This window comes from Neopsephotus bourkii, unplaced genomic scaffold (assembly GCF_033783945.1).
Source record: "Neopsephotus bourkii isolate Nb327-2 ecotype Australia unplaced genomic scaffold, CSIRO-AGI_Nbou_v1 NB_31, whole genome shotgun sequence".
Taxonomy (NCBI): Eukaryota; Metazoa; Chordata; class Aves; order Psittaciformes; family Psittacidae; genus Neopsephotus; species Neopsephotus bourkii.
This window is the reverse complement of record NW_026900548.1, coordinates 1,303,454-1,567,935: the sequence shown is the minus strand read 5'-3', so window position 1 is coordinate 1,567,935 and position 264,482 is coordinate 1,303,454. Positions and strand designations below refer to the sequence as shown.

At 45.0% G+C, this 264,482-nt stretch overlaps 1 protein-coding gene across 41 annotated transcripts; it reads left to right on the top strand.

Moving 5' to 3' along the window:
• The first annotated feature begins 37,166 nt into the window (after positions 1 to 37,166).
• On the top strand, positions 37,167 to 254,789 carry MAP2 (microtubule associated protein 2). 41 transcript variants are annotated; one of them, XM_061344374.1, is made up of 18 exons: positions 37,167 to 37,298; positions 80,980 to 81,034; positions 127,787 to 127,852; positions 157,317 to 157,376; positions 186,716 to 187,001; positions 205,738 to 205,851; positions 208,021 to 208,095; positions 217,498 to 217,749; positions 220,113 to 223,883; positions 224,128 to 224,334; positions 224,742 to 224,876; positions 228,819 to 228,880; positions 233,994 to 234,144; positions 236,292 to 236,635; positions 249,927 to 250,019; positions 251,511 to 251,592; positions 252,111 to 252,223; positions 252,903 to 254,789. In XM_061344374.1, exons 5-18 carry the CDS (start codon positions 186,740 to 186,742, stop codon positions 253,116 to 253,118), a joined length of 5,877 nt encoding a protein of 1,958 aa, XP_061200358.1. In that variant the 5' UTR covers positions 37,167 to 37,298; positions 80,980 to 81,034; positions 127,787 to 127,852; positions 157,317 to 157,376; positions 186,716 to 186,739; the 3' UTR covers positions 253,119 to 254,789. The 41 variants fall into 41 exon arrangements, with proteins under 41 accessions (XP_061200358.1, XP_061200339.1, XP_061200325.1 ...); XM_061344355.1 differs by having other exon boundaries at positions 217,495 to 217,749; XM_061344341.1 differs by having other exon boundaries at positions 208,018 to 208,095.
• Positions 254,790 to 264,482: the final 9,693 nt, after the last annotated feature.

The window sequence follows — 264,482 nt, the reverse complement described above, 5'->3', positions numbered from 1 at the left end:
GAGAGCCTCCTTCCCCTCTACTCTGCCCTGGTGAGACCCCATCTGGAATATTGTGTCCAGTTCTGGGCCCCTCAGTTTAAGAAGGACAGGGACCTGCTGGAGAGAGTCCAGCGCAGGGCAACTAAGATGATTAAGGGAGTGGAGCATCTCCTTTATGAGGAAAGACTGAGGGAGCTGGGTCTCTATAGTTTGGAGAAGAGGAGATTGAGGGGTGACCGTATTAGTGCATATAAATATATAAAGGGGGAGTGTTACGAGGATGGAGCCAGGCTCTTCTCAGTGGCAAACAATGATAGGACAGGGGGCAATGGGTACAAACTGGAACACAAGAGGTTCCACTTAAACTTGAGAAGAAACTTCTTCTCAGTGAGGGTGACGGAACACTGGAACAGGCTGCCCAGGGAGGTTGTGGAATCTCCTTCTCTAGAGACATTCAAAAGCCCCCTGGACACGTTCCTGTGTAACCTTCTCTAGGTGTTCCTGCTCCGGCAGGGGGATTGGACTAGATGATCTTTTGAGGTCCCTTCCAGTCTCTAACATACTGTGATACTGTGAGTGCTAGCTTTTAAAACCCATGGGAGAGGCAAACTGCGTAAGAGTTGCATACATGACATTAACCTTCCATAGAAAACATATCACACAGAGCTCAAACCCAAAATGAAACCTACATCTACCTTCCGATCTATGACAACAGACCGTGTAATACATCTTGAGCCCCCAGTTTCTCATGCCATGATACACAGAATCATAGGATAATTAGGGTTGGAAAGGACCTTAAGACATGCCAGGGTACTTTCCTCCTCTCCTCCCAGTCGCCAGAGGCCATGCTTCAGCTGCTGCAAGCCCAGGTCTCGGGGGAGGATGCTGCACACAGGTAGAGGTACCTCTGCATCCCCAGGGAGCCCCCTCTCAAAGCAGAATGAGCCCTCTAATGGCCTATAGGGAGGTTCAGACATGCACCCCTTGATGAGAAGAACAGGTTGGACAACCTTCCCCCCATGCTGTGAGAACAAACCATGAGATCCACTTCTCCAAACCAAGGCCTTGCCCATTCTGAGGCCTGCCAATTGACTTCCCCCCAGGCGTTTAAGTGGACCAAGCAACACGGATGTTATCCACGTGCCATGTAGCCTTGAAGGCGTCTCCCTTTCTCACTCACAAACCACCACGCAGGGCAAAGCCTTCCCCTGGAGCACCTTCCCTTCTTCTCTCCCCCTTCCCAGAGGGAGGCAAAAGAAAGAGGGATCCAGCAGTGTTTGCCAGGCCCTAGCAGCAAGGGGAGGATGGAGGAAGGATTAGAGGGGAGCAGCCCACTGGCCGCTACCAGGCTAAGCTGCCAGCACTCATCGGGTGTGATGTGACAGTGTTAGCGTAAGAACTGACACATAACCACCGGAATGGTTATATGAGGTGCTTTATTGCAGCACTGGGAAACCAGGCGCACGTGCCCAAATCTGGCTTCGACCCCGTCACATCGCGTTCGCAATTTATGCACTGAAAGTTACGTAACCAATACATATTCAATATAGATTACATCATTAACTAATACATATGCATCAAGGATTACCACATCAGGCTATTACGACATCAGCCTCTTCTGCGCTTGTGCAGCTCTCTCTGGTGGTCGTCGTGAGTCGTGATGAAGTAAGGAGTCTTCCTCGGATGAAGTAAGAAGTCTTCCTTGGCTTGTTCTTTTCACCTTTTTGTCCTTTGGACATATCCCAACCATTGTGTGGATGCCAGCGTTCTTCTCTTTTCCCTTGACTGCCTCTGCTTGGGTAGAGTTTCACAAGATACCTCTCTAAATTCACCCATACACCCTTCACCATGTATGGTTATATAAGCTCTTGCTACCAAGACTACCATTGTATCACTGGTTACAGATTAACCACGATACCGGACTGCAAACAGAACTGCAAAGTTACAACTCTTTCTAATATACAAAATCCCACTATTGATTTATAAATTTCTCAAATATAATCTTTTCAACTATTCTATATGATTATTTATCATCAAAACTTCACCCTTTTCTAACAACAGCACGGTGGCACTTCCACCCCACAGCAGGACAAGGGGTAGGAGAGAAGGAGGAGAAGGTGGCAGGAGGCAGGATGCTTGGCTTTGCTCCACCATTCTAAAGGTGGTCCTCAGCATCAGGGAGGAGAGAGAACGCGGCCTGGCTCCTCAGCTTTGGCCATTGGCAGCGCTGCAGCGCCTCTACCAAGACACAGGTAATGGAAGAGCCTCCTGCAGAGCAGGGAGGAAGGCTGAGATGCTGAACAAGGACTTACGCATGTGTTTCACCAAGGGGGAATAAGGAAATAAGGCATCTGGGAGAACTGTCATAGAGGAAAAGAGACCTGGACAGGAAAGGAGAATGGAGAAGACCTGAAATCAGCCTTCACTGATGTTTGGATAGGACTCCTGACTTGGAAGTCAATTTCAGTTCCTTTCGGTCCTCCTGGTCCAGGTTAATGGTGCTGGGTTAGGGTCAGTGCTGCTTTACCCATGAGGATGGGATGTGGGATGGGCAGGACCTTTATGAGACCACCTCCCTGCTGGGACATCTCTCCCAGTGTGGAGCAGCTCTGGCTGCTTTCAATGAACACAGAAACAGCATTCAGCAGCTAAAACTATCTCCTTGGATCCCTCCCTAAGTTGGGCTTTATGCCAGGTCCAGCACAGCAGCATCACTCCAGCATTCCCACTGAGTGGAATTAAGTACCTTCAAATGACTTCATTTTGCACGTGAGCTGTAGAAGGGACTAGGCTGGGTCTGCAATCACTGTCTGCATCTAAAAGGATCAAGCTTTTCCTCCTCCCCTCTCACACCTGAATTACAGCCACCTGGAATTCCCATTTCTCACAGTGCAAACCCAAAGGAACCCAGAGATGTGGGAATGTCAAACCCAGAATGCACAGAGCAGTTGGGACCATATCCCCCAGGGTCATCCCACGCTCACCTTTCCTCCCAGCACAGTTCCCACTGGAGATGATGACAAGCCCCAAAGCAACTTCTGACTGACACTTGGCAACGAGACCAGCATGAGCAACCTGGTCTAATCCAGGACCTCTGCCTGGTCCCAGAGCACAGGACCAACTCTGAAGGTGCTGCTATGCTTCAGAGCAGATGGGGTTTGGGCCACATATTCACCATCGCAAAGGCTAATGCAGCAGAGCTCCTTTCCAGAGCAAAGCCACTGGGAAAACCACAGCTGATACAGCCAGACAAGTAAATTGACCTAACGCTGCAGGGCAAACAACTCCTCTCCGAGGCCATTCATCTTCATGTACTTGCTGACCCTACAAGCACGGTTTAAAAGAGAGTGGAAATTCAATACATCCATTGGCATTCAGTACATCCGCTGGCATCCAATACACCCAATGCGTTAGGGTTAAAAGGAGGAATCAGGCTGTTCCTGAGGCCATCTGCAGCATTCGCAAGCCCCTCTGATTTCACCAGGAAAATCCAGGGTTGCCTAAACCATGGAATCTCTGGTTTGGGTTGGAAGGGATCTTAAAGCTCATCCAGTTCCATGGCCAGGGGCACCTTCCACTAGAGCAGCTTGCTTCAAGCCCCTGTGTCCAACCTGGCCTTCGGTTGGACGCTGATGGGATGAGGTGTTTATGAACTGCCACCATTATAGCCCAAGGAACGCAGACGCTCCTTTAACACCGTCTATTTTAAGGGGTTCCCAAATGCAGTGTAACCACACGCCAGGTAACTGTTCTGCACTGCCAGCACACTGAGTGTTCCACCTGCCTGTTAGAACAGGAAGAGTCCCTTGAGAAGCGAAACTTCCCACCTGGGCTGCCCAAATCCCTGCTACCTGTTCCGGCCCAAGCACCCACAGACAAAATCAGCTTCATTCATCCAGATCCCTCTAATGCCAAACCAGTGCGAGCTCTGCCCCTGCCCGGGCACGAGGCACCCCGAAGCCTTGCGGCTTGACATGGCAAAGGGAGAGCAGACAGCGTGAGGAGAGGAGAGAGAAAAGGAGCTGTAGGGAGTAACGAAGGGGGACGCAGCTCCCGCCGGCGATGCTCCTTACCGCTGAAGAAGCTCTTAGCACGGAGGTAGCCGGCGCTGAGCCGCAGGAGCTGAACCCTTTCTTCCGCTGGCGCCCCGTGTACATGGAGGGGCCGAGAGCGCTGCGACCGCTGCATCCCAACCAGCACGGACCCGGAGCTGAAACGGGCCCGCCTCTGACCCCGCCCCGCGAGAGGAGTGGCAGGGGTTGGGTGGGGAGATGATGATGATGATGGAGGGCGAGAGGAGCTCAGGGCAGGTTCCAGTGTCTGAAGGGGGCCACAAGGATGCTGGGGAAGGACTCTTCATCAGGGACCGTAGTGATAGGGCAAGGGGTGATGGATTCAGACTGAAACGGGGGAAGTTCAGGTTGGAGATAATAAAGAAACTCTTTACTGTGAGAGTGCTGAGGCGCTGGCACAGGGTGCCCAGAGAAGCCGTGGCTGCCCCATCCCTGGCAGTGTTCAAGGCCAGGCTGGACACAGGGGCTTGGAGCACCCTGCTCTAGTGGAAGGTGTCTCTGCCCGTGGCAGGGGTTGGAGCTGGATGATGTCAAGGTCCTTTCCAAGCCAAACCGTGCGACGGTTCTATGAACCACCTGTTCCTGGTCTAAATACTCTTTGTCACTGCAGTTATCAGTGCCAGCATCCTGCTTCTGTTACAAAGAAGGAACAGCATCTTTGTCCCATGCAAGTCCCTGTAGTCCAAGAGGTGCTGCAAGTCCTACTGTAGCTAAACAGCCCCTCTTTAACCCTTTTCTCATCCCAACTCACAGACTCCAGCTCCCTGCCTGTTTCCTGGGGCTAACCACTGGCAGTGATTCAGGAAGCACCACAGGCAGGTCCCAGGCACCAGTGTGCAGCCGAGCAGTCTATATATATGCATATACATACATATACATGTGTGTGAGCCTGACGTCCTGCCCAACCCTGGTGAGGGGAAACCCATTCTCTCCCTCCCAGCACTTCAGAGCTGCCTTTGGCTAGTCTTCACTTGCTCGGCAAATGCCCTGTAACAGGTCAGCACTTTCTTCACAGCAAAGCTATGTGAGGAATGTCTCCTAAGGCAGCTGGAGCCTTTCCAAAGAGGGTGAGCTGCCAAAGACCCATTTCCCCCACTCAATTCCCCAGTGAAAGGGGGGTGCAAAGTGAAAGGCAGTGAAAGAAGGTGCAAACTTGGCCCTTGAAGGCTTGCTGTGCACTTCCACTTGGGCTCCTGTGCCCTCTTGAGCTGGGGAAGCAGAGGCTCACTTCACTCCCCTCCCATGCCTGCCTTGAATGCCCTTAGGGAGAGGGCTGGTTCTGCCATATCTCTCCAAGAAAGAACTTGAGGTGCAGCAGGTAGAAGCTACAGGCCAGGGTTTGCAGGTCTCCAGGCATCCCTCTCCTCTGGTACATGACGGCGGGCAAGAGGAAGATCCTGATGTGCAGGCTGCGTGGGGCTCCTTGGGCACTTGCTGGTATCCTTGCCTGCTGTGATTTATTCCTGCCTTTAATCCCATATGCCAGCCGTTGGGTTCACATGCTCAGCTGAGACACTAGGATTTCCCATTACATCCCAGCCCTCCCGCCATGGAAAGACATTTGTAGATGTGCCCCCTTGGGCCTGCTTTCCGCCTGCTCCAACCCAGCTCGCTGGGGTCCTGCAGAGCTATTGCCAGCAAGGCCCACAGTCCATCTCCAGCCCTGCTAGCACTGGGAGCAATGCCCCCATCCACAAATACCAAACCACTCCATGCATGTGCAAACCCAACCGCACCTGAAATTGCTTATCCAGACATCAGGTACTTCCTGCTCTTTAGGAGGCAGGGTTTGGAAGGGACTGTCTGGTCCATCAGCGTTACGGCGGGCTGGGGATGTTCTTGGGCTTGCAGAACAGGCAGTTTCTCTACCTCAGGTGTTGTATGGACCTCACACGTGTGTGGTAGGGAGCTTGCCTTCCAAGGGCTTTGTGTCTGGACCCATTGCTAGGACAGAGCCATAAGGACCATACTGCAGCCTCAAACCTACTGTGGCCTCCAGACTTTGCTCCACTGCTTCTGTCTGCAGCTCAGCCCTGCTCCATCCTCCTGCTGTGGCTGCTCACAGAGCCTGGTACCCACACGCAGCAGGGCAGAGAGTGAGCTCCTGCAAAGCAGGTCAGGGCTGGAGAATGGGGGGCACTGGCTCTCCTGCACTCACTGTGGGGAACATGTGCAGGGGCTGCTCTGCTGCCTCTTCTTGTTCAATGTCATCCAAAGGATGCAGGGATTAGGCTGAGGACAAGATCTCTGGCACCTCCAAGAGCACCCTGGCCTCTCCTCTACATCCAAGCTGCTGCGGTGGGATGCTTCAAAGAATGATGGATGTTAATATTTAGGTGTGATTGCCCTGCCCTCTGCTGATCCCTGCTGCTGAGGAACAGGGCTCCCAGGCAACGGATGCAGGGCAAGGAAACGCCTGAGGATGCTTGAGGGATAAATACTCTGCAACTGCCCCTGCCCTGGGCATTCTCTACAGGGCGCTCAGGCAGAAAAGCAGGGACCCTGCTGGAAAACCACAGCATCAGAGCCTGTCAGGCCGCACCCATCCCTGCAGTCCCCACTGCAGGACTCTCCAATCCGTCACCATGACAGCGGGCTGGCGATGTCACAGAGCACATTCTGCCCTGGGTGCTATAAATACAGGGACCCTGCAGACACCCGGCAGTTGCTGAGCTCCCAGGTCCAGCAGCATTGGCACCAGGGAGGCAGGGAGCTGAAAAGCTATGTCTCACGGGGCAGCGCTTTTGGTGCCCAAGGCAGGCATGAAGAGGAAGGTGTGGGAGACGGGAGGCAGCGCCAACTGTGGCTCTGACGGTGCAGAGCCAATGGAAGTAGACCAGCCTCAAGAGCTGGAGGAGCCCGTGGGGGTGGATCCACCTAAGGAGCAAGAAGAACCAACGAAAATCGATAACCCCGCCCTGAAAAGAAAACGAACAAGCAGAAACAACATCAAGAAGGGGCCATGGCAACCATCCTCCACAACATCAAGAAGCCATCGAGGTGGATCCACCTCCAAGAGGAAAAGATCACACAGAGCTGCATCCACCACCGGCAGCTGGCAAAGAACATCACAAAGGCAGGTCTACTTCCATTATGGACACCCTGGCAGATCTGCATCGTACCAGGCCGCTCAACACCTTCTTGCCTGGCTTGGGCACCTAGGATTTGAAACAGAGTAAAGATGGTTTTAGCTGTTCTGTTTTCACTGATTCATCTAATCCCAGCCTGGTTTGTGTTGGAAGGGAACTTAAAGCTCATCCAGTTCCAAGCCGCTGCCAACAAGCAGGACGCCCTCCACGAGCCCCTGTATGTCCAGCGCGGCTCCAGACGTGTTCTTTCTGCAGGGATGTTTATTACCCACGTCAGACTTGTATCAGGGAACCCAAACAGTGGTCAGCTTAACAGAGACCGGTGGCTGAACCCACTGACAATGCAAACAGAACCCTCAAACACCACAGCCTCTGCCTGTCCAGGGAACAACACAAACCCTGCCAGGTAACAAACACCTTCCTCTTCATGAGCACAAGGGCTGCTGGGTGCCAGGAGCGTTCAAGCTCTTGAGGCACCATGAGCACAGGGAAAACATGGAGCTGTGGGAGCGAGTCTGGGGGAGGCCCCGCAGATGCGCTGAGAGAGCTGGGCTGCTTCAGCCTGGACAAGAGAAGGCTCCTCAAGGGGAGACCTTAGAGCAGCTCCAGTGCCTCAAGGGGCTGCAGGAAACCTGGAGAGGGGCTTTGGACAAGGGCCTGTAGGGACACGAGAAGGAGATCACCACCATCTTCCCAGATATCCCTGTCCCAATCCTTCAGGTCTGGACCCACCCTCAACCTCTGCATTATGTCTCCTTTTAAACTACCCATCTCCAATTGCTTCTCCAAACCACCCCTTCCCAGTCTCACAGAGCATCATAGCAGCCCTGGGCCTGTACCAAGCACATTCAGTCAGCTGACTGGAGCTAGCCCAGCTAGAGCCGCAGCCGGCACGCTACAGCGATATCGAGCTTCTACCGAGATCAGGAAAATCAGAGGGGATAGTGCAGAGGCATCGCGATTCCCGACATTTCCCGACATTTCCTGATTCCCGAAGTCCCAGCAGCCCTTGCGAGAGAGCGGCTGACGTGGCGGGGGCGTTCCCACGGTGACAGCGACCACCCCCCTGCCCCTTGACTTCAAAGAGCCTTTGAGAGGGCAGCGCCGTGTCGCTGCCCACCAGGCCCAAGGAAGAACAGGGAGGTCGTTTTGCTGACCAATATGGTCGTTTCCAGAAAGAGAGCTAACAGTAAGAGGGCTGTAGCAACTCAGACAGAGACCCCGGCCCTAACCGTGGCTGTTCAGGTCTCTGGATGCAGGGAGTGCCAGAGCCTGCTACTGCCGGGGGAGGGAGGACAGCATTCCGCCTGTGCGAGGTGTGAGCAGGTAGAAGATCTGCTTAGCTTGGTGGCTAAACTTAAGGAGGAGGTTGAGACGCTGAGGAGCATCAGGGAGTGTGAAAGGGAGATCGACTGGTGGAGTAACTCCCTGGCTGGCCAGTTGGAACGGCTCCAGGGAGATACCCCCCAAAAGGGGATGGACCCCCTGCCCTCTCAGACAGAGGGGGATGGCCTGAGACAGCCCCTGCCCTGTAGCTGTCGCCCGGAGGTAGGGGACCAAAAAGTTGATGAGGGTTGGAAGCGAGTTCCCGTTCGGCATCGTGGGCAACCCTCCTCCCTTCCTGCCCTGCTTCCCCAGGTGTCCCTCCGTAATAGGTTTGAGGCCCTGGATCTTGAAGGAGAGGTAGGTGAGGATGTGGTGCAAGGCCCGCCTACAAGGCCACATAGGAAAAATCGGTCGACTTCACACCTCAAGACTGCCTCTGGTAAGAAAGAAAGAAAGAAGGGTCATTGTAGTGGGTGATTCCATTCTGAAAGGAACAGAGGGCCCGATATGCAGAGTTGACCCGCATCACAGGGAAGTGTGTAGTCTGCCTGGAGCCCGGATCAGGGATATCACCAGGGCGCTCCCCAACCTGGTGCACCCGACAGACTACTACCTGCTGCTGGTCTTCCAGACCGGTGAGGGGGAAGCTGCTTCCCGCAGTCTGAGGGGGATGAAGAAAGACTACAGGGCCTTGGGGCGGATGGTGAGAGACTCTGGGGCTCAAGTGATCTTCTCTTCACTCCTTCCATCGTCCACTGGTGATGTGGGACTGAATGGGAAAATTCAGTCCATAAACGATTGGCTTCCAGGCTGGTGCTGCAGGCAGGGCTTTGGATTCTTTGATAACGGCTGGTTTTATAGGGCACCGGTCTGGACACTGGCAGGTGGGAAAGGTTTATCGCACAGAGGCAAAAGGATGCTGGGGCAGGAATTAGCAGGGCTCATTTGGAGAGCTTTAAACTAGATTCGAAGGGGGATGGGGTTGTAGCTGGGCTTGCCTCAGTGGGGCAGCGCTCCAGAATTGATGAAGACTGGGAGGCCTCCTGTAATCCTAGGGTGAAATCGGTGTGCTCAGCTCGCTCCCTGAAATGCCTGTACACCAATGCACGCAGCATGGGAAATAAGCAGGAGGAGCTAGAAACCTGTGTTAAGTCAGGAGATTATGACCTGGTGGCAATTACAGAGACGTGGTGGGACAGCTCCCATGACTGGAATATAGTCATGGAGGGCTATGTCCTTTTCAGGAAAGAGAGGCCAGCCAGGCGGGGTGGTGGGGTTGCTCTTTATGTGCGAGAGCAGCTACAATGCGTTGAGTTCTGTCCGGGGACAGATGATGAGCGAGTTGAAAGTCTGTGGGTGAGAATTAAGGGGCAGGCTGGCAGGGGCGATACTGTTGTGGGGGTCTGTTACAGGCCACCGGACCAGGGTGAGGAAGTTGACGAGGCCTTCTACAGGCAGCTGAGAGCGGCCTCACAGTCACAGGCCGTGGTCGTCGTGGGGGATTTTAACTTCCCTGATGTTTGCTGGAAGGACTACTCAGCAACCCAGCCTCAGTCCAGGAGGTTCCTCCAGTGTATGGATGATAACTTCCTCATGCAAATGGTGGATGAGCCAACCAGGAGAGGTGCGCTGCTGGATCTCATCCTCACTAACAAGGAGGGTCTGGTTGAAGGAGTGAAGGTTGAGGGCTGCCTTGGTTGCAGCGACCACGAGATGGTGGAATTCAGGATCTTGTGTGGTAGGGCCAGTAAAGTAGCAAGTAGAATCGCAACCCTGGACTTTAGCAGGGCAAACTTTGGCCTCTTCAAGCAATTGCTAGGGGACATCCCATGGGCTAGGCTGCTTGAAGGTAAAGGGGCCCAAGATAGTTGGTTGACGTTCAAGGACTGCTTTTTCCGAGCTCAAGATCAGAGCATCCCGACATGTAGGAAGTCAAGGAAGAGGGTCAGGAGACCTGCGTGGCTAAATAGGGAATTGCTGGGTATGCTGAAGTGGAAGAGTTTACAGGTCATGGAAGGAAGGGCTGGCCACTTGGGAGGAATATAAGGCTGCTGCTAGAGGATGTAGGAAAGCTGCTAGGATGACTAAGGCCTCCTTGGAATTAAAGCTAGCGAGAGGGGTCAAGGACAGCAGAAAGAGCTTTTTCAAATACATGGGAGATAAAACTAACACCAGAGGCAATGTAGACCCACTGATGAACAGGACGGGTGCCCTGGTGACAGAAGATACAGAGATGGCAGAGTTACTGAATGCCTTCTTTGTCTCTGTCTACTCTGCCGGAGGCAGTCCTGAAGAGCCCTGTACCGCTGAGACCCCGGATGAAGATAGGTCAACGGAGCGGTCTGCCTTAGTCGATGAGGAATGGGTTAAAGACCAGTTGAGCAATCTGGACATCCATAAATCCATGGGTCCAGATGGGATGCACCCGCGGGTGCTGAGGGAACTGGCTGAGGTCATTGCTAGACCGCTCTCCATCATCTTTACCAAGTCTTGGGAAACGGGAGAGGTGCCTGAGGACTGGAGGAAAGCAAATGTCACTCCCGTCTTCAAAAAGGGCAAGAAGGAGGACCCAGGTAACTATAGACCGGTTAGCCTCACCTCCATTCCTGGGAAAGTGATGGAACACCTTATCCTTGGTGCCATCTTAAGGCATATCAAGGATAAGAGGGTTATGAGGGACAGTCAACATGGCTTCACCAAGGGGAAGTCATGCTTGACCAATCTCGTAGCCTTTTATGAGGAAATAACACGGCGGATGGATGACAGCAGAGTGGTGGATGTGGTCTACCTTGACTTCAGCAAAGCGTTTGACACAGTCTCCGACAGCATCCTCGCAGCTAAATTGAGGAAGTGTGGTCTGGATGATCGGGTAGTGAGGTGGACTGTGAACTGGCTGAAGGAGAGAAGCCAGAGAGTTGTAGTCTATGGGGCGGAGTCTAGTTGGAGGCCTGTATCTAGTGGAGTGCCTCAAGGGTCGGTACTGGGACCAGTATTATTTAATATATTCATCAATGATTTAGATGAGGGAATTGAGTGCACTATCAGCAGGTTTGCTGATGACACTAAGCTGGGAGGGGTGGCCGACACGCCAGAAGGCTGTGCTGCCATTCAGCGAGACCTGGACAGGCTGGAGAGTTGGGCAGGGAGTAACTTGATGAAATATAACAAGGGAAAGTGTAGAGTCCTGCATCTGGGCAGGAACAACCCCAGGTTCCAGTATAGGTTGGGGAACGACCTGTTAGAGAGCAGTGTAGGGGAGAGGGACCTGGGGGTCCTGGTGGACGACAGGGTGACCATGAGCTGACACTGTGCCCTTGTGGCCAAGAAGGCCAATGGCATCCTGGGGTGTATTAGAAGGGGGGTGGTTAGTAGGTCGAGAGAGGTCCTCCTTCCCCTCTACTCTGCCCTGGTGAGACCGCATCTGGAATACTGTGTCCAGTTCTGGGCCCCTCAGTTTAAGAAGGACAGGGACCTGCTGGAGAGAGTCCAGCGCAGGGCAACTAAGATGATTAAGGGAGTGGAGCATCTCCCTTATGAGGAAAGACTGAGGGAGCTGGGTCTCTATAGTTTGGAGGAGATGGAGGGGTGACCGTATTAGTGCATATAAATATATCGGCAGGGGGATTGGACTAGATGATCTTTTGAGGTCCCTTCCAATCTCTAAGATACTGTGATATTGTGAACAACACAAACCCTAACAGGTAGCAAACACCTTCCTCTTCATGAGCACAGGGGCTGCTGGGTGCCAGTAGTGTTCAAGCTATTGAGGCACCATGAGCACAGGGAAAACATGGAGCTGTGGGAGCGAGTCTGGGGGAGGCCCCGCAGATGCTGTGAGGGCTGGAGCAGCTCTGCTCTGGAGCCAGGCTGAGAGAGCTGGGCTGCTTCAGCCTGGACAAGAGAAGGCTCCTCAAGGGGAGACCTTAGAGCAGCTCCAGTGCCTCAAGGGGCTGCAGGAAACCTGGAGAGGGGCTTTGGACAAGGGCCTGTAGGGACACGAGAAGGAGATCACCACCATCTTCCCAGATATCCCTGTCCCAATCCTTCAGGTCTGGACCCACCCTCAACCTCTGCATTATGTCTCCTTTTAAACCACCCATCTCCAATTGCTTCTCCAAACCACCCCTTCCCAGTCTCACAGAGCATCATAGCAGCCCTGGGCCTGTACGAAGCACGGGCCTAAGGTGGCGTACGTGCTCTCTCTACCGTTCCATCGTCTCCACAGCTTGTCTCTTGCGACCTCTCAGGGATCCAACCGGTTCTCCTTCACCCTTCTGCCACAGGGGGAGAAGGTGCTCATCGGATTCCTCTATCAGCATCCCAGCGGCTATGCTGATTTAAATGGCCTCCAACCAATACACCGGGGTCAAAGGAAAGTTACTCCTCAAACTTCATTGGAGCTCCTCCAACATCAGCTACGGATGCAGATTGTCACATGGATTTGTCACTGCATTGCTTCTGTGGAAGGTCCCATGCCCCTCCTGTTGAGAGGAACAGGCAGAAGGGCCTGTCAATGAGGTGCTTCCTCGCTTTCTGAGCTGCTTGGAGGGTTCCTTGCCAGCTCAGACCTTGTTGGGAACAGATCCTTTTCCCAGAGCCAGCGTAGGCATAGAAATAATAGAATGGTTTGGGTTGGAAGCCACCTTAAAGCTCACCTAGCTCCAAGCCCTGCCAAGAGCAGGGATGCCTTGCATTGGAGCAGGTTGCTCAAATCACTGACAGACAGATACACATTGGATAGTCAGTGAATTCCAGCTCGTATCTCAGCTGGAGCTGGAGGGAATGGGCCGCCAAAGATGCAAGCACTAATTTTTGCCTATACTTGTCTTCCTGACGCAGTGTTTAGAGCACTCTGTTGTGTTGTCTCATCGAATCAGAGGAAGATGCTATCAACAGCTCACGCCGTTCCCCTCTTTCGAAGAGCGCAGCATGCTGTTTGCCCTCACGGCTGCTTCTTAAGGTGCTCCTCAACCATGGCCGGACACTTCCTTTTGCCTTTTGCCCTGATGCAATCACACTCTTCCTGAAGAACTATGGAAACTCACATGAGCGTAAGGATCATGTGTTAACACCGTCGTGCAAGGGAACAACTTTTACTGCACTTACTGCCCAGTGAGTCTCTGACCATGACTGTCACGGCCCTTCTCTTCACCACCATAGCTCACAGTGCCTAAACTATGGTGCTAAAGACTTTTTCCCTAACATCTAATCTCAATCTACCCTCTATTCAGCTTGAAACCACGTTGCCCTGAAAGGACCTGAGGCAAGTTATCTAGGGATCTAGGCTTTCCCTCACTCTCTTTCTCTTCTCCATGCTGTTGCTTTGGGAAGCATAGGAAGAGCCTTTGTCCTCTCCTTCTCCACTGCACCTGCCTGTATGCAGTGGAGTGGAGCCCTGTGATTGCACTGGAGCTCTTCCCGGTTGCTGTGCTTGACCTGCAATGCCACCTACTGGCCAATGCGCACGGATCCATCTAGCTCGATTGTTCCCAAGTCCCATACCCAGTGTCCCCATCACCAGCCCCGGGCTATCAGTGCCCACAGTGCTTAGAGGTGCCCCTTCTGGCTGGGAGCTTAAAGCTCCAGTAAAGCCCACACGAATTCCAATTCCCCATGCAAGGCCTCTGAAGAGTGCCTCCTATGCTTCATGGAGCACAATCTTTTATTCATGAGCCTGCCCCAAGATCCAAAGCTCTTCCAGAGCAGCATCAGGGAGAAGGTGGCTATTTCCCTCACGGGGAAAAAGCACCCAGCCACTGTCAAACTGCCCACACTCCATAGACTGTGAGAGATTCCATTAACCCGTGTGCACGGATAAACCATGGGCACACCTTGCCCTGGGTCTCCACTGGGAAATGGGAACAAGTCAGCAGGAACAGCCTTCCTGCAGTGACCAACCTCTCTGGCATCCCAGCTCCAGCAGGGCAGAGATGTCTGCCAATCCCTGCTTTAGTTCAGTTGGACTCAGTTCTAATTCCTCAGGTGGAAAGAGGAGTTACTTGGCATTTCAAACACATGTATTGCAAAAGGAGTCCAGGAACGGGGCTCCCAGGCAGCAGCTGGCCTCGGCTCCCAGGCAAGGGATGCAGGGCAGGAAACGCCTGAGGATGCTTGAGGGATAAATACTCTGCAACTGCCCCTGCCCTGGGCATTCTCTACAGGGCGCTCAGGCAGAAAAGCAGGGACCCTTTTTCCTGGCTCCTGCTGGAAAACCACAGCATCAGAGCCTGTCAGGCCGCACACATCCCTGCAGTCCCCACTGCAGGACTCTCCGATCCATCACCATGACAGGGGGCTGGCGATGTTATAGAGCATATTCTGCCCTGGGTGCTATAAATACAGGGACCCCGCAGACACCCAGCAGTTGCTGAGCTCCCAGGTCTAGCAACATTGGCACCAGCGAGGCAGGGAGCTGGTTGCTCCAAGCCCCTGTGTCCAACCTGGCCTTGAACACTGCCAGGGATGGGGCAGCCACAGCTTCTCTGGGCACCCTGTGCCAGCGCCTCAGCACCCTCACAGGGAAGAGCTTCTGCCTTAGCTCCAACCTAAATCTCCCTTTTCAGTGTGAACCCATCACCCCTTGTGCTGTCGCTGTAGTCTCAGATGAAGAGTTCCTCCCCAGCATCCTTGTAGCTCCCTTCAGACACCGGAAGCTGCTCTGAGATCTCCATGCAGCTTCTCCATGCTGAACAGTCCCAATGTTCTCAGCCTGCCTTAGTATGGGAAGTGCTCCAGCCCCTGCTCACTGTTGCAGCCTTCAAGGTGACCAGGAGGTGAAACCACCACGCTCCATCCCCTGTGTTTAACAGCCTTGTGGGACCTTTGTGCAGCAGGGAGTGGAGTGTTGATGTTTTTGGCGTGCCCATGGTGACTGGTGACGGGAGTGGTGCTGCTGGTTCTACCCGGTGTTCCATCTGGTGTCACCCCTTCCTGCTGCACCTCTTCTCCCCTGGGCAGGGCCCCTGTATATAAGGGATGCCAAAGACAGCGATTGGGGTGCTGCTGGCAGCGGTGCTTCCAGAGGGTGCTGCATCATTTTCTTTACCAGGAGCTTCCCTGAGTATTCGGTGAGTGGAAGTGGCTGGAGGCATTCACATCAGGCAGAGAGCAGGAGACAGTGGGAGCGCAGGCACCCGTGGGTCAGGGTGCACTGTCCCCATGGCTGGCATCACACCAGGACATGGTGTCCTCACGCTCTTGACATCCACGAGGACATGGGCTGGCACCCAGGCTTGGTTCATGTTTCCACTGATGATGGAAACCACACACACAGGATTTGGGGTGCACAGAGCTGGGGACAGGCCTTCTCAGGGCTGGCACTGTCACCCAAAGGGACAGGGCAGCTGTCGGTGCCTGGGGGGGGGGGATGTGCTTCTGCAGAAGTGAGTGGGGGCTCAGGAGCTGGGATAGAGGAGCTGGGTCCTGGCTGCTGGCAGGGTGATGGTGTCCCCACACCAGGAGGTGTCACTGATGGTGCCTGTCCTTCCCTTGCAGCTTGGGTATCACAGAGGATGCCGAACCCGCACCCAGGTGAGGAGCTGTGGGGTCAGGCAGGACTGTGGGTATCACAGCCATTGCGGAGCTCAGTGCAGTAACCATGGGCACTCGGGGGATTAGCTGTGTACCAAAGGGGAGTGGGGCATCATGTTTGGGGAGGAGTCCTTTGGGCGCATGGGTACACCAGCTTCCTGCATTATCTGTCCAAGGAGAATCCCTCTCTGCTTGCTAACAAACCCCTCTTCTTCCTAGGTGGACCTGGTGGGGTGCCACCACATAACCCTGGTCCTGGTCCCAGCCCTGGCCACCCTCCAGGCCACCCTGGTGGCCATCCCCATGGCCCCCCTCCGCCTGGTCCCCACCAACCGGGGCATCCTCCCCATGGGCACCCTCCCCCAGGACCCCCTCACAGCCCTCCGAAGCACCATTAAGAACGACGAGAAGAAGCTCTCCAAATACCACAGGGGCAAGGTAAGAGTGAATCTCTGCTGTGCTCTTTCACCCCCCTTACTTATGCCATAGAATACAGCCTGGATAGCTGGGTCTCCCCTTTTCCACCCTTTGGAGCAGAATGTCAGAACCTTTGTTGGTTGTTTTTAGACACAGAGACTCTTGCTTGGTTAATAAATAGGCAAGCCTGAATCATTTCAGGTGATCCATGAAACTGCTGAAGCCATCTGAAACAGTGACACAGCTCAGGGTGTATTAAATCCCACTTAAGTTCCTTCTTAAACCAAACCAAATCAAACCAAACCAACAAACCAAATCCCTAACACCAGATAAAGGAAAAGCAATTCTCTATGCCAGGAATAGATGCTGCAGAAAATGCCATGCCAGTGACAGGCACTATCCAGAGCAGGTCTGAGTGAGGGACTGTTAACAAAACCCCAGTTCCACTATTCTAGGTAGAAGCATTTCCTATATGAAGCAAACCATTAGCTTCTGTCTGGGTGTAATAGCTCTGGAAGTGATTCACCTCGATGTTCACCCTTGCTGACAGAGAGCACAACCATTCTGGACTTCGCTTAATTGCTTGAACAGCCTTGAAAATAGCAATAAAACCCCATCCCTCCCATGATATGCCCATAATTATACTCTCCAAGCACAAAAAAACCCCGTGGTTTATAACGGCATTGCAATAAAGATTGTGGCGACAATATTAGTAGCAGTTTCATCTTCAAGTCAAAGGATCCCAGCTGGGGTTTACTGTTCTGAGGCTGTGGTGCTGACTCTCAAGTAAGTTCACAGCATCACAGTCATAGAATCATATCATAGAATGGTTTGTGCTGGAACGGACCTTCAAGCTCATCCAGTTCCAACCCCTGCCACAGGCAGGGACACCTTCCACTAGAGCAGGTTGCTCCAAGCCCCTGTGTCCAACCTGGCCTTGAACACTGCCAGGGATGGGGCAGCCACAGCTTCTCTGGGCACCCTGTGCCAGCGCCTCAGCACCCTCACAGGGAAGAGCTTCTGCCTAAGAGCTCAGCTCAGTCTCCCCTGTTCTGGCAGGTTAAAGCCATTCCCCTTGTCCTGTCCCCACAGGCCCTTGTCCAAAGCCCCTCTCCAGTTTTCCTGTAGGATCACCAACACCCATTAGAAATTGTGTGAAAAGGGGATTGTTTCTGTGCTTTATCTCCTCTAGCACTGCAGCAGCTCAAGCAGCAGTCCTGACTCTGGCAGAAGAAGACTTCTCCTACTCATACTGAAGCAATGATACACAAAGAGAAATGCCCCATGGGAGCCACCTGCACGTTGATACACTCTTTCCCCCTTTCTCTTAGAGCTGCATTTCACCCATTGAGTGATTTCCCTATTTTTACCTTGTAAACTCTTTTACCTGGATTCACTGTGAGACAATGGGCTCTGTCTGCTGTCTTTTGGGTGAGCCCACTAAAAGAAGGGCAATATCATGATGCTTGTTTGCAGTCTGCTGGTGTTCGTGTGTTTTTTCCAGTGCTATGATGCTTCCTGCCAATGTAGCTCCTTAGGATTTCCCAGCTGTAGCAGAGGGCCTGGCTGGGGAATGCCATAGCTTTCCCCAGCTGGGCTGTATGGTTTGCCATCCTCCACTCCAGAGTAATCATTGATAGTAGTGAACTGCCTTTCTGAATCCTCTGAGCCATAGGACTGTGGCATGCTCACCAGGAAAGGTGAAAAGCCTGGCAGTGCTTTCACCACCTCAACCATTTCAACCCAGGACTGCTCTTGCTGCTGTTTCAGTTTAGTTTTGTTCATTGCCATGGCTCAAGAGGACCCTTCCTATCCCCACTGCTGCAAGCCAGTGTGATGGCTGCTGGAGCCAGTGCCACAAGCAGGAGCAACCTGCACCCTGCACCTGCACTTCCAGCTCTTCTACACCCTGACCCTCGGGTCCCCTACACACAACCCGCACACTGTCCAGCGTCTCCTCCTCATCCCACCTCCACCACCTTACACAAATGCCCCCATCCTCAGGGGGTTCACCTGCTCTTCTGTCCCAGCTTGAGATACTTGAGTGCTGGATGAAAGAGGGGACGAAGAAAGTATGGGCTCAGGTGCAACGCCTGGTGGGATGGGGAAACCCACAGCCCCCTTAAAGAGTCACAGAATGGCTCAGGTTGGAAAGTACCTTAAAGATCATTCAGATCCAGCCCCCCTACCATGGGTATGGATGCCTTCCCCTAGACCACATCACCCAAGGCTCTGTACAACCTGGCCAAAAGGTGGTACCTGAGGTCTCTTCACCCATGAACAAGTGAGGAACATAAAGCAAATGAGGAACATGAAGGAAGTGAGGAATGAAGACATGGTCCTTGTCACACTGAGAGATCACAGGCTGGCTGGGAACTGCAGGGGTGAGGGATCAGGAGGCAGAGGAACAGGTTTGCAAGGGGACTGATGAAGACAGTGGGGGGGGGATGGATGGGACCCATCAGACTCCTGTGGTCCTTCAGGTTCTCAGACATGCCCCATGACCCCTGTACTGCAGGGCTTTGTGCATCAATCTCACAGGTTGGGGGTTAGGGTCCCGTTTTGCTTTTGGATTTGTTTTTGGGTTGGGTTTGGACGGTTTGGTTCTTTTTTTGCTTGTTTTGCTGTTGCTTGTTTACCTTGGTTTGGGTTTTGATTTGGGTTTGGATTGGTTTGTGTCTTGGTTCAGGTCCCCATTTCTTTCAGGCCCAGCTCCTGTTTGTTTGCAGCTCCTGCTGGATTCTGCTCTGGGTTCAGCTCTAGCTCACAGACAGCTCTGATCAGTCTGAGCTCCCAGTCATGGCCAGGAGCTGACTGTGCCATGTTTGACACTGAGCAGGGATGGACAGAGAAGCCCCAGACATGGCATGTTGGGTGTGAAGCCCCAAGACGCACTCTTCACAGCACTGCGGGCAGTTGCAGCATCAGCTTGGATGCAGTTCCAGGTTGGGGGTTTGGGCCCCTCTTTCTTGCAGGGGGTTGTTTTAAGGTTGTGTTTAAGTTAGGTTAGTTTGGGGTTTGATTTGGTTTGGGTTTGCTTGTTTGATTTTGGGTTTGGATTTTGGGTTTGATTTGCTTTTTGTGCATTGGTTCAGGTCCCTGTTTCTTTCAGCCACAGCTCCTGGACATCTCCAGTTCAGTTTTGACTCTAGCTCATTGACAGTGCCTGTTGATTTCTACTCTGCGTTCAGGTCCAGCTTATAGACAGCTTCACCTTCTGGTCGTCGTGGCTCCAGCTCATGTGCTTTGGATGCCCTTTTCAGTCTGTGCTCTCTTTATGTGTCTCTCTCCCTTCTCACTGCAGTTTAAGAACATCTCTTCCTGCAGCAAGCTGCCTTGCCAGCTGAGCACCAGAGCATCATGTAGAATCATAGAACAGTTAGGATTGGAAAGGACCCTAAGATCATCAAGTTCCAACCCCCCTGCCATGGGCAGGGACACCTCACACTAAACCATGTCACCCAAGGCTCTGTCCAGCCTGGCCTTGAACACCGCCAGGGATGGAGCATTCACAACTTCCCTGGGCAACCCATTCCAGTGCCTCACCACCCTTACAGTAAAGAACTTCTTCCTTATATCCAATCTAAACTTCCCCTGTTTCAGTTTGAACCCATTATCCCTTGTCCTGTCACTACAGTCTCTAATGAAGAGTCCATCCCCAGCATCCCTATAGGCCCCCTTCAGACACTGGAAGCTGCTCTGAGTTCTCCATGCAGCCTTCTCTTCTCCAGGCTGAACAGCCCCAACTTTCTCAGCCTGTCTTCATATGGGAGGTGCTCCAGTCCCCTGATCATCCTCGTGGCCTCCTCTGGACTTGTTCCAACAGTTCCATGTCCTTTTTATGTTGAGGATACCAGAACTGCACACACTACTCCAAGCGAGGTCTCATGAGAGAAGTGTAGGGCAAATGGGAATGCACCTCTGCTGTTACTGCACTTGCCAGTGCTGTCTAAATACTTCATTCTAGCTGCTTTACCATTAGAAACAGCATCCCCTGCTGGTGGTGTTTCGCGATGCAGAAAGTGAGGAATTAACTGACTTCAGTGGGTTACCTGCAACCACCTCCTCTTCCTCCCACCCTTCAGCTCTTGGCTAAGGGGCAACACTTGTAACTGCACCCAAGTGTTTTGCTGGGAGCGGAATCGCATGTCCTGTGACAGCTCAGCGCATTTTCTTCCTGATTTTTATTTCCAGTGTCTTATTTATGCAGGTGTAAGAAGTAATTACAGCACTGGCACTGCTCAGGTGCACATCGTGTGTGAACAAGTATAATAGTAAATATTTCATGCCGTTATTAGCAAACCAAATGGCAAGGGGGTTGGAACGGGATGTTCTTGAGGTCCTTCCCAACTCAACGCATTCTGTGATTTTATGTTCAGGCAGCGCCATCTATCCGCAAGCCGTTGTACCTGCGGGTGATAACAGCGCGATTTGTTGCTGCAGGAGCAGAGTAACTCTTGGCAGGGCTTAAAGAGTGCTTCTTTAGCAAAAGAAAAAGGTTTCGTAGCTCTTATTTTGCAAGATGCTTGGTAATACTGCATCCATCCGCACACAGAGCAAGTCAGTGATTGCAGTGAAGCTTATCTGTGCATGTACGCGGAGACAGGACTCAAACTGGTCTATGGGGGCTCAGCGAAGAAATCAGACTTATTTTGGCTTGCTCAGGGAGTGGAAACTCTCCCCTTTTCTTTACCAATCTAAGGCTAGGGGTGGATGGAGGTGGACAACATACTGAGCTATGTTCATGGCTTCAGTACGGCACCATTGACCCCTGTATCCACAGAATTAAAAGAAGACATTTTGGTATGAGTGCAGCAAAGAGTTTCCTGCTCCTTGTACCTTTCTAACCTACATGTTTAGTTCCAGACTCAGGGTTGGGGTTTCTTTTCCCCTCAAATTTCTATCCCAGTTGACTGCTGAGTATGTGCCTCCTGCATTTCAGGAGGCTCACACTAATTCCTGACGACTTTCCAGAGGGGATTCTCCAGCATCTACCTGGGAGGTTTGCTCTAGTCTAGGTGTTCATTGTATGCTTAGTAAGTTATTGGCAGGGAGAAGTCAGGGTGACTTATTAACTCTCCGGTGTTAACAATTTGGTGAATACAACTACCAGGGTCAGATACTTATATCCTGGAATACTTTTATCAAACCCTCTGCAATGTAAAACTTTATTCCTGCTTTGTTTGGGTTTTGTTTCTGAACTCTTCAAGTAAAGCTTGCATACTTCTTCATTATCTGCAGGAAGTCATGTAAAGCTGCAGTTGTGTTGGCTTGGATTCAACACTGGACCACAATTGTTGAGTTTCTTTTGTCTTGCTTCCCTCACACTTAAAGACATAAAGAAAATAGATTAATTTAAGCAAAGTGGACTGAAACCCCCATTCACACTAACAGAGGTAAAATATGGGTGGCAGGAGCTGTTCGAGGGTGGGAGCACAACTTAACTCACATGTATGTGCTTGCTGAGACCTTAACATCACTAGAGCATTTTCTGCTCTTGTCCTGCAGTGAAGCCCCAGGGATGGGAGAGCAGAGCAGCTGTGTGGCAGGACAGACCATGCCTGGAAGAGCTGCACCATGCACCTTTTATCCTGCTGCAGACTTCCAAGCTGTCAGCTTTGCCTATGAGGAAACTGGTAAGGTAAACCTGGCCTTAAGAAACTTATTTTGAATGTCCGAGTACTTGTCAAAGGCCAGGAAAAGAAAAGGGCATTGATATTTGCTTAACAGCTATTTAGTTACCAAAAACTGTGTGCATTCACTTATGCACATGCACAGCCTGTGAGGCAGTGCAGTTTCAGAGTATTCCCTGCTGTTACCTGATGGTGGTTTTATTACTTAAGTCCTTGCAGCAGATGAAATACGGAATGAGATGGAGAAGCAGCAGGGGTTTCTTGTTGTAGTGCAGATCCCCTCTTGTAGATCTGAGGTTGCACTGAATGAAGATGGTCCCTTACATCATCTTTAGAGCTCATTCCCTCTGCTAGGGTGCTTGAGGAAGTGCAACAGCACATGTGATCTGCCTGATGCAGCTCCTCCAAGGATCCAGCTGTGGCTCCAGCGGTGGGGAACCTGCCTCAGTGGGATCTCTATGCTCTGCTGCACAAAGCCCAGCTGTTTCTTTCCTCCTGTTTCCCACTTCAGTAGACCTCCTTGGAGCTAGGAGATGGGCAGCCACAGGCAAAGCTGCCTGCTTTGCCTGTGCAGGGCACAGAGGTGTCTGAATTGCTGTGGACAGTCTTCTCCATCAGAGGCAAAGCCTGTCCCAGGTATGGACAAGGAAAAGTCATCATAGAATCATAGAATGGTTTGGGTTGGAAGGGATCTGCAAGCTCATCTAGTACAACCCCCCTACAACGAGCAGGGACATCCTTCAACTAGATCAGGTTGCTCAGCAGCAAAGCTTTTGAAACCCTTCCATCTGAGGTAGGTGCTAAATGTGTCACACATCTGCCAGCCAAGCAATACTTTTAAACACACGCAGGTTAACGCTGCTCCTTGACGTCCATGGCAAGGTATAAATGTCCTTCTGTGCATAAGTATAGTTGTCTACCTTTAAGTGATTCTCTTAGTGAGGTCTTTATTACTGGAAGGCCCACAGATAACATGATGTCATTGTTAAACAAGAACCAAAACAACAGCAGAAAAGGCTTATAAACCAATAATAACAAGAGTTATGCTCGGCAGTGAATAAATAAGGTGGGCTTTATTACCATGGGCTCTTTTTTCCCCCATCCAGCTGACTGCAACGTTAAATTCAACAAGGGATTTCTTAGCTTTGCTGCTAAGGTATGTTCCTGAGGGGTGGCTGGAGGCTCTTGCACTCATTTGTGTGCCCTGCTTTGGGTGCCCACTGCAGTCCTGCCTGTCAGTAGAGGCCAGCACAGACCTCCATTGCTTGGCCATCAGCCTGCAGTCACGCACTGGCTTCAGGCTCTCTTCCTAGACAGGAGGCTGTGATTTCTTTCACTCTGGAAAAGGGATTTGAAGAGAACTATTATCTAGGCATCCGCAGCTTAAATAATAAAACAAATCCCCATATCACCAAAAAGCGTACTCTTTGGGGTTTAATGAAGATTTCTTGTGCTTGTTTCCCCCATGAAGTGGATGCTATGCAGTTTAAATTATGTATAGATCTATTACAGAATAATCAGTGCTAAGTATATATGCGTACACACAGCACAATAAATTATGTATCTTTCCTTAATATTTCATGAATAAGAGGCATGTCACGTATTGATTTCATTTAGACCCCAGCTCAAGACAGCATTTAAACGTATTTCTATTTTTAAATCCACGAATCATTATAATGGTACTGTTCAGGTGCTATGTATCACTTGATACCTACTTAACAACCTTGCTGAATTGGAGCCATAATGATAATCAGATTAATATTTTGAGCCAGTGCCCAAGGAAGCCAACAGGAGCCATTTAATCCATTTTACCAGGCTCTTGGAATAGGATCCATTTTTTAATATATGTGTGTACACATACATATTTTTAATGAAGAAAATCAAAGGCAGAGCTCCACTGAGTCTGTGCCTGCAGTCACCTTGTGTCATCATGGATTTCAGCAGCAATCTGAGAAATTAAAGCAAGCTATCTCAAAAGGCCACCAGCAGCCAATTATTCATTCCTCTAATGCCCAAGACGTGCCATGCTGAAGGCTGAACACTCCTCCTGCCTGCACGAGTGAGGCAGCATCCTTTGGGGAACAGGATCTCATTTCACCTAATGAAATTGTATTTCATTATATTTGTATTATTCCCCCATATCTTGTCTGCAAGGTGTGGGGAAAAGAAGGTTTTATAGGTCAAAATGTTTGAAAGCATTTCCATGACACAGGGACTTAAACTTTACAGCCTCTGACTGAACAGGGAGGGTGGCTTAACCTGGACCACCTGGTAAGATTAGGATTTCCAGCTGTTTCCCTGCACAGATGTTTATACTGTTCATGAATCAGCTCAAACACCATAACAGCCTACATTTTGGGCATTTTTCTTAATCTGCAGACTTTGACTACATGCTTTGCTTTCTCTAAGACAGCTGTTGAGATACATTTATGTCTTTAATGGAGAGGTCAGAAGGGATCAATAAGTCTGATCAAGAAAGCAGTCGCATTAAATAGCTCATCTAAACTGTACTTTGTTAACACATACCTTATTTTCTTGTTTTTTATAGAATAAAAACCAGGTCACAACAGCTGTGACTCTGCTTTGACCCTTGTGTTTCTTCCCCAGGACATACCCAAACTTCACAATGGAGAACATGGCTACAGTAATTTCATAACCTATAGGAAAACATAAAGGCCAGGCTGCAGGAGGCTGCTGCTCTGCGCAGAGCCCTCAGCACAGGCAAGGAGGCATCACATGGCCATGTGCTGCTTGCAGGGAGGACACAGCTTGTTCTTGCCTGTTGTGCACAGAAGCCTGTTCCTTTGAGCAGGGAAGGACCAAACAGGGATAACCTAAAAGCCCAATGAACTGATTCGCACTAGATCATCTTTTCCTGTCTTGCCCTTTTTTCCCATCTCACTTCAGGACATAGGCAAAACTGCTGCTTTTATCTTTAAATGCTAAGAAACTACCAGACATCTGTGCTCTTCTCTTCAGCTTTCTTGTGGGTGAGTAGTAATAATGGTTAATGTTTCCCTCTGAAAGCATCCTACACAAACTGGCTCTTACCAAAGTAAGTTAAATACCCTGTGTTTTATCACTTTATTATTACCATTATTTATTAACAGCAAGCTCTTTGGGGCTTTGTTTCTTTTTAAAATACAGCATTCATAGCCCAGTCTGTGTGTTGGCTCACACATTAATATGAATACAAATATGGAGCCATTCTGGGTAAAAAGCATCACCTCTAATGGATCTTTAATATTGCTGTGCTTTGCTTCCACAAGACGTTTTTGCAGTGAACGGAGAGTCTCAACCTATCTGCAGTATTAAAGTTTAGGAACTGATTGCATTTTCTGCTGTAAGAACCAGGTTCTATTGGGGTAGTTTCTTGTCTGTTAGGAAATAAAAGTAATATTCAAATTGTGGCTATCAAATACTGAACCTCTGGTGGTTCCTGAGCCCCCAGCCTCAAACTCTGCCTGTGTATTGGCTCAGCTGTGACTTCTGAGATCCAGAAATAATCAAACTACTGAGACTAAGTGGTTTTTAGTTGGACAGGCCATATTAATGTGATTGAAATGATAATATGGGAATGCTTAATCTATTTCCTCTTCTGCAATCTTTTCATTTCCTAAGAAAAACCCAGAGAGTTTTATTTATCGTCTCATCTGGAAAGGGAAGAAAGCTAAAGTTAATGAGTTTTCATTTACCTGGAAGGGTTTATGTGGAGTTCATTGAGTAGCAAACATTTAGTAGGTCCCCATATGGAGCCACAACTTTCTTCAATTCAATTCTATAGATTACAGATTTCTTTTGTTTAGCTTTTAAGGAATTATTTTATCTGTCAGTTGCTGTTAAGCATCCTGTAGGAGAAAATCTCAGAAGACAGCCATTTGTACATACTGTCCTTTTTCTGTGGGGCAAAATAGAAAGACCTGTAAGCAAGCCAATATTCGATTTTATGGTCTAATGGCATCAAAATTTAGTTATGGGTCTCTTCAATAAAATAAATTTGGAGTCTTCTATGACAATTGTAAAATTAGATCACACCACACCTCAGTTCACTTTGTGAGATGAGTCAAGAGCCTCGCACATTTACTGCATAAATGTCCTTTTATTTCTGCTCTGAGGTCATTAGTTGAAGACTTTTTGACAAATGGCTAAACTTGATGCATTGTTTAAATGTCAGGTTTTTAATGGCAGCCCTTCTAGCAAGAGAATTGCCATACCTGTTTCAGAACAGCAGACAGACAGTATAGAAAGCACTGAATTCTTAGGGATGGGGTATGAGAAGAAAAGATAGCTTATAGAGGTCCTGCTCATGGTACCCCCTTGCTGCCTGGGAGGGAGCTGTCTGACCTCCCTGCCTTCAGTAGCCACCAATGCCCATGACTTTGTCTCTACCTTTGAGCCCATGTAGGTTTTTCACCTTCCTGGAGTCCTTTGTCAGTGAGTTCTGCAAATCAGCCATGTCTGTTCCCATAAAGATGTCTCTTGCTAAGCAGAGAATAGCCTGAGGCTAACATCCCTGGTAGAACCTGTGTAAATCCTGATTGAAAGCAGGAAGAACTGCCCAGTCATTGATGATAGTGCCAGTTCCTAAATCTGGGCTTAAGACTCAATCTTTAAGTGCCTGTAATGGGCAGCTTTTGTGATTTCCACTGCAAGAATTAACTGAATTTCACAGCTGAGAAGGTGCGAGGAACAAATATCAATGCTAGTGAGTGCTAAAAGACATAATCTCACAGCATCAGGTTGGAAACCTCTATGTTCTGTATCTGCTACCAAGTTTCTGTGCAACCCTGATGTGCCCACCCATCTCCACCTGAAAAGGAGATAGAAACATTACTATGGATCTAAAAATGACATGGTTACTGAGCTGTCCCTCTTGAGCCAGCTGTTTTCTACAGCACCAGTGTCGCATGAGCCTTAACTCTTGAATACCTCTAAGTGTTTGAAGAAGCACAGAGTGAAGGTGATGTTAGAAATGCAACTGCCTGTTGAGCAATAGCAACTGGAATACCTCAATGCTGCAGATCTATTTGATGATGTGTGTACTTTGATCAGGAATGCTGCCAAATGGTGTTTTATTCCTACCTCAGAGCTCTATGCAGAGAAAAAAACTGAATTTCCCTGCCTGAAGGTCTTCATACAGCTTGACCAGACTGGAATCAAGGCCTGTTGGGGCTAATACTGTTTGTGCTCAGTTGGGGCTTTACCAAGTGTTTCTGAAAAGGGTGAAGGTGGAAGTGGTGCTTCCCCAGGACTAAATGACAGGATCACACTCTGACACCCACCCCAGGGCTTCAGGAAGGGGCAGCTTTCTCTTAAATGTTTATGTGAAGTGGGTTTGTGGGTGTAACTCTGTCATGATTCCTCTTCAGCATCTATGTCAGGTGTGGCAGTTCAAGGACAAGCTGTGGCTGCATTGGGATTTTCTCCTCTTTCGCATGTAGAAAACCTTTCCCATCTGTATTTCTTTACTCTTGCCAATGCTCTTCCACTTTCCCCAGCAAATGGAAGGCCATGAATTCCCAGCCCTGCAGATCGCTTTTCTGGATCACATGTGTGTCATGGCAAGTGTTAGACCTGTTTTCCTATGCTGATTCTGAGTTCTTTTGGGGTTGATCTTAAGTCCACTGAAGGCCATAGAAGTTTTCCCAGCATAGTTAACACAAAACTTTAAAGTGTCACCTTCTTCCTGAATTGCCACTGTGAATTCCTGCAGGATAACTTGCCCTTGCCACATCATTTGAACTGCCCAGCTGAGGTTACTGTTGCTTAGCTACAAGACTCTATAATAAGAGCTCGAACCGTAGCAGAGCATGCACTGAAGCATTTCAAATATGACAAAACCCAAAGGATGCTCATCAGTGTATGTGCAGGAATATTACAGGTCCCAAATGCGGAGGTTTTAGCAACCATGACTGTTAGCTTTTAGCTAACAGAGCCCTGGTTGTTACTAGCTCAGCTTTTACTGGGGTTGGTTGTTTGCAGTCTGTGGCCAGAGACACTGATTTTAGGAACGTGGGTGTTTTGGGGGGAAATTATTGAATGAAGGACCCTAAAAGAGGGAAATGGGGTAGGAGAGGAGCTACTTGGGGTTTCCTGCAAGGAAAAACGCTGATTGCCAGAGTTAAGCCCTGGTTACTGGGCTTTGTTAGGTGATGCCTTGTCAATGTGAACTGCAGGACAGGTCACATGTGCTGTGTAAATATTGATCTCTATCAGCAACAGTGATGTATTTCAGCTTTTTCCTGCCAGTCTGCATAGGTGACTTGGTTTATATCTCCATAAATTCGGAATGCATTTTTGAATGGCAGTGATTGCCCAGGACACATCTTTCATTCTCACAGAAGCTACACATGAAAGACGTTAAAGCTGTGCTTCCAACAACATTAATTAACAGTCTGGAGGTGAGTGCTCAGCTGAATTCAATAGCAGTTCATCTGAAAGCAGAAGGCTCCTCTGATCCTCCAGGAGAATGGAGTAGGACTCACATCACCTGTGTGGTGACTGGGGCAGGGATTTGTGTCGAAAGGTAGCTTGGGGTAAGCTTTTCCTGAGGTTCAGCTGCTTCCAGTGTGAGTCAGCAATAGGAACTAACGATAAGAGCCAGCAGCCTGATGGTGCTGGACCATTCTCAGAGCGAGGCCACAAAGAGAGGCTGGCCTGGCTTTGTGCTTAAGGAGCGTGTTTGGAGTAACTGGTCATGTTGGTCCATAGATGGAAAGAAATGGAATCTGTGTCCATACTTCTGGCATGATCAAAGGAACCTATTGGAAGGGCAAGTATTGCAGTTTTGACTTTTTGTTTGTCTTCTCTGTCTCTAAAGATTGTTCTTGCTGTTTGTGTCACAGGTGTGAGCCCAGGGAAGCAGCAGGGTTAACTTCAGAATGGGTCAACTCTGTTTTCTGGCAGGAAAATGACAGGAAACCTGATATTTTTTAAGGAGAAAGTCCACTATGCAATATTGTGCACTGGATTTCTGGTTCATATGCAGTAACACAGCCCTGTTGAGAAAAGATACAGCAAGGATGACCTCACGTTGTTGTTATTTCTTGTTATTGATACCTATTTAACATAAACATCTATGTAAGCAGTGAGGAGCAAACTTCCACTGTGAAAATGTTAGTGCTTTTTGAACCCCCAGACTCAAACCCTGGAGAAGCTCTCAGTGAAACTCGTGGGGATGGGCCCTATCTTTGTAGAACTCCCTCCAGAACAAGAGGGTAAAATCCCACAATTCATAACCAAGGGGGACAGCTTTGTATTGTTGCCTAATAGGATACTGCATTATTGCATGGGAAACTGAACATGAGCCAGCAGTGTGTGCTTGCAGTGCAGAAACCAACCATATCCTGGCCTGCATCAAAAGGAGCGTGACCAGCAGGTCAAAGGAGGTGATCCTGCCCCTTTACCTCACTTGGAGTATTGTGTACAGGTCTGGTGTCTTCAACATAAGAAGCACATGGAGCTGTTGGAGCAAGTCCAGAGGAGGCCATGACCCATACAAAGGTTAAGAAAGTTGGGGCTGTTCAGTGCGGAGAAGAGAAGCTGCATGGAGATCTCAGAGCAGCTTCCAGTGTCTGAAGGGGGCTGCAAGGATGCTGGAGAGGGACTCTTCATCAGGGACCGTAGTGATTGGACAAGGGGTGATGGATTCAGACTGAAACAGGGGAAGTTCAGGTTGGAGATAAGGAAGAAGCTCTTCCCTGTGAGGGTGCTGAGGCACTGGCATAGGGTGCCCAGAGGATCTGTGGCTGCCCCATCCCTGGCAGTGTTCAAGGCCAGGTTGGACACAGGGGCTTGGAGCACCCTGCTCTAGTGGAAGGTGTCCCTGCCCATGGCAGGGGTTGGAACTGGATGAGCTTTAAGGTTCCTTCCAACCCAAACCATTCAATGATTCTGTGAACTCAGCTCATGGGGAATTTGTGTCATAGATGTGTGTAATTTATGGGGTGGTTCTAACACCAACAAAAAAAGCCAAGGTTTAAATATAGCCTGGATCACTGCCCAGGTTGTTTTTTTTTTACTGGGTTTCCTGTATATTCACTTGCCTGTCACTTCCAAACCTGTTTTGTCTCTCACTTAGCAGTGCAGTTGCACCCGTGTAAAGGCATTACATGTGTACTAGCTAAATATCAGCCTTATAGCACATATTCACCCTTGTTCCCAAGCAAGTTGCTTGTTTGCTCAAAGCAAGTTATTCTGCTGTGTTATGTTGTCTATTGATCACTCCATTTCACTTTTCACCCCTGTTCTTCTTGTTTTAATCCTGGCTCTTGCAGAAAGTGATGCCAGCCCATTAGGAAATTGAATTATTCATCCTTCGTATTGATTTTTCTTTACCATATAGCTGACGTTATTATGCAGGGACCCTTACCTTGCACTAGAATGGTTTGACAGCTCTCCTCACTCCTTTGCTTCCTTCTCTTTACCACCCCATCATTTCCAAGAGGAGGAGATTTTGAAAGCCATGTTGTGGAGTCATTCAGCTCCACTGTCAGGCTCCCCTTGCTGGTAGCCACACCAGTGACGGGATTTTTCTGTCTTTCCGTACACAAACAGATCAGCTTGTTCGCTACCAGCCTCAGTACTGACACCACAGTATCCATGGCAACGTGCCAGCCTGCGCAAGCATCTGCAGGTGCCTCAAAATCCAAAATGCCAAGTGATGACAAGGAATCGCTTCAGACAATGGATGTTTATAGGTGTCATAACCACCTGAAATGCTTTCCTCTTCACCCATCGGCTCCTTGATTATAATCTGCTTTACTTTTGCCTTGCTCCTTCATCAGGATACAAGATTCCAGGGAGAATTAATCCTTGTTTTGATGTTATATTCTTTTAGATTTAGATCAGCAGCAGAGTTGCCTCCTGGGAATCAGCACCGCAAGTTCCATTGCTGACTTTCCTCTTTGAACAGTGCAGTTTCTTGAAATGGTAAAATCTGAAGTCATAATTGAAGTGGCCTATGTCAACCAAACTAACAGATGAAGTTGTGTGACTGTGAGGCTGAGTGGTGATTCGACTCATTGTATTGCATGAAATACTATTTTCCTAGAGCGACAGTAGAATCGCAGAATCATAGAATGGTTTGTGTTGGAAGGGACCTTAAAGCTCATCCAGTCCTAACCCTCTGCCATGGGCAGGGACCCCTTCCACTAGAGCAGGTTGCTCCAAGCCCCTGTGTCCAACCTGGCCTTGAACACTGCCAGGGATGGGGCAGCCACAGCTTCTCTGGGCACCCTGTGCCAGCGCCTCAGCACCCTCACAGGGAAGAGCTTCTTTCTTATATCTAACCTGAATCTCCCTTATTTCAGTTTGAACCCATTCCCCCTTGTCCTATCACTGCAGTCCCTGATGAAGAGTCCTTCTCTGGCATCCTTGCAGTCCCCTTCAAATATTGGAAGGCTGCTCTGAGGTCATAGATTTAATATGATCCAATTAACCATTTTGGGGGAATACTTTTGCATAAGTTTATCCACCTGCTGGCATGGCAGACATGCTATTGTGTTCACAGCCCATAGTCTTCATTGATCTTCTGGGTCCTTCAGCTCTGCTTTCAGGAGATAGCATCCAGGTGCTCAGGCTGCATTTCTGAATCTGGTTGAAGTAACTACATCAGTTCATTAGTACAGGCACTTACATGCAAAATGACCTGTAATTCAGATTAGGTAATGACACAGAGAGTACTGATTTGTGCAGCTTGGTAACTGGACAAATGATAGACATAGGTTAGCATGGGATATATGTGCTGCTCCTCAGGACCCCACCTGTCATCTTTCATGTACAAAGCAGGCTGCTAGAGGCATGTGCTGACAACAACCCTGAGTGAGGGGCAGTTTTATAACACAGTGAACCAACAGGTAGTCTTCAGAGGTTCAGGACCATGTTCTACCACACTAAGACTGTTCATAGATCAGGCTGAGGTCATTCTCAAAACTAGGCTGGACCTATTTGTTGTTTGCACAAGAGGCTGAATTTAAAGCTTGGTCATGGGAAACAGCTGAACTTCATTACTGCTCAACTTAAAGCCACAGTTTTGGTGAGAAAATGGCCCTTCATTCTGTCTGCAATGTTTCCCATCTCTTAAGAAGTAACATCTGTGTTTTATTCATGGAAAGGCGAAACCAGAACCCAAACCCAACATGAACTACGTTGCCCCGTATTGTGGTGTTAACTTGATTAGGCTAATCTGTTATCAGATGATAATTTAAGCTTTAGGCTTGGAAAATGCAGTAACATTTGCATGTTTGAATATAACAAGAGAAGCCTATTAAAAAGCCTTACCAAAATCCCATATTAATAAAACAAGCTATCAGTGCCTCAGAGAACTGAAGAACTTCCATGAGCATGCATAGTAATAGATTCCTTCTAAGGTTTTTAGTCTTCAGTAGATATTGTTGGAAAGCTTTGGGGTTTTCACTAGAACAGGAAATTAAGTCTCAGAATTAGTATACCCTTCCTGTTCAGTTTGACTGCTAACTTGTACATCATACTTGTTTTGAAAAGCAACCTTTTCATATCATACAGTTTTGTTACAGATGCAATGGGTAAAGAGATTTTGCTATTTACACCTTAATGTATGTTCTGTTCATCTTCAGTTTGATCTTGTAGGTAAGCAGTGGATGTTTGGGTCTTTTAATTTCATTAGAAGGCCTAGTAAGACTGAATGGTGCAGTAGTTTTATTCCCACAGCTTTCGAGACAGAGAAAGAAAGCAGTGCTTGTACTAGTGAGAAGGTAGAGATGGCAAAACAACCCAAGCTCAAGCTTGCCTTTATTACTTCCTAGCAATCATAATTCCCTGTTATAACTAGAAAATGGTAAGTGCAACAAATCTTATTTTCCTAGAGAGTTTGGGTTGTTTTTCTTCTTGTGGGGATAGAACACTAATAGCTGAACTGTTTCTCTGTACCTGAGAAAATGGGTTAAAGCACTGAAAACTGGTTTAGGTTTAGAACTTTCTGCAGCCAAATCCTGCAGGGATCAGTAATCCCCCCACTTCCTTTTGAATGTGTTTACAAAACCTCCTGTGAGATGTCTCTAATATGACATGCCTGACATCCAGCTTTTCCCTCTTCAGCAAAGGAGCCAGCTCCATAACCAAGATGTCACAAAGCATCAAGAGCTGTGAGGAGGAAGCAGCTGGCTTTAGGTAAATGACAGGGGAAGGAGGAAGCTCTGAACATAACCGCATACTCTTGTAAGGGACCTCTAGCTGTCCCTTTTTCCCATTAGCATGTTATCTGGGAAGCTTTGCTTTCAATCACAGCTGTGAGAAATGAAGATGTCCACTGGAGTGTATTCTCTACTGTAAGTCTTGTGTCCTTGCATCCTCCAAAGCAGGTGGCACCGGGAGTTTGTATCCTCTCTCTGCTTTCAAATTATTCTACTTCTCATGCACAGACTGTCTTTTGACACTAAAGCCATTTAGTAAATTACAGTGTAGCTCCCTGAAGCTAATTCTTCCATCATAATTCACATGGGGACCTACCGTCCCTTGGATAAAAACACCAAAGATACCTAAGGTGTACAAAGGCAGCACTGCTCTGGTACAAGTCCTTCCACTCTGGCTAAATCTCACCTTTGCTGAAAGCTTTCCTGTAGCAACCTGAGGCATACATTTACAAACAGGTAATATCTCCAAATAATCTTTAAAAGGTGAATGTTATCAATGGGAAACAGGCATGAAGGCTTTTATATGGTAATGAGTTTACATGGTAATATGAGCTGATGAGATACAGTCGAGTTTCTTGTCCAAAACAGAAACAAACTGAACATACTTTGTTATTCAACACCAGGGATAAGTATATACTATTTTCAGCGGAAGCTTTTATTTTGCTTAGTGGTTGACTCTCTTTCACCTTTCTTCCCCACTGCCTCCGTTGGGCACTAGAGGGACCCTGGAGTTTTCCAACCGATAGAAGCAGCAGCAATACGGCGGCAGGAGCACTGCGTTTCCCGGTCACCTTAGCCAAGGTGCATCTAAGGGGAAAGGTGACAAAAATACTGCTCAACCGGTTGTTGAACGTGCGAGGAGACTGCAAACATGCCACTGGGGAAAGTGCGGGGCCATAGCCATACTTGCCCTTGTTTCATCCTCTCGTTGGTGCTCACAGCTCTTCCCGTCACGAATAAATCAGAGCTGGCTTTGCCTTGACTCCTCTGTTCATTTGGATAATGTTGTGACTTTGGCAGCAAGGCTTGAGTCACACTGGGCTTTTGAGAAATTAAAAGTTTCCTTCCTCAGTCTGAAGGGAAGCCAAATACCAAAGTTGCCAACAACTGCATCTCAATAAACTGTCATAGGAGCAGCAGTGGCTTGTTATTATAGCTATATAGCAAGAGAAGAACATATATTGACACCAGTTCCTTTTCAAACAGCATTTCCCAGCCACAGCTTCAAACAGATCTGTTCTAAATAGAGATACAGACAATGCCATTCTTTTTTCTTTTAGCAGGCCAGAAAAAATCCTCTGTGTTTGACTTACAGGACCTCCAAACAGAATCCATCAATGGATGGATCAGCATGTAAAAGCTTTACTACAAAGCTCATGGCTTGTGAAGTTATGTAAAAATCCATTTTTCCTTTGTACCCAAAAGATCTTTCCCCACTATCTCTTAGTGGGACGATGCTTTTTGATCTCTGCATGAATGTTTCCAATGACAATATGTGCATGCATTTTAATCTCCAACAGAAATTAAGGGAATTTTTCTCTGTCTTAATGTCTAGTGCCAACACTGCTGCTGAATATTTACTGTAAAGTATAATGTAATTTGACTAGATAATTATCTTGGGGAAAATGGCGAATGCCATGGTTTTTTTTTTTTTTTTTCCCTGTGTTTCTATTTCATCAGCTTTGATGATTGTTTAAAGCAGAGCAGCAGCTGAATGACTAACTTCCAGGATCCACTGGCTGCTGCTGAACAGAGACAGGCTGCTACTGTGCTCCATATGAGCTAGAGACCTTGGTTCCTCCATGGCACACGGGATATTCCGAGTGTTTCTCTGGATAGTTATATCATTCCTCTGATTTCTAGGAACGTTTGTGGACAGTGTGCAGTTGATTTATTGCACATGGTGTCTTTCTGTTAAGGCATCTCTTCAAGGATACCCAATATTTGTATGCGGTATTTGTTTCCAGCAAAAGTGTAAGCTCTCTGTTCCCTTTTAAATTGTTTTAATATTGTAAGCTTTAAATAAATCTAATTTCCATTTGGATGAAGTGTAACTGTTTCTCCTTGATGAAGTCAACTGCTCATTCCCTTTCAGGGCTCCTTCTGATTAGGCTTTATGTAAGCCTGCATTCATGTTATCTAGATGGTGAAAGGAAGGGCAAAGTCCCGGTGCTTGAGGGGAAAGCTCCATCAAGGTCTTTGCAAGGACACATAAGCTTCCAAGGGGAGGCACAGAAGAAGACGGCAGGGGAAAGGCACTGCTGATCCTTAGGGTGCTGGGGATGCTGGTGCCCATTCCTGGTGCTCCTGGAAGAGCAAATTCTGGAAGAAAGACTGCAGCAGATCTATTTCCTCTGGAAGCATCTCCTCTGGATGGCTATACATCACTGAGAGCGGGTAACCAGAGGGGAATGTGATGGATTTGTTCTCTTGGCAAGCTCCTGCTCCCTTTGTATGCACTGATTTACAGATGAAATGCTCAAAGAGGGAAGCAGCAGTGGTGGGAAGTTCTCCCATACAGCTTGAGAAGGGTTCAGGGAAGGGACTGGAAGTGATGCTTGTAGCCTTGACTCACAAACTCAGACCCTTGAAGGAAAAGAAAGTGTTCTGATTTACAAATACATAAACATATGTAACAGGATCATTTGGTGTCCCCAAGTCACTTTATTGATATTAACATGGGACTGGAATACAGCCTGATGCAGTTGAGTGATGGCCATCTCTGTATTGCAGCTGAAGCAATAGGAGCAATGGCAGGACCTAACCCTTCCTGAACCTGTGTTTTAACTGCATTTGTTAGGCTAATACATCTGTGACATGCTCAGAATGGCTGGTGAAGATTCTGACAGACTGGATTTTGTACCTACATTTTTAACAAGCCATTTGGACTAGTTTGTTTAGGAAATAGGAAAGGTGAGAGAGTACCATTTCACTCTTTCCCCTCCAGCAAAGGGAACTGAAATGAAATGATTCTGGCTAGGAAGTGTGAGATGAGCCAGTGCTGCAGCTCCACCACACCAGAGGCACTGCTTGATGGATGGCTTTGCCCTTGCCTGCTGTATGGAATATGGAAACAATAATTGGTTTCCTGAGGGGCTGAGAAGGAAAGTTCACTTGGAGAAGCTGGTGAATGACAAAGTAATAGATCTTTAATTGCCAGATTCCAGGAAATGGCTGGAGACCTTGGCCCTGCAAGAGCACAATCTGTAAGTTAGGTGCTGTAAAAGTGGTTTTTAACCTATCTCACCATTATATGTCTTCTTTCTGTAGAGGATAAAGGAGAAATTATATTGAGCTGAGACTTCCATTGTTGGAAAATTCTGATGGAATCAGGTGAGGGACTCTCAGGATGCTTCTTCACAACGGCTGGGATGATTGAATGCCAGAGGGGGACTCTTCATCAGGGACTGTAGTGCTAGGACAAGGCATGATGGGTTCAAAGTAAAACAGAGGAACTTGAGGTTAGATATAAGGAAGAAGTTCTTTACTGTTATGGTGGTGAGGCACTGGAATGGGTTGCCCAGGGAAGTTGTGAATGCTCCATCCCTGGCGGTGCTCAAGGCCAGGCTGGACAGAGCCTTGGGTGACATGGTCTAGTGTGGGCTGTCCCTGCCCATGGCAGGGGGTTGGACCCTGATGACCTTAAGGCCCTTTCCAACCCAGACCAGGCTGTGATTCTGTGACTGCCCACGGGCAGGGCAGGGCAGAGCAGGGCGACAGCCGCTCCGCTGGGCGCTGGGTACCGGAGCACAGCGGCGGCAACGCTCGCCCATCGCCACGCAAAGCGGTTCGGCCGCGGGGCCCCTCCGCAATGCAGGGGCCGCTGCGGGGCGGGGCGGGGCGGTGCCGAGGGGCCGGACCCGCCGCTACCGCCGCCGCGGGGGCCCTGCGGGAGCGGCGCCGGGGCGGGGCCGGGGGGCGGAGGAGCGGGGCGGGTCCCGGGAGCTGGCGGCGCGCAGGCGGCCGCGTCCCGGCGACAGCCCCGAGAGCGGCGGGGCGGGCTGAGGCGGGCACAGCGGCCGCGCGTCCTCCCTCTGTCCCTCGGCGCGTCCCGGTGCCGGCAGCCGCCGCGGCGCTCAGGTAAGGGCCCTTCCCGGGACCCTGCGCTGCCGCCCCGCTGCGGGCGGGCCGGGGCCGGTAACGGACGGGCGGGCGGGGGCGGCGGGTGTCTGGTGGAAGAAGAGAAGGAAAAGACCGAAAGCCGTTGGGGGTAGTTGGGTGTTCGGGGGGTTGGGGTTGTGGTGGCTTCGCGGCCGTCGGGAACCGTTGGGAGCCGTCGGGGGTCGCGCTCGCTTCCGTAGGCGGACCCTGGCCGAAGTTGGCAGTGGGTCGGAGCGGTGGCCCGAGGTAAAGCGAGCGGGCGGCTCCCCGGTAACGCCCGTTTTGCCTCCATAAAGGTGCAGCCGAATTTTGCCTTGAAGGGTTTTGAGCACCCCTAGACGTTAAAACCCTTTAAAGGATGTAACCGTCTGTCCTCTCCTGCCCCCGCCCCTGCTAAGCTCCTCTAAAGGGATCTGTGAGGCTGAACAAAGAACATTGTGCGAGACAAGGGGGTGCGGTGGTTGTAAGCGCTTTTAATTTGCGTCGGGGAGAGGGGGGAAAGACATATTAAAGAAAGACTCATTCCGTGTATTGAATGGGTGAGCTGCGGAGGGGAACCGTGCCGTTGGGGAGGCTGTAACCGCAGTGAGGCGGTGGAGAACAAAGCCTTTTTATGTAAGCGAGAATTATGCAAAATGTGCCTCGCTTGAGCTGCTGCAGGTACGAGCCGTGAGCATATTCAGCTCTGCGGTGCCCTAACGCTGCGCCCTATGTGATGCTCCAAATAAAGGCTGGCTCGCCCCAATTTGTTGCATGTATGTTTGCGATGCTAATTATGACCTGCCGTTTGAATGAGATGTGCTTTATGAAACACCTTTGGGAAAGAAGGGGGTGTGCCGCATGCCGGAAGAGTTGCTTTCTGTATGTGAGATACCAGCGTTGTTTGTTTCCCCATGCTAAGCGGGAGCTCTCAGTTTTCCTCTGAATAAAGGTATTCTCTACTTTGTTGGTGGATTTCGATGTAGGTTTCTTCCCGACATAAAGTAGCAGGGTTTCATGTATAAGTGGTCACTAACATAAAACCATGCAGTAGAATGGGATATATTTTGTCAATTTTACTTATTCTAAGTCTCTAGCATCCCGTTTCATGAGTCATGTCTTTGTGTCAATAAATCTTACTCCATCCTTTCTCTGAAAATCATTTGCTGTCCAGCATTTGTGCTGCTTGCAGTTCAGAAAACCTGCCCCTTTTGCTTTCACAAGGGTTCTTCTTTGCAAAATTGAAGCACATGTCATTCTGTTCTGTTTCTCCCCGTTCCCTCCCCAAACCTTTGTTTTCTGTCTGTGAAAGAGCCTGTTTCTTTTCACCTGTGCTGGTTTAGACTTGCAGGGATGTCTAGACTCCAGATCTCATATGCACCCAAGAAGAGGCTCAGCAGCAAAATGTATTTTCTATAGCTCCTGACTGGATGACGTGATCACAGCGTCTCAGTGCCTGCTGGGAACAGAATGTGCTGAGAAAGCATTACCTGCTGAAGTTACCCCTGCCATTACTTCATAGATCACTAAGAAGTGATTCACCAGCATTGACAGGATGGGCACCTTCCCAGTATGTGCTGGAAACTTCCTTCAGTTAGCACATAGCGCAGTTAAGTTTATGGATGGGTGTATATTTCTAATGTTCTAATGTTCTGAAAGTGTGAGATGTAAAATGGAGCCCATTGTGCCCCTTATAGTGCCCAGGTCTAGGAATGGCTGAATTCCTCACTGTGTATTTCATTGCACCCATTTGCAAAACACCTCCGCTGCACTCATCAATGGGCAAGTCCTCAGGTAATGTTTTACCAGGTTCCTGGAGCTCAGGCATTTGCTAACACTGAAAACAACCCCAGAGGCTTAGACCATTCAGTGTGAAAGGTGCAAGCGAGCCTTTGTGCAGCAGGGCTCTGGGAAGAGGGGTGATTTCAGCAGTGAGGTGCAGTGGCATAAACTCTGTCTCTCCTCCACCTCTCGTTTACCCAAGGGACGGGATTTGGTTAATGTAACTTAACAGTTTGTTGCACCCATATTGTGCATTGCCTGGGGGCGTTTGAGAGGAGCCAAAGAGCTGTCATCCTGAGAATAAAAAGTCGCTGTTCTGTGGGGAGTTTTAGCCCGCTTTGAGCATGGAGGGCAGTTCATTGTGCTCCTAATGCGGTTCATTACAGAAAGCGGCATTTGCTGCCTTGATTTAGAGATCTGATGTAATTGTTATGGTATGTTATGTCAGTGCCCACTTAGCTGCACTCTTTAAATAAGTGCTGACAATAAAGAAGAAGTCGTAATTTAATGATCCCTGAGGTGCCCTGCCTTGGCATGAGGGATCTGATCACAGCAGTCCCTAAATGAATCTCTGCAGTCTGTAGCTTAAGAATTCCCTTGTTTATAGATGTTTTTCCAGAGTACCTCTCCTTTCAGCCTGTGTCATGCTGCTTTCTGTATTAGTTACCGTTTGCTAAACCATATACCTGCATTCATGAGAGGAGACATTTGCTAAGTGCACTGATGCCAGAGCAGGCTCTGGCCCCTGTAGCTCACTTAGCAGTTGTCTGAGCCGTGGAAATTGCTGGAAATACCTAAACACCGAAATGGGGGGGGTGAGGCCTGTTGCAGGCTCTGGTGGACTATTTCAGCTATCACTCCCAAATGTGGCATTATTTCATACATGTGTTGGAGACAGATTTGTTTTCTTAAAGGGGTAGGAAGAAGGGGAGGTAGGAAAAAACAATTAGGTTGCAAGGACCTGATGATGATGGCTTTCAGAATGTTTACCTCTTTGTTCCTACAAGCTCTATAAAGTCTCAAGGTACTGACAGAACTTGTAATATAGCTACAGTGTTTGTGGGGTCTGAGACCTGATCTGCCATGGTGGACAAATGACAATTAGCTTAAGGAAGGGGGAAGAAGCCCCACTCTGATGGTAGTCTTTCTCTATACATTGTGGGTCAGTCCAAAGGCCCAGGTTCCTTGCAACTCTTCTGTAGATCACTGCACAGGCAGTGATTGTGCTGAGAACTGATCTGATATCATCTCTGGCACACAGCAAAAGGAAAACAAAGCCACCTCTTGGCTTTATTGGGGTTCCCCAAAGAGGTACTGCTGCCTGCAGGACATTGGTAACTGAAGTGAAACCAGGTGTAGAAAGGGATCGGGGAGTGTCATGGTTAATATGCACATGAATGAGTGACAGCCAGAAACAGGCTGAGAGAGCTGGGCTGGTTCAGCATGGAGAAGAGAAGGCTCCTTAAGGGGAAACCTCAGGGCAGCTCCAGTGCCTAAAGGGGCTGCAGGAAACCTGGAGAGGGGCTTTGGATAAGGGGAATGGCTTTAACCTGCCAGAACAGGGGAGACTGAGATGAGCTCTTAGGCAGAAGCTCTTCCCTGTGAGGGTGCTGAGGCGCTGGCACAGGGTGCCCAGAGAAGCTGTGGCTGCCCCATCCCTGGCAGTGTTCAAGGCCAGGTTGGACACAGGGGCTTGGAGCAACCTGCTCTAGTGGAAGGTGTCCCTGCCTGTGGCAGGGGTTGGAACTGGATGAGCCTTAAGGTCCCTTCCGACTCAAACCATTCTGTGATGATTCTATGAAATTTGGAAAGGTGTAATATCCTGGGGTCTTAGTAGTAGGTGACTTCCCAAGGTCCCTTCTAAACTGAATTATCTGACGATCTGGTTATTTTGTTTGTATGCTGCCTTAAAGTCCATGTGTATACTTGATGAAGAAATAGTATTATCTATGAGCTTATAAGTAGAATTGTTCCCTAATACTCCAGGATGCTTGTTTTGGTCCGTCTGGATTTATTCAGTTGTTTAAAATGCAAGCTTAATTGCCCATGAAAGTGAGCCTTATGCATGCTTAAAAGTTAAGCATGTTTTTAACAGGAAAGGGAATATTTTTATTGCAGAGGGAAAGAGTGTAAATTCAGGGTGTGTAGGCTCGGTGGTGGAAAACCCTCAGTGATGTTTGGTGGCGCCAAGTGCCTCCAGAGAAAGCATGGAAATGAACAACGTTCCATGAAATCACTATGTTGCTTATCCCTCCCCAAACACACATGCACATACTAAGGGGGAGGGGTTGGTCTTCACATATTTAAGGGTGGTGCTTTTTCTTCCATTCTTCTGCATCGTGTACAGGTGTGGTCATTAGCAGCATCTCAGCTAATAAGGGAGAAACAGCATGACACTGATTTCCATAGGGTGGAGCTGACATTAGAGGATTGGTGCTGCAAACAGAGGTGATTTCTTAAGCCACCTGCCTCAGCAGAGGAAAAAGCTTCTATTTCATGGGTAGGTTTAATCACAGGTTATGCTACTAAACTATAGGAGGGTGTTTCAGAAGGTGGTTCAGTGTAATATTCGTAATTGCTTTCTAGGTATTGGAGGAAAAGGCTGATGGGGTTAATTTGGATTGCTGTGGCCACATGGATTGACTATGCTAGCTGTTAAGAAGATTTGAGGTCTTGATTGACCCATTTTATTCTAACACTAATTGTTTGCTGCTGTAGTAAGGAGAAAAGATGAGCTAATGCTGTTGCTCCTTATGGTTTTACACTCATTGCTGGTTTTCCCTAGAGCAGTCTTGCAGATGAAATTGATCTTTGTTCTTTTGTCTTGACGGGGGAGGTGGCTGGGAGCCTGTCACACTCATTCAGAATGATAAAGAAGGAGTTTTCAGTGTTGGTGTTTGTACTCACTATCTTGCATCTTTGTTAAGGTGCTAATTGGAAAGGAATTGTGATGTAAAGGGGAGGCTTGGGCAGTGTCTGAAATATAAAGATTTATTAAACTCCTTTGTTTGCTGTAATCTCTGAGACAGGTTAGTGCTGCTTGAGAGGTTTGAACAGTGTTACAATGCACTGTTTCTGCTTTAAAGCATGTTGGTTTTCGAACTTTCTGTGGTATAATAAATATTTGGGTTTTTCAGTACATAATTTCCATCTTTCATATAAAGGATATGTTATACATGTGTCTGTTCATGTAGCATAAGGGAGACAATAGCCCTATTAAAAGCAAGAGTGTGAAGTGTAACTGTGTTGAATTAACCGAATCTACACCTGACTTGCACCATCTGAAAAAAGACAATGCCCCTTTCAGCTTTGCTTTCTCACCATTGAAAATCCGGCATGCTTTTCCCCTTCAGGGAAATAATCTGTTTATACCTGTGTATTCCTAAGTTATGGATTTGTAGGTAAAATTCAGCCCCTCTTCCAGGTTTTGCTCCTTCATTTGCAATCAGCACTCATGGGTACAGGCATCTAAGAAATAACTTCTTGTCTTGTGTCGGTCAAGCACCCGGCAAGAAGTAGGAAGGTTGTTCTGTTGGTACTTCTGCAGCTATAATGCAGTTAGGTTATGGTAGCTTCCAGTGAGCTGAGGCTATGAAAGCTTACTTTTCTGTTTGTGAAACTTGTCATTTTGTCCCCGAGGGACGTTTAAACTACCTTTCAATAGCTGTTTGCAGGATTAGCTGTATTTAAAGTGTATCCAACTTCTGGATAAACAACATGAACAAAAAAACCCCAAACCAAAACCAGCAGGCCAGTCATGTCTGCTAACTTGGCAGCATTTAATTATGAGACCTATTGATTCAATTAATCTCGTGGTTTCACTTTATTTTCTGGAGGGAACGATAGGGGCTGGTTTCTGGTTTAAAACCATGAGCTGTCAGTTCTGTTTTGAGGAACATACATTGTCTGTTAGCAGAGCTGCTTGGCCGTGCAAAGCTTGCCATTTTTACTAAGGTTCTGATCTTGGATGAACAAAGAAAGTTTCTCAAATGAGAACATAGTGTAGGAATATTACAGAGGTTCAGGACACAGTTAGGGTTATGCTTTTGAAAACTGCAGCCATGATCCAGGTTTGATCCAGAGGTGAACAGAAGGCGGCTGTGGACCTTCAGAAGTGACCTAGGTGCTTCACTCCTGGGCCAGAAAACCAGGTTTGCTGGCTTTGGGTGCAGATCTGCAGTGATTGGCCTACTTCCTGACACAGGGAAGAGCGAAGTCTCCTGCTCTCTTCTGTTCTCCTCACTTGCTGTAGAAGGTATCTGTATACCTTGTTAAGCCAGTGCAGGCAAATGCAAGGTGCCAGATCTTAAGTTCAGGGGCCCCCCTTAGCCTCTGGGAAAGCTCAGAGACTGAGGAAAGCCTGTTTGCTGTGAAAAAGGCTGAAAGTGATGTCTAAAATGCTTTGACTTTAAGGAGGGTTCAGGTCTAGATCTGAATTCTGCTTAGCTGCAAATCTGGTTAGCTTGTTTTACCTCACCAGCTCTTTTGTGCCAACTTACTCTGTTTTCTTCAGTAGCCTTTCTCTGACTGCCAGGTCTGAGCAGATTGTTTCCCATCATGGAGAATTAAGGCTGTATGCTGCAATGTAATGACTCCCATCCCAACATCCAACATTTGCTCATGTTAATGTGATTCCACTGTCCCCCAACCGATTGTGGGACAAAGAGATCCCACAGCCTTTTAAAGCCCCTGTTCTGTTTTTGCAGTTGCTTCCCCCGACCCAGTAAGGTATGCTTGGGCACCCACTCCTGTGCTGGCCATGTGGTATCACTCGGAAAGCAGAGCTGCTACCTTTGTTTGAGCTACTGTGTTTGTGGCTTGATCAGCAGGAGCTGTATGGTCACATGCAGGGTGCCTCTTGCTGGCAAATCCCTGTCTGCTGGTGCCTGATGTGATTTTTGGGTGTCTCAAGCTGCTGGTGATGGTTGTGTCGCAGGGTGTGGTAGGTAGGCAGGCATGCTGCTGTTCTTGCTTGCAGCAAGACCGTGTTCATGCAGTTAGGTGTTTGCCTGCTTCCTTTGAGTCACGCTGAAATCAGTACTAGCTTTTATTTCCCTCAGTAATTAGAAAATGTTCAGGAAGGCTTGAGGAAGAAATCCAAGGGCTCAAAAAGGAGAGATGCAGGGGTGAAGCTGAATGATTTTTCAAAGGAAAAGGAGAGTAGAGCTTGTTCAAGGGTTGGTCTGGGTATTTGATTGCTCACATCCCATCCTGCTTGTCAACCTGCAGCTTAGGGTGAGGGTTGGAGATGAAGCTGGGTGTGCTGGCCCTAAGCTGCTTCCTGGCCTGCAGGATTATCTTCAGCACTTCCCCCTACCTGTGTTAGAAAATACAGGGTGCAGGGACATAGCCACAAGAATAGGAGAGACTTTTCTGAATTAAGAGAGTCAGCTCCTCCAGATACATGTTGGAGTTGGTTCTGATTTGTACTGATTCCGTCAGTGCAGAGTTTGGCCCTAAGGATGCTCTTCACAGGCTGTCAGTATGCTCACAATACAGCTGGAAGTTAGTGTTGATGTAGCTATGAGTCCAGAGCACACTTGGCATTTAGGATTGGCACTAAGTGTGGCTGGAAGGAAAGTGGCAAGCTTTTTGTCCCCATCCATGTCTTTCCTAATATGATTGATTTGATGTCCTATAAAGAAAATCTTCCCCTGGAAAGTGATAAAGAAATGCATAAATCAGGAGCAAGGAAACTGTGTATTTGTTTTGGATTAGGGAGATAAAATATGTCTGTTTCCTGAAGTAGTAAAGGGAAAGTTGGCAAACATTATGTGAGAGAGTCATTAAAAAAAAAAGCAAAAGAAAACCAAACAAACCGCTGTGCGTGTGAATGAACAGTTAGTAACTTGATTCATTCCAAAGAGCAAGGGATAGAGCTTTCATTCCATTTCTGGCTACAAAGAGCTGGTTATACTTCTGAATAAGACTTAGCAAAATATTGAATTTAAGCATTTTGTATTATCCAGTGCTATCTGTTACAGCATATAATAAATTTATGTGTAAGACTTCGACTAAAAGGCATTTGGTAATATGACAAATTAATATCTATAATTTTATATTCCACATAGTTTGCCAAAATTAGCAGCAGTGATTTATAGGTAATACTTACAGTCCTTTCAATTAGATCATTTTAAATGGCATGCTACTAGTGTTGCTTAAAACACTGTCAGTGTTTTGAATGCAAGATCAGAAATACTCTTAAATGTGCTTTTCAGTATGAATAGTTATGATCTTTTTGTGGAATGCATTTGAAAAATGTAGTTAAATTGCATTCACTTTTTGACTTGTTTTGGCCCACTGTACACTTTCAGCATCGCTGTTAGCGGTGAGTGGAATTAATCATATATCGCAAGGTTGATTTGATAATTACAGGCACTTGGAAGTTAGCAACACATTTTCTCATTTTACCATATTTATGATATTGGTTCTACCTGCCTGAATGGCTGGGTGTTATTTCGGTGGTAATGCTGCTATCAGGGTGCCAGCACAACCCTGCCTCATCACCTGTAAGTACCAACAGGCACAGAGTCAGTCAAAGCTTTCCTATCAACTGCCCCAGCAGCCCTTGAGTCCGGTAACACTGACTTTTCGGTGAGCACTGACTTGTGCAGATGGTGCTGATGCTGCCTGATGTGCACCAAGCAGCTGAACTAACAGGGTTTCTGTTCTTTGGTTCATCAGTGATGCAGAGGGTTGACCAATGTACAGGGGGGTTGTACAGGGGGGTTGGAGGAATTCGATTGCTTAAGCAAAGGTATTATCTGTACCTATCATGCCTACTAAGCAGAACAAAAGCACTAGCTATTGATAAGGAAAAGCAGACACCTGGTTCTATTGACAAGGAAAAGCAGACACTTGGTTCTACTGATAAGCACCTATTGATAGGGAAAAGCAGACCCCTGAATCTACTGTTAAGGGAGAGAAGCAGATGGTTGATGGCTGGGACCAAACCCGAAGGCCATACGTGAAGACTAAAAGGTGAAAAGTTCAAGAAGAGGAAGACTCATTTACTTCATCTTGAAGACCCCTGCCCATGACCAGAGGGGGCGCTGTGCAGGCGCAAAGGACCTTCTAGCTCACTGTAATACGAAGCGGGGATAGGACATGAATATGTATAGGCGTATGGTGCAACCTTATAAATGTAGAGGGAAACAACACTGGGGCACGCATGACTTTTGGAGAACCAATCCCCCGTGCGTCTTCAGCTGAATAAAGCATACCTACTTTACAACTTTAACCAAGTTGTGGAGTCTATTCCGCTATCAATCAGCATGAAGGCTTTGACACACTGATAGTAAGTCAAGTAGTAGCTGCTGAAGCAGTGTCTTATGGCTTGCTTTGAAATCTCTTTATGAACTTGATTCTTCTTGCTGTCTTGCAGCACAAATGGGTATATACACTGCCACTTATGGAGAGAGTAGCCCTTGCTATGTTAAAGCTACTGACAATGGCAGTGTTTCCTTGGTGGAAGATGGGTACCTTCCTGAGCTGGTACCTACAAATGCTGCTGATTGTTTTAAGGCATACTCCTTTCTTGGGTGGGGTCATGAATGTTCTGTTCCAGTGATGGGGACAGAGCAACATGGTGGTGGTGCAAGCTGTGCTTGAAACTAAGTTGTTTACACTTTGAATTAAGTGTTTTAAGACTAATTTCCACCAGCCCCTGACCCCCCACGCCTGTTACAAGCAGGAGGAGGGAAGAAGTAGTTGAAAAAAAAAATGTTTTCCATGCTTTGGAACACGAAGCTATACTTAATACTAGGATCAGAAAGAACTATTTCCGTGAAGACATGGTATTGCAGAGTTGGCATTATGGGTCATTGCCCTGAAATAGCAATAGTAAGCACCAGGTGATCTGCTTTGCCCTTAACTGCCCTGCCGTTCTCGGGTGGATTTCAGTTCTGAGGTTTTAGTCACTTGGAATACAGGAGGTGTTTTGTTTCTAATTCCTTTTATATACTGATAGAAGTAGTAATTTATTTCTGAAGAGGGTGAAATTTTCTTCTGCATGTGAATTTGTTGCAGGATCAGCCCCAGTGACATTGCTTATTCCAGCATGCAATGGAGTAACTGAGATGTACCCTAGGATGGGCGAGGGAATGAGTGTTTTAGCTGTAGTGTGGGTTTGTGTTTTCTCTGGCAGTGTTTTGGTGGTTTCCCTCACTTGCCTAAGGGAAAGGGAAGGTGAGTGAAAAATCAGTTTTCCTCCATTGGGGAGGGATGATCTCTGCATCAATCAAAAAGGTAAAAAGAGAGGTCAGAAGCATTTGTCATGCTTTTATTTGAAGAATCAGCTGTGGAGACTTGTTTCAGCTGTAACTGGTAGGTTTCCAAGCTGACACAACAGTAGGAATAGGATTTGCCTGTCCAGGATTTCTGGAGGCTGTTGAGCTATCTCCCTGCGTTCACTTCTTTTACTCATCCAAACACAATATAAGCTTAACTTTTGGATTCTGTTCCCCTCATGCCTTTGCAGTTGGAAAGACTGGTGTATTTCTTGTTTGTTCCAGTGCCTTTACCTGCAGGCAAGGCATGATCTAGATTGAAGTATAATCCTGGTGGATTGGTAAACAAGCCCTGCCCCATGCCTGTGTCACTAACCGGATGAGTAGCGCTTTGAATAATGTTTTGAGACTTGTAAGAATAACATTTAGCAGAAACTTTCCTCTTGCAAGATGCAAATAGTCAAATGAGCAAGCAAATGTGCCTCCGGAAGAAAGGTGCTGTGTCTCTAGTCACTTATTAATGCTTCTCTTTCCGTAATGGATTTACTTCACAGCATGAAAATCCTTCAAAACTGGTTGTGGTACTGTGCAGTTTCCCCTTCCACTGTAGGTTTGTCTGCATTCAAGTGTTCCTTTCCTCTTTTTTCATTTGTTGCTTTTGAGTTTAATCATTCATTTCATATTGAAACATAGCTCTGGGCAGAGCTCCACATAAATAAGAAACTTACTGCATAGATGAAACCATGGAAAAAGAGCCTGTGATGTGCTTTTGCTGGATGTTTGGAATTGTGGAGTTGCTCCTCTTCTGAGGAGCTTATGGGAGGCTTAGATCATGGGGTGGGCAGCGTGTGGTGGGGCTCTGGGCTAGTGGTGAGAGCCTCTGGCATGTCCATCAGAGGTGCACTGTTGGTTTTGGGTTTAGCTTGTTCCATTTGCTTAGGTCCTGATCCACAGCAGAACTGGAGAAGCTCTCCTGTGGGGATTTTCTGGGCACATTTCAGCCCCAAAATCATCTTCTCTATATACACCATTAACGTGGCTCTTCTGGGTCCTTTATTTATGCCCAAGCCTGCAAAGGCAGGTTCCTGGCTGCCAGGGCAGAACAGGCATTTTTGCCCTGTGTATCTGCTGAGCAGCGGCAATTACCGTTTCTTACCCTACTAATTCTAGTGGGAGCATCAAGCCTGACATTCTGGAGCTCCCCAGCACAGGCCCTTGCTGTACACTGGGAGGAGTCACAAGGCCGTATCTTTTTCTGTAGCAAAACACAGTTTTCCCCACCCTGTTTGAGAAATACTGAGACAGTTTGCTCCGTCATGTCCCCCGACCCTGGTACTTGTATATCACGTTTGAAACTGTTCCTGAGAACTGACTACTGCAATTGGCCAAGTAAAGGTTTGTTGGGTTTAGCCTGAAATATGAGATGATTTAAACAAACTAAATCTTAGTGCAATAGCAGAAACCAGGAGAAGCCTTCCCGTTTGGTAGCCTGGGATGTGGTCACTCTGCAGCCAAGGCTTATCTCAGCTGGTGCTGTGGGGGTCCTGCGCCTCTTTGCTCCCACGGCGCATAGTCCTTGCCTGACCCCGTGGGAAGGCAGCTCAGGAAGCGGAGCCAGGGCAATGCCAGTGCTGGGCAAAAATGACTTTCTACCAGTCCAAGTCTCTGCAATGCTTGAGAGCACTGGGGACAGGGAGGGGCAGGAATGTGTATCTGAATCTGAGAGCTGGAAGGCATTTACCTATCTGAAAGACAGGGATTTGAATGAAGTTATTGCTCCATTTTGAAAATAAAGTGTATTTTTAATATATTTTTTTAAATTATTTTAATTTTGATTGTGATTTGAAGGGCATGAGACATAGGGTTACAGGAAAAATGTTGTACTTGGCTCCCTTCCCGTGAACAGTCAGAAATATGCTTGGCACAGTCTTTTGCTGGTGGTCACAGGGAGATATGTATGGTAATAAACAGCCCTTCTACGCTTTCTGCTGCTGGCTCTGAACATTGCTGTGCTGCAGCTAACTTGTTTGCAATAAAGCCCCTGTCTGTGCCTTTAATGAGGGACTGTCCTGAGGTAGAAATTGCCTTCCTTGGAATTAGAGGAGGAGGAGGAGGGATGTGTGTTGTGAGGAAAAGCTAAGCCAAGGAACACCTGGCAACCAGATGGCCCCTAGCATGCCGCATCATACCCACATCTTCATTAAGGATTATTGTGGCTGTCTCTGCGTAATAGATTTAGAAGTTTGGGGTCACAAGGAGTTGGAAAATTGTGACCCGTCACAATTAAACATAAGTTATTTTTAGAAAACAAAGAACTGAGCCGAAAGCTGAATTAGAGCTACTTGAAATGCTAGAGCTCAATTGGGTGCTGTTTTCTAAGCAACCAACAAAAGAGCCCATGCACTCGAGTCAGAGGCACAAAGCAACCCAGGGTGGTGGCAGGTGGGCTGGAGACAGCAAAGCTGTGAGCAGCAGCAATACCATGGGACTGGCATTATTCTGCTTCCCCAGGGCAGCTGGTGGTGTGCACTTCTCTCTGAATATTTATGCGTGCAACAGATAAGGGTTGCTCAGACCCTTAGTAGGACAGGACTGTGTTGTTTGCACTTATTTATGTGAGACTTGACTTGGTATCTTCCACTGATGTTTTACATGTATTTAATATTGCTTTCTATGTCCCTTTCAGTGTGCCTGCAATCCAGAAAGGGCAAACTTGAAGGTTTCAGGTGAATTATGAGAATGCCAGTAGGAAAACAGAGATTTGGGAAGAACTGAGTTGGCACACAAACCCTTTCAGTGTTGGTGGCCAGTCAGTAACAGCGGTTGGGAATGTGGTCAGGAATCCAGGCTAGCCCTGTGTGGATGCACAGAAGGGAGCAATGAGGAAGCTGCTCTCACTCCTACATCTCTTCTCTACTCTGGCAGGTAAAAGAGGCATGGCAGTACTGAGATGCGTGGGGAGGTTTTGGCTGGCTCACTGCTGCTCTGGAAGATGGGAGATGCCTCGTTTTCAGGGAGTTGTTTCTGTGAATCAGTGGCTCTTGCTGAATCTGGGACCGACTGATACCATCTTGCACTGTTAACCTGCTCTCTGCTCTGCTTTGAAAGCTCTTTAGGTATGTGACAGGAATAACACAGAAGAAACTGTGCTAGTCCAGAGGCTATGTAAAGTCTGATTGCCTTCCTTACAGATGCTTTGGAGCATCTGCAGGAAGCTTGAGCTGGTTGTTCACTGCTTCCATTCTGGTGACGTTGGTGGAATAGTAAGAGCATTGTTAGCTTTTATCCTATATGTGGGCAGTATATCTTTTGTCACTTTCATGTTAAGATATTGATAAGCACAACTTCAAAACACTTACTGAAGCATCTATGTAATTGCTAGGTAGTGTTGATTTCAAAGCCTATTTTGAATTTCATGTGGTGAGTTCTGAGGAATCCACCTCAAAAAACTTGTTTTAAATATCACTTCAGTTTTTAAGGCTACTACTACCTGTGGGGTTGGTTCTGCAGCTGAGATCCTTGTTGAAGATGAGCTAACTTGCTTTATGCAATGTGCAAGTACTTGTATCTTATTAAAGACAAGCCAGTGGCACCCTACCACATGAGATGGGGCAGCCACATGAATATGGAGCAACTCTGTCTTGAAAGGGTGGATCAAATTGTTCAGTAGGTTTTTTAATTTTCTAATCCTCTGCATCTGAAAGGCTATATGGTATTCCTTATTTTACCCTCGGGAGAGAAAAAGAAATCTCAGTTCTTGAAAGCTACTGCCCCAGGTTAGGCAGTCCTTACATTAACAGTTCATTACCCAGAGAGGCTGGAATATCCTTTTGTTGTGTGTTGATGGCGTCTTCAACCAGTGCAAAACTGCACAACAGTAACTTGGAAAGCAAAATGGGGGAAACGTGCCTGAAGGATTGACTGTGCTGCTGTTGGTTTTCCCCCGAGAGGAGCCCAGCTGTCTTGAAGCTGAAATTAAAATGCAAATCCGAAAATAGGCATAATTAGGGTACTTCCTTTAGACAATGTCTGGAGCAAGCAGCTTCAGTTTTTGAGGATGTGTTTCTTTTTTCAGTGGAGAAGTGTTTGAGCAGTGAATGAGGGAAACGGTGATTAGCAACTGCACACTGTGGTGGTGATCTCCAGCTTGGGAAGATTGTAAGAGAACAGAGGAATGAGTTCTTTTTCCACACCAGTCCTTCTGCTACCGTGTGTAAACCTGATGAAGACTTTGTAATGTACAGAATTGCTGTAACACATTGGGACTAAAATGAGCAGAAGGTGCTGGACTGGGTCCTGTTGGAATTTTACATGGCATTTTGCAGAGTCAGGATGGATTGCTCCTGGGACGCTCATTTTAGCAGGGCCTGCCATGGTCCCGCTGAAGTGCTAAAGACCTGTGCGAATTGGGCTTGCCATTAGGAGGAACCTTTAATTTGGCTCTGATGGACTTGGATTAGCCTTCAAAGAAGCGTATCTTGCAGAAACACTGAAAGCAGGAAACCAGGCACAAGAACCTAATCTTGTCGGGGAATTTGGGTTAGTTGTAACGCTGTGTGGAGCTTGCTAGAGACCTGAGCATGTATGAAGCAGGAGGGAGAGTCAGAGTTAGATTTTGGTTGGAATAAGCCTGGAGAAGCAGGCTCAGACTTGTTCCCAGCTGAGAACTGAGTGGCTGTGGTGGTTGTTTTTCTTCTGCTTTGGCATCTGCTTTCACACTAAATCATCTGTTAGGAATGTGATCTATCTATGTACAGGTGCTTAGAGCTGTCTGTGTGTGTCTGACAGCATCAACATATTTGCCTGATAGGTGATATTTAGTTCTTTTTCTTTTTCCTAGGAAGACTTGTAGTATAATTATGTAGGGATGTTAATGACAGAATAGTTTCAAGACTCCAAACTTGTGCCCACTTAATAGTAGTAGTTATTGTTTCTAATATTAGTTTTCCTAGGGAATGCAATGCAGTACTTTGCCTTACTGGGGGTAAGTTTGATGCAGGCATTTATGATCTGAAGAGATCTTAAAAGTTCTTGAGTTTATTGCTCAGGTCCCTTTCAGCCTGGGTTTTTGACAGTGTTATATAGTGGTGTTGTGTTTGGTTTACTCATGGTCCTGTACATCAGTGTTCTTTCATGTCTCTGAGCCATCAAGATTAATCTTAGAAGAGTGCTTTAAAATACTCTTTTGGTTTGTAGTTTCGTTTTTTCACATTGCCGAGCTTAACACATTAAAACCCCAAAACTAGCTAGGCAAAAATCAGAGCAGATGCTTATTTTCCTTTTTCCATACTAAAAAAGGGTGTAGTTCTGTTTTGGTTTTGCTGTTTGGATTTTTATGGTGACAGCTGGTGAAACCATGCTGTTTGTCAGATGGAAACCCACGTTTTTATACACTGGATTTGAGATACTGGAAAATGCCTGCCTGGGCTAATAATGTCACTTATTCTAAGCAAATAGCTCTGATACTTTCTGTACTCTGCTGTAGTCATGTAATGGTCTACTTTAAATCCTGTATTCGTGAATCGTGAGGTGTGGCTCAGTGCTTTGGGTTTTTTTCTGACTTGGAAAGCGACTGGAATAGAGGTGACTTTCCACGCAAGCCTAATCCTGAATCTGACAGAATTTTGTAAGAGAATTACTGCATTTCTGTCAAAGTTTTAAACCAAGCCCTGTCATTTACTAGAGAATTATCCCTGTTTCATAACGCCATCTGTTAGTTACTAAAAATTCTTGGGGAAGAGTATATATAAATATATACATATATAATTTTTCCAAAGTGCTGAGGATATCAGAGTTTTGCTTGCAGAACTGAGTTACATCCCTATGAAGTTCCCCAAGGCTTTTTCCATACTGATCAGTGTAGGCGCCTTGTAATAATTTTTAGTGAACTTTCCATTGTGCATTCTTACTCTTGAAAGCATATGTGTGTGTACGTATAGATGTGCATCTGTAACTCCACTGAGCTGAATGAACCTTCTTATACCAATATTACTGGAGCCTAACACTTGGACTATGTTAAACAGAAATAGTATCAACAGTAGGACCATTGCTGTCAGTGCAGGAGAGCTGTCACCTGGATGGTTTCCAAGTGAAATGTTTTACCTGCAGTCAGTGTTAACTTCATTCAGTTCTGCATTGCCGCACATGAATGACTGTGAGTCCTTCTGCATGCTGCTTTCACATGCTAAAGCAATAGCTCTTCTATATATGGAAGGACTCTAAACAGGAAGCTTTTCCTATGACAGTAATGACTTCTGCAACAAGAACAATGTGGTACTGTACCAAAGGAAAGAAATTGTTGTAAAGTACATTCTTTGGGTAGTCTCCCAAACATGATGTGGAGTAATTTATATGGGGTCTCTGTCAGTTCAATGAAAAACTCTGAAATACAAAGAATGACAGAATAAACTGTGCATGTGTGTTGAAATATGAACATTCATCTTGTAACCGTCTTTATAGTCAACTGGTAAGAGCTATTAAATCATTGTATTCATTTCCTGTTTTGATGACACACTTCTACAGTGTTTATTGATAACTTTGCCCCTCATTCCTCTTCTGTCAGTGGCTCAGTAGCATTTTTGTTTGTATAAATTGTAACTGTGAGGACCTCATAGGGAAGAAATAGGTTTTCTTTGTTGCTGTGTGAGGAGGGAGGTTTTGTGATGTGTTTCCCATTGCAGTGGGAGAAGTTACGCAGTTGTGAGCTGGTTGTCAAGAAACTGGTGTCATCATCACTTGTGAGCTTCAGCTTCTTGATTGACAGCCTTGTTGTCCTTAAGGAAGGTAGTGGTCATGGAGGACTTTACCAGGATAGCAGCTCAGGCTGGGGAATTTCAGTGTGAATTCAATAGGAGAGCAGGAATAAGGGATAGAAAAGTGGTGATATGTGATCTACATCCTGCTTGATTCAATGCAAAGAACCATGTATTATTAATTAGCATATTCTATTGAAAGAGTTTCAAAAGGCAGATTGTATGTTGTGGGAAAACCCATAATCATCACTAATACAATTTCCTACAGAGACATTCTTTACTTAGAATTACTAGAAGAGTTAAAGAATGTTTTGTTTTCAGTTGGTAAAGTTAGTACAGCACCCATATTATAACAAGCCTACAGCTTTCACTGATTCTCTATAAAGCCTGTGGGAAGGCCAGTAATAACTTGAATGAGATTGCTAATGATTTTCAGTTATATTTGGTTTGGTTTTATTCATTACACCTATCAGAAATAGTAAATTAACCATAATTTTCTAGACTGCCTTACAAGTGAGCAGCATATAGACCTTGCTAAAGACTGAGGCTTAATTGCTGATGTATGGGGGTTTATGAAGGGTCCTTGGGGACCGAGGGCAGTGTGTAGCAAAATCAGTGGCCTGTCAAGCTCTAGAACATCATCTTTCATCAAAGGGAGAAGGTGCACATATTTCAATGTCACTTGCCAATTATTGCATCTAACCTGCATTGTGACTTTTGGGGAGGAGGGAGGTTTCCTGCCTGTGTGGGCCATGAATATAAGCAGGCATATACACGTAAAAATAACAGAGTTGGGCATTCATGCTTCTTTACTTCACTGTAGTACCAGGGAAAGAGAGATGGTTTGTGCTGGGTCAGAATCTTAACTGCATTGTTTCAAAGGTAATTGACATTTCTATTTACTCTTTCTCTATATGGTAGTCTACAGACTTGATAGTGCAATGACTATTAGCCCAGTCTGTAATCTCTGGAGATCTTGTTATGAGTGTGATAGTTATGTTCCAGTAAAAGAGGTAGTAGGCTTTATAGATCTTGTGTCAATGGAAAGTCACCTGCTAAAACACTGCCCAACAGGATTTGCTGTTTAGGTATAAGTGAAATCTGAATTATTTGTTGGCCGTTAGTTAATTTTTAGTTGTTGTAGCAGAGTTAAATTTTAACATTTTCCAAACGGGGCTGAAACCTGGTTTTGGGTGGCTTTTCCAGGCCCTAGTCCTCTAGCAAAAACCAGGTATCTGTGGCACCAATGCATGCATGTGAGGTCCCAGTCTCTGCATTAGGGATAAAGAGGAGTCTGTGATTGTAGGCTATGTTGCAGGATTAGTACGTAAAGCATGATTATGTGCTTACCAGCTTGATTATTCCCTTTACTGCCCTTTGAACAGCGCACACCCTGCGGAGGCACTGTCCTTAGACCTTGCAGACCTTTGGGGCAAAAGTTATCCTTTGCTCAGAATAGCCTATGTCAGGAGAGAATCTGTGGGCATAAATTTGACCCTTGTAAGTGTATTAACAAAAAGATGGGTTTCGATCTGCCTTTGCAGGTTTGGCTGTTGTCACGGTGCACTAAGGCAAGGGATGCTCCTAAATATGCAGGGAGAACCATGTTGGTACAAGGGATTCAGGGAGGAAAGGCATCTTTGAACTGAGTGTTTTGTCTGCATTGCTGCTCCCTTGGTCCTGGACTTCTGTGTTGCTCCTGGGGTGGGTGTTTTGTGTTTGGCTGTTAGGTTGACCTGACAACTGTCAGTGAATGCCTATGGAAGTGGCAGTCACCTTCTTTGCGCTACCTCCTGAGCTAGTGTTATGGGCAGAGAGGAGAGTGCTGCCTTCTGGGAGACACACCATTTCACAGTTCCTCTGTCCTGCAGGGATCTCTGGTTGATTTTTGTCATTTCCTTCATGGTTTTGAGCTCAGGAACATTATCTTTGGGATAGGTTCTTAAAGCCCTAACGTTCTTTCCAGCTGTACTGCTGATAGCACCACGCGCTGCCCAGGTGACCATGCAGGCCTCCAGATGCAAAAAAAAACCCCAGTTTGTGTCATCCACATTAATCCCATGGGTCAGCTCCAATCAGCAGCTGAATTTGGGCCAGACTTATTAGGGGAAACAACAAGTGTCTCTTTGAAGGCCAGGCACACAAGAGGAGAAAAGGGCAAGTCCTAAATCAGTTTAATTGCTTTTATTTTCTCAAAGGCCCTGAAGCAATGTAATGTAATGCAGGTTTTTCAAAGCTGACATCACAAAATACTGGACACGCTGCCAAGTTCCATGTGGGTGGAGAAGAAAGGAGGTGTTCTTGATTTTTATAAACACTTGTGCTTCTATTCTCAAGGAAGAAAAAAGGAACAAACTTTCCCCAGTGATCTTCTGAGAATGTAAATGCCACATGAGCGTTTTGGCTAATGGCAGGAATGGCATTTCCTGTGCTGTCTTCACTGCTCAATGCTCTTGTCCTAGTTACATAAGTTGTGTTTTATCAACTGGAGCATATGCATAGAAAACCAGTTGGAGAGCTCTGTCATTTATCACCTCCTCACAACTTCCAGCAGAATTACTCATACAGTTGCTCTGAAATTGAATGTTCAGGTGCTCTGCATGAAAACATTGGTGCTGCATCCTTTCACCTGCCAACTAAATATTTTTTGTCTTGTATCTGATGATATTTAGGTTGCAAAACCTGAAAGTGAGCATGAATATCCATCATTTTCCTTAGGAAGGAACCTCAGAAGTTTTTAGCACTTAAGCTGCTCTCTTACAGATTGTTGAGCCAAACTCATCCTTGATAAAGCTTCATTTCTCTTAGTGCTTGGAGAGAAGTTGATTTTCGCACTTATATTTATACCTTTTATGGTGTGCAGCATGGGAGAGATGCTTGCCACCAGTTTACACAAATGGTATACTTTACAACAATATATTGACCAGCCCAGTGGAGTCTTTTAGTTATGTAGCCAAATCTAAAGAAGATGCTTTTTCATTCTGATGTTCTCTGTATAGGAAATGAATTACAACACTTGTGGAAATGGTGTTCAGGTCATTGTTTGTTCCTTAAAAGAGCTTGGACAGTCACTTTATGAGTGTTTGGCAGTTGAGGGTGGAAACGAAGGCTCTGACAGGCTGTTCAGTTAGATTGATTCGTAGTAGAAGAGGCTGAGAGCTTCCTGGACTCTTAATGCTGTTTGACCAGAGCTGCTTTTATCCATTGTTAAGATCCTGTGTTCTTGCTACGCCGATACAAGATGGCTCTTTAAAGATTCTCTCTAGGTCTTATTAATCTTGTTATCAAGTGCACTCTACATAAAAGGGTGCTTTGCTGATTCAGAGCCCTGAGATGCTGCTGGAGCAATGTTACTGGAAATAAGGATGATCAGCTCGGTTTCTGGCAAGCGAAGAAGCGGGATGTGGGAATAAGGCTAACTAAAAACTCTAGTCCCAAATGGAGCAGAGGACACAGTGTTTAGCATAGCTGAGAGTGGTTTGGATGTGTGAATCTGAAAGGCCCACCTTATGTGGAGAGGGGCTGGTTCTTCATCAGGGTCTGTAGTGATAGGATAAGGGGTGATGGGTTCAAACTAAAATAAGGGAAGTTCTTAAGCATGATCTTAAGGTCATTTCCAACCCAAACCGTTCTATGATTCTGTGTTACATATTGCTGTTTGTGGGAGTAGGGAATTGTGTAGTGTCTTCAGGAAAGTATTCATTTTCTCTGGAGACCTTGAGAAGGTGAATGGAGGACTGCGTTTGGTTTTGCCTCTTTTTGCATAGCTAAGCTGAATGTGATTGCAGGTGGAAGCTGTTAGCTGTGGAGCTGTTGATCCCAGCAGGGAAAACAGCTTGCTCTACTAATCATTGGGGCAGGTAGCAGACTGCTAAATCTTGTTTGCTTTAATTGGCCTAGTAGAGCCTTTGAATCGGTGCAGCTTGGGTGAATAATGTACTCAAGATTTGTGCTGGTATCCTTATTGTAGGCCATAGGTCTTACAATGTAAACTATTAAATTACTGGCGAGATTGGTGTTGGAGTCCCTTGGGGATTGTGGAATTGCAAATTAACTCCTCACCATTTACTCCATCAGAGTGGGTATTTAGTTTTCAGAAGCCATTCTCTTGTGAGAAAAGTTCCTGAAGCTGCTAATTGGAACTGAGATGCAGCTGGGACTCCCAGCTCCTGCTCAGAGGAGCAAGCTCCTTTGATGTGTTTCTTTGTCTGATCTCTGTGATGTACTCTATGTGAGGACTTTACATCGAACCTCTGTCAGGGGCAGATAGGACCAAACCCCCTCAGCTTTCAGTATGGAGGAAAGGAAAATGATTAGTTTCAGATTCTTTCCCAGAAGTCTTGGCAAATGATGACTTAACACGACACAGAAATGCACATGGGTCAGAATAACTGTGCTGACACCATGCCTTGTAGGTAATGTGGCTTGCTCCCAGTTTTCAATGCGTTCTTCTTTCCACTGTAGTTAATGCTGCAACAGATATTTTGGTTAATGCTACTTCTCTTCCAAAACGAGCATTTCTGCTGTTTTGCAATGAAGTGATGTGTCTACAGCTCCGTTGGATCTGCGGTGTCTATGGTTTGTGTAGTTTGAGTAGCATGGGATCTTTCCTGACAGGCTGAAAAAGGTCATTGGAGAAAATGAATGCAAGTGTTTGTTTCTTCTGTACTTGATCTGTTGTCATTTACGTGCTTGCAGGTATGGACCTTGGGGCCAAACCTTGAAGTCTGGTGTTTTCAAAAGGATCTAAGGAGTGAACTGCAGTAAGGATCAGGGTGCACACCAATCCTGAATTTGGTTGTACACGGTGCCATTAAATCACATGCAGATCCTGGGTGCTTGTGGCTGCGTGGACGTGTAACGTGTTCCCTTGCATGTAATATGAAATAAAATGTTTCCCTTCCAAGAAGCTCAGTGTCTGGGTGGGTGACAGCATGGAGCTGTGTGTGCTTGGCATTCCCTGTCTCTACTGCTGGCTCCCAATTGTCCCAGAGGACTTGAGGGTAAGTCTTGGAGTCTGTGTTGGTGGACATGCCATTGATGTTGGTGGCCTAATTCCCTCCATGCAGTGTAAGACCAAAGGAGATCGAGGCCTTTCGGTCTTGACTGCAAGGACAGTATTTCTACTCAGAAGTGTGCCACTATTTCAGATCATGAGATGGAATGAGGATAAAAGCTTTAGTGGTCATATTTAGTTTTTATTGATTAGAGAGGGACCGAAGATGAGAACTTGTCACTCAGTTTACTTTTTCTAGTGCTCCTTACATTTCAGTGCATTAGACAATGGGAGCATAATGCAAATCAGCTTGCAATTACTCTTTTATTCTCTCCCCCATTTCTCATCTCTTCCATCACCATGAGAGTAAGCATTCTACAGCAATAGGTTTTGCTGCTCAGAAAGAAAGGAGTTCTGTTTAATAGAAGTTAATTTGGTGTCTAAAAATAGAAAAGCCCTGGCTTGTCTCTGGGATCAGGTGGTTACCTGAAGCCCACCCATCACAGGAGTGTTTTGTTCTTGGGGACAAGCATTCTTCTGACAAAGAAGCTTTAGGAAATGGGGAATTGTAGCTACATTAACATCTCATATCAACCGAAGAAATGAACTGAGTGTACTCAGGTATCAGAGTATCATTTTTCTATAGTTAAGACTGGGTTTCCATCATAAGGACTTCCAATATCTACAGGGATTACAGGATAATAATTTAGCAAGTAAAATAAAATATTTGGCATTGGAGGTTGGCTTCTGATGAGTTCTCCTGAGGGGATTGCTTTAATGGCATCATAAAAAAAATATTGTTCTATTTAGATTATATCAGATTAAAACAGTTCCTAGCAGCCTGTCATCTGGGACTGTGTCTCTGTGCGGAGAACAGCCACCTTGAAAGGAAAAATGCATTTTTGCTGTTGCCACTTGAAATCTTACTGGTTTGGATTGAGCTTTGTAAAATGCACTGGTGGTTTCCAGCTGGGTTTGTTTTAAAGAGCACTCAACCTTCCTGTAGTTGCAAACAATCCTGCTGTCTACAGATCCCAGCTTTTACTGGAAGTGCTGGGAGGTGAAGTGCCTGGGTGGTAAATCCCAGCATGTTCCACTGTGACCCTCTAAAGACATTTAAGGTTGTGTCCCTCCATGCTACTGGCTTTCAGTGGGAGCTGGTTTCTTAGTCATGCTATGACAGTTCCATGTGGATGCCCCTTTGTTGGATGCAGATCCTCTGCCTGCTGTAGAGCCATTCTGGTTCCACTGGTGTCCTCTGAAAAGGAGCACTTTGCTCTGTGAAGCTGAGGCTCCTGGCACAGCTTTCCATTGCCCTTGTACCTCAAGGAGAAGTGATGTCTTGCACAGAACTCCCATGATCTCCAGGAGCTCATTCCAGCCTGCTTTACAATGATTCTCTCTTCAAGTGGTTTGTTTGGTAAATGAGCAATAGTGTCTGGCATAGAGTGCACGGCTTAATGAAAGAAAAACAAGCACATCCTTTAATATCAAGAGTTAATTTATGTGTTTCTGTTTTGGAAATGAATTTTTGCACTGTTCTGGAAGCTGGATGGAAGTGTCCCAGAAGCATTCCAGAAACAGGAATAGCAAACCTGCAGCGTGAGTGCAGTATTTGAGATGCTGTCCTCCTGTGTAGAAGCAGACCTGGCGACTCCACTCTGGCCCTTTGAGGTGGAGTTGCTGAAACAATCCTCTGTAAATACCAGATTTGAGTGTTTGTTTTGCCCTTTTTGTAATAAGCCATTTGTGACTCATTATTTTCATTATTTATCCAGTCCCAGAGATAGAGAAATAACATACAATGAATTTCTGCACTAATAGTTCTCCATCAATGGCTGACTGAATTACAGGAAGGTGAGGCATCCTCTTCTGTTTGAGGTATGCAACCACTCAGTCCTTGGCCTCTTTGCTGGTGCTGGCACTGAAGGGACCAGCTGCATGGATAATGGATCTTGTGACCTGGATTTCTGTCCATGAGCAGCTCAATTGCACCATCAAGGAATTCCAGCCAGGCTGTTTGCATGGAGGTTGGGTGGATGGAGCAGCAGGGTGAGGCCTGGGGAAGAGCAGTGCAGACAGGCAATGTCGTGGTACCCTCTGGAATAAGAAGTTCTTGTTTGTTCTCTTCTTAGAGCATCTGTACTTGTGGCAGAGGTTAATGCTACAGCCACTGATGCCCATTCCTGGCTAAGCCACCTGTGTCTGTAGGCTCCATCTCCCAGTTTGAACTGAGTTACTGTGCAGTGGTAACTCTGCTAACTTAGCTTGGTACAATGAGCTCATGCGGGTGGCTGGGTTGGCAGCTTGTGTTAATGGTGCCTAGGGAGCAATCACTGGACAGCTACTGATGTGTTTTCCTTCATAGGCAATATAGGAAGGCCAGTTTTGCATTTAATTTCTGTTTTGAAAACTTTCTTGCAATTGAAGTCCAGCTCTCCTTTTACAGCAGGGGTTTGCATTTTAGCCTATGGAACTGCTGGCAGCGTTTGCAGACTGACACCTCAGCTAATAGATAGTCCCCATTCAGTTCTCTGGCAATTTGGGAAGAAAGGTTAAAAGACTTGGAAGACTGGTATGGATGAATTGAAAACAAATTAGATTGGTCTAACCTGTAATTGTTGAGAGGTGTTCACCTGTATTGTAGAACAGGACACTTTGAAGGCCTTGCACTTGCTGGGAATGGACCAGTGGTGTCTCACAGCTGGGTGGGATGGAATGTCTGACTGAACGATGCCGACAGTTTCTTGAAGAAGCTGTGGCTGCTGAACACCCTACTTCACGCTTTAGAGGGTTGCAGTCACTTAAAGTGGGGGATCAGAAACACGTGAGATGAGTTCCTCTTGCAGAGTTTTGTTTAGCCGAATGGATCATGCGGCACTAGACCAACCTCTCCAGCCATTCAGATGTTCTTGCTTCACAGAGACTGAAGTTTGTTTTCAGAACCTGGTGAAGAACCTTTCACTCATGCTCAGCTTTCTGAGTCACTTAGGGAGGCTTTATGATGTTCTCTTCTTGGCGACAGTCCCTCTGCTGGGAGCTCAAACCGTTGCTGGCTGTCCCAGCAGGCAGCATGGATAGATCTGACCTCCACATATCCCACTGCAGCTGCAGGAACTTCCAGAACAGTGATATAATGTGTCATTGGGAGTTACTATGCTGTTTGCCAGTAAGACTTAGCTCTGAACTGGAGCTTGTACGTGTAAAATACATGCTTTTGTTAGGATGTAGTACACTGCATCAGCGTGTGTGCAGGTGGGATTTCAAGACAGGAAACAGTGGAATCGCCAGTATGCACTGGAATGAGTACAGTGGAGGGCCACTAGGGTGATAAGGGGACAAAGAGGTATGAGGAGAGACAGAGAGAGAAATGTTTTTCTCCCATCTGGAAGAAGGGACACTCTGGGGGAATCTCAGTGCTGCCTTTAGCTACCCTGTGGGTAGGGAAGTTATTGCCAAACTGTTCTTGGAAGTGCATGAGGAAAGGGCCAGGGCAAAGCATGCAAAGTTACAAGGGAAACGGCAGGTAGATACAGGAATGTTAGTCAAATGCTGGAACAGAGACTGTGAGGGGTTGTAGACTCTTCAGTCCCAGGGGGATTTTGAAGCTGAACTGGATGAGATCTCAGTCACCTTCCTGGGAGAGGTGTTTGGACTAGAGACCTCCAGAGGCCCTTCCAATCTGTTTTGTTCTGTATAAGGACCATGGCCTCTTAAATGGGAACTGACACTCGACTGCTGAACAGCCACAGGGTCTGTGTGTGATTCATGACCAAAATAGCTGTTTCTGTATGGCAGCTATTCTCTCTCAGCAGCAGAGCATGTCCACTGATCACAGGTTACTTTATCCTACTCTGGCCAGTCTGTGGGTGACAAATGTCTTTACCAAGATCAAGCTGCTGGCTGTTTTTGTAGCTTGTGCCAAGATTAAATCTCTTCTGCTTGGTTAAGGCTGACTTTTGTAAGGTGGGATGTGAAAAGTGCAGGAGCCTGGGAGAAAAACGGAGGAGAGTGAGACTGGCTTCTGGTTTGTCTCAGTACTTCCTTGGCAATCTGCTATAGGAATGCTTAGACTACAAAATATCTTTTTCTAAAGGTTGAAAACATCTTTCAGAAGCTCTTAAAAAGTGCTTGAGATAAGCAACACCCTTCATTTGCAGCTAGTATCACAACATGATTAAGATTTACTGCTTTCACAATGATTTCTTCAGTGAATTACTGCACTTGGGCCCTCTACCAGTCTTGAGCTGTGTCCAGTACCCTTTAGCAAATGAACACAGTATGTGAACATGATATTCATGTGTCCATCACCCTAACAGAGAAGGACACCTGAAATATTATTTAATCGGTTCTGATCAGACAAAATTAGTCTGTGTCATTTCTCTATGCTGGTCTGTGCTTTTAGCTTCTGCAGTTTGAGACATGTCTATAGGCTGTTATCAGGCACAGTAAAGCCACAGCTATCCATGTCCTTGAGTTGATTTATGTCTTCTGAAGACGACTTGAAGGTAGCAAACATTGTAGGTAGAATCACCCTATTCACAGGAGCTCTCAGTGGGGTTCAGCCCCACTGATGTGAACCTTGGAGAATCATATCAAAGCAGACAACATGCGACCTGAGCTGAAAGAAAGCTTCATACGCAGTGCAAAATGGGGTTTTAGAAGATCTGCCAGGGTGTATTTCCTGAACAAATCACACTGTGATACTTCCCCAGGACAGAGAAGCAATAATAATCCTCTAGAAACGTTTTTTTCCCATCTGTCCTGTGAATGAGAAAGGGAGCTGGAGCAGGAGACCTCAACTTCACTTTAAAGGGCTTCTCACAAGCGACATTACCAATAAGCAGTATGTTGTTTAATTATCAAGGGTCTGTTTGCTTAAGCTACTGGAAATCAGCCAGGAACACTTTACTTTTCTCAGTATTAGTACATTCTTTGGAAGTAAAATGTTTGTTTTTGCTGTCCAGCGTTATTACTACCCAAAAAAGATTGATGTATCCTTTGCAGTTGTATTTGAATAGATGGGTTGCACACAAAAATAAATGTTGAAAGAAGCAAACCCAAACCAGCCAAACCAACAAGAAAGTGATCAAAACAACTGTGTCTGGGTAGAGATGTTTATTAATTCTCCTGTGTGGTCTCTTTCTTACCCTTCTAACATTGCTGGGGTTAACATTAAAAATATATGTGTTAGTGTTTCCCAAACGTGTAGTATTTGGGTATTGCCCCAGGCAGTAGTTGTGGTGTGTGGAGGTGGAGCTGGGGGATGCTTGAGTACCAGGACCTCTGCCTTCACCTCTCCCTGTCCTCCCTGCTTAGGCAGGTGCTGCAGGAGCTGTGCTGCTCCCCGTGGGGCTGTGTTTGGTGTCCTTAAATGAGAAACTCTTCCGAACAGAAGTCCTTAGAGTACTTATGATGCAGCACATGACTCAAGTGAGGTCCTGATTCCATCTGTGGCTCCATGACACATTTGGTATAAAGAAAATAGCATTTTATTTTCACACTTGGTAAGTTGTTGCATACCATTGACCTTTCCTTAACAGGATAAGTTTATTTCTGCTGATACTAATTATAGTGAGATAAAGAAATAGATGTACTGCAGGCAGTAAAAGTGGCCTTCTGTGAATGGGAAATGCAACATCATTTTTAAGTGTCATGATACTAAATGAATTGCATTTGCATCAAATAATTATTCATTTTCTGTATGGCTCTTCCTGGTTTGCTGCTATTTTCCTGCTCTTAATTATTGATTTCAGTTCAAACAGAGTAGCTTTTTTTGACTGCCTTTTTAGTATGGGTCAGGTTCCTGTATATAATGACCAATGAGTTCCACTCAGTATAGATTTTGACATTCTTGACCGACAAGACTGTGCCAGATATGCATCCCAGGATTTATTGTCCAAGAAGATAAGTCATTTCCTGTGGGCCTCTGATATTCTGAACTTGGAGCTGTAATCCATGAAGCTAATTCTGAATTGGGCTTGAGGGCACAAATGTTATTGTAGATGAGCCAGTAATAAAATTCCTGGGAGAGAAGCTGAACAACAGTTAATTGTTAATCAAGACTTGCTTTCCCTTCCTAAATAGAGTGGAAAACAGTATGTCCATCAAATGAGTACAGAAATCAGTGTTCATCCTTCCAAAGAGCCTTCTGGTTGTAATGAAAACTGTGTACACAGTTACGAAGAACCAAAACCAAAATATTTGTCTAGGGGAGAAGCCATGAGGAGGAGATAAACAAGGCAATGGGAATGAGAGAGTCAGAACTGCCAGAAAACCAAAGGAACAGAGGAGAAAATCACTTTGGATTTCAGCAGCTAATTTAGGACAGAAGGTCACTGAGGGCAGCAAAACCCAACCTTTATCAGTATTTAGAGTATGTGCTAATATGTCCCAGGGTAGCTATTTATTATTTTTCTTTCTGGGCTTGGAGATGTTGTTGAGCTCCTAAAGCAGAGCTTTCCCTTCTTTTATTCAGCCAGTAGAGGAGAAGTGAAGCCTGGTGAGTTACAACAAGGCTGAGAAATGCTTAAGTGACTCTTGTAAGCTATATGAAGACTTAAGTCCCAACTTCATTGATGCTATAAAACTGTGCTGTAGCAGCATCTACCTGCTGCAGGGAAGTCTGCCTAGGCTAGACAACATAAAGACTGGTGGCAAGATGTGCATTGTTGTCCTGGACAACTGATATCAAAGTGCGGCAAAGATGGAGGGGTGATGGGCACTGATTCACCCACAATTATTTGTGGGAGAGTGGGGACATCATGGAGTGTGTGAGGGGTGTGTGGGAAATGTGTAGGAGCCTGACCTGCTGAGTGCCATCCCTGCCTATCCCCACACACCAGGGATATGTTTGCTTTGTTTGTGGTCCCCAAACTGCACATGAGGGTGCTGAGGCGCTGGCACAGGGTGCCCAGAGAAGCTGTGGCTGCCCCATCCCTGGCAGTGTTCAAGGCCAGGTTGGACACAGGGGCTTGGAGCAACCTGCTCTAGTGGAAGGTGTCCCTGCCCATAGTAGGGGTTGGAACTGGGTGAGCTTTAAGGCCCCTTCCAACTCAAACCAGTCTGTGGTTTTAGGAAGGGGAATAGCTGCATTTGAAGGGCTGTAGAAGGTAGTTTTCTTCCCTGAGCTGGTTAGAGCTGTTCCTCACGGGTCTTGCATTCAGAGGGGCTGAAAATGTGCATCGTATGTGGGTTACAGCAGCTCCTGTTTAATAGCACAACTGCAAACTCAGCTCCAGAATGACTGAGAGTCAGGTGTGAGGTGCTTACATTAGTGTTGGTGGGTAATGAGGTATGATGTTGTACCAGCTGCTCACCACACTGTACCAGACCCAGGCATTCTCTCAAGTTAATCCTTGTGGTTGCTGCTGAAATAATTTCTTATCAGAGGACAGGCAGGAGTTCTTTCCCTCCTGCATCAAGGTATTTCACCTTTTCATTTAGGGATTGTTAAGTTTCTTGGTCTTGTGCCATACTCTCTCCCTACTCCAGTCCCCGCTTTCCCACAGCATTGATTCTGTAGTCCCATCCTGTTGAACTGCCCTGAATCCTGCCATTCCTACAGGCTGAGAAGTATAGCACATGGCAGTGCATCAAGAGTAACAAATGAGATGAGTTAACCTAAATATGCCAGACAGCCCTGGACACCCAAAGAGGATGCTCAAGATGTTTTAACTGTTACAGGGTGTGACTAAGTTTATATTAGTTTAAATCAGTTGTCTTATATCTGCATTTAAAAGGGAGAGGAATTTTTTCCTGCAAATGCTGCGTTTAGCTCTTTTCCACAATCTTGGAATCACAGACTTTTCTGAAGCTCTTGACATCACCGGGTAGTATATGCTGGCAAACAAGGTGTATTTATTTTGTGTAAGTCAGGCCAGCCTGATAGACATAAAGGGTGGAGAGAGGAAGGTAATGAGACATCTGTGCTTTAATCCCCCTCTGGCTGTTTTTCTGGCAGTGAGAGCTAGATGAAGAGTCACATTTGCAGTAAGAAGTTCTTTGCTCGGCTTTGTTTTGCACTGACACTAGTTTTACTTGTGCTCATGCTATGTGGTTGTGTTTTGGTTAAGACCACATTCTAACCACAAACCAACCCAGCAGAAACAGACTCCCTTCTTTGTGCAGCCGGAGCAGGTCTTAGCGATGTGCAACAGATGTTGCCCACTGGATGACAGGCATTTAAAATCAGCTGTAAAACTGGATTCAGGATTTGGCAAATGAAGTTGAATGAGGACAAGTGCTATTTAACAGTCTGTGTGCTTTAACAGAGAACTGTATTTCTGCTACACTGAAGTTCTGAAAGAGAACAAAAGCTAAGGAATTCTGGTTTCTGGAAAGCCAGGTTTAGTCCTTTTTTTTGTGTACGAACTACACTTAGGTGACCACGTGTAACTAGTGAAGTGGCATGCATTCTGTATGATGCAGAGATCCTTGATGTAGTCCAAGACCCTGAAGTGGGGATATTAATGGAGGTGTGAAGCCAATAGCCATTGTACTGCATGGAGACTTTTTCTTGAGGTTTGCTACTGTGTAATACACTGCAGATCTTCATAGGAAAAAAAAACCAACACCAAAGTACTGATGTCTTTTCTAGTTTCAAAATGTTTATTTGGAGTAGAGGGCAAGATGTCAAGCATCTGTTTGTGGTGAATTAAGGAGCACCAACAACAAAAGGAGAAGAACAGAAGGAGTGAATAAAACACATTATCCCCAGAAGGTTGCTGTGTACAGAGGAAACTCCTTTAATGGTCTGAATGTAAAATCTCTTTGTAAAACTTGGATCAGTTTGATAAAGAAATTGGGGGATTTCCACTGGGAAAACTTGAGATCTAAGGAATAATTTAAAGGAACAGTGTATAAAATTGAACACAAAGATCCCCAAAACTACATGTTTGACTTCTGTATGCAAAAAGCAGGCTGAAGGAGAGCATGCAGAGAGCATTCTTTGCTACATCTGATGTACGCAACACTAAAAATGATTGGGAATGTTTTCACTGTTTGTCATGTTATCATAAGAGCTAATTTAGAAAAGAATCCCAAACATTTGTGTCTGATGGACAAGTTTCAAACCCAGCATTTTCAAATTTATCTACTAAACTGAATTCTTCTTTCAGTAGCAGCAGGATCTTGTGGTTACTAATAATGATCTAATGAAAGCATCCAATACACCGTTGTTGCTGTAATGGATTTTATGGCTTGGTGGGTTGAAAAGGATGGCAAACTTTCACCAGCAAAGGTTAGGGGAAGTTACTTATTGTCTTTGCAAATTTGTCTTTCACCTAAACTACTTGCACATTGTTTGCAATCAGTTTGAATTCGTAAAATCCCGGTCCCAGAAACTGAACAAATAAAGCATGACCAGCAGGTCGAAGGAGAGGGGATCCTGCCCCTTTACTCTGCTCTTCTGACACCCCACGTGGAACACTGTGTGCAGTTCTGGTGTCCTCAATGTAAGAAGGGCATGGAGCTGTTGGAGCAAGTCCAGAGAAGGGCCACAAGAATGATCAGGGCACTGGAGCACCTCCCATATGAAGACAGGCTGAGAAAGTTGGGGCTGTTCAGCCTGGAGAAGAGAAGGCTGCGTGGGACCTCATAGCAGCCTTCCCGTATCTGAAGGGAGCCTATAGGGATGCTGGGGAGGGACTATTTGTTAGGGACTGCAGTGATAGGACAAGAGGTGATGGGTTTAAACTGGAACAGGGGAAGTTCGTGGTAGATACAAGGAAGAAATTCTTTACTGTGAGGCTGGTGGGGCACTGGAATGGGTTGCCCAAGGAAGTTGTGAATGCTCCATCCCTGGCAGTGTTGAAGGCCAGGCTGGATAGAGCCTTGGGTGCCATGGTTTAGTGTGAGGCGTCCCTGCCCATTGCGGTGTATCAGAACTAGAAGACCTTAAAGTCCTTTCCAACCCAAACCATTCTATGATTCCTTTATTGGTGGTCAAAGCAAAGCAAGCAATCCTGAATATTAAAGAGACTTGAGTCAAACTGGAAAGATTTTTGCTGGTTTTATCCAGGTAATAAATTTCCCAAGATTTTACCTGTTGCAGTGTGCAGCCATGACATCATTGGAAAAATGGTATTCCCATGGGGACTTTTTTATCTGTAGAAAAGTAGATTTAAAGAAAACCCCAAATCATCATCTTCCATTTGCTTGAAAGTTTTTAATGGGCAGAAGTGCAGGAAGTCCGAAGAGCAATAGATAATATTGTTGACAGCTTAATGAGACTTCTTGGTTACAGCGTAACAGTGACATAGAAAGTACTGAGATCCTTGTTTTTCTCTTCCCATGTGGCTTTTGCCAGATAAGTGGCAAAGTATCCAAACGAGACACACAAGCTCTGTGCAACAAGATGTAGCTTTTTCTTTCTTGATTGCAGAAATCTCTTAGATTTGGCTTGATGAATGAATAGTGGTGAAAGAATATGGTTTATAATCCCCAGTTCTAAATCTTAGTTTGGGTATAGCTAGTACTGTGAGTCCTGTTACCCTCTTCAAAAGGAACTGAATACTTTAACCTGTGCTTTCAGTGAAAGGGGATCTAAGACCTGTGGTCTTAGATGCTACCATGTTTCTAAAACTTCCTACCATAAAGCTAAGAAGTTTAAAGAGTCGGGGCAACATATCCAGTCTTGGAAAGCAAGAGGAATGTTATGAACTTATTTTCTAATCTAAGAAAATAATAACTCCTTTACTGAAATGAATTCCATCTATACCATGTTTAGCCTATCTTCTCTAAGGAAATCCTTCTTGTAGCAGATTACTGAATAATACAGATGATTGAGAGACAGATAGGGTTAGAATGTACAGGTTAATATTTTAGATGCTGGATAGGAATCAGAACTGCTGTCCTGGCCAGGTAGGAATGGTGAAAGCAAAGCTGACAGTGCGTATCATCAGAGTTAACACTGGGTAGGATGATTAGAATGATTTTCCTGTGAAGATAAAGCATGTGGAAATGCATAAACCCCTCAGCAACCACTGATTCTTCATTTACCCCTTTCCTATCCTTCAAGACAAGAAAAAGTGCAGTGTTCCATGATGAGGCTGGTGAGGTGTGTTCCCTTTGCTTGCCTCATTTATTTAATGTTTGATTTATAGTCTTCATTGGGAATTTGTGCTTTCATTCTATGCCTTGTCTTGGGGTTAGTACTTGCTGAGCAAATGTGAACGACAGAAAACACGCAGGCTGTGAGCCCAGGACCAAGCATTGTGTGCTGAATGTATGCTTGATAGTTGTGCTTGCCTGCAGTACTGCTGTGTTCTGCTGCAGCACTCAGTCCTGCCATGCTGTGGTGATGGCTTCCTCTGCTGTGCCTGCCTGTGTCAGCTCTACTGAGCAAGATCTACTCCCAATGCTCTAGTGACCTGCAGGTAAAAGCAGGTGCTGAAGCTTTCTATTACTGGGGTTGCTCTGGATTTCAAGTCAACCTTTACCAAATGTTCTGTCCATAGGGCAGAATTACCCAGTTCTTTGGTTCAATTACCATTACTGCTGGCTTATTTGCCTTTCAGCTGGGGGTAGCACAAAATATGTTCTGGCCTTAAAGACATCATCAACTCAATGTACCTATGTATGTAACCATGATTGCATTTGACTTGAGTGCTCTTTGCTGGTAATTTGCTCTACTGAATGCTCTTTCTTCCATGGTCAAGTGCAGAAGAGTCCTATCTCAGGTAATTATGGCTATGCAGTGTTATCCGCAGGGCTTTAGCAAAAAGAAGTTTGCCTCTCAAGAGCATGTAAGATCCCAGTCTTAACGATTGAGGAGAGGAGATGGGAAAAATCCCAAAACCTGGACAGAAAAGCATATGCACACACACACACACACACACACACATATATATATATATTTTTTTTTTCCAAATAAGTTTTCACCCTAAAGACTCTTGCCTGAGTGTGCTAGGCAGAGTCTGCCTCTGTTTGGCCTGGTGAAAGGTATCCAGCTACCCAAAGCTGGTATATGTCTCACTAATGTTATTTAAGAAGAGTGATAGAAGGATGAGTGTAGGAAGTGATTTGACTGCATTACTGAGAGATCACAAAATGCTGTACAGCAAATTGGGAGGGGTGTACAGGAGAGAAAGCCTAAAACATAAAGGCAGTATAGTGCAGCCAGAAACTGGAATTGGATGATCTGCCTTACCAGTAAGAGACAACAGATTCTTTTATGAAGAATAGTATATAGCAGAGAAAAACTGCTGTGTAGTGGAAGGGTGCTCTATAGCTACAGGTGCAGAAAGGTGCTGTATAGCTATAAGCATGGAAGGGTGCTCAGAAGGGTGCTCTATAGCGACAAGCACGGAAGGGCACTGTATAGCTGCAGGTGTGGAAGGGTGCAGTGAGACTGCAGTCATTAAGTCAAGTTTTCTGCAACTCCCATAAGGTCCAGGGTTTGTTCAGCAGGGTTCAGCAGGTTGTTGGAGGCAGAGTCTCACCAGCAGAACTGGGTCTTTGGCTCATGTGTCCAGTGACCGAATGGTCAGCAGTGGAGTTCCTGAACTCAACCTTTGTCATTTAAAGTGCCTGTACCTAAATTTAGGGACTGGTATTGCACTTAGGAAATCATTTTTGCTTGCAGTGTGCTCTTGCAGCTCATGAGCTTACTATACCTCTGTGGATCACATACAGGTAATTCTGCCTATGGTTTGGCATTGATGCATATGAGGAGATTGCAGCTATTAGTACAGGCTTTGCATAGAAGTGATGTGGCATCTGAAGTCCTTTTCTTGTTGTGCTGTCCTCTGCATTGCTCTGTTAATGATGTGATTGGTGTTTTCTGAAGCCTGCAATTATAGTGAGCTCTGTGGTGGATGGGAAGCAGCATTAAAGGATTAATGAGTTGAACTGAATATTTGGTGATTCCTTGAAGTGTCAACATCAGCCTGCAACAGCAAATGGCTGATTAGCCTGATTCAGCCTTTGGCAGCCAGCACAAGGCATTATCCTGACATAGTGTGCACTTCAGCTCCTGCAGAAGACTCGGGGTCAGACTTAGTGTGATACAGGATTAAGAAAACCCCCAGCAACAAGACAAACCTGTTTAAAAATGGATCCATGGCTTGCATGTGTTGCAGGTATAAATTGACATGACATGAAGGCTCAAATCACGTGTGCTCTTGATTTCACCTTACAAAGTGGAAGTAGTCATTCTTTGCTCTTCAGATGTTTGTGTCATGGCTGCCTTTCCTTTTCCATGTTCTTTCCTTTCCTGGCTCTCCTTTAAAGACAGTAAGAAGTTAGTGCAATTAAAAATTGCACATACAGGCACATCCATACATGTGCACTGAAATATTAAGGATCGGAACACATGTAGCTTTCATAAAGCCTTTGTTCTCTTCGGTGTGAGTCCTGAATGTGATTAGTCTTAAGTGGCCTCTGCATGAGTGGTTAGGTTAACATTGCATGCCCTGTCAGACAACTCTATCTTGAATCAACGCATGGTCTAGAGACTTGACAAGTGTATTCTAATTTATTTAATGCTGCAGCTGTACTTGCTTGCTCCCAAGTGTTTTCCTTGTATCTCTTGGAATAAAACATCCAGAACAAAAATGTGTCAGTGGAAAGGTTGCATGGGATCCCTTGGGCCCTGTGCTGGGTATGTCTTGGTTTTACAAATGGCTTTGTGGTAGGGCCAACGGAGGTTAGTACGGCTGCTTGCATGATTCAGGACTCCTTTGAAGAACCATGGTTTGCTGCGTCAGAGCCCAGTCTCATCTTTTGCTCATTGGAATAGTTGCCTCAGTGGTCACCATAGGGTCTGCTGGAGTACCTTGCTGGCTGTCTGCTTTGAGTGACCAGCCCCCTCTTAAATCAGATCCCACCATTCTGAAAAGCCCCTGAGTGTCTGAAAATCTCTACCATGCAAAAAGCTGGAGATGAATTATGTATGTAGCCGTCTGAAGTGTACCAAGACAAACTCTTTGCTCAGCACCTATAATTACAAACAGTGTTCTGATTCTGAATAGAGGGCTTTAAAAGTTCACGTTCAAAGCTGCTCATTAATTATGTTACTGAGCGTCAGCCCTTTTAATAAAGGAAAAATTGCATTCTTCCTTGGCTGAAATAGAGATAATTTTACTTCCCAAGGACGGATTATTTCAGACTAGAATGGTGCTTGTGCTCACTAATTGAAAGTTAATAAACCTGTAAAAAATGGAATTTCTAAGCCGTCAGATTTGAATGCGTTTGCCACTGTTACTTGTGACTGTGCTGTCTGGGTGAGGTGCTCAGAAAGCCCTGCTATGTGCCCTTTTCTTCCTCAGTTAACTTCTAGACTGCATAGTGTTGTTAATGTGCTGCCACTGTCATTCATGCAGAGACTAGGAGGCCACCAAACCCCTAGTATTTATATGTTTTTATTAATAATAATAATAAAAAGCTTATTTTAAAGGTTGCTTTAATGAATTCCAAGTTGTGTGCATTTCCAGACATGTTTCTAGTCTGACTGTAGAAACAGATTGAGTGCTAGTCAGCCCTTGTAGCTCAGACAGTGCCCCTTTTGTCATGTTGCAGCACAAAATGTTACTCGGATTCTTAATGCACTTGACCTCAGTTACATCTAGATGATGTATCACAGACTGGGAAAGGCTGTTAAAGGAACCTTTTAACATCAGCAAGCCAAATGGCTCATTTCAGGAAATACTGGAATAAAGGGTGTTTGTGCAGGCTTTGTGGCAGCCTCCTGCATACATATTATAAAGCAGTCTTTAATTATGAGATCACATTATTACTCCTGCCTCCTGAAGTGCATGGTATGGATGTTGCTCCATTTGGGAAGAGCTACTCAGTGTTTTGGGGGTTTCTCTTCTATTTTTAGTTCAAGCCTTCATTTTCTTTATTTCTTCTTACTGTTCTGAAAATACTGGACCAGTCATTCTGACATTATCTTGGCTGTGTCACATGTTTAGGAGTTTGTAGTTCAGAACCCTGCAGTGAAATGGAGGTGCACTCACATTGTAGAGGTGAACACACTTTAAAAGTCCAAGTATGTAAAGTCCCAGTGAGACCCCACCTGCACCACTGTGTGCAGTTCTGGTGTCCCCAGTATAAGAAGCACATGGAGCTGTCGGAGCAAGTCCAGAGGAGGCCACGAGGATGCTCAGGGGCTGGAGCACCTCCTGTATGGAGACAGGATGAGAACACTGGGGCTGTTCAGCCTGGAGAAGAGAAGCTGCATGGAGACCTCATAGCAGCCTTCCAGTATCTGAAGGGGGGCTGCAAGGATGCTGGGGATGGACTCTTCATTGGAGACTGCAGTGATAGGACAAGGGGTAATGGGTTCAGACTGAAAAAGGGGAAGTTCAGGTTAGATATAAGGAAGAAGTTTTGTACTGTGAAGGTGCTGAGGTGCTGACGCAGGGTGCCCAGAGAAGTGTTAAAATGCTCCATCCCTGGCAGTGTTCAGGGCCAGGTTGGACAAAGCCTTAGGTGAACATGGTCTAGTGTAAGGCCCATTGCAGGGGGTTGGAATTAGATTATCCTTGAGATTCTTTCTAACCCAAACCATTCTGTGATTCTAACCCTACTTGTAAGTGTCCAGTGGAAGCTGCTTAGGTTCACTGTGGAGTCACCTACCTTCTGCTCTGACCCTGTGTGAGCTGTCTGGGCATAGAGGTACAGAGACTGGGAATGAAACAGCTATGTAAGACATCCTGCTTTGACTCTGAGACAGACATCCTCACACCTGCATACTCCTTTCCTCATCCCCAGTCCTTGGTTTATTATGTGCCTTTGAGTTGTGGTATCAGGGAGAGCTGTCCTACAGATACCTCCTGTGCTTCGTCCCTGGAGTAGCTTTAATTTCTGGAAGATGAGGAGCAGGTCTTGTGGAAAGCCACTATGATCGTAGAATCGAAACCTGTCCATCAGGAAACTGGAGTTTAAACTGCTCAGAAAAGTGAGTTCTTTAATTTCTTACTTTTTTTCCAATTATTTTTAATCTAGAATGGCAGAGTCATCTTAGAGTATTCCGGATTCATATTTACCAGAATAGTCCATTTGAGTGTTTCAGATCTTTAAGGTTACCACAAACTGATCTGTTATCTAATGAAAAAGCATGCTTCCCCAAATTAATCCTTCATGCTGTGACACTTTAAAAATCCAGAAGGACTCTCACTGATTTCTGATGTGAATACCTTAAATTGAACTTCATTTTCAGAAATGAGCATCATTTGGTTGCTGTTCCCCCTCAGACTGTAGACTGAGAGGCATTTGGACATAAAAATAGTAGGATCCTGTAAGACAGAGGGAGTCTGTTCATTTAATACTTCCTCTTGCAAAGCTATGATTGGCAGGGCTGAGTGTGGTAATGTGGTTTGCAAGCGGTGGGCAGTGGTGAAGCTCTGATTGACTTTGTGGGCTCAGGAGAGAGTAAGATGAGAAGTGCTCAAGGATGTGTTTTAGGGAGAGAATGGGAACATGTAGGCTCTCAGGCAGCAGAAACAAGCGAAGATACTTTTCATCACCACAGAGAAAGAAACAGCTCACATTGTAGTTACCCAAGGCATGTATCCAAGATGAATCCTTAACTACTACGAATCAGTGGTTCCCTGGCATTTTGGTAGAACTGTGCTGGTCTGCCTTTCTTAGGAGTCGGGCTGTTGAGTATGGAATCTCATTGAAGAATAAAGAAGTTTGAGGCAGTTCTTTCCTCACATAAATCTTCCAACATCTTTTACATTGTTGGTGCTAATAAATTGAAAGTTGTCTAAGCAGGTAATAAGAAGATGTGGTTTGGTTTAGTTTCACTTGCAACTCCAAAGGACTTGGGTAAACTTCCTGGAAATCAGAATTTTGCTACAAGGAAGACATTGTCTATGAATGAGGATAGAAAGCAATTCAGAATTTACAGGTTCATACTGGCAGAAGTGCCTTGTCATGAGCAGATAATGAATTTCCTGGAATAGGAGCAGTGCTAGAGCCACACTGATTGCTCTCAAAAGGAATTCTTTTGTTACTTACTTTCTTGCACTGTTGGCACCCTTGCAGGGTGTTGAGTTGCTTCGTTGAAAATGTGTTTAAACATTGAAAAATGCAAAAGGATAACGGGATCAGCCAAAGAACCAAACAGAAGCTTTGAAGTCCTTTCGCTGCAGAAGTCCTGATAGCAGACAATGTACTTTTGGTGCGAATTCCTGTCCCTGAAATGGGGAGATTCAACTTGAAAGGGTATGTGGTCCATAGGACTCCTGGGAAGCTGGGCTCTCAGCTTCCATTAGTGATATCCAGTGTGTATCTGCTGCTTTTTTGCACAGCAGGGAACATGCCTCACAGATCTGTTCTATTACTCCCTCTTCAGCTTTGAGCCATAGATCACTTTTTGTATGTAAACAGTCTAAAATATTCTGGGGTTTTTAGAACTCATTACACTATAAATTTCAACGGACATAGCAAGAGGGGCTAACAAAGGTACCACAGCAGCCGAGGAGCAGTCTCACTCCAATTAGAGAGAAAGCGGCCTTTGAAATTCCTGGCTTTTTAAAGAAGGAAGATGAATTTGTTCTTATTTCGTAGTGATAGCTGTGGGCTGGCTGCAGCAGTGTGAACCTCACTTCACTTGTGTATTGTCAGGGATGAGGCCTTCATAGTACATCCACAGCTCCTCCTGCTCAGTTTCATCACATGTAGGCAAGCAAACAACCAAAACTCTTGGACTGTCCCTCATCGGCAGTGGACACATCAAAGAAAGGTAGATGTCCAAGGCTGGAAGGAATTGCAGGAGATGTGATGCAGACCTTGGTTGAAGAGGCAGGTTCCCCAGGATAACCCTGTCCTGTTTACCTGGTTCCTTTTGACTGTCCAGAAAAGGTGGTGTACAGCTTCAGTAAGTTCCTAATTTACTTAGATTAGCCTAAATCTCTTTTGCAAGTCTTTCAGACATGTTGAACAACTGCTGGTTTTATACTTTGGAGGTTTATCTCCTGTGTTAAGGCACGTCTGTGTACAGACAACAGTTAACAGTACTAGGTTGACAGCTATCATAAAAGAGCTCTGGAAAATCTGATTGTGGAAGCAGAATATCCAGTTCACTTTGCTTTCCTGTGGGGTGTGACTTGCCTCCACTTAGGAGTCACCACAGCAGAGTGATGTGGGCTTGCACACCAGCTCCTCCAGTGCAAACGTATGTACCTGGGCTCAGCCTGTTGGGCCTCAGTTAAGATGTTGGTGCAAGAAGCTATGTGCTGAAACATTTACTTTTGCTCCCTCTGCTGCAGCACTACTACAGCACTTTGCATCGAGTGTCATAGCACTGGTTCTTGGATGATTTTGGACCTCATGAAATGCTTGTAAGCTCACCTCAGTGCTCTCTTCATAATGTCACACAATGTACTGCAAAGAAGTGAGCCTCAGACTGACCTCTCCAAGAACTCACCCAACCCCCTGAAGAGCAGAGCACATATGGGTTGCTCTTTTTCCACTAACTGTGCTTTACTGTAACAGAAAACCAGGTTAGAGCGGTTTGTGTTGGTTCTTTACAGGAGCAAATTTGCTGATTTTGATCCTCTAACCATTTTTGGGGTATTAATAATTGATTACTGATTTATTTCAGCAATCTGAGTTACACTGGAAGGTCTCTGCTTGCCTGTGTGGTCACCGTCCTCTTTCCTTTTTACCACGGCCCTGTGCTTGCCCTTGGGCAGTGCTTTAGGGGCTTCCCTCCTCTCCCGTGAGCTTGCAGTGTCAGTGGGTTCATCCATTGATGTGTGGTTGGTTGGCTGGTTTCTGGTTGGTGTTTTGTGGACATTGTTTTGCATTTAAAAGATACTGTAGTTAATAAAAGAACTGTATTTTAATCTGTTTCATCTGATTTACCTACATGAGTCTGCTTAATAGTCTTTAGTCATATCTCTCTTTTGGTCAGCACTGTAGTTACTTATGTCCTAGCTTACTCTTGCCACAGATCAGTTTACCTCCGTATCTTTATTCCATCCCCATGGAGCTTCCCTGCACTCTGTTGGCCTCCCATGGATCCCTGCTGACCTGTGCAGAGTTGCTTGGAATCTATCCTGTCTTTTTCTGAGATTCACTGCCCTTAATGTGCTGCACTTGTTCCTCCCTTGTGTTTGAATAGTGGTGTCAGTTCAGGCTCACCATTACCCAGTGCATCTCCTGCCTTCAGTTTCAAACAGCTTCTCCTTCTAGCCAAACCAACTCAGTCTTCTGAAATGAAACATACCTAGGATGTTAGAAGATCTGGATGTGTCCAGCTGTGCCAATGGGTATTTAGGATAAACACAGCTGTCTTTATAACATGTGCTTGTCTTGTATGGAGCTGGAGTAGGCTGAAAGATGGGAAATGCTGGACAGCTTTCTCTTCCTATTGCATGTTACTGGTAAGCCATTAGTGAAGGACTTTGCTAACCAGATCTGCCAGTGTGACCCCTTGCAGGAACACCAACTTCACGTTAAAGCTGATAGCATTAACAAATGCTGCTATAGTTACAGGCAAGGGGTAGGTAGATTGTTCAGTATAGATGTGTTCTTTAAAACCAACTACCGATTTTGTTACCCAGCAAGTATTCACAAGGCAAAATGCCAAGATGTAGCAGTGCTAATTGTGTTTTCTCTGAGTCAAACAGAAGGCCTGGTACTTAATTATTAGTAGTCTTTTCCTACATGTGACCTGGGTGTTAACAAGCTGCATGAGTCAGAGTTGTGACTCTGAAAATCCTCAGGTTCCTAAAGCAGAAAGAAGTTGTGAATGCTCCATCCTTGGTAGTGTTCAAGGCCAGTTTGGACGGAGCCCTGGGAGACCTCGTCTAGTGTGAGGTGTCCCTGCCCATGGCAGGGGGTTGGAACTGGATGATCCTAAGGTCCTTTTCAACCCAAACCATTCTATGAATCTATAACTGTAGCAGAAAAGTAAATATGTGTCTGATTGATGTTTCAGAGCCATATTATCTTGCTAGCAACAAGTCTGTTTCCCTTTTATCATGACCTAAGATACTAGGATGAGTCTGGAGTCTCTCAGGGAGTAAACACTGTGGACTGGGCCTTAATGATGCTGGAAGCTGGCAGAGGTGCCAGGGTTATGTGCTGGTCAAAAGCATTATAAAAGAGATCTTCCTTGTACCATTCCTCCTTATCTCTTGCTTTGGATATGGATTGGGAGCTCCTTTGAGATTAGGGGGTGCTGAACGGGGTTTTGCTCAAGAGGGGAATATTGTGTAGGAGTTGTGAGATGATTGTGTTTTGCTGACTATTATTGACAGTGTCTGGATGAGTAGCATCTTCTCAAAGAATGCTGAATCTTTGGTGCATGACACTGCACCTGGGGGTGGGGCTATAAACAAATCTCATTTAGCAAGTCTAACTGGCTTAGAGCTGTTTTCCTTCAGACATATGGAATTAAGCAGAGATAATGGGGACCACGCCTGGGCAGTGTATTGTAAGAAGTGACTTTTAATTTTCTGGTACTGGGAGGAAAGAAGAAAGAGCTGAGCTTGAGTTGTTTTCCACATTTCCCCTGGTTGCACTTGGATCTTTCTCCTCCGTTATGGCAGTAATGTGCAGCACAAAGTTAGTCGTCTTTTTTTTGCTTTTAAAAAGTTGTCCCTTAAAAGCAGGAGGTAGGGATGTTGTCCTGGCCTTCTGCTCCTGATTCAGCTACTGACACGTTAACTTTGACGAGATACTGAATGTGCCCTTCACTACCTTTCAGTGTAATGAAATGTTTCATTACCAAGTTCTAAGTCAAAGGCAAGACCCCTCTTGCTTTCAGTGGCAACCCCTATGCTCATGGGTACAGTGAGGCGTAACAAAATTGATGCAAAGTACCAAGTATTTTTGTTCCTGCTACTGTGTATCTTCTCCCCACCTTTCTTCTTTCAAACAGTGAATATTTTATACAGCCTTGTTCAGCTGTGATTTTTTTACCCATGTTCTGGCAGAAGTTAATGTTGCAGGTAGGGTGCATGCTGATGAAGGGTGATTTACAGGAAAATGGTCCATTTGCTGGCTGTTGGCCTGAAACTGGGAAGGGAAGTCTGTCTGTTCTTCTTCCTTCTTGGGCAATTCATAAATAACCAACCATTTGCACTTTATAGGAGCTTCTCCCCTGCCCAGCCTTTCCCAGGATTTGCAAAGCCGTAATTAATCCTCATTTATGCTGTTGCGATGATACTAAACTCATTGTAAGATCTGGTAGTAACTAGAGCACAGAGTAGTTAAAGATGTGCCTAAGGTCATGCAATAAACAGCTGTGGCACCAGAAAGAATTCTCCTCTGTGAGTGCTCAGCAGCACTTCCCTACTGCAGCTTTTCTGTGGTACATGATACTCAATTACATGATGTTCAATTTATAGGTCCCATAGGCCTGGGCTGCAGCTTGTAAGCACATAATTTTTTACTGTGCAGTGAAACTGTGGGATTCCAGGAAACAAAACTTTTGGTAACTGAAGTCACATAATCTCCATTCTTTGTTTGTTGACTCCTTGTATTGTCAGTTGTTGCTGTTACCGTCTTTTGTAATTTGAGGTGAATCATCCCCAATGAATCTAGATACATGAAAGGTCTTCTGCCTGCGCATCGTCTTGTTTCTGTAAAGGAAGAAGGTGCTTACTTATCTCTGTGAAACTCTAGTCCTGACAGAAACCATCAGTGTAGGCAGGGTTTCAGTGGAATCTGCTTTTCTGTGGATATATGTTTTGTGTGGGAGCAGGCATTCTGAAGGTCCAGGCTGGTTGGTGGGACATGGTCTGGTGGATAAGAAAGCAATTAAGCTGTGATGTCAGGAGAGGTTCTAGGTCACTGGAAAGGAGAGTTTAGTGTAACTTTGCATGTATTACCAGGAGCAGAGAAGGAAGGTATTTTGTTAATCACACATGGCAATTCACGAGCTTTTAAAGCATTCAGTAAAATGAGAGCCTTTTCCCTTTAGCAGCTGTCACTAACTGAGAGCTTTTGCTTTGTTTCAGGTGTGGAAACCTGAACTAAAATATCCTGCGATTGACAACGTGACGACACCAAGAGGTGGGTTTTCTGTGTTTGTTCATCTCTTATCAGCCATTCCAGAGCACTGGATATGCTGTATGTCTTGACTTTACTAGGATGGATTACCTGATGAATCTCTGTGGCTTGTTCAAACAAGACCAAAGAGTTTGACAAGACTCCTCCCATGTCTGTGCGTGCATGTGTTGAGTTTTAAACAAACAGAACGTGTCCATTCCCTGGGCTGCACAGTGAGAGGTGTTTATGGCACGGAGGTGGAAACTTAAGTGAAAATAAGAATGTGTTGGGGTTTTGCCAACCATTTTGTTCAGGTGTCTGTTGCCCATGGGGAATGCCCATTGGCAGTAGGAGCTGAGCTATCCAGAAGCTGTGCTGCTGAGTACAGGCGAATCTGTGACGTGGCATTTTCCTCCTCTCACACTTCAGATTTAGGTTTCATGGTTGCCGAGAATGTTTTATGTGATGTGCTCCGTACTTGTCTGTCAGTCGCCACATGCTCACCTTGTTTGAGGGTTTTGTTGCTCGGCTTTGTTGCAGTGTTTTATTGTGGTTGTTGATGGAATATGGAAATCTGCAATGCAGCCCAGGTGCACAGAAATGCTGATCCCTGGGTTTCTTGCTGCAGCCTGGCATTAGCTGGCCAGAGAAAGGTTTGTGTAATGAGTGCAGGCAGATTTTGCTTATTTGAACAGCTCAAGTGAAAACCAGCTGGTAAATACCACGTTGGTTTTATTCAGTGGTTGTTGCAAGAACAAGTATTTGGTCATTCCCCTTCAGCAATGAAAGTGCTCATCTCAGCTATACTTGAAGTTTTCAAGCACCAGGTTTATGTGGTGACACTGCGCAACCACGATGAAGTCATAGGTTTGGGTTTGGTTTCTTTTTTCTTTCCTGGAGCTAGTTCTTGCCCTTTTTTATAGGATGCGGAATGGAGTAGAAACTGGGATGTATGTTGCTCACATCTATGTGCTGGGGACAGTTTCTTCTTGCTGCCTTTCCAGCCACCCCTCACTTCTCTCTTGGAGGTCATAATTCTTTTTCCTATGTCTGAAGGTACGAGTCTTCCTGCAGTACATGTCCACAGCAGGAGGGCGACCAGTAGCAGTATTTCAGTGCAGAGCAATAGTCTCTCTGTTGAGTGAGTGCAGCGTTAGTTGCCAGCTCTGGAGTACTGCATTTTGACTGTGAGGAGCTACAGTGCAGATGTGCTGCCTGTTTTTTTAAGAGGCTAAATGAATTGCCACAGTCATGTAAGCTTTGTCTTGTGTGTTTGTGGAAGGCAGTGAGAGAAACGGGTAAGGTGTGAAAAGTTGTCAGCCAGGCTCCAGTTGTCAACATACTTGAAATGAAATGGCCAGTGTCATTGGCATTAATACCAGCTCATGGTATTAATCCTTGTTCAGTGCGAAAAGGTCTGGCTTTGATTTCAGTGAGGTCAAGATGTTTCTTGTCACTACTCCTCTTCATGCCATTAAACAAGATTCCTTAGGCAAAAAGGTCAGAGAAGCTGGGCCTTTCAAAACGGTACTGAGGCCAGTCCAGTAACTCCAATGGGAGGGAGCAATTTGAGGATCTGAGCTTAAAGTGTAGACAGAGCTGTCTGGTGTATCTCTTTGCAAAGAACAGCAGTGAAGTTGGGGAGAGTTCACTCTGCAGTTGAATTCACTTGTACTAATTTGAGCTTCAAAAGCCTTGATGGCAGGTGTTGAATGGGCTGTTGGCTCTTACTGAGAGCTTATCATAAACAGCAATGTGTGTAACCAGGAAAGTCAGTGCAGGAAGCTGAGCTGTCAGCTGAAAGGGATAGGTAAGCTGTCTGCTCTTAGAAGTGAGCAGTAATCCAGTTCTCTCAGTACCCAAAGTATGGGTATTTTCAGCTGTGTTTGAGCTGGATTTTATCATATAAAGATTTATCATATAGAGAAGTGGAGAGCAAAAAAACTTAGTGTTAAAATAATCACTTTCCTAAATCTTATTTTTGTAAGCTGATCAGGCAGTGAGTGCAGGCTGTAGGAGCAGCCCTGGACCAAGGCTGAATCAACACTTGAAACTTCTGAACTTTATTAGCTCTTGTTCTTCTCTCTGATAGTGTTCTTTCCCTCTTCTCCTATGTGAATCTAAGGCACATTCAGATGATGCTACATTTTCACAGCATGCTAAATGTTCAGCTCTCCCTTTTGTCTTGATAACCTTCCTTATAACCCATTCTTAACCTTGCACACAACCTGCTTAAGGTCAGGGAAGAAATTTACACCCGTTTCTTGGTCTCACTCTGTTGCATCACTTTCTGAACTGCCCCAAAGGACTTTCCCTCTCTTTCTTGCTCATCACATAGCAGTTGTGTATCTTGCACAAAGGAATGAAAGCAAGGTCGTTTGTCTTGTACCTGTCCCTGCAAGCTCAGGCACATACTGAATCACACAGGGCATAAAACCCAAATCCTCAAAACAAAACATGAAACATAAGTGGAACAATTGTGTTTTACTGTGAATCTGGGAAAAAATCCTAGCCCAAAACAAAACAAAAACATGGAATCCCAAACCAGTTTGGCTTGGAAGGGACTTTAAAGCTCATCCAGTTCCAACCCCCTGCCATGGGCAGTGACACCTTCCACTAGAGCAGGTTGCAGATGAAGAACATAAGTGCATGTAGGAAATGGTTCCCAGACCTGTACTAATTCATGGTGAATTTCCATGTGGTATGAACAAAAAAAATTGAGAGAATTAGGTAATTTTATCAACAACTTGAAGACCTGCTTTGCCTACCTTAACGTTAGGCTCTTGTGCATGGCTACTGCTAGCAAGAAGCGTGCTCACCCTGCTCTTGCAGAGAGCAGAGTCTATCTGGAAAACGTGTCTTTCCACTGAGTCTAGAAAAAGCTTTTGGTGTTTGGTTATCTCTGTTCTGTTCAATGTGAGGTATGAAGGAGCTGAGTGAGCTCATGTTCTTACAAGCTCCATAAACAGAGCTTGTTGAGCGTTTACCTGTACACTGTTAAAAGAGTAATATGAGAACTGTGATCACAACTTATTCCATGGAGTCTTTTGTACTTCTGTCTTTAACAATGCTGATCTTTTGGGCCGATTCTCTTGCAAAAGTGGTCCGCTACAGCAGAGCAAATAAATGAATGAAGTAAGGCACCTGATCTCTTACAGAAATCAGTCATTCCACCAGGGTGTACTGGTTCTCTGATTCGCAGTGTAAGATGATGCACCTCAAGCTGTTTTCTGAAGCTGCTCACATATACTCACCATTACCACTTTCTCCTATCCCACTGCTAGGAATGGAAAGTGTGAAAGGATTCAGGAATGCAAAGAGCTGCCACAGCAGCGGTTCCTGAAGAGGGTGATGCCACGTGTATAGTAGAGGGAGTGAGAGCAGTCTGCACTGCCAAGCAACATGGATGTTATCCTTAGGCCCACTCCTTTCTCTGTTACAGATTTCCTCTGTGATACTCTCTTTGTGCTAAACTAAAACCAGAGAAAGCCAGACCCACTTCCCTGTTGAAGGCCTCGACATCACATCCAGCATCCTTTGGTTTAATGCTAAGAGCTGTTAAATACCACAGAGAGTCATGTGAGGCAGAAGCTAGATAAACTGAACCTTGGCTGTTCATGTTGAAGTCACAAGAAACTAGAACTTACACCCTGCAAGAAAAAATCCAGTTGTTTGGAAGTGCTTGTTGTATTGTTGTTCCAAATGCTCCTCGTGTAAGAAGGAGCCCTCCAGCATGTAGGTCTTGCAGACCTGCGCTATATGGAAAAGTAGGAAGAGTACTGGCATCATGCCTTCCTCCCGAGAGGCCTCTGTGTAGGATGGGGACCTAGCAGCCTCTCTGCCCTGTGCCAGGGAGGAAAGGAAGGGGGAGGTGTTGAATGAAGGTTGTGGCTGTACTGTTTCTTCTCCAGTAGTGCAAGCAAACAAGCTGGCACCCACAGGACCCTGCAGGAGCTAGACCTGCAATGTTAAGTCTGATGGGCCAGATTTCGGTGTTGAAGTCAGCACAAGTGTGTCAGTATGGCACAGCAGCAGAACTGGCTTCTTGTTTGTGTTGTCTTTCACATGCGTCTGGGCGTTCTGACTACCTGTCCAAACCTCACTCGCTCAAGTAATTCAGTCTGAGATGTAGTGACAGGGTAAGGGAATGGTTTTCAACTGAAGGAGGGTGGATGTAAGTTAAATGTTAGACAGAAGTTCTTCCCTGTGAGGGTGCTGAGGCGCTGGCACAGGGTGCCCAGAGAAGCTGTGGCTGCCCCATCCCTGGCAGTGTTCAAGGCCAGGTTGGACACAGGGGCTTGGAGCACCCTGCTCTAGTGGAAGGTGTCCCTGCCCATGGCAGGGGTTGGAACTGGATGAGCTTTAAGGTCCCTTCCAACACAAACCAGTCTGGGATTCTGTGATTATGAATATACAGAAATAGGTGCTCTTTTTGAGGACCACTTTGTTTTTCATTGTCTGACAGTACATATAATGCCTAAAGATGCAGAGTTTAAATCCCAGCGCTTTTCTGAGTGCTAGCAAATGCTTGAGTTAATGTTCTACCAAACACCAGATGTGAAACCCAAAGGCAGGGCCAGAAAAATATTTATTGAGGGAATATCATCTGAGGAAGCTGTTCTTATTGACGCCAGCAGCTCTTGAGTGCTGGTGAGTTAACCAAGTAAGTGTTTGTGGGTTGTTTTGTAATGACTAATTCTATTGCCAGCAATGTCTTCAGGATAAAACAGCAAATGGAAGGAACAGGTGGGACATGACTTCTTTAACAGGAAACAACATATTGTAGAACTGCAAGCGTCTGCTTCTACTTAATGCTCAATCTTCAGATGCTCGGTGAGGCGGTTCATTTCTGTGGAATAAATGACTAGACCAGTCAGCAGGCCTATACAGTACCTTCATATTTTAGTGATTCAGTGGGGTAGAAACACCTCCCTTGTGACCTCCTGCATGCCATACCAGGAGGCTGGAAGGCACCAAGGAGAACAACAATTCTGATTAAATCCTTTTCCATAGGTATGAGTGGGAGTTTCGCTCCTGACTTCAGTGGGAGTAGGAGCCAGGCCCTTTCTTTGTACTGCAGCAGTGACGTCTTTGGAGACAGTATTAAAGAAGAGGTGTTATGCCCTTTAATCTGAAAAGCTTAAATTAAGCAAGACAAGTCTCTTTGAAAGGAGAAAACATCTTTTATGAGACGTTTGCTCCTCTTAAGTGATACAGCAGGGAAACTAGGCAAGTTTGCAGGTGAATGGTAAAGACCTGGGTAAAAGTTTCTATTCCCAAAAGCTTTTTTTGGTGTTTTGTTCTCTTTTTTTTCCCCCTAGCTGTAGGAGATCCTATCACTACAAGGTTTGCTTTGCTTCCAGCTTTTGAGATAGTGGCTGTAATGCCTTTATGACTTGAGTATCTTTTGTTATTGGTGGGGAGAAAGCATTTCAGTGTATAGCATTCAGAAACAGAAGGTTTTCTGTTACTTACAGTCCCGACTCATATCCTGTTCAGAGATTTTTATCTCCATTGCTGATGTCCTCACATGTTTCTGGAGCCATTACCACTCAACATGTGATGTCAAGAGCCTTTCCTTTCTCCTGTAAGGTCACCTGGGTTTTTTTTGCATTGGTACCAGCAACAACAGAACCAGGGTGGAAGCTCTTTGATCTGGTAGGGCAGCATGGAGGGTCTCATTGCAGGTCTGCCTAAAGGGAGTTTCAGATCTGTGGCCAGGACTGTTAGAGGAAAGGGAGGAAGGGCATCCTGAGGGGAAAGAGATTACAGTTATAGGAAGAATTGGTTATGTTTCTTACAGCTCTTAACTGCTGTAGGCATAAACATGCCTCATTGTCTAAAGGCATTACAGTATCTCTTTTAGTGTTGCTTCTCACCTTGGAACCATCTGGGATTAATGGCAGCCATTCACCAAATTATTAATTTTCAGACTTTGAAGGTAGATTGTAGAATTCAGTTCATTTGTCTGAACAATGTATAAAGGCAACTGTTACTTCAGTTCAACACTTTCATACGAAACCCCTTTGGTTTTGCTTGGAACTGATTTGCCTTTTTACTATTAAAATTATCTGGTTATTTTACTGTATGAAAGAAACGCATAACACTTCTGAGGACAGACAAATCTTACATCTTCTGGTACCTGTCTTCTGAATATTTGTGCATAGCTTGAAATAATTTTGTCATTTGGCTTATAATTCCTTGTCTGTTTAGGACTGGTGTCTCAAATCCTGATGAAATCAAGTCAGCCTTACTGTTCTAGGGAATGTGGTCTGATCCAGTGTGGGGAATGTTAGCCTGGGAGCTGACAGAGTTGGGCATGAGTAGGACCTTATAACATTTTGACCCTGACTAGAAAAGACGAAAATACTTGGTTAGAGATCCATGACAGTATCAACCTTATTTAACCACGGTTACACAAGGAGCTGTTTATGCTTTCCTGTTTTTCTCCATCAGATAGGTTTATAATCCAAATGCTATACAGCATGGTGTTATGTATTGCTAGATGTTGTGATGCTGCAGTGGCAGTTGCTTTGAGCTAAGGCTTCCAAAGACACATCTCAACATGAGTTGAGGGGAACTGTGCAGCTGAAAACCTGAAAACCTCAATCCTTAGTTTTTAAGTGCAGTCCTAAGAGAGATTTGGCTGTGGCACAGGACTGAAGGCAAGAATTGAACTGATTTGTGTGCTCTTAGCTGAGCTGTTTCACTCGGCCTGCTCTTTTCAACTCCTTGAAGATACAATGCAGTGGGGATAGGAGCCAGGTGTGGGGCGCTGGAGAAGGGCTTTTGGATCTGGGGCTAGTTTGGAAAAACACTAGTCAGGGGATAGTGCCTGCCCAGGAATCCTTGCTACGGAGGTGGGATGGGAGGTGGATGGAAAGGTGCCTGTTTCCAAACCCAAACCTGTACTGAGTCATAAATGAGTTTGAACTCATACAGGACTGTGGGTAGAGGAAAGCCTGTGTTCCCCAGCAGTGTACAACCCACCCTGTGACTTAGGGGACTAAGGTTAGGAGCCAGAAAAATGCAATGTTACTGTGCTTAGTTCCAGAGGTTAGGCAAAGAGAGAGTGAAGGAGGAGCCTCCTTGGAGATCCATTCCTGAAGGGAGCATTAGTACCTCCAGTTCACACATGAGATGAGGCACTTCTCAAGACATTAATACTATCTGCAGACAGTAGGCAAGTCTGTGCCCCAGCTGGGATCAGACTCCAGTCTGCTGGGTCCCATGCAGGGCTTCGTTGTCTTCGCTGTCAAAGTGCCTGTTTCCGCTGTATGTCTTAACTAAACAGCTTACCCTGATCTAACAAATAAGCAATAGCTATGCAGTGCAAAGAATAACAGCATGGACAGATAGGTGCATAAGCCTGCATTTTGTTTGTAATCACGTCACGGATGCGTGCATCTGAGGCATAATATACTCAGAAGGAGAAAATATGGACCCCTATCCAGCAAGTGGGAAACTATTGCTTTGGATGGAAAGCTCTTGGTTTTCTCAAGCAAATGCAAAGGCAAGTTTTGTATGTGAGCCATGGGAGCTGACTTGGAAAGCTTGGACTGACTCTGCCAGTAGTTTTGAATTTACAATATGTGTTTTCATAAGAAGCAGGAGCTGAAACTAAGGATTTGCGTGTTTAAGCTCTTCGTGTCAGAATGCAATTGTGTTTGTGCTAGAAACTTGAAGCATCAGAAGCACATGCTTATTTATCTCTAAAATTGCTGAAGCTCCCTTGATTTCAGCAGAACTGCGCCCACATGTGCTTGTAACAGCCAGCAAACAGGCTCTTGAGTCTCAGAAATGCACCATGAAGGTGCTGTGCAACATCTGTAACATAGCAACAGGGAAGTCTTTATGCTGTTCTTGTCACTGCTGGTCTCATCTCAGAGGTTGGTGGAAATGGTAAGCATATGGTGGAGAATGGCATGCCTACTGAATTTAGAACAATAGTCAGTTATGGTGGTGGTGCAAGGACCCAGCTTTGAGGAGCCTCAGCTTTGGTTCACAGCAAAGATTTGGGAAAACATCACATAGCAGCATGTCTCCATGGTTTCTTCTTGCATTCTGTGGGATGAATGCTTCCCCTGTGTGAAGTGTGACCTTCCTGAATCCATCAGGAGCTTTGCCAGCAGGGTCTGGCATCTTTGTTTTCCCCTTCCAGGCTGTCTGGAGCGCTGTTGCAGGCTGTGTGGGCAGCAGAAGCCCCAGTCTGCCTTCCCATGGCGGGACCTTTGGTTTTGCTGTGTCTGGGGATGAAAAGGAAATGAGTTTTGTGCATGGTAGAGAAGGAGGTGCCTGCGCTGGGAAAACAGCCATGGGCCATGAGCAGGGATTATGTTTTCCTCAGGATCAGCATCTCTGCCAGTGTTAATCAGCACGGAGGCCTGAGATCAGTGCAGCACCTGCTGCTGCTGCTTCTTGCCTGCTGTCAGGTGTCTCACAGTCTTAGGCAAATAAACCATTTAAGAAAATGAATTACTTGGATCAAGCTGCTCTTAAATGAATAGCACCAGCTCCTGTACCAGCCAGGCAGACACCTGAAAGATGTCCTGTATTTACGCAACATGTAGCAATTAGGTTTTCCCTCGGCACCTCTTGTGGTTTTCACATTGTTTGCCTATTATTTCTGCAAGGGCAGAGAGGGAGGTGATGTGAGTGTCTTAACTACTGCCTGTAATTACGCAGCCAAAGGAAGCAGGGGAGAAAAGCCTTCTGCATGTTTTCTGCCCCCTGGGATTTATTAGGTGTCCCGTGCTGACAGAATGAGATGTAAAATTGCTTTCAGTGTTCATATGTCACCGTGTGAGATGGAAGGAGCAAGTCTCACAGAGGTCCCATAGCACAGAGCTTGCCTATCATGGGCAATTCTCTCCTCTTTTTAGATGGCTTTCTGGTCTTGCAGTGCCCAAGTGCTGTGTCACTCCTGGCTGGAAAGGCCAGAGAAGGGTCAAAGAAGAACAGGGGATTCAGGCAGAACCAGCTGGTGCTGGTGGGAAGCCCCAGACCATGTTTTGTATTGTGTGGTTGCAATGACAGCAACAGGTTTGGAGCTGGGTGGGCCTTGCAGCCTGTTTGCTGAGCCAAGAAGGTTAGAATTCAGCAGGGCAGTGCATGGAGATGCTGCCTGGTTGGAGACCTGTGTGTCTCACACAGGATGTAGACCCCGCAGGTTGCCTGGACAAGCTGTGTGCCAGGTAAGTTCATCTGGGGTAGTTGCAAACCCTGATCCAGGAGCCAGGCTGTCTGTTTCCTTCATGCTGGCTTCACTCACCCTTCCTCTGTGAGCACTTGGGGCTGTGAAGAGAGTGAAAGCCGTGACTGGCACAGGAGTGCTGCTCTGGTGTGTGGAAGCGTCTGCTGTATTCCTGCTTGAAAAGATGAATTCTGAAGATGGAAGCAGCATTTGTTTTATAGATCACAGGCACTGGGCACTGACATTGCTGATGCAGTCTTTTTAAAGCTGTAATCTCCTTGGGCATGTTCCGATGTGAACGTCATGCTGTCTGCAGCTTTAGCTGAAGCATGTCAGGCGGTCATGTCACCTCCTCGTTGTAAATGGCTTTTAGCATGCTGCTTTTGCTGCCATGCATCCTGAATGAGTATTTGCCCAGAAGCAACAGGTTAAGGGCTGCCTTAAGAAGACTCCTGTTTTGTACAGGGTTTCCAGAAGCTGCTTTCTCCAGCCTGTATCTGGTGATGCTGATATTTCGAAGATGTGGGATCTTGGAGCTCGTCTCCGAGTGTGAATGTTTTTTTTGCTGTTATTCAGCTTAGCTGTGGAGAGAAGAAAGGCATGGGAGATGCTAAGGGTAGTAACTTGCCTGGATGCTACATGTTTTGCAGGTAAGATGCAGCTGAGGCCGAAGGTTACCAATCTCTCATGAAGGCTATGGAGTGTATTTGTGGAAGAAGAAATCTGCATCTCATTTTTAACCTTCAGAGTTAGTGTCAGTGCAGAAGAGAGCAGAGAAGCCTCAGACAGCTTTATTGTGGTTATGAAACATGTGTCTGGGCACACCAACTGTGATTTGTGGTTCCAGGGCGTTTTTGAAGTGCATGACTTTGTGGATAAAACTTGCTCTTGTGGGGTGGGGAGGGGAAAAGGGTAGGGAAAAGAAATGGGAAAGAGAGAGGGGCATTCAGCCAAAGTGGAGTGGCTGAGAGCTGCTCCAGAAATCCTCAAACAACAAAGGGGTGTTTTTCTATGTTTTAGCCATCCCTTCAGAGCCTTTGAGCAGGGAAACCCAATCTCAGCCCTACAGGTCTGGAAATGCTTTTGGCCTGGTGGCAAATCCTGTTCTCCCCTTGCCAGAACCCTGTGGAGCAGGAGCAGGGAGTGGCGTCTTGTAGAACTTTGTACCGGTGAGGGCAGTGTGAGTGAGGCCTGCAGCCAGGTCAGTGTGGTTGAACCTTTGCTGTAGGGCTGAGGATGGTCAGAACATCCTTCTCTGGAATGGTGCGGATAGACATTGCCCTGCCTCTTAGGGTGTGTCTGCCTCCATCAGGAAGCAGTATTAGCTTCCTAATTAGCTTTATACAGCAGTTGGAAGTTGGGGTTTGGGTATAGGTCCAGCAGCAGCACGTGTGGAACTGGGAGAGGTGGGAAGGCAGGGGGAACTCTGAATTTGCACTTGCAGGTGCAGTCATAATCACAGACTCACAGAATAGTTAGGGTTGGAAAGGACCTTAAGATCATCCAGTTCCACCCCCTGCCATGGGCAGGGACACCTCACACTAAACCATGGCACACAAGGCTCTGTCCAACCTGGCCTTGAACACTGCCAGGGATATGGAGCATTCACAGCTTCCTTGGGCAACCCATTCCAGTGCCTCACCACCCTCACAGGAAAGAACTTCTTATATCCAGTCTAAACTTCCCCTGTTTAAGTTTGAGCCCATTACCCCTTGTCCTGTCACTATAGTCCCTAATGAACAGTCCCTCCCCAGCATCCCTATAGCCCCCCTTCAGATACTGGAAGGCTGCTGTGAGGTCTCCACGCAGCCTTCTCTTCTCCAGGCTGAACAGCCCCAACTTTCTCAACCTTTCTTCATAATGTAGTCTATAAGCCTATCTTCGTAATGGAGATTCTCAGAGGTATTGGCCCACAGTATGTTTTTCTTATCAACTTTCACAAGAGCTGCAGATCTTGGGAGACTGTCATGCACCCTGGGAGACAACTGGGATCATATCCTTTGAGCAGGGTACAAGCAAAGGTGATGCTGCTGTGCTAATGAAAGGGCTTGGGACCTGGTCTGGTCAGATTGCTCCTGGCTGGTTCTCCAGGCAGATTGAACAAAATGTTTTAACAGTGAAATAAATCTATGTTCCTGAGAAGCAGCCTGTGAAATGTCAGTGCTTGCATTGCTAGAAAGGCTAGTTTCTTCAGCTCCAATTGACAGTCCCTGCAAATACCCTCTGCAAAGTTTGGTAGAGTTATGTGGACATTGTGTGCCAGTGGACTGTCATGTTTACCAGTTTGATTTAAAACCGAATCTCCTGTTTAATCCCTGCCCTTCTAATTTCCACTGGATTGAAAAGTATGCTGTAGACCCTCTTCTCCATCAGTGAGCAGTGAATGGGTGTATTGATGCGTTGTTGGGAGATGGGTGCTGCCCTTGTCCTCTCTGCAGAGATCAGTCTGTATTTGATGTACCCCTGCGACAGCGTGTCTTGGCTCGGTCTTGTGCAGTGTGGTTGTGCTGTGTTGTGCTAGATCACACTTTTAAACTGCAGGACTTCTGAGTGCTGATTGCAAACTGAACAGGAAAGATTGCTTGGATTATCAGCAGGAGCACAGTAGAAGGCATGACCTTTATTCTGCTCCTTAGGGCAGAGCAGAGATTTCTGTAGCATTCTGCTTTGAAACCAGTCGGTAAATAGCAGGGATGTTATTAATCTACAACAGGTTAGCTCCTGAGGTGTCCATGGGCTTCTGAGGTGCTGAGGGAGATGGGGTGGAAAAGACATTAAATAGAGACAAGAACCTAAAAAAAGCCAGTCATGCAGAGATGTGAAAATAGCGTATTGAGTTAGGAATAACAAAATATGGGAAAAATATGCCAAATCAAGCAGTGCAGATGAATTTTGCCTGAGCACAGGCTGTGACTATTTACCATCATGAGGTTAGATTGGGGATAGTGCAAGCTGCAGGGAGTGCAGCAGCTAGGAAATAAAAGTAACCATAAGGTCAGTGCTCAGAGCCAGGTAAATGAGCCATGCTGTAGGACAGGGCAGGGGCAGTGCCAGAGCTCCCTGGAGATGTGATTCCAGAAGTGACATATTCTCGTGTCGTCCTTGACAAGGAGAACAGGGCTGACAGTGACTGGCTATTCCTTATGTACTTGTTGATGTGGAAATTGCTGTGATAAAGGCGGTGCAGCTTGGCCTGCGTGTAAGGAACAAGGGGAAAATTTCATGACTCTGTATGACCTTGTCTTGGTTTAAGCCCAGCCTCATACATCATGCAGCCACTCATTCACACCCCCCTTCTTCCCCTGGCGGGATAGGGAGGAGAATCAAAAGCATGTAAACCCCACAGGTTGAGGTAAGAACAGTCCAGCAACTATGGTATAATTCAAATTCACTGCTACTACCACTAATAATGATAAGGGAAGTAACAAAGGGAGAGAACATAAAACTAAAAGAGGAAAAGGAAAATAAAATTATAAACACAAGTGATGCACAATACAACCGCTCACCACCCACTGACCGATACCCAGCCTGACCCCAGCAGCGATCTGGGCCTTCTGGGTAACTGCCCCCAGTTTATATAGGGTGCATGACGTGCTGTGGTATGGAATACCTCTTTGGTCAGTTTGGGTCAGGTGTCCTGTCTCTGCTTCCTCCCGGCTTCCCCTCCTCCCTGGCAGAACATGAGACTGAAAAGTCCTTGATCAGAGTAAACATTACTGAGGAACGACTAAAAACGTTGGTGTTACCGGCGTCATTGTCAGGCTAAAGTCAAAAACACAGCACTGCACCAGCTACCAAGGAGGAGAAAAATGACTGCTATTGCTGAACCCAGGACACACCTTCATTTTTAACAGCTTTCGTACTTTACAGTGCCTTGTGGTTTCTCTGTGGTCACATATGATGTAGGAGGAGAGACAGTTTGCCCCTTGGAGTGAAGAGGAGCCTAGCAAACCTGAGTTTTGCAAGGGGCTGGAAAGAGCCTCCAACCTCCTCCTGATGGGCAGGGTGCAAAGGCTCGGAGAGAGAGGCACTGTGTTTCAGCCCCATCTTATGTAAAAGCATGTTTTCATCTCTGTGGGAATCAGATGTTAATGCTGGTGCAGAATAAAGGGAAAGGGGGTGTCTTAAAAATCAAGAGCTTTAAATTGTCTTAAGAGTAGCTTTCAGATCCCCCTTTTCTGTTTGCTAGCTGCTAGAAGATAACTTCTGTTATATAACATGACCTGAGTATGTCTCCCGAGCCTTCAGTATCAATTCCTTGGCAAGTACTGGTGAAAAGCACATATCTGCATATTATAGGACGCTTCTTTGCAGTATTTTTCTTTCAAAATACAAATAGGAAAATATACTTGTTAGAGAAATGTAGGAGCAGTTGGTGCCTGGTTGTATTATGAAGGGTCTAAAATAGGCATCGCAGTGGCCTTAAAACCTAACTTCTGAATTCCTGGTATTTCTGACCATGTCATAGTTCTGGGAGCGGGTGCTGGGAGGTGACAGTAATGCCACATCTGGCCTGTGCCTTCAGGTAGGGAATCCAGCAGCTTCTCTAGACTTCCTTGGCCAGATGTTTTATGCATTACGTATTTAAACCTTGCCGTTTCATATAATTTCTTCCCCAGGCCAGTCCTGTCTTATTCTCTACATTTTGGCATTCCTATCCATTGCTGCAGCCCAGTACTTGAATGAATTGTGAGTGAATGGTTTGGCTTTTTTTGGGAGAAGCCTGCCTGCAGAGCACTGAGGAGTAACTAGTGAAAGCTGCCTGAAGTCCTAGCCAGACCACAGAGCCAAATTGTGATTGTGATTGCACATCACAGAAGCTGTCTGTTTGGAGGAGGTGGAGCTATTTGTTCATTCATGGTTTAGACCCCACCGTGCAACAGCAGCCACGTTTGTGCAAACATTGGCTCATTCTGTGACAAACCCACTCATATTGGCAGGTTAGGAAGTGTAGCATTTTCATATTAAAAGGCAATGGGTGAGATTTGCCTGTAGCTGTAGACCCAGTTAAGAAATATACTATTAAGCTCAATTAGAGTGGCATGAGGAAAATAGGTGTAATACCCCTGCAATGAAACAGCGTGTACAGACCTGAACAAATGAGACATTGTTACTGTGAGTAATGCTCTCTCATGTGAGTAGAACCATTGCAGTCAGGGGCCCTGTTCTGTTAACTTTGTTTTGATGCTTTATGTTGGCTGAAACATTTTAATGTTTATTTGAAAACTCAGTAATGAACTTGCTAATGCACTGTGCAAAGCATCTTTGGGGATGCTTTTTGCTTTGCTGGTATGGATTGAGAGGGAACGGCTTCTCCATTCCCTTTCTTCCTAGCCATACAGGGTTGGAAGCTAGGTTGTCCTGTGGTAATGTGCTTTTTTCAGTGTATGTAAAACCGTCCTATCTCTGCATGATCCATGTAATACATTGGGAAAAAAAATTCCCATTTAGTAACTGATGAGGGCAATTTCCTGTAAGCTGGTTCCTTTTGTGGTCTCTGGTTTCCAGCCAGTTCTATTTTTGCTGCCTTTTTCTTCTCATTTTTTTTTATCCCTTCCCCCCTGGTTTCTTTCTCTTTTTATTAAACAAAAAAGCTGTTTCTGTTTGACAGTCTGTTACTATGATGGTTCTTATACCCAGGCAGGCTACAGTCTTAAAAGGCACCAGCAAAAGCCATGAAGGTAATGTGTATCCTGATGAACTCTAAGCTTTTGAGCCACATCATAAAGTCAGCATCAGCTGATGGGAGCAGAAGCAAGTCAAGCATTGCTGTGCTGGTAAATCACTGCTGAGCTAAAGCCAGGTCTAGGTAATTCCATATTATTGTAGTCAAGATTGTGTTGTTCCTGACCCTGCAAACACTTGGATTGACATACCATGCTACTTACGTGAATAAGAATCTCTGAGCACGTGAGGAGTTGCAGTAGCAGGCCTGATACTTGACCTAACTGTAGTGAGTAAAGCTGGGGAGACTTACATTGAGTGTGCAAGAAGAATCCAGCACTCTGAAATCTGATGCCAGTGGAGAAGGTCTGAATGTGTGGGCAGAGTGAGGAAATGAAAGGAGATCCAAGTAGAAGCACAGGAGGGTAGAGATGTGAGAGGGAACTCATTTAGAACAGTCACTTCCCATTAAAGTAAATGGAAATCTTGGCTGCAGTTACAGAAATGTCATGCTGCACGGCCTGTGTGTATTTAGATCCAATCCCAGTCTGTTTGAACTTTTTCCCAAGACTTCAGGAATCTGGGAACCTTGGAAAAACCAGCAACTGTCATGCAGGAGAGCGGGTTGGAGTTACGGCTTCATGATGTTTGAAACTGTGCTTGAAAGGCATTCTGATAGCTGAATTCCTAGAAATACAAAAGGAAGAAAGCAAGGTAATGCCATAATAACACTTTCACAGGTGTTACTGTCAGCTTTGGAGTGTTTTGACCTTACTTGGGGAAGATTTGCCCTTCTTCATATTTCTCCCCCTGCCCCTTTGCAAATCACAGCTTTGGACTGGATCAAGAAAGCTGCCCATTCTGCAAACAGAATACCACAGTAATGCAGCAAATGCATAGGGCAAAGGGTGCATTTTCTAACTAACGGGGCAGTGGATGTGGATTTTGGCACTTGCAAACAGTTGCCCTGCTTTATGCCCACAGTAGTTAGTTAGTTGATTTGGAAGATGGATATCTCTGCTTTCTCACAGATGGTAACAGTTGACAAAAGGTGCTGAGAACTTAGCCCCAGGAGTCATCTGGCATCCGAAGCACAGTTTCTACAAGTCAGATCTAGCATCAATTGCATTTTCTTCCCATTACATTAATTTCTTGAGTGTTTGAATGATTAGGTTTGAAGTGTTTATTAACGTGGCTGCTCTGGAATGAGCACATCTGGTCCTGTGATATTGGAAAGGGGAGGCATTTGTCAAACGGCCTTCAGGTTTTCTCTGTAGTTTCTGGGTACCGGTCCTTCAAGGCACTAAGATACTTGTTAGTTTTCAATATTCAGAAAAGTGTGTGGTGAAATTCCCCTTTTCCCATGTGAAATGTTGGCAAATTTTTGTGCTACAATGACAATCATCAGGGTAGCGGATTTGAGAATTGTGACTTCTGCCCTCCTGACAACGTTGCCATCATTGCTTTGAACCATCTCCTCAGTCACTTCCATTCTAGCAACAAATACTTAGGTATGAGGCCAAAATATCTTAAGGAACAGGAGGTGCTGTTTGTTATTGCTGAACTCCAAAGGTGTTTGCTACTGTTGTGTGCTTGTTCTGCTTTCATTTTGCACTGAAGTAACCATGAATGACTGGAAAACATTGAATCAATCAAACAGCTTGTGCTGCAGGTGGAGTCTTTAAAGACATTTATTTCTGAAGTTCTAAACTGTGAGCATTAAATAATAAAGCAAATAAATTTGCCTTGGAAGGTTGTTATTTCCTATCACTTTAGTAAATCATAGGCTTTCTCCCTCCAGGAAAATAATCCAAGTACAATCTTAATTTTCAAGACCATAAATAGACTCTAGGGGATTATGTGCATGATTCAAGTTACAAGACCTACATAAGGCCTTTTTTTGTTAAGGCTAGAGACAGATTTCTTAGTTATGAATGTTGCTGTTTGTTGTCTGCTTAAATGTCCTTCTGCTCAGGGCTTCTGGTTGTGCAGAAGGGATGTTGCTGAGCTCCACTCCTATCCTAAGAATATCAGTGTCACGGTCAGGTTATCCAGGTTACACCTTTCCAAGAAAAGAGTGTGTTTATGCTACCAGAGGAAGGACTCTCCAGCTGTTTAACAGCATACCAGATGAAAGACAATTCCTTCCCCATTGTAGATGAAATCCTTGAAGCTTTGGATGGTCCAGGCTTGGGTGTGTGCATCCACCTTCATCTGAATGACTTTGTTTTCCTTGGCAAAACTAAACTGCTCACTATTGCCCCCATCTTTGGGATTGCACAGATTTCTTGTTTGAGTTTAGACTGATTTGGACTGTAGAATTCTGCCCCCTTCCCACTTTGATTTTGAATGTTTTCCATGAGGCAAGGAAATGAGTGCTCTAGGTGAAGCATATAGGAGGTATCTATGGATGCAGGTGTAGATCAAGCAGTTGAGGCAGATTCCTCAGGAGCTTGAGAATTAACAGAGGAGGTTTTCTGCTTCTGTGGGTGGAAACCAGTTTGTGCCAGTACTTTCAGGACTGTCCTAGTGTTGGTTCACCTAACTGAGAAACATCAAAGGCCTGGACTGGTTCTGTTCTTCAAAGACACTGGTGCCTTTCAGAAGTGGAAAATCATTATCAAAGTGATGACTCACCCAGCTGGGTTGTTTTATCTACCCAGTTTCTGGCCTTTGGCCAGCTACCTTTTCAGTTTAATGACACCAAGTCCTACCTTCCATTTCTACCCTTCAAGTCATGGACACATCTCTCTTGTCCTCTACTTATGCAAACCAAGAGAGGATTCAAGATGCTTTCCAGGCAGAAGAGTGAGGAAATCCTCTGTGGTGCTCACTGAGCATCATGAAGGAGCTGCTCTGGCTTGATGCACAGTCTCATAGCAAGGACTGCAGTGATGACACCTATGTGAAAGGCCAAGTTTCTCAGCACTGATGCAAGCTATAGCCTTGCTTTCCTGGTGTGCATGAGGCAGTTGGCAAAGGGGGAGCTTTGCCGGTGGGAGACTTCTCTGCTAAAGCAGGTGCTCTGTGCCCCCATTGGATTGCCCAGGCCTGAAGCTTGGGACTGATAATTGATCCCTGGATTTCTAATCATTACAAGCCTGGATATGTGCTATTTGTTTCCTTACCTGGAGTGCATCTGAGAGTTCTGACTTGAATCCATTCCTTTTTTTCCTAGTTTTTCTCTCAGCTTCTTTCTCTCATAATTCCTGTAACGGGTGTATGTTGTATAAACTTTAGCAAGTCAGAAAACAGGCAGATTGGCATTTGTATGAGAGACTTTTATCCCCTTTTCTGTGTTGCTCATCTTAGGACAGCAAGTTTTGTTTAATAAATAGCACATGACCCACTCATATTTTTGTGCAGTGTTTTATGCAAGCTATAAATCATGATACATGCATCTTCCATTTAAAAGGCTGTGTGCACTTTCTTTCTTTGATGTAATTGGGTTGACAGCAGTGGGGTTGTTCCTGCCTCACACCTCAATAAATGAACAGGGAGTAAAGAGCAACACAAGTTCACACCCAGTGTGTGCTGACTCATCTGCTCATAATGTAGCAGAAAATGCTTTTAGGGTACTCCTGGGGAATGTAGCAATGTAGTGTCTCGGGTACCAAGTTCAAGGTGAGGTACATGCTTAGCTGAGGGCTATGTAAAGCCAGGAGATTGTGAGATTTGTAATGAAGGTGAAAATGGGTGTTTTCAAACCAACAGTCACTGACCTGAGCAATTAACTATGATTTATTTATTGATTGATTGATTGCATTTCTAATTAAACTGGACCAATGGATGATTTTAAATGGGCTGCTTCTGGACAAAGAGTTGCTGATATGAACAAATGAAACCCTGCTTGTGCAAAGGAGGATGGGACTAGACAGTTTCCAGAAGTCCCTGCCAACCTCAAAGCGTCTGTGGTTCTGTTCCAGGGATGCACAAGGACTTCTGCTGTTGATACAGTAGTTTGCTTTATGCTGTTCTTAGTTTTCTGCTTGTGTGTTTCATTTGGGATGTTTCCAATCTATGATTTACCTCACCTCAAATTCCTTCTTGACTTCTCCTTTGCTCCGCTGGGTGCCGATTCAGACGTTGATGTTTCACCATGGTGGTCTAGGAAAAAGTTGCCTTTTTATGGTAGTTCTTGTATGTCTCTTAGCTCTGGGTGGTTTTTGCACTGTGAAATCAGAAGTATCCTCCAGCACATCAGAACTCACAGCAGATCGCCAGAGCCTGGCTTTGTGTCTTGATCAAAGCATCTGAAAAGTGCTTAGGTGGAGTCATCTTCTCTAGCCTGCTGGTGGGCTGTCAGTAGCTTGCTTTGCCTTTCCCATGCCAAAGCCATCCAGATCACACTAATAGTCTGGGCTTGAGCTAAGATGCTGAATGTGACTAATCTCTTTGTCCAGAGAGCTTGGGTTGAAGCGTTCTCTTAGCATGAGCCAGGGATTTACAATATGGGTGGTGGGTGAGTCTGATCTGACAGCAGGCTCTTAAATGATGGTGTAGACATGTGCTTAGTGTCTTCTGTTCCTCTGAGGCTTTCAGAGGACAGCTTGGTCCTGCCTCAGTATCTTGCTGGCTCAGTTTTCTCTTCAGCCAATGCTCTATGGTGTCCTAGTTAGCTTTTTCTTCTGTGTACGTAGAAAGTGGGTGGCTCTGAAAAAGAAACATCTTGCTCTTCTGTCTACAGCATTTCTAAGTTAATAAATACAGATCTGATCCGGGGGAACATAATGTATTGTAACTGGTAAAGATAAGTCATCATCATTTAGGACTCTGTTGCGATGTCCAAACCTTGGTGATAAAGGGTCAGTACACCGAAGATTGATGGCTGGGAGTTCAGAGCCAATGCTTTTTTGATTGAGGTTTACTTTATTTGATGAATGGTAACAGCAGCAGCTGAATTAGCAGCAAGCTTGCCAATGACTTTGGTGGGCTTGTGATGAAAACTGGTTGGTAGTTTGACCCACAGCTCAAACTGTGTGCAGAAATCAGTGCCAGAAGTAAATCATATAGACCATTAACCTTGGAACCTGCAGAGGGCAAAATCCAGAGCCTTGTTTGGAGAACCTGGACTAACTCAGTATTTGGAGATTTGCATGCTGGGAAGACATCTAAATAAAAACCACATAAACAACTCCCAGTCTGTTCCAAGTTGGCTGAAGGAGGAGAAGGGAGAGGGATAAGGATGTGATAGTTTCAAATGTGTTGCCACGGTGGCAAGAGCCAATAAACTAGAGCAAAACCAGGCCTAGTCCATAACTGAGAAGTGTAGCAGCCGCAAAGTGGCGTTGCTGTTTGCAGAAACTTGAGTACATGGATGTGCAGCAGGTTCACTGCCATAGTGCTCAGTCCTGCCGTCATCCTGAAAAATACTGTTATTTACTGCTGGTTTCCAAAGATTTCTTGTCACTAAAACCATGGACATTTATCTCTGTTAACAGCACATTAATGACACCTGCCAACATCTGATCCTAATCAGAGCTTTTTACGTACTGCGTACAACAGGCTTACAATACACATGTTCTATCTGTTAACCATGCTGTCTTCAAAAAGCGAAGCCAGTTTTGGTCTGTAACTTCTGGAGCTGTTGGCTCTGTGTTTCAGTTGCACTGTGGAAGCTGGATAGTCCTATAAAAGCATTACATTAAAGCCTTGAGTCAATGAAGCCACCAAGCACATGATTTACTGTAAGTGCTTAAGTGCTCTGCTAAGTGAGGCTGGATTGCCCAAGTGCCTGAAGTTATACAGATGCTTAAATGCTTTGTAAACTCGGTGTTTAAGGACTGTATCCCAAAGGATGCTGTAGGAACTTCTACTGAAGTAAGTTAGGATGAAGGGGACCTCCTGCTGTGCTCAGCAGCTACAAGGATTGTGTGAGAGAACATTGACTCTTGCACATTTTAGATGATAAAAAAAAACACCAAAAGGCAGATTTCTGGGTTTGGGATGGTGGGGTTTTTTTTGATGTGCATGCACAGTGTGATAAGAGTTTGGATCATTTAGCATTAAAACCTGCTTTGAGTATAAAACCAGTATAGGTGGGGAACAGGGGAGAATTCCCCAGTCCATCCCGCCAAGGTTGTGAGGAGTTCTTTTCATTTCCAGAAACACTTAAATAACTTGTTAAAATATGAAGGAAATTTTGTCATTCAAAATTGTGTTTAATGTTTATGTTCCATCCCTTGCAACAGTATTCAAACTGATGTTGAACACACTGGGCGACTTATATTTCAGTATTACAGATCAGGGCTAGTGGAACTGTGTGCTTTGTTTTACTTGGGTTTAAAACAAGGGAGACACTTTAAAACAAAATGCCAACAGAATGCCAACTCTCTACAAGTTCCCAATGAGTGAAAATAGGTGCATATAACTTCATGCAACTTTATTGCACAGAAGAAGAGGTCCTGGAGTTGCTAGAAGGTCTGTTTGTGATACACTTTTCCTGCTCATTATCCACAACAACACTGATGCTATACAACATCTACATATCTGTATGAATAGTCTTGCAGTGTGTTTGTACCTGGTACAATGCCACCCCATTCTCAGCTGTTTCCTAAACACTGCTGTAATCAAAAGAAGCAATAATAATCTTTGGCTTAATAGGTGTAAGCTACTATAAACTTGCTCACAGACATGCTCAGAAATACCATTGTGCTGAGGCAGCAGTCTGAGTGTAGATGGAAAGGAGCACGTTGTGGGAAAAGAGAACATCTAAGAGGAGCTTTTCAGTGTGGTGCCTGCTAGGTGGGCTTTGAGTCCAAGCATGTGCAGAGAGGGCAGACCTGCAGCACTGTGTGCTGCCACAGCCCTTGCTGGGTGCAGGGCAGGATGTCAACTATAGTATCAGTTGGTTTCTGCTTACTGGGCCAAGTTGGTGCTGAGACATGTATCCCTTTTAGAAAGGAGTCTGCTTTGCCTTGCTGCAGTCATGGCAGTCACTGATGGGGAAAGGGAGCCGCTGAAGCGAAGCATGAGCACAGCATCGTGTCTGGCCTTGCAACGAGTGAGCAAAACATGAGGAGAGGACTTCATCTCCATGAAGTGGAGCAGCCACCTGGTCCTGGCTGAGCACCAGAACATAAAACTCTAAGAGACCGTAACCTTTGCAGAGCAATTGAGCACCATTACGAGTGTCTTGCTGGTTGTAAGGTTGGGGTTTTTGGTACTGGTGGCAAAACGTTTAAGCTGTGCCAAGCCTTGATGTGAAGGAGGCAAATCAAATTCTTCTCCATTGAGCTTAACTCCACAACCCCTTTAGGGCTGGTTTTCACGTTGGCCTGACCAGTTCAGTGCGAGACATTTTAGGAAGGAAAAATCTTGTGATTGGACAAAACGTTTCAGCTTCATTGCAGTTCTTCTGCTTTGATGGGGAGGGCTGGAGTGGCAAAACCCAAATAAACTCCCTAAGCAGGCAAGGAAAAAGGCTGAAGGATTTTGTGGCTATTTTTATTCTTGCATGTCCATATTTTTCCAGTTCAGATACTGTGTTTCTCTTGAACTTAGGTATTTACCCCAGTACTTGTAAGCTCAGAGCTCTATGGAAGAGGAGAAAGGCAGCCAAGCATTCTCTTTTGCTTGTACCCATGCCTCCATACCCTGCTTAATTACATCCTGGGTTCATGCAACTAAAGAAGATAATTGTTTTCCTCCTAACCTTGCTTGAAAACAGCCCTTGTTAAACTCCTTGCTGGTAGTAGGATTGGATGGGACAGCAGCACCTTAAAGGGTTTCTCTGTCTGCTTTAGGGAGCACCTTAGCTTAAGGAGCAGTCTCACCAGGGCAGAGCTGAGGGCATGGAGGCAGATGGCGCCATGGAACGTGACAAGAACTGGGATCCCATAAAGAGATCTTGCAGCCCTGGGGTGGCCCTGGAGGAGCAACGTGGTCATACTTCCCCACCAGCTAAAATGTCTCTGTGCTGTGCCAGATGGAAGCTACTTGTTGGCGTAGCCCTGTGGCTGCCTGCTGGGGTGAAATGGGCACAGAGCTGCCTCCGGCCCTTTTACTACAGACAGGCATTGGGAAGGAGACAAGACTTTGTCATCTAATGGCACCCTGGTGCTTGAACGAATGACTGGTCTTTTTATGGCAATATATAGCACTTTTCTTATGCTTTCCTAGCTGCTTTTTCTCACCAAATGATCCAGCTAGTGCCTAGAAAGTGTTCCTGGAATTGCTTCTGAATAACTTTGTGCCGTGTAGCACTATGCACCCTGTGATGCATAGCGCATCACAGAAAATGGAAAGCTAAAATCTAGCAGAAAGGCCCTTTCCTGCCCTTAGCAGCAGGATATTAGCTCCGAGGGAATGGAGCAGGATGAAATGATGGTGTATTAAATTGAAAATCACAGTACTGGACAGGAGAAGCAGCTGTAGGGGGAGCTGCCAAAGCTGCAAACAAAAGTATTTGGGTGCGTGAGGGAAGTTGGTTAGCCAGAAGTTAGAGCTTGTTCCCCAGTTCGCTCACTGTAGTTCAGGGATGTAGCACATACACTGGTGCTAGCACTGCTTTACTTCTGATTCACTGTCCTCATTGATAGAAAACTCCTCTCAGTAACTGTGCAGATTTTGAGTGCTTCGATAGTCCTATTTTTCATATCCACTACACGCATTCTCTGTTGTGCACAGCAGTCTTGTACATGTTTGGATATGATGCTTTTATCATATCTCTTTTTGGGGGTGTCTGAGCTTTACTCCTGTTAATTCAGTCTTTCTGTATAAGTCTTGCTTTATTGAGATAGAGTTACTTTTATTGCTGCAGTAGGCTGGGTAGCCAAGGGGACTGAACTCCAGTAATCCTCGCAGGAATGGTGATCAGTCTGTGGTGTTGATGGAGGGGCTGCACCGTCTTTGACAGCTCTGCTGTCCTGAGCTGCAGATCTATGACACAAGTAAGGAGGGGGAAGCTGCTGATGCACAGAATATGTCTTGTAATGTTCCGAAGTCCTATCTGCAATTGTATTTGGTTCAGTGGCTCAGTAAGTGATTGCTTAAATCTGAGCTTTTTTTTTCCTGCCCTGTCAGCTTTATCCTTGGCCACATCAAGTACTCGGAGCAAGCTGCCTTGGAGAATTCAGCCTTTGGCTGCTTCTAATTCAGAAGACAGATTTTCTGGATTGTGAATAACATGTCTGTGTCCTTGCGTTTCCCTGCGGTTCTGTCAAACTGGAGTTCTTATGTTTCAGCTCAGAGGGACAGCGAGAGGTGGAAAGGGAAGAGTTGAAAAAGGCAGAACTGCATTTGATTCAAGAAGAAATGTGGTACTTTGCACCATCGTGGCCTGCTGTGTACAGTGGCTGCCTGGCACTGGCTCTGTTGGACATGCGAATGAATGAACACCCTGTTGACATTGAGCGATTTGTCTTTCTAAGACCCAAGTGCAGCACTTCTGCCATACAGCAAGCCTACCTGGAGTCAGGCATTAGGAGGTTTGCACCATGATAGGCTACAATCCTGTAGATATTTAGGGTTTGTTTAGACGTGTAGACATACCTCACTTTACTGTAGAGCTAACAGAACAGTGATTTAACAGTAAGAGGGCTGTGTGACAATGTAGTAACTACTTAAGCGAGCGAGATACTTTGTGCTCTGTGTTAGTTTCCTGTTCATATGGGAATTTCTTGCAGACCTCTGATGGACCTTCACAGGGCCACTTCAGTGTGCTGCTTATGGAGGTGTCTCTTCTGGGCTAAAGGCTTCGCTGCTGCATGCGTACATGGCTGCGGCAGGATCAATGTGAGCACTTGTGCTTGTGAGAGTCTGATCTTCAAGAGCAAGTGTTATCCTCCGTAAGTGAGAGGAAGAGCATGTGTCCTGCGCGAGCAAGCTGGGGGAGCTGTCTCATGATGATGCAGCTGCACGTGGTAAGTGTAGGGTGAAAAAAGCTGCTACAACGATATAATCCACGTTATTTAGCAAGTGCTCCTGAGTAAATTGGTGGGCTGGACACCAGTTTGCGACAATGCATGATGAAGGGTATTGCCTTGTGCCCGGCTGCTGCTTTTTTTGTGGTTTCTCTTGCCCTATTTCTCACTGAGAAACTTGGGTAGGTGTTGTAATTCAACACCTCCTAACCCTAGGAGATATACATGACGTGGTACATATTATGATGCATCAGGTTCCCTTGGTCCGTTCACTGGATTCTCATTTGGTTTAGTAATGCCTATAAATCTAGCAGCTCCTGCTTCCATATAGAGGCTACACCTATGGTTTATCAGCCAGAAAGAAAATGGGTAGGTGAGGGCAAGCTGTGAAATAGCAATCTATAAATGGTTGGTTACCAGAGCTGTTTCTATCAAGAGTTTATGGTGGTATAAGAATGAACAGCAGTGAATTTTGTGCAGTCCATAAACCTTTAGAGCAAAGCCAGTTTGGGCATGTAGCCTCATAAACCACATAACCCTATCTCTGAAATAACGGTGGGTTCTTAAACACATGTGCGTAAGAGTTGCTGCTAAAGCAGCGATTTATACAGGATATTTAAGAAACTGTTTCAGGTATCTGAGTCAGGAAGTGTATTTCATGTTTACTACCACCAGGTTCTTTTGCTTGCATATGCTCTAGCTTTAGTTAAGGGTTTTCAGTATGACTAGCTTTACATTTAAAGTCACAGGTATTAAGCTGATGCTGTTCTTGAAGGAGGAGCTTGTTCCTTCAGTAATCCAATATGTTAAATAGTCTTCTGTGCTGTGATGTAAACAGCTTTTAGTAGTAGTTAGAACGGAGATGTAACTTGTGCCTTTGCACATTAGGACAGGCATAGACGAATGAAATGGAATCTTGGCTTATTGGAAGTGAGGAGTGCAGTGTGCTGGGTGGAGAGTCCTGGTGTCCCATCCAGGCTGCGTAGATGATACCCGCTACAAGCATCTCTAGATGCTCTCCATCATGTGGGATGGCAGAAGTCCTGTGCTTTCAAGCAAAGGACTTGGAGTCCTCATTTTCCAACGGCATGTGAGCAAAACGTTCGCAGTAGTTATATTTATCTGAATATTTGTTATGTTGATTCCTGACATGGGCATCAGGCTGCTGAATTAAAGATTGCTTGACCCTAGGAACTGTTTGTGTTCACAAGAGAACAAAATGTCGCTTTGTGTGATTGTGCAAATGGGACCCTGTTGCATTATACGTTATGGGCGAAACACAAGCATCGAGCATACTTCTACCAGCAGCTGAAATGGAGAAATCTGGTCCCTCAGTCCACGCAGGAGAAGCATCCAACCGCTTCTAGATAACATGATGAAGATACAGCATTTGGCACAAGAGTCTGGTGTGACGAAGCGCTGCTTTGGGGAGCATGGTGAGTCTCTCTGCAGTGGCATGGGACTCTTGTGGCTAAAACTCTGGAGAGGAGAAAGCAAGCCAACCAGAGTCACATGTCAGTGTTTTGTGGGTCCCTTTAGGTAAGGTTTATTTGGGAAGCTGCAGTATTTAGTCTGACCTGAAGCAGCAAACAGATGGAGAGGTATATTCTGTCAGAGAGCTGTATTTTTGGCTTTCACTTCAAGCAAGAGGTTTGTAGGTGGCTTGCTTACTGTTCTTTGAATTCGATGCTCTATATATTGTGAAACTGGGCCTTTTTTCTGCAGTTAACATACATACTTTTTCAGTCTCTTTAAGTTTAAACTTCTTTGTCGAGAAGTTAAAAACAGGTTCCTGCAAAATGAGGTGTCCTGTTAGACCATAACGTTCTGTGGCTGCAGGGAGCAGCTCATTCATGTTGTCTTAACTAGGAGTTATTTATACCCTGAAGTGGGACCATGTATTTCACTTTTCAGATGAACCAGTGAATTCTGGTTTTATGCTTACATACCTAAAATACAGGATTCTTTTCTTTATAAGGCTTTTAAGCCTTATAAACAGGGGCTTTTTCCTCATGGAGCTCAACTTTCATCAGTGAGTATGTTTGGAAGTTTCTCCCCTCTCCCTTAGCCCATGTCCAGTTTAATAGAGGAGGAGAAAAGTGAACATTCTTGGGAAGGCTTGTTCTCATTATGCAGTAATTTCTTACAAAATAAAAACAAGAGCAGAATTACTGCAATGCTACTTAAATAAATGACAGTAGAAGTCAGGGGCTCGGAAAGAGCGTGGTTCTCCCTTTTTCAGGGTAAGCTGCTCAGCATTCCAAACTGGCTTGTGCTGGGAGAAGCAGACATCACCAGCAAGGTATTTCCTGGCTCCTTTTGCCAAATGCTAATAATAATAATAACAACAATAATAAAAATAATAACCAAAAAGGCTCAAATCTAAATGAAGCCCCTTGTGACTTCATTTGGCAGCAAAGGCCCATTCTACATAACTTCTGCCTTGAGTTTGTTACTCGTATGCCTGCCAAGAGCTTCTGAATTAATTTGCCCCCTTCTTCTTCCTCTCCCTCTTCCCCCACACTGAAGCAAAGGCATAGCATATCACAGCCTGTGAGCCAGAAGAACATATGGGCTGGGGGAGCTTCAGCTGACCAGATTGAGGGCTTGGCTGTGAGCTACTCTGAGCAAGGGCAGTACCTTGGCTGCAGTGGCTGGGGGGGTCTTTCTCCTTGGGCTCCATCTCAGGCATGCTGCCTCTGCCGAGCTCTGTTGCTTCTTGAGGGTTTAATTCCTTGCTGGCTTTTCCTAGTGGTTGTGTCTCAGTTTGGTTCTCCCAGTTGGGTTTGGCCACAATGGCCATGAGGGATAGGTGCCCACCATTTCTTCCCTACCTCCTTGGGAGAAGGAGTAGAAACCCTCTTTATTCGTGCTAGTTTAATGAGAAGACAGCTTTTATGGGAGCACCAGGTCTCTATTCCTTTATGTGGGTGCCCGATCCATGTCAGATCATAGCCCTCCTTTAAGATGCTTCAGATCCTTTGATCTGTGGCTACATCAGGGCTAGTGAAATGTCTACAGTGATGGAAAGAGACTTTGTATGTGAAGGGTGAAAGCCTGACCTGCTGCAGATATGCAACAAGAAGGCACAGCCTTGCCAACACATTCTGGTGTTGCATGGAAAGATGGGAGAGCGTTTCTGAAGTCTGAGTCCTGCAGAGAGTAACCAGGAAGGAATGACTGGGAATTCCTTTGTCATTGAGGGAGAAGGAAATACATGAGGCTCGAAGCTGCCTCTGCTTGCAAAATGGTGGTACCCTGAAAGAGGCAGGCGAAGATTTGTGGTACATTAAAATGAAGTAACAGTTTTGTGGTAATTGATAGTGGTTTATGACACATCAATTCCAGTTTCTGCTCGGTTAAACACTTTTAAAGCTGCTTCAGTGCACCCAGCTTCCCTTCCCTAACTGCTGGGAACTCTGTGAACCGCTAGCTTGTCTCAACCCAGAGCTGGAAATGCTGGATTGGTCCCAGCCTCCCATTTTGCCTAGGCAGCACCTGCATTTCCTCAGGTAAAATCTAATATGCAAATGAGAGCATCATTTCTGGAATCAATTAGAAACTGTGTTCATGTGGTCCTCTGTGTATGTGTGTGTGAGCTGCTTTTCTTTCAGTTGTTGAATTCGTTGTGGAAGAAAATGCATCCAATGATGCCTGATTCCGGTGAGCCCCTATAGGTTAAAAGGCAAGGAGTTATTGTCCGGAAATCACTTTCCTTTGGCACATGTTCCCTGTAATTTTCTGTGACCTCACCTGAAGCCTTTTATCTGACATTGGTTTTGGATGAAGTCTGCATTGCTGATGGTGCATTTGGCTGGAAAGATGAGGTTGGTAATGGTTTTATTGATTTTTCAAGGGTAGGAGAAAGTGCAGTTCTTGATAACCATTGCAGTTTCAGGTAATATATGCTCTCACTGCTGTATGGGCTGCTCAGAGCCGATAATAACCTGGCTGACCTGACCTGCCTTGGCTTTAAAATGCCTGGTAGAGCTTGCTGTGGCCTTGTAAAGAGATCTTTCCTCTTCCTGTCTGTCTGCTGATGGATCCCTGCTGTGAGTCTCCCTAGCTTTGCTTCAGGATTTAATTATCAGCATACAAACAAACCAGGTTGCTCCAATTACTCTTCCTGCCAAGACTTTGACTGGGCTGTTGAGGCTCCTTAGGGTTGGGGGGTGAAAAAACCCTCCTGGCTTATACCAGAGGACAGAAACCAGTGTGGACTCTTTAGCTGTTTTTGGGGCAGCACACAATTCATGTGTCTTGATGGTGTTTCATGAAAGCTCAGACTAACAAATACCGTGGTAGCTTTGACAGTGAAAATTGGGCATCCTTGTTAGACATCTCACAGCTACTTCAGGAGGGCAGCAGGAGGCTGGAAAAACTGCAATGCATTATCTGCTGCTTGACCTGCTATTACTGCAGCTCCCATCAGGGAGCTCAGAGGGAAACTGAGCTTTATTTCAGAGCACTGAAAGCTATTGAAGGGTTTGGAGATGAGTTGTCAGTGCTGGAAGTGGGGCTTGCCAGAAGTAGTGATAGACCAGGCTCAGAAGGCAAACAATGCTGCACCGTGGACTGACAATATCCCCCATAATCTGTGTTAAAAATAGATTTTACAGGCTCTGGTTTTAGCATGATCCATTCAGTAATTCATATGGCATTCCATATGTTAGGGTGAGAGGAAGGTGGAAATAGTGGGAGTGGGGGGAAAAAGACACTGACTGATCCAGATCCTTATGCCATTTCAGTTCAGTTAATTGCATGCGTTTAAAGTGTTGTAATGTGAGCAGATGGGGTGTTTCACAGTTACGTGGTCTCTGTGTGTGTATACACATACACATATATATATGAAGTTCTCTAGCACTTCATTCCTCAGAGCTGCATTGAGGCTTTACCAACTGCTCAGGTTGGGCGTGTATGGGGAAGAGGATGGCAGTAATGAGTGGTAGAATAGGGTGAGTGATTGATCTAACACTGGGATCCCCAAAACAGCGTCAGATGTGCATGTGTTCAGTGAATGGTCCATCGCTTGCAGCTTTGTTGCATGTGCTGGCAACCTCAAGGCACCCTTTCTGAGGTTGTTGGGTCTCCTTGTTGAAATCCACCCAGCTCTGAAAGCAGTAAACAAATGTCTTCAGGGACCTGCACCTCAGTCTTGCTTAGTGCTTGGACACCAGGGCAGCATCCTTCATCCGTCAGCATCCTTCATCCTTAGAAGAGAGTTTGCCCTGGAAGCAGCAACTCTGTGTGCTGTGGAGTTGGGTTCCCTCCCCTGGCCAGGACTGCTGGAGCAGCAGCAAGCACCATCCAGCTCTGGCGATGCTCTGGTTACAGCCAGGGTAAGGGATGTTCCCCTGAGCATAGATGAAATCCCACTGATCCCACCTCTGCGGTCTTCCCACTCCCCTCTCTGCATTGCTGGCATTCAATGCTGCCTGCTGTGAACCAGAGTTCCTCTTCAGAGAATGCATTCAATGCATTCTCTGCATTGCTGGCATTCATGCTGCCTGCTGTGAACCCGAGTCATGGCCATACGAGATGAGAGTGCTCTGCTCTTTGCAGCCATTTCCCCAGTGCTATTCCTCCTGCCTGCCCCACACCTTAGCCCCTTCCGTGTGGGTGCTCTTGTGAATGGGGCAGCCTCCACTCGGCAGAGAGCAGCCTGCTCACCCCTGCTTGCACAGCAGGAGGATGGCAAATAGGCTGCCTGCCTCCTCCCTGCTACAGCCTTTTGAAGGGTAGAGTGAAGCAGATGGTGCCGTGCTCATACATAATAAACAGTGAGCAAATGAAGAAGCCTGTGTCAGCTTGGACTTTGCTCTGCACCATCTATCCCTTGTTGGCAAGTGCTGGGCCTTTCTGCTGGAGCATCTACTCCTGCTGTTAGCTCACTCGAGAGAGGTTTGCCTGGAAGGGCCCATCCTATCTCCTCCAAAACCCCTGGTCCGGCTTTGTTCAGATCAGCTATTCCCTGAGAGCAGCCAGGCTTGCAGCAGGACATTGATGTAGGGTTGGCCTTCATTTAGTGCAAGGTCATTTTGCTGAAACTTTAGGTAAGATGGAGTTTTTATTTCTTATTCCTTTTCTATTTTTCTTACCTTAAAGTATTCTGTGTTCTAGTCTTCAGGTTCTAATAGCTTGAAGTGACCTGGCTACATCAGGAGTTTGGCTGTCTTTCACTTTCACTGCTGGAGACATTACATTTGCTTGGCCAAGGTCAGCATGAGCTGTAAGAGGTTTGGACCTGTTTTCTGCTTACAGGGATTTTGTTTGGGTGGGGTTTTTGTGTGTGTTATTTCTGTTCCCAGTCCAAATAGCACTTACTGCTTCTTTTCAAGCTGTATTCTCTCTGCTTTCATTCCTGCTTTCCCTCCATGTGGGTTGGGAGGTGCTTGTGCAGCTGAGAAAGCTCCCACTCCTGAAGTGCCTGTGTGGACTTCAGAGGGAAAATAGTAATAGTGGACTGGGTAGTGCAGGGAAGGAGCAGCTGCCGCTGCCCTTGGTGTGACTGGGGGAGATAAGGAGATTCAGTCCAGTGCCTTTCAGGAATGAAAGATTAATTCAGGATGAGAGTGTCTTTTGGTCTCTTAAAAGGGGCAAAACGTTGAGCCACAGAAATTAAGCAGCATGTGGGGTGGTAGTTCAATAAAGTGAAAAAGCCTTAAGCTTTTTAGGTTATCTTGCTCTCCAGGTTGTCTGTCAGATGGCAGGTACCTGCTCAGTGTCATGGATATTAGGGGCATGCTGTTTGGAGACTTACCTTCAAGTGATACCCATCTCTGCACTCTGCCTTTTGCGCATCAGATTGCATGTTGCAGGGTGGAAGGTGTTCGCTGGTCACAGTGACTTGATTTTCAAGTTACTGAACTGTAAAATCATTTCTGCCAAGGCATAAAAAATAAGTGTTCAGTTATTTCTATCTTGATTATGTGCTGGAGTCAATCTGAAGTGGGGTGTGTGTGTGTATACTTATTAATAATATATAGCTTTATAAAGAGAAGGCTCCTGCACTTGATTTCTCCCTTGTTCAAGGGAATGGAGAGAGACAGGAAAAAAGGCTGTAAGGTTAGGTGGGAAAGGTGGAGAGAAGACACTGCTCCATTTTGTTTGCCCCACCGGCACACTCACTGAATTTTTGAGAGCAGTTTGACAATGGGGTCCAGCACATGTACTAAAGCTTTCATTTCAGGACTGAGGTATGCATTGCAAAAGAGTAAGGATTTGGGCCTCCTGACACGACACCACTGTAAGATGATTAAGCAGCATTTTGTCTGCTTGGGAGGAAGTGAGGCTGGGGATGAGGAGGAATGAGAATCAGAGGGTAGAGGAGTGCAGTGAAGGATGCACCAGGGCACTGGGTGGGTTTGGGGCATGGTGGGGTGTGAGCATTTATGCCATGTGGAGGATGACCTGGCTGTGGGTATGTGTGTAGTATGCACCCAAGGAGCTGCAGCATGTAGAGGGCATGTATTGTGGCTGTGGAAGCCTTGTTCTTGGGAGGACTGGGAGATTGCAGGCCTTTAATGGGGACCTGGGCAGAGGGCAGGCACAACCACAGTGATGAAATGGGCAAGGTGCCCTGGCAGAGCTGATGCAGACCTTTAGGGCATGGGTAATGGAGAAAGATGGGAAATTGAATGGAAGATAATACAGAGATGCAAAGAAGCAGCAGGAAGGGAAAAGAGATGGATGGAAGACAAAGAGTCAGAGGGTTGTTAAATATTACAGAAAAGGTTGAAGAAAAGAGAACAGATGGAAGAAACGCAGTGCCAGTATTGTAACAGTATATTGCACCTTGAGCTCAGTTCAGATTTATTTACATTTGCTGTTACATTTATAACACGGAAGCATTTCAGAGTTATCCTAAATGTTTTGGGAGAAGCCAGTGTTTCCTTTGCCTGAGAGCTTGACGTGTGACCTCTGGGTGACTCAGGGAGCAGAAATCGGAGGATAAGATAAGCTCATGGGTTTACCTTTCTAAAAGGAAGGTTTGACTATTGTAAGTATTCACAGCTTTTAACTGTGTTCAGTGGTTGACAGATGCTGTTAAACTCTAGAGCGACAGAATCTTTTGGAATTTGGGAAAGGTGGGAGGCAGGAATCAGCTGACGGGACATGTGCAGGGAGATGTTTCTACTAAGAAGATACTCCAAGTGTCTCCAAAAGGTTCAAGGGAAAGAAAGCCCTTTCATGCTGCCAGTATGTGTGGCTGGATATGCTCCTTCCATGACTTGCCTCTGTAACGTTGAGCTCTGTCCTCCAGAGTGGCTGAAGAAGAGAACAGAGATCTGCGAGTGTAAGAGTGGGGAACAGGGCAGGAAGAAAATCTGTTCTGAGAAAGCTGATTGAATTAGGGCTCCTTCCTGATGGACTAACAGGGCTCAGCAACTGGAAGCAGCCTAAATCCAGCAAGAAGGATCAGCAAATACAATCTGCTGGGGGAACAAAAAGGGCTGGAGGAAAAGTGTCTTCGCCAGTGCTGCAGTGGTTAAAGCTCAGATGATTTCGGCACACAGGTGTAAGCAGGGGATGCTGTTGGAGAAACACTTGGTGTGAATTTTTCTGGAGTTCCCAGTCTGTTGATGGCTTTAACAGGTGATGTCTTGTGGCAAAGAATCGAAATAGCCTGGAAAAATATCCTAAGCTAACAAAGGCTCAGGCAGCGTTTCCAGATGTTGTGAAGGTTCTGACTCCTGACCTGCAATTCTCTGCAGCAGGTGTAGGCTTCTTGTGTCTTGTTTGTGTGCTGAGTTTTTTATGTGTGAAAGCTGGTTGTTTTGGCATGGCTCTGGGTTTTTATTAGTAAAGCTGTTCATGATTTATTAATGACTTTCATGGTTTCCTTTTATTAAGGAATTCAGTAAATATTTATTTCTCTTCAAAATTTAGTTTATTAATAGGGCAGAATAAGGAATTCAGTTGAAGGGAGAATTGGTAGTTTCCAAATGAACACACAGGCTGATTTTATCCCTTAGAAACCTCACATATGCAACAAATAGAGAATAAATCCTATAATGAAAGCCCTTTTCTTTTCCACTAATCTCTTGTCCCATGAAAGCTCTGTCAGGCAGAAGATTTATATCTGAGTGTAAGCAACGGAACGTTGAAGGATGAGGTTGCCAGTTGTCCAAGTTCAGAGGTTTTTGGTTTGCATTGACTGGAAAGCAGAAATGATTGATGAAGGCATACAAAGCATTAGGCAGTTTGCAAGTCCTGTACATAAGGGCTGTCTTGGAGTTTAGTTTCTAGTCTAAGCTAAAGTCAAGGCTCTGTTCTAAGTGTGTGTCTCTGTGGGAGACTTGTACTGGTTGAACTGAGGCTCAGTCAGTGAGTAAATGGGTGAATGGTCTCTGGAGCTTCCTCCTTTCCTCTTCCACGGCTCCATGCATGTGCCTTGCAAGTGCAGCTCTGCAGTATCTGTCCTGCCACACTTCCCTCAGAAAGTCACTGTTCCAGCTCCAGTCCTGCTGATTGCAGTGGGAGTATTCAGAGGACAGCAGCAGGTGACTTGTGCAAAGCTATCAGAGCAGAAAATCCAGTCTGTGCCAGTGGGAGGAAGTCCTATGGCTGTGAAGAGTTGCAGGAGGGCCCACCCTCCTCCTGTCTGTGGTTTAGGTTCAGGTGGAGCTGCAGACAGGTTGTGCTGTGTTGTGATGCTCTCGCGTTTTCTGTCTTAGCTCCCTATAGAGTAGTGGCTCGGTTGTTTCCCATTGACTTAGCTGTGGTGAGTGATGTTGTTATAGTAGAATTGTGAAAATGCCTTTGTTTACGCTGCCTTATTCCTCAGGCTTGGAAGGGTTTGCAAGAATAGCTTTTTTGAGTGAATGCATCAGCTATTAAGTTGGAGTTGGTTACTGTGACAGAGCTTTTGGTTCATGACCAGTTGCTAATAGTTCTTTCTGCAGATGATACAGAGTTGTGGGGTGGGTTTTTGATGTGTTTTTGTTTGTTTGGCTTTTCCCCCCCCTTCCCTCCGTCCTACGAGATGCACCTAATCTGATCTTTTCTGTACTGTTCTTAAAATTGCAGCTTTTTATTCTCTCTGATGAAAACAACGCATTTCAGTCTTAGTGAGTTTTCATTAACATCTTTCCCCCCAGCTATGGCAGAGAGCCAGTAAAATTAACATGCCCTTTGTTTGTCTCATTGCACAGTAACTGTCTTGTGCAAAACTCAAGGCTTTGAACCAGAGGCAGACGCGAGTGTGCCTGACTCCACTGCTGATGACCTTCAAAAGGTATTGGTGGAGATTCTTATGTCCAAGATTTTACTCCTACAATGTCCTCCCAATCTCTTTTACTAGTAATGTGGTCTGCAGGGCCAACTTCCAAAAGCAATGAAAGCTTAAGCTCCCATCAACTACATGCAGAGAATCATCAGAGTTAAGAAAAGCTCAGGAGGTTGGATGCTCATTTGAGTTGGAAGGGGCCTTAAAGCTCATCCAGTTCCAACCCCTGCCACAGGCAGGGACACCTTCCACTAGAGCAGGGTGCTCCAAGCCCCTGTGTCCAACCTGGCCTTGAACACTGCCAGGGGTGGGGCAGCCACAGCTTCTCTGGGCACCCTGTGCCAGCGCCTCAGCACCCTCACAGTAAAGAGCTTCTTCCCAATATCTAACCTATATCTCCCATCTGTCAGTTTAAAACCATTTCCCTACATTTCCTTGTAAAAAGTCCCTCCCCAGCTTATTTATAGGCCCCCATTAGGTACTGGAAGGCTGTTATTCTTCCTTTAATGGTTTGCGAGGCTAAAAAGTATAAACAAGTGACACTTTATATTTGCTACAGCAGTCTCCTATCCTTGTTTAATATTGTTAGTGGAGAGCTTGTGTCCAAAAGGGTGTTCAGTGACACCATCAGCTGAATAATGTCTTTCAGATGCGCCTGTCTGTGTTAGTAATGAGAATGCTTGCTCTCATTTTACAGAGGAACCATTTCTTTTAACTATGACCCCCTCCTTCCTAGTCCTCAAATGATACCATCATCAGAATTCTCATTACGGTCCTCTTTTCATCCCTTTATCTCATGTTGGCTGAAAATGCCATTGTCTTCAAGTTCCTTCACTTATTAATGATTCAGATGTATTCTTTTTGCCAATTGGTGCAGAGCGAACCTTGGAGCTAATATGCATTAGTTATTCCATTTATTCTCTCCTCAGCATTCTTTCTATGTGTTTTGGGTTTTTTTCTTCTTCTTTTAATCATATTGCTCTCCTGGTTCTTCACTTGCAAGTTCCACATTGTTGCTTGTGGTTTTTTGGCTCAAATACAGGAGCCATTGTGCCCCAAAGACTGACTTTGATTATGAAACACTTTACAAAGAGGTAGGGAACCTTCATGTAAATGCTAGGAGCATCTCTGTTCCTCAGTCTCTACTTTGATGTTAATAAGTGGGCAGACATCTTCATCTGAACCAGTCCCATGCTGTGGACCAGCTGGAAGTCTGGGGGATGGCAGGTCACAGACCCAATGAAACTTTGCTCCCAGACCCTAAAGAATGACCTCAGTGGCAGCCTTACTGCCCTCCCCATCCCACTGCGGTGCTCCAGCAGCAAAGAGGGGAGCAGTAGGTGGGATTCTCATGGCAGAGCTACATGGCTTATCACACCTGCCTTGTCCTCTGAGAGACCGTGTTACTGCACTTGGAGCAGTGTTGGTGCAGTACTGTGCTCCCCTTTGCTTGCCTTTTCCAGCCCCAGTGTCCGTAGAGCTGTAGGCATTGTGGCTCTCTGAACCTTAAAGGCAGACTGGGGCTGAAGCTGAGGTCCCCAGCGCCATGGCTGGCCCACATGAGAAGAGTGTGGAGGGAGTAGTGTTGGTGCAGTGCCACGTTCTGCACCACCAATCCTGATTTGGCTTCATGGGAATCTTCTGAAAGATGGAGGGTAAGTGGTTGTGGTTTAAGCCTTTAAGCCCTGCTTAGTAATTGGCCTAAAAGTAAAATACAATAATAATACTAGGAAATAGAGAAATAACCACACACACCTCCTTCTTACCTTCCCCAGAAGTAATGCACAATACAATAGCTCACCACCCGCTGACCGATACTCAGCCTGACCCCAGCAGCGATCAGGTCCTCCCAGCTAACTGCCCCCAGTTCATATACTGGCCACGATGTGCTGTGGTATGGAATACCCCTTTGGTTAGTTTGGGTCAGGTGTCCTGTCTCTGCTTCCTCCCAGCTTCCTGTGTTCCTCCTCACTGGCAGAGAATGAGACTGAAAAGTCCTTGATCAGGATAAGTGCTATAGTGTCTGTAGGATAGGACAATGGTATCCTCATTCACTCCGAGGAGGGTGCCAGCAAGTCTAGGCACTGTCCTTGGGGCTCTTTTACAAACAAACCCATAAATAAACAGTTTAAATGGTTTGACCTTCCTCAGGAGCAGGTTGTTCGTTGTTGTTGGGTTTAACACCACACCAAAACCTTATATTTGTTTTCAATTAGTCCGGTGAATTCCTCATTTATTCTGTCCCCTCTACACCACCTTGATTTAGAATGTCATTGCTTGCTTGCTTTATCTTCACAAATGATATAATCTGGAAGATTCTTATTACTGTTTGGTTTTCTGTATTTGAAGAAACCTATTTGGAACATGTGCTTTACAAGGAAGGGTTAGAAGAATGTTTTCCCACACTCTTTTTCTCATAGCTGGGCTCTCCCCAGTTTGCCTATATCTTTCTTACTGTGCAAATCCCAAATTCTGGCAGTTCTCCCACTGAGACATCACCACCAACAAAGAAAACGGAATAATTATCCCAGTGTTTTTGGGACAGCATGCCCATTAAGATAAATAAAACCATGATTTGTCTCTCTTTTTTGCCCACAGTAAGCCTTTTCTGCCAAGCAACTGCCTAGCTACTTATTCCTGATTTGTCTAGTTATGTGTTTGAGGCCTCAGTTCTCAATATGATGTTCAGTCTTTCTTGGTTTCCTGCTTTCAGATCAGGGAGGTGCTCTGCAGCATGCTGCCATGAACTCAGTTGTTGAAGATGCCTATCTAAGTGTGGCAAGCTCATCCCAACTTGGGCTCAGACCCCAATTTTATAGATGCAAAATCAGGAGGGAACGAGGTGAAATGCTGGGACTCGTTATTCACCATAGAGTATTGCCAGCAGTATGTTTTCAGTCGTGCTCTTGTCCTGTAGATTCTTGTAAACTGCTTGTTTAGTTCTTCAAAGTCTTTGCAAGGATGAGGTTTAACTGACTGGTTTATCATGTCCCACAGCTTCCTTTCAAGAGAGCAGGCCATGTTTGATCATCTCTAGGGTCTGTGCTGAAACCTTAAATGCTCCTCTTGAGTCAAGGAAGAGTCACAGAATGTTCTGAGCTGCATCTGTCTTGTGTTGAGTGTTTCTTAAGCTGCTCTTTCCTGTCCTGACCCGAGGTTCTGCAGCTCCTGAGTGCTGCTGACTGCTGATCTTACTTGTGAAAATTGAGGCAGATGTTGCGTATGTCAAGTCGTGCCCATCTGAGCATCATCTTTGCTGGGCCTCGCTGCTGAACCGTGACTTGCCCCATCTGCTTTTCACATCGTATTTAATCTTTTTTGGTTGCCTTTTCTCTTCCTTTCTAATTGTAATTCATTTTGGTCCTTAGCTTTCTGATCGTATTCCTGTGCTTTCGCTGTCTCTTAGTTACATGATGTTTGTCTCTGGGATTTTTATTTGAGTATTCAGGCTCTTAAAAAGCTTAGCATGTTCTTCCTCTGTACTGGTAGAGTTTGTTGTTAAAGCTGCTAAACTCTCCTATATCTGTCTCTCCTTTCTGGTTCTGTGTTTCTCGGGAGCCTTGCACAGGGCATAAACCCTCATCTTTTGAGCTGCCCATGCTTGCTTCTGTTGCCTGCCAGTGTGAACTGAAATACTCCAAATAAACCCAGGAAAGATGGTAGAGAGGCTGAGACTGGCAGTTTCTTGCTCTGTTCTCACCTCTGCCTTCTCTCACTTTCAGCTCCACATCATATTTGCACTGGTGCCCTAGTGTTGCTGAACAGTACCAACCCTTGAATACAGCCTAAACCAGTGTCTGGATGACTTACAGTAGCAAGAATTCCTGTGTCAGTTGTTGAAATGGCAGGAGAAATTCCCTGACTTACTAGCATTGCTGCTGTTTGGGCTCATCATCTAAAATACCATTGATGTACTACTTCATCTAAAAGAAGGTCACATCCCTTAAGGTATATCAGATAAGTTCCAAGGTCCTTCATTTATCTGAAACTCCATTTTTCCTAATGACTTTCTTGTTTTCCATCCCATTCTGATAAACCAGATTTGACTATAATCACATTACACCTCCCAAAAATCTCCCTGGTGATGGCGATTGGATGTGGCAGTGTTCACTTCATCCCCTGAGCTCATGGGCAGTGTAACTGAGTGCTGTTAAACAGCTCCTCCTTCTTTTTATCCTCAAGGCAACTACCTGGTGGAGATGTAATTCTCCTGTACAAAGAGGTTAAAAATCATTTTGGACAGCGCTGTGAGACCAGGGTCAATGAAACCTGCATTTAAGTTACCCAGTCGAAGTCTCCAGTTGTTGATCCAGTCTTGATGCAGCAAATGCTGTAGACTCAGTGGAGTGGTGGGTAACTTAAGTGTGTGTAAGCAAAGAGGGGATCGTATCATTATGTTAACCACAGGAAATCTGATTTTATGGTGATGAAACAAGAATAATTCACAAGAAGCTAACGAATTAGCCTGCTGTATCTGCTAGGTTCATTTCTCTGTAAATGCAACAGAATCCATTAAGGAGCCTTTTGCAAAGGGGTCTTCTGCGCAGACAGGGTCTGTAACATGCAGTGCATGCACTGTCAGCCGTCCCTGCCTTTAAGCTGCCGCTTTTCAAAAGTGCGTGTGAAATACAAGTTCTGATCCAAATGCACTGAAGTCAAGGAGGGGCTTCTGGTGGGTTTAGCTGGGCTTTTTCACAGAGGTTAAAGTGGCTGTCAGTTATTGGTTTTAGTGGAAGGTATTGGACAGCATATATGCATGCAAAGGACCTGGATGCCCATACAATGAGGGAGTAAGCTGTGGTATAATGCTGGCCTGGTGTCCACGGGGGTCAAGCTGACTGTCAGGAGCATCCTCATAAGGCAGCTTTTGTTGTCTCTTTGGAGCAAGGACAGAGCTGCTTCCCCTCCATGTGGCTCAGGGGCTGGCAGCTCTACCGCAGGTTTCCGCCTGACTGCCTTCCTTACATAAAGTCTGCTAAGTGAGAAGCTGTTCAAACCAATTCTGCTCCATGTTACTACATGTTACTGCAATCGCTATTGCTTGTCTGGTTTTGCAGTCGAGGAAAAGCAGCAAGTTGTTAGTGCTGCCCAATTTTTAAACCTATTTCTTGAGGGAAAGTGTGGACACGGGAGGAAGTAACTAACTGGGAGCTTCTAGGAAGGCAGCACTCAGCTGCTAGGGAAGGTATCTCTAGGAAAAGATTGATCTTTAGATTGACTTACAAAAGTGAAGGAGCAAATACCTTTTCTCTGAAAGGAATCACAGATACAGACCCATTTCAGGAAAACCTCTCTTTTCCATACTGCATTTCACTACGTGCCAATGTCCCACATTGTCCTAAACGTGAATGGGATTTAAATCAAAATACTACCCAAACCCTATGATAACACAAAACAGAGGAATTCATGCATTCTACATTGCAGTTACTGCTTTATAGATGGTCAGGGCCATGCCAGCTCAGAGTTTATCTTCGAATTACGTGTCATGCCAAATCTGAATCAGCAAATGATTCATGAATTTAAAATATTTTACTTATAAATTTAATACAGAATAACAAGCAAAGCTTCCGCTGTGAGGTATGACATGGCAGCTAATTGAAAAATGTTAGGTTACATGGTTTGATGAAGTACACACTGACATTTGAATAACTGCTGCCATGCTAGCTGTGATATTTTACTAGAAGCAAGTTTTTGTCTTGATTCATCACTCCACTGGTAGGTGAGGAGAGAGAAGAGATGAGAAGAAGCGGTAGGGTTTGTATCTGCAGTATTTTCTTAGTCATAAGCCATGTGATAGGATGGAGAAACACTCAGTGTGTCTCTAAGCTGCACATGTCATGCCAGGCTTTCACATGGACAAGGGCTGTGTGTACTCAAGGGCTACCGGAGCACTGTGGCTAAGTTGAGGTTAAGGATGGAGTTGAAGAGAGTGGTACCAACCATTATATGCTCTCTGGAGTGTCAGTCATTCTAGGCAGAAGCGTAATGGGGAAGTTGACCATGGTTTTCGGCATTAGCTGGTGGGTTTGCATCCCTCAGCTTTAGGAGGTTGGTTTAAACATCTTTCAATAGCATGATTTTGTGTGTTGGGCAATCCGTTTCCTTCTGTCTGCAAGCAGAGAGTGAAGGACAGTATTGCCCCTCAAGGCAGGGTGAAGCTGTGGAGGAGAGACTAACGTAGACAAGTAGGGTAAGTAACGCAGTGCTCAATGGATGTCATGCAGCACACGTCTCTGTGTCCTTTGCCTGTTGGGAGGAGGCAAGGGTTGTTGTGGGGAGGCATCAAAGAGGGAGATGGAAGAAGGATGACTGAAGAAGAGAGGGCAGTGAGGGAAGCGAAAGGAGAAGCGCAGGAAACATATGGAACAGGAAGAGTGAGGATGAACCAGCATCTGGAAATTGCCAGCTACCTGCCTCTATCTCTTGCTGACTCTGACAGAGTCTGTCTATCTCTTACTGGTGTGAGGGAGGATTTGTAGGAAAAACTGTGAGTGAATACTATTCCCTGAAAGTGTGCCCTCTGTTGCTTGCTGTGGCTATAACACTACAGCTACTACTTCATGTGGTAATGCAAATCCATGCAGATTAGCTCCCTTCAGGAAGCAGAATTAAAGATGAAACAAACATTAAAAAGAAGAATAAACCCACATCTTTCACTTACAAGTTTAAACTAACAATGAATCCATTGTTGGCACTCGGGAATGCCAGAGAGGAGCTTTGTGTTAGCTCCTGTCGTCTTTGAGTCTCCTAATACTAAAGTGTTGACTGTCTGTCTCGCAGCCTCAAGATGTTGTGCTCATGGGTGTGTGCCGTGCAGTGATTTTGTGGGAAGTTATGGCACTCTCAGGTGTCAGTGGTTTCTGCAAGAGTGGTGGTGCTATCGATTACTTCCAATATTGCGGGCTCCAGGAACCACCTGAAAATAGAAGTTGTCTTCCAGAGCCAGTTGGGAAATCACTAGGACCAGTGTGTTGGTGGGAAGGCACTTGCAGGCTGAGATGATGGGGACACATCGAATGAGTTTAGTGATGTTTCAGTACTTCTCAGAGATGGAGGTTTTATTCTGCTGTGTCAGAATATTGAATGTAACCACTCATTCATGTCTTTACTTCTTGTTTTCCCTCTATATATGGAGTTTGAGCTTGGGGTGTTTTACCCAACTGATACTGGCCCCCCAGAAGCAGTGGGCTGAACGAGCGGTGAGGCTGTTCCCCTCCACCTGCAGTACCCAGTGCAGAGGTGATGGCTTATTATGGGGGTTTTATACAGAAGCTTGCGTTGCAGCTTTTAACAGTAACAACACCAAATATACATAAAAGGACTAACAAACACCTTTCATGAATTTTGCTTTCTTGTTCTTTTGGCCTCACTAGGCCTCCAAGCTGGAAACCAAGGATTTCCCAAGGAAACCCAAGAATGTGCTTATCTGGTAGCTTCAAAGGGTTCTGTGCAGAATTGGTTGTTCTGAAACACAGGCCTGGGAGGATTTGAATATCCTACATCTTCCAGCTTGATTTCAGTGACATGCTGGCAGAGGGCGAAATGGAAATAGGAGATTCTTTCTCGGTATTCCTCATATCTATTATTTAGTTAAGGAGAGACAGCTTGGATTCCCAAAAGAGAGATCGTGCCTAAAAACATCTATCTAAAAGGTTTCAAACAAATAAGCTAAGATAGGAGAAAGGGAAGACATCATTTGCCTGGGTTTAGAAGGGTTGTTTCTAGAACAGTGACTGTGTTGTGTCAGCTGCTGGTTTAATGGTTGTTGTGGTACGTGGCATGGACGGATGCATTTGCATGGATGCTGGGAAAGGACAGTGTCACCATTACAGGCCTGTCTTATTGGTAGCTGGGAGGAAGGAGAGGTCAGTCCTGTAAAGATGTTGAAATCTGCTGTGGAAACAAAGCTGGGGGCACGACTGGTGTTGAAAGAAATGATGTAGTTGAGCAAGCTCTGGAGGGGATGTTGGGTGAGGTGGGTACATCAGGTGGTGCACACTTGTTCTCTGGGGGTCAGGCCAGCCCCTGCATCCTGAAAGCTTCTAACCTGCCTTGAAATCCTTTGCACCTTGTTACCCACAAGAGCTGCTCACTCAGCCTGCGGCTTTTCCCAAATCCTCTGTTATCAGTAACCATAGATACAGATGCTGACTCCAGCCTCAGCTTTCCTCACTGTGTGTAGCCCCAGTGAAAGAACCAGTCTGCTGTACTGCATGTGTGTCTCCAGGATCCATTAATGCCCTGCTATCCTGGTTTTTTGGCTCTCAAGGAAGTGGGGGTGGGGAAGGCCAGGTTGTCCCTCAGATTGGCTGTTAAAGTAGGATAGTCTGATGTTTATTACTGCTGCAGAAGAATAGGCAACACTTACAGAGTCTGGTGAAGCAGCTGCCTCCTCTCAAGATCTCCAGAGCCATCCATCCCCAGCACTGTTCTGAGTGGTAAGACAATAGTGACTAAAGAGGTAAATTCCCTGTTCCAGGGCTATTTTTACCAGAGTGGTGCAGTTTCTGTTCCGTAGACTTACTCCTTATAATCTACATCACTGATGATACCGGTTGCTATTTAAGGCAGTGCATAAAGTGTTCCCCCATTCTTTGCTAAAAAAGAAGCAACCAACCTCCAAGTCCTTTGTTAAAGGTTATCAAGGTTTTGGCAGTGGCTTGGGTGGAAAGATCTGAGGTTCTAGGAGGGTCTTCCAGCTAGGCTGGGCAACAGAGGCTGTGTGTTTCATCATGACAATGAGGAGGATGCTGCCACTACCCCCTTTTGTGATTTGGCTCTTGTAAGTGATCCGTTATAACAGAAACTGTCTCCTGTTCTGCCCAGCACTTTGCACAGAGGGGCCCAGTATGTAGCTGGATTTTCTAAGCTCTCCTCCAATGCAGTAATGAAACTGAGTGCATTGTCATGTATGAATGTCAGAGTTAAAGAGAAAAGCCCACCTGAATCTGCTGCAAGGACTTTTAGAATTTAGACCAGGTTTTTGAAGTCAGTCTTCCCACATCCTTTGCTGAGAACTGTACATGTCTTTATGCCTCTTTGAGGGCTATGGCACTGAAAATGATGCTGCAGAGCATGAGTTCATCATTTAAAAGTTTGCAGGACATTGCCTTGCCAACTCCCTGATGTCTGTGTTTTCTTTTTGCTCACAAGTATTCCTGTCTCATTGTGTTGGAGTGCATTAATTGTGTGTGATGAGTTTGCTTTGTGGCTGATGCTGCTTTCCTGTCTGAGCCAGGAAAACATGAGGTAAGATCTCTAAGGATGAGAGTTCTGTGTTCCAGCATCTACCTGGATTAGGCCCTTCATCCCTGTCTCCTCCTGTCCTTTTGTCTTGTTGAAAATTCTTTTATAGAAATATGAAAATACAAATTGTGGGGCAGCAAGAACAAACTTGATCATTAAGCTTGTTTCCTTTTTGCATTATCTTATGATGAAACCATTTGTCATGGGCTGTTTTGGCAGATTGGGTGCCTGGAAATGCTTGCATGGGCAGAGTGAAGGCGTTTTGGATGGTTGGGTGAAGATTCAGCCATGGGCTCCAGCATGGCAATATGTATCAGTCCCTTGGGAAACGCATGAGGTTCGTCAGGAGCATCCGAGAGAAACTAGTGGACAGTTTTCAGTACTTCATGATACCCTTTCGCCACCCCAGATCCATGGTGCTCTTTCTGGACTTCCTAGAGCTCCTGGTTGCTTTGGGGCAATGGTGGCTGGTGGAGGGGAGCTGTGGAAGTGAGGAGGGGATGGCAGCAGTGCTGTGAACCAGCACCAACTGTTAAATGATGGAGCTGGGGAAGATGAGGGCAGGCTTAGGGTTTCCTTGGTTTCTGCAGAGGAAGAGCTCTGCAGTGGGAGGTTTGGCAGCAGCAGGCACCCTTCTGATGAGTCACGGGAGGCTTTCTCAGAGGAGAGGTCCAAGATTTGCACTAGTGCACCTCTTGCTCATTTTTTCCCTTCCTTCTGAAGGCCTTTTGCCACCACACGTTACCTTCTCCACCACCAGCCCTGTCCCATCCAGACTGGCTTTAAGGGCTATATTCCTCCATTTCGTTGTCCTCTTCACTGTTGTGGTGGTTTAGAGAGTGTGGGGAAAAATGCCTGGTCAGGACAGATGCTTTTAAGACAGTAGGATCTGTTTATAGCAATGAGGGTGGAACTTGTGGTTGATGCAAAGTTTGATGGGTCTGTGAAAAGTCATCTTCTCGTGGTTGGAGGGGGAAGCAAAAGGGAATCTATTCCCTTTGCAGCCCTCCACCCTGAGAGGGAGAGAAGCCCTGGAGATCCAGTGGAGGTTTGTTACTCCATCCCCTTGTCCCTCTCAAAGGTGAATAGAGTTTGTTGCCCTCTCCCGAACTCTGTGACAGGGAGATGTTTCCTTTCCTTGTTGACATCCTTCCATCTCAAGGACTGTTGTCACAGGGGCTGAGGAACACCAGCTTGCTGCTGGAAACTGGATCTAGTTGGCTTCATGTTCCTCCATGCCTTCTCTGCTGCCCTTCTCCAGCCATGCTGGGTCTCCTCCCAAAACACTGCCTGATTTCCCAATACACAGGTCCCTTGTCCTGCTCAGATTAACATTGGTCTGCAGAAAGCCTTGGAAGGAGGTGAGATCGAGGCAGATGATGGCTGAATAGTGGCAGTAAAACTGCACCCCTCACAGCAGCTCCTTTGCAAGCTGAACTGTGCAGTGAGCTCTGCTCCTCTCATGTACTAGTCCTAAAGGATCCCTGCAGTCCTGCAGCACTTCTGCATTTTCCCTGGTTTTATTTCCCTGTTGGGGGCTTAAATAACAGCATAGCCGAGCTAGTTCCAACACGTGAACAGAAGTGCTAGATAGAAAAATAAAGGGGGAGAGCGAATCGCCCTCCTAATCCATAATGCAGAAAATGCTAAATCCCTCAAGACCTCCTTTTCAGCATGTACCATCCCTAAAACCTGTTTAGGATTTGGATCGGCATCGCAGCAGAGACCGGGTGTGCTGCTGCCTATGTGCAGTGCCTGCCTGTGTGTGCTTGGCAGCAGCACAAAAGAAACCAGTTGATGATATCTGCAGGATTAAAGGCCCAGCTCCTGGGGACACACTTGGTTGGATGCAATTAAAATGCCTGTCAGGCATTCGATACCAGCACCCCCTTGACAAACTGCTTCAGCAGCCGCGAGGTGCAGCATCCTATTGTAAGTGGATGATGGCGGAGCTGGCTGGTTTGTCATCATTCTGGAAATTTCTGTGGCCAGTGAACTCCCTCTTCCTCTCCCACTCACCCTCTTTTCCTTTTCACCACTGCGGGGACTTCTTCTAATTTGCAGTTTTCCTTTTCCTGACGTACACATGGTAGAGACAAGCTGGTGGCTTGCAGACTGCGTCTGTCTGGGGATAGGCAGCGAGCCGATGGATAACAACACTCCATGAGAATGATTATGCAGCAGTTATTTAAGGATAGGCTTTTGGGGTATGGCAGCGTGTGAGCTGGTAATGATTTTCCTTTAAAAATGTCAGCTTTGTTTGCTTGTTGAGGATTTGAAAGAGTTTATCCCTTTATGCTGTAGCTTTCTGGGTTTGGTCTGCTTGTAGGTTAAATTCCACAGCAGTGCACACTGGATGAATTAAAATGTATAGGTAATAAACTTCTGTAGCTCTGTTTAGAAATCTATTTGATGCATACATTATATGCATACATCTTCATAAACACCTTCTTGTCTGGCTATCTTTATGCATCTGTGTCTTTGTATAATAGACAAAACACTTCTTATAGCTGAAAACTGTTTGCCAGAAAAAATAAGTATTTTCAGGGTTTTTTTTCCTCATGTTTGTTTTATATTAACAGATTCTGTGGTATATAGTCTTGGACGTGACTCACTGATTGGAATCTGCTTGTTCACAGATCAAAAAGGTAGGACACCTCTGTGTTTGAATGCGATTTTGGGAATGGGGGAACGAGCATGATACAGGGTTTGAGCTGGGTTGTGGTTTTTGGTGGTTAGTTTTTACTTCTGTTTAAACTATACCTGTTATTTTGCGTTATTATCCTGCATTTTGTCAAGATGTGTTTTGTTACAGCTTTGCATAGGTTTTCAAATAGCTTTGGCAGGCTCTGTAAAGTTGTTTTTGCTGTGTATGAATATGCGCTCGCTATTTAATTAGTCCTTTCAGCTGCAGCTACCAAAGGGTGAGATACAAACCCGGGTGCTTGTCAGTTGTCTTGGGTCAGTATAGTGAGGGTGCAAAACTGCTTTTGGTTATATCAGATGTGGGTTGTTTCAATATTGAGTTTAGCATCAGCAAGAGCAGGGTTAAAATCACTGCTTGGCTCAGAGCAGATAGGATCTATCGGCACACAGCAGAAAACATAGTGGAGGTTTCATACTGGATCTTTCCCGGAGGAGGGAAACTTCTCTTAACCCCTTCATTGCTGCCCCAAACCCACATGTATGTCAGCTCAAGGTTTAATGAACAGCATTTCAGCAGCCAGGCAGGGCTGGAAGAGCCACTGATGGTTTCTTGACATATCACAGGCACTGCAGAAGTGATTTCTCTGTATCAAAATGAAGCAAACAGACTGGGGGGTTTTGACAGTGTCATCACTAGCTCTTGGGAGAAGCAGTTTGTTATCCTCTTCCCCTCAGTATCTTTTGGGTTTGGTTCCTTGCTGTAAAGGAAACTGTGAGATAAAACCCTGCAGAATAAAAACACATTCATTTTTTTTAATTAAACTTTGAGATGTGTGAAGCGGTTGGAGAATACTCATCTTATTGGTTGGAATGGGGACTGTGCCCTTAAAAATAGATAAACACACCCCAAATCCAGTCAGGAATGAAAAGCTGGTCCCTCCAACTCTATGGAGAGAAGGAAAGGTGTATCCATCATGTATTAACTTCTGAGGTGCCAATTCTCACCCAATAGCGTCCAAACCGTATGTGTTCTTCCCCAGTGTCCTACAGGTGATTGTAGTCCTTAGCTCTACATTTAGACCTGGAGGGAATATGTGTGTTTGTAGGGCAGCAATCAAAATCTGTGTGTGTTTTAGTCTAGAGTTCCAGGGTGCCTCTTGGAAACCTGGTAAACCAGGAGTAATGACCACCCTGTGAGAAAGCCTGCTGTCCTGAAAGGGCCAGTCTGGATCCCCAGGCGAGCAGGAACCCCAAGCCAGAACAGCAGCATTGGCAAGGACATGGGTGACTGCTAGCAGTAATGCATCCCTCTGGAATGTGATGAGTAATCAATTTTATGGCAATAAATTACTAGGGCTGATTGATAGATGCTGTTTCCTGTGGGAAAGCATTTGTGATATTTTCAGGCTATGCTCTCTCCTGTTTTTACATACAATTCTGTTCCTTGTTTTCCTCTTCTACACATCTTTGTTTTCTCAGTCCTTGTATTTTTTCTGTCCTTGGCAGAAGGCTTCTTACCTGATAGGTTTTCCTGGCTAAATAAAATGCTTCAAAGGAATACTTTACCTGTTAGTTTTAATTAGTTGCTTTTAATTGCCTCCTGGTATCAATTGCCACTGAAGTGAAGTGAAAACCCAAAGTAAACAGCATATAAAATGCTTTAATTCTTGAGAAACGCATTCAGCGATCTGTTTCTAGCTACGAACAACCCCCTCTTCCCTCTACTTTTAATTTCACTTCCATTATCCAAGGGCAGCAAGCCAAGCTGCAGTCTGACTTCATTAATGTTTTGCAAACTCTGTCTCAAGGACTAGCACTGCTTGCTGGGCTTGCTGTCAGGATCCAAGATTTTGCTGCAGCGCAGGGAAGGGGAAAGCAAGGAGCTCTCCCAGATAGAAGTGATGGCATTGTGAGCAGGCAAGTAGAACTGCCTGGGTTTTACAGTATCAGTGGGTAATGAGTCAGATCTTTTGACTGTGTGATCCCCTCAGATGAATGCTTTTCCTCTCCTGTGGGGCTGTCCCCTGTGCACAGCATCTTACCAGTCCTCTCTGGTCTCCTGAAACCAAAGAAAGAGTGTTAGCTATTTGTTAAGAGATCAGACGTGGCGAGGAGGTTTGTATTTTTAATAAACAATACCTCTATATTTTACACCTCTGATTTATCAGTCATTTGAACCTCCTCCTCTGATCTGGGCTTTTAAGATTCACATTACAAGTCATTCCTTCGGGCTGCAAAGAAGAAAATGAGATGTTATGCTGGCAAAAATGGAAATCATTTCAAGCAATGTAATTTTCTTGAAGTAGAGGTAAGGGGCGCTTATGCTGTAAGAAGAGAAATAATTCCAGCTTGGCAGGACTTAAAGATCCTGTGGCCACAGGGTAGCAGCCGATGGCTTGGAATACCAAAAAGAAAAACACTGTGTTAGCTGATACAGAAAGGCAACAGGAGCCAGTGTACAGTGGCAGGGAGGTGTGTTGAGTTACAGTCTGTGGACTCCAGGGCATGCACCCAGAACGATGTGATGTTTGGCACTGGCCTTCATTTAAACAATCACATGGTGACCATACATGCAGAAGGCACTAAGAAGCACTGTGTGGCATCAGTTCATCAGCAGGGAGTGAGCCTGGGACTGTCTAGCCCTGGCCTGAGATCATCGCCCCTTCTTTAACCCCACGTGTTAGACAGCCCTCTTAGAGCATGTGCCATGGAGGTAAGCAGGGAGTTTGTTTTGCAGTTGTTCTACGCTGGGTCTCAACATTCTCAGTTTTACTAAGGTTAAGGTTAGGTCACCAGTGTTAATGTTGTCTTGTCCTGTGCTTACATGAAACAAGTATTTTTCTGAGCACCAGAATAAATGGTTTTGACTTTCCTGTCAATTTAGAATCAGAAGGGCTTTGGTTGGAAGGAACCTTAAAGCTCATCCAGTTCCAAGCCCTGCTATGGGCAGGGACACCTTCCACTAGAGCAGGGTGCTCCAAGCCCCTGTGTCCAACCTGGCCTTGAACACTGCCAGGGATGGGGCAGCCACAGCTTCTCTGGGCACCCTGTGCCAGCACCTCAGCACCCTCACAGGGAAGAATTTCTTCTTTATCTCCAACCTGAACTTCCCCTGTTTCAGTTTGAAATTAAGATCTATGTCTTGTGCTTGATGAAGAATTGTTAGTGAAGATTTTCTTGTTGCTCTATCAATTACAAAGTCTGTCTCCTTGGCAGATTTTCCAGTGGCAAATAGGGGTCCTATGTTATGGCTTTCCTTCCAATTGCGACATGAGGGGAAGGCCACTTGCAGGGTCTGTCTTTTCTCCTTGAATGTATGTTTTCAGATGACTTGTAAGAAGACGGTTATCTCTGCTTCTGCATCAAAGCAGGCTGAAATTGTTCAATGGACTAAAAATTATAGCTGGGAAGAACATAATCCACATAAAACCGGTTTGCTGTGGGTAAGACTGGAGCTAATGGTTCTCATGAAAGTTGTTTACCCATGGGTTTATGTCTTGTGTCCTCCCCTACCACTTTTTCCCTTATTTTGGCAACAGAGTACCCCAGTTTCTCTGTGGCCCTTCTGTCAGCTGGGCAGGACATGGCATGTGCTATAGCTGCTCCGGGGTGCTGGCTGCCTATCATGTGCGTGTACTGCCAGCTTGGAAGATCCAAGGCATCAAGTGGGGAGGTTGCGTCAATGCTTTCTTCGTTTCAGGGAAGGGAGCACTCATTACAGCTTAGGTTTTCATTTCTAGGAAGAAAATACTTTTGTCCTTTGCTCTCTGTCAAGCTATGTTTAAATAGTGAGTGAGGGACAGTTAGACAGCAGAAGTTGGGTTTAGTAACTTTAGGAAGGACCCTGTATAACCTGTCACGAAAATAATGACCACCAAAGTGCAGAAATCCAGTGAAAGATGAACTGGATCAGGAGTTCAGCTGCCATAGTCTCAACTGGAGAATGCAGTGATGAAGTGCAGGCCTGTAGTTGAAGGCTTTAGGCTGCCATGTTCGTTTCTCCAAGTTTGTGTCTTCCTTCTTTTCCTTTTCTTTGTGTGTAAACCAAAGCAGTGCCAATGTACCCATCATTAGAGGCATTCATCAGCTTCACAAAATGATTGAGATGTTTGGTTAGAGGAAGCTGCATGTGTGCAAAATTGCGTCATGAGACGTGTTATGGTGTTTTTTGTTGTAAGTGCAGTAACAAAGGTGGCTGTGGTATTACTGTAGTAGCAGGACCAGTGCGAATGAAAAGACTTGATTTCTCCCACATTAACCATGAACTTGACTCTTTCTTCCTGTGGAAGTGAAGCTCTTTGCTGTGAAGAATTACATCGTGAGCATACAGATCTGCGAGACTTTTAATATGATAATGAACAGATGGCAGTCAATACACCTGTCCCATTCGATACAAAGGGTATCTGTTTCCCTATGGACACGTGTGCTACCATACCAAAGCTGGGAAATGCCAGCAGCATCTTAGGGAAAAACCTCTATAGCAGCAATGCTGCTGACTCATGCTTTACAACCCTGGAACATTCCCCAAAAGGCTGCAGGTGCAGATTAGCTTCCTTTCCCTGGACTGGTCAGGGGATTATTTGCCAGCAAGTGAAGCCTCTGGATGGTTATGCCCTGCTGACGTTTTATGGAAGGCATTAGCATGGAGCTTGCGAGAAATAATGGCCAATTTCTTTTAATGCAATGGGTGTCAGTCAGTGCTAAATCACAGGAGCTATTTACATTTGTTTTCTGAGTCATCCTGGTTCCTGCAATAAGGTGGTTTTTCAGTATGTGTGGTTAGTAAATGGGGTTCATCTTTCCTTTTTCCTCTGTGGTGTACATATTTGCTCTTAAAAATGCAAATGTATGCCCTAATTAGCTGAAGGAAAGTGACTCGGATTTAAGGAAGTGCCTGTCTTTAGCCTTTTAATCTTCAAGGGGAAGAGGTCCATGACTGCTAGAGACAGGAATAGAGTGCAGTGGGGGGGAGTGATCACAGAGCTGTGTATTTAAATGTCAGTATTAAACTCCCCATATTATTCAGTTCCGTCCCTTTCTGGTTCCTGAGTCACTTCCATCCATGTGCCCAAAGGGACCTGAGCACTTTGCTAATAAGGTACCAGTCATGCTAAACTGACACCTCATTTTTGCGCTGGGGGAAAGCCCCGAGCTCTGCTCTGTAGCAGGGAGCACTGTTCATCACTCGCTTCATCAGTAGTGTTGGTCAGCACACTATGAGGCCCCTCCATGACCTTCTGAGAGCAGTGCACAGCCTGCTGACTGCTACTCACTTGCTGTTTTACATCCTCTCTGAGTGTCAGGAAGACTGTTAGAGTTTTATTGGCATTTCTGTGCTGAGAATTTCCAAGCTAAGGTGTCAATAGAATTGATTTGAAGTATCACAGGGTTGGAAGCCTCTCTTGCCACTGTAGACTTCTCCAAATTCCCCTGCTACTTTTCTAACCCTTTGTGACTGAGATATTGTGGAGAAAGGGCAGGAGTGGAAAACATGGGGTTGTAAGGATCTGGAGATGGATCAAGTTCTGCCTTTGGGCACTAGCACTGGAAACCAGGCTGCCCTGTCCAGGACTCAGCACTGCTGAGTCTTTGGTCCCTGAGCACACACAGGAATCTCTCACTGATAGCTCCAGTTTGCTTTTGTTTCTATCTGGAAACAAAGGCATCAAAACTCTGCCTGCAGTCACAGTGCACCTGAAGTTCTCAGAGAAGGGACAAACCCAGTAACATTTAATGATTTAGGGCAGAACTACCTGCTTCAGGATTTCTATAGTCTCAGTAGTTTGACAGAAATCTCTTGTAAGGGTGGATTTGCTTTGTACACATCTAAACCCCTTCACAGCACTGCTTCATGTGGTCGTGGTGGCCTGGCTGATGGTTGGTGTTAGGGTCCTCCATAACAACTTAATGCAGTATAAACCATGTTTATAATGATTCAGGATGGCCGATCCCTGTATTGATAACTTGATGTTAAGTCAGGGCTTTGTTACTGCTGCAGTTTCAGTGTCTGCCAGCAAGTCTGTGTTCCAAGGTTTCATCTGCTGCTACAGCAGGATGTAATCCTGGCCAGCCATGGAGGTGCTCAGCCTGCTCCTGACCAAGCTGAGCGTAGTCTGACTTCAGATCCATGTGTCTCTCTGAATGTGCTGTGCAGGGAGCTCCTCACTCATGTGCTCTGCTAGAGCCAGCGTGCGGCTCCTACACTGTATGCTCTGACTCTCTAAAGGATAAGACAACAGTTGAGTAATCTTTTCTTGGGTTTAGCGACATGATGATAAAGCTCAAGGAACATTAGGTGCCAAAGAATGAGTCAAGATTGCACTGGTAATTGTTTCTTTTTCAGTCATGGTAAGTTAGAAGCTCAAGCAACAAATTGGGTTGCTCAGTAATGTGCTGAGTGCCCACAGGGAAGACAGGAATCTGGGATATAAAACTCTGTGATCTCCCCCTCACCCCTAGTCATATATATATATATATATGTACACACACACACACACGTACTAAAGGGGCCTCTGCCTCTTTTCAAAACCCCCTGGCATCCTCAGAGGCTTGTGCTCTCAGCTCCTGGTGCTGTGGGCTTGCTGTACTCAGAGCTGTGGTTCACATCCCCTTGAGCTTGTGTTCTCCTTGGATGGATGTGCACTACCTAGGAGAATTGAATCTTCCTTGGAAAGTTGCCACTGCAGTGCAACTAAGTATATTAATAATCATCAGAATAAGTATTGGGGCTATTTGTAGTGGTGGTATGTAATGGTAATAAGAACAGCAGGGTTTGTAATGGCAGCCCTGAGACACGGACAGAATTGCTCACTGCAGCAACCTTTCTTGCAGGATACACAAAATGCCCTTGAGTATTCCAATGAATGTGATTATTCTTAGGTTGGTTGTATTTAGTGTCCATTAGTGAAAATGTCTTTCAGCAAACACTTGGGGAAGTAATTATGAACAGGTAAATTGAAGACAGATGTATACAGCTACTAAAAGTACTTTCTTGATTGTAGAACTAGCCCAGTGTGTGTGAAAACTTTAAATACCAACGTGTGCATTACTCACAAGCAGGAAACCTCAGCACTTCCGTGATTAATTACAGAACAGAAGGGATGGAGACCATGCTCCATGATACAAGTAGTGCATTCATGTGACTTATGGTTTGCAAACCAAGAATACCAGAAACCAGAGAAGCTGTGGCTGCCCCATCCCTGGCAGTGTTCAAGGCCAGGCTGGACACAGGGGCTTGGAGCAACCTGCTCTAGTGGAAGGTGTCCCTGGCTGTGGCAGGAGGTTGGAACTGGATGAGCTTTAAGGTCCCTTCCACCACAGACCAGTCTGGGATCCTTTCTTGCAGTATCCAAATGGGCAGGAGAGATAACAAACTTTTCTTCCTAATGTCAGTGAAGGAGTGCTGGAGTTAAAAGTATTTTTGGGAGGTCTGTTGGAATAAAGTACTGTGGACAAAGTAATTACTGGAACAAATCAGCTTCTCTCTGTAACCAGATATGAATTTGGCTTTTCTAGATATATGTGTGTGTAATCAGAATACAGAAAAGTAGACTTTAAGTCCATAATATTGGGGGGAGAGGGGGAAAGGAAATCACTTGGCCAGAATTTCACTCAGTTTATGAAGAAACAGTGGGGCTTTCTTTTAGCTTTCTACCTCTGTCAAAGGGGAGATGCTTATTTCTGTCTTGTCTGTCAAAAAAGATTATTTTCGTGGTTTTGAATAGTGTTATTGAATTAAAATTGATAAAAAGTACCCTTACTGGGACTGTCTAACATCTGTGGAGTTGACTGTTGACTTGAAAAGCCTTAGCCTAGGCTTGTAGTGGAAGGTAGTCCCAGATGCGAGCATCTCCTTTCCACCTGCATTCTGTTTGTATAGTTCACTAATGTGATAAGGGGCCCAAACTGCTCATAAGCATCCTGCCAAGAAGATGTTATCACTTTTGGATTCAATTTCTGCTACAGTGCTCGTACACCTCCTTGCCATTATGCACCCTTTCTTTTAAGACCAGGGGAAGAAAGAGTTGTATAATAAACAGTGTCACAGGAAAGAAAGTCATATGTTATGACAGAGCTTAAAAAGGCTTTTGAGGATTTACAGCTGGGAGTGTTTATGAGAACTGAACCCAGAGCATTTTCGTTTCCCAGCAGTGCTGCTTGCAGAGATCATCAGAAGATGGGCCTATATAAAAATGAAGTAGTGCAGGAAGTCAGGTGGCAAGCAGGGCACTCAGCCCCTGCAAGAAGCTGTAGCTGCTCTGGCCATGCTTGAAACACTTGACTGGGGAGGCTGGGGCAGCAGGCAGACAGTGGCACTGTCCTGTGCAGGTTGGCTGTAGGAAGGTTAAGCCTATGGATGGAGGTAATCCTTACAATCTTAGAAGCCCCAGTTGTGCAGTGTCTGGGGAAGAAAGGTCCATGTGACTTGACAGAAACTGGCTGAGATGGTCTTTCTCACCAGCCCTCTGATGCCTCCCCTCTGGCTTTTCCACTTGTTTTTAGCTGCTGGTTTCTCGGGCTCAACAGCACCTTTGCATTTGGTAGAATGCTGCCTATAGCAGAAACTGGCCTTGGATCCGAGGCCCTTGGCTCTTAGTGTCATTAAATCATTCGCTGAGCCCTTCAAAATTCACTGTAGCCTGTCCACTGGCCACCCTGGCTGACACTATCAGCTTTCTGTTCCCTTTTCCCTGCCTGTCACTGGTTTTGTCACTGAACGTCTGCCTGGGCATGGCTTGCATCTCTGAAGTGGTACGGGCATCACTTGTCCAGCCCTCTGCCATCCATGGCAGCTTGTCTCTGCTGAGGCTCAGAAACCTGATGAAACACTGGGCTTGCGGCTAAGTGCTGCATTCCCAATGCAGTGCTGCTGTGCTGCTTTGTCCTGGGCTCTGGAGCAAGGCACGGAGTTGTAGCTTATCGCTGCTGGGCAGGAGCATCTGTCCTGGGCTCTGCTTTTTTTGTACTCAGTGGAGAGAATGGGCAGATTTGTAGATGAGAGCATGGAAGGAAAAACCATGACCCCTGTGCCTGTTTCAGGTTAGAGGGCTCTATGCGATCAGAACCTGTCTTTGAATTAGCACATGTGGAGAGCTGGGTGGGTGTAGGGAGGCTACTTATCTGTTTAAATAGACTTGATGGCTATTGTGTGCCTGCCATCTGTCCTCTTTCACACAGGATAACTTCTCTTGATTGTTATCTTTAAGCATATCTCACCAGGTCTCTAAACTGCTGGTCAGTCTGCATTCAGTGTTGGATAAAGGAGCTGCCACTTTGCTTAACAGAGGATAATCTTACTACAATAGTGGTAAATGAGCCTTTCTCTTGCTTTTTTAGCAAGAGTACCTTTCTGGGCAAGAAATGTGATTGATAACAGGGGCCTTTCTACAGCATTTATCATCTTGATTAGTCCCTCCTTTAAACAGAAGACAGTAGCCATATAAACACTAGCTGAGGCATTAAGCGTTGAAAGCCAAAATACATTTTATGATTTAATACATTAGGAGGGAAATAAATGCAAGTCTTAGAGAAGAACAAGCGTTGGACAAGGAAGATGCTTCAGGGAACTCTGTAAAGAGCTTGCTAGCAAGAGCTGAAACATTTGGAGTTTTAACATGAGCTAACATTAATAAAAACACCATGGCAAATGTGTAACATATTACAGACACTGTTCGTTGTGCCAGTTCATGTCCAAATCGATCTGCTCACCTGCTGTCAGGAGGGTGGTACCAAGGCATGCGCCAGTGCTGGTTCTGCTGTCTTTGCAGCAGAGTTGAGCAGACTGAAGGTCTTTGCATCCCTGGACCGAGTCCAAACCACAGTTATGTGCAGCATCTGCAGAAGGTCTGCAGCACTGCATACGACTGGGAATAGGAATCAGTCTGCAGTTCATGTTTTATTGATCTGTTCTACCCAAGTGTTATCAGTATCAGCAATGAAGACTTCTTCAAAGGGCTGCAAGCATTGACGTGCCCAAGTGAAGTTCTTCCCTTTGACAAACTGTCCAAGTCCTGAGGCTTTGAGGAAGAGCAAGAAAGCATGAATATTCTGGAAGATTTCTGAAGGTGTTTATGATCCTGGACCCTGAGCTGCAGGGTAGCCCTGTGGTTTTACGGAGGCTGGAGACTATTGAACTGTCCTTGGGTGCTTCACAAAGCCTGATGCTTGGCAGTGCACATCCATGCATGAAAAATTAGCTCACTCCATAGCAAAATCATGTACAGCTTCCTGTGCTGACAGGCTTTTGGGAAGGGGTGACTCCTCCAACATGTGAAATGCAGCAACGCTCCCAAGACCTTCCTTCCTTCACCAGATGTGAAAGATGGGAAGTGGTTGGTGCATGACTGGGTTAATAACCAGCTAAATTTTGAGGTCTTTGCTGTTATGTATTGGTCCTTTTTTGGCAGTTTTCAGTCCTTGGCTCATAAATATTTGTTGAACTGCTCCAGAAGGTTTGAAGCACCCCAGTAAGCACCACATAAATCCATTCTTAATCCATCCTAAAGGATATGATGTTATGGAGTGCTGTGCCTGTGCTGGTGAGTCAGAACAAGCTGAATAGGATGACCAAGAAAAGATTTCCTCCTGATCCTCCTGGTCACAGCTACAGTGTGTCGGGGGTCCCTTGCAGGAGTGTGACTGCCGAAGGGTCACTTGCCAAGATTGGGCCTAGGTCTTGCAGAAGGCTTGCAGTCCTCCCAGGAGGTTTGCAGGTTGGAGGCATTGCTGTGAGAATGTGGTTGATGTGTGTTGATGGGGTGAGTGCAAACAGCTGAGTGACAGTGCTGTGATTTTCGCAGCAAGCAAACACTGCAGTCTGTAGCATGGGAAGGCACTAGCCCAGCAATCGCTTGTATAAGCACAAATGGCAAACGCTTTTCCTGTGATCTTTAAAATACCAGAAATGAACATTTTTACTGCCTAAAAATCACTTTATGTAAAACTTGCTACTATGGCCAAAGGTGTATTGCACAGCATATGTGATATGAAACTCCTGTAAGCGCACTCTTGGGTCTTGAAACTGCCAGGAGAGCCAGTTCAAGGGTGAATCCTATTGGATTGTATCAAGGCAGAGCTCTCAAAGAGCCTGCGTTTAGTTGTTTCCTGGCCTAAGAAAAACTCAGTTGTTGAAACTGAAGGCCAGAAATAAGATAAATGCTCCTGGACTCAAGGCAAAGAGCTCCATACTATATTTTTCTGCACTCGTTCAGAGAGTTGGGATCTAACAACTGATGTTAGCAGTTTAACATGCAGGTTCACCTTCCTGGTGGTTGTCCTCTTTCTTGAATCATCTCACCATGCCATGGAAAGGAGTGAGTTTGTGTGTGTGTGTGTGTGTGTGTGTGTGTATGCAGTCAGTTCCTGTAGGCTTGTCTGCATGCAAAACCTCTACTGTTTGACCCAGACATGCATTACAGGGCTATGGATAATTAAAGAAACATGCATTTTCTTTGTTTCTAGGGTCCAAGAAACTCTGAAGTTTCTTCCACTGTGAGGCCATGTCCCTCTCCTTCTTTTCAGTCCATCTGGATCTTAGATCTGGAGAGATTCTGATGTTATGTGAGGTGTTGTTTGGTATTGTGTCACTTGGGTACAATGGTCTGTGTGGTTTCAGCCCTGATATATGAGTTCCCGTTTGGGAGAGAACTCTCTCCCTGGGAGAGGGTTAGGGACTGGAAGTGATGTCAACAGGGGCAAAATCTCAGCTCCTGTAAATAGTCTCTCTGCATATCTACATCCAAGAAGGAAGCAAATTTGCGTCCTTCTAGGTCTCTTCAGCTGGTAGTTGTCAGCACACTGTGCGCCACAGCTGTGAAATCAGCTTGTGGTGGATTCCTGAAATCATCTCTTAGGCCTAAGTACTGCTGGTGTAACAGAATGATCCTTTTGACCACTCTTTTTTGAAGGTGAGGAGAACACAGAATTAGGTTAAAACAGATTCTCTCCCTCTTCTTATATATCTTGTGGGAAGGGTATGCTGGTATCAACAGAACTTGGTTCAGAGCCTACTGAAACACAGGTAAAAACTGATCAGCTTCAGTGGGTTTTGGATTGGGCCCCTAAGGAACTGTTGTCATCAGTGAAGAGAGCACACTCCACCAGTTAGGATAATGGCATGAGAAGGGCTGCTCTTGCTAGTGGGGGCTTTTTTCTGGTAAGGTTCATAGGATGAAGTTAGTGGTTCTTTGGGTTGCATTCTGCTTCCAAGGGAAGTAGAGGCATCTCAGCCCAGCTGCTGGACAGGAAGGCATGTCAGATGGTGGCTTGTACAACATGCAGAGTGTTGTACAAACTGGAGTTGAGGTGGTGTGACCTATATGACTTAGAAGAGCACTTCACTTCCACTGCAGTCAGTCTTGTTCTGAGAGAAGATGGAGTAAACATGCATTTTTTAACAGGTGACCTGTGAGATAAAGATGAGGAAAGTTAATTGGAATTGTCACTGCAGAGCCTCTTGCCAGAGGCTGTCATTATGCTGAAAAGTGATGTTAATGATGTTGGCAGGGTGGGACAATTTATTATTTAACATTAACTACTAAAATTCATCTTCGAGTTATTCACTTATGTTTAAGGGGTAGAGCTTGGGCCTCCTTTGGTTCCCAAATTGCCATTTCCTTGAAAATGCTCATGGCACACTTGTCTTACAACTCTTACATCCAAGAAACGCCAAACATCTGCATTTTGCTGGTGGTGTCTATTTCTTGGCTGATCACCTTCAGTAAAGTGGTTTAATGAAACCCATATATTGCTGGTGAAGGTGTAGCTGTGGTGTAAACGTGGAGGTGTTCAGGTATATGCTGTGCTTACACAGACAAAGATGTTTTAATTCACATATCTATATAGTTATAATGAACACCTAGGCAGCAGTTGTTACAGACTTAGCTGAATGTTTAAGGGTCAGAATGATGGGGGGAAATACCAAAAAGGTTGCTTAAAATAAACTCTGTTTCTTCCAAGTGGTTTAATAGCAACACACACATCTGTGTGGGCTCAACCTTAAAACTGAAACTCGCATTGAAATGCTTTGATTTTCATATTCAAACAGATTTGTGTGGTTTTATTGATAGGTTGCAAACAGTACATTAAAGCATATGCTGTCAAAATTAGGGCACTGTTTCCCACAGTGTAGTTCCTTTCTGTGTATTATTTACTCTTTCCATCTACAGAAATCCCTGTGGCAGAAGTCCCTGCATATGTTCTCCGTAAACCCACCAAGGATGTGTGTGTGTTACAAAGAATGGGGCTCATTAACAGTGTGAAAATAGTGCAGACTTTTGAGGTGGCTTTTAGCTTTCTTGTACGTTTCTGGGTTTCAGAACATGTTAGAAATGACTGGTTCCCAGTTGAGCAAGTTCTTAGCTCTTGGAGATCACTCTAAGTTGGACGTGAGCTTTGAACTCATGGCATTCATAGGGCGGGCAGGCAAGCCACAGTGAATATCCCCTTTTGCTCCCTTGTGGCTTCCTTTAACTGTTGCCAGTTGATTCTGGCTTCCTGTTGAACTACCTCACTTCTGGAAGGTTTTTTCCATCAGTTGGTTCTATTAATCAGTAGTAAAAAGTAATATTATGGAAGCAACTTGTAATAGGATGTCCTTTTGGCTCAGTTATAACCAATAAGCTCTTTGCAACTGGTGTGACAGTGTTGGATGTGTATTGTGCTTGTGATTGCAAGCAGCTTGGGAGGCACATGGAGATGCATCTTTCTGCTGGTGTACTTTCACCTGTGGGTAGCAGGAGGGGAGTGGGGACTTCCCTATCCTGTAATATAGGGAGGCAGGTCTGGTTCTCAGAGGGGTCCATGAAGCCACAAAGGCAGTTGTGTGGAGAACAAAAGAAGCCTTTTATGCCCTTGTGGCTCTCAGTTTCTTATATCTGGAAACAAGTCGCACACTAGTCCTCACCATGCAAGGGGTTGCTTCACGTTCAGTGTAGTTCAGTTATTGTTTCCAATGATAAAATACCTTCTGCAAGATTTTTTCTGCAGGCAGCAAGATCGGGGTGGATTGTTTGTTTCTTTTAGCAGGTTAATTTATTTTTCTGGGGAATAATAAGATTGGAACAAGTAATTCACAGAATGAAATTTATCCAAAGAGTAAGTCCCTCTTCCAACCTCTTGAGGTGTGTAAGCACCCGTTAGACTCTTAGCATTAAACCAGACATGTGGACATGGAGTAGTGTTAGACTGGTTCTTCATTGATTGGTAATCAACAGTGGAAGATCACTGAAGCAAACTGATTACAAGTGCACACATAAATATGGGAAATAGTTTTGCAGTAGTGTTTTCTTGGTTGAAACAGTCACCTTAGTACCAAGGGAATGCTCATCTTTGTTTCAGCATTTCTTTGTTTTGCTTTCCTTGGAGTTTGTGCTGGTTGATCAAATCCTCTTCACCTGTTCAAGCTGTTTCTTGTGAAGCTGGGACTAAGCGATGCTATCTCCTATAGCCATTGAATTGAAAATGCCATGGCTAACTTTGCTGAGTGAGCCACTGAGGTATGAGAATATAGAAGAATGATTTTATCCAGTAATCAGTGATTAGGAAGTGATTGGGTTTCTGTAGCTGTGCAGTTGCCAAGTAGAGGTTGGTGACAGCAGGAGGATGTAGCTTGATTAAGGCAAATTGATTATTTATCTTGCAACACTGAGCACGTGTACTGGGTTACAGAAGATTCGTTCTGTCTTCTACTTCCCAGACGTCGTTGCCCTCCTGTCACACATATTCAGAATGAGTTCTGTCCTGTCCATATTTACTTCTAGTGGAACCTGTTCTTGGGACACCTTATGTCTCTACAGAATTCAGACACACATTCTTGGTACTGTTATTTTGGTGGCAGTTCCTCCTCCCCTCATGCGCTTGCTTTTCCTGAGTGAAGAGCACCATGTTGTACTTCTGCCTTTGTAAGTCAGACTGGACTCTCTTGTTGGCAGGAGGCTTTTGAACTTCCTTGTCTCAGCTTTAGGAATTAAGGTCTCCACTATTACCATCATCAAGCTGCCATGCAGCACAACCTGCAGCACTCACCTATGGGCTCTTTTGCCACAGGAGGGAAGACTGTAGTAATTTGGGGCTAATGCCCCCATGACTGACGTATAGCAAGGGCATAAAAGACCATGACAGTCAATAAGGAAAACAGGCTACATCTTCTTGAAAATGTGCTCAGCCAAATGGCAATTCATTTTGAAAACCATTTTAATTGGTTTGGAGTAATTTGGGGTGAGCTGCTTCCCATGGCATATGTTTTCAGGGAAATGGGCCAGCTCTCTAATAAGCCACCAGGAAATTGGCACTACATATGTGAATGCAAGGGGCTTGGAGGATAAAGCCTCAATAAAGGCTGATACTACCTGAATAACCTCACAGAGGCTCAGTGTGAGTGCCTTGTAGTTTCCAGGAGTACTGACAGTTCTGCTGCCATGACCAGGTATTGTACTGGTGAACAAACTTAGAGGTCTGCCTAAACTAGCTTCTGCTCTGAGGCCATATCCTCAGCTTATACAATCTAGAGTTGTGCCATTTAGGTCACTGTGGCTGGTTTGACTCGGGTCAGGTAACAGTATACCGCTTTAGGCAGAGATACAGTTCTGGCCACGTAGGCACTGAGAAGTATGGGTGTGATTAAGTTAGGTGCAATTGTATTGATACGGTGCAGTTGGTTATCTGATCATGAGGGGCCAGACAAAGCTCCCTGCTCATTTCCTACTTTTATGTATTCCCCCAATTCCTGCAAAACCCAGCGAAGACTGTTTCTTAATGCCTGAGAATGAGCATCAGTAAAGCACTGGGATTTCGAAGTTTGCATTCAAAATGCCATGCCTTCTAATCATCTCAGAGCAGCAGACATGAAAGCTGCTTCCAGAGAGATGTCACAAAAGGTCACACGTTTTCCTTTGAATAATGAGCAGTGCTTTTAAAGGAGCTTAAGATAAACTTCAGGCCTGTAGCTCCTGTGATCTGTTTACTGCAGCCCTTAGCTAAGCAGAAGCAGCGATTCTGTTTTTACAGCCCAGATTGAAACTCAGGAAATCTCGTGTGCACTTCCCTGTTGTGCTGTAGAGCCTGTGCGTGTTTCCAGGCAAGGCATTTTGTCTTCCTTGGCCTCAATTCATAGTCTTAAAAATAAAAATGGCTATAATAATAATTATAATAATAACATAACACAGTTCTTAAAACAGTTTTCCTTCAAGATGAATCCACAGATAATCCTCAAAAATCAGAGGCAATAGAGCAACAGCTGGGGAATAGGGGACAGGTTATGGAAGACAACTCACCTTTCTTATGCTTTTCTAGTGCAGAAGTTTGCCCTCAGTAGAACTCATAGACTGAGAGGTGCTCAACCAAGAGCAATCCCTGAACTTTGGACCAAGGACTCCATGTGTCACTACATCCTCTTGCACATGATGTGGTGGGCAGAACATGATTCTGGGGTTGAAAGCAAGGCCTATACTTGTGGCATCATGTTGTATCCCTGAGCAGTGTGGTTCATACTCTTCTTTTAAGGAGATTCAGTATCTCTTCACATTTATGGAAATAGTTTCTGAGCTAGAGGGTGGTTTATAAAATTGTAATATCCCCAAAATAGAACGTATAAATTCTGCTAGCAAACGCATCAGTGCAGAAATTGAGATTCTGCTTATTGCTCGTTGCTCTCCACGAGTGTTTTAAAACAGCTTCCTATTGCTCTGTAATGTTGTTTCCAGATCTGTGAATCCATTTTCAAATGTGTGAATTGAAAGTGGATTGGGAATGTAAAGAAAAGTATCTGTTGGGGGGCAGAAGTGCTGGTCTCTGTGTAATTGAATTTTCTTTAGGACTTCCCATACTGTGTGTGACTCATTTGATATGAAGTCTAAATTGTGCTGAAGTACCTTAAAGCCTCTGTTACAGAAGCCTGCAGCCCCTTGGTCAGATGGGTCTGTAACCTTTGGGTTTCAGTCACTTTAATGTTTTCAAGGTATTTATGTTACATAGCATAGTGTTATAAGGAAGCTATTATGCACTTCTGAGTAATGAGCTGCTGTTTTGAAAGTTGCCCAAGTTTTACATGCAAGCTCTACAAAAGAGGCGAGTTTGCTGGGTAAATTAGGTAATAAAATAGTTGGTTTTAAAATTGTTCCAACAGAAGTTTAGTGTTAATGGCTTTGCTATGACTCATAAAGTCCATAATCTTAAGGTCAAAACACTATTTTTGTCTTCATGGAGGTATTGCAATCAGTGTAGTCTTTTGTTGGAGAAGGCATGGCGCTGTGAAGAACCGGTGCAGCCTGGCACTTAGGTAGTCTCCAGCAAGTGAAGTACAGCTTTCAGCCTGTAAATCATTTCCTGAGATTGGTCAGCTTAGGAAATAGCATTATTCCTTGAATGCATTTTGATACATTCAGGAGCATGTGGTGCTGAGAGAGAATAATAATTTTCTTTGCAGGGATTTAGTTTCAAGAGGGTAGAAATCTGTATTTGCCCTGCTTTTCTTGTTGGTTTGCCACTTGCTGTTTTCAGATGCACCATACAGTTCTTTTTGAGGGGAGAAATAAGCCATCTAATACTTTCTACTGTGTTGCATCATGGTTTCTCATCTCCTTAGCGCTGCCTGCTTGCTTAATCATAAGCCAATTAAAGTATAATAACGGGAACACTCTTTTGAACTGCTCATAAATAAAGGGAATTATCAGAGGAAGGGGGGACTGTGGGCATTGTGGCCAGCAGTATAATCTGTGCCTCCTGCAGCGTTAGTAATGTCCTTGGTGAGTTTGTCTCATTTTGTGTGGTCACCCACACCAGGAGGGAAGGGAGTGGATACACCAGGACCCTTTGAACTTCCTCCAGTTTGTGTTTCACTGCTCTGTTTTGCACTAGTCTCGTATCACAATGTTGTTAGCTCTCAATCAGTTGCTGGGAAGCACCGCTATCAAACAGGATCTGAGACCCCTTCTTGCCCTTGTTGCCGTGGGTGAAGCCTATGGTGAGGTTCAGGGCTTCTTCACCCTGGAAGCAGCGAAGCCTCCATGGATGAATGCTGCCCAGTCCATCCCAAACTCAGTGCTAGAACCAAGGGCTTTGCTGTTAACCTGATCTCAGGTGATGCTCAAAACCTCCATAATTTGCAACTAAGGGCAGTCACAATCACAGGCTCATCTTAGCAGAGCAGATGTCTGTAACAGAGGAGGCAGTGCTGATGTCTGTAGGATTTCAAGCCCATCCATGGGAAGTTTTCCCAAAGCTCAGGAGCCTCCACACAGCTTCTGACTTCTAACAAAGGTGGGTTTAGCATTATCTCTTGATTATGTGGACAAAAGGGTGCAGCAGTTCTTGTGAGAGGGCAGTACAGTGGCCTCCTGCTGCCAGCTGCTTCTATTAGGTTAGATGTTGTGAAAGCTGTGGGGTATTTTATTAAAGTAAACAAAGTTATCTGAGATGAGTGCTTTAAAAGGAAAACACTCCTGGGTTTATGAAGCCCCTCAACTTTAATAAGGACACACAAGTGTGTATTCTTTATAGGCTTGCTGGCCTCAGGGTGACCTCAGCTAGCCATCTGGATCCCTATTTCTTAATAACGTATCGCCTGCTGAATTTGGCTTTTATGAGTTATAGCTTAAGCTGTTAAACACAGAACATTTGGTTTCACAGGAACTAGATGGTTTTCAAATAAACAAGTGCTTGGAAGATCTATGTTACAGGAAAGAGTCCTCACAGCCAACTCCTCTCCCAAATGAGAGCAGGTCTGGTTTTCCTGTCTTATCTTTGGGGGAAGTAACAGAGGACTTGATTCCCACAGTTAGGTTTGGAGTTGATGTTGAAGGTAGTAGCGAGTTGAGCTCAAGGGATTTTTTGTTCTAATCAAATCCCACTTTTTAATCAGAAAAAAGCTGTTCATAAAATGAACACTGTTCTTGGGAAAAGATTAGTTTCAAAAACTTCCCATTCCTGAGAAAAATTCCTCCCCCTTAATTCTGATTTTAGAATGCCTTTTTTAGGCATGCTGAAAATGGGAGAAAAAGGTCATTCTGTTTGGAATAGCTCAAATTTCTGAGGGAAAACTCTAAAAACAAGTAAAACCCAGCTGAAACATTTGGGTTGACCAAGTCTGAAACATGCAGTGATGGGTCCTCTTGGTATCTTGAGCTTGGATTGAGAAGACATTTCAGGACCTCTGCCGGCTCTGGCCATTGCTGGTCAGTGCAGCACCACACCAAGCAGTGCTAATCTACCCCTAGGAATTCCCACCTGGTTCAGTGCAGCCCAGTAAGGAAACACTAACTCCCATTTCAAAGCATGGCTGCTTTGCCCACCACCTCAGCCCAGCTGAAAATGTTCCAGTTTGAGCAAGGCTCATTGGCTCAGCGTGCTGGGTGCTGAATCAGCCTGAGGGTACCCAGAGTGTGAGGGGACCACTCCAATAGCTGCTCTTTTATCAGATATGGAGAACGCCAGGCAATGGTTTCTTCCAAAGCAAAAGAATCAGCGAATTGAAATTAGAAGAAAGGGAAAGAAAGGGAAAGGAAAGGAAAAGTAAAAGGGAAAGGGAAGGAAAAGGAAAGGGAAAATGTATTGGTCAAATGCGTAGCAGCAAGACTTTTGTCACTAGCTTTGTTTGTGGGCACATTATTTCACTCCAGACCTGCTGTCTGTATCCTGAGCAGAGAGAGCACTGAAAATGAAGTGGGATTTCTCTCCAGAGCAGACAGGCAGAGTGGATTAATGACAGGATGCAAGTGCCCATGAACCCAAACACAGCTGGGGATTGCAATGGATGCTCCCAGCTGAGGCTGGCCCTTTGTGCCTGCTTGTTGTGATGCTGCTGAGCACTGAGCCTGGCTGGGGCTGTGGTGTGGGACTGCATCCCCCTAGAGCCTGTGCAGGGTGAATGAGCTGGGGAGTGGGTGCCTGGGCCCCAGGAGAATGGGCTCAGAGGTTGGTGAGTTGGGCTCCGGAGGGTTTATGGAGTGTGTAGATGGAGGGTGACACACTGCCTGGGTGAAATGATCTAAATTCTGTGGCTGGAAATAGTTTACACATCCGTTCTGGAGAGAAGATTGGAGCCCGATCCTCACAGCCTCTCGGGAAGCACTCACAGGCTGTTTTGGAAGCTCTACCCCAGCTTGAAATTCTGCTTTATGGCAACTCTCTGCCCAGTCTTCAAACTGTATTTACAGGTTTTACCTGCGTAGAATCATAGAATAGTTAGGGTTAGAAAGGACCTTAAGATCATCAAGTTCCAATCCCCTGCCATGGGCAGGGACACCTCACACTGAACCATCTCACCCAAGGCTTCCTCCAACCTGGCCTTGAACACCACCAGGGATGGAGCATTCACAACCTCCCTGGGTAACCCATTCCAGTGCCTCACCACCCTTACAGTAAAGAACTTCTTCCTTTTATCCAGTATAAACTTCCCCTGTTTAAGTTTGAGCCAGTTACCCCTTGTCCTGTCACTACAGTCCTTAATGAACTGTCCTTAATGAATAGTCCCTCCCCAGCATCCTTATAGGCCTCCTTCATGCAGTGAGACAACTCTGTGTCTGGATTCTTATCACTGAACTGGCCTGTACTCTACTGCAAGCAGTCAAAGGCTTTCATATAACCAGGAGCACAGAAGAGGATTTGCCAGTGTTTTTAAGATTCCTTTATTAGATACAAAAGTAACAGCTTTGGGGTTTATGGAATCCAGGGACTGAGGCTTTTAAGGACTAGAGAACTATCATGCTTCAGTCAACTTTCCTACTGTGATATCTCTGAGGACCGAGTGACTGTGGCACTTGCAGGACCCATGTCCCATAAGCATCACTGATCTTTTCATGGAGTTGGCTTTTCTTACCAAATGCCTGATGTTTGGAAAATCTCATTTGAGTTTGCAGCTCTTAAGAGTTTAACAAAGAGGAAGGAAAAGATAGGTGGTCAGTGGAATGATGGGAAAACAGAAGGGGCAAGGCTGGATATGGGTGTGCTGGTGCCAGCCAGCCAGCCTGTGTTCTGGGGCTGAAAATGTGACTGCGGGTGAGTTCTGTTTCACAGTGGAAAATATGTCTTCCTGGCTGGGTCTGGTATCAGAGTCTCTCTGGCATGGAGCACTGCTCATTTACTTTATTCATCACCAGGTTACTGCTTCTTCCCCAGAGCAGGAAGCAGATGCATGCTAAAAGGAATTTTATGGCACGTGGTTGCTTCAGCAGTTGCCAGCCTAGGATGGACAGTCCACTTCAGGAGCATTGACATCGGCCAAGCAGAGAATGAAGTGATACAGCTGTATTTCAGGTTTCGGGATAGATGTAGTTGAAGTGAGACAAAGCTGAGATTTTTCAAAGATGAATTACCCCAAGGCATGCACATATGCAAGTCTCTGTCTGCTGCCACTACAAGTGGCATCATGGAGTGTGCACTCCCTGGTGGTTATGTCTGGCTGTTTGAGCAGTGCTTCTCTCGTGCCCAGTCTTCATTCCCGATAGATAAAACCTGTTAGCAGTCACTGTCATGACTTTAGATGTTCCTCACATGATGTCTTCACCCATTTCTCTGTGGTGGTCTCCCCCGTGAAAGGGCAGTGAGACAGACCATGTTATGGAGCTGTAGGAGACTCGGGTCACAGCTCAGCATGTGAAGTGACCCAGTGACATGGCGAGGGTGAGCTGAGATGCAAGAGGAATGACAGAGTTGAACAGCCAAGGCACATGCAGCTATTTCCCCCATCACTCTGGCTACCAGGCAGGGCACCTCCTGCAGCATTTAAGGACTTGGCCTGGGACAACTATCTATGTTGCCTTGGTTAGACTGTGTCTATCCAGAGTATGGAGATGGTGCTGATCCTGTCCTCAAGGGCTGCTCTCATCCCCTGTCCCCTTCTAAGCCATCTCTCACTTTGGGTTCTTGCTGCAGGCCCTGGTGAGGTCTTGGCTGTGGTCTTTGGTGAGCTCTACCTGGCATAGAAGGGAGGCTGGTGCTTGCCAGGGTAGAAGTCCAGTCTGTAGGTATCGTTTGGTGAAAGCACGTGAGAGGCTTCCCCAGAACCTCTGCAGCTGCACAAGGGAGGTGTTTGGTGGGCTGTGTGCTGTGGTCTCATTTGACTGATAACAGTTTGTAGATACTGTTCCTGGGGTGCCTGGCTGGGATGTGCAGGGGGTGATGGAGGGCCTTTCCCTGGGCTCCAGAGGGGCAGATGTGGAGGCAATGACGGCAGGAGAGGGTGTCTGGAAAATCCCCAGCAAAGCAAGCAAAAAGCTTCCATTTGTCAACTACCAAAGGACTTTGGTTTACTTAATTCCCCTTCAGTCTGTGACAGGTGACTTGTGCATTCCAGATTGCTAATGGAGATAAGCAGTTTAGAGGTGATTTAAAAGATAAAAGGTTTAAAGCCTCTCTGGAGCTTTTGCTCTGCAGTCATATTGTGCATGGGAAGTGCATGTATTACTGGAACGTGTGTGAAATGGGTCTGTAGTGTGACCATGAGCATAGCAATGTGGCTTGTACCAAAATAGTGCCAGTAAAACTTCCATAAGGAACCATGGGATGTGATCAGTCCCCCCACACCGCTGCTTGGCTGGGATGCTGTAAAATAGGGAGAAGGAAGGAGCAGAAATACAATGTATGGTAGTGATATTTCTGCAGAAATAGGCTGGGAATGCCTGCTGACCTGTGCTGCATCCCCTGCCACGTTTGTTCCCAGGTTGGAGGTCTTCAGGCAATGGTTTTATGCCATTTGTATTGTCTTGGGCATCTCTGGTAGCACATATGCCACAACACCGGAGCTGTGCCTTGGAAGATGTGATCTAGCCAGTGTCTTCTGTGCCCCTTCCTTATTTAATCTGGTGCTTTAGTCCTTACTATCTTAAATATATCCATCTCAGTATAAAACCACAGCTTAAACTGTTACTGTGGGTACCACACAACTGCTCTCTGCTCCTCAGAGTTAACTTTGGAGCCTTTAAAATTAGAGCTAACGTACAGCCAGCGGGTCACAGAGACCTGTGGACTAGTTGTAGGCTAATGTGGCTTTCCCATGCAATCCCAGAGCAGCCCTGAATCCTGAACTGTTGCTCTTCTCCTGCCATCATGTAATTTGTGTTAGCAGGCACGTTGGGAGAAGGCTGCACTTGGTTACTGCAGGCTTATGGAGGTACACACTGTGTTGCATCAGGGGCAATGCTGGGAGTGTATGTTTGACCTTATTACTAGAGGCAAGAGCTGGTTTTCTCCCTGTCTCGGGCAGTAACCCACTCTTACCCACAGTAAGTTTCAGTCTACAAACCTATAAAATGGGATTTTATCACCTTTTCATCATAATCATCTGAAGTTTGACGCTTACAATAATACCACACTGACAAAAAAGTAAATCCAACCCAAGCAAAATAAGTGACATTGTGTCATGCCTGCATTTCCACCACACCTGAAATACCAAGTTGGCTCTTGGGTATAGGAGGTACTGAGGGAATTTTGTGTCTGCCTAGTACATCTCACAGGAGAATCTGCAGGATCAACAGAACTGATGTGTTTGAAAAAGATCGTAGAATCACAGAATGGTTTGGGTTGGAAGGGACCTTAGAGATCATCTAGTTCAAACCACATCCAAGCAAAATCCTCAAGCAAGAGGATGGAGCCAAGCCAATGCAGTAGCTCATGCTTTTTAACCCCTTCTCTTGCACTGCTAATTTCTCAGCTGCAGAAAGCCCCTTTCCCACCCCTTAAGACCACCAGTAATGGGTGAAAGACGCCTGTGCTGTCCTGTGGAAGGCAGTCGTTGCAGCTGCTTTGTGTGTCCACCTCAATCCACACCACACATGGCCTATACCTCTATGACAGTCCTGGATGATGCAGGGAAAGGAATCCCACCTTTAACTTCAGACAAGAGAGCACAGAGCTTCGCATGGAGTGATGTGCTGCTGCTTTCCCTCTGGGCTGAATCTTCTGCCAGGACAGCAGCTGAGGAGATGCCTTCATTGCTGCGGGGTTGGAGCAATCCCTGGAGCAGCAGTGTTGACAGTGTGGACCCACAGCTGGTCTGTGCTGTGTGCTCACGCCAGGCTCAGCCAGATGTGAAGGCTCCTGTCTGGGCAGTGCATCTCCAGCTTCCCTAAATCCATGCTTAGCAAAGCTGAAATGGCTCTGCCCAGCCATGGCTCTGTCCCAACACTCTGTCCCAACACTTTCTCCCAGCTCCGCAGGCCCTCTTCTTCCTTCCTCCCTTCCTCTCCTTTTCCTCCCTCCAGATTAACGTACTGTGTGAGGGAAAGACTCCTATGCTGCCAGTGTGGAGCAACTTGGCTCTCAAGGCTTTTGTACAGAGATGAAAGGCAGTGACTGATTTTCTCTGTTGATGGTGTCTGCCATTCATGACTGAGACAGAAAGCCCTCTGCAGTCTTGGCACATCATGGCTTTATTTGCTTGGGAGCAGTCTCATTTCAACACACACATTTGGTTTTGCATCCATGAGCTTACTGAAGGCTATGGCTTGTTTTAGAAAGTGGTGTTAGTGCAGAAACAGATTAAATGCAGTGTTTAATGAGATGCATGCAGTACCCTTATTCTGAAGCAGGGTTGGGTGTGTCATGTCCATCCGTCCATGCGTCCCCCCCATCCCCCCTGTTCATTTAGTGTTTGACAAGGTCCTTGGCCCTAAGAGATAGGGGGAATGCAAAGTAATGTCCCAGATGGATAAGTATTCAGCTCCCTGTGGGAGCTCTGTGTGCATGGTGCTAGACTGAAGCGTGGAAACATGTCTTGTGCTGTGTGATACTGAGGTGAGGACAGTGTGCCTCTCATCGGTGGAAGATTTCATAGTCCCACGTCTTAACTAAGGACTTTCTCCTGGCTACCAACGTGCTGGGTTGCTGGTTTCTGTTTCACTAAATGACTGTAACACACAGTCCTTTCCAGAAAGGATTCTTGAGTGAGCTTTTCCTCTCCAGCATGTGAAGGTACAGTTTGTGCCCATATAGCGGTTTGGTGGGTGTCTGAAAGAGATGAGACTTCTTAAAGCAAATGGCAAAAGGTATCATTGCTATGGCAGCAGTGAGAGCCTTACAATGGCCCTTCTCCTGGGGACCAGATTCTTCTGTGGATGAAGCCAGCAGAGTTGCAGCCAAAGGGGGGTGTCTGGAGGAATTCAAAGTGACCCGAGCCGGTCCTGCTTTGCTGACGCACTGAGAAACAACTAGGCCAGCAATTCATTTTGCCGGTCTCTTAAGCTATCATAAGGATTTATAGGCACTCATTATACAATAAATTATAGATATAAAATAACAGGTGGCACATCTTTCAAGCAATATGCAGCAAAATTCATCTTGACAAGACCAGGAAAACAGCCCCCAGACCTATCTTCACTGAGCAGCTACAAAGGAAATAAGTTGTGGTGAAGAGAAATGGAGTGTTAATGACAGGACTGTGCTAGTAGTCGTGGCAAAATGCCTCAGCAGTAATTGTCATCAGAGCCATTTCTTTCCCTGCTATTTATAAAATCAGATACACTATTAGAGACACCATTTATAAAGCCCAGACACCATGTATTTTCATCAAATGTACCAATTGTCTCCATCTCTGAAGTTCCTGAAACAAATCCCCTTAGGGTTCTAGCTGGGCTGCTCTATGCAAGCTGTGAAAATATTGATGTACTCATTTTATCCTTTGCTTTCCTTCTCCTTCTCTGTTTCCTTTCTTTATTCCTTACTTACTGGCAGCCACTAATGTAGCCAAGTTACTTCTGTGTCAAGAGGGTGAGGAAACTCTTTCCTCCCAAGCTAACTATGCTGACCCTGCTTACCTCGACTTCCCATAAATGATTGAGCAGTGTCTCCTGTCTGCATGCAGAGTATTTCAGGCTCCAGTTACCAGGTTTCTTGGATGCTGAGAGAGCTTTTCATCTTCCCCATCTCCTCCTCAGGGTCGTACCCAGCCTGCCTCTTGTCTCCTCTGCCTTCATGGCTGTGAGCTGTTCAGACTAGCATTTAGCATCCCCAAGATGCTTTTCCCCATGAATAGATTTTATCAACTTGTGGGGCTTTCTTTTAAACTATTAAAACCTTTGAAGTGGATATTACAGTGAGAGGAGATTGCTGTGGTCACTGGATGAGCAGTGGGAATGCTCATCCAGTGAGCTGGCATCAATGCTGAGAGTGGCAGTGGATTCTTGAGTTAAGGCAGCATCCTACTGCAGTCCTTCCACAATTTCTGGGCCGTGTCTGCAGACAGGGTAAGCTACTGACTTCTGCTCATGGTCAGCAGTTTACACCAGCAGAACCGGGCCTCTGGACCACCTCCTTAGCTGCAGTGCTTGGAACACATTTGCTCTCCACATCAACAGCAGCTGGGAAAGCATGGGGGACATAGAAAGCAGGAAGGAAGAAGAGAGTGTACTCTAAAAGGAAAAGCTATGTGGAAAGCTTTGGTGTTAATGGATCAGATCCATTTGCAGACTAATGTGTGTAAAATGCATTGTTGGGCAGAACACTAAATGCTTAAAAGTAATTTGTGGCAATTTAGGTTTTAACTGTTGCTTGCATGCTGCTCTGAGGGAATATGTAGCAAAAACCAGGCTCCTGCATGGGAGAGTTTCTACTCTTAGCTACGCAGTTGGGCAGGAGCTTGGTGAAGCCAATGGAACTGAGCAAGGCAGGGTCAGGGTCTCAGGTGGGTGGGCTGACCCCTCAGGATAACAGCACAGCTCTTTTCTGAGGGGAAGAAGTGGAACAGCTTAGGAAGAGTATGCACTTGATCCTTACTATTTTCATCACAGATAACTGTGCAGAATGGGTGTGTTGGTGGATGGGTGATCCAGGAGTCTTTAAAAAAGTCCCCCAAAAGGAAAGAAAGGGAAACAGCTCCTGTAAAATACATATATATTCGTTATTTGGGTAAAATGTATAAATTTATAAAGCCAGGGTGGTTTTTAAAGTTTAATAAGAGCAGAAACAGGAGTAGGTGTATGTTAGTGAAGAATAGTTGCAAATACCTTGTGCATAAAAGCAAGACTTAGTCCTCTGTTGTATGTGTATATATATGCACGTTGTTTGTGGTTTTTTTCTATCAGTTTTTATAGGTAAATGTCAAAGTGTTTAACAAAAAGAAGGAAATGTAATCCCTAATATACACAACAGGGGAAGTAGGATGCAGTCAGTGACATGTTCTACCCACAGGGTGAATGGAAGAGGCAGAATGAACAGGTACCTGTATCCATTTGATGCTAGGTCACAGTGCATCCGGCCTGGAGCTGTCTAGACCTGCGCAAGTCTGCATCAGCAGAAACCTGTACATGTTCTTCAGTGAAAGAAAACGCATGCCGAGTGCACTCCAGCATTCTGAGTCTGAGTGAGACTTCAGCAAGGTTTCTGCATTGTGATAAGCTTGCATGATCTTGATAAAGGTTTCCGTATCCAAGATTGAAGAGTCTCCTGATGGCAGCTTCCCATTAGGACTGACAATCAGCTTGTCTGTAGTGGTGTAGGTTCTTCAGGGGCTTCTGTCTGAAGAAAGAGGGTTGGGGAGTAAAACAAACAAGAAGAAACCCTTCCTAACACATTCTGTACTGCGGTTATTAGAAGATGCTCACAGGAAGTCAAAAACCCCATTAATGCATGTGGTGCCAGGTTCTGACCAGGCACTTGAATGTTAACTTCTTGCTTCCTAGACAACTGCCCCAAGCATGGAGCTGTTGACTCCTTGGTGTATGTGGGTCTCTAATCTGTTTTCTAGGGGAGGAACCTTTGAACCATCTCATTTTCTTCCTGGTCAGCAAGAGGTGGAAATGCTGATTACAGCCTGTCCCCAGGAAATTCCTGGGGCATCAAAACTGCCTCCCACTTCTGGCTTCTCTATTTTGATTGTCTGGTATTTTTGGTATTCTGCTGCTGGCTAAAGTCACATTTATTGCAGTAGACCTTTAGCAGAGGGGGTTCAGTTCAGCCTATTAGAGCACATGTTTAAGGTCCTTTCCAACACAGACCATTCCATGGTTCTATGTTCAATGGTGGTAGACAGTGCGAGAGCACAAAGCAGAATTTTTGATGTCAACATGCCGTCTGGTCATCGGGCACACATGCTGCAGGTGTGTCTGTCTGTTAGTGTTCCTGTTGAACACTTCTGTCTCCTGCTGTTACCTCTGCCAAGAGGCGAGCATCCGCCTCCCCTGATTCTGGCTTCATGGCATTGCTTTGCACCAGTGACACATCAGAGGGCTGTTGGGATGCCGAGTGCTCAGCACTCGGCTGTTGAGAACATCGATCTTTTTGCTGAGCCAGAGCAAATTTAATTAGCTTATTTTAACATTCCTCTTCATCCTGCAGGGGGGTAGGATTGATGCTGGCTGAAGCCTCATCTCCGCGTAGCTCACTTAGTGTAACTAATTATTGCCTGTAAGTGAACGGTGCACTCTGATGATAGCCTCTGCAGTAAGGTGGAGCAGTTGCTTCCTGTTTATTTGCTATCAGAACCATCTGAAACCTTCCCCCTTCAAGGCAGCAAAATCTTTCCATTCCTGCTGGTTGTTAACTGGGCAAACTGGTGGAAAGCTGTACTTAGGACAGCCCCATACCAGTGACATGGTGTAGGCAAGGAGAGTAACTCACTGTCAAAGAATGAGAGTCCAAGCTTGGAAATAGGAAAGGCATGAACTCCAGCTTAATGTTGCTCCCCTTTGTTTATGTGCATTATGATTCTCTTTAATTCCATATTTGTATCTTATTTTTCCTCACTACCTTAATCCTATCCTTGTTTTTAACTTGGTTTTAGTCATGTATTCCTCACTAATCTGGTTCTTGGAAATGCCTGGCCTGTTCTTGCTGAACCTTTAAAAGAAATAACTCCCAAAGAGAAGCATTAGCTTGAGTCAGGTATCATATATGGGGAATTAAGTTCTGCACGATTAAAAGCAGCACAGTTACAAGCGTCTGAGAGGGTACTTAGGGGATACTCAAAGATACATGTGGCAAAAAGGCCCTCTGCTTTACAAGTGAGGCAAGAGAAACAGGTTTAAGACGAAAATGGAGGAGTTCCCTGCATTGATACTTTTGGGTGCTGGGAAGTGTCGTGCTGGGAAGTCAGTGGGGGGCTCCTCATCTTATTCCATTACTTTCTGGGCAACTTGGCAGATGCATTCCTTGTTCCTGCCTGAGATGCTCCAGCAGCAGAAGCTGTGCATGTAGCAGCCTGCCAGGTCTCCCAGGGGAGGGAGGCTGGCTTGGGGGTGTGCTGTGCTCCATTTGCCTTCCCTGAATCCAGGGAAGGTGGCGTTTTGGAGCCATTGCCAGCTTTTCTTAGGGAAAGCCTAAGGATTTAGCAGCTCCTTGGTGGTCCCAAAGCAGGCTGGACATAACAGGGATCTGAATTAATGCATCTCTAGTGAGCCTTGGGAAACAAAGCTGAGAGGAAAAGGCTGGAACATAAGTGTACACATTTACAGCATCTTGTAGTCCTCATAGTGTTGAGTTTATGTGAAATTCACTGAACAGAGACTAAATAGAGCATGTTTTTTCTCTATTTCTTTATAGGAACAGAGAGTTTCCCTTGTTTAAGAACCAGACACAGCATCCTATCGTCTGCTTAACCAGGTATGACCTTTTTACTTGTTGGCATAGTTTCACAAGGAGGCTGCTTCAACAGACCAAGGAGGCTTGAGAAAAGAGCAAAAAGAAAACTCCTCTGGCTCCTGGAGCACTTTATTCTTCTGGGGTTGGTTCCTGCTTTTGTAGCTGCTGTACCTGTTGCAAAAGCAGCTGTCTTCTTGCTTTTGACTTAGCAAGAACTTGCTTACAACTCCAGGTGGAAAGGGCCTAAGATGGTATTGACACACAGACAGACAGCTGAGATTGGTGATGGTGTTGCTGTGCACTGCTCTGATGTGTCTTGTCCTGCCACTGCAGTGAGTTGCACCACAGAAAAGATAAGAACAGTGACAGAGTATGGGCAGCACAATACTGCCTCAGCTGCAGAATTGGAATTCATTGGATTAGATCAAAGAAATGCACTTTTTCTCTGCTTTGGAAGAGGGAAAACTTTCAGGAGGCCCCTGTCTCAGCAGGCTGAAAACAAATGTTAGAGAGAACACGTGCTGCGAGTGTAATTTGTTTTGCCAGTGTTTCTGTGTGCCCGTGTATTCATTTCAGTTTGATTTACAAGTGAACATAGCTTCTGTTCCCACAAGCATCAGTTTGAAACGCTAAAGACAGAATACTGAAATTCAGCAAATGGGAATGGAGTTTTATTGGCAGACAGTATATGAAGCGTAAGGAAGAAATGCAGGAGGGCAGTGTATGTAAGGTGAAAAAGTGCCCAAGTTCCTGCTGTTGTAACTTTGCTTGGGCAGGGTAGGGTTAAATACTGCCATTCTTTTGGGGTGAAAGGTGTTTGCTCTGACCTTACAACAAAGGCAAAGCAAAAGGGTTTCAGTGAGCTCAGGAGATGCCTGTAGAAGCTCATGGAGAGTGAGATGTAGGGCATAATGGGATGGTGGTCCACTTCCCAGAATCTCCTCTCAGCTCAGCAAGCTTCATGACACTTCATGAACACCATGAACACACACACACAATTAATTATTCAGGTAGTCTGTGCCATGCTTCAGAGGCTGCTGAGATGCTTTATGAGGAAAGAATGGAAAGATGAAGCACAGCCGTAAAGGGAGGCAAGGTGGTACTGCAGAAGGAAACCAACATAATAGTGTGTGACCTGGGATCCATGTGTACATGCATGGATGCACTTGTGTGTGTACGTATTGGGTACAGGGCTGGGTTTATACTTCCTGAGCTTTTATAAGCCCATAAATCTGTTTCCTGAGCAGCTCCTAGTTTACTTCTGCACACAGTCTCTCCTGGCTCTGTGGATCTGAGGGAAATGGAGATCAGGAATCAGATTTGGCCCTCTAAGTTTTTAGGCTGTATAAAGCACACACAGAAGTACACTTTTCACATCTGAACTCTTCTCTCTCTCACAAGCCATGGCCTGCCGTGGCTGTGGGAGTCAGATCAATGCTGTGTGTGCAAGCCTGTCCTGTCCCTGAGACACGTGCTGCTGGCGTTCCTGAGTTTTAAGGTGCCTTTTGTTGTGGCACTGAGTTTCAGTGCAACTCCTTCTCTTGGGAAGCATAGCACAAGCAGCCCAGCAGTGTGGGAAGGAACACAGGAGGGCCGGAGCTGCCCTAGAGGCAGCCGTCCCATTGAGCACCATCCCAGTGTGCCCGCAGGCTGGCTCCCTGCAGTGATCCTGCGCACTTCAGGAATTTTCCCATGGCCCCAGAAAGCCCTTGTACTAAATGAGGGATTAAATTAGCCTGTAAGACTTCAAGTAACAGACAGTTTTATTGCAGTCACCTCTTCTCCACTGATAATATTCCACTGGCAATAAAGTAAATTCTCAGATATCCACTGTGCAAAGCTTAAATTGTCTGTGCAGGTCCCATCTTTAACTGACACTGCTCTTGAAATAAAAAAGTATTGACTGTGGAATGCCCCGTAAACTCTTGGTGCTGCTGGTATGCTACAGGCAGCTGAAGTGGGCAAGTCTGGAATGGAAACAGCCAGCATGGCTTCACTAAGGGGAAATCCTCCCGTGACCAGTTTGGTAGCCTTCTACAGTGGGGCTACAGAACTGATGGACAGGGGTAGAGCAGTTGATGTCATCTACCTGGACTTGTGTAAAGTGTTCAACACTGTCCCACACGACACCCTTGTCTCTAAATTGGAGAGACAACAATTTGATGAATGGACCACTCGGTGGATAAAGAACTGGCTGGATGGCCGCACACAGAGTTGTGATCAATGGCTCAATGTCTGGCTGGAGACCAGTAACGAGTGGTGTCCCTCAGGGATCGGTGTTGGGACCAGTCTTGTTTAACATCTTTGTCACTGACATGGACAGTGGGATTGAGTGTGCCCTCAGCAAGCTGTGTGGTTCTGTTGATACGCTGGAGGGAAGGAATGCCATCCAGAGGGACCTTGACACGCTTGTGAGGTGGGCTGATGCCAACCTCATGAAGTTTAACCATGCCAAGTGCAAGGTCCTACACCTGGGTTGGAGCAATCCCAGGCACAGCTACAGGTTGGGCAGAGAAGAGATTCAGAGCAGCCCTGAGGAGAAGGACTTGGGGGTGCTGGTCTATGAGAAAATGAACATGAGCCGGCTTCAGTGTGCGCTTGCAGCCCAGAAAGCCAACCGTATCCTGGGCTGCATCAAAAGGAGTGTGATCAGCAGGTCAAAGGAGGTGATCCTGCCTCCCTACTCTGCTCTCCTGAGGCCTCACTTGGAGTATTGTGTGCAGTTCTGGTGTCCTCAACATAAAAAGGACATGGAACTGTTGGAACAAGTCCAGAGGAGGCCACAAGGATGATCAGGGGACTGGAGCACCTCCCGTATGAAGACAGGCTGAGAAAGTTGGGGCTGTTCAGCCTGGAGAAGAGAAGGCTGCATGGAGACCTCAGAGCAGCAGCCTTCCAGTATCTGAAGGGGGCCTATAGGGATGCTGGGGAGGGACTCTTCATTAGGGACTGTAGTGGTAGGACAAGGGGTAATGGGTTAAAACTTAAACAGGGGAAGTTTAGATTGGATATAAGGAGGAAATTCTTTCCTGTGAGGGTGGTGAGGCACTGGAATGGGTTGCCCAGGGAAATTGTGAATGCTCCATCCCTGGCAATGTTCAAGACCAGGTCGGACAGAGCCTTGTGTGACATGGTTCAATGTGAGGTGTCCCTGCCCATAGCAGGGGGTTGGAACTTGATGACCTTAAGGTGCTTTCCAACCCTAACTATTCTATGATTCTATGAAAATAGGGAAATCAGAACTAGCATTTTCTGCACAGAATCACTGCATCAGTGGCTAGGAGATAAAAACAGGTTACAGTGTCTTGTAAGCATTGCTGTCTGTTCTGTGTCCTGTTGTCTCTGTAGTGACTAAAAGTAACAGTGGAAACTAGCAGCTGAAATAATGTACTGCAGGTGAGTGATGGGAAAGTTGTGATAAATGAGGTAGGGAGTCAGGAGAAGGAGGATGTCACATTGCCTCGTGCGTGAGAGCATCCCCCAAGGCTGGGCTGGTGCATGTGGAGGAGGAGTACCAGAACCCACAAGGTGACACAGAGGGCTCGCATCCCTCTGAGCTGGGGTGCTAGTACAGCCTGTTTGGAGCTGAGGGCTCAGCTTTGGAGGTGTGATGGTGTGGTTTTAGTTCCAATGCTTCTGGGGCTGATGCAGTGACTCTTCATGCTGGTCACTGAGCCCCGTGATTCCCTGCACACTGTGAAAAAAATCAGTATCTTCTTCTACACGACCTTTTCACTGGGCTGGTTTTATTAAGGCCCTTCACAAAAGGAAGGTACCAAGACAACTTGCTTACCTGGGCACTGCCTAGGCTTAGTGTGGGGCTGTTTTCTATGCAGGAGGGGGGACTCACCCTCTAAAGACTCTGTCACATTGAGATTCCTAATAGTGTTGAGTAATGCCTAAGAGTTACTTATGCTGCTTTTTCTACTATCAACCTAGGGATGCTCAGGAGGAGAGCACATAGATGCGGTTTGTGCTTGGCAGCAGCCATCCTGAGCGCAGGCTTGAAGACAGCACGAGGCCAAGGAGGACATGCAGTGTACACAGGGAGAACATGGGTGCATCAGTATTTTGTTCAGTTAGGTCGGAACCTCTTCACTAGGAGCACATCTTGTTCTGAGGAGAGATGAGTGTACTTTAAATGACTACAGTTTAAATACACTTTAGCTTGTATTTCAGACTTAGAGATTTCCCTCACTGTTGGTTGGAAGTTAACATTGTACAGAAAGGTGTCAGTGAGCAATGATTAGAATAGTTTTTAGGAGAAGGGATGTGAACTCATACTCGCTAGAAGGATTTCTTGTAGTACCTGCAGGTGAAATGTTGTCTTGATTTCTGGAGAGTCAAAAGCTCATTGATTTATAATCAACCTGTCTCTTTACTCCTTTCTTGTGATTATCTTAATAGCCATTATCTGCACCTTCTTCCGTTTGAAAACACCTGTTTTGAACATAAGCCATAAAGGCAAAACACTGTGTTACTTGTTTTTATCAGCTATCAAAGGTGGTATTTGCTGCATTTTGAAAGGGTTCCGGCAGGGTTGTCAAGCAGCGGAAAGGAAGGAGAATGTCCTGTCACTGGTAAATCATGATGATGGTAGTGGTGGTGTTAGTAATAATCCTACCTAGCAGGCTGAGTCACTGGTAGATGCTTGCCACTTGTTTACAGCCAAGAAGGAAGACTGTTCAGGCAGGATTTGACAGGCAGACATTATATGACATGCTGCAGCTTTTAAGTAAACATCTCTCCAACTCCTTGGACGCAAGAGGTGACCTAGAGGGAAATGTCACCTTTCCTTTCCCCTCTGCAGTAATGAACAGAGGAGCTTAGTTTTTGAGAAAGAGACTGGTAAGTAAGGGGAGCTGGACTGTTCTCTGTGTGTTGCAGGTAGCGCTTGATGCCTTCATCAGGCTCAACAGCCAACCCCAATGCTGAGCTTTTCCATTCCTGAGCGGTGTTTAAGCATCTTTATAGAAGGACAGAATTAAGGAAGATGAAGGTGAACCTGCTCAAAAAGCCTCCTCCAGTGACCTGCCCTACCTCACACTCCATTTATCTCCACATCAAGCCCTGCTGCTGCCTAAAGCCACCTTTGTCTTTCTACTACTAAGTTCTGCTGAACTTCCCTTGGAAATGTGGTTCTGGGTGGTGTCAAGCACACAGGGATGTGCTGTCACCTGTCAGCACTGAGAGTGCTGCATGGCAAAGACCTTGTGAATAAAAGGAACCCGTTCTCACTTGATAACTCTAAATGGCTTTGTAGTGCGAGTCACCAAACGCGGAAGCATGTGCTAGGAGACTCAGGCTCAGACTTAAGCCTGAGCTGTGTGTGCTTAAGCAGTTGTGTTAGTAAACACGCTTTTGAAAGAGATAGTGGGAGTAATGGGAGTGCTCTGAGCATTCTGGGGGGGGGATGTTTGGGAGAGGCACAGATTCATTTGTCTTGAGGAGTGAGGCTTATGAGAAGAACAGATGTTTGAATCATAATGTTCTTTCCAGCATAGTTGAGGAAAGAAAACTCTTCATAATCGTGACCAGAAAGCACTCTAGTTGTCATCCTTGAAATGAGTCATTTTTTCCCCTCATTTCTAAACCCTATGAGGCTTTGGTCCCTTCTGAAGCAGGAAGTTATAATTCAGCCTGCTCTCTGGCCATGACACATTGGCAGCTGCAGTAATTATGCAGGGAGAGGGATATCATAGGCTGTGCAATTCATGTACAAGTGAATCTTCACATGAAAAGGGAGATCCTGATGTTACAACTTGTTCTCCATTATTTTCCAAGTCATCCTCGAGTTCTAAATCAAGAGGCTTCAGGGTGTTTTTGTAGAAAAATGATAAGATTGCCTGTTGTTCTGCCTGTTGCCATGTCTGTGTGGGATAGCTGGGGTAGGTTGCAAGGCACTGGTCGTTTCTTAGCAATTAATTCATGTTACCTGTACCTACATCTGTAAGATTTTTTTCTTAATAACAACTCCCTGGTATGCTTATTTTAGTTACAACTTCTTTTGTGCAAAAGCATTTCATTTGCTTGCTTTCACAATTATTCTTCCTTCAGTTTTGCTGCTAAAAATCCTAAGAACACAGATGAATTCTATTTCATTTTATGAGTTTAATGAAAGCAGAATTAGACACAAGAGGGTCAAGTCTGGGGCTAATGGCAGCATGTCTGGCAGCTACTACTGTCTGCAACAGCTTTTGCTATGCTTCTTGCTAATGCTCCGTGATTCATTGCTGTAGCTACCATAATAGTAGTAACTAGGTGTCCAAGTCTGGGTTAGATCACTGTTGTGTTAGATGCTGCATGCTGGAACAGCAGGGTTGTTCCAGACCCCTAGGAGCTCACAGTCGAGTCTACGAAGAGGCATGGAGGTGTAAGCAGCCACCATGCTGGTGAGATGCTCTTTGTCAGTGTAATTAGTAGCTTAGAGACTGTGTAGTTCATGCTGGGAAATTATAGATGGAAAACCATACTCACGTGATGCGGTTCACCTGGGACACATCAGCGTGAAAGCACATACGTTGTGCAGCTAACAAGGGATCTAATCCTGTTTTACTTGGGTTTGTTTTTTTCTACTGAAGATCCAATGTATTATGAGTTGTAAAATACATGAGGCCAGCTTCATCTCTAGTCTGTCTCTGTTGTTGTAGAATGCTTCCATTGGGAATATTTTTCTCCCTAATACAGCATAAGTCTAGTTACTAATGCAGCTCGGTATTTCTGCATGTTGGCCAGTGTACCAAGTAACAGAAATGGACAAAATAGTTCAGCTCCATGAAAAACTAATTTAAACCTTGGCCTTAAAATGGAATTAGGTCCGCCCTGCCCCTTTTTCCCCTCAGGTTCTGAATGTTTAGATGTCTGGCTTCAGCTAGCAGTAGAACTGCCAGATTAAGATAAGAAAAGCTATTCTTTTCTGGTCCGAGTGAGTAGGATCTTACAAAGTCATGAAAATGCCTTGTCTCACGATCTGAAGTGTATCTTTCAGAGCAGACCTGTACTTTGAGATGCTTGGAGTCAGGTCTTCCTCTTGGTTTGAGTTCAGCTCACTGCTGGTGATGGTTGTGCCAATTAAACTGCCTTATAAATGAAAACACTTGGTGGTATTTGCCAGTGTGCAGTGGTAGCCAGTGGCAGGGCTCTACTCACACCTTGTGACCTGTTTCACCACTACCTCCACCTCTCCAGCCCCTGTATTCCCTTCCTGTGGTACCAGGTACCACAAGTTTTCTCATCCCCTTGGTTCCCTATGAAGGATTCACGCTCTCTCCTGTGATCCGTCAGGCCCACAGCACTTGGTTGTTCCCTGCATCCCCTGCTCTCTTCCCCCATGTTTTTGCTGATTCCTCACCAGATTATCTCCACTTACCCTTTTGGGGGTCTCCTGCCTTCATTTGAGTTCCACGTAGCAACTTTCAATGTCTTCTCTGCAATGACTTCCCACTGTAGGTTAAGCAGCATCTGTTTCATCCTCTACCTGTCTTTGCTTAGGCAGGTAATTGGGCCAGAAAGAGCATATGCTATGGCTGCATGTGAGCTCCACATCTCCTGGTTAGACCACCAGGACACTGTCAAGCAGAAGGACTAAGGGCTGTGTTCTTCTCCTTGTATTTCCCTTCACAGAGGCATTAATATTTTCTCACTGCTGTATGAATGTGCAGATTTCCTAAGGTAGGTAGGAGCTTAGCATCTTCTGCCAAACGTGACAAGGATGTCCAGTGTGATTCACAGTTATGGGTATGGATAGACCCAGCAGACAGGCAGACAGGAAACCTGGGCACAAACATAATGAGAGAATTAGGGAGCAAGTATTTTTGGGTTGCTTGTACATTTAGGTATCTTCAGATGACTTAACCGGCAGAATCGAGCAGGGGATTGGCAACACTGGTTTAATGTCAGAGAGGAATTTTAAGGACCTGGTATGTGGTTGTGGAGGCAGGTTGGTGTCAGGGGCGTGATGCATACCTTGTGATCTGTGTTTTCTGAAATGGCACTAGGTTGTGTCACATTTTAATTGCTACCAAAGGCAGTTCTTTGTAGAAGTATTTTTAGAAGTGAGCATCCATCAGAAGAGGAAATGTAGAAAGCTTTATATAGATCCCTGGAGGAAAGAGTGGGGAAGTGTTGTGGAGATGCTGTGAAAGGATGAAGTCATTTGGAGACACCGCAGTTGGTCAGGCCAGCAGTTGGAACAAGAATCTGCATTTTTGTTTGTTTTCATGCTGACACCAACAGCAGGGGCTCCTCAGTGTGGGCTGCAGGCTGCAACCTCCCTCAGGGACTTCACATACATGTTTTAAACTGTGGCTATTCTTGATGCTCCTGCCTGGTTGTCAAGAGGTGTAAGAGATCAGGGTCCTATTCAGCAGTGCTGGGAACCTGAACTGAGCTCCTGGCTCCCACACGCTGGAGCTGTGAGACAGTCAAAGCCCAGGGCTGCCTCTGTCGCCAGCGCTGCCAAGCAGGGACACAGAGTCCCAGATCCCTCTGCTTCCCCAACATGCTCAAGGAGCAACTTGGGCTCTGCTGTCAGTCCCAGTGTTGCAGTCCTGTCCTTTTGGATCTCCTTTTTGTGGCTGCAAGTTTGATTTGCTGCCTTCAGGCAGATGCTGTGTCTGATAAATGCTGCTTCTGGAGCAAAACTTTCTGGGATCTGGATCCAAAGGCTTTGGTTGGGAGCCAGAGCATCCTCACACATATGGGAAGAGACAGCCCTTGCCCTGAAGGGTTTGCAGCATAAATAGGCAAGTTACAGACAGCGTGAATGTTATAATCCGTGTTTTACAGCTGGGAGAACTGAGGCACAGGCTTATTTATTCATAAGTTCAAGGTCATGGAGCAGGTGAACAGCAGAGCCCTGGACTGAACTCTGAGCTTGTATCTTGGTGCCTTAACCATAAACTGTTCTGCCTTGTGAAAGATCCTGTGATACTCTTGTAGGAGTATCTATATTACAGCAGAGTGGAAGGAGGAGGAAAACCTGTATTTGAGTGAGATAATCCTGAAGGCATTTAAACAGTGCATGGATTTTTTAATCCTTTAGCAAATTCTATGCAGCTAATGCCTAATGGAAAAAGATAAATCGCCAGCAAATAATAAATTAACAGTAATCCAAAGAAGAGGTGAGACAATCATAGTCTCAGCAGTCTCTAGATAATAAAAGGGCAATCTCTTTATTTAAAGTACCTTATAATTGCTGATGTTATTAATCTCCTGGAAAATCCATTTCTATGAAAAATAACAAGCTTTTCCTTGATCACAAAGGAGAAAAGTTTTGTTTGTCATCACTGGGAGGTTTGGATGATTGTAGCATTCTTACCTGTGCCATGTCCCACCCTCAGGTATGATATGCCCATTGTCTTCTGTGTATATAAGGTCAAGCTTTGCTTGTCTTTTGCCTGCATGGTGTTGAGGCCCTCAGTGACATGGTTTAGTCTTGGCAGTCCTGAGGAATGGTTGGACTTCATCTTGAAGGTCTTTTCCAACCTGGTTGATCCCATGGAAGTTGGTGGGAGTCAGTCCTCTATGTGTGTGAGAGCAGGTGGGAGCTCCAGGCAGTCAGTGGGTACCAGATTTCAAGCTGGGGTAGGTCAGGGTAGTTCTCTTGACTTCACTGAAGTCACTTGTGATCAGTGCCATGTGCAGTTCTTCCCAAAAATATTGATTGGCAGTGCTTAAAACCCATCTTCTCTAGGATCTCACCTAGAGGGGTATGACACGCTCCCTGCCTGACCTTCTGAGTGCAAGCAAGTACACTTGTATTCAACTTCACGGCTGAGAGCCTCCGGTGTCACTGCTGTTTGTGCCTCCCCACCCCAGCTGGTATAATCACGCTGTGCAGCCTGAGCAGTTCAGGTGGGACATCACCATCTTTTAGGGTGTCCCCTGCTGCCAGTTCCTGGATCTGTTACTCCCTCTGGGGAAGAACACTTGATGATTGGTGATGCTTCATTCATAACAGGTCAAAGTAGCTGCAAATATCAAAACCTGTAGACCTGTTCCTAATGCTGTGTGCAGGTGCATGTGGAGAACTGGGCGAGCTGCCTGCTCCACTGAACTTACATCAAAGGTCTATTTTCCCCCCTCTTTCAACTCACTTTACACTTCCCTCGTGAGAAGATGGCAGCCAGGGTTTCTGGCATGGTGCATGCTATCTCTCTCTGTCTGATAGGTTGTTCCTCTTGGAGCTGATTTGTTTGAAGTCTAAAGGATGCCTAATGCTCTGGCAGGGACAGTGTCCTTGAGAGGGCGATTGATCTTCCACGGGGGAACTCACTGTGTTCTCACCTTAAATGGGATACAGTCTGGCTGCTCTCTTCATTAAAATAGGGGCAGTTTTCCTCCTGTGGGTGAGCAGATATGTCTCCTTTTTAAGAGAGAGCTGTGTGATGACTGCTTGAGTAAGTAGCTAGTAAGTTATTCTGATCAGATGTGTGAAACCCTTCTCCCTTTCTACCCCTCACTGGCTACATGCTGTTCCTATAGCCTGCATCAGCTCTGGCATTTAACACATATACTGCTGAACAAACTACTTTATGTGATTTCTTACTGGTTCTTGATTCAGCCACGCTGCTAATTATGTGCTTTGAAGGGCCGGCAGGTTTGGGGTGCCTGTTCTGCCACCTCTGGCTCCAAGTCAGGCTGCAGTGGTGCAGTGCCCACAGCCGTTCATCCAAAGGTGTAAATTAAGCAGAAAGAAAAAAGCCTGGATGATACGGTCCTCTCATTTGTATTTCCAGATATATGGGTACATCAAAATCAGCCTAAATTTATATAGCTAGCACATGGGTAAGGTGACGGGAAAACCAGAGTGTTTATAGCTTTGATTTATCTCGGATGAGATAGTCTGTCCTGAGTGGCTGTCAGAGTTGCTCCCACCTAGCACATGCATATAGGGGTTTAGTATTCATATCAAGCCTTGTGACAGGGTGCAGAACATGTATGTATGTGTGCTTTATCTCCCTTGAATGGATCATTGTGTAACAGCGCTGGATGACAACTGTCAGCTGGATTTTTCTCCCAGGATAAAGTATTCAGCAAACCAGATCTGTCTGAGCATCTCTGCTGCCTCTTCCTGCAGAATGGTGTGGAGCTGAGGAAAATGCTGCAATGCAGCAAGTGTACTACCACTGATTAAAAGTATATTGTTGTTGTTGTTGTTGTTTCCCCCCCTACCCTTCTGCAAGCTTGTGGGTGGCATTTTAATCAAGTTCTCATGGTAACAAACATAATTTAAAAGCACTGAAGCCTACAACATTAGGGTTTTTTTCTGGATGTGCTTAAGGTGGGTGTTAAGTCATTACAACTGCAGTGATGCTGGGCTGGTTATATCAGTGTTTCTGGTGCAGCGATGACAAGGGAAGTAAAATGGAAGGGGGTGTTGCTCAATGCAGAAAATCTTCGTCATCTTCTTACCAGGTTCTACTGTTCTTTCCTGTGAAGAGGGTGCAACTGAAGTGATGTGTAACATCACTTATATATAACATAATCTTTATGTTGCTTTTTCACTGTTTCAAGCATATTCTGGCGTCACAGTTATGTCATGTTTGTAATTCCTGAGAGAGGCAGCTTTCCTGACAGATGTTCCGGTACACTGTCATGAACATGAGTGCCCATCAAAACAGAGATGAAAACATATGAGAAACTGTGGAATGCTGTATGGAGTCATCATTTATTTCCCTATGTATGAATTGGTGCAGAGAAAAGGAGCAAGAAGGGGTTAAAATGAAATTGGGGAGCATCTAAATTGAGTGCTTCACTTCATGTTAATGAATTGGTCTCGAAAGCAGCGCATGTTCCTAAAACATGGAAACTCACAGAAGTCAGGCAGTCATGTCTCATCATTAGATGGCCTGCTGCTTTGCCATGTGCAGTGTAAAGGTGTTCAATTGCATTTGATCCTGTCTGTGTTGCACTTAATGAATTTCTACTGCAGTGTATTTGCTGTCCTGCAAGTATGCAGCTTTCAAGGGAATACAAGTCAATAATCCTGTCCTAAAATGTAAGATACAGCTCACTCGTAGCTGCTGAGAAAGCAGTTTGTTTACAATGAGAAAATGTGCTGGCTATGCCCTGCTCTTTAATACATTCTTGCTTACCTGCAGAAGCCTTGTCCCTGAAGCCATGTGTCAGGAATGGTTAATGCACATTGGGGATCTCCCAGCATAGACATGCCTGGCTCTGTCAGTGAGACCAAGCCCACAGCTTCAGAAAGTATTGAATGTTGGAATTTCAGGAATACCAGGATTGCTGGTAAGACAGTGTTGCAGTTACGGGTTGGAAAGGGCAGGAACATCCCCACTATGGGGAAGAAAGATCTCCTTGTCTCCCTGGTGTTCCACACAGGTATTGCTCTGCTTTGCAGCAAGGTCAGACTGCTCTCCTCATCCTCCTCCTCAAGAGCACATTGGATGCTTAGACTTTTTGCTGCAAAGGGGCTGGTTCCTCATTTTAGTGTATGAAAGTCCAGTTGTGCCCTTTCCTGTCTGATTTGGCCTTGCATAAACACTTCACAATGATTTGCAGAGCTGGGACAGCCCAGGGACCTTAATGTGTTTTCTAGCATGGCTATGACACTGGGTTTTGCTGCTGCTTTCAATTTTTAGATCTAACTTCCTCATTCAGCAATTGCTGAAATAGGAAAATGAATGTTAGGAATGAAGTCACAATGGATTTTTAATCTAGATTTTGAAGAATTATCTTGATGACCAGGCTTCAGGGTATTTTCCCTGCCCATTTTCCATACCAGTAGCAGAGGGTTGGGCTGGGAATTTGAGCAGCAGACTGTGGATGCTGTACTGATCCTTCCTAACATGAGCTACTTCTGCGCCCTTCTTGCTGTTCTGGCATGGTGAGGAGAACACTGCTCAATATTCATACACCTCATCGTTGATTTTGGGAGGCTTTCCTGTTAAGACATGGGATTCTGAACAGGTAAACCAGTAAGAAGGCAATAAAGGGTCAAAAACCAAATAAAATAGAGCCACGTGGATTTTTATACTGGGAAACAAAGAGAGCTATGTGATGTTAAACTATATGGAGAGAACTGATACAGTAACTTCCCACCACCTTTGTGTTCCTTTAGTATTTGATAGAAAGAAGCCTTCTCTTTTAAAACATGTTGTCTCAATAGTCATTTCTTGCTGTGGAAAAAGGAAGAATACCATGCCTCATTTCAGAAGCCACACATGGTTATGAGCAGCGCTCCTTGGAAGCAGTACAACAAAGCAAAGCGCAGTGTAGTCTTCAAAGCAGCGTATCACTTGAAGGGTTGGTGTTTGAAATATCAACTGTATTTTTTAAATGGTAATTTGTTGCACTTGATCATGGGCTTGATGTCAAATATAATGATGTGGATGCGGAAGTCTTTATTAGCCTCATGTTCACAATTCCCACATCACCAAGGCCCTCTAAAACGTTCAGGAATTTAAAGGACATTGGGATGTGTTGAGCGCTGCAGTTTCGGAGTGTCCTCCCGCACCAATCCTTCTGGGTCAAGTAAGGTGCCTCTTTGAAGGACAAGTAAAAATTTGCTTCAGGAAAACCTGATTTTTGTGACATTCCCAAAGAGCACTGACAGAGCACCAGAGGAAACCTCTGCTGAAAATCCCTGCTGACTGGCATGCACACAGGAGGGTGGGATCCTGGCGCTGCTTCAGGAAAGGGATCTGTAGGGGTTTATTCTTCTGGTCTGTGCTGCAGCCTCAGTCATGTAAAGTGCTTCAAACTGGTCACAGCTTAAAACGGCAGCAGCAGAGCCCTTCTTTTTAGAGCATTTAAGTATTGTATTTAAAAAATAGTGGGTTTTATCAGTTCTTTGTTCTTGACAGAGCATGTGTACGGTACCCAGTGATGCTGGAAGATACTTCTGACTGTACCCTGGAGAAACACCCCAAATACCAGCTCAGCCTGATACAGTGCAGAAATCAGGTGTGGGGTGGACAAGACTTCCATGATCTGTAACTGATCAGGATCTCAATGCCTGAGCCAGGATATTCACCTGTGAGGATTTAGCACTGGCCATAAGCTGGCATGAAGCTAGACATGGGCTGTACACCGAAGCGTGTCTTCTTTTGTGCCAGAGGAGGGGTATGAGGGGAATAGACTGACAAGGGACACCGTGGTGCTGGTGCTGGCACACTTAGTTTGTATCTGACTGAATTTAGTGCCTATTTCTTCGTGGGTACATGTTTCGTGGTTCTGTAGGGATGCTCAGCATCTGATGTGGGGGCTCTTTTGTTTCCACATGGTGTAAGTCTCAATGCAGAGAAGCTGATGGTTGTTTGTTGCTTCAGAACATTTAGGTGAAGAGGTGTCTGGGTGTCAGAACAAGGTGCTCTGCTGCTTTGTATGTGTCCATCCTGCAGACTGCAAGGAACCCAAGTATAACTTCTTCGGCCTACAGCCTGGGTTCTGACCACGGCAAACCTCAGTTCAGGGCCCAGGCTGAGTAAATTGGGGCCCTTTTGCACCTTTGAGACAGGAACTGGGACAAGTATCTTGCTGCCTGTTCCCCAGCACTAACTTGCTGAAAGAAGAGATTAGTGGGAGGCCCCAACATGGTCTGCCCCTTTGGGTGGCCTGGGGAGGTCACGCACATAGTGGTGGCTGCACCAGAGAAAAGGACCAAGTATTATGGGAACCACAGCAGGAGACATGAACACTGCATGCAATCAGTAAGAGGGGCCCAGAGAGTCCAAAGCCTTTGCAGTTTCATCATCCAAGCTGGCTCTTCCCCAGAGCCGCTCCAGCAGCAGCAGGAGTTTGGTCAGGAATAGAGCCCAGATCTATATGGCCACCATCTCTCTGCCAATGAAGAGGGTATAGCAAAGCCTTTGAGATGCTTTTGTTGGGAGCTGTTACAGTTTCCCCCGATGGAACCTATACTTTTTTCCAGGGGATACGAAGAAGGGTTGTCTGCCTCTTTGGAGAAGTCTTTTTACACCCTGTGCTTTAAATCAGGCTGTCAGAATCTATCCTGCAGTACTGCTAGCATATCACTTGCCGTCACTATGGATACAGCGATCTTATGCTCAGACATGCACTAGTAGATAACATGTACATCCCTTCACACATGCTCCATTTGCTGACTGTGATTTTACAGGTGAGCCTGCCAGCTAAGGTGCCTTGCTACTTTCCATTATAAGACCCTGTTTCCATCACCACTTTGCCAAACTCTTTGTGTTTGAGGCTGCAGTTTTCCTCTTGGGCAGCCAGGTTCACCTTGCTCTCTTATCCACGTGTTTTGGCTCAAGCTGCCCTTTCCTGGAGCCAGGCTGCCTTTCCAGACTGGGTTGGACCAGGTTTGCTGTTTCAACCCAGCATCTTGCCTGTGAAGTTTTTTAGCATCTTCCTTGTTGAGGAGGGGATACCTTGCTGACTGTCAGGAGAGACTTGCTATAGCCTCTGCTACTTCCAGCCTCCCTGAGCCCAGCCAGCCCAATTTATGTCATGTCATATAGTATCTCTGTGAGTGGGAATAAAACAATAACCTGCCTTACCTTTGTTTGTAGTTTCTGGGAGAGCAAAAAGTCCACAGTTTCAAATGCAGAGGCAACCGATGTTAGAAAACATGGCCAAGGACTTGTGGAAGTAAGGAAAAGAGACAGCTCTGATAGAGGGTGCATGGGGAAAGGTGAGGATGAGTAATCAGTGAGATGGAGGCAAGTTGTAAGAAGGACTGGGAGGAAAGGAAGGAAAACTGGAAGTTAATAAAGAAATGGGAATGAGGAGACTGCTGCTTGGGATGAAACTTGCAGGAGGGGATATGAAATGTCATTTCAGACAGCTTTGTAAGTGTGATACGTGTTGATACACCTCTAGACAAAATCCACTTTGTGACAGTCACTTCTTTCTGCTGCATTTTTGGTAGTTGTTAATATGCTCTGTCAACGAAGGCAGAACAGAACTTTCCATCCCTGAACAAATAAAGTTCAGCACTATCCAGATGTGTATATTTAAGTGGCTGCCATGGCTGGATTTTATTGCTGGCAGACAGACAGTGATTTATTCTGTAAGTTTTGTGCCCTGAGCTTTCAGAAGCACACTTCTTTTCATCCTGAAGCCCTGCAGAAGTCTAGCAATAATAATTAGCAAGCCATAAAAATCGACCTGATTTGTGGGAACCACTGAAGGATGCAAAGAGACATTTCTGTTCAAAGAGCTAGGAACAAAAGCGTGTGGTTACTGACCCACTCATGTCAGACCTAAATTTTGAGGGAATCCCAAGTGATAGGCGTTGTGCAGTCTGAATACTGCCTATTCATTCAGCCCTTCCTTCTAGCAGAGTGAATGAATCATCTTTTCAAGCAGACAGCCCCTCTGGGTCAGCGCTGAGGTCAGTGGTGTGGGGCATGTGTTTCATACTGCTTGTTCTAAATGGAAAAGAAAACATACAAGATTTTGCTTACGCTGTTGCAGCTTTGAACATCTCATCTATAAAACATTTACATACAGTACCTCATGAGAGCTCTTACAAGTGGCAGCTCTGGAGACATAACCAGGTCCTTCTGGAAGGGCCATCTGTCTTCCTAGCTGCTCATGTGCTTTTTCTCTTCAGCATCACCCCTGCCCCAGAACTCTCTTCTCAGCTGATCTTCCTGTTGGTGTCCCCAACCTAGTTACTAGATCAGTGTCACTGTGTGCTGTCTGTAGGTTTTTAGCATGAGGTGGTCAGGTTGATTCTCTGGAACAGGTTGAAAATGAGCACCTCCTTTCTTCATCTGGGGAACCAGCCCCACGCGAGTGGCAAGGGGAAGTCTGCAGAGCCTGTTTGTTTTCTCCATCAGCAGAGGAATATGTAAAAACACGTGCCTGGGATGTAACATCATGTTTCAGTTACAAACTTATCAGACCGACAAAGCTGTTCGTTTGCTAGAGCCTGGCAGTTCAATGAGTGCTTTTCGTTTACAGTGCAATACAGTCTATGTCATCTGCAGTGTATTTTCATGTTGAGTTTGTTAAACACTGGGGTGCTCAGCAAGGGGCTGCGACATTCCATCACACTCGATGGGGAAGGGATGCCTTTAAAAATCAATGATGGGAAACCACACAATTATTTAAAGTCAATATTAAAATAGCAAATAAAGCCCCTAGATCTAGATATTATTTACATGTAAAAACATTCCCTTCCCAGAAAAGGCTGTCCAATTGAGAAACCATGGGCAAATTAATGGAAGAAAAATTCAGCAGTTGTATAACTGTATAAACTTTTAGTATGTACCACCTCCTGCACAGTATAATTCCCTACAGTGGGAAGAATCACCATTCACTTGCAGGGAGCCTGCCACCAGTGAGTTCTGTTTGATGCACCACAGCTCTCTTTGGAGAGCCTGACGGATTCTTTTCTCTACTTATCTTTCTGTGCTGTACATGTTGTAATAAACATCTGCCCATTCCCCTCTTTCCCAGCATGAAGGGTCACAGTCTGTCTAGTCATTCCTTGCACAGAAGCTTCTCCAGGTCTTTTGTCATCCTTATTGAGTTCTGTACCTTTTCCAGGCCTGCTTTATTTCATTTGTGATTAATACCTAATGCTTTCAGGCCTCCTAAACCAGTGTCAGCATTAGTGCTGCTGAAAGGCTTTGCAGAAGAAAACATACAGAGCAATTCAAGATGAATCTTATGTTGGATCCTGGGTACCAGTCAAAAAAGGCATCAGAAGCACCTGAACGCATAAATACATGTGTGATTTTTCTGTCTCCATCAATACTTGCATGTCCTAGATCCCATTGTGGTTTTTGTATCTTGTTGCCTTGTTAATGGAAATCTCTGATGGCAGTCGATGGGAGGACACGGGTTTGTCCTGGAGGTCACAATGAGGGTGTCTTCTATGTATGTTGCTTGTATTGGAAAGACCATGGTGATCATAGACATGTAGGCACCTGGCTGTGATGGGTATCAGCAGGTCTGTGTCACTGCCTGGAGTCTGAGCATTGAGAACGTGCTGATGTGAGACTGGAGCTCTGTGGAGCTTCTTATCTCTTCATGTGGAGCATCTCGTGCTGGCCACTGCTTGAGGCATGAGTCTAGACTGGATGGGTTGATTGGACGTGGCAAATCCTAGCTTCCCTCTGTCCCCCTGGCTGTCTCTTTATATTAAAACAACACCCATTCACCCCTATGGCTTGGGTTTTTCTAGACTTTTTCCTCACTTACTGAATTTGTTCATCAGTCACTTCTTATCATTCTTGACATGCAATTGCTTCATCCAACGCAACTTTCTTACCCTTCCCTACTCCTTGGCCCTGGGCTTGTTCCTCTCCTCCCACAAAACTCATTTATTCTTCGTCTTAGCCCAGGAGAATGCCGCTGACTTCATAGACATAAGTCAGCCCCTCAGCACAGGTTGGGAAGAGCAGAACAAGGTTGAACCCAACCAGTGGCAAGAATCGGGTAAGCCTGGGGAGGAAGCAGACCTGTAAAGCAGGTATTTGCTGTGACAGCAAGTCCTGCAGTTCAGGTATTGGGCTGAATGACTTAGTGAGTTTGTTCATCCTCACACTTCAGATACCTTCATTTTCTTAGTTCAAAAAGCTCTGGATGCAAGGGCTGCAAAATAAGTACTGTGGCTTCAGGTTCCTTCACTTATGTCTCAGTCCTCCCTGCCCTTCTCCCCCTGTGCTGGAACAGGCTGGAGGAGTGGCTGTTGCTTTCTTTTCTTTTGAAGGCAGCAGGCTTGGTTAAGATTTGGCAGAGAAAAGCTACCACATGATAAAATTATATCCCAAATGTTGTGATTTTGCTGTCTAGAGCATTTAAGAGCACAAAAGATTTCTGGGTATTCTTATTTCCAGGTAGGGAGAGATTATTTTATTTGCCTGGGTACAACAGGCATGGGTCACAGGAGTGGGTGGCTGAATGTGGGTGGACAGGGGATTTCTAAGTCATGCAAGCATAAGGGTATATTTAAGTTAAAAGAAGTCATTTGTCTGTAACATTGTTGGTTAGAAAATAATATAAAGGGATGAAAGAATCCTGCCAGTTCTGTAGGATCAAGGGTTTGCAGCACAACAGTCACTGCTCTGACACTTCCTGGGGGAGAAAATTCTAGCACTCACTAATCCATGCCAAGTTTGCTGTAAATATAGAAGCAAGCAGACGTTGCAAGTAACCCCTTTCACAGCCAGTTTTCCAACCCTTTGTCTCCTTATTTCTGTTTGTTTGTTTGCAGTTAGATGATTTGTGCTGCAGCTGAAAGCATTAGCTTCTCTAGGCTGTAATGGGTTCCTGGGTCCCTGCCTCTAAGGTTTTCTGACTGCGAAACTGGGAGTCAAAGCCGCTTAAGTGAGTCTGGATGGAGTGACCTCAGAACAAGCTTTCTTCTATCTAATGCTCTTTTTCAGCATGAATAGGCAATGCCTCTGCTAGACAATAAGATGCTTCTGTTTCCACTGTATGCATGGCAGGATTGCCTGGCGTGTCTGAGTATGATGAAGTGAAGCTAAAAGCACTCTCAGGAAAGGAATAATCTGCTGCCCTTGACGTGGGGAGGAAACTTTTCATGTGAGCAACAAATTTTACCCAAACTGGAGCAGCACGTGGCCTTAAACATCCGCTCCTGTCATCACCTCCATACTTTTCACATTAGCATCTTTGTGTTGCTTGTGGAATAACTAACTGCGTCCCTTCACTTTAGCATATGGAAGGACAGAATTAAGCTGGGGTGGCAGCTGCAAGCAGGGAGTCTACCCCTGGAGTTACTGAACAACCCCTTTTCTGAGGATCCATGGCCCTGGAAAGGCTGCAGAGAGCTGGAGAGTGGTGCAGATGCTGCATCCCGTATTTCTGCTGTGAGCTGGTTCCCCACATGTATTTTATGGGAAAGAATCTGACAGAAATTAGCCCAGGACATGCTTTTTACCATTTGTAGTAGCTGACGTGATGATGTTCCCAAAGATAGTGTCTGGGTGTTGTAGCAGGGGTGGAATTAGTTTGAAAAGTTAGGTAAAGCCTTTGAAAAGGCACAAAATGCTGACATGTTTGTAGAGGCAGCATTTATCATTGTTTTCTAATTAAAAGCTCAGTGAGTAAAGTTAAGATTGTGTGAAATTGTGTCATGTTTGATGAGATCTCAGTGAAACTGGAAGCAAGAAGGGACGTGAAAGCAAGTCAAGTGTGCAGAGAAGGAAGAGACACCCCAGTGTAGTTAAAGTGCTTATGCTGGATATGTGAGATCCTCTTGTGGGTGTTCTTGCTTAGCAGTGGAGTTGGTAGCATCTCTGCTAAATGGTCCAGTTTGTCTCACCTGCATGCAGAGCAGCTCCACTGAAACTTGGCAAGAGCATAGGCCTGTCCTACATGGAGAATCTGCAAGTAACACATTAGCATAGTTAATGAATTCCTCACTCCCTAATCCAAGCAGTCATCTGTCATGGAGTCTGTGGAGAGAAGGAATGCAAAGATCGTGAACTGGGTAGAGTTTGGGTTGGAAGGGACCTTCAAAGGTCACCTAGTCCAAACCCCTTCAATGAGCAGAGTACTGTGCACTGCCCTCACCTTCTGTACCCATGAGCTAAATAAGCAGAAGATGACTTTGTTTCAGCCATTTATAAGCACTGAACATTAAAATAGAGGTGGCAATGGGGAGGGAAGCCCTTGTTTTCTATAGTGCATCCCCCAGCTTGGCTGCGTTGTTGGGATGGAACAATGTCTTCTTGCTAAGGTTTGAAGTGACCACTGTGGTAAGAAGGAAATATGAAACACAGAAAAGCTGTTTCCTCTATTGGAGATGTGTTTTCTGGATCCTGTCTGAATCTTCTTCAAAAGCATTTCCTTAAATCAAAAGTTGCCTCTGTTCTTAGCTTTTTGAAAATGTATTTGTGAAAAGTGGGGCAAAGGAGGTGATCCTGCCCCTCTGCTCTGCTCTCAGGAGACTTCACTTGGAGTATTGTGTGCAGTTCTGGTGTCCTCAACATAAAAAGGACATGGAACTGTTGGAGCAAGTCCAGAGGAGGCCACGAGGATGATCAGGGACTGGAGCACCTCCCATATGAGGATAGGCTGAGAAAGTTGGGGCTGTTCAGCCTGAAGAAGAGAAGGCTGCATGGAGACCTCAGAGCAGCCTTCCAGTATCTGAAGGGGGGCTATAGGGATGCTGGGGAGGGACTCTTCATTAAGGACTGTAGTGACAGGACAAGGTGTAACTGGCTCAGACTTAAACAGAGGAAGTTTATATTGGATATAAGGAAGAAGTTCTTTATTGTTAGGGTGGTGAGGCACTGGAATGGGTTGCCCAGGGAGGTTGTGAATGCTCCATCCCTGGCAATGTTCAAGACCAGGTTGGACAGAGCCTTGGGTGACATGGTTTAGTGTGAGATGTCCCTGCCCATGGCAGGGGCTTGGAACTTCACGATCTTAAGGTCCTTTCCAACCCTAACTATTCTATGATCCTATGAAATCTTTCATAATTACTTTGGTAGTGAAAAGCAGATTGTAAAAATACAAGTAATGGCTGAGTTGAGTGTTTATTTCAGTAAGGCTTAAAATGTAGAGTTGAAAATCTCCATTTATTCATATTGTGGAAGAAGCAAAGTGTACCATGTAGAAAGGTCTGATTTCCAGTTAGATTACTGTGGTACTTTGAAAAGCCAGGAGCTCATGAAAGAGAAGCTGTACCCGCCAGAGTGTTTCAATGGGGAAAGACCACTTCAGTGTGCCCACCCTCAGCAGTCCTGTGTTGTAAACATTGAAACCCCATTATGTGAAGCCCCAGGAAGGGCAGGTTGTGCAGCTGCTTCTTGGGACATTTCCCTACCTGTTCACACCCCAGATCACTCCATCTGCACCCAGCCCTCGGAGTTCATGCTGTTTATTTGTGGTGGCTCTCCTGTGCCTCCTGCACCAAGGGTGAAAAAGCCAGTGTGGCCACAAGTGTTGGGTTGTGTTCTCTGCCAGGGTTGTAAGTTAGGGCCTTTGCACGGGTTGCTGAGGTGGCTGCTGGCGAAGGGCTGTGGAGCCTCATGTTCCAGACAAGCCTGCCAACTGCAGTGCCTTCTCTAGAGTGCATGGCGGGGGTTTATGGTGCCCATTTCAAACGGTGCTTGCTGGAAAAATCAGTGCAGTGTGTCTGGCTGAGGTGCTGCCCTGGGAGCAGTCCCGTCCATTTTCAGGGCTCGTTTCAATCAGTCTCCTGGAAACAAAAGACTCCACTGAGAAAGCCGGGAGTCCTGTGCCTGCCAGGAAACATCCTGGCTTCCCGGCAACACTGTTAACATCCTTCAGCCCCTCTGGCTCCCCGAGGCAGGAGAGATATCATGTAGGATTGAGCAGGGACCACCTTCTCTTTACTGATCAAGAGAAGACAAGGCTGTCATGGTGCCTCATCCTGAAATTTGCAGGGGAGTTATGTGCAATCTAATCCAGAGACTTGTGTCTCTTCATGTTGGCACCTTTGCTGACTGGTATTGCCTATTTCATGGCCTCGCCATCTTTATCATGGACCCAGTTTATTGGCAATAAGTTTTTTTGCCTTAATTCTTGTTTCAGATATTGCAGTTGTCATGGTGCTGTTGTTATGGTTACCATTTCCTTCAGCAGCTAAAATGCCTTTCTTCTCTCCTGCAGGAAACAATTATCATTAGTGATAGATGGGGGGTGTGTGAGGGTGTTTGAATGGTAAATGGTGTAAAAATGCAGCATCGTGGATCAAAATGGGTTGTCAGGAAGGGCTGGGGTTAGAGCAGGGGGGGTGTACAGGGATTCTTCTGGCTTTTTAGCTAGAAGTGAGCTCTGTGGTAGCTGTTTCTTTTTCTGCAGGCTGAAGCTGCTAGTACCATGGTTTCACAACTGCAATAGAGAAGGGCACTTGGGTTTAGATCCCTGGAGTATGAGCAAGTTGATGAGTCCCTTGGTGTGGGAGCAAGGGCAGCCCTGCGTGTGCTTGCAGAGGGGAGCACCCAACAGCTCTGCTCTACAGCAGAAACGAATACCTGCCCCAGGGGGGAAGAGCTCTGTGGGTCAGGAGTGGCAGCTCAAAGGCTCGTTCTCATGTAGTTACCTGTGGGTGAGCTCTGCAGCAGGACAGACTTGCTTCCTTCCATATGGAAGTGCAGCCGGTGCTGCATCCCAGCCCAGGGCGAGCCTCCTGGCCGAGCTGGGTTTGTGACCTGGAGCGGAGCGGGGGAGCTTTGCCAGGTTCATGTTTCTCGAGGTGACAGCATTTCCCTTCCATCAGGAGCGGGGTGAGGCACCCTCCCCACCTGCCTGCTGGTGCTCAGCCCAACCGCGGGAGACGGGAGAGGGCTCGGAGCAGCGGGAACGCGATGTGAGCAGCCGCTCCTGCGGCTCTCCGCTCGCTCCCTGCTGTGCAGCGCTGCAGGTCTGACTGAGTGCTTCAGAGGCTCCAGCCGTCGCTCCTCCTCAGCTCCGGTAAGGATGCAGATTGCGGTGAATTTTGCTTTCACAGTGAGCCTCCTTTGTTCAGCCCCTGGTCGAGGCGCCGTCCGTTGTTTTTCTCCCGTTCTGTAATCCAAGGTACAATCAAAAGGATTTTCTGCAAAGAATAAGTGACTATTGACAGACTGTGCGCACTGTAGGGATGGAAAAGCCTTTAAAAACCACCCAACGCTAATACAAGTGTGAGGGAATGAACAGTGCCTACATTTTAACTGATGCAAGGTGGTGGTTGAGAGGATAATCTTGCTTGTATTGCCTAGAAAGAGGGATCTAGCTGCAGGCTAGTAACTCAAACAGTGGGCAAGAAATAAACTATACTTGTTACAATTAATAGAGAAACTTGTCCAGCCTTTATTAGGCCTGAGAGGTAGAGTGACTTCAGTTGCTAGAATGTATAATTCTGTCTAATAATATACCGTATTACTGGAATTACAGCACTTAGACCTTTAACATCTACTGGTGACTTCTATTTATTGTTCTGTGGCTTCTGGACCATGACTGAGCATTTTAAGTAAGAGGGAAGCTGACATGGTCCCTGTCAGATGCCATGAGACCTCCTCCTCATCCCTGCTGTTTGCTGTGATTCTTTTTGATCAGTGTGAAGCATGCTGCTCACATCTGTAAATAGCCACGTTAATTTGAGAGAAGGTGCATGTTAGCTAAAATGAAGGAGTGAAATGCAGGTGCAAAGCTCTCCATGTATTCATGGCATCCAAAATTAGCCCTTCTTTTCCGTAGGTAGGTGAAGGGCCCATGAAGACAACAGCACCAACAGGGTTTGGGTACCACATCCCACAGGCTGAGGTTTTTGATGGTGGCAGGAAGTGATTGGAATTTGTTTGTCCAGATTCCCTACCTTCTGTCTCTTGTTGTTTCTGTTCCGGCCTCCTGATCCCTGCCTGCTTTCCTTGGCTCTTCTAGACAGAAGTTATCGGTAAGTTAAATTTCCTGGCAAATTCCCTTGGGACCTTTTAATCCACAATGCCTGATATTTAATATTCAGACACATCATCCCAGTTGGCCAGTTGATAAGTGAACATGAATTAAAGGTTTTTTTGGTTGTGTTATTCACCAGTGTAAGTTAGGTTGCACCCTATACATGGTTTGAGGCTTTTACATTAGGGAAGGAATTCTTTTAATACGTGTTGTTTGTTTGGTTGGTTTCGTTGTGTTGGCTTTGGTTTCACTATAACTAATTTGAAGGCATCTTAACTGCATTCTCCTCTAGTTCTTGGTGCTCTCTTCAAATATGTATGACCACCTCGCCTCCTAAATTCATCTTCTCTGAAAGACACTCTCTGAATTTCTTAAGTTTCATTTTAAAAATCTCTTTTAGGCTTAAGTCTCCTTCAGGAGTTCTGGCAGCCCTGGGTACCTGAGGCCATGCTGCTCATGCCTACCTGCCCCTGCCTGCCTTCACGGAGCTCGTAGCTTGAGTCAGTGCTATTGGGATATCTGAGCTAGATAGTCCCCTGGGAAGCAGGATTTGGCTGCAGAGCCGTACAGGGAGCACATCCCTTCTCATTCCCCCTCCCTCCCATGGAGCTCAGGGTTTGGTCATGACCCTGCTAGGGATTGTTTTTCTTTCTGGAGGAGCATGTTGTCTCTCCTTTCAGGAACTTCGGTGTTGTTTTTACTGCCCTGAACTGTAACTGTAGCTCTTCATCCATGTATCCAGGTGGCTGTTTCTCTTAGCTAATGAATTAGCTTCCCTGAAACCAAATAGCCCCATCGCGCTGTGAAGGGACAATAAACACAGGAGTAGGTAAAAGCACGGCTTCAAGCAGGGTATTTGCAAAATCCTTTATACTGGTTTAATACTGTTATCTTAAAAAGTACTTCTAAAAAGTGGAATTTGTAGAAAATTCATCTGCTTACCTGCAAAGGCAATGTTAATACAGTGCTAAGGTGATTCTGCAGGATGTACCCGGGTAATACATACAAGGATAGCTAGAATGACAGGATGCTTAAATCACCATTATCTTGGGTTTTGCGTATCATGGTCTTGTGCTGTATTACTGTGGGTGATTTGTTGTTTGTGGAGTTCAAAGCACGCGGACTTGGTTCAACCCAGCCATGGCAGTAGGAGCTGGTGTCACATAAAAGAGCATATGGGTTAGGAGACATATTTACAGTGCCTGTGAAGGGAGGAGGTAACGGCAAAGGCGTTCCACGTGTCGCATAAGGTTTGTCCCTCTGTGTTAATTCAAAGCTACTGAAGTATTATTTTCTGTCTCCACACAGTTCCCAAATGCCTGGAAAGAATGGGGGAATTTTTTTTTACCATGATTTCTGCTACAGGTTATTAGTTTAGAAGGCAGGATGTCCAGTTCAGATCCATAATGCTGTCCCTAGGGCACTGCCTGAGTTACAAGGATACAAATTCAGGGTTTGTGAAATGTCTCTTCACTGCTGCTTTGCTACTGACAGTGGCTGCCCATGGAGCATGATCTCTCTGACAGAGTCTCAGTAGCATCCTCCATGTTAGTGTGGACAAGGAAGACAGTTTAGGGAGGGTTATGCATGGCCAGACATGTAGGTCAGTACCACTGAGGTGGTTTCAGTGGTGCACAACAGGGGTCATTTCCACCACACTCCCATTTGCATGGCTGGCTTTGATCAGGCTTCAAGGTGAGGAACACACTGATGGAGGAGTATTTCCATGATCCCATGTCATGTAGCTAACACAGCCTGCACTGAGGCTCATACTTGTGCCCATGGGATGTTGGCGTGGTGTCACCAGTGTGGCTTTGGTGTGCCGGGTGTTGATGCAGCTGAGGCTGGTACGGGGTTGCACTGCCCTCCCTGCCACAGTCCAGTGCCTGCCTTGGTCACCTCTCACCACCACTAACGTCAGCTGGTGGAGGAGAAGAGAGAAAACATCCCAGTAAGATCAGTGCTGTGTGTTCCTTGGTAATGTGGTTCTGCTGCCATGGGTGAGGAGGCTCAAATACCCAAATGAATTTTAACCAAGACAACATGACATTCCAGAGAACTGTCTGTGCTGCTTTTCAGATGTCCTTTGAAAGCCATTGTTGCCATTTATACAAGAATAAGACAATCATAGTGGAAAGAGGAACCTTTTGCTTTTCAAACACTGTGTTTCCTTAAGATTGTCCGAACTCTTCCAAGCTTCCTCTTTCTATATACCTAACACTATGTAAGTTCTGCCGTAACATTTGCCTACTCTTGGTATTTCTGTATCAATATTTCAGTTACCTGATTAATTGAATTCCATGGTATGTATTGAAATGGCAGAAAAAAAACCTAACCTGATGGTGAAAGGCACACCTGTAGAGTCTGGATGTGAACCTGAGCTGCGGATGAATCACGCCACCCAGCAGAGAGTCAGTGCTAAAGTGCTGAGTATAAAGATGCATTGTGTGACTCACTCGCTGTGTTTCTACTACCATTATAAACTCAGAGAGTACTTGATGAATAACAGAGTCAAGAATGAATTCATCCATGTTTCACTCTGTAACCATCTATTATAAATACTGAGCCAAATTCTGCCTCCAGATACACACAGCCCTCACTGGAGCCTGCCCGCTGTATTTATTTTTAAAGATAAAAGCACTTCTGTTACTTTCACAGGGGACTCTGACACAGTCCATTGTAAGGATGTGAATACCCTTCCTCAGGAGTTGCGAGTGAAGCAGGGAGTGTCTGCCTGGAGCCAGGAAGGGCACTTGAGGGATAATAGCCTCCAAACTGCGGCGGTAGGATGTAACAGTTACATTTGTAGCTGAGCATTCTCATCTCGGAGATGAGAATGTGCCCTTTTTTCCTAGAACAGGCTCTGTTCTGTGCTTGGACCCCAAACACTGGTGGCTTTGGCTGGGTGCTTCTCACTCCTGCAGGGAGGGAGGCATTTGTGCCGTGGCCTTGTGTTTTGGAAAAGCTCTCATCATAAATTATCGTGTCGTGTCATGCAGCAGACAGACTTGGAGGTACAGGGTTGTCTCTTGGCTACACGGTGGATGCTCTTTGCTCAGCTCAGGCTCTCTCCTTCATTATTACTGCATCTGCTTTCCCGGTAGGGTTTGAGGTGGCTGTGTTGAGGCTCTTGTGGTGTATGCAGAATGGCTCACTAATGAGTGTCCCATCAGGGTAAAGGAGGAGGTGAAGGCAGAGGGTTGCGGATCGTGTTTACTGTTTCTGTGCTTGATCAAGGCAACTCTCATTGCCACCGAGCTCTGTGAGCCTGCTCAGCCACCGTTTTCATTGCAGCTCAGAGGAAATGCTGTGCTTGAAGTTTTACCTACTTCTGGAGTCTTTATGCAGTTTGTCATCCCCAGGGAATGGTGCTGGGTGAGGGCAAGAACAGAGCTGCACAAAAGTGACTAGTCCTTTTTGGGGTGGAACCACGCTTTGAGTCACTTATTTATCGTGAGTGAAATCTGATTTTCATAATTCACCATTATTCTTCTTAATTTAAAGTACCTCTGAAAGCCATTATTATTCAGCGATGATATCCAATGAGAAAGGGGTTGAGTTCCAGTTGGGAATGATTATCTGACAAATAATCACAGCTTTTCCCAATGTTTAGAGGTTTTCTGTGAGCTAACGACTTTGCAGGAACTGGGGGGTTTGCTGGTTTAGTTGGTTGATTTTGTTAAATGCCTGCAGAATATACAGAATCCCAGACTGGTTTGGGTTGAAGAGACCGTAAAGCTCATCCAGTCCCAACCCCCGCCACAGGCAGGGACACCTTCTACTGGAGCAGGGTGCTCCAAGCCACTGTGTCCAACCTCGCCTTGAACACTGCCAGGGGTGGGGCAGTCACAGTTTCTCTGGGCACCTCAGCACCCTCACAGTAAAGAACTTATTCTTTACATAACCTGACTGTTTCAGTTTGAACCCATCACCCCTTGTCCTATCGCTACAGTCCCTGATGAATAATATGCACCATCTAGTTTTGAGCTGCATTCCCTGGGCTGCTCAGCCTCTATGGTATGTGGCTGAGTGATTGCATACTACTGATTTCTTTTACATGTTAGTTTCTTCTCCCAGGAGAAATAAATGTGATCAGTGCTGTTGGGAAAGGCCAGCTGGCTTTCACTTTGAAGTAGCTAGCTCAGGTCAAGTGTTGCTCTCCTCCCCAGGGTTACCTGATCATGGAAACACGGTTACAATATGTTGTATTCCTAGGTTTGCTAGTGAGGAACGAACTGCTACTACTATGTTTTTCTGTGAGGAGTAGCCAAAGCTTATGACTTGTGCAATTCCTTCTATTCCTAGCTTGGACTAATGAGAGCTGATTAGCGGGAGTGAAATAAGTATGAATCAAATAATGATTAGTTTTGTTTATGTATAAATACACAAGAGAATCATGAGAGAATGCAACTGCTTGTGTGGGAAACAACTGTTCCCCATGGGCTGTTCTGGACAAAAGGGAATGAGTGTGAATGTTCACAAAACAGCAAGTGTGAGGGGATATAAACAGGGTCAGATAGCACATATGTTCAGGAGCCCACCAGTGAATGTTCTCAGACATGGCTAGCAGCAGATTGCTCATGCTGCAGAGGACCCATCCATCGCCTTGTGGTTCTGTGCCTGAAGAGCACCTGCTCTTTGCAACTGCATTGAAAATAGCAGCAGCAGCTTCACCTCTTTCAGCAGTCATGGCATGCTGACGACTGATTCATTTCTCATTAAGTGGGTTGACATTTAACTGTAATTAATGAGTTAAAAGCAGATTAACAAAAGGGCAGCTCTCAAGAAACTACTGCTAATAATTGCAAGGCAATCAAGAGTCAGGGAGGACTTGACCCATAATTTTTACTGCTTGTAGTTTGGTTTAGTTTTAAAGCAGTTCCCTCACGCCCAGGACAGACAAGCAGAGACACTTCTGCATGTAAACCCTCTCTCATGTGCTGGACCTGAGTTTCTCTGGCAGCACTGACCCGTGGTGAGGGGCACAGTCACCTGCTTGGAGCTGACCTTTCCTGCTCATGTCATTACAGGCCAAGTGGTGAAGGCAAGAGGCCATGGCGGAGGATAGGAAGGACGAAGCCAAGGCACCGCACTGGACTGCAGGTCAGCTAACAGAGGCCTCTGCGCACCCACGTTCACCTGAAATTAAGGAACAGGGCGGCGCGGGTGCCGGACTGGTCAGAAGTGCCAATGGATTTCCCTACCGAGAGGATGAGGAGCCAGGGCTGGGCAGCCACGAGCAGCCAGGGACGTATGCTCGGACCAAAGAAAATGGGATCAACGGGGAGCTGTCAGCAGGGGACAGGGAGACTGCAGGTAACGCACCTCCATACCCCACTATGGAACTCTGCAGACCACTGAATAATGGTCCTCCATGGGAAAACGTTAGGTGGAACCAAGAGTGTCCTGGGGAGCTAACATGAGGGAGTAGTGCTTTAGAAGGGCACTAGCTCTCCACAGCAAGGGCTGCATCTTCATCCAGGTTTGCACAGTTTGCATCCTTACCCAGAATCCTGGCCAGTGCTCTGAGAAGCCTTCAGGAAAGGCATGACAGTGCATTGGTGCCTCTTAATAGTTGGGACAGGGTCATCTCCCTGGGGGCAAGACGACAGGCTGGTGCAGAGCAGCTGCTTAGCTCCTCTGGGCTCGAGTAGGAAACCACCCTGCTGCTGTGCATGGATGGCTCACGCTGCTCTTGTGTGCATTTCTCTGTGTTGTGAAGGCTGGATTCTCCTGTTGTGGCTTGCGAGAAAAACCACCTTGAAATCACCGACTGTGTGCATAGTAATGTGTTGCTCAATCTGACCGGGAATACCACAGTTAGGTGTCAGCATCTATTCACCCTTGCCCAGGCATATTTCACTGGATGCTCACTGAGTCTATTTGTAAACTGTGTCAGGATTTTAGGATTCAGCTTGTTATTTGGGAGACACAAAAAAAAGTGTGACTGTGTCAAAATGAAATATGCAAAGCAGGCTTCCTGGTTTAGAAGTAAATGCTAATTCTCTCTGTGCAGAGTTCCCACTTTAAATCCCAAATGCACAGTGCAAGAGGAATTTCTCTTGTACAGACACAACTGCCATCCATGCATGCTAAAGAGGTCTTTCTAGCAATGTCTGCTGGCTGTTGACACCATTTGGAGATGCTATCCATAATTTCTCAGCAGCTGACGAATTTTAAGGCTCTTGGACCCTACAGCCATTTCATAAGCCATTGTGCTGGAAATGGATCTCTCTGCTAAAAGAAAATGGGTTTAGATTTGAAGAGTCTTCTCTTGGGGATAGCCAAAATGTAAAAGAAATCCTGAAGCATTCAGGTGACCATGCTGATGATGATTGTTTAAGGGGGATGAAGACAAAGTCATGTCTCTTTGCTGTAACCCAACTTAGTGCTATGCTTAGCCAGCAAATAAGCAGGAACAGGCATGCAGGACTCACAGAGCTAAGATGCTGCAGTTCTTAGGAGCTGACATAGGTTATGGGGAGACTGAGTGTGTTTCTCATCTTTGTTGCATGTTTTTCACACAGGCTGGACCAGTCTCACCCATACACATGGAAAAGTGGGAATAGAAGGGGGGGGAGAGAAATGTTTTTCTGCACTCTGTCAAGCATCAGGTTCTGAGTCGTGCTCCCCCAGCATTTAATTGAGGAGTTTGCAACTGATGGGTGAGAGAAGGCAGGAACCCACTGCATGGGCATTGTAGTAGTGTATTTTCATGTTGCTTTTTGAGGGAAGGGATTAAACAGCAGAAGAAGAGCAAATGAGGCAGCAGGACTGGGGACACGCACGTGCCAAGGGAGCAAGACTACTCTTGTAGTGACATTCACTTCCATCACCACTTTGTGGCTTCATTTCCTCCTCCCCTGCTTTTTTCTCACTGCTTAGATTGCAGAATCTCTGGTGTGGGGACTTACTGTTGATACATATAGGTTTTTGTTTGGGTGTCTTGATATAGTTTATCTCATGGCATTTTTGTCCTTGAACGCCACAGAAGTCCCTAAAACTGCTTGCCTTCATGCGTGAATTCCTTGCTCTCTGGAAACTCATACCCTGCAGATACACACTGGCTAACCCCATATTTGATTAATGCAGTGTAAGTCATCTTAGGATACTTATGATATGTTTTTAATAATTTTTCACTTTTTAAAGGAGAAACCTTCAAAAACTTCCTGTACGGGTAGAAGAGGACCCTGGAGTCTGTTGCCATTTTACACTAGGGTCTACTAGCTGGATGTGCTGAATGTGTTGCGGAGCAGGAAGTTTAGAGTTGGAGCTTGGGGTTTGATTCAGAGCTTGATCTTGAAATCAAGATTGCCATTCACCACTAAACTTAATCATCTTTACCGTGTTAGTCTGTAAATGTCAACTGCCATGAGGTGGTGTGTCAGGTAGGGTTTAAATGCCGCTCTGATACCCATGATTGTCAATAATGGAAATCGTTTAATTCACTGACTCCAAATAGCCGAGGAGAAAGTGCACAGGAAGCCAAGGTCGACTGGGATAATTAAGCCGAACTGTGGGTTTGGGTGGATTTGCAGGGATTTTGTTTTCCTTGGTACAAGTCCAGAACCATAACCTGGGAAAATCTCTTGCTTCTCAGCCTTTGTATTGGGGTCTGTAGATCCGCAGCAACTGCAACAAGAAGCTTTTACAGTAGAACACTCGTGCAACCAGGACATTCCCTAGCACCTGCTGATGGGAGCTGTGTTACAATTTGAGGCATTTCACCTAAGGATGCTCCCCAGCAGCTGACTGACCCAGGGGCTGAGATTTAGTCGTGAAATGGGCCTCTCCTAGGGCAAGGTGTTCTGCAGCAGTGCAATAGTCCCTTCAGGGCACAGCAAAGCAGCAGGGCACCCATCTGCAGGGCTTGCGATGTAAAATCTGTGGGCTGTGTGTTAAGGGGAAGGTTAATGTCAGGCCACCAGGACAAAGGGACCTTATGGAACACTGGTGCAGAGGCAAGGGGTGGTGATGGGGGAGGAAATAACAGTTCTTGCCAAAATGCATTCAATCCATCATTGCAAGTGACATTTTTAGGTTTGCACAGTTAAAATTTGCCTTCCTATATATATGTGTGTGTTTCTCTCTTGGCATCTGTCTAAGAGTTATTGAGCCTGACCTCAATTTTGGAATCCTCTGAATCTGGCTGTTGTGTTGCCTTTGATTGATCTGTCTCGGTATCGTGCTGGTAATGGCTGCATTATGGAGACACATCAATGCCTTTCTTTCAAATGGACTGATGGGAACGTGGGAGAGTGCACAGGCTGTGGACAGGGCAGCCTCAGGGCCTGATCTGGCATCCACTGAAGTCAAAGGCAAACACGTGTGAGAGAATAGGCTGTTTTTTTGGCAGAAGGCAAAAATCACATCTGGATGTGATATAAGTAAGGGCAGTGAAGCAGCTTTTTCTTTTTCATATGTATTTGTGTATGTATTTTTGTATATACTTAGGTTTAGGACCCTCTCCATCCTCAGCCCTCTGCCAGCCACAAGTCCCACACTGCTTCTGAGGAGCTCATGTGGTCTCCTTGCCTTTGGCACAGTGTGCATGCAGTATCCCACAGCCTGAGATCCACTGAGCTTCAATGTTCTTCCTAATCTGTGCCTGTCCATGTCCTTTCTCATTTGCACACACACACCGCATCCCTGGTGAGGATTTTTGAAGTACTAGGAGTAGAGTTTGACTCCTGTCAAACCAAACATTTTTATGTCATCTAAGACACTTGCTGCCAAGTAGGCGTTGATAGAGTAACCTTCAGAAACTCGCTCTGAAGCGGGCTGATGTGGGAAGCTTTCCATTGGAGCCTGTGGTAGAGCTCAGGATGTGTTTGATGAAGGATGTGCTGTAATGAAGGATGAGAGTGGCAGAATGAAGCTTACTGAAAAGCCGTGGTCAGCTCACTGGGAGCAGGGAGGAAGCGCTGAGGAGCAGTACAGATGTGCTGCAGTGTTCTCTGGGAACCAGCAATTCAGCACAGTCCAGCTTGTTTGACTTGCAAGGAACATCAAGCTGCAAAGGTTTGGGTTTTTTACACTTAAAATTCATCTACTTTTTCCTTTCATTTTTTCCTATAATGTAATGGCTAACCTATCAAATTTATATGAACATGGTAAAGGTGGCTAGATGCATTGTGAAGCATCTTCTGTACTGCATTGTTATGTACAGTGACTCAAGTGATTGAGTGCTTTCTTCATTATATGCCAAATTCAGGTTTATAATCAGAGGGGGCTTGGGTTACCCGCACAGTTACTTGATGAATTAGTTTTGTGACAGACAAAGGGAAAGCATTTCCTGAAATCCTATTAGTAGAGCCTCAGGACAGCGACTGTCCTGGTGTCACTCAGTGTTAAGGACAGTAACATGTCCTGCCAGTGACACACAGAGCCCTTCATTAACTGGCAGGGTACCCAAACCATGTGGGATGCAAAGAGGCTGCCAGAGAATCATAGCAGACTTCCTGACACCGCACACTGGACTGGCTGCAGGCTGAGTGCTCCTGCCATGCTTTCAGAGCTCTTGAGGCACAGGAAAGGTGGGTGAGGAGGGAGGCCTGGCGAAGCTGAATGAGAGAGTGGCAGTATTAAGCTGAGGGAGGAGTAACAGGATGAGGGAATGGTGGGGGAACAGATCCATCAGTGGGAGAACTTGGAGACGTAAAGGGCCAAGGGCTGGTGAGATGAAAACGGTGCGGGGGCAAAGATGGGTCAGGAAGTGGTAGGGAAAAAAAGGAGATATTGAAGGACAATAGAAAGAGGTTCATTTTTATCTGTTCGTCCAGAGGTTCTCAGCTTTTGCATGATGGCAAATACTACCTCAGAGAGGAGGGGATTCAGACAGTAGGAATAGTGCAGTCTGCAGGAAACAGCCAAAGAGAAAAGTGGGAAGGGGCAAATCATGTTACAGCCTTGAATGTAGTTTATCCTGATTCAGCCATTTGTTTTAGGCTTTGTTCAGTGGACATATGCATGAACATCTGCATAATATCGATTCCTGTGACCAACTACTCTTTAAATAAGTGCATTTCAATAAGCTACAGGGAACGTCAGGCTGAAAGACTGCCCTGGCTTAGCCAGTAATACTTGAACAGAGTGAACAGAGGTGGGGAGTCCCCTTAGGTTGGCAAAAACAAAGCCAAACGTGGAACACAGGGATTCTGCTTGTTTTAGCTGCCTGGCAGTGTGTCAAGGAAGCAGTCTGTATCCCATTACCTTCCATAGCCTTACCTTGTAGTAACCAGTCTCCAAGAGGACCTGGTTCACAGCCCTCACTGCCTCTGCACTATTGGCAAGTCACTGTGGCACCCAATTGTGCCGGCTCAAGGCCCTCAGGCCATGAGGGGTAGGGCTGGAGCCATGATGGTAGGTTGTGCTGGGACAGGGTTGCAGCCTCTTCAGGCTGAAACTGCACTGAGTCATTCTCTGGGCACACATCTCATTTGATCTTTTCCTTTTTTCCACTTTCTTGCTATACAAGTGATAATACCCTGATGGCACTGCCCGTAAACATGCAAACAGGCCTTCTTTGTACAGAGCCCTTTTTAGTCTTTCTTTCCAACAAGACTGCCTTGTCAGAGCTTTCCTTTTCATTTGGCTGTTTGCACTGGCTGTCCTGCTGCTGCCCAAGCTCTCCTGGAGTTTCCAAAGTACCCCCCAGACTCTCTGAACGTCCCTTTCCCAAAGCCTTGTTCTCAGAGGTGTGTTTCCAGCAAGCTGCATGTTTCGAGCACCACCAACAAAGTGCACAGAAGGATGGAAACTTGATGACAGTCAAAGGCAAATTTGATCACTGGGTTTGCCCTGATTCAGTTGTTTGTTTTACAAAGCTGGAAGAATGCATCTTACCATGTCATTGATGGCTCCCATGGGAAAGAAGCTGTTAATTGGGCGTTTTGATCTTCCTGCTTTTGCCCAGGAAATGTGACATTAATTACTGCACACTTTCCTTCTCCGTGTTAAGAGTAATACAAGTGTCATTTCTGGGACACATAATTGGGATATTTTAGACATGTTCAAATTACACTGCTGACAACAGCACTTGTAGAAGATGTCTTTTTTACCGTTCTCTGCTAAGCTTGCTGTAGAGGCCCTTCTCAGTTGCTCATCTGCAGAGGACTAGGAGTGAAGCCACAGGAATCCCATCTTTCCCACATGTCCCCATCTCCCAGCTGCCCTCTCCCTGACTCAATGTTCAGTAGCTGCTGTAGAGACCAGGCTCTGCAGGTTTTTCTGTGGCTGGCACTATGGGTCACTAAATCCAGTAACACATCCCGTTTTGTCAGACTGTAACCTCTGTAAGGGGCTGGCTCTGCTGTTCCACCTCCTCTTGGGACTTCAGAAATCAGTTCCTGATTGATGTGTATTGGTCAGAGCTGGAGGGTTTGACACAGTTTTGGGCAGTGCCTGAAAAGTTACTGCCTGAAAGGGAGTGGGGTGAGATAACCCAGTGTGCAGGTGCTAACTGCCGTGGCTCAGAGCCAGACACCCAGAGAAGCTCAGCCATCAGTCTCTTTTATCCCTAAAGCTCCTCTGAAAATGTCAGTGTGTGGCTCAGATTTGCTTTTGAAAGCAGTACCTCAAACCAGGTGCAGTAGTACACTTAGAGTCAACTGTTGCATCCTGACACATCAGCATTGAATCTGGCCAAGACAAAGCATCAACCAGCCATTTCCTTTGGGCTCCCTGTTGGTGTTCTGATTCACTTTGGTGTTTTTTTTTGTTACAGTATGAGCATCGTAAGAGGGAATTGCATAAGCAGCTGTGCTTCCTTGACGAGTAAAGAGCAAAACACCTTATGAGTGTGTTGGCCTGGCAACCAGCGCTCACTTGGTGCCGTCAGCATTCCCAGAAAACATAATCAATCACAGCCTTGGAGATGCAACAAGGAGCAATAAGGCCAGGAGATGGAGGAAGTATCTTTCATAACATGTTGTTCCAGCCACACTGGTACTTCAGAGTGTACGCCATGGACGTTGCCTTTTGAAAACATCTGCAGCCTTTCTGGGGGGCTGCTGTAGCCAGTATAGCTGTTGCTGCTGAAGGATGAATATCCGGTCAAATACAGAACACATCTGGCAGTGAAAGGTTTGCTTTTTGGCTCTCCTTTTTGTGGAGAAAAATTTGCTCTTTGTCTGTTCACCTCTGCCCATCTTCCCCATCATCCGCATTTGGATGCATGCCTGATGGGATCTTGTCAGTGCAGGCTGCTGTTTCTGTGGGCCAGATCTTGACCCTCCAGTACTGGAGTTAGCTCAGTGGCAGGAGGGGCAGCTGTGTTCAGAGACCACGTTCTAAATTGTGGCCTGTTGTGCTGGAGTCATTTCCAGTGTATGGTAGGAGACAACTTGTACATTTATGAATTACACAAAGTATAGAAGGCTTTTAAAAGCCAGAAGGAACCTGGGTGGCTCCTGACCTGTGCACAGTTGTGTGATACCTCTCTGCAGGCTGCTGCCCTCTAGGCTTGGCTCAGCTTTGCCCCATGCTGAGAGGTGTAGATAGAGGGCTTCAGCAGCAATTCTGTCTTATGTCTGAAAGGATGCCATCATGGTCTTCATCCCCAGGATGGCAGCATGAAGGACATGCAGGAGCACTGGGCAGTATTTGGCAACGGGAAGAGGTCTGTGTGATTGCAGCTGGAAGGTGGTACTGCTGAGGATTGCACCAGCGTATAATCTTCAGTTCCAGTTTTGATCTGAAGGCAGGAAGACTTGGAGGAAGGTTTGTTACCAAACAACAGAGCCTTGTTTTGCAGACACACAGCTGCTCTTGTTTCAGGCAGAGCTGAAATGGCAACTTCTCTTCCAAAGTCACCTTGAGAGGGAAGCAGCAAGTTCTCAGGTGGCAGCGCAGGATGTGCTGGTGGGCATGGCTTGCCTCATGTCCTTGCACCTCGCCCGATGCATAGGCAGTTGTCAGCTCCCAGGGATGGAGCTGACACACTGTGAAGCAGAGGAGCGTGGAGGTGCAGTCATTCACCTGCTCACCCTTGTGCTTCACAGATCTCTTCCTGCCCTTTTCCATGTAGAAGTCCACATGTGTGGCTTGATGCACTTGCCAGCCATGGCTAACCGGTCAGCGCAGCACAAGGCACAGCTCCCTGCTGCTGTCCCCTAGGGTGTTCAGCTGGACGCGCCCTTCCACACACCACCGGGTGTGGGTTAACCTGTGGTAGAGAGGAAGAAGGTACCATCAGATCACTTACAAAACCCGTCTGCTGTTCCTTCGAGGGGTGCCAGGCGTTGCTGAATTCTTCTTCCCTGTTACCATGCCAACACATCCCTGCACGGATCAGGATCTCTTCATAAGCTCTGCTGAGAGAACGTGTGTAGCCTGCGAGCTTAGTTAGCATTCAGAGTGCACAGCCTCTCCAGAGTGGTCCTGCGCAACAGACAGCCTGTCTGACAAAGGAAAGGAGAATTTCATTTTTCTTTCTCCTTTCCTCTAGCATTTGTTTCTCAAGGTCAAGGGAGGCAGGGTAGGTGGGGAGAGAGACTGGGAGCGCTTTGCTGTCCTCATCAGTGCACAACTTCAGTGGAAATGAAAAGGAAGTACTACTTTGGGGTGTATTTATGGTGCACAGTACATGTGTATTATATATATGCAAATTTCTTGGTTCAGCTAACCCTGATGAGCTACTCTGTATTAAAATTGGAAAGCGAAGGCAATCTGGGTTTCCATTTGAGTGAGGAACGCCAAGAAAAGATTAGAAGGCATGGGCAAACCCCTGTCTTTGTCTTTCCTGCTAGTTTAGTCTCTGAGGATACACTATAGGGCAAGAAAACATCTCTTCTCATGCTATATTCATATCCTGAGTAAGGACAGAAAAACATGGGGTTTTGTTTTGGGTTTTTTCTGTTTTGTGAAGTTGCTACTGGAAGATTAACTGCTCACTTTAAGTGAAATCCTTATAATGATAATTAATACAGGGTTGCTTGCCTTTGCCAGCTGAAGGATGGAGATCAGCATAAAGCAGCTGACACTAGCTGGCAGATGAGCATTGATGATCCAGTGCCTGTCTGTACCCACTGTGAGAAGGCTGATCTGGAAATTTAAAGGCAAGACTCAAAGTGAGGGGGCTGCCTGCTGGTGTGGACTCTGCCATTCATTCCTTGGGAGGTGCTGGGCAAAACATCCCTCTTTTCTGTGCTGTTTCACAGAGCAACTGCCAAACAGAGGCAGTGGTGCTTGGAAAACCCATTCTGAGGTGATGGTTTAGAAATGCAGTCTTGGTTGGGTTTTGGGTTGTTTTTTTTTTACTGGGCATTCTTCATGACATACAGAAAGTGCAGGCAACACAAGCCCCACCCCCCCCCCACCCCCCCCAGCTGTGTACATTAGATCATGCGAGTGAGCCTTTCCCCTATGTGTGGAAAATACCTGGTCAAAGCTTTAGTACTTGAATTTTAGTTTGCAAGCAGTATGTGGAAAAGAACTGTGAGATATTACTAACTCCAAGGCAGGAAAACCTGTTAGCTGCTTCCCAGAGAGTCATTTTCACTCAGGACTGAGTTGATTGAATTCTTCATGGAAATCAGTTTCAGTTGGAGGCACTGTATGTTTTGAGAGGGGAAAATGAACCTCAGGTATTTAACTTTTTTATTCCTATTTCTTTCCTTGAGATTAATTTATAGTGATATATGATCAGTTTGGTACAGCTCTCATCAACTCATATAGATTGTGGCAGTTATGATAAAATAAGGTACAGTCTGGTCCTCCATCCATGAAGCCTGTGCATCTGGCGAGACAGATACTTCTGCTCTTCTTTATTAATGTATGAGCTGCCAGTGCTGCATAGATGTGGCAGTCTTGCTGACATAGCCAAACTGTTTTCATCCGTAGCCTTATACCACATATGAGAGAAGGAAAAGGCTTCAGCTGTGACTGCTTTTTAACCTCAGATTTAGGGTATGTGCCAAATCCAGGGTAATACAGCTTGTACAGGTTGTTAGTGAGCCGTAAAAGGAACTAATCCATAGCTGTTAATGTCCATGAGTTCCTTTCTCTTTCCTTTTGCTGTCACCTTTTCTCTCTGTTTAAGAATATAGTATCACAGACTGGTTTGTGTTGGAAGGGATTTTAAAGCTCATCCAGTTCCAAACCCTGCCACACACAGGGACACCTTTGACAAGACCATGTTGCTCAAAGCCCTGTCTAACCTTGAGCACTTCCAGGGATGAAGCATATATTATCCTTCTCAACAATTGCTCTGTCAGCTCTTCCTTCTTTTCCTCTTTTCTCACTTAGGTTGCTTTTAGCTCCTCCACCCTCGTTCTGTGTACTCCCAGCTTTATCTCAGCCACCCAGTGTACCTCCCCTTCAACCTTGACCTTCGCAGCTGCTTCTCGCTTTCAGTACGCTTGAGAGCTCTCTCTGGATGCAGATGCAGACCTCTCCCAGTGGCTGCAGTGACCCAAGCCCTCATCTCGGCTCTCCCCACAGCACCCAGATGTCCCCAGCACTGTGGCTCCAGAAGCTTGTAGGTGTTTTAGTGCCCAGATAAGGCAGCTCTGTCAGAGGTAGTTCAGAAGATGCACTGAGGGCTTTGCTGACCATCTCTCACATCTTCCTTTCCTAATTACTTTGCACACTGGGAGGTGTGAGCCTGTAGTCTTCAAGGGTGGGCAGTCCATGGATGGGAGCAGGTGGTTACTGTATCCCCTGATGGGATAAACCAGCACTGTGTTGCCTTGACAGAATGATCTTCAGTCCTTCTGACCAGGCACGACTAGAAATGCCACACAATGCATACACAGGTTAATTTTAAACTTACATTCAGCAGAGTTTGTATAGCATACTTTGAATTCTTTTTTTTTTAAAAAAGATCACAGAAAATACTGTGAAAAGTGTTCAGTATCAGCTCAAAAGGAGCTAAAACGGAAGTTTAAGGAATATATCATCTCCTGCTGTAGGTGGCTGAAGCTCCATGGACTTCTATGTGCATTCTTAAAAGTCTGCTTAAAATTCTGATTTGTACTGAAGTTCAAAACAAAACTGATTTAAAAGTGAGTTACCTGTTACATATATTTACTCACACTTAAAGGATTAAATAGCCAGTTCTTTGCTTTGAAGCTGAAGTTATTTCTTCTGCATGACTACTGAGCTGTTCATGTTTTAATGAAAGATAAGTAGAGCTGCTTCATGTGTGCAAGTGATCTTTTTAACTGATCTGGCTGAGGGTCTCATGGTGTCTGCTTCAGTGCTGCATGTTAGCTGTAAATTGTGTTGCCAATGCATCAGACAGAACTGATTAGCTTTTCCCACCTCTGACTTGCCTGGGAAATGCTGACGGCAGTAAATATTTTGTTCCAGGCAGTAGACTTAAGAAGATGCGACTCAGGGGTTGCACAGGGAGCAAGTATTTGCAGTAATGAGGACTCATTTTTAAAGCATTGCTTTATTGTACTGACATTTGTATGACTCCTTTTTAACAGACTTTCATATTTCAAGGGAGGGGACTGATCCCTTGGTTGTTTGTTTTACAGCTGCCAGACAGCATGGCAGAGGCCTCTGTCTGATGAATGTGCTCTGGGAGCTGGATCAGGGGGCTCACTCCAGCTTCCAGAATTGCTCCTGTCTCTTAGCATGAGTCCCCCTAGATTTTGCCACTTTGTATGCCTGGAGATTTGGACTTACCTGTTCAGTTCTCTCACTGAAGAAGGTGATCAGGAAAATGCAGGCAGGGCAGCAGAGCTGGAGTACAGGCAGAGCAGAACATGTGCAGGCTGTTCAAGGACAGGCAGGCAGAGCTGCTGCTTCCCCGAGTGCTGCAGAGAAGCAAGGAAAGGCACCTACCAGCCTCTGCTTTGTACTACTAGAGCACAGCTGGTGAGACACAGCTCAGCTGCAGCCAGGACACCAGTTGTGTGCCAGTTTTATGCTGCCGTAAAGCAGATATGTTAAGGGGCTGGATAATGGTGATCCAGAGTTTAAGGAGGAGGTAGGAGGGGCTGTTGAATACCTGAAGTACCCCAAAACACAGAGGTGTAAGCTGTCTGCTGGGGGCTCACCAGGGGCTGCTGTCAGGTATCCAGCTGTAGCTCCCGTCTACATGCTCTTCTCAGTTACTGCAATGCATCTTTCCCCAGAGGTAGTCTGAATGTTCATACCTGTGGGGTTCAATGCATCAAACCATCAAAGCTCTTTTCCCAAACACAAGCCTTTTCTGACCTGTTCGTTTGGTTAGCTGGTAAATCCTGGTGATTAAATTAATCTGTCACTATCCTCGTTGATGCTACAGTAGCTTAAAGTCAGTGAGTTTATTAGGGAAATGATAGTTGTCAGTTGTGTTGTGGTTTCATTTAATTTAAAAGCTGATGTTCCCATTATTTGCTTTCATACCCCCTGCCAATTACTGTTGATGTTGCCAGCATCCAGATCAAGGACCTGCTTACAACAAAATGTTTACACTCACGAAAGCCATTTGAGAGCAAATATTTGAATTCTATAAAGCTGTGTTACTGCTTTTCTTCAACTGCAAGCACTAATCTGTTGGCATTATTTGGGTTTTATGTAACTTATTCATACTGCTTTGATTGCTGCTGTGAATTTCTCTTTTAATCTGAGTGCAAAAGGCAGTATTTAGAGTTGCCGTGATCCTAGCAATAAAGTCCAAGATGTGTCTTTGGTACTTCCATTAGAAGTGTCACTGGATGAAGCCCAGGTCTTTTTTCCCCAGCATTTCATCAGTGTTCACTACAACAAGAGTCATCCACCCACTTCCAGGACAGCTGAGCATGACTTCAGTACCTGTCTGGCTAATGCCTCTGAACAAATGGAATAGCTGTTGGGTTTGGAGTCCTGCTGCCCTTGGAGGTGCTTGGTGGGGGGGGGGGAATCTATAGGTCTTGTTTGCTTTTCAAATTGGCAAAGATCGCAAGTAGCTGCTTTGTTTCTTTCCTTTGTGCAGGACTGTATTTGGGTGTGTTGCCTCACTAAGCAGTGCAGGTTGCTGTGTGCTTTTGCTGTTGACTGGATTCCACTGTGACAACAATTAGCGCTGGTTACCTTGGAAACTGCTCTGCACCCCACGGAGGACTTTGACAGGCGCATTTTGACTGAAATTGCTTTGTTTTCCCAGTTCTGCAAGCACACATGTAGCTAAGCCTTTTTCTGTGCCCTGCCTCTGTTTCTTCCCTAAAATGCAGCAAAATTAATGAAACATATTATTTGATCCTTTCCATCTGTTTGCATCTTTCTTTATCCCTGTTTCAGTGTCAGTGCTCCAGGAGCATTAATTACTGTTTGCTTTAACCAAGCTCGCTTTTCGTGATAGATGTCTGAGGTGATGCTGTGAATGCGTGTGATGTTTTGACGGATTTTTTAGTCTCTTCTTCTCTGTCTCTTCTTCCTATCAACCTTTTCCTTCGGTTTTCTTCTGGAGCGTTTGTTATGCTGTGCACTGTAAACTTTGTTTATGCCTTAAACAAGTTCTGCTCTGCAGAGACCAGATGGCATCTTCCATGGCTGCAGCAAATGGAAGATCTGCCGCCATTGTAGTGGTACCAGGTAGAGTGGTTGATAGGAGGAGCGAGGGATGATGCTGCCCCGGTCTGAGAAGAGTGTCCTGGTGAAATTGTGGGGATGTGAAATGCTTTTTCTTTTCAGGAGGAGCTTTCCCTGTTGCTGCGAAATGGGTTTGCAAGTGGGAAGAAGTAATAGTATAGGTGACCCAAGTGAACTGGCTGAATGGTAGTAATGGAACACAGGCAGCTACAGGCAGGGAAGGAGAAGAACTGAGGACACACTCTGTCTGACCGGGGCAACTCCAGCCTGAGCCATGACTGACACTGTCGTGCGAGGTGATGAGCCGTCTGTTCCCCAGGGCGACCTGTACCAGCCTGTTCCTCTGGCGGCAGTGCTGGGTCACGTCCCTGTCAGGCGGGAAGATGCTGTGGGTGCTGCCCACAGGACGCCTTTCCTGTCAAAAACAATCCTCAGAATAATAGTACAAGTGTTGCGTAGAGGGGTGGGGAGAGAGGGAAGAAGATAAAAGGTGCTGCTGGACAGAAGTTATCAGAGGCAAATATCTGAGCCTGAGCAGGTTCACCTCAATGGATTGAGCCTGAGGTCATGGAAGGTTGGGAGAGAAAAAGTGCCCAAGGCTGAAGGAAAACCATTTGAAAGGGCGCAAAAGAAGTAGACACCACGCATGACTGCAGAGATGTGTCACAGATCTAATTTTTGCTCTTGCCTTTATAGTTGCCAATTATTTCTAACAATTTTCTAGAAATATTTGGTGAAAGCTCAGATAGATACCTTTTGCCACCATCTGTACATCTGTCTCTGGGGTGGGTAAACCTGCCTGTTAGAAAACTTAATGGACTGGGAAGGCTTCATGTGAAATTAAAGTACTGTAGGTAATGGACTCAGTTGCCAGTGGAGATATCTGCAGTCCACTGAAAACTGCAGCAGCATCAAAAAAAAAAAAAAAGGAGGGATTTGCAATCACATCTGGGCCTTGCTTAGGATCTGATCCCAGATCCTTGCCTCTGCTGTAGCCATGCTTTGGTTGAACAGTCCCCAGTTGAGACTGTGTGGGTGATCGGGTGTCTGGATCATGCCTGCTGCAGTTCAGACCAGTGCCAGAGCTGGACTGGGGATTGGGCAGCTATTGTGCCCTTGTGCGTGTGCTTATGAGGAAGGCAGCAACTTTTGGGGGTACCAAGCCTTCTAAACCAAACAGGGAGGAAAGGCTGTGGCTCCCCATATAATCAGCAGCTAGTTCAGCATCCCCTGTGCATCCCAGTGCTCTGAAAGGGTTTACGTCTCTGAGTTACTTGTGGGGCAGGGAGATTCCTGATGCCCTGATTTTATATGCTGCAGGCTGGGATTTGTAGGAGAATTAGGCTGACTTGCAAAACAAGAAGCAGAGAGTGCTTCCTCATTGGTGTTTTAACTTTGGTTTAAATTAGCATAGTGGCCAGGACAGGGGACTGCCCTCAGGAAGGCCGCAGTCCTCTGTTTCTGCCACACAGCAGCCATGGCATCCATAGCAACTGGGCAGACTTGACCTGAGAGCCCTGTCAGAGCTTGGTTTGAAGAGAGAACCTTTAAGGGAGCAGCAGAATCACTGTCCCTGCGTGTGATCTCCAGGCCTCTCGGTTTAGCTTGCTTCTGGGTCAGGGGCTTTTGAAAGCTCCTGCTGAAGATCCTTCACAATATCTCTTCTCCTTATGGACATCATATTTGAAGGCCACCTGTACTTTCGGGTACTTCATTCCCTAAAATCAAACTGGGACACTCAGCGTGTGTCCTATATCATGAGCAGTTGACATCTTGGTAAAAAAAGAGCAGCATTTTACTCACTGCAAAATGCAAAGGATAACCACATTATCATTCTACATTGTCTTATGGAAAGCCAAGATCCTGTTGCCTTTAAGAAACGTGTATTTGATGTTGTTTCTCATTTGTTAGTGCCATTTTTGTGGCACAAAGTACAGTCAGAGAATGCCTACCTGCTTAAAGAGAGAGAAAATAGATCTCTACAAGCAAAACTATCTACTGAATCCAGAGCATTTAGGCCATGAAGAATTTGCCTGGTATCCAGGCTGGCTAACTCTGCTTTTTCTTTTTTTGTTCTTTATCATTAGGCTTCCTTGAACTTTAACTGAACCATAAGGAAACTGTGAAAAGTCTCAATAGCTGCCCTGTGAGGATTTGACTTACCCGTTGGATCTGCTATTTATAGTGTCCATTAGTACAAAAATGTCTGCCCTTTTGCAGCAGTCATGTATAGCAAAAGCACTCCTCTTCTGGCGAGCTGCCTGTGCCTCCTGTGTCACCCAAAATATCCATCAAAAGAGTGTTCAGAAGTGAACCTTTCTTGATTAAAATAAAGAAAAAAAAATCCAGGGAGAAACCCCAGGAAACCAAAAAGACACCCAAACCCCAGAGGCCATTTGTATTTTTATTTACTTGTTTTGCATAGCCTAAAATCGAAATTTCCATTTTTCGTAAGGCAACCTTTCACCCCCACCCATATCTCCCTGTGGAACATAATCTTTGTCCCAAGCAAATTATATCAGGAAGGGAGCTGAGAGGGTCTGAACCGTCTCCCAGCCTTGGAAGAGTCCCTTTGCACCAGGGCACCAGGCTGGATGTGCACAAGTATATATTCTGTAACAGAGGAGGCCAGTTTTAGTAGGGAGTTGTTTTACCTTGCTGGGGGAGGGGGGTGGCTTGCAGTAGCTCGGGTGATGGTGAACAGGTGACTGAGTGGGTTTCCTTTGGAGATGCTCCAGGGTACTAAATCTGGTATGGATTTGCATGTTCTATATCTGAAAAATTAATTGAAGCCTTTTCTTAAATTTTTCCTGTGAAAATAAGCTTACCAAGTTGATTCTTCTGTCTTCCTGATTGAGTCTTGATCTGTTCATCTGAGCTAACAGTACGGACTGGATGATGTTACTTTTGTCAGTAGTGCTGTGATCAGTAGATTAATGGAAGTTTGAATCCCATGTCACATCCTTCAGGCATCGAGTGTTGGTGGCAGTTGGCAAGGGGTCTGCTGGCGCTATGGTCCTCTGAAGCTCTGTGCTCATCCAAGCTGTCTGGGCAATACTCATTCCTTCTGACAGCAGAATGTGAACAGGGATATAGCAAGTATCAAAGTATGGTTTATGGAAGAGCAGTTTGTGTCCTACCCCGTGTCTCACCTGTTCAAGGTGCCGCAGCATGCCAGCTGCATGGGCTGGTGTGACAAGCCACCATCTGCCCCAAAACGAGGTGCAGGCCTGTGAACAGCAGCTGGGAAGATTGATGGGCTTTGAATCAATATCCCTGTTCTTTGGTCCATAGGACTAGCTACAGCATGACTTGATTTATGGGGTTATGGTGCCCAATTTGATCTACTTAAGCACAAAGTGGAGTTTCACCTCATACTAGAGGCATGTTGTTGAATAGAGGGACAGAGAACTACAGCTGCCATTCACAGTCTCCTGCTAATACAGGTTTCTATGTCATATATAGCCCCTTTTGTAAATGTATTGAGTTTCATCTCAAAACCAGTTGTTTCCTGCAATGTGGAAGACTGTCAGAACTTCACACCCCTGACAGCAGGAAAGCAGCGTCTTCAGCTTTCTAGTCTGCATTTATCCTGAGCAAGTTATTCTTGTTATTCTTGGGATTCTTGGGCTAGCAGGTTTTTAAATCAGCTTTTTGTTGTTGCCGTTCCTTGGTAGTTATTCTGACATATTCATCCATCTACTCTTACTATTGGCTACAGCCTGTAACACTATTGCAGTACCTGCCTTCCTGGAGACCAGTCAGGAGGGAAGTGAATTGTAAGATATAAATACCAAGAGTTATGACAGTTCTTTGCCAGTGGATGAGTTTTTTAAACATCTCATTACACCGTTTGTGCAAAAGAAAGATTAACCTATCATTTTGGTTTTAGACAAACATTCTGAAAGCAAATAACACACAGCTCTGCTTTTGGGGAGGAAAAAAATCAGCTTTTCTAAATGACAAATGAAGAGAAGTAACTTTACATTGAAAGTACAAAGGAATCCTGTACTAATTATGAGAAGAAATCATTGCTACAAATCTAATAGGCAGCATCCCCTATTAGGGTGGTTGCTGTAAGGTTACATGTAGGGCACTGATTTAAATATACTTCCCTTCCCAGCTGGTCCTTGCCTGAAGGATGCAGTAATGGGTGAGCAGAGAGCTTTTATTTGTGCCCTCAGGATGATGATTGATGGGGGCTTGGTGAGTGTCTCCTCTGCAGGAGCAGGGAGTGTTGCTGTCTGCCATTAGAACCCTCTGTCTCCATATGAGGGGTGCAAGAGTGCTCCAGTCCTAGCTCTGTTCTGAGGTGTGTGCCCAGCTGGGCAGCCTGTTGCCTTCCCCAGAGCTCAGCACTGTGCCGGTTCCCAACACCCTGCACGTGAAACAACTGCCAGCTAGCACCCAGAAATAACAGGTTATTTCCACTGAATCTGGCTGTGAGAGGGAGGAATATGTTGATTAATGACTAAGGGAGAGTGGGCTAATGCACAGGTAAGAAAACAAAACCCGTTTTCTCTGAATTCTTTTGTAGATGGTTCTGTTGGACCAACCCTTAAGTCCCTGATTTGCTAAATCAAAGGTGCCTGAACTGAAACCTCCAGTGACTTCCAGATACGACAGTGTACCTAATGACATTTCACTGCACCTTTGAGTGGGTCTAGAGTTGAGATACCATTTCTCAGTTTGGAAGTATTAACTCCAGAGTGGTCCCATCTCCATCCTCTGCCCACCAGAGCATAGCATCTGGTTACTCAGCCCCTGTGGGGCATGCCACACATTGAGGGCAGAGGGGAAGAGCAAAGCACGAGTCCTGTGGCACCTGGGTCAAGCATGCAGAGACCAGGGCCTGAGAGCCCTTCCCACCAAACTGTTGTTATCCTCCGCAATCTCTCTGCATGATATTGAGACCCACTATTTAAATAAAGCTTTGTGTTGCAGTCTTAAAAGGGATGAGGTGGACAAAGTACACATTTGAATCATACAGAAATGTTATTTGACCCTTTTTTTCCCCAAGTCCCTCATCTGCATAGATACCTGTTGGGGAAGTGCCTTCAATTCATACTAACTGTGTACTGATGGGGAGAAAATATCATCTGAAGTACATATAAGAATGTGGCTAACTCCGTGTATTAAATGTCAAGAAATCCCATTACTCAGCTGGCCATTTCACCCTTTTCTGCAAAACAATACCTGCAAAAACAATTCTAGACATTTAATAAATGGTCATCTTAAAACTTTGCAGTTGCTGCACATTGTCCCTAACAGAAAGAACTTTTAATGATGCTCTGTGGATGTTACTGTAAAAGCTGAAGTTCTGGTTTTTTACAAATACTCAGCATTTTCCACTGAGGTCTTTGGAATACCTGGTCCTTCTATTTCATTTTTAATGATTTGCTTATATGTCAGAAAAAAAGATTACCTTTTAAAAATGGCTTAAGGCAGTCTCCATTTTTTTGTTTAAGCTAATCTTTATAATTTTAAAACATTGTTCTCATGACAATATTTTCCTTCGTTTTTTTTTCTGACTTTGCTACTGCCACAGAGGAAGTGTCTGCGAGGATAGTACAAGTGGTAACAGCTGAAGCTGTAGCAGTCCTGAAAGGAGAACAGGAAAAAGAAGCCCAGCACAAAGACCAGCCTGGACCACTACCTTTAGGTAAAAGGAGACAAAGGATGTTCAAAGTATCCTCGTGTCTGCAAATGTTCTACGTATGTATATTAAACAAAGAGTTACAGAACCTACCCATAGGTTATGGTCATGGGTAAACTGCAGCACTGCTAGATAATTGCTGGAACCACATAATGATAGTGGTATCCTTGTTGCCTCAATTCTTCATGCCCTTGTGACTGTCTCATTCACTCTTTGCTCTAACAGCAGTTGTCCATCTGGTTTCTGACTTCTGAGGGGCAGAGCTGTGAATGGAGCTGGTGGTAGTGGTTTGGTCATCACGTTTGTTGGGACCCAGCAGCACCTGGAGCTGGGCAGGGTGAAGGGAGATTGTGGGGGAGGGAGTTATATATGGTAGAAGCAAATTCCAGTGATTTGGGCTGGGAATGGTACCATTGCACTGGTCAATGGTGTGCCCCCATCCTTCTGCTGGCTCCTTTGTGAAATGTCTTTCTCAAATACAAGGATGGATGTTTGGATGGATAGACTGAAAAAGTAAGTATGCTGCCATTTGTACTTACAGTGCTTCCTCCCTGACAGAAAACTTCCACAGTATATCAAAACATATACACCAAAGGCCAGAGAAAGGCCGTGCTCCATCCTGAGGTAGGTCAGGTCTTCGTGAGTCTTGCAAGCCTGCCCCAGAATAAGTTCTGCTGAGTGCACGTATGTTGTGATTGAATCAAAATAATGCCTTGTGGTATTTTCTCCACAGGCAGTCTGTTTGGTACAGTGGATGGATCCTGCCTGGGAGTGAATTAAAGTCAATGAGTAATCTAGAATAGTCATTGGATATTTGGTTCCCAGGGTCTCTTACTTCACTGAACTAATTCTGAACTGCAGCAGGGAGGTGTGTTGCTTGGTAATTCCAGTCTTTACAGAGACACAGTTTTACTTGAAAACCAGATTTCTGCAAAGCACTTCATACACATGTAAGCACAGATTGCTTGAGTGGGGCCTGGGTGAGGTACAATGGATATTCAGTTCCATCTGTTTAGATTTAAAAATACTGTGAGAAGCATGTCTTCAGTTAGCAACTGTTGGTGTTCCTGTGGTCAGCGACTCTTAAATAAGTGCAGGTAGGATTGCATTGTGATGAAGATACAAATACTCTGTCCCTGGACAGCACGTCTTAAGGACAAGTCACATAAGTGTCACTTCCAAACCACACTGAAATCAATAGGGAGGCCTGGCAAATTCTGCTGGGGCTTTGAAACTGGTCTTTCTACACCTGGGAAGAAGTCCTAAATCTCAGACTGAGTGAGAACTGCCTGTTGAGAGATGCTGTTTATAAGACAGATCTGTTAAAACAGATTTGTCACTTTTGGTTGTTTGGTTTGTTTTTTGTTTAAAAAGCATTGATTAAGCCCCAGTAGTGGAACTGGTTTCAAACAGAAACAAATCCTCAAAGTGGCTGGTATGAAATCAGATGCAGAGGCTATGCTAGGTTCAGTTGAGAAGCAATTTATTGAGGATTTAATTGTACTTGAATTGAAACAATTGAAAAAACATCATTTGTTTTCAGCATCTAGTCTCATGATGGGGAATGAGTCTAAAACCCAATCTGAGTACATTTAAGATTTCCCTGTGCCTAGCTCAGCTGAATCACTATTATGTCATGCCTGACACAAGTTCCCTGTGCTGATGTCTCTTGTCTGTAGACAAGCAGTCTTTGCATGTATTCTGTGATTAACATTGAACTCAGCAGAAGGCAAAGAGGAAAAAAAAAGGCTTGTAGAATGTTTTTGTTCATGTACTGCAGGTAAACTGAAGAGATGGGATGCCAGGTTCTGATAGTCAGACAGAGTTTATAAAATCTCTTAGGCTCAGATGCTTTATTGTTGTTGCCTTGGGTTACTGAAGGTTTTCTAAATGGCAGTACTAATTTAAAAAAATTATTTTGTACTTGATTTTTGTATCGTATTCTGTGGCCATCATTTTGAAAAGCATTCATACCATTTGAAAAAAAAAAATATAATCCTTTCATTGTAACTTTAATAATCCATGTATTCTGAAAAGGTCTATTTGAAAATCCGCTAGGCACAAGTCTCCATTGAGTAATTCTCTCAGCTGGGCAGAACAGGCTGGCTTGTGTCAAGCATCAGTCTCCCTGGAATTAATTGCTGTATCTCATTTTCACTGTTTGGTTTCCAGCAGTCGAGGAGTCAGCCAACCTGCCTCCTTCCCCACCTCCATCGCCAGCTTCCGAAAAGACTGGAGCTCTGGAAGAAGGTAAGGGTCTCCTAGATGTTGCAGTGCACAGTTGTCAGCAGAGGGATGAGACATGAATCTAAAGGATGGGGGAATCAAAAAATGGAGATATTTTCAGCACCTTCATGTGAAAAGATAAGGCATTCTCCAGCAGTAACTCCCCGCCTGCAAACCAGCTGCAATGCATGGATGGAGGTAGACACAGAGGTAAATGACAGGACATGTTAAGCACATCCATATTAAAGAAAAAAAGGTGATGATGCTCACCTTTTTATCTGTTATATGCAATATGAGTCAAGATGTGTGCTGTCCCAGTGTGGTCACCAGAAAGGTGATTCAGTGTGGGTCACCCTTCTTTTCTTAGGATTTGTTTGGTTGCTTTTTTTTTAGGTTTGTTTTTGCAATCTTAACACATGGAAAGCAAGGAGATTCAGAGTTGGATCATGTCTTTTGTCTTCAATCCATAATTCGTGCTTCAATGCCTATGTGTATTGGGGGTTCTGTACACAGAGTGCAGGAGTCAAATTCTAGTTTCCCAAAACATTTTTCTACTCAGCTCTGCCCAACAAATGTTCAGTTTCATTAGCCCATGGTCACTGAATCTTCTCCTGCTAAAATCCCCTCTAGTGAAGAACTTAAGCATTGGGTTAAACAGAGGCCTAAATCCCAGTGAACTTGTCACAGTGGTCAGCATGTGCGTGAGTGGTTTGTTCAGGAGCAGATTGCTGCATCAAGGCCATTGGGGCAAGGAGACAGCAATATGTTAAAGCTGAGCTGTATCATGTGGGTAAGAGGGAAGGATTTGGGTTCAGAATCTCCAAGGAGCCATCAGATGAACTCTGCCATGTCAACAGCAGTTTAATGTTTCCATTTATTTCCTTCTCTGATTTTTTTTTAGCTTTTTTTTCTGTTTTGTTTATTATGTACGTGCATGAAAATAATTTCTTATCATCTGCTTGCACGAACTTCGTTGGTGTTTTAACACAGAGCCTCTATACATGTTGCAAGTGGATGGTTGCTCTTTCATGTGCTAACAGAGTCTGACTCCCAGTTTGTCAGGACACTGCAAATTAGGCAGGTTCCATCCTGCAGTCATTTGTGAGATAATGCAATTACAGGCTGTGTTAACAACATTTGTCAGTCCACTGTACTGGAAATCTGGAAATCCCTGCTGGATGTGGTTAGTAACCAGTCTAAAGACTTTATTCATTGATTGGTTTGGTTGGTTGGGTTTTTTTTTACAAAGCCTATCTGCCCATTGTGTGTTTAAGAAAACAGTACAAGACATCCTGGACTCATCACCCCAAGGTACTGGCAATCAAAACTACTAACTGAAAAGGAAGCAAGTGGGGCATTAGTAAAGGCTTTTAAATTGTTACCAGAGTTTCACCATTATTTTTAAATATATAATTCACTTGACTAGGTCAGCATGTGCCGTTTGATTTTTCAGATCACAATATAGGACTTGTTCTTCTGCTTCAGGCCAGTGTCAAGGTTCTTCCATTACCTGTAGCTGAGGATGAGCTTCGCAGACTCTTTCTATTTGCACTGTTATTAGCACTATTTCAGGATTTTATAAAGTACTCATATTGATTAATTGACTGGAAGTTGTAGATTGCCCCCTAAGCAACTGGAAACCATTTTGCTAGTTGTATTAACCCTAGAAGGTGGCAAAGTAGTATACAGCTCGAGGTTATTATGAACTACTGGACTGTGCTGTTCCCAGCTGTGCATATGACTCAGCAAGTCACTTAGCATCGTTGATTCTATCTTTCCTTGCATGTAGAATTGAGTTAATATAATAGCACTTCCTTAGCTACCCCGCAGTGCAAGAACTGAAAGGTCAGTGTTTGGGAGATGATTTACACAATACCACAGTATTTAAAAACATTCACGTAATTTCCTTTAATGTTAGTCAAAAGAGACTTTTCCATGACAGGATTTTGATTCAGCTCTTCAGTTTGCAGAGCGGATTGCCTTTATAAATCCTAAAATTGTAGGTTTGTAAGGGGACTATGGTTAGAAATGGTGTGCTGAGTCATTAATGCACTCTGCTGGAAGCTTTTTGTTTATGTCCAGCTCTGAAACTGGAACTCACAGTAGAGTTGGTTGATGAACAGAAGGAACTTAATAGAAATAATTTCACCATGAGTACATTATGTTGCTTTCTCCCAAAATATCAGTGTTGTCAATTCAGTGTAGTTAATGGTAGTAGAAATCTTGTGTTCTGCTCTGTGTTAGAAGATGTAGTCCTTATTTTCTGTGGGCAACTTGATCTTTTGCTGACTTGAGTGAGCCAGACCTGTCATTTTTATTCAGGCAAAGCTCCCAGTCAGAAGAGTTTGCCTCAGTAGGGTTTGACCCATTTTTACTGTACTTGTTTAAACCATCAGTTCCCTATACCATCTGGCTCTCCATCCTCATGCACCTTTACATTGTCTGTCTTTTTGTTTGGTAGAGTACAATTCATTAATTTAACCCAATTCTAGAGTTGTTGAACAAAAAAAGGTGAGCACTTGGTGTGTGTGTTTATCTCAGAGCTCCTTTTCCCCCCTTCTCTTAGAACGTTTTCCTAATGCACTTGTCAGTGTGTGTTGCATTGCTTTGAATATGAAAGAGACTTCCTTCAGTCAGAGTAGGAAGGAAATCACTGTTGTAGACATGACAAAGGTGGATGTGGCCAGCCATGCAGCAAACACAAATTAAAAGGGAAAAAAAAGGGTAGTAAAGACAGGGAGGTTTGTGGGTCAAGTGTATTTCAGGAGAGAAAGGAGTCGGTGGATGTAGGTTTCTTTCCTTCGGCTGCAGAAAAACATTCAAATGAGCCTGCCTCTTTTGCCTGCTGCAGAAGGTAAGATAACTAATTTGTCTTATTGAAATGATTCCATTTATTTCAACAACGGTACCATAATTGTGCTCGGGAAATGCAATTTTCCCTGGCACCTGATGTAATTCCCTTGCCAGCTTGGCATTTATTTTGTGCTTTGTGCCTTTCGACAATGGTCAACACCATCTTCACATAGGAATGTTTCTTAATGTTGCAAGCTAGAAGGATGCCTTTGATGGACTGTCTTCCATTCTGAAATGGGCGTTCCATATTAGGCTTTATATACCAAGTAAGAATATTTTGCAAACTGAAAGGAACAAAGTGTCCTATAAAAAATGGATCTATTTACAGTGGATATTGTTTCTTGAAAGCCATTTTCAAAAGATACCTGGAAGCTAAAGCAGAATTAGCCTTTGTGAGAAGTGATTTTAATCTTGAACTTCAGAATACATTGGGGATTTTTCCCATGCTTCAGGATGAAAAGGAACTATTAAGAGGGACTAAAATAATAAAGAAAGGATTTCTCTTGTTGCTGAAATAAAAGCATATCCTCATTTTAAGACATCATTATCCTGTTGATGAAATGATCTGCAGTGATTTTTAAAAATATCTTTGCTAAAAGTGATAAAAGATCAATGTAAATCTGTAACAGCCACAGACATAACAGCCCCAAGCAATACTAGACTTTGCACTTCTAATGATTTTTTGGATCATCACAATAATATGTATAAGCATTTTTACTGTTGTCAGTTCCTGTCATTTTCAGGAGCAGGGGCAGGGCCTGTATTTTCTTGCCTACAAACCATGCAACGCCAATAAAAAGGAATTTTCAGCCTTGTTTGTGTCAGTATAGAGAAGTCACTCTTGTTGTTGCATTTTACTTCTGAATGGCACTTGGATAAATATGACCCACAGCTGGAAGGAGAACCTTCCCTTTTGCACATCCTGGTTCTCTGTGTTCTGCTTCTGACATTATCAATCTCCTGTTCTTTTCTCCACAATATGCCAGTTCCAGCAGAAGGGGTGGCAAGTGCCTTCCACTCTTGCCCACAGTAACACATGGACTACAGTGAGAGCACCCTGCAAAGAAGCAGTTGTTTTGAATCTTCTCGGGTTTAGGAGGGAGTTGATTCCTGGTCTCTCACACTGCGATGTGTCCTCACTCCCTGTGACTAGCCTTTTGCAAACTGCAAGCCTCTCAAATCTGTCACTGAATTTTGCAGAAGCTTCTGTGGTGGAGAAATCCACATGTTCTGCATTGCAAGTGGGTCAAGATGCTTCCCTGTAGCTTTGCTGCTGGCTCTTAAGCACTAGGGAAAGGTGAGAAGGTCAGGTACAGCTTTTCCTACTGAAGTGCTCTGCAGAGCTTCCTTCTTGGCAGTAGCAGGTTGCTGGCTTCTCTTTCCACAGCTGCCTCTTTTAAGCATGCATAAACCCCTCAATCAGGGTTTGAATTCCATTGCAAGCACAAAGCAACTAAACTATCAGTGCTTCAGGCATTTTTTGTGCCCTCAAAGAAATAGTGAGGACGATTCTCTTAAGCTAAGTTGCATGGGTGGTATTTTTGTCTGTGCATGGGTGCACATAGCATACCTTCAGTCCTGGCCAGCTGGAATCTTAAACATGGATAATCTTTCTTTTGCAGCACTGTGATACATATTTGAGCTACTGGTATTGCCATCAATTTATAATTTTCCTTCCTTTTTTTGTGGGTGATCAAGCCTGGATGGGTTGATACCGTGACATTCTTTTCCCCAGCAAAATACATGTCATTACACTACAGGACATTTGTTGCCATATTGCTGTAGAAAGCAGAGGGTGGTTTTTTTTAAAGACATGGATGTGTCTTGTCATGCTGTGTGTTGTGGTTTAAGCATGTGCTGTAGAAAGAAACTTAAAACTTATTGTTATTTGCCAGGAAGAAACTTAGAGCTCTTATAGATTGAATTGGTTTGGATAAAAATTGTTTTCCAAGACTTGGGTAATGGTAGTTACAGCAGCATTCATGAGCCAACTTGTTTTCACACACTGAGATCTGGTTAATACCTGTTAGTTGCCTGTGTTAAAGCCTTGCTTCCTGAATCAGTGTTTTGGATCTTACAGGAAAGTTTTGGAGGCTCTGGGGAAAATTTTAAGTTGTTAAGCCTGGAGAAAAGCCGCAGACACTGGGCAGAGACTTTTTCTTGAAGCTAGTAGGAAATCCAAAGGGGTAGCTGCAGCTGCTAAAGGCACCCTATGAGAGTAGTGTTCATCAAACTGCTACTTGTCATACACACAGAATGGGCTTCAATGTATTTTCTTTAACACTAGATGTTTAGGTTTTCATTGCTTTATACATGGTGAGAGGGCTCTAAAGTCTCACCTTCAGGTAGTGATGGATCAGGTAACAGGCCAACCATGTTTATTGGGCATTATTATTTTCCTTTGTCTAGCAAAAACCTGCCCAAGTTCCCCCTCCCTGCAGCTGTCCGTAGCTAGTGTGGTCCTGAGATGCTTATGTGATTATCTGCAATGCTGTAGCGATGGGTGAATAAAGCTGTCGTTCAAAAGCATTGGCAAGCACTGAGGTGGGAGCTAGTTCACCCACAGAAACAGGACATGACAGCGTAAAATGTAGGACTAACAGAGATTGTTGTGAGCAGCTTTATGTGGTCTTCATTGGGAAAAAAGCTATATGGGGAAGGGGTTTTTTTAGTTCTTTAAATGTTACCAATTTATAGGGAAAAGAAGAAAGTGATGAATTTTGAAATAGATGCAATGGGAAACAAAACCACCATTAAGCAAAGTGGAAGGTAATTCGTGTTTTCATTAAGGGACATTTACACTTTCAAGTACTTTTACCTTATGACTATGAAGGGTACAACTGTGTTGGGGTAGAACCATAGAATCTCAGACTGGTTTGGGTTGGAAGGGACCTTAGAGCTCATCCAGTTCCAACCCCCTGCCATGGGCAGGGGCACCTAGAGCAGGTTGCTCCAAGCCTCTGTCCAGCCTGGCCTTGAACACTGTCAGGGATGGGGCAGCCACAGCTTCTTTGGGCACCCTGTGCCAGGGCCTTACCACCCCCATAGGGAAGAACTTCTGCCTAAGAGCTCATCTCAATCTCCTCTCTGCCAGTTTAAATCCATTTCCCCATTGTGCTATCCTTACAGTCCCTTGTATACTTCAGAGGTTTTTAATACAGTCAGTTAAGTGTATAGTACCTGTGAGTGGGAATGCAAGTTGTAAGATGTGGTTTGCATACAGTATGTGTTCCTCTAAACAGTGAATATATAATTTTGAAATTCACTTGTTCCGAGGGTTGGTTTCCCACGTCCATCCGCAATCACTATAGGAAAGGCTCCTGTGTATACATGACCCCTGTGTTAAAATGCACAGCAACCTCATTCCTCAGTCCTGCCTTAACCTGTAGCCTGGCTGATTTCATCCACCTGACAGGATGACACAGTGGCTGGTGTTGCTACTGCATGTGTACATCCTGTCTTGTCTTTTCTTTGTCTGTCCTGCAGTGTTTGTCTGTGTGTCTGTTTATAGATGAAGGGGCAGAGGATAAGGTGGGACTGCTGCACCACTGCCCAGGCTGCGGGCCTGCTGCCAGCAGGGAGTGGGGTAAACACCTGGCCCCCTCCATTTCAGTGTCTCTACCCAATGATGAGCCCTGCAATTCAGATGAGGAGTACTATGAATACTCTTTGTTCAGCTCAGAGTGGCCTGGCTTTAGCACATGTCCCAGTGCCACAGTGAAGAGCACAGAGGTCTTGTTGGGCCATGATGAAGGTGAAATGAGCATGGTCCCATTTTGTTCCTCCTCCCCTCTACCCACCTGCCATCCATCCCATATATCACATTATAGCCTGTGATTGCTGCATTCTGGGGAGGGAATCCTGGTTGTACCTTCTCCTCACATGGAAACGATGCCCCTCCAGAGTCTCCATGTCAAAGTGAAGCTGAAGTGTGAACAATGAAAGGAGCAGCTAAATGAAAGAAGTGTAAGCTAATATGTTCTTTGTGCCAGAGAATTACTGCAAAACAGGCAAAAGATTGTTACTGGAGGTGAGTTGGTTGTTAACCCTGGGGAAAAAGCCCCATATCTACACCAAAGATAGCAGTGGAAGGTCTTTACTTCTCCAGTAGGCAAAAGAAGCCAACTTTATCCCAGTATACACAGGTAACTTCAGGCAGTATTGGGTCATGTTTGGTTTCCACTTGTTTTTGTGGATACATCCAGTTAACACTGTGTCAGCTGACTGGAAACGAGGGGAAAAAAATAATTCACTGTTTCTGTACCCCCTTTTTCTATGGCCTGAGCACATCAGTAAGTCTTATTTTATCTGGGGGGGTTACATAAAAATGAAATGGCTTTTGAGAAATCAAGGGAGAATGTATTTTGGTGACTTACAAGACTGCTGATATCTTCAAGGCAAAATAGATCACATTTCATCTTGCAGCATTTGACTAACTCAATTTTGAAGTTAAAACCAATACTGAATCCTTAAGAGGTTTGTGTCTTAGGAAAGTGGAGATGTATACCTGAAGTTGCTCACTGGGTCATTTCATCGAAACCAGATTTGTTCAGAGTTAACAGGATAATATAGCTTGGTACTGTAACAGAGCCAGAAAGAGATCAATGCTAATGATTGAAGATTGTTAATGTCAGCATGTCTGCCTGAAGCTAGGGGAGGCAGCAAAAAGTGGCTGGATGCCTATAGCTGTACTTGGGATACTCTTGGATTGGTTAGCTCTTGATCAGCTTCCTTTTCAGTCATATGCATCTATCTCTGGTGAAAGTGGAAAGTCTCAGAACACCTGTGAGGAATAGAGAAAAAAAACTAGGAAATAAGCTGGATCATCAGTGAAAAGATGGGCATTATGAAACAGCCCTCCTCACTTGCTGCCTGTAAGCTAGCAGCCTGTTTGGCATTAAAGAGTCTTCTGTACAAAGTCAGTCTCTAGGATTCCTTGGTTAAGACTGGGATAATTTTCTGCTGTGGTGAGTAATTAGTTTTAATCATGGCACATTGTGTGAAGTGTATCAGGAAATGGAGGTGTACAGATTAAATCGCTCAGAGTAAAATGAGAGGCTTTCCTTAAGATTGTTTAACTGAAAGGGATGCACATACAAAACTTGATAAAATCAGAAAAAGTAAAGCAAGTTATTCAAGTCAGGGCTCTTGTAGTTGGACATCCCCTGTTCTGCCAGGCTGCGTCTGTAATCTGCCCATGCATCAATATCCCTGTAACAGTCTAGATCTGATTCTGAATCTTCTGTCTTCATTTAAGATATAGCATCTAACCTTAATTACATTTTTATATGTTGTTAATAATATGTTGTACTTTACATAGTAATATTTTCTCAGCCTCAGTGTTTATGTTCCCTAAGTCAGTTTTTAAAGGCCATAACTGAAGTGGATAGTTAACGGTGTGTTCTTTGTCAGCCCAGTCTCAGGAGAAAAATCAAGCCTTAGCAAAGAGGTTTTACTTCAATGCCAAGAGGCTGGATACAGCCACTGCCAGCTTTGAAGCCACTTTGTTTTAAGTCCGATTCAATAAAGCCCTTAATCGTAAGACATGCATTTAACCCAAAGAAGTCATCAGGTTGACTACAGCATGGCTCCTGATCAGCTGCTTACGTATGCTGCTGAATCAAAGTTTTCACACTGAATCCTGAATTCTTATTGGAAGGGACACTTACAGAGCACACTAGTATTCTGTCTGAGAAGCAATGGCAGGAGTACAGTCCAGAATGGAGACTTTTCTAATTGTTCTTCTGACATGGCATGAGTAAAGACTGTTGTTGATACTACCATAAATTCAGATGAACAAGTAGCTTGTGGGTTTCTTTGATTTAACTGGTGACAAGGAGCCTAGGGGCTGGTGGGGAAACAGGAAGGGAAATGAGGAGTCCTGGTGTTAAAACTGATTTTTCACACACATAGCTCAGATGTCAGGCAGGCTAGGGGTGTAAATGTTTATAAACCTGCTCAGTGTAGGACTCTGGGCTGAATTCTTGTGAAACCATTAGCTATCAGTTATGCACAGGGCTTATTAAGCCTATGGAAGTGGCTTAATGTTTTACCAAATGCAGGATTCATGTGGTAGATCAACTAGCTGGCATTTAGCAATCTGTGTTGCCAAGGTCAGTTGAAAGAAATTAATGCCTCATACCTTCCTCCACCTCAGTTGAATGTCTTGTACTGGACTGAACAGAGCATTTAGCAGAAAAATACCAGTGTACTTTGAGATCATTGATGCGTTAGTGTTCTCAGAGCCATCCATCATTCAATACCATCTCCATTTGCAATGACTATTCGACCCCCAGTCATCTCTGGGAGAGGTATACCTGTAAAACACTTTCAGCTCTCATCTTGCAGCATAATCATGTTTCTGTGGGGGAGACAGGTTTCTGGTTTGGCTTTCACCTTAAGGAAAATTCAGTTCCACAATGACTAAAACGGCTGGATACTAGCTGTCCTTTGACACACTTGCATCCAAAATATTCAGAGCTGAAAGTGTTATGTAAAAGCAGTCCTGTTAAGCTGTGTGCTTGGTGTTTACTGTTGGTGTTGATGTCGCCTCCTTTTTCCATCCCCAAGAAGAAGAACCAGTAAAGAGTCTGATGGCTGTGGAAGCGAAACCTGCTGCTCTTCCAGAGAAGCAACTGGGGAAAGAGCATGGGCCCACTGAGCCTTCGGACCAGAAAAAAGGCCTCTGTGAGGGTCAGTCGGATTCTGGTTTGGAGGCCAAAGTGTGTCATGAAGACAAAGTGCCAAGTGTGGCATCCAGCAGGGAGAGTGTAACCGTTGTGGCGGAAAAACTAAAAGACACATCCCCTTCCTCGGCTGAGGAAGGTGTGTCCTCCTTAGGTTTGCATGTGTTTGCTGCCGGTGAATCCTTCAGCTTTCTCCAGTGCTTTCCAAGGCTGCTTCATTTCCTGTTCTTCCCATTTATGACTGCTCTTGTTATTATGCTTGAAGAGTGTGTAGCAGATAATATGATTGCATAGGTGTTGTATGACAACATGGTTTCCCACCACTGCGGCTGATTCCTGATTTTTTACTTTGCCATGACAAAGTGTGCTTTGCAGCTAAGCTGATTCCTCTGCCTAAGCCTTTTTCCCCCATCTCAGATGTGTTTGCCAGTCACATTGCTAATCTATGTACATTTTTTTTCTTTTTGGTGCAGAGATTCATCTGCTTTTCTTTCAAAAAGTAGATTTATTGACTTTGATTATGACATAAAGATGCTTAAACTCTAGAAATGTTTTTGTTTGCAGTCTGCAGGTTTTTTATTTGGTTTGGGGGTTTTGTGTGTGTGCTTCAGTGCATTCTGGTTTAGCTTCCCTAAAGCTATTGCTTTTTATGTCATATCCTTGCCATTTATCACAGCCTACCCTTCCTCTCCTCAGTCATTGCCAGAACTCTGATTTTCTTGTGTTTTATCACAAATTTTTAACCCTGCTGGAATGGCCTTCTTTGGCAAAACCTCCATCACTTCCACTGGGATGTTTGCCTTCATAGTGAAGCAATTCAGTAGCTTGGGGTCATAGGGTGAAGTTCTGATCTGCTCACTCAGCAAAATATTTACCAAAGTCATATTTCAGTACATAAGAACTGAACTACTTTTTAATGGTACTTCTCTGCAGCCAGCACAACAGAGTGTAAAGACACACTGTGTGGAGAAGTAATGTACCCATTCACTACCTGGCTAAGAAATGCTGCATTTGGGAGGCTGGTGTTCTGGCTGGCCCAGCTAAAGAATATTAAATTCTCTTGACAGTGAGACTATGTTTTGATGTCATTGGTATTGTTCATTAGCACTACAGTAAGAGGAACAGTAGGATACATAAAGAAAGTCAGTATCTAGCTATTTAATTCCTGTGAAACAAGACTGATATGGGCTCACTGGCCATATTTTTGTGCTTCATAGGACTGTCGAATGTACCAAATGTAAAAGTATATAGGAGCAAAATTACTGTAGTTGCAGACATCTGTTTTTTCTACCTGTAGAGTTTCAAATGGCAGTTGCCATTTTGATTAAATGTTAATGTATGGAAATATTTAAAGAATGTCCAGTGCTTTGGTATTAACTGATCTAAAAAATTCTGATTCATCAAAGCAAAAAGGTAACTCTGCAGACTTGAAATCAGAGACAAAGAGATTCAGAGTCAGCCCAACGCTTGCTGTAACAAGCTTTGGAAAAGCACTCATAAAACTTTTTTTACAGATCACTGCAGAAAGTTCTGCCAAATTTTGCAGTGTCTCGCTTCATATTTTCCATGATAGGAAGATTTCTGTAGGATGGAAATCATTATTTTCCGTAAGACATTAAAAAAGAACAAGCTATCAATGATAACAGAATGCGGATAAAAAAACCCCAATGACTAGGTGTTATTCCCTAAAAATACAGTGGCAGATGATAAGAGCAGCATTTTTTGTTTCAAATTAATTTAATTAGGGCCTGATGTACAGTCGTTGAAACAAGCCATGTATTCTTTGACTTCAGCTAGAGCTGAAAATGGCTGTCCATTTTGAAGACTAGATCTCCGAGATCTGGGACTATTAAAAGCTCAGTTGCTGATTTGCACATACAGGTTTCATGACAGCAGTGAGATTTTTGTCATTTGCCAAAGAGTGAATGTCAAAAATCAGTACGAGTAAATCCCCAGCCTCTTCTGACACTTGTAAACCCTTTTGTGTGCAATATTTCTTTAGCTTAGGCTACATGTAGAAGAAAAATGTAAAAAGGATACAGAAATGTATAACTGTGTATGTTTTAATTGTCAGCACCATACAAAGATACCATTGATTGGACTTAATCTTGCAGACTTGACTATTGCAGATCTAACATAAGCTACAAGAGTCCATCAAAGCATACCAAGGAAGTGAGGATTACTTGTGGTTTTGCTGTTGTGTACAAACCACGAAATGAAGAAATCACATGAAATCATCTCATTTCAGTGGTCACATATTTATATGTGTTCAACTCACATTTTCACTATAAGACCTCATATATTGAAAGGAAACTAGGATTTTACACTTTAAAACAGATTTCTAAGTGGATGGCCTTGCTGCATGTTTGCATCTTTCTCCCTTTCCTTTCCATCATTCATACCAAAATGTTGTTTGTTGTAAGCCACATGACTGCCTGCCTGTAAGTGCTTTAAATAATCTTGTTATAAAACCCAAACAAACTACTTCAGATTTACTTGCAGCCACGAAGATGGAATTCCGTGTCCAGGAGGGCTCATGCCCTTTCGCAGCAGAACCATTAGACACAAAGCAACATGAATCTGGGAAAGACACTAAGACTGGTGAGCAACCTAAATACGATGCCTTAGTTCCACAGCCAGCAAAAACAGAGGCTATAGATAAAAAGGATTCACAGAGCAAAGACACCAAAAAAATGCCTTCACCTCTATCAGAACAGCTCTTGGAAACCGATTCACAAAAGAAAGGGGAAGCCAGTTTTGCAGAACCTGGTGTCAAGCCTCCTGCTTCTCAAGAACAAAAGGACTTGTCATTTGAACTGCCTAAAGGGAGCAAAACAGAAGAAAGGACTGCAGATGTGCCCTCACCATCCAACCAACCTATGTCTATGACATTTAAAGATGATCTTAAAGATGTCCGAGATCATGCCATCAGCCATGGTGAAAGTTCTCTATTGCTATCAGAATTCAAGGCAGAAGGAGTCAAAAGTGAACTTCCTTCAGGTCTGTCTCCTGCTATCCCCCAGGAGCTTCCACTTGAAGACAGTTCCAAAACAAAACAAGAACCCACAGACCAACTGTTTGCCAAAGATCTCACTAAAGACAGGACACTAGCTCTGCAGGAAATCTCAGCAGTAACTGTAGACGGCCTGAAAACGCCAAGCACCCAGAAAATCCCTGCATGGGGGGAGGAAAAGGACATGACCAAGGATGAGAGTGATGAGGAAGAAAGGTATGACTTCTATGATAAAGGGGATGCTCGAGCATTAGATGGTGGTAAATTGACCACAGAACCTGAAGTTAAGGCCCTTTTCCTAGACAAAGCAGACTTTCAAAAGGCTGGTGAAGCTAAAAAGTCACCTGATATTCTCACAGCAGAAAAAGAAATGGACCAAAGTGGACTCCTAGCAACAGTAGACATGAAAAAGGAAGTGCAGCCAAGCACACAGGTACTCCCAGCCAAGTTAGGCCATGAACTGACCCTTGAGAGAACAGAGCACCCTGATAGCACTCAGCTATCCAGAATAACAGAGAGAGCCCCTAAGGCACCAAGTTTAACCACTGACAAGACTCTTACTATGGAAGCTTCTCAAGAGAAAGATGTTAAAAAAGATAAGACAAGTGTTTCAGCTCCTCAAACCAAAGAAGAGGAGGATAGATCAGGAATGTCTAAGTACTTTGAAACCTCTGCTTTGAAAGAGGAAGCCTTCAAAGCAGATGCTCTGAAACAAGGCAGTGATTACTATGAGCTAAGTGACACTAAAGAGAGTGTCTATGAGCCTTATCAGACAGATCGTCTAATACCTGAAGACAAAGAAGAAGAGGAGGAAGAATTGCATACAGAACTGGATCAGCAGCAGAGTGTGCCTGCTCATGAAATAGGGTACAGTACCCTGGCTCAGAGCTTTACACCAGACAAGTCAGAAGAACCAAATTCCCCAACAGAACGAATGTTCACAATTGACCCTAAAGTCTATGGGGATAAGAGAGAACTCCACAGTAAAAATAAAGATGACCTAACTCTGAGTAGGAGCATGGGACTTGGGGGCAGATCCGCAATTGAACAGAGAAGTATGTCTATTAACTTGCCCATGTCCTGCCTGGATTCCATAGCTTTAGGATTTAGCTTCGGTCGTGCACATGATCTTTCTCCCCTTGCATCAGATATTTTAACTAACACTAGTGGCAGTATGGATGAAGGTGATGACTACTTGCCAGCAACCACACCAGCACTGGAGAAGGCTCCCTGTTTCCCTATTGATAGTAGAGAGGAAGATGAGCATATTGAAGAAGAAAAAGCAATGGCAGAAGAAAAAGTCCAGCCTGAGACTGTGGCTGAATCACCTTTCCTGGCCAAAGATTATTACAAAAATGGGGCTGTCCTGGCTCCTGACCTGCCCGAAATGTTAGATTTAGCAGGGACAAGATCTAGATTAGCCTCCGTGAGTGCAGATGCTGAGATGGCACAGAAGAAATCAGTCTCTTCTGACACTATTGTAGAAGACAGCAGCACAGCCCTGCCCCCTGTGACAGATGAAAATCACGTGACTCTCAAAGCTGAAAGTCAGCTAGAAGACTTGGGCTACTGTGTTTTCAATAAGTACACAGTCCCACTCCCTTCTCCAGTTCAGGACAGTGAGAATTTGACGAGTGAAACCTGTCCCTTTTACGAAGGCACAGATGAGAAACTGAGACGTGGCTTAGCTCCTGACCTGTCTCTGATAGAAGTGAAACTGGCAGCAGCTGAAAAATCCAAAGAATTCCTCAGTGAAAAAGACTTAGGTCAGCATGCCACTGGTGAGTCTGTTCTGGCGAGGGACTTTGAGCAGGAGAAAAGAGAGAAGCTGGATACTGTGCTAGAAAAAAATGAAGATCATCTTGACTCTAGAGAGGTCTGTCTCATTAAAGGTGTGGAGCCAGAGAAGACAAGACCTGAGTCAATCTTAGAAATGAAAGAGGAAAGTGTGGCTGATAAAGTTCTTGTAACTGGTGATACCATGTATGACAGAATATCAGCTTCCAAGACAGCAGTAGAAAAAGGTACTGTTTCTTTGTCAATAGAGAAGGAGGAGAAGATTCTTAGTGTTGTTCCTGAGTTGGCTGAGGTAGAAGCTCCAATTAAACCAGATTACAATGCTATAAAGCATGATATGGAAGTGGCTGCAATGAGAGCTGACCAAGAGTATCAGAGTCAGTTAGAAGCTAAGATTAGTGAGGTTGCTTCTCTCCCTTCAGGGAAGGACAAAGCCTCTGTTAAAAGAGCAGAGCCTGAACCTAAAGATACTCAACAGAAAGATCAGACCATCTTGTCCAGAGAAGCAAAGGATGCAGATGTACTTTCCAAGATCGAGCCTAGTTACATGAAGGACAGCAGCAAACTGTCAGAAACAGAAATTAAAGAAAAAGTAACTAAGCCCGATCTGGTACATCAAGAGGCAGTTGATAAAGAAGAATCTTACGAATCTAGTGGAGAGCATGACCAAGGCCAAGAAAGTTTGAATGGAGAATCCTTGAAACCAGAGGATATCAAAGCAGAACCTGCAAAGCGTCCTGTATCTGATGAAGAGCTGCCTGCACAGTTACCATCAAAGGAGCCTTCTGTGGAGCTCCTCCTTCCAAAAGCTGAGCCTCTCCAGGAAGAGCCTGCTGAGATTCAGATGGAGAGCATACCACAGCCTGCAGAAGAAAGTGAAAAGACTCCTGATACAGCTGTGAAACCTATGGAAGTCCAAAATCTGCTGCCATGTGAAGTGACAGCTGGGGCTTCAAAACAGGAAGAACATGAGGAAGAAGAGGTAGAAGTAGGGCTAGAAGAAATCAAAGAAGATAAACAGCATCTCATATCAGAAATGCCCCCAGAAATAGACTTTGGGAAACCTACTACTGAAGAAATGCTAGCCAAGGGTAGCCCAGAAGCACTGCCTGAACTGAAAGGCATTATTGAATCAGTGGTGACAGTAGAGGATGACTTTATCACAGTGGTCCAGACAACAGTTGATGAGGGCGAATCTGCTTCTCACAGTGTGCGCTTTGCTGCTACTCAGCAGGAAGACATTGAAACAGGGGACTCCCACGCTGAAGAGGAGCTGGAGGCTGAGGAAGTGGCAGACATTCAAGTTGAGCCCAAGGAGGGCTCCCCAGAAGCTCCTGCTTCACCCCAGAGAGAAGAAATCCTGCTCACTGACTACAAGACAGAGACGTGTGATGATTACAAAGATGAAACAACAATTGATGACTCCGTCATGGACACAGACAGTCTCTGGGCAGATACTCAAGGTGTGCATTATCCTTTCTGTTTTGTCTGTTAAATACTTTTGCTTTCAAATCATAATGATCAAAAAGCAAGATTATTACAGTTATAATAGTAATCTCAGCATGTTTCAGAAAAATGGTAAAATAGTCTGCCTTTTTCTATTAATGTCTACTCTGTCTTCAACTATTTTTCCCTGCTCCACCTCAGTATTGTTAACATTTGTTACTAATCTTTTGTTTCTTGTTATAATTTCCTCTGATCCTACAGATGATGATAGGAGCATCATGACTGAACAGTTAGAGACTGTTCCTAAAGAGGAGAAGGCAGAGAGAGAATTGCGAAGATCATCTCTCGATAAGCATAAAAAAGAGAAACCTTTTAAAACTGGGAGAGGCAGGATTTCTACTCCTGAAAGGAAAATAGCTAAAAAGGAACCTAGCACACTCTCCAGAGATGAAGTGAGAAGGAAAAAAGGTTCATTTAACACTCCCTATTACAATATATATATATTTATTTATTTACTTTTTTACTGTTGTACAGTACTATCTGGTTAGTCTGTTGTAGAAGATGTGCACCGTAACCATATTAGTGGTGGTGCTTTCTCATGAGATAGTGTACAACTCTATGAAAAGCCATGTGCAAGGCTCACTGCTCCACCGGCCCCATTTCACTGTAGGCATCCCCACTGACCACTGGGTGGCACACCTGACGTTAATGCACCAGTGGTCCCCCCTTTTCCTACTTAGGCTTTGTTCACCCCGGTAGAAGCAACGTGTTGGGTTGGAGTGGTGGAGCAGTGGGCCTGCCACTTGATGTATTGTCATGAAACTGTTTGCTGGGTTCTTTTCCTGATTCTATGTTTTTGTGTTTTTTGTCCATAGCAGTGTATAAGAAAGCTGAACTTGCTAAAAAAACTGAGGTTCAGACCCACTCTCCTTCCAGGAAAATCATTTTAAAACCTGCTATCAAATATACTAGACCAACTCATCTCTCCTGTGTTAAACGGAAGCAGACAGGTGACTGCGTTCTGTTCAGTTATGCAATGTGGCTGGCAAACATAGACATTTTTGTTTTTGTAACTCTCATGGCTATAGCAGCTTCTCTATTTTTTATTTCTTCCTCCAAGAATATCAATCTTCACAAATAGTATTGCTTTTTTTTTTTTTTTTTTTGTGGCTTGTATCATTTTTCTTCTTTCTTTCCTGGTTTTGGTTTCTTTCTTTACTGGAGGTCATGATCATGTATGCTTGTCATTGCTTGGACCTCCAAGTGCTGTGGTTGTAACTTGGCATCGTGCTTATAGTGTGGTGTTGTAGGAATCCCTACTCATCATTTTGTTCTTTTTTTTTAATTATGCTTTTTTTTTCTGGTGGGAAAATGTTGACAGCTTCAACCATGGGACGCATTTCCATTACTTTGCTCTTTTACTCTCATGCATAATAAGAAGTGTTTCAGAGTTATATTTTGTTGATTGATGATATCTATATTGACACTTCCCAATCTGTCACTGATGTTTCTGCTGTACAGTCAAAATCCACAGGGAGAATCCAGCCACATGCAGCGTGAAGCTGAGAGAGAAGAAATCTGGGCTCACACTACGAATGCATTCCAAGCACAAATCTTAATATTTGGTAGAGGAAGATGAAAGGATGAAACAAATGATTCCTGTTCCAGCTTGATAGGTGTATCATTATTTAGCAAACCAAAAAGAATATTTTCAGCACTTTCATCATATTATTCATTGTTACTGTGAGTTCAGGGTGGAAAGATGAACATCTTGACTTTTTTGGTGATCTTAAAGAAATTGTTAAAAGAGGCGAGGTTTTCTGTCATGTAACACAGCCGCATGCTGCAGTGCAGTTATTCAAGAGTGTAACCAGGGCTACTAAGAGAAGAACCATGCACAGCAATGTAGAACTACATAAGCCTCTTCTCATAGCTTAGAAATGAAGAACAGGATTACCCATCCTGTAGTTACACAGTGCAGTACCAAAAGTGTTCTTCCTAAGAAGTCATTCCCATTCAGTTTTGTACCAGTGAGTCTCTCCTGTTCCAAATTCAGATCAGTCTCAAGATACTTATGGAAGGGCACCTTTAATGTCATGCCTCAACTGTAGGAAGTTTGTACTGTCTCCTGATTGTATTCCATTAGGAAAACAGAACTAAATCTTCAGTCCCATCACCTTGCTCCTCTGGTCCTTTTACTTCCTCTTGCTTCCACCATGAGAAATGAAGCCAGGGAAGGAAAGGCTGATCCAGTCCCCTCTGTGCTGCTATGATGACTCCTCCTCAGTTTGCAGTCTCTAGGCTGTCCTAACTTGCACCTGGACCAGAAGTACTGAGGAGAGAGGAATCTTTAAAAAGCATTAGAACAATTCCTGTAGCTCCCTTTTACAGTTTGCTGAAGGACAGCTTGATCAGCTCAGAAGTTATGACCTATAATTCACATATTCTTTCAAAAGACCCAAGGAGTTCAGTAAGCTGTGGAAATGGGGGGAGGGGGGAAGCGTTGGCTCTGTAGTGTTCTCACCTTTGCCTGCCCTTTGCAGCCATGTCGTTGGTGCTGTCTTGCCTTCACTTTACCAGTAACTCCTCTGAACTCTTCTGGCCCATAGTGTCCTGCAGAGGCCTGAGTCACCCCAGTAGACTTGCATAAGGAATCTGCCTGGTGCCCTTAAACGTGTGCTGCCTGGCAACTGTCAGAGCTGCTTTTCTCTCACTCCAGTACATAGTGCAGCAGATATTTTAGTCAAAATGAAGAATGTAATAGAAAAATGAACTCCTGGTACATTTAAATACTGAGATAGAAAGCAACCAACAAGTGATGGACCCAGATTGAGCATAAAATCTTCAGTAATGAGAGCTGAACTTTGAGGCTTGGGCTCTAAAGAAGAAGAGCTTGAACTGCACCACAATGTGAACAATGTGAAAAATATCTTGTGTTTCACCAGCTCTTTTCAGGATCTGTAATTTTGAGGGACATTGTCTCTCTCCCACTATTATGTAAAATATAGCGCTGTTTCTTGAAGCCATTTTTAACTGTCACTGTGTCTATTTGGAATAGTCTTGTCAGCTTCAGTGATACCTGGCCAATGGTCCACCACCAAAAGTCCCTGAGCAGTGTAGTCTGTATAACTTTTGAGTTTATTGCAGTCAGTTAAAGCCTCCATGTTTCATTTACTGTGACTTTAAATTGGAACATATAAGTGCCTACAAAAAATACTTGCTCCTATTTTCTACACATTGGCCAGGGAAATGACATCTTTCCCATTTCCCCTCAACACAAGAAAAAAATCCCCATGTTACTGGTGAGCACTGGCAAATACTGGTAACTTACAGTGCCATATCCACAAGGGATATGCTTTTTAAGAGACTCACCTGGGCCATTTGAAAAAGAAACGTCATGGCCACCTCTGAGGAAAGGCTTGTAAAGTCTTTGCCTTGGCTGTTATAGGTTCATGAATGAAACCCCAATCTTGACTGGTGTTTTGTTAGTGGCTGTAAGATGCCACTGCAGTTGTGCCATCAGAGGAGTGTTTACAGTGGCAAGACTCAGACCATTACCTAGCTATAAGTAGGAGTCACTAAGTGATACACTTCTGTTCCTTGTCTTCAATTCTGGGGTTACCCCCTGAGGTAGAACACATTTGTTGTGTATTTAAACTGGCAGCAGTGCCTTTAGAGATGGTTTGTTCAGATGGAGAAGTTGTGGTGCTCTCAAGGTAAGTCCACACAAGCAGCACAGCTAGACTTTCCACTTCATAGTGGTGGCTGGTTAGGGCTCCATGCCAAGAGAAGGAGGAAGGATGCTATTTGTGATTATTTAGAAGAGATGCAAACCAGAACAAACCCAGCAGTAATAGATGCGGTAAAATTTGATGCAGAACTGTGCTGCACTCATCCCTCTTATGAATCCAGAACTGAAGTATGCAGTTACATTCTTTTCCTCCTCACAAGCTTTTTCCCCTACTCCTTCAATTTATTAAATAAGTATTTTATTAAGATGGCAGAACTAGAGTGGGAAGTGTGGCAGAAAACCAAGGGTCTCCTCACCATGCCTGGGAACAGCACAGAAAAGGAGAAAATGAATTGGCTCTGTCCTGTATGATGCATTAGGGTTGGGTTACAGTTGGAAGACAGTTGGGTTTACTGTCAGAAGGCTGTCACCTGTGATGACTGTCATGCCTCTACATTTACTAAGGACATCCTGGCACAGATGCCAAAAGATTTCACCTCTAGTTTTTGTGTGGCAGATCACTTCCTGAGCAGCAGTATTGGGGTGAAACTAATAACCTGCTTTCCAAAAAGCTGCTTCGTTCCAAAATTTTTCATAAGGGAGGGAACCCAAGTCAGTGAGCACAGTCTTACCTCAAACTGTGTTCTATCAAATAAACAAAATATTAAATTAACATACTTGAAATCACAGATAGGATTTGAATTGCCGAAGTCTGGGGCCTTAGTTGACCCATGGTACATGGACCTTGTTGATGCAACTAGGATAATAATTAAGCAGTGCAGCTCTTTTCCATGAGGAGGTTTACCTAACATTTTGAAAACTGGTGATTTTAGGGTCTCTCAACATTTTCATTTGTGGATTATTTAAAAGGAACCTGATTTTTAAAGGATACTCCTGAAAATCAGGTTGCAAAGGCATCTGATTGCCATTGCAACCAGAGCTTCTTACGCTTGTCAGTTATTTCTTGAACATTTTACTGTAGTTTCTAGACTTCAAGAAATATGGATACAAAACATTGAAATGTGCAGAGTACCATTTTATCTCAAGTATGATGAGTACAGGACATGTTTAAGGCAGGTACATTTCTGCATACAGTTCACTGAAAGTAATTCACGAAGTACTTGATTTGCACAGTGGTTTCAAGGCATTTAATTGTTCTAACAAGTGTATTAAGCTTATTATTATTGTTTTTAACTCTCAAGACTTTCTTTGGGTCTCTCAGCAGCAGGTGGTGAAACAAACCAGGCTCCTGGTGTATTTAAACAAGCAAAGGAAAAACTCTCAGTGAGTAAAATCATCTTATCATTCATCTTTATAATCTCCTTTGTCCTTATTTCAGATCTTTTTGTGTTAATTCAGTAATTGTGTGTTCCATTTAAAACGTGTGTTCCATTTAAAATGTGTGTTCCATTTAAAACTTGTGTTCCAGTTAGCATTTGTTTGCCATATTCATTATTCATTTTAAAGAGTAATTAAAACCACCTTTCCTGAATAACCTGAATTACAGTCCCAAGTGGTAGGTGATGACAGTTTGCAGATTCATAGGGGCACACAGGCTGCACACAGTTGTCATCCTGGGATGAACTGTGTAACTTGGCCCTTTCTGCAGCATCCGATTCATACAGCCACCTTGCTCAGTTGCTACATAGGCAGAAATCCTCCCCCAGGACTCACTGGGTGTATGATGCACTGTTTCGTAGCCATGCATTCTGCAGAGCTCTTGCCTGTACTGGGCAGTAGCATTTTATATGCGATTAAATGCTTTTTGAATGGCCATCTCCTGGACTGCTGATTTCTGCCAGTGATTCAACCTAACAGTTACATATCCTGCCTTAAGCTGCTCTTCAGCCTGTTCTGCTCCCTCTGTCTGGCTTTCTTCTGCTGTTTCCTTCAGCAAATACTGCAGCGTTCAAACTCTGTTCCCACGCTGAACCTACACTCCTCCTGTCCCATCACTCAAGAAACTAACCTCCTTTCACTATGCCCTATACAACTGGTTTTTACATGGCACTGATACATGCTAATACACATCCATAGCACTGACAGCACTGTGCCATCGTTAGCCAGCATTAACAATTAAATAGTTCCTTAGGATCCCTCTAAATTTCCTCATGTATTCCACGGCTGATTTATTTCAACCAGATAGTCAATTCTTTGATGAACAAAAAGATCAGCCTCATGAAGTGCTACACATAGTTTATGACTCATAAGAAATTTTTAATGATGATAGCAGCATAACTGATTGGAGGCTTTGGAGGAGGCTGTGAAATTTAGACCTGGATTCAGCCATGGATTCTGGGATTTCATGTGGGTTTTCAGGTCTGACTCATTTCAGCTCATAACTGGAAAACTGCTAGAGGTTTTTTACTAGTACAGTAAGAAATACCTAGACAGGTTTCTGGTCTGAATCAACAGTATGGTTTATTACTGTCTTTTCTTAAAGGATGATCAATTCACAAGAGAAGTCAATACTAGCTCATTTTTAGAGTCATCTGTGTTCATGGAGTACCCCAAATATAAGTTGCAAGGTCCTTCTCTGAAATTATCTGCTTGCTACAGATTATCTGCTGTCCCCTTAACTTACAGCAAAGATCAGCTATAGCAGTGTCCCCTGCTTACTTTCCCTCCCTCTTGCTTCGCTTCTCTGATTGCTACAGTTAGCAACCCTTAGGCATTTTCTATTCTGTGCCTTGGCTTCACCTCTGCTTTTATAAAGACCTCTCTTTTTGTTGTATTTCTTCCTGATTTTCAGCTTTTATGTCCTTCACATGCAGCTTTTTCCTCTCCACTGGATAAGGCTAGATTATCCAACCCAGTCAGTTTTGTTACCTATCTTCAAACCACAAGTTTATGTGTTGCTTTGCAGAACAAGTTCAGAAAGGCTGAGCAGTTCCATCTGCTGGAAGGAGCTGTGTACCTGTGGTAGTGAGATGCTGAGAACATCAGTCATGTTAGGAACACCTCTGAAATAAAGTGAGGTTTCTGCATCCCAACTCGAGTAATTCCTGAGTCTTAGAGTTATATAGATGTGTCCTGTGGACAGCTAGCCCTTCCAGCAACATGAATTGTAACAAAGATCTAAGGTAATGTATTGCTAACAGTAAGAACAGTTTTCTGGGTAAAGGACAGGAAGGGATTGAGGCATTTGGTTTCTTTACTTGCTCTACCAGCCTTCACCATGTCACTGAAATCCGTTTGGGCAAGATTCTGCTTCTGTTGCTGATGCTAAGAAGTGACTTGCTTCCTAAATAACACTGAGGGCATCTAGACTGTGATAATCTTCGAGCAGTGTGTTAGCTCAAGATCATGCCTTTCTCCCAGCTGTTCCATCGAAAGATCTCAGTCTTGTCCATCTCTAGCATCCACATTAGATGCACATATTCATGGAGGTCACTGTGTACAGTTTGAGTGAAGAGGACAAGGTCTCTACATCATGTGTAGGATATTAATCTGTAAAAGCTTTCCAGTCTTGTTAGGGGAAACATTTGCATGACCCACAAGTTAAAAAAGGCAAAAAACACTGAGTGAACATTTGGGCCTAGAACTGTGTGTACTTCATTATAGCTCAAGTTCAGAAAAGCAGGAGAAAGGTGTTTGCAGAATGTCTGCTTCCTGAGGCCACCCAACATAGATACTCTGCTTCCAGAAATTCAGCATCAGTAACCACCCTAGTGGGTTTGTAAATATGGCCCAAAGTTTCACAAGTGGATGGGACCCATAAATTGAGCTGTGACAAATCAAAGTCTGGAGAGGCCTTTGATGTGACAGAAACACACATTGTGCAGTTTCTGTGTAAAATAATTTTTCAATGACTTTATTCTGTTTATTCCCAGGTAGTGAAATGAGTATTAACAGAAATAGGCATAAGTATGTTGCAGAAGTCATTCTAGGAATATATTCTTGCTAGTGAAGTACTTCCGTCCTTTGAACTAATTTCTTGCTTTGCTACTTGGTATGGATGATGATATCCAACAGAAGTCATCTCAGCTGTTGTAGGACAGGAATGGTTTATTACACAGTTCTGCAGCTTTTAATTATATTGATGATATCATGGATGACATGGAGCACACCAGCCTCAGATTTCTGTGGGCTGGGTATGCAGCCGAAGCCAGATGCCTGTCAGGGTTGGATAACCCGTTCTTTTCTCATTTTCTAATAAACACAACTTGAGAAGTAACTCATACACCTTTTCTGAGCATTGAGAAAGTCTAGGTGTCTGACTTTGCTTAAATGCCAGATTTTTCATGGTTAAAGTTCTGTACCAAATCCTGTAATTACAGACCTGTTAGGACTGCTCCTGTTTGTATCTTTGTATCTAGTGTGAATACAGATTGAATCAGGACTACATTGCCAAGGGGTGCATTAGGGATTTTGTGTGTACACACAAGAAGCAATGCTGTCATGTCCTTCTGCCAGTGTGGGAATACTGCTGTAACTTTGCTTTTAAGATTCCCACAATTTTATTCTTGACTGTAGCCTGGAGGGATAGATTTCAAAAGTGCAGCTGGGTTTTAAAGGCCTAGGATCTCTTGGTGCTCCTGTAGTTTTGCACTTGTTTCTAATGCAGACAACCAGCAGCTGTACCAGCGAAATGCCATATATGGCACCAGTTTTGTTCTAGGAAGAGAAGACAAATACAGAATTTGCAGAAAAAAGTACGTCCTAGAATCAGTAACTGTACAGCCCTCGATGATTTCAGTCCAACAACACAGAACTGAAAGTTGCATGCATGTCAGAACTGCATAGACACTATTACCAAACACAAGGAAAGTATTCATTCATAGCTTGGGCTATGGTGGTGGTTTGTTTTTCTTTTTTTTTTTTTTTTTTTGCTCCATGTTGCATGTATTTTCTTTTTGTCCAGCTTCATGTTGTATTTTCTTTTGTTTGTTTTCTCATGACTAGACTGCCTCTTTGTCAAAGATTCCTGCCTCAAAGTCTAGAGCAAAGTCATTGCTCCCACCAAGACCCAGCTCAGCTTGCTCCTTAACTACTAAAAGGGCCACTTTTCTTGATACAGACAGTTGTTACGTACGGCCTTCCTCAGCAGGCCCAAGAGACTGCTTGCCCTACTCAAAATCAGATACTAAGGTAAGGTAGCAGAGTTGGTACAGAGAGTTAGCTTGGAGATGCATAGATGAACCCCATGGATCACATTCTCTACCCACTGAATCTGAGTAATTCTTTGCAAAGCTTAGTGAGATTACTTACATCCAGTGGCACGAGAATTGATTATTAGGCTACAAGACTTGTGCTACAAAATGGATAAAACTGAAGGAGATTTTCCAGAGGAAACATAAGTGAAATAAATTACAGAAGAAGAACATATCTTCTTTCTATTGATTATATGGATCTGCTTCTGCTGAGAAGTTGCACCCATTTGCATGTGGGTAAGTGGCAAAGAACAGCAGTATTAAAGTGCCCTCCCAGTTTAAAACAATTTAACTTTCAATCAGTTGATATTCTCTGAAAACAAATTCAGTCCCCAGTGTAGGAGGGTACAGTTCTAATCACCAGCAGTAAGGGCAGAAGCCAAGTGCTCTAGGATCCAAGTCTGGTCTATGTGTGGGACCATGCTGAAGAAGTTGCAGTTGAAAGAGATGTTTGGCAGTCCATCCTAGCTTCTTCATGTTTACATTTCACTTGTGTTTCACATCTGCTTGAGGCTGAGTTGATGACTGTCCCCACTGAAAAACTGTTTTCACTCTTCATTTCCATTTTTCTGTGCTAACACTATGCTTGGTGTGTCTTATACTGTTTGGGACCATCATCATATTTGTTTATCTGCTTATGCAAGGCTGTCTTTGGCCGTGTGTCCCATAGATTCAGAAATATTCTAACATACATGTCCACTGCTCTAACCATAATAAAATAAGTATGGAAGGAAATAAGACACCAGGATTAATAATCCTGAATCAAAAAAAATAAGCTGTAGCTAAAATTTGTTCTCCAAAAGAAAAGTGCAAGGTACAGTTGAAGAATGCAAAAAATCACACCTCTGTGGGGTCTATTCTGGGCACCAGTACTGCAGTTACTTTGCAGGTGAATTCATGTAAGAATTCCACACCTGAGCTCCAGAGAGTAAATTCTTTAACTTCAACTTGCAGTAAAATAACCCCTTGTTTCTTACTAAGAAACAAATGTGGAATCCATTCATTCATATCTAAGAGTATCTGTGTTAAGTATATCAGATTACTGGTGTTTTGATGCAGTAAACAAGCACTAGGGAGATATGCAGAGCATGGGAGCTAGCTGGATCCCCACAGGTTCCTGTGTGAGTGGTAAGCTGGGCCTGTAGGATGAGGTTTCCCCTTCTATATAGGTTAAGAGAAATCACAGCCTATTGATCTTTGAGTTTTGAAAACTAAGCCTTCCTTTTTTATGTTGCTACTACTAGGATGGAGTAAGCAAGAGTCCTGAAAAGCGTTCCTCTCTACCACGACCTTCCTCTATCCTTCCTGCTCGAAGAGGTGTATCAGGAGACCGAGACAGAGAGGAGAATTCTCTCTCCCTCACAGCTTCTCTCTCTTCAGTACGACGGACCACCCGTATGTTTTTTGCATATTAACCTTCTCCTACTGCTGTGGGTGTCTCCCATCCATGTTAGATGTGTCATACTGCTATAGCATCATGTGTCCTTGCCTTTTACACAGGGAGCAGGTCTGGGGTATGCTCTTGGAAATCAAGCCCCACAGACTGATTTTGTCCAGATACCAAGTGCTGAGCAGCATGGGCTTGAAAACAGGGACAGGATACACCCTTTCTGTCCTCTGCAATGCCCAGACCTGGGACTGCTGTTCAGACTGGTTGCTGATACCTGAAAGTGCCTTTGCAGGGAATTCAGAGCTGGGCAAGTGGCTTAAACCACAACAGCAAGATATTTAACACAGGGCATTTACAAAGTAAATTACAAGTAAAAAAAATGAGACAAACTTGAAGTAAGAAACTTAAAATATTCTGATGGATCTTGGGAAAGGGAACCTGGTAGTTACAGTCTTTAATTTGCTGTTTCACATAATGGTCTCCCTGCACCGTAATACTAGGGTAAACTCTCTGCTGGGAATTGAGATGTTGGCTATTGGAGTGACTCATGGGAGGAGGTTAGGATATTAAAACAGCAAGGTCCTTTTAGGAGGACTAATCTTATCAAATCACAAACCAGAAGAAATCACAGAACAAAGAGAATTTTATCAAATACCCCAGAACTTTTAGTTCTGTGCATTCAACACAGGCCTCAGAACCTGGATGTAGCTCCCTGCTTTCCAATAGGAATTCCTCTGGTTTCTCTCTTTAGAAACCAATCTTTTTTAAGAGAGCTACAGGGAAATAGATGATTAAATTCTGTAGAAAAAGTGCTTTGAAATTCTTGCTTGATTCTCCAAGGGTAAAACAGAGACCCTTTGTAAGCAGAGTGACCACCAGCTGGCACAGCAGCCCATTCTGCTGATGAGGAGTGAGAGGCCATTGAGCATTTACCAATGTGGTGAAGGGCTGAGGAGTGAAAAATAAATATACCAAAGCTGCAGGGAGCTGGGGAACAAAATAATTCCCCCTTTCTGTCTCAGTTGGTATGGTGAGAAGGTTCTGGTTTAGGGTTGGTTTGGAAATAAAGAAACCCTTCAGGGACACTGCCCCCCTGGATGCTCTAGAGAGGCTCATTGGATTTATAACCCCTGAACATTTCAGAGGTGAAAATGTACATGCACCCATCCAGCATTGGGGTTTCCAGGCTTTGAGGGTTGGTTTGGTCTTTCTCTCCCTGAGTATTCTCAGTGGAGGTTTACTTAAAGCAGCATTCCTCAGCTTATTTATTTGTGTTTGAGAGTTACGAGCAGAGCTGGCTGCAGAAAACACAGTGCCACTACTAAACTGTTCCTGTGCTCAGTGAGAATGATTGGCAATGCCACAAGCACCGAGTGGACATGCTATAAAACATTACAATATTTATTTATTTCTAACTCACATGCAGGTGTAACTAGAATGTGACTTTTCATCTAGGTTGACTTCTGTAATTGCTTTCTTTCACTGCACTAGTGAAAAATAGCAATTGAATGTGAGGGACATCTGCCTATCCACACAACAGAGCTATGACTTGTTCATTAGCCGAATGCTGACCCAGGGTTCAGCTGCACACCCAGGGTTCAGCTGCAGACCCAGGATTCAGCTGCAGACACGGGATAACCAGCAGTGGTATGTGACTAGCAGCTGCCAGGCACTCAGAGCCTTTCGTTTCAGTGTTACGATCAGAATTTTTCCCACTCTCTAGTTTAATGCTCAAATCCATTGAAACTGGTGACAGCTGGTTCTTACTGGCTAGTCATATTGTCAGATCGAGTCCCTCAGTGTCAGGTTAGATTCCAAGGGTACTTCTCATCCTTTACCCAAAATGGAAATCAGTGTGGTATTGTGCCTCATTTAGCAAGCTTTGTGGGAAGCACGGCTGTGTTACAGAACAGGGAACTCAGTCACCATATGGGGAGTTTACCAGCTCAACCGTACATGACAAGGTAACTCCTGACAGGTTGATGGGCAAAGTAAGACACAGAGATAGACATCCAATGTGCCATTCTACCACTAGCACAGCCATCTTAGAACTGTATCTCTCCTGGCACACAGGGATGCAGCACTGGGAGGAGCATAGGGAAGAAGAGCTGTATTTCTGTGGGTCTAATGCTAGTTTTTTTCCTGCATGTAGGATCAGAGCCAATTCGTAGCAGAACAGGAAAAAGTGGAACTTCGACTCCCACTACTCCGGGCTCCACTGCCATCACCCCAGGGACACCACCAAGCTATGCCTCCCGTACCCCAGGCACTCCAGGGACACCCAGCTACTCCAGGACCCCACACACTCCTGGCACCCCCAAATCTGCCATACTGGTACCTACTGAGAAAAAGGTTGCCATAATTCGCACTCCTCCTAAATCTCCAGCCACTCCAAAGCAGCTACGGGTTATTAATCAGCCTCTACCTGACCTCAAAAACGTCAGGTCCAAAATTGGATCAACAGATAATATCAAATACCAGCCTAAAGGGGGGCAGGTAAGGATTCCACTTTTCATGTTTGGATGGGTGTGGGATGGGAGCCATTTGAGTTGCCTTGCAAATGCTGCTTCTGTCGTCCATATGCACTGGTTGTTTCAGTGATGATAAAAGGCAGGGGCCAGGACAGTCTTGAGAAAGTATTTTGTCCCCTAAAAACTAATGGTGCCTCACTGAGAGCAGCTGGAAGACTTCAAAGTAAGAGTTTGCACTCCATGCCATAGATAACTTTCAGCCTGAGTCTCATCAGTTGCTGCTTATCTAGTCTTTATCAGTACCAACAAATGGAAGAGGTTTGTTTTAATTCAAGCAAGTTCAAATTCAACCTAGATAGATGGTAGTAGATAGCACACTACCATGACCTTTTCTTGGGTCACTCCGCATTGCATGTGCATTGTGTTGAGTGATGTTAATGGGGGTTGCAGCCTCCAACCTGGCAAATCCACCCCAAGTTAAAGATGATGGGAGGAGACAGATATTAGACTTAACTGTTTTTCTTGCTGCAGGGTTTGAATAAGCAGGAACAGGGTTTAAATTGTATAAACTGGAGATTGAATGTAACATAAGAAAAGATGAATGCGTAATAAGGCAGATCATGATTTTCTGTTCTCACTGTCTGAAAGAACAAGAATTCAGGGACACGATGCAATTAAAAAGACATAGTTTCGTACCTTGCAGAGTTATGCAGTGAAGCGCATTGTCATGAGTATAACTTTTGGCTGAAGACTTAACATGTGTTAAGGAAAGTCATAAAATCATAGAATGGTTTGGCTTGGAAGGGACCTTAAAGCTCATCCAGTTCCAACCCTCTGCCACAGGCAGGGACACCTTCCACTAGAGCAGGTTGCTCCAAGCCCCTGTGTCCAACCTGGCCTTGAACACTGCCAGGGATGGGGCAGCCACAGCTTCTCTGGGCACCCTGTGCCAGCACCTCAGCACCCTCACAGGGAAGAACTTCTGCCTAAGAGCTCTGCCCTCTGGCAGGTTAAAGCCATTCCCCTTGTCTTGTCCCTACAGACCCTTTTCCAAAGCCCCTCTCCAGCTTTCGTGTAGTCCCTTTAGGCACTGAAGTTGTTGTAAGGCCTCCCCTTAAGGGGTCTTCTTTTCTCCAGGCTGAAGCAGCCAGACTCTCTCAGCCTGGCTCCAGAGCAGAGCTGCTGCAGCCCTCACAGCATCTCCGTGGCCTCCTCTGGATTCGCTCCAGCAGCTCCACATCTCTCTAGTGCTGTTTCCCCAGAGCTGGATCAGGACTGTAGGGGTGGTCTCCCCAGAGCGCAGCAGAGAGAGAATTCCCTCCCTCGACCTGCTGCTCACGCTGTGGGGGTGCAGCCCAGCACACATTCCAGAAAGATGGGTTGCACACTGCTTGCAGATTAGATGTGAGATTTTTAATTCATAGTGGAATATACACAGCAGTGAGGTTTGCCTAATGGTGTCTCAGAAAAATAATATTAAATTGGATCAAATCTTAACATTGCAACCTCCTGCAGGTGTCGCAGGGAAAAAACCCAGGCTCATCTTGTAAACAATAAGGTATCTCTTAGAAGCTGATCCTGTTTTCATGGTAAATTAACATTCATTGCTTTCCAGGCTTTGGACAGTGGCCAGTTACTCAGATAAAGTCAAGATAATGCCTCAGCAAAGGTTCTTCTGCCTTTCGACAAGTATCTGTGTAATTATTTTGTGGGGGAGTTCAACACTCATTTGACATATTGCATGGCAGATGGTAACAGTGCACAGGGGCTCCAGGAGGCTCAGAACACAAATTCAGCCTGTGCATCTGGATTAGCATTCCTCATAACAAGCCCAGCTGCTGGACCTGCAGCTCAAAACCAGCAGCATGTTAGCCAGCCCTCCTCCTCTCTGGTATTCTCTGTGGACTGCTAACAGCCATACAAGGCCTCGGGGGAGAGCACAGCAATTGTATTTCTTTGTGAATGGCATGCCTAGACAGCTACACTTCATAGAGTTGCAGTCTTTGCAGGGTAGTGAAGGATGGCACAGCAAAATTGGCATTTCACTACTCCAGGGATCACAGGGGAAATCTGCTGGGTGGACATAATGTCCCTGAGGCTAAAGCATTTTTTAATTCCCAGTGATACGTGGCCACTGAGCTCTGGGTTGAGCAGAGAGAGACTCACTGAAGTTTTCCTTTATGTCTCCTTTATGCCATAGTCGCTTAGTCTAGACAAGAGGTTTTAGGATTAATTCTCCAGTTTCTGCAGTTTAATTTCATAGGGTCTGTGAGAGGAACACATGAAAGCTGATTTTGTTTCCTTGTGTCTGCTCACTTCTTTAATGTCTGGTGGCAAATACTGTGCCGGCTGAAATGAGCTGTTACCTGCTTATCTGCTTTTAGTGATGATACACGAAACAAACCGAAAGCTGCTTGAGTTTTATAACCTGAGCTGGAAGTGCTGATAGCAATAACCACAGGAAAAATAAGCAGACAAAAAGCCATCATATATCTGGGCATGTTAAGTACATACACATGACATGCAAATCACTAAAGGAATACAGATATGCAGCCCAAAAGCGTCATCTGGAGACAGGCTATCCTTTTACCAGAGGCATATCTGAACCTAGCAGAAGGTCTTCTTTTAGCTTACAGCTGTTTTAGAGAAAGCAGCCTCACTCTGAAACTGCCAGAGGCCGAGGTGCAGAACTGAAGAAGCAGGGGATGTTTGAATGCTAAACAAATCAAGAAATAACAGTGTTTGAGCCTTGAATTTCATCAAAAGCTCATCAGACAGCAGACTGATTTTACTTCAGCTCTGGCTTGCAGCCTCAGAAACAAGAGAAATAGCTTCACTTGATAGGAAGGAGGGAAAAAAAAAGGAGCATGCTTCTAGGAGTAGAAGCAAGTTAACCAAGTTAACTTTGCACTTCATTAGGGTCCTACTAGGAATAGATGGCTTGAGATGTGTTTAACTGGTATTCTGCAGGCTGAAGAAACAAGGGCTTCTCAGCTCTGTGCTGCAGCCAGTAGGTGGTCGTCTGGTTTTCTCTTCATAGCAGAATACGGTGAAATGTATCATTCTTGGCAAAGCTCAGAGGCGACTTGCTCATGGGTATGTCTGCTGGGCTTCAGATGGATTTTCACACTGCATCAGCTGTGGAGGAAATGCTGTGTTTTCAAATGTAACCATTTGCATCTGTTATTTCTCAGACAGCCCAAGGGAAGCATGGAGGAACTGGGGGAAGGGGTTGGAACTCTGTTTCAGATGCCAAGACTGGGGTTTTTCTTTTCTCTTCAGATTTTTGGTCTTCTTGAAATTCTGTCTATGAATGGAGTTTGTACTATATCAGAGTGCAAAAGTGCACTAATTGAGTCTTGCCATTACTGACCACGCAGACTATTCATAAAGCAGCAAAGGCCAGCAACCAATGGTAAAGCCAACCTAGATTTGTTTTAATTTAATCTTTAAATGTACACCTAAACCCTGAGCCATGGGCAAGAACTTAAGTGGATGTGAATCAGCAGAGCTTCATCAAAGTGAATGGGGCTGTATAGACTAGAATGCCATACACAAGGTTTAAATATCACTACAGTAAGAGCCAGGCATCTTGTAAGAAGTAAGATGTCATGTAGAAAAACTCAATCCCTGGGTTTTTGTTGAAGAACAAAGTGTTCCTTAAAGGGTTTTAGGAAGATTAAGGAAGAACTTCATCTTCACTAAACAGTACAAAACAAAGTGCAGTTACTCATGGGTCAGAACGTCTGAATAAATTGATGACTATTCAGCAGAACCTGTCCAGAAACCGCAAGAATCCTGGCAACTAGAATAGGCATCTGCATTAGATGATAAAATAGACCAGCACAGGGAAGACATTTCAGAGCTACACAGAGGAGGAGGTTTGTGTGAATATCTGTCATCTTTTTGTTAGCTTCAAAATCAGTTTGGTTGGCAGGAGAGATGACAACACATCTCACACCCTTCCATCATCACAATTTACAGCCCCACCTGCAGAGAGCAGTAGGCTCCTGAAGTGTTCCTTGTCTCAGGTATAGGCTGCCAGGATGCAGAGACACAGATCTGGTGCACACCAGAGCTGAGCACCTCCTGGGAGAACTGCAGGTTGAAAGGGCATTCAGTAAGTTCCCCTTGGGATGGCGTCATCTTCCTCTGTTTCACATGTCTTTGCACCATGTTATGACCACTGATGACTGCCCCAAAATTAATCTGAAGATCTAGATTATATGCTATTGGTGCACTGGCTGATGGAAAGCGTCCTAAAAGGTAGTGAAGAATATAGGCCTAATTAAAGTGCAGACTGAGCTGTTGCTGGGTCCCATTCTGTCTCTCATCTCCTTCTGGCACATCATGCACTGTTTCTCCAATACACTGTGATCTAAAAACACTTTCATAGAATCCCAGACTGGTTTGGGTTGGAAAGGACCTTAAAGCTTATCCAGTTCCAACACCCTGCCATGGGCAGGGTCACCTTCCACCAGTGCAAGTTGCTTCACGCACTTTCCAACCTGGTCTTGAACACTGCCAGGGTTGGGGCAGCCACATCTTCTCTGGGCACTCTGTGCCAGCGCCTCAGCACCCTCACAGGGAAGAACTTCTGCCTAAGAGCTCATCTCAGTCTCCCCTCTGGCAGGTTAAAGCTTTTCCCCCTTGTCCTGTCACTTTGGCCTGAGTTAAGAGAATGTGCCTGTTCAGGAGAGTGAAGAACATAAATGATCATATAAGGTTTGATGCTTCCCCAACCAGAGCCAGAGGAGGCAGCTGTATAGGGAGATGGGGATTGACAGTGTGACACAGCGGCAGTGAAAGTACTTAGCTAATGAGAGGCTGGGAGGCAGTTGTTTCCACACTGGTAGCTGCGTTCATTGGAACAAGTTTGTGCATTTACGAAGTCACCAGTTCACAACTGTGAGATAAATTCATCTATGTCAGTCTGGTTTGGTTTTCTTTATAGATTCCCAGATTTGTGGATTTGCAAGACATTTGAAAGGCTTTGTTCTGGACTGAAAATTAGAAATGAATTCATCCCTTGTTAATTGAAGATGGAATGCAAAGAGCCATGGGGAGTTTCAGGCACACCTTCAAAGCTCTCACAGCTCAAACCCATAATTTTTGAAGTTTTGAAATTCAGAATTTTGGCTGATCATTGCAGATTGTACAGAAATAACATCTTGCAGCTCCCGTGTTCAGACTGCACTCATTTAATGGAAGGCTTGCCCAAGAACAGTCTGTACAGTTAAGCTCTGAATTATTCTGGATAAAAAGGAAGATCTTCCTGACTCACATTTTAGAAAAATGAAGCAATCAGTGCCAAGCTTTAGCAAGTTTTAGAAAGTTTCTTTGAGGAAAGGTGTTTGGTTGGTAGAAATGAGCAGGGAATTGGAACTTCCTGTTCCAATCTGACATTCTCTTTTATGTTTATGATACTAAGCAAAGTGGTATTCCATACCACATCACATCATGCTCAATATAGAAACTGAGGGGAGTTAGATGGAGGGGACTGATCACTGCTCAGATTGGGCTGGGTATCGGTCAGCGGGTGGTGAGCATCACTTCTATGGGTTTTTTTTGTTCATTTTATTCCTCTTTTGCTCTCTCTTTATGTCCTCCTATTATTATTATTATTATTGTTATTGTTATTATTAATTAATTTTTTATTATTAACATCCATGAGGTTTTTTTACCTTTCTTTCAGTTCTCTCCCCCATTCCACTGGCATGGGGGTCAGTGCACTGGCAGCAGCATGGTACTTGGTTGCCAGTCATTGGTTGAACCACTACAGTCACAAGCTGTCTGATGGGGCTCTAGCCGCTAACAAAACCTCCACTGACTACAGTAGCCATAACCTGATGTTTCTCCTTTTGAAGGCTGTTAGCAGGCGTGCACTGATTTCTGCCAGTCAGATCTGGTATATTCAGTCCGTCTAGTTAGAGTTGAAGGCATCACTTTCTGGAGGATCTTTCCAGTGTCTACAGTGGCAGCTTAAGGGACCAGCGCCAACTTTTAGGTAGCTAATGACAGAGGAGACAAATTCTGGCCATGAGGAACCACACGCTACTGGTCTCTTGGTAATAGTGAGGGGGGAAGCTGTAATGTTTCTTTTTCTAGAGGAGATTGAAATTCCCAGGACATAAATTCTGTCCAAGCCTGAGTCATGCCAGCAGCAGGTTCAGCAAGGGAGGTATTTTCAGCTAAGCAAGAACTAGTCTAGATTTTGAGAAATAAAATAGGGAAGGTTGTTCTTTTGGGAAAAAATGTTCAGGCAATACATAATCTGCATCAGAGCTGTTTGGTCATATAATAGTGTTCTGTCTTGCACAGGAAGATAAGAAAAAGAGTTTATTTTGGTCAATGGGAAAGGGCAGGAAAGAAAAGGATAAAATGCTTAGGTTTTATCTTGGAAATACGGATTTGAATAAAAAGAGATGCTAAGGGACATGTCTGCTGAGCTCTGGGAAAGCCAGCTTGCATGAAGAGTGAAACACGAGAGTTTTTTGAACTTGAACTGAGCAACTGAATTTTCTCCACTATGGTGCAGTAAAGATAATCCAGACACAATAACTCAAAACTCACTCCTTCTTAAAGATAAGGAACATGATTGGAAAACCGTGATACTTGATGCTCAACACTTGATATTTGAAGCTATTAGTACTCTTGAGACATGTAGGGACTGTTGCCTCTAAAATTTAAGTATCAAACTCTGTAGTTTAGTAAAATCTGTTTTAAGGGAGGACTGAAGCAAGGATTCTGTGGTTTGGCTGAATTAATGGAGCTCATAGGGTCTTTTTTATTTGGCATGCGTGAATCTCCTTCCGTTTCTTTTGCCATTCTTTGGATCAGCTCCCCAGATTTAGTGAGGACTATGATTCCAGAACACGCGTTAACGCTTCATCTAATGTGGATCCTGCACTTCCTTGAGTTGTCTGTTAATTTCAGCTGGTGTCTCTTGACTGTAAACTCTTTGTATTTCCCTGCATGATTATGCAAAACCTGTCACTATTTCTCTATAGGCCTTTTCTCTCTTTATTGGTGGGAATGTACCTAGTTCAGTGTGGTCACCTTATTAATTACAGTGATTTGTAAATAGGTAGAAAGCAGCTTGTAAATCAGCTATTGTTGTCCTATGCAAGTATTGAAGAAGTATGTGGATGATTGCAAGACATCTGTTTATTTTACTGATACTTCCCTTTGGAAGTACCTATTTTCAGTTGGGGTTTTTTTTCACAATCTGACTGTTCAGGATGAAATATTACATGCTGAGTGTCTGCTCTGTACTTAGAGAAATGTCAAAAATGAACCTGTCTTGTTCTCCCTTTAGGAAAAGCAAGGTGAGGATGGAATGTTATTTTGCCTATGCTATGTCCAGTACAGCCTTTTCTTTTGAATCTCACCAGCCTGTAGGCTGGCAGCTTCCCTAGTGTGTGTATATCCAGTAATTTCAGGAGTGCAAGGCCTGAACATGATCACAAGCTCTGTTTGTAGATATGGAAAGTCTGAGGCACAGTCTTCAAGAACTTTGCTAGGCCAAATAAACACCCTTTCCTCTCCCTTTACCTGTAGCCTCTGCCAGAAGCATGAAAACTGTAGTATCATCTGTCCTCGGCAACATGTAGATTTGGAAGCACTGAGAACTGACTCTTGATGCTAATCAGATTTTAACCTTAACTTTGGTTCCTATGCAAGACCAATTCTTATCTCACTCAATCCCTGTGTTAACCAGGAGACCAAACACTGAATAATGTCTACTTCTGTCAAATTACTGTGATGCTGTGGTAAGTAGGAGGAAGCTGGCCCTTTCTGATAAATTGTTAGGAGTCTGGGAGCTTTTTCCCAGTATCACAGCCTGACACCATGTTCATACGGCAAGTGGAGCTTTTGTAAATGCTTTAGGCACAGTGTTTGTGGTAGAGCTTCTCAGAGGCCATAACTGCAAGGCAGGGAAAACATAAATGCATCTCTTGAGGGCCCATGGACTTGTGGATGTCAAGTTTGTCTGAATGATTTCTAACCCAATCCTCCTCAACCACGAGAAAGACTTCCTTTCTCCAGGCCTTCTCCCTGGTCTCCTGGATCAGGGGTTCCTGAGGGCTGGCATTGGCATTGAAGACCTCTGCATCCTCTGTCACCATGGTCCCTGCTCCATTCAGTAGCTGGCCCACATTTTCCCTAGTTTTTCTATTAATGTATTTGAAGAAGCCCTTCTTGTTGTCTTTGATATTCTTAGCCAGATATAATTCCAAATGGGCCTTGGCTATCTTAGTTGCATTTGTGTCTACTCTGACAATGCCCCTATATTCCAAAGCTGCCTGTCCCTGCTTCCATCTCCTGTCTCCTGCTTGTCTCTGACTTTTCACAGAAGTTCGACGTTATCCATGCAGGTCTCCTGTCCCCTTTGCTCAGTTTCTTGCTTGTGGGGATGTACTGTTCTTGAGCCTGGAGGAAGTGATCCTTGAATATTAACCAGCTCTCAAGGACCCTTCTTCCTTTTAGGGTCCATTCCCATGGGATTCTCCCAAGAAGGCCCCTAAAGAGTCCAAAGTTAGCTCTCCTGAAGTCCAGGGTTATGATCTTATTGCCCTGCTTCGTCCTCGCATGATACTGAACTCCCAAGATTTCATGGTCGCTGTAGCCCAGGTTCCCCCAACTTTCACATCACCAGCCGGTCCTTCCTTGTTTATTAGTATAATGTCCAGCAGCACACCTTTTCTTGCTGGTTCCTGCATCAACTATATCAGAAAGTTAGCAGTGCTTTCTAGGAATCTCCTACATTGTTTGTTTCTTCAGCAGATGTCTGCCTTCAGCAGATGTCAGGGTGATTGAAGTCTCCCATGAGAACCAGAGCCTGTGATTGTGAGGCTGCTCCTTGACTCACTCATCATCCACCCCGAGACAAAGTTCCAGACATTTCAGGTGCTCTCTCACATAAAGGACAACTCCACTACCTTGCCTTCCTGGCCTGTTTTTCCTAGAACACATGTAGCCATTCATGACAACATTCCAGTCACACCAGCTATGCCACCATGTCTCTGGAATTGCAGCCAGATCAAAACCCAGTGACTGCACATGGATTTCTAATTCTTCCTGTCCATTTCCCATACTATGTGCACTGGTATACATTTGGTTTCCTACCCATGCCCTGCATCTCCCAGTACTTTGACAGACAGCATTCAAACAGCAGAGAAGGTGCTGGAGCACAGTGTCTGATTCCTGCTGGGGACTCCTAGAAGTAGTGTGAGTCACTGAGGCTACACTATGCGCACATCAGCACAGTTTGCCCTAGGCTTCAGTTCTGGACCATTGCTTAGGAGTCATCGGAGGACAGAGTTGGGGGAAAGTCTGTCAGACTTTCAGAGCTTCAGACAGAAGCTAATTTTTCCTTGGGCAGTGTGGTTTTGTGGGATAAATCCAGCATTGTCTGTAAGGCTTAATTTTTCCACTGTGGTTTAACTTTACATGGATATGACAAATGCTGAGGAACCTCAGCTTGGTCTAGATCAAAATCCTGACTTCCAGGCCCTGTCCGGCATACCTGGGCAAACCAGCATCAGCTCAGGACAGAATGTACCCATTTCAGACTGGCAGGTCAGTGCAAGAGCTGTGAGGGACCTTGTCAGGACATTATCTTGTTGGAATGTTTAGTGAGCATGAATAGAAAACAGTCCTGTTTCTGCCACAGACTACAATGTTCCCTTTCCTGAATGAGAGCCTGAGCAGGCTTCATCTTTCTTTTAACGTGCAGCACAACTGAGATGCATGTATGTACGTCCCTACCACAATTCCGCCCCCACAGAAGACATACATACACATTCAGGAGCACAGAGACCTCCCTGGTGAGTCATAGTGTTCATGCTGCCTCTGTCACAGAGAGCTGCATAATCTTAATTCCTTTCATCAAGTGCCATCATAAAAGTTTATCATTTTATTGTCATAGCTCTGTTCCTTTAGGAGGCAGTTCCAGAGCTTCCCTTCTCTGACAGTTACAAATCACCCTCTAGATTCCAGCTTCAAATAATTCACAGTCACTTTATATTCTTTGTTTGCAAGCCAAAGTTTCTCTTTAACCTAAATAGTTCCCGCCCCTCTCTGGTACTTTCCCTCTCATATTTACAGTCTGATTTCTCAAAGGAAACAAAGCTTGTGCAGTCATGCTGTCTGGCTGGCAATCTCAGCTGTCCTCAAATCATTTGTAAGCTGTTGGCCAGTTTCAACCAGTGCTGGCAAGGGAGCAGTGGTTAGAAACACAGGCAGTCCCTCCAAGTTGGGTGATAGTTGCTGACTGGGTGCAAAACAGAGATTCAGTATAATGCAGTCGTTGGTTTAAAGGCAGTGATAACTCAGCCCTTCTCCTTAATCAGAGACAACAGAAAGCTAGCTGGTTGTGTACTGGTGTCTGTTTGCTCTGTCTACCAAACCTGAGAAAAAAATTGGGATATTGCTGGCAAGAGGGAATAGGGCTTGCTGAAGAATATAGGATGGGGGGATTAAGCAGTTTAAAGCCACAGTCTACAGTAAACAAGGTTCCAGTAGTTGTGGAATTCTTTAGTTATAGAAGGTAGTCATGATTTAAATATGCACAGGGATATTGATATAATCCAGGAAAGGAAGAAACAGATCATCAGAGAAAACCTTGGGTCACTGCAGTTCTTCCCTGTGCCAGAGGACCAGCACAGCACATCCACAACACTCAGCTCACTTCAGCCCTCAGAACAGGACATAAATGACACATAGGTCTCCTGCTGGCCCTTCTACACAGGGGCACATTTCACCCAGTGAGACAGAGAGGATAATTGAGATGATTGGTCCTTTACAGATCTGCTAGCCAGGTCCATGGGCCAGGAAACTCATAAATTGCCAGACTTGTGGGTGCAAATCAGCCTTTAGGCACTTGATTAAAGGCACCATCTCAACTTATCACCTTGCTTTGGGTCCATTTTAAGCTACAGGCCTCTGAGCTGAGGCACCTCTAAGGTCTTGTCATGTCCCCTACGTCAAGTCAGCATTTTCAGAGCAAAGGCACCCCTGTGGCCATTGCAAAGAGGTGCTGGTGATCCATTGCTGAGAGATGTGCTCATGAAGTGCTGGGAAGGCTTCCTGTTTTGCCCAGTTGTGTCTGGCCTGAAGCTCCCTGGGAGCCAGATCCGACTCCACATCAGACATGTGTTTCTGTAACTGATGTGACACCTGTCTTGTATAGTACTGTGGTACATTTTTAAACAAATAGGCTATTGAGAGAAATCACAAGAATAAAACTCCAAAGGCATCTGCTTTCATGTTTCAGCATATATTGGTTTACTTGGATGGATTAAACAGATAGGAGGGAGGAAGACAGAAATCTGCCTGCTGAAGATGCCCGTCTGAAGGTGACCTACCAGTTGTGTTTTCTGGTGTTGTCATCACCCTTATTGCTAAGCATGCCATCACCACAGATCTTTGCCAGTTAAAGCCAGAGAACACTTAACATCCTAGTAGTTTGACTGATTTAGTGGTTCTATGTAATGAGGGGGACCCATGAAAACAGCTTGCTGTGAAGAAATTCTTCACATTAGCTGCAAAGTGGGACCCTCTGAAGATTTCTTCTTTTTTACTGGGCTTAAGTGCTTAGTGCCAGAGGGATTTGACTCATTATCAAAACACGATGTCCCCACTGCAAGAACTGGGAGCTGCAAAATCTGATATCCCTGTAAGGGGGTAAATAGTCTTGTCCTAGTATGGAGAGTTGAGGCATTGAGGGAGTGATTTGTCTCAGATTTATTAGGGAGCATGGAGCAGTTTGGGGACCTGAAGCCAGGCAGCAGAAACTGCACAGGGTTCTCTGACTGGCCACTTTAGCTCCTTTGCAGCTGCTTTGTGTTTCTGCAGTGGAAGAAGCCACAATAATGTACCCCCATGTATCCTTCCCTTTCTCTTATCTCAGTATCAGTCACTTTAAGTTTACCTACAATAACAGCCAACAGGACTGTGCTAAGCAGTATGCCAGTGAAGGCTCTACAAGTGCCATTTAGCAAAATGAAGAGACAACCCCCAAAATTCCATGGCTTTCTGTACAGTAAAGAGTGTAAATTCATATTGTATATTAATAACAGAGATAAATAAAATCCAACCTAGCACTTGAATTAAAGACCTCATATTTAACCCAGAGAAAGAATAAGATGCATGGGTGGCACTCTTTGAGTAATTAAAACCTCCTGGTACAATGAAAGCAGGTACAGCCTTGGCCAGAAACACCTTCTCATGCACCTGAAAAGCTTAATACTGGTGAGCACAATCCTGTGCTCCTGCTCAGAAAGAAGTCTGGAAGTGGTGTCACTTATGTGTGCACCCTGCACCCAGCCGTCCCTGCCTACTCATAATTGCTGGCCAGCAGCATATCATTCCTGGGGAGGACAGTCCGTGGTGGAACCTGAGTTCTGCCAGGTGAAGGAACTGCTTTGACATGGGGGTCAAGATGAAGTTCAAGATGGGGGTAACACTCAGGACAGCATGGCCAGGCCTTTGCGGAGTTCACCTCCAGGCACTGTCATATGCCTGTGGTGCAGCTAAGGTGACACACAAAAAATGTAGGCTCCTAGCATCTGTAAAGGAGACTAGCACCATCAAGGGACAGCAGGGTACTTGTTCTGCCAGAAACACAGAACACAGGGGAGAAGCACCATAAATCAGAAAGCAGTGATTGCAGTTGTAGGTTTCCAGATGTTGTTTTCTGCATTGCCCATTAGTAGATGACATTAAAGAGAGAGAGCAGTAGAGAGCTCTGACTTCAGTTTAATTAATTTTGTCAGTCCCCTTTCACAGGACACTCTGTGATCTGTTCTGTGAGCTGCTGTTATGACTGTATGGCAGGAGGGGCAAAACACCTCAGGATTTCGACCTGTGCCTGAGCTGGCTGGTTCTGGGTTTTCTGCATGAAATCTTAAGAGTACTGAGCTGTTTCCATCTTTTCCTTGTGGCTGGTCCAGCAGAAATACGGACATCACTCAAACCAGCCTAGAACAGGCTGTCCAAGGACTATCCAGTCCTGGCAAGCAAGGAGTTCTTTGAGGTTTTCAGGCAAAAGCCACCTCTCTTATCTCCCAGTATAAAAACTTTCTCCTTTGTATTTCACCACCACTTTGTAAAATAGAAAGAGAGCAGCATAGTATATTTACATATGCTGTGTTAGCATACTAAACATAGAGATTGGCTTGGTTTGCTTTCTTACACTTCAGTGCAAGTGGGAAGGAGTCACAGCAGGAGGCAAAATTACCCTGGTTCCCTTGTCCTGCACCCTGATGGAGTGTGTGTATAGTATATAGTAAGTTACCTCCAATTCCTTTTAGGTTAGGATTTTAAACAAGAAGATCGATTTTAGCGATATTCAATCCCGCTGTGGTTCCAGAGATAACATCAAACATTCTGCTGGGGGAGGAAATGTAAGTAGTATGGACACCCTGTGAACAGGCATCTCCAATGTGGTGACCTGCCTAGGCACAACCAGACCCCTCTGTCTCCTTTCCTCTGAGCACTACTTTCCTTCTTGCTATTGTTTCACGTGAGTCTGGTCGGGTAGTCCTGTGAGCCCTGTGTATGCAATGGTAGCTTCCTGATCTTTCTGCATAGAGCACAACACATTTCCAGAACTTGGATGGGCAAAGGAAATGAGAATAGAAGAATGATCTCTGAACGGCCAAGAGTGCTGACAGTAAAAGTCCAGTGTGAGCCAAAATGATTCAGTGCCTTTCATGGGAGTGGCCCAAGAAAGTAATTTCCAAACACAGACTACAGCTCACAGTGAGACTGCAGCCTCACAGCTGGGCATCTTCCAGTGCCTCAGTCCTTCCTCAGCTAACTGTTCAGTTATATGCATCCATCAGAGAGAAAGAAGTAAAATAAAACGTAAGAACAAAGAAAGAGGGTGCGATGGGCCAGCATGCTGAGTGCTAATGCCACAGCATTATTCCAGTGTGACAAATTGAGGTTGCTCAGGGTTTGACCAGACACCTCTCAGTTCACTGGAACAGCTTTAGGAAGAGCTTAAGGCAGCTATGACCCTCCTGATGGAAATGCTCTCCTCTGAGATGGAAGAGCTGATGGTGTGGGCATGTCTGATCCAAACAGATTCAGTACAGCCGCCAGTGCTGGCTTAACTCATTGCTGTGATGTGAGCAAACCAATGGCATTGTAGTTACCTGGAGGGGCTGCCACCTGCTACTGTGGTCACTGTGACTGTGGGCTGCATCTGGAAGGTGTTTGGGAGTGTAGCAAGGCAGCAGTGTGGCTCTGTGGCTGTTCCCGAGCTGGGCTCAGCACAATCATGGCAATGCGGCCAATGGTAGGGCAGGGAGCAGGAGGGGGAAGGAGGGTGCCTGTGCTGCTGCTGGACTGAGTGTAGCAGTGCTGCCACTCTTGGGTAAGCACCATCAAGCCAGCTGGCTGAACACCAACCAGCTCAGGTACAGCTGCAGAAGTCACACGACCCTCCATAGTGGACTGACATGAATACATACCGTATATGAATGCAAAAAAGTACAAAACAGATAGTAGAGAGGAAAAAAAGTTGCCACAATGCACATTCAAGATCAGAAGCAAACAGATGGGTCCTGCTGCATGCACGGCTTGGCAGCATCCACCCCGAGAGGAGGCTCAGAAACGTGTTAGAAAGAACTCACAAGCTAATCTGCTTTGTCTTTCTCTTTGTTCTGCTGATAGTAAAGCTTAACCCAGCTCTGTCATTCCCTACGTGGGAAGGAAGCTTGCTGTATTAATCCAGGTGTTTCCTCCTTTGTGGCATGGTCTGTTTTCTACTAACCATCTCTCTTTTTCCAGTGGTTTGTAGAGGCTTGGGCTCTTCCTCTGCAGGGCTTGGATTTTAATTTATTTGACTCTCTTCATGCCTGTAATTTGTGTGTGCATGCTTTTGACAGGTACAAATTGTAACCAAGAAGATTGACTTGAGTCATGTAACTTCCAAGTGTGGCTCACTCAAGAATATCCACCACAAGCCAGGTATTGTAGGAATTTCTGAGATGTGGGACAAAGCAAAGACCTAATCCTGTTATGTGAAAGAGAAATCATGGATGATACCATTCTCTTTTATAGTCTAAGAGAAAGTAAATACACTTTGCAAAGAAAAATAATAGTCTTACCTCGACTAGATATATAAAGGCATAAAGATATGGGGCCACCTGCTTTAGAGAGGAGATTAAAGAAATAATGCAGAAGGATGCTGCTGTGGCATAATGTTAGTCTGATAAGATACTGAAATGCAGACTGAAGTCAGCAAAATACTTAAGCATGTGCTTAAATCCCATGAAAATCAGTAGGGCTACAGCACCTGCTTACAGTTTGAATATGTGTTGAAGATTTTATGTTTTACTAAACATGCAGCATTGTATTCTTTGCTTCTCTAAAACCATTAGAACTCAACTAAAAGGGAAGTAACGTGAGAGCATCCATGTACATCAAGTCAAACTTTCTCGTGAGACATTCCAGCCTCTTACTCGGTATTTCCTTTTCCTGCGCAGGAGGCGGGCGTGTGAAAATCGAGAGCGTGAAACTGGATTTCAAAGAAAAAGCTCAGGCTAAAGTTGGTTCACTGGAAAATGCTCACCACGTACCTGGCGGTGGTAACGTCAAGGTAAGAGGGCAGCCATCGGAGAAAAGGCCACCACTGTACCCCTCACCCAGTGAAATTATCAGAGCTGTGAATTCAGTGATGGCTCTGAATTGAGTAGGAAACATCTGTTTGTTCTCCTTCAAGCGCACTCACATGCTGTTTGTTCCCTTTGGAATTTGGAATGACCAGTCTCACATCCACATCTAAGCTGAGAGTGAATCTTAAAGTGCAAAATCCTGTAGCTTGTATACTGGCTTTCCCTATAAAGATGAACCTTGTCTGGGACTGTTGTACAGTGTGATCTAGTAAGTTTGTAGTATGTATCAGGGCTGCTTTGTGAAACAGGAGGAAAACATCCTGAAAGTAAGATTACTCCCACAGACATTTGAAAATATATATTTCAGAAACAAAGCATAATGCCCATAAAATGTATATTAAATTCATAGAACTAGGGACAATGGTATTGCTCATTAAGTATCCAACCATCGGAGACAGAAATAGCAAGAGAATGTAACATAGTAAGCTAGTATATATTAAGCAAGGTGAAAAAATCTTCAGTTTCAATTATTCTAACGAGTGAAGAAGCCTCAGTCATTGTAAGAGTTCTTAAAAGTAAACAAAGTAAGACCCAAATGATGATCTATAACAAGATAATTTGGTGAATATATAATGTGTTAAATTCTTTGCTTTCCTGGAGCAGATTGACAGCCAGAAGCTAAACTTCAGAGAGCACGCTAAAGCCCGTGTCGACCATGGGGCTGAGATCATCACACAGTCACCAGGCAGGTCCAGCGTGGCTTCACCACGCAGACTCAGCAACGTCTCATCCTCTGGAAGCATCAACCTGCTTGAGTCGCCCCAGCTTGCTACCCTCGCTGAAGATGTCACGGCAGCCCTTGCTAAGCAGGGCTTATGAATCTGCTGATTTCGCATTGTATGAAGTAATAATATCTAGGCATGAGCTCTTGGCAGGAATGGGCTCAGAGCAGGTGTTACATTCATCCTTTACCATGTCTAAAACAAAGTCACGTCCCAAGACTTGTAGTTACCATACAGTTAAAAAAACCAGAAAAAAATATAATTAAATAGATGCAGAAATTGGCCTGATCTCCATTTACAACAGGAAGACACTGGCTTTATATGGGTAATACAACTGCAGTATGTTACATTGGACAATTATTGTTGCTCTGCTCTGTCTTGCATGGAGTACCGTACTATGATGAAATGCATTTTTACCTTTCATGTGCCTGAAGGCCATCCACCTCTTTCTGAAGAGCCTTGTTAATATCCCAAGTTGCTCATTTCACTATTCTGTTGATAGCTGGGGAAATGAAAGAAATTGCCCATTGTAAGTTATGACAGGTTAAATGAACAGTTTGCATAGCAGAAGGAAGGGCATATAGAGAAATTCAAGTTTAATTAAAAAAAAAAAAAAGGTGTTATTTTGTATAAATGAGTAGAACAAAAGTTGAATTAAGTTATTAACATTTTTGGGGGGCCTGGTTAATTATGTCAGTGTATAGCTGAAAAGCCAATAAATTATTTAACTAATAACTAAAAGTAGTAGTTGAAAACATTCAAACCATGCTTGGGGAAGTGCCGTAATAAAGCTGTTGAAAGCAGCACTTCCACCCCAACAGACTTGTGTCTGATTAGAAAGTTGGTTAAGCGGCTAGATTTGTGTATGCACCACCGGTTTCACATCCTTTCCATCTGTTTGATACAGTATTATAGATATATATATATTTCTCTGTGGCCATTTGTGATACGCCCTCCTCATATACTTGAATATTCTACTTTATTCACAGTATCTGTGTCTCTTGCACCCTTTGGTGTTGCAATTTTAGGTATGTAAAAGTAGATGTTAGCAGGGGTTTTTTTCCCTATTCGTAAGAATACATTTAAAAAAAGATGAAAATTTTAGCATGAAGTTGCTTTCTGTAACAACTAAAAGCCGTGACCCTGTTTTAGTGCCAGATGCAAGTCTCTTCTGTGATGCTAGAAAAAGGATTCCTTCCTTCTTCCCTTCTCTCCCTTTCTTCACAAAGGTATGATTTTTGTGGGGTCCGGATGTTTGTAAAAGGGTCTCTAAAGATGGCTGAGTTTGGATTCTGAATTAAAAAAAAAAAAATCCACAATAGTTTGGTTCTGGGTTGTTTGGGGTTTTTTTCCTTTCATGTTTTATTTTTTATTTTGGTTGGTTGGTCTTGTTTTGTTTTTTGGTTTGTTTTTTTTTTTAACTCCTGTAGTAACAGTGAATGTTAGATTTATTTATCTTTTTCTTTTGCTAAAGTTGAAACACAGAAAAAAAGTATTAATGTGTTTTTTTTCCACTCCTTTAGTGATGACTTAGGCACTCAGATAACAGTGATAAACATAACAGAAATGCCTGTAAGTTGTATGTGGATAAATAAAATGAGCCCCTTAGACTGGGTTGCCATAGTGGTTCATCAATAAATAGGGCATCTTAAAACCTACGCAAAGTGGGAACATAATGACTATAAAAAGTATAAGGAAAAGTGTGCATAAAAGATGGAAGGCAGAAATACATAAGCAAGCGAACCAACTGAGTTACCTGTGGGAAGTCCGACACTATCTTATGGACACTAAGAGAACACTGAAGGTAATATGGTAGTATTATGCATCAGCAGATAACCACCTGCTGGTAATATATGTACAGTAGACATATGGAATGACCAGTTTACATTCTTGCAGATTGTTTATCTTTTCCTTTTAAAATCTCTCAACGAAACTTTGCACTGTCAGTTGAGCTATACTCGATACATGTATTAGGTTAACATTGTGTGTTGGAAGCTTTTGATCTGTTCTTTTTCATTCTTAATTTGTATGTGTGCGTGTATGTGTGTGTTGGGCTTTGATCTGAAAAGACTCATAGAGATTTTTATGTCTGTGGAGAAGGATTCTAATAATTAATAGCACAGGATTCCCCACCATTAAATTCAGGTAGTAAATGCAGTTACTAGACAGTAAGTGTTCAGTGGGCCAAAGGGGGATTTTGGCTAAGCTGTCACAGTAGCACAAACACAGAACAAAAAAGCTTACATCTCTAAAAATTTTACTGAAGATGAACTCCTAACAGCCCCACACATGACACTGCTGCTCTGCAAAAAGCTTTTTCACACTGTAAAGTACCTAATACTGCTTGTAAGTCAGTTGTTTTATACAAAGGACAGGGAGTTTAGAACTATGCTAAGTGCATCTGGATTTCTGCCTTGTATTTCTTATACTTTTGGTTAGAGTAATACTACAACTTTCATGGAAACGGTGTCAAGGGAGGTACATTAAAAGCCTCTTCCCCTTTTTACTGGAAAAAAACAAGAAAGACGGAAAAGTAAAACAACAGCATAGCACATTGCTCTGATCATACTGTCAATTACTATAAATTAACCTTGAGTGGGGGTTTTTTTATGCCTTTGGCCAATGTGGGAAAGAAACTACAGTAATACTGAATCTCAGCTTCCCTGAAGCTGAACACTAGCTAGTGAGAACAGTGTTAACTAGGAAGTCAAAGGTTTTTTATTACACTTTAAAATGGACAAATTCTAGAAAATGAAGCTTAGTTAATCCACCTATGAGTCCAAAGTTAGAGCGGTGTAACACTCGAAGTCATTTATTTCGTGCATTAAAATGAGCTTTCTTGTCTTGATTTGAGCAAAGATCTTTGTAATCATACTTCCATAGAACGCTAGAACACTGTGGAGTCAGATGAAAAGGAATCAAGAGTTTTGTGCTGTTAAATAAATAAATAAAACCCCAAAGTTATGTTACATGACTCTAGATGTTCACTGAAATGCTCATACTAATCTTCTCAAGAAGAGTGTTGGTTTTTAAAACAACAGTTTGTAAATACGTAGTGCCCACTAAAGAAGATAGGGCCAGCTTCCTGGAGCCCGCATCCGTTGTGTTTCTTTTCCACAGGCATGTTGAGCCAGCAGGTATGCTGGGTGCCTAAGACCCAACCCTGTAACAAAGCAGAGATAATCCAGATGAAAGGAATGGTGAAATCTTGTTTGGATAGATAGGGAAGAGCCCCAAATTAACAATGCATCAAGTTGTAGAGACAAAAGTGCTTCTGCCCCATCTGCAGAGTTCTGTTTCTATGTAACCACAAGCAGAAAGAAATCAAAATTGAGCAAAACTCCGTCCAGCAACTGTTAAGGAAAAACTGATACTGATGAGGGACATTGTACGCCCACAAGGGCTATGTATATTTTCACTGTATGGCAGTAAATGGTACTATCCATTCAACACGCTGATAAGGTACAGTGGTAACCTCATCATGACTGCTTACAGACCTAAGTTTGCCTATATGCACGACCCAAAGGGAGTCGAAAGGCAGCCTGTGTGGACTACCACACGTGAGCAGAAGTTTTTTCCATGCTGGACCAAATACCGTTTGAAACCCAAGTACAAATATCCCTTCAAAGGCAAATGCCTTGAAGAGTAGATCACGTTTGCAATGAAAATCAACGCAGGTAGATTTCTAGCCTAGGTGTCTGTTGAGTTCATTGATTGCTAAAGCAACTCCCTCTGTAACTCCAGCAATTCCCACTGCAGGAAGGTAAACTAGTTTCACACTTGGAAAAGTCAAGCACATAAAAGCCACTTCAACTTTAGCAAAGAGAAAAAGCCAACAAATAATCATGCTGTATGCTGGGATGTCAAGGAATACAGTCTGCTGTTACAAACCTGTGTTTTTCTGGTAATTCTAGAGCCTGTTACCATAAGAGGCATTTCTTGAATGGCTGGTGGTAGGTAGTTCATGTTTTTCAATCCGATTTGCAATTGTATTTGTTGCTGTATAGTGATTGTTTTGCAAAATAAAATCGCTTGTCATCTAAACGCTTGTGTTGGTTTCCAGTGTTTGTGGTGCAGCTCCTCCTGTGTTCAACCACTGTGCGCTGTTGTGCTGCATGGAAACAAGTTATGGTGCACCCATGCCATTGTGGTCAGCCTTATCAGGAGACTCAGAGAGGATTAAGTCCCTTTTCCTCAGTTAACCTCTGTTACTTCTTGCCAAAGGAATCAGTTTTTACAGCTAGTGCTCTCTCCTGCGGGGTGTATTGCCTTGCTTTATGTGAACACAGGATCCTGCCCTTCATCCTGCGGTCCCACCCTACAGGTGAGGTTCAGCATTATCCTGCAGCGACCCACTGGGCCCTCCCGGCAGAAAGACCCACCAATGCGCCGGCATCCCCTCCCTTGCCACGGTGCTCCCTTCAGCGCAGGGGTGTGGGAGGGCGTCGCCAATACCCGGAGCCATCCCTCTGTCCAAACTGGGTGTGGGTGTGTCCCGGTTCTGGATTACGGTTCCACCACTTCTCCCGCCTGGCCGCTCTCCACCGTCAGGCAGCAACCTCTGGCCCTGACGGGCGGTGGGGCTGGTATTTTAGGGCTGAGAGCCCCATTCCCTGGTGCTGCCCTCGTCGGGAAAATGGCGGCCGCTGCTTCACCTCACGCCCGGCGGGGGGCGCGGTCTCCCGCAAGGCCGCTAACGGTCTCCAGGCGGCCGTTGGGTTTGGCGCCATGAGGGGCCCGCGCTCCCGCTCCCCCCTCTCCTCACAGCGCGGGGTGCGGCCTCGGCCCTCGCCCCCGTGAGGGGCTCGGCGCGGCGGTGTTGGGGGTGGTGCGGCTGAGCGGGCTGCGTTAGCCCTCCCGGCCCGTCGGCAAGGTGCGGTTTTTGCGTGGTGCTGCGATATTCATAAATAAATGCAGTCAGAGCACCTGAAGGAGTAATGAAGTGCTGTTAATTATCCATTAGAAGCACCCTCCTAAGGGTGCTTAGGCACAAGGCAGAACTAATGTATCATCTGTTAAAAAGATTGAGAGGTTTGAGAGCAATAAGAGTGAATCCTGATTTAAGTATTCACAGCTAGAGCAACGGTTTAGGGCAGCAGGTAAGAACCTGTTTCCTCCTTTCCAGGTGAAGGAAGAAGAGCTAATATCGTTATGATTGTTGTGTCTTACTAGCAGCATGTGGTAGGAGATGTATTTTACAGTTTGCTAGCAGGCTGTGGTGGTGGAGCACTGAGGTGAGTACAAGCTGTGAATAAAATCTTAGTTACAGTGTTGATGACAGTGCGGGAAGCGCAGGAATCCTGCTGCAATGTTTGCTGGGTGTAGAGAGGGTCTGACCTTCCTCTGCCTGTCGTGCTTCATGGGGTATTCCTTGCATTGTACAGGAATGTGGTAGAAGAGGCAGGTGGGTAGTTCAAAGTACGGATCAGAGCAGAGTTGCAGGCAGAAGGCCTTTCGCTTGGTGCTGTGTGGCCAAGCTGAAGTCCCAGTTGCTGCTTCAAAGATAAAAGGCTCTCTGATGGTGGGGCTCCCAAACCTGGCTTGTATAAGCACCCTTGGAAGGAGAAATATGTGGTTGGATGCAGTTCTCAGCTCTGTTCTGAGCAGTGGAGAGGAACACGTTTGGTAACTTGGTGCAACAAGAGATTCCCACTTTGTTCTCCAGGAAGAAGGGAAAAGGTGGTTGGGTGAGGTGGAGTTTGGGGGGAGATTTGTTGTGTTTATCCTTTTCCCAAAAGGAAGTAAAAGGTTTGCAGCTAATAACGAAAGCAGTCACATCCCAGGGCTTGGAGAGCCCTCATCCAAGGGTTGGTATGATAACTTGGCAATGAAAGCTGGATTTCATTCCCCCCCAAGTCCTGCTCAGATACTCCCTATGTTATCGTGTACGATTTTGTTACATCTCTCTTTGCTTTACCTAGTTGGAGCATAACCTGATATGTACTTAAACGCAATTAGATGGCTCTATGAATATGATTTGTTGCTTGGATGTTATGTAAAGGCAGTAACTCTCTAGTGACTGCAGATCCTCCTCTATGGAGGATCTGTGTTCCTGCTCTGTTTTGAAATAGGATTCTCAGATGTGTGAGTACTCCTACTGATTCCAGCAGAATGTGGCCTAGGCATTAAATATATGATTGTCCTTATGAAATCTGATCCAGCTGGACTATAGTCTGCTCCCTCCCAAATTCATGTAGCAACAGCAGCAAGCCTGGTAGGTTTAGGGGTTCATTTATCCTTGTTTCTGAACTCATTGCTAACAGTGCTGGCAGGAAGACTGTTGAATGAGACATCTGAAGAACCTTAGTTGAAGTGGTTTTGTGACGAGTTTAAAAGTCCTTAAAGAAAAAACAAAGCTTTCCTGGGTTACTTTAATTTTTACAAAACAGCTAGGAAGGAGAGAATCAGACCCTTGTTTTGAAATCCCCTGAATTCCTCCCTTGTGTAGCTCATGATAGTGCAAAGAGGATGTATACAGTTCCCGGGCTGAAACAGCAGCCTTTGATCTGTTCTTTATACTGATGTGAATAACAAAGTATACAATACTGCTAATGAAGTAGCTCTCTGACCTCCCCCTCTGTTGAGGTTCTGTGTTCTAGTGTAGTTATTTAACAAGGTCCAAAGACTTCCTAGGAAGATAAATTGATAAATGAAGGAATAACTTTTGCTTCTACCTGACAGACCCATACAAGAAAGGGTAAAATGAGTGGTATCCATCAGTGCTGGTTTTCTGTGACTGGTTGTCCCAAGAAAGGGTCTTCAGCATAGGTCCTTAAAGCCAAGCTTACGAAACACTAAGCTCTCAGGAGTGTGCCAAACAATTGTCTTTGTTCTCTGCTCTGGGCTGTACATTTAGGAGCTGTTTACAGCCTTGCTCTTGGAAAGTCTGCTACACAACAGAATGCCTCAATATACTCCTGAGAGTTTGGATTCTGGTTTTCTGTCTACAAAAGTAACAAATTAAAGGTATGAATGCTTAATACTCTGTGTGGCAGGGATTGAGGCTGGGGACTTGGAAAATGGCATGAAAACAAGTGCAAGACAGTGAAGTTCCCTGCTCTGGGCACTTCTGTGTGGAGTGGGGGCTTCATGGTCAGGTTCTGCTCAGTGTTCTCACTCTGTGGCATGTTGCCAACTTTGACTGTTTCTGGATGAAAACTGAATCCTACCATGATGGTTGTGTAAACAGAACTGTGTGATGAAAAAAACAGTGATCAAGCAGAATCATGTGAGATGTCAGACTGATGCTGCCTGTAGTAAGAGAAGAAATGGAACAATAGTGTCATGGCCATCCTTTGTGCCCAGGCAGTTGGGAGGGCTGGGAATTGCTGGAGTACAGCAGAGCTAATGACACCATCTCCACTGTTCCTCATGCCCACTTCCTGAAATCAGTGACAACTTGCACTAGTCTTGCTCTTTGTGTAGGCAGACAGACCTGTGTTTCTGTGGCAGTCAAGATGCCAGTGACACCAGGAGACCTAGTGAACAGAGCACAGTGAACCCAGGACACCTAGTGAACAGAGGACAGTGTGGGTTTGGGACAGCTTGCTGTTATCCTGCTATAATCTCCTCTAAGAATTTGCTTGCTTCCTCTCTGTGCTGTAACAGAAAGCGGGGGACTGATTTGGTGGATTTTATCTTTGCAGCATCCACTGCAGTGTTATTGTCCTGGGTTTCAGCAGTAGCAGTTCTTTTTCTCCTTAGTAGCTGGTGCTACTAAGGATTAAGGACTTTCTGAGTCTCATGCTCTGCCAGGGAGGAGCGGAAGCTGGGAGGAAGCAGAGACAGGACACCTGACCCTAACTAACCAAAGGGATATTCCATAACACAACACATCATGCCCAGTATTTAGGTACAGTCAGATGCTGACTGCATATCTGAAAGCCTCCAGTGCAAGCACAGTTCAGTATGGAGATAAGTAAAATCTTCCAGGCTGTAAAGTTCCTTGTTTTCTTACATGTGTAATTTCCAGTTTGCAAACTTTCACTTACATAGGTACAGACCATTTCAACTTTGGGGGGGGGGGGTGGGGGGTGGTGTCTGTGGAGTCTCGAAAACAAGGCAAGAACAAAATTGGTCTCTAGACACCATCAAACTAATATAAACCACTTGTGCTACCTCCTGGGTTTAATGCTGGTCACAGCCTGGCTGGAGTGGAGAATCTGCACCTTTGGGGTTGCGTTCTTTAGGGCAGTGCCAGCTGTTGATAATCTTTTCTTTGCTCTCTGATTTGCTTTGCATCAGAGGTTCTTCAAACCTCTGTAACTTCAGACCTCTGTAACTTCAGACCTCTGTACAAACAGCTGCATGTTGTTGGAGAGCAGTATTCTGAACTCTAAATAAAATTAGGCTGCAGATATCTTGCTAACTGATCTTATGCTTTATTTAGTAATTCCATAACACATTAGAGGAGTGGAGAAAACAATTATTTAAAATGAAGTTTGTCATTCCTACTGCATTGTTGCACTTCTAGCTGTCTAGAGGCATCCTGGCAGGAACAGAATTTGACTAGAAATGCACTTTGCAGGTATGTGTTTTGATTAGTACAAAGCAGTAGCTATGCAGTTCCCTTTTGGTGTCTGTTGGGCTACTTGAGTTCTGCTTGCTGAAGGCTATGTGACAGGGGAAGATGCCGGCTATGCACAAAGAAAAGGTAAGGAAAGTAGTGCTGTACTTCCAAGCTATGTCTTCCTCTTAAAGAGTCCTTCAAGCATGTAGCAGAAAGCCAGGTAGTGGTACCAGCATATTGTCCTCCTGCTTTCTGAGTTACAGTTAATGCAGACAGGTGTGGAGCTAGAAAGCAGTTGCCTCATATGCCTCACTCCTGCTCCTCTTTGTGCTGAAGAGAGGAAGTTTGGATTCCCCTTTGGAGGCTCAGTGAAGTCCTGCTAGAGCTTCCAAAGTCTGCTTTTTAGGATGCCTGTGTTTGGGGCAGCAATAATGTTTACCTGGGTAAGTTTGAAACCGGTGAATGCCCTTGTTTTCCAACTAAACTTGGGGTTTGTGGAGCGTTGTGTTCTTGTTTTCATCCTTGGCTGTTTAGGCCTAAAAAGCTCCATTGGACTAACCACACCAAGTGCCTCTGGTGTCCCTGTAAAGCAGGAGAATTTGTAGGAGCTTTTGGCTACAGTGTGAGCAGGCTGCAGTGCTGTTTTGCTCTGGCATTTCCTGTTGTGTAGCAGAGCATGGGAATGATAAGAGTATGTTTATAGCAGCAAACAGGAAGCTATTGTAAGCAACTCATTCTTGAATGTAGCAATAAGCAGAGAGACATGTAAAAAAAAAAAAAAAAAAGGCAAACAAACCCCACATGTGAACTGTGCTTACCTCTTACTGAGAGGATGCAAGTGTGTGTTGTGGTTTAAGCCCAGACAGTAACTCAGAACCACACAGCTGCTTGCTCAATCCCCCGCTTCTTCTTCTCTCTGCCCCCAGAGGGATGGGGAGGAGAATTGAAAGAATGCAGCTTCCACAGGTTGAGATAAGAACAGACCAATAACGAAGGTATAACACAAAACCACTACTGCTGCCACCAATAGTAATAATAATGGTAAGGGAAATAACAAGGGAAGAGAATACAACCACTCACCACCCACCGACTGATACCCAGCCCAACCCAAGGGGTGATCTGGCCTTTCTGGGTAACTGCCCCCTATTTATATAGGGTGCATGACATGCTGTGGTATGGACTGCCTCTTTGGTCAGTTTGGGTCAGGTGTCCTGCCTCTGCTTCCTGCCAGCTTCCCCTCCTCCCTGGCAGAGCATGAGACTCAAAAAGTCCTTGGTCAGAGTAAACATTACTTATCAACAACTAAAAACATCAGTGTTATCAACATTGTTCCCAGGCTGAAAGTCAAAACCACAGCACTGCACCAGCCACCAAGAAGGAGAAAAATGACTGCTACTACTGAACCCAGGACATAACATGTTAAAGGACTGGAAAAAGGAATTACTTAAAAATAAGTTTATCACTCCTACTGTGTTTTCTTTCAGTTCTGACTGTCAGTAGGCAAGCTGTCAGGAATTAAAACTCAAATTTGCTTTCCTAACGAGAAGACTTTGTGCATGAAGTCCTGAATCCATTGAAGGGATGTGAAGTTCGGAAACATCTTCAATATATAACTTGCTTTTAGAAGTAATTTGTTTTACCCATCTTCTCTCTGTAGTTAGTTCTCATAGATTATTTTTGTGTGTGTGTCTGAACTCATTTAACTGAAGGAAAGAAAATAGTCATTTGAAATTTTCCTGTCTGAGCAAGTTCATTCTGTAAAAGGGCCTTACTTCTTGTGCCCCGGTAGAAAGTGACTGACAGCAAAAATCCCAGACTGACAGCAAAAATCCCAACCAGCCAAACATGACAAATAAACCCAACCAGTTTAGCATTTTAGCACTTGGGCAGATTAGTGATTTTAATTATTTAAACTTTTTGTTTGTAAACATATTGTTTAGGTTTTGCTTACAGATAAACTTCTGACTTAGTACTCCTTTTGTGCAGGAGGGGGATGTAGACCATGTAGGGTACTGTTCCCTATAAGTGGAGATCCAGAAAAGCATAAGGCACTGCAACAAAGGGTTGGGTTGGGCACCAGGAAAAACTTTATCCCATTGGGGACATGCAGATTATCAAAGTAGTGGCACTGGGTTTTCAGCAAACCTGTTTGTCAAAGTACCCACAATGAAGGAAATAGGTGGTGTTGATCAGTTCAGCAGCTGCTCCAGGAAGGAATTACCTCGGTCAGTCTTTTAAGTGCCTAATATTAAGTAGGAAGATTCAAAGACAGGAAGAAATATGGCATTGCCTTGTTGGAGCATCTCTCTCTGAACTTGCAATCTTTTTATATAAGCAATGGAATAGCACTTTTTTGTGTGTGTGTGAAAAATTAACTGATAAGGGTCTTTTGTTATATTCTGTTAATTATTTGTAGTAATATACTATCTTCTGATAGGTAGGAGAACTAATCTAACAGTGATGGAGAAGTATTTACAGCAAACATATCTTTATATTAGTCAAATCAGTCTGGTGTCTAGTTGGAAACACAAGTAAATCTGCTTTGTTGGTCACCATCCTCTTCCCCACTGTTTGTCTCAACTCTTGCTGTGTAAGAAAAGCCCAAGGAATAACTACCCAAATTTCCTGCCACCAATCTTTCCTTTCAGTTACTGGCTTCCTTTCTCTCCCCGCTGGTAAGATAAACGATTATCTCCCCACTTAACTGCCTTGCCCCATGCTGCATCCGACGCTTTGAGGACTTGCCGTTGTAGATCCCCAAGCAAGGGAACCTGGCCTTATAAACGACTAATGAACTCCCCACCACACCCGCCTTTTTCAGCCCTCTCGATTCTGCTCCTCTGCGGCTGTGGGGAAGCTTGACCAGGCTCCACGATTTACAGGAGAAGTGCATTTGAACTTCTCCCTGCCGCAAGCGGGAGGCGAGAGAGGAAGAGAGGTAGTAGCTCTCCT

Coding starts and splice junctions, on each gene's coding strand:
- MAP2 (XM_061344295.1), top strand. CDS start 186,740: ATGGCGGAGGATAGGAAGGACGAAGCCAAGGCACCGCACTGGACTGCA. Junction 205,852..208,017: donor GCCTGGACCACTACCTTTAG/GTAAAAGGAGAC, acceptor TTTGGTTTCCAG/CAGTCGAGGAGTCAGCCAAC. Junction 223,884..224,127: donor TCTCTGGGCAGATACTCAAG/GTGTGCATTATC, acceptor CTGATCCTACAG/ATGATGATAGGAGCATCATG.